This window comes from Microchirus variegatus (genome assembly GCF_963457635.1).
Source record: "Microchirus variegatus genome assembly, chromosome: 3".
NCBI classification, from domain to species: Eukaryota; Metazoa; Chordata; class Actinopteri; order Pleuronectiformes; family Soleidae; genus Microchirus; species Microchirus variegatus.
This window is the reverse complement of record NC_139804.1, coordinates 26,991,561-27,232,420: the sequence shown is the minus strand read 5'-3', so window position 1 is coordinate 27,232,420 and position 240,860 is coordinate 26,991,561. Positions and strand designations below refer to the sequence as shown.

The following is a 240,860-nucleotide window of genomic DNA, read 5'->3' as shown; positions in this document are numbered from 1 at the left end:
ATGCGTGTGCACAGACACACAGACATTTTTGCTACTCACTATCTAATTAACATCAGGCGACCGGTCTTTACCAAAACTGGAAAAACTGTTTGTGTTACAGTGCAGTGCGCCAGTGTTGTAGGCCATTGCGTCACCTTCATGAGAACCTTTATAAACCAATGTGGTTCACTGGGGCCTCGGGACATTTCCATTCTTTCCATGAATTTACAGGAAGAAAAACTGAGACTCATTTGTGAGGGATTTTTCATTTTCGACTGATTTTTAAATTTTTTGAATTGACAGCCAGAAATGAATGAAATTGAACTCCAGCCAAAGTACAGATTGGTAACAACACTTTAAACAAATTGATGTACCTTGACGTTCCCCTTCCCCTTAAAACAAAAAGCTAATTCAGAGCACTTTTATTTTCCATGTCTACAACCTTGGGCTTCATGACAGGCACTTTAGAAATCAGAGTTATTATTATTATCATTATTATTATTTATGTCTAAGAACAAAAACAAGACAACAACAAAAATATTTTTAATATAATGTGGAGCTGTAACTTAATTTGGCTCCCAAATCACTTATCCTCTCAGATAGCCCACAGTGCTCTGTGAGTGAGAGGGGGATTGGCTACAGTAGAGCGGCGAAAGCCAATATTTGCTTTTTTTACCGATATATTTAACGATATCTTTTGCATTACTTATCCAAACAATGTCAAACTTGGCACTGCACTTACTCGTGCCCATAGCAAGACACCGGTCAAATTTGAAATCAATCGGACCAATCAATCAATCAGTTGAGATGTCTTGGGTCAGAGAGAACATGATTAAGTTCATGGTTCAAAGTATTGTTTTTATTAGTCCATGAACTCTGAGCTGATTGTATCATCGCACCCTCACAGATGAACAAGGCCACTGGTTGAACATTTTATCTGAATTAGAGCGAGTTGGTGATATTTGATGACTGGATGAAGCACAGCTTCCATACATGCTCATCTGTGTCACTGCTTCCCTTTGACCTCAGTCGTGATTTGTTTGCTCACGAGGATACAGATGTGTATACTTTGCTGAACCGATGTTGAGTTTTATGAGAGTGGTGAGCAGAGAGCATGGACACACGTTTCACATTCATCACTGGAAATAAAATCAGGATTTTCATCACCACTGCAGGAGAATTGGTTCCCATTTGATTATAGACAAAACATCTGAATCTGACATAAATCTGCGATGGGTTCCATAATAAAAATGCCACCCGACCGCAAATCGGCCGCTCTCTGGCTACCATGGCAACCTGGCAGAGATTCAAGATGAGCATCTGCTGCTTACAACCATGCATAGTGCACACACACACGCACACACACACACACCAGCAGTCCACCAACCAAACCTGACAGCAATAATTAGCTGGACAGACACCACGACCAGGAAAGGAAACACACAGGCAGATGAGCTACATTCTGTTTATGACATAACATTTAAATAAAATATTGTACCCCCGTAAATCACACTACAATATCACTAATCTTATTTCTGCTGTAAATAGTGAAATATTACTAAAATGAACCACATTGTTTCTGCTGTAGCTTGAAAATTCCGTGGTGTTTCTGCAAATACAGGCATTGCTCAATATCTAAAAAATAAATAGTATAATATGCTAACGGTATTAGCAGTGGTAATTGTTTTTATTAGCATAATTTAAAGAAACACAAACATGCTTTGATATTTAGCAGTCTGATTGATTGATTTTTGTGTTGTGAGTTCACTCATCAGGTGCATTTGTAGTTGGGTTAAGTTTAGTTACCCAGGCAAGTCATTTTATGTTAGGTGTGAGAAACATTGTTGTTGGATAAACATGATCAACATTCTCTTTGTTGTTTTGGATATTAAAACAAAAATAAAAAATCAGACGACAACAAAGTGAAAAGCAATGATTCAGTGGACAAAATGTAAACCAGATCACCATTTCACTTTGCAATAGTTTTAACATTAATCATTATGTAAAGTTACAGCCCAAAAGTTTTCCTTTCCAGCTTTAAAGCAGCTGTATGCAAGTAATGGATTGTGTAAAGACAAAAAAATGAGGCAAACGTTAAACCGAAATGCAAATTTCATTGATACAGTCTGAAAATTCTGTTTATGTTGTGGAAAAATGGTTTAGGTGTAGATCATTCAGATTGTGCTGAACTGTATCCTCAAACTGGTCACCTCTAACCTAACGTCTTTGGTGGGGAGGAGGAAGGAGGAGGAGTGTGGACAATGCTCCAATATTTTTTAATCGGGATTGTTTTTTTAATCTCTAGTTCTCATATCTCAAACATAGCCCGACAAATATGATCGACAAGTTCTATTATCAACAAAAGAAGCATAGAAATGCAATAATCCATACATTTGTAAAATATTTTAAGAGCAGGGAAAAAAGGACCAATGTAAGAGCAACAGTATATATCAATCACTTTTCAAACAGGTCAGAGTTCACCATGACAACAGCAAAACTCATTACACAAAATGCCTCAGCTGTCTCACACACACACGTCACAGCACTAAATAGCACTAAACCCTGTACTCTATATGTGTGTGTGTCAGAGAAAGAGATAGATACGATAGAGTGTAGCCAGCTGTGTAATTATATCAGTGATCAGACTGCTTTACTCGCTTGTCATTCAATCACACGCACACACACACACACACACACACACACAACCCACGCCTGTTTACCTTGGTAGCAAATTCTCTTTTACTCATCGGTGCCACACTTCATTATCCTGGGTTTTTGATACTATCTCACCTCATCTGTTTAATCTTCCTTTTTTGTCCCCACATCAAAAAAAATTTTAAGTTTCTTTTTTAAGTTACTCCATAAAACTCTCATCCTGTCTTCATACTGGTTTTATTATGACTTTAGGCTGGTTGTTCTGCATTATCCATCCATCCATCCACCTACTTTCAACCTTCTCTCATCTGCCATCTGCCATCATATATTACTTTGACTCATCTCTTTTCCTTGATTCAAACTCCCCATTTGAATATTTCTCTCAATTGACAAAATTAGACAACCATAATTACATCTCAAGACTGAAATTCAGTTGAGAAATGTGATCTTAAAAGATTATAGATTACCTCAACTGAGACAGCCAAGAGAAGAGAAGTCCCTTTCATAAAGAGTAACTCCTTACAGGAGAAAAGATGTAAAATAACAAAAAAGGTTTGGCCTAATGGAGAAAAATTATGTGACAATTTTTAACCGAATAACTCCATCATTGTGTATTGACCTTCAGGGCTTGTTCAAACTCACTCCTTCATGGTCTTCCATCCATCATGGTATTGGATATATAACAAATTGGATATATAACAAAGTCCAAAGAAAGCAAGACAAAAATAATCAGCATTTTCAGCATACTTACATGCTAGATAATAAACAATCATTTGGACACCAATCGTCAGTCAGTAACCAACGTAGACAAAGTGAATTTTAGGATTTTGTTCAACTACATAGAAAGATATTTGTTGCTCCCTCTCTGTGCCAAACTGAATGGACTTGACGAGGTTTACACCTGAATTAAATCTGAATACCAGCCAGCCATGAATTAGTTTTTATTAGGTCACGAGTTGGCTAAATGTTAGACGACAAAAGAGTTAATGAGGAAAGAATTTGTCGAAGAAAAAAAGCAGGAGAATTATTATGACAAAGGCAGCTAATTAAACAGAAGAAGAGCACGAGGGAAGAAAGATGGATGAGCGCAGATAACAGACATTATTTGACTGCAGCTGGGGTTGCTGTCAGGAGTCAGATGAGCAGCATGTAGACAAACAAAGACAACTACACTAATTCTGGTGAATGTATGTATTGTCCATATTCTCCATTTTACTTATTTTAAGCACAACTTCAGCAACCAAAGAGAACAAGCACAGGTGCAAAGACTATGGGAATCTGTGGTGACGAATAAAGAAAAGGCAAAGCAGTTGTGTCAGAAATTCTGACAGAAATTCTGACACAACTTCATCTTCTTTGAAGGGGCAGAAAAAAATTGTAATGAGAGCATTTTTCTTTTTGTGGCCATCCTCACAAACCTGAGTGAAACGGCAACAGACAAAGAGAGACTTATGGTCGAAACACCAGGAGTGGAGAGGTTAAAGACATCGAAATCCACAGAGATAAGGAAGGATTGAGCGAGACAGAGGGGGAGAGGATAAAGTGACACAGATATGATCTCTCAGGGAGTAATGACTGACATGGGGAGAGGGGGGGGGGGGGGGCAACAAAATGGAGATGTCAGTGTCCTGTGAGGTTGAGAACGAAGAGGAACAAGCTGTTCCAGGTGAAGAAGTGATATGAATAGTGGAGAAAGAAACGGTCACAAAGGCTGGTGGGGAATGATGTCAGCAGGGAAAAATAAGAGGCTGTATATTTGTCCTATTCCTCCATGGTCTGGCCTCGTCACTTTTTATTGCTTCACATATAAAACCGTCATCTTTGATACTCAGCACAGCAGACACTGTGATATCACCTTCTGAGGTAATTTACCACCAATGTAGCACTGCTCTCTTTCTCCCTGCTTTTGGTCGCTCGATGCATAGCGCTCTGTTCTCCAGTCGTCTCTTTTACATTTATAATCTATAACATTTTCATGCTCTCTCAATGCTCCGGTTACAACCCAGCTTGCCAGGGGAAAAAGGGAAACAATATAAACACCAGATGGAAATAGGAATTCAAAAGGTTGTTTAATCATACTATTAAACATACTATTGAACGGACGTTTTCCACCCGACGTGGCGACATTCCTGCACACAGAGTGACTTTGACGACAGATGATGAGGGAAAGGTGGAAGAAAAGAAAGGAGGACAGTTTTGTACAGCACCATTATGGCTGAAAACACCCAGAAGTGCCAACAAAAAGCTTCAGAAGAGGATTCTATAAACCTGGACATTCATTCAGTTTCCTATTTTATAGTCCAGGGCACGTTCGAGGCGTCAACGTTAACGCATGACGTGTTTCCATGACGACTGACCGATAAAAGGCGCGTGTGATCGATTGTTATAATGAGTCTTTAAAGTCAGGCTAAACTTTAAAGACAGAGGCACACATAGACAGTACACAGGTACCCTGGTTATTTGTAGCGCTGCTCTTTTTGTTTAATAAACAGACCACTCCAGTTCGATTGTAGGCGTGCTAATGGCGCTACAGAAGCTAACGCAGCTAACGGAGCTAACTGGTAAACGGTGCCTGGACTCCAGTGTCGTGACACGAAAAACTGCATACTTTAGAGACTAATTTTAACAATCGGGAGTCACGTAAACATGACGTCACGCACATCTTTTTCCGGTCAGTCGTCATGGAAATGCGTCATGCGTTAACGTTCCCAGCACTACTATTTTATACTGTTTTGTAATTACTCAGAAGTCCACAGGGGTAAGGAGAGGTTCCAGACTGGGTTCTGGAGAGCTGGCCCGCCTGAGGCCTGTCGCAGTGACCTGGGTTTAATTCTACCCATGGTTCTTTGCTGCATGTTTTCCCCCTTTCACGCATTACTCTCCTGTCCAATTAAGTCAAAAAAGATATCTAAAAAAAAAAAAAAAACCTCAAGTAACATTTGAGACAGTATAATCTCTAAAACTGAATCACCGTGTGCAAAAACAACATCTTGTGTAACCTAATGATGGTCCAGTGTCTCAGAAGCAACATTTAGAGCTATTTCCCCTGCTTTACACGATGGCAATAATTACACTAGTCGGGCCTACGCACAAATGCACACACATACACAGACACACTGTTTGACAGCAGGGATTAGCAAGAAGAGGTGCAACTAATGCCCAGTAACGAGACATCCAGCTTATCGCCCACAGACTCGTGTGTGTGTGTGTGTGTGTGAGAGTCTGAGAAAGTGACGAGGGGAGGGGGTGAGAGAGAGAGAGAGAGAGTACCAGATGGATTTCCAGTAAATTAGCTCCATGTTATTCTGGACTCTGATCAGTTTCCCACATCTCATTGGTACCACACCCACATTCTAATTAAAATATGCTCCATTATCCACCCGTGTGTAAATACGTATTTGGTCATTGTTGTAAATATGACAAAACATATGACATCCAACATGGAAATAATGATTACAAAAAATATCACAACAGCACAACATTTAAAAAAAATTTCTGTCTAAACTGCTGTGAAAGGATGATGTAATTTGTGGTTTTGCCTGCTCTGATGTGTAGCTCACAGCTAACTCCCAGCTCGTTATTTCTGGTATGTTTTCAAACCAACGTTGGGATGTACAATCCTCTGATCTGTTTATATTCTGAGCAGAAGCAAAAAACTTCTGCATGTCCTCTTGTGTATCCTAATTAACGATGTTATCCTACTCTGTGCTCGGGGGGCTGTGGTTTTTGCTGTAGCAGCAAATTTCTATGGCCAGACTAAGCCCATGGATTTGTGCATGTGCAAGGATATCCTTTGCTTGTACTTTTAGGTGGTTAGACATATTTTATTTAGAATCTGGGGCATTGATCGCACAGTGGCATTTATTTGATTTGTTTTCTTCCAGTCTCTCATCTCGTCCTGTAGCTCCTCACTCTCTGTTCTCCAACCTCTCCACAGGCCCTTACTTTTCTTCCTTCTTTTTCCATCATAGAGTTCTAGCACTAATCGGCTCGATTCTACTACTTCTTTTTTAGTACCTGCCCTGGTGAGGTTCCAAGCGAGCTGAGCCAAGCCGATTCTAAAATGTGACATCCACAGACTGTCTGCCTGAGCGCGTCGTCGGACAAAAAAATCCAACTGAACAACGCCGAATTGTAGGAGTCGTATTTTAGGTCAGTGACTGTGTCAGATGAAGTCTGCACTCTGGTTTGTTAAGAAAAGTGCTGTATGAATAAAAGTTTATTATAATATATCTTCAAGAGTTGTACACAGCTGAACTGTAAGATATTTCACATTCCTCAGGACTGAAAAAAGCCTCCTTTTCTGTATCCCCTGAAACCATGCATCAAATAAATATAAAGCAAGGCGAGACACATATTTTTTTACATTTTTAAGACAAGATTTTCTTCCTTGAGGCTTTTAATATTTTTATACCCAGTGAGCCAAGCTGATACAGATGATAACATTCTAAATTCTTACAGATCACCTCACTTGAGCTGTGATTTATTTAAAACTTTTTTGAAAACTAGCTGCTCTCCTTGGTTGCATGTTCAAGTCAGGTCACTTTTAGTTGGTAAAACTAGTTGGTAAAAAAAAAACCTTAAAAAGAGCCTCAGAGGAGGGATCCTTCTCCCAGGAAGTCATCGATAACATTCTCTTCAAATCAGAGGAATCCCCAGCTTATTTTAACGCGATGAAGACCATTTATTTACGCCCTTAAATACAATGTTTCCTTTTTGTTCAGATTTTAATGCTTTTTCATCTTTGTGGTAATAACTGCCTTAATACTTGTCATTAAAATAAAATAAATTAAGCAGATTTGTATCTTGACAAAACTTGCTTTGCTTTTACCTTTTACAATGACACTCTTGTGCCTTTGTTGTTATTTTTTCCCTTCTATGACACGTAACGCATGAGCCTCTTGGATATGTTTACAAGTGATTTATTGTGGCAGCAGCTCAGAGTATGGTGTCTCTGTGCTACTTGTATTTGAAGAGCAGGGATTTGAAATAACCTTCATACTCTAAAAATACCAATAAAGTGCTATATGCAATATACCCAGACTTTTTCCACAATTCAGTAACATTCGTCACAGCAACAGGAGCACAGATGTGTCGCCACGCAGCACGAATGTTTAGTCACTGTTCAAAACCTCACATTCCCATCTTTAAAAAGTAACCCAGTGAGTCCAAGTAAAGGATCTTAGTGAGGACTTTGGTTATAACGGTCTTCGGTTATCAGCATGTAAACATTTTGATCTCGCTCTCGCTTCAAACTTTCTCACACATACTCTCTCACTCCATCTCTGCCTTTCCACATTTTTCCCGCTCTCTGTCTCCTGCGTTGCTATGGAAACAAGCAGTGCGGGGGATTGTGATGTGGCACACATCACACCCGTGTCTCTGTGAGCTCACCGGAAGAGAGGGGAAGCGAGGGAGATGGAGACAAAAAAATGTGATGTGTATGTATGTTTTCTGGAGTCCAGAGGGAAGTCCGTCAAATGCAAACTCAGGTGTGATTTTAAATCCAAACACTGTGATGCTGAATGGCTGATTAAAAATATTAATAATTAAAAGGACTATTGCATTCTGGAAAATGTAACTTTATTGACTATTTGACATAATCTGATTTAGTTTGAGTTGATACAAAACCTGCCAACCACCTACTAATCGCCTGTCAAATAATAACCTTTATTTAGATATCAACTTCAATCACATCATCCGACAGCGTCGTAGGTCACTCTGGTATAGCTTACAGTACCGGCGTCTTCATCAAAGAACATGAGCTGTCAGTACTTGGTGCCATTCTAAATTTAAAGCTAAGTAGGCACTGCATAGATTAGCATATTAATCATTCAGAGTCAGGCTGTAAATGAAAGCAACCATCATGTTTGCTGCCAAATAAAAAACATAAAGTCTGAATAACGAAGCTTACAGTGGACCAACTTTCTAACTCCATCCGCCTGTGGAAAACATCCAATGCAGACTGCAGAGGAAGACACAATCTAACATTACCAAACAGTGATATCATCATTCAGCCACGTTTCTGAGCAACAAAATCACCTGCAGCTCATCCACTCGCCACAAAACAACTTTCCAATCAGAATTCTTGTTCAGTCAGACATGAACCTCTCACTCACGCTCCCTCTTGCTTTCTTTTCTTTTTCTCCTGAGGCTACATCTCATTAGAAATCAAGGACAATGGCTGACTTAATGAGGAAAAATGACACGTTATCATTCCCTTCCTGTTTCTAAGAACACATGATCAATAAAGCTTGAGGACAAATTGAAAAGAAAGCTGCTCGAGAAGCAAAGCCAACAACACATCACCAACTATGAGCCTGTGTTTTTTAAAAAAAATGTGCCATTACATGCTTTGTTTGCTTTCCGTATATTTCTGAAAGCATGTGTTTGGGTTAACACCATAATGGACAATTTAGTATAGATCTCGTACATAGTTTTACTACAGGTACAAGCAACTTGCATTGCCAATACTCCATGTCTGCAGTGTTAGTTTAGAGCACTGGTTTGACTGAACACCTACAGGTCTCGTCATTCTGCCAAAAAACATTCATCAGTTTAGATTTGTTTTGTGTGTGAAGGGTCAGACACCAGTTTATGTTCTTCAATAAATATGAAAGAACCAGCCAAGGAAACCAGTTTTTCGTCATCCAATTGCACATTTCTTACTTTTACCTATTAACATGTCAGGAAATTGAACAATGGTACATATATATCAATGTACGCACTGGTGAATGTGTCACCAGAGCTTAACAGAAGTTAATAAATAAAAACTTAAGGTGTACAGTTAATGGAATAAAGAAGATGTGTTGCATCATGTCCTGTAATCCTGCTTCTCCCATTTTTCTTGTGCGGTTCACACAAGAGTAGTAGAACTATTTAAAAAATATTGCCTCCAAATTCACATCTTCAGTTACATTAGGTCTCTGTCATTTCTCACAAGAGCTTACAGCTCATATTTCTCTTAATTACCTTTGCCTGGTCTAGAGTCGGAGCTAAATTAAGGGCCAATTCATTTCCTGTCCAGGAACTCCAGGAGATAGCAGGGCAATTCTTTATAGATAGCCTTAAAAAACCGACTGTAACGAGGAGGAGAAAGACAGAGCTGAGGGCTTGTTTCCAATAATGGGAATAAAGTGAGTTACAGAAAGTCAAGTATATTAATTGAAACAGATCGAGGGGATGGAGAGTACTGAGCAGCTAACATGTGTCCCACTAGGATATTTGGGATCGTTTGTCAATAGTTTAAAAAGTCGAGTTAAATTAATTTTCAGCGCACTAGCAAACAGAGGACCTTTATGGCAACAATGACCGTAAAAAGGATTAGTATTTTTGTGTGAATCTCTGCATCTCAGAAAATGCTAAAACGATCACACATGTTCACATAATGACAGATACATGTTATATTTACACTAGACAACCTTCCATAAATAATTTCCTATACTGTGACCATCTGTCTCTCTTCAGTTTATTTGTCAGACTCCTTTTAATTCCCAGCACCTTTTCCATTGGGATGCTGTAAGAGGATGAATACATGCTTTTTTGCACTGACCTGTTGGTCAGCCAGTGTGCACTGGCGTAAATGCAGTGTCCAGCAGAATAGCTGTGCAAATGTGTGTGTGTCTGCTATACATAGGGAAAACCAGTTCATTCTCTGCCATGAGACTCCATGAGTGTTGAAATAAAATCAGTATTGCCATTCCCGTGTGTTCTTTTGTACTCAAATCTCAGTGATTTTCTCTAACAGCACAGTGATCACTAACAATCATTAATCAGCCCAACTATCACAGAGGGAACAAAGAGGGGGAAATGTTGAAAGGCATGTGCAGCAGCAGAAAGGGCTGATGATTAAATTTTTTTAATTTTATCATCATTATTATTATTATTATTTTTCAAATCAGCCATTCATATGCTGATGTTCGAAACAGTTTCTTACTTCCTTATTTGTTAAATTTGCACTTTAGAACAAATATATATACAATGAAATGTGCAAGCAACATTATTGAAATCTCACTTCCTTGTTCAAGGCATGACTTAATGGTGTTTTATAAAAAGGAGCTAAATAAACAACCATCTTGTCTCTTGTTAATGTATCTTAAAGAAAATTGAAAGTGAAATACAGCACATTAATTTGGGTTTAAAAGAATTTTAACTTTAATTCTGTTTTGTGAAATATGCTCCTAATTCACCTGTACAACTGTTGCAGGATCAATGCATAATTACAATATTAACAGTGTTTTGATGATGTGATAATGATGATTTCCAAGCATAAAAAAAAAACAAAAAAAAAAAACTAACAGCTAAATCCAACTGTGGGTACAGGGGATTTACACCACAACCACAGCTCTAACACAATGCCTTTCACATAGAATGCAGTAAATTGTGTCATTGGCTTTAACAACAGATGTCCCAGTTTTAGATTTAATCCTAGGTAGAACCAATTATATAAACACACATTAACCCTAGGACAAAAATGTTCTGATGCTGAAAAATTCAACAAAATGGAATATACACAGACAGAAGTGAACTCCCACATTAGACTAATATAGACAAATAAAGATAAAAACGTTTTACTGGACACAAGCACTCCTCTATGCAATTCAGTTTAAGACTTGGGTACATTTCTTTTTAAAGGAGTACATCTAGCTATAAATGTAAAATAAAACACAGATGTTATCTTTACTGATTTGAGGGCATGTAGAAAATGTGTCTGCACTGCACATGGTTCATAACAACTCGTGGGTATCACTGCAAAAACTCAGGCAAACATTCACGAGCAAACCTTCTCGAGTTAACCACTGACAACAGAGGATTCAAGGATTGAATGGGAAAAGTGGAGCTATGGGAGAAAGTGTCAAAAAAGACATGAGACACATGAGAACAAAAGGCGAGGAGAAGAGGCAACAGAACAAGATGGGCAGTGACAGCAAGACAGAATGAGAGCAAAGCTCTGAGTTGAATATAAAACAAAAATGTTTAATATTGTTACTGTTCACTTCAGTAGGCATTTGAATGGCTGTGTTGGAGGACTTCCCCCAAGCTATCAACAGAAAAGGAAAGTCATGGTAGAGTTTCACGAAAGTGAGATGGGGATCTTTGATGTGTGATCTTCACTCCTAACTGATTCGAGGCACTCCGTGTTACCAATTTTATTTTCCTTTTTAAATTTATGGAAAAAGCCCATGAGCCTTAATATCACACCAAAGCAGAAGAGGTTAGCCCATGAATGAGTCATTGAATTACAGCGAGTTCAGTCATGGTGAATTAAAAAGAAAAAATCAGATTGAACACATTTCAACGGTTTAGCCACATTTCAGGGTCAACAAAATGCAATGTGTTTGCATGTATATATGTGGGTTTTCTTAGTTTTTAAGAGTAAGTGTGGCATTTCTGTGACGTGGATCGTATTCATCTGGAGAAGTGCACCAGTTTCTGTCTCATATCGAACATGCGCATCTGTGAGATGCAGCTGTCGCTCTACATCACTGTAGTTTTGCATGGATACCCCAGAAGGCAATCTGTGGTGCACACATACACCAATGATTAAGGGAACCATACCCGGACTACCTACTGAGGACCTTTGAGATCAGTTGGCCTCAGGAGTGTCGGAGTTCCTTTGGAGCATTCACATATAAGACAAAGAATATGCTGGTCTGACTTCCTTTGTAGGGCTGAAACAAAGTGCGAAACAAAGTGTGAAAACACCCCGACTCTCACAGGACGTATGTTAATAGCAGGGCTGAGCGGGGCCTGAGAGCACTGCTGACTTAGTGAACCAGTCTCAGATTTGAGTGTTAACATCTTAACTTAGTGCTGTAAAATTGTTATATTATATTGGTCCGTTATCAGGCAAAAAATTTGTATCGGTTTATATCGGACAGCGGTCAGATATAAGCGCTCCAATACAAGCAGTCCATTCCGCTCCAGCACTTTTATCCAGCAACACCCGTTGTGATCATGTGGGCTCTGTGTGTTGTTTTACTCATACCTACAGTATTGTTCTATGTTTGAGTAATATCACTTGATCAAGCCTTTTCTAACATTCCACACTACAAAATAAGTAATAAGTATGTATGATTCGTGATGATATCGGTATCAGCCAATACTCAAGGCTCCAATATCAGTATCATATCACAAGTGAAAAAGTTGTATCAGGACATTCCTAATTGTCAATGGATAACTCAAGACAGACGTACACAACAGGTCTAAAGAGAACCTTCAATAAAAATCCACAGATAAACATTCCATGTTGTAAGATTCACGCCATAGATCACATCATAACAACACATTCCATGAAAGAAAGCACAAACAGTGATTAGCACACATTCACACTCATGCAATATCTCACTAATTTGCATAAGCTCATATGTAGGATAATGAGCAAGTGCAACTGCACTGTTCAATGACACAAACAAATTATTTTCATGATGGCCATCATCATCATCTCTCCCTCTCGCTACCTTTTAACCCACCGATTATTACGTTCAGTATTCCACCGTTTAATTATCCAACAGTCTTTTGTCGATGAAAATGGGTTTTAATTAATGTGATACAACCAAAACATTTCACAAAACTCCCTCCGCAGACTGGAACAGACCCTGATGCTGCCTACCAACACCTGAGTGCACGAATGTGTGCATGGGCAATTGTTCATTTGTAGTTTAAATGCAGTTAAATCCCAAAAGCAGCAGTAAAGCATGAATAATGCTGCTATAGTGAGCGATTTGCTTTTCATGTCTGACATGAAATATTCCATTAGTGAGCTATATGAATGCCACGCATGCACTCGGGTGCTTATAATAAACCTGTCTTTTGTGCTACACCACAAAATCTCTCCTCTTCATTTATCATTCCCCCTTGTTTCCTGCTTCTTGCCTTCTGAATCCTTCTTTATGCTCACCCCAACATGACTCTGTGACCTGCTCTCAATCCAATGAAGAAACCACATTCAAAGACGAGGCTGGTTTTGAAACATCATGAATCACTCGTGTGTTTTAACCACAAGAAGCCATTTAACCACACTTTTAAAATAGTTCCTTATTTGAAGCCACGGATAAGTGCCAGCAGACAGCTGTGGTGTGAAGTGGGACACTGCAGGAGTCTGACCTCTGTCAAACAATTTGTTCTTGGTATCTGTCCTCATACATCACATCCTTATACTGTGACAACACAGCCAGCTGGATTCGCAGCCAAGTAACAGAGTGAGAGACCGTAAGATTAAGTCACAAATTAGCGACAAGAAGGATGGACTGTTTCAAGAAATGAGGAGGGTGATGGGATTTTAGATTGTAGCCAAAAAAACATTCAGTCTCTGAAATGATTTTTGCGTAAATTAACTCTCAAGTGGATAATGGCATTATCAAGACTAAACTTGACCGTTTTAGACAGACAATTACACACTCATAGATCAACCCACACATCCATTCACATAAACACATACACATGCGCCACATATCACCCCAGCTGCTATGCTGGATTCATCCAAATATGGTAGGAGATATTTCCATGGCAACAGTAGGCAGAAGGGGTGCAGGCTTGGGCAGGATGATCTCCAGAGAGAGGCTTCTTTTTGTCTTTTGATTCAAACTATTCTCCTTCAGTTCATTCACCAGCACAGTGCTTCCTTCAATATAACAATAGTCACTGCTTGTTTTTCCTGTTAAGAAACATGCAGTGCAATAGGGACATACATACATATGAGCAGCATGTATGAATGAATGAATCCAACCCAAGTGAAAACTGAAAGCTTGTGTGTCCACACTCTAAAGCTGTGAGAAGACATGAACTCCAGATACAGAGAATTTGGAGGTTGCTGTTCAAACATGACAAATGCAGCGGGAGGTTGTTATAACAGCAACAGCAGGAGATTCTGCACAGCATGTAAGCGTGAGGGTGTCACCTGGCAGCAGGACACTCACCCATTCACTTGCCGTGTATTATTTGAGTTTCTCCTGCTATGCTCTCACATTAGCTCACACAGACATTATCTGGGAATTTGTCAAAAAAAACTGCCAGGAGAATTTGCAGAGAATGTCCACAGGGATTTTTGCAGACAAGCAGCCACTTTGGACTTTAAAGGACTCATATTATACCCCATTTCTACAAGTTAGCCTAGTTCCCTGGTGTCCTAATGAACATGTCTGTGAATCGTAATCCTCTGAGGCTGGAAGTTTGTGTAGAACTCTGTGCTGCACTGTGCATACATGAATAGAACACTTTGCGGACTTCTGCTCTTCTGGATACCATTGCCCTCACCTGCACTCTTGCGTGTTTTTAGGGACAAAGTGGAGCTCCGTGAGAAAACAATTCCAGATATTTATCAGTCTGACGTCAGATTGCATACGGAAGTCAACATCGCGTGTTTTATCTCCCATACTTAAACTAAGGCGGACCACAAAAACATGAGTGAGTCATCTTTTTTCACACTACTACTCATAGGGCCTCCAGAGTCCCACGTATAAGTATTAAAATTATTAAAAAATAGATTTTGCATAATATGTCTCCTGTAACGCACGTCAGAAGGCAGCTATGTGCCCACACACACACATTTACAATCTGTAAGTTTGCTGTAAATGTCAGTTCGAGGATTTAGGATTTGTGGAGTTTTTTATGACATGTCAGAGAGCACTGGTCTATATTGGCTACAAGGCCATGCCAAAAAATAAATTAGCAAAATGTGTACATTCAGACGGGATAGCTCTTACTAAGGTTGCACAATATAACGGCATAAAACTATGGGAGCTATAACACACATCAAGTGTTAGCTAAAACGCATCTACAGTATAAATTCAAGAAAGGAGACGTTTTATAAAAGGAAATAAAAGAGGTTGGTTCAAGAGAAAACCAAATTCATGTGTATGTGTGCTGAAGTGCTAGGCGTGTTGTGCGTATCATGTGGCTAGACATTCATCTCAGCCCAACTCTTTATTAATGGGTCTGTAGCCTGCTGTTACTGTGAGGAATTAAAGTGAGAAAAAGCGATCAATAAAGCCCAAGAGAGAGCGTGTATGTGTGTGTTCTTGTAAGTGTCACCTCTTTAGGACATTTTCTGGCATAAACACTGGCCTCATGCAGATCTAACCCTGGTCCTTATGAGGCTGAACCTCATTTGAATTGTGGTAAGGTTACGGTTAAGATTAGGGATAATGCTTTGCTTAGGTTGTATAAATGAACGTCAATGAGAGTCCCTGAAAGGATAAATGCTCAAACCTGTGTGTGTGAGTGAGTGAGTGACATAGTTTCCTTGTGTTCTGGTAGTTAGCCCGAGGACCTGATGTGGGTTTTTAGGATTATTTCTAGGAGCAGAACATACAAGTTGAAACCAGAAACACACAAAGAATGAAGTGATTTCTGAGGCTTTTAAAAATTACAAAAGATATAAATATCCTCTAAAGTCTCAACTGTACTGCATCATTTTTGGGTCAGTGTGTTATATAAAGTAAATGTTGATGTTATATTATATGAATATTGGTGCCATTGTCATTCATTTGAAAATGGATACACCAAACAAAACCTCATAGAAATCTTTACATAAAAAATTACAAAACTGTCAATAGTGGATGTTTGTTTCATCATATATGAGCCTGGCCAAGAAGAATTACCCATTTACATTCACATGAAACTAGGGCAGAATACATTAGGAGTGAGACATCACTACCAATGTCTACAATAAAGTTTATAAGGCTTTTATTCAAATGTGTTTGTTCATGGTGAGCAAACGGAGGACAATTTATCAGACTAACTCAAACACAAAGCCATAAAATCAATAACCCAAACAATATGAGAGGTAATAACACAGATGAAAATATATTCTTAAACCTCAGGCACACAGCCCAAAATACAGTCTGCAGATGCAGCGATCTTGCAGTATTTCATTCTGATCTATTGAAAACTCAGATTTCTGCCCTTGGTTACTAAATAATCTGCTTTATCATCATATGTGTGCACTTTAGTAGTAATGTAATTATCCTGGTGTTTAACGAGTGTCGGCCAAATTGGACTGATAAGACGATCCTTCCATGGCCCACCAATGAGTAAGGCACCCACTCATGACTATCTCCAATTTGAAACTACAGTCCATTATATTACTGACACTAACAGGGGCAGGGATTCAATTAATGAGTTAATCAAAACAGACTGGCCAATAACAGGACTACAGGATAAGTATCAATTATATCATGGCAATAAATTCTATATTCATCCTGATAAACTTGTTTTCATACTGCATAGAAGTGGAAATCCAAAATGATGTGACCGATTGATTTAAGTGCATTAATCGCAAGAAAATGTATGTAATACATTGATTTAATTTGGCATGTGTCAAAAAGCATTCTTGGATTATGCCACAGAATATATGCTGAATAGATTTTTAAGTGAAGTGGGAATATTTTTGAAGTGCAAGAAGAAAAACAAACACTGCATTGCCTGTGAAGAAATGTCACAACCAATGTTATGCCTGCAAACTGCATCTTTGTACTGTATCTATGCATTTTTTTTCTTTTTCCATTTTTCATCCAACTTGGAAATTGCATGTCACTGCTCATTTTATTGCCATCAGTCCAAGAGGAGTTTGGCTGCCAAATGTATTACCTTTGGCTCCTTTGTCTCTTTGATGTGACAGGGGTTCCCATTGTCACCCTGATCTCATTGTTTGCACATGCTAGCGTTAAACCTGCTAAAACTACAAACCAGGTCTACTGGAATGCAGGTAAGCTACAGTATCTTAGAGTTTAGTGTCAACTTGACTTTCATTCATTACCAAAACTCATATATGAAAACTTCTTGATCTGCTTGAAGACACAGTTACAGTATTTGGGTAGAGGAGGTGAAAGCACCTATGAGCTTCTCCTTGGGCTTGGGAATGATAAGAATGTAGCTGATACATCTTTTTAATTCCGTCAGAAATCCTCTACTGACGGAATCTCTCCGTTTCATGCTTGACTGCTCTCTGCTTCTACTTCTATCTATAAAAGTATAAGTATATAGCTTAAGATGTTACCTCACACTCAGCAGGACGATGACAGAGATGATGATGATGCAGATGAAGATGACGATGAGTAAGATGACAACAGAAATGATGCTGGTAGTGATTTAGTTACACTGAGCAGGACACTGGTGGAAGAAGAGAACAGAGGCATTCAAAATGATGTTTTAAAGTAATGGCATGATAAGGTTTACGATCTATTCAAAGATGTCGATGTCTTACCTGTATATTGGTATTGGTGCTAAAATCATTATTCAACCTATGCTGATTACACAGTTGGCATGGCAACCAAAAGCGACTTTCATATATATGCACACATGCAGACACACACTTGGATACAGATAAAGATCCACTCAGAGGGTTATTTTTGCAAATGAATCCGTAGGAGGGATTCATCTAAGTGAGAACAGAGCTTAATGTGAAAACCACCTCCAAAATTTAAAAAGAGACTGTTTTTGTTCACGTGTGTACTAAACAGAGATTCCAATATTCTGTTGTGGAAGTGTTTAATATCAGTATGCCTCTCGTGTTGTGCTGCTTTTTAAAACATCAAATAAACAACAATTACTGCGCAATGGCAATGACCAATGACCACTGACCTGCCAATGAGTAGGAACTCTCCAACCAGTCCCTGGCGTCTCATGGCCATGAGGATGTTGCGGACAGTCATGCCTTCACAGAAACATGCCACCACTCTGGCCTTGGGCAGGTGGGCCCTCAGTCTCTCCAGCAGCCGGTCAAAGCTGTGCTCTCCAGCATTGCTCCAGATTTTGCCTGGAGAAAAGTCAAATGCAAGTTAACTTTCATTTGGTTTTTGAATGTGTGAGTCACAGACAAAATAACTGTGGCCAAGTATCAACCAACAGTCATCCCCACAGCAAGAAATGCAAGACATCTTCGTCCTCTTAGTTCATGTACGTATGTAAATTAAAGTTATCTTCAGCATCGATGTGTATGTGTTGACAAAATTCGATTCGAATAAGCAGTAAACACGTCACATCGTCGCTTCATGGAGGGCAGGTCTGATGCTTGCTGATAGAGTTGGCCATCAGAGGTTAGCATAGCAATGATTGTCATAGCTAAAAACATAATAATAGTTGCTAATGTTGCTAAAGTGATGGTGATGTGATATCCGACATGTCCACTATTCTTAGGTCTGTTTGGACTATGTGGTTTAACATTCTACACACATGCAACAAAGGCAAAGCGAAGCAATGGACCCACAACGCAGTTCGGCAATTCCTGAAGATGCCGCATTCAAAGTGAATGAGAAGCATTGTATTGTTTTTGTTGTTTTTATGAAGCTCCCTCCCAAGTCTCTTACCAGAATGGGCAATACAAATGCCCTCTTTGGCTGCCATGTCCTTGAAAGCTTCCATGCCACTTTCACCATAGTTGCCTAGAAATCCAAAGAAAGGGTGCAATTATTAATCAATGCAACTGCAGCAGATATACTTAAATAGCAGTCTCACAAAGACAGACTCACGATTCAGATGTGTAAAGATATATAAATAGATTCTCCCCCGATAGACAATTATTTCAGGTGGGAAATGTGACGGTTCTCATACCCACTGCTGTAAGCCTTCTGCTCCTACACTAATCATTATAAAGCTCTAATTTATGTCAAAGAAACGTCTCCCCACTGTGGCACCCGTTTCTTTGCCACAGAAAGTGGGTGACCTGGAATTTATGCTAATGAAGTGTTGTACACACTGGCAAAGAGTATGATAGGATTCCCCTCGTTTATTTCACTCCATCTTCCTTTTGTCTGTCTCTTCCCCATTTTTGATGGAAGAAACCTCCCTCTTCACTCTCTTTTTTCCCCAAGACTGTTATCACAAATGTTCCTTCTTTTTTACTGTGTTTGTTGATAATAGAATAGATAATGGGTTAGGGTTAGGGTGATAATAGATAATGGAAAGTGAGTCTTATTAGACATCACTGATCATAGCTCAATGTCAGCTGATAAAGAGGGAAAATGAGGGGGAAAAAGACAAGGAAAACTGAGTGGGAGAAGGATAGAAACTTGGGAAAGGGGATGGCGACTTGTGACAGGAAAGGAGAGGAAGAGGAGGAGTGTGTGTGTGTGTGTGTGTGTGTGTGTGTGTGTGTGTGTGTGTGTGTGTGTGTAGTCAGGTCAATGACGAGTTTGGTGAAGCAAAAGTGTAAAGTCCTGTAATTAGTGTCTCAGTGAGAGAAGAAGGATACAGATGGTACAGACTGTCCTTCCTCTGTACTCCTCTCTCACTCACTCACTCTCACACACACACACACACACACACACACACACACACACACACACACACACACACACACACATCAAGCAAACATGCGCACATTCATACTGTTACCATTGTCAAAATCAATAAGCTTGTAACCTACTTCCCTTTGGTCTCAGCAGGGATTTATGTGTGAGACATTGCTCCCTCTCTCTCTGGTTAACACACATACAAAATACACTTCTTCCCTCCTGCCTGAACAAAAACCCACCCACGCACACACACATTCATCAGTTTCACAGAGCACAGTATCTATTCCAGTCTCTCACTGCTGTACCCTAAAATAATTTGATTTTACATTATGTTGGCAAACGTGAGGAAATTCAGAGGACGTAATGCAGCTGTTGTGTTAGAATGTGTAAAAGGGAACGATACAAATTAAATGGTAGATCAAAAAGTCCTTCATATTTCAGCTCTCACAGACTTACTGTACCTTCACCCAAGCCTCTACGGCCTGAATCACACCTCTTATCCACATCTTATGACTCTCTCCCTGTCGCCTCCTGGTATGACTATGTTGACTGTATGTTCACTTACACACAACTCGCAGCCATTGCCTCCAACGTGACCGTCACATTGTGTAGAAAACCACACAGCCATATGTGGTAACTCCTGTGACCTCCAGCAAAGATCTCACACGTTCACAACGCGTTGTCCTGTTTACCTCTTCCTGCTCTCTCTTTAATCACCTTTTTTTCACATCTCTAATTAGTGAAGAAATGACAAAAATACAGCTTTGTTTATACATTTGTGCAACTCATTAAAAATTTAAATGGACATCTCCCTCCACACTTGTTCCTCATATTCATCATGCCCCCTCTTGCCTCTTCTTTGATCTCTACTCCTCTTCTTTTAATTCATCTGATAAATTATGCAGTCAAATACACAACAGAAGCCCCCGCTCAACCACAATGGTCTCAGCAGCAGAATAACCGGCAATAAAAAATATAGACACGTGGCTCTGTGTTACTTCTCACCTCATTTCCTTCCATATCCTCTTGCTCTTCCTTCATTAATTCTACTCAATTACCATCCTCATCCTCTTGTCACTCTTATCAAGTCTATTACATGCAATTACACGTTCCCTGCCTTTCGCCTCTCTCCCGTTCCTCATCTGCTTCCTCTTGTCAAGCCTCATCCCCTCCTGTCACAGTTTCACCCAGGGAGAAATATGTCCTAAAAATTTAAACATCAAGTAAAAGGGCATCCTCCCCTCACACTCGTTAAAATCCTTACAATCCAGTCTTTTTCTCATGACATTTCTCCACTTATCTTGAATCCTCCTCACCCTGCCACCACTGCCCTACTGTACATTACATACGACGTGTTGCTAAATGTCAAACATCGTAAAAACCCTGGGGGCAGACTGGCTCGCTGACACTGTTGGAAAAACACAATTAAGTCAGATAAAAGAATTCCACAGCACATGGCAAAAACCTTCTAACCTTACTTGCTTTTCACAAGTACCGCAATGTTATCTCAGTCACTTTCCACCCCACATTTAATGTTTTTAACCTGCATTTCCTAAAGTGGTTGATCTTCTGCTCATAATTGACTTGAGATTTCCTCTCTGTGCTTCTCTGACTTTTTCTCTGTGCAGCTTTTGACACAGAGACCAAATGGAAATTTGGATATAGCTTTCACATCGTTAGAACATGCACTTCTATTCTAATGGACCATCAGGACTTTTCCTGTGGTAAATATGGAGCACCCCAGGGCTCTCTTCTTGGCTCTTTGTTAATATTTAACTCAATGGTCAAATTATACAGTCATAAAATAAATTTTAATTATTCCAATTCCCCCCACACTTGATTATTGTAATATTGTGTTTCAAGGCCTCCACATACCATCAATTAGTCTTCAAATTGTTTCAAATATTGTGGCTAGAATGTTTAACTTCACTCCAGAAAACCTCCTATCTCATGAACTTTCTGAAACCAGTCCAATCCCCCTGTTTGATATTCACTGGGCATACAGTTATGTGTCAAGGCCGTGTGCTTCTCTCTCCCTCTCTCTTCACTGGACCATCACTCATACTGAGACCTCTCCCTTTTCCTTGGCTGTCAGTGTCCTGCTTTCTCCTTCTGTTTATGTCGTCATTGTCTCCATTTTATACCGTGTTTGTGTCCTTCTTCCTTCTTGGTTTTGCCTCTTGTACAACGGTCTGTACGTCTGTACTTTTTTCAGGTTTTTGCAGTGGAGTGGAGGCTCATGTTGCGCTTTCTAAATCATTAACTTCATATATTACCTTACATTTACAGGCTTTATTTTGTCATATATATATATATATATATATATATATATATACAGTATATATGACAAACTATATTACAAGGGATCCATCCGAGCTTGGTCTTCCTGAAGTTGATCATTTTTCAGTCAGTAAACTATATTGTTTACTGACCTTTAGAACTTTTAGCCTTTTCTTCTCACTAAAAATTACCTCTTGGATACATTTCCATATTTTGAGCTAAATTAGCTCCAGGCTACAGACAGGATGCATATTAGCAGTTTAAGGATCATGACCATCACCACAGTTTCCCCTGGAGTTCCACCTTTGCTATGCATTTATTCCATTTTAAAAAATGATGGATCTAAATATATACCCTGTATGAAGCCACAAATGTCACTTCTTCACTTTCAACTGTCTGTAAGCAGCATTTTTCAATCCAGATTAACAAGCCTCAAACCAGACTTTTTATTAAATCTATTAATTAGTTAGTCTTTTAATATATTTATATATATATATAATGTCTACAATGTCTCCTACTTTAATTTGAATTGCCAACAGTTAAACTTGGAGATCTAATGTTAACACAAACTCAGAGATCATTCAAATCAGAGCAAAAGTACTGACTCCTTCGTAGTTGCACATACAGTATGTTGCATGTCTGCTATAATAAACAACACTGGACATACTGAGAATACATCGTCCTACACAGTATATGTTTTAATATGTTTTACCGTGCCCAAGCGAAGGCATTTTTCCATAATAAGAGCGCTTACTCCTTTGCCTAAAGGAAAACTCTACTAACTGCTCTATATAGACCAAGAGGGCATTATCCATCTAAACTAACAGAAACTATTACTGGTTTATAAGAAAATGAGTTCTGAAACCCGAGCCAGTCTAAGAAGATGTCACCCAGGCTCATTAAAGCACAGAGGAGCTCTTGTTATATTGAGACCCATCAGACACTGGCCACTGAGCTTCCTTTTTAAAATCTTCGCCCAAATGCAACACTGCAGAGGTGACGGCAAAGAATGTGAGCAAATTCTCTCATTATCCTCTTCCCCATTCATTATTACTTTCACCACACTGTCTTCTCCAATGTATCCCACCTCCATCCTCTTCTTCTTGAAAAGGCCATCACAATTAAACGGACAAAGGGCATGATGGGTATCAGAGAAAGACAGAGAGAGAGGGATGATGATCAAAAGAGGAATGAGGGGAAAGAAAGTGGGCAAGACCAGCAATGATGGAAAGGAGGGAGCTCATCAGTGGTGTTAGAAATACAGTCAATAAAGTCAAACAAGAGAAATAAATGAGAGAAAGTGAGGGAGACCGAAAGGCAGTGAGAGAAAAGAGCAAAATGTGGAGGGAAGGTCGACATCTGGATTTATTGACAAATTGATCACAATCTCTCGGTGCTCACTTAGGTGACACTTGTCAATAAGACCCATTGAGCTGAACTGAATTAAAATGAACCCAGTGACATAGAAAGAAATAGTGAGATGGAGGCAGAATCATGAAATAGACACTGAACGATAAGTCTAGTGCATAAACAGTACAAAAACTATTTGAATAATGGTGGATTAAAGGAAACTGCTGACATGGAGCAATGGACGACACTTCTATCTCTCTCCCTTTTACAACAGCTAGTGAAACACAGTAAAGTATGCCGAGGCTGTTCTCCCTGGGGTGATCTACAAAAGCCTTTACTCCATGATCTGTTAGAAGACACCACCTCTCAGTCTGTTGGAGCACAGGCATTCATGTGTTGTAGACGACTTCAAAAATATCAATATGAAGTTTGTAGTTTGCATATATCGCTATTTCTACAGATAAGAAATTACAAACATGCAATTAATTCTATACTACTGCGACCACTGTGTGATATCGCATGCATTATTCAGTTTCTGCGATCTTTTGCCTCCAGACTGCAGCAATTTAATGAGTCTCTATAAACTTAAACCCCATTTACCTCCAAATCTGCAGCTCCTGTATGTTCTTATCTTTTCCCAAATACTCCACACAAGCATGAGCACACACACGACCAGCTATAGTTTTCTTGCACCATAATCCTTGCTTTACCTATTCTCTCCTTCTCCCCCATACCTCATTTTTTTTCCTCCTTTCATTTTTTCCTTCATTTCCTCCCGACCTACTTCATTTTCCTCCCCTCCTTTCTCACTCTCTCTACTTCTCTCCACTTCCTCTCCCTTCATTCCTTTGATACCTCCCCCATCCCTTGCCTCTGCTCCTTATCGGTTTCTCTCTCTGTTCTGCTTGCTTTCCTATTTCTTCCAAATTTGTGCCGTCTGCTTTCTGCCACATCTGTGCGTCTGAGTGTGATTCTGCTTCAAAAGGCAGCGGCCAACCTTGAAAGACCCATTCCAAGGTCAGACACACCTGTCTGAGTAAATACAAAGATTAATAGTTTCCTGACAAACCCACACATTTACACACACACAACCACCAGCTCTGTCTCTATCTCCTATAACACAATCTCCCTGTCCTGCAGTGAAGATTAATAGCAGCACACCAGCAAAGCCCAGAAGCCCACACACAGACGGTAAGTTGCAGACAAAATGTCATTGTTGTTTCTGCACCTATAATGTTTCAAATACAATAGTTTTAACATCTGCAAAAACAGATGTATGGAACTTAATCAAAAACATTACATTCCGTCCTTACCGCAAACTCCACACATTCACCCTGCTCTTGTAATTAATTCCCTAAACTTATCATCATCAACTTCTCTCACATTTTGTTTTCTTCAGTTGGACAGATATCGTGACATATCTCTATATGATTGTCTTGCAATAATATTGATTATCATAGAATCACCAGTTTCTGTGATATTATCGATTACTGGTATCGTGGAACATGTATCACGTATTGAATCGCAATGTACCCTGTGATTCATTGGCATGTGTGTTGTTGGATATACGCTGCTGCTCCCCCACATGTGAAAAATAAAAATAAAAATAAAGTTATTTGAATTTCTTCTACAGATTCTGTCTTTCTTACTCCAGATGCTTATTTTAGGCATCATTCCCTCATTCATCCTCCAGCCATTATCAGCTGACCACCACTGCTACTTATGGATTCTGCCATTTCATCAACTTCTTGGCATTCGTTTCAACCCAATACAGCAAATTCATTTAATCACATCCTTCTACAAGCTGAAAACTACCATCTCAGAATATTCCCCCCTCTCCCAATCTGCTGCATTACTGTTACAGCCAATCGTGCCCTCTTTCTTCTTATTGCACTGAAATATACTTTCTCTAAAGTTTCTTTTTGTGAAGCTTCACTTTCCACTTGGATTGTTGTTGCAATTAAAATAAGTCGGCCTGGACAATATATGTGTGCAGGTAAATAAATATAATGAGCAGACCATGAACAAAGTGCACAGAGGCAGAGACAGAGACAGAGAGAGCAAGAAAGGGCAAAAGAAAATGGAAGGACAATTTGTGCCGGCGTGTCTGAGCTTAGAAGTGGAGGTTAAAAGTAAGAGAGAGTGTGTGGGTGGCTGTACCTTCAGTGTGTATAGCAGACACATAGCTCCAGTTGTATCTCTTGACAATGTCCACCATAGCTCTTGCCTGCTGGGCATCTGAAGGCACTACCCGCATAAAGTACTTATACAGGCTCTAAAACAATGGAAATAAAAAATATTAACAGGGTAATCGAAGGGAAGAATAAAATAATAATTAAAGTTATACTTCAGTGTTACTTTGTACAGACACATTGTTATCAAGCAACACTGCTGCCAACAAGAACGAGGCGAAGACAAGTGTGCTCATTTTATGGAAAATATGATTGCCAGCAGGAACAGAAGGTAAAACAGTGGCTCATTTTTAAATAAAAATATGCACCTGCTTAAACCTACAATATCTTACAAGTATATTGTCGTTTCATCTTGCTGTTAGACAGCCTTTTCCAACTGGAAACTGGAGTTTGTAAAACATTCACTACCCCGCAACAACGTTCCTATAGAAAATCTGTGTTTTTCGCTCATGTGGACACATAAGCTGCTGTGTACTGCTGCTTCATTCAATCAATTTGCAGCTTTTAATTGAATCCAGATGCAAGATTTTGAACATCAGACTAATTTTATAATAGTTTATAGTTGGAAATGGTTGTCTACCAGCAAGAAAAATCAATAAACATATTCCTTTTAAGCAAATTTTGTGAGGTGTCCAATACTTTTCAATAAAACACAACTACATGTTCAGTACTGATAATGTGTCAGTGCCTTATGCAAACATACAAATAATATTACTTCAATATAGCTGTAACATTACCTTGGTAATTTAGGAGTATGCGGGCTCACCTTATCACTGAGGTCCATACTTGTAGCAGAATAGGCAATCTGTGGTATGTTGAAGAGCTGAAGAAGGTTCTGGACCTGGATGGCCACTGAGCTTGACCCGGGTCCAATCAAACCCACAATAGGTTTCTTTCCACGCATTGGAGTGGCAGAGGGGTCCGCGCATTTCATTGTTGCTGTTGCTCCTCCACCTCCACCACCTCCACCACCTCCTCCTCCTCCTCCCCAAGAAACTCCTCCACCCCACTCCTCAGCCTCATCAGAGGAGACCAGCGAATCCCGTATGAACTCAATGCTCTGCTCCAGAGCCACGGCCGAGTGCCAACAAGAGTCTCGGATCTCGCAGCCCAGGCTTATGTTGGGGAGGATGTACGGGTCGTTGTTAATGCGGTCAAGTGTGTGCATCATAGCCTCCACCCTCTGGATGCCATACTGCTCTCGCACAGCACCACACTTCCGCTCATGTACCTGCGTAGTCAAGAGAGAAAGACAAAATCACATTGACAAATTGCACAGATAGATAATAATATTGTGTAAATTTTGACTTTGCAGATAATGACATTTACTAGATTTTCATATTTAACAGACTGGGAGACCAGTTATACCACATATGCATCAAAAACTGTATTTTCATATGGCTTCCATATTCAAAGTACAACTTAATTCTGGTTGCAATTACGCACAATGAAAAAGGTTGAAGTCACTGGGTTAGCTAATGGAGGTCATACAGACATGAAGTCACATAAATTACTCAGATTAGTAATTATTATGTGAGTGTCATTTTAAAGACGTTTTCTTAAATCCAGAAGAGCTTTGTTCAAATTCAGGCAGGATGGCACATGAAGATCAGCGGTGGTGGAAAATGAACATTTACTGTCACAGTAACGGTAAATGTAGTCGGACACAAAGAGACAAAATCACCTTGTCAGCAGGAGGCTGATGATGGACAGAGAACAAGGCACCAATGATGATGTCCCCAGGTATGTGTGCTACAACTCGCCGTTCATTGGCGTGGGCGGTGTCAGCCTGATGAGGTCCCACCCAAGTGGACAGAGCTAGCAGCAGCCAAAGCATCATCTTGGTCGGAGAAGATAACGAAGGAGAAGCAGATCTCAAGTGTGTGGAGTTGAGCCGTCACAGGTTATTACTTGTCCAAGATACACTGCTCTTCTCCATGGCAGGGGCTTATGGCACAGAGGAGGAGGTTTGGAAAACGGATGATTATTAACTTCCTTTCTTCTCACTCGTCTTTGCTTCCCTCCGATTTCAACGTGGCACCATCGTTACAACCGCCGAGAAGGGTGCAGCAGTGCAACCTGAGGGAATTCAAAAGAAAATCTGAGCTAAGTGTCATTGGCTGACAAAACCACAGGCTCCCGCAATCATGAGGCAGAGTTGGTCTCCACAGTAACAGGTGAAAAGAGACATGATCATATTAACCTGTGAGCAGAAATGACTAAGGATTTCAGCATCTCTCTTGGTGCTGGCTTTCCCAGGCACACTCAATATACAGACTTGTCTGGAGTTTAGTAGTTTGATTGACAGACCATCAACACAACATTCTGACTAAATAAGCCAGTGTATTTCTGCAACAGCACATTTCATTGACTCAGATACACAGATAAACCACTCAGCAGATCGGTGCATCAATTTTTTTGTGAAACACAATTCCTAACACAACTATCAATGAGGTCAAATGACCTGTTCGCATTCATACACTGTTCTATACTAGCATAAAATGGGTCAAACTGGGTGATCATTTTCGCCACAGTCATTTGACACAATATTTAAACACTCATTTATCAGCAAATGTCAATGTCAACCATAAGCTTTGATTGAACCATTCAACATCGTAATTGTGCGAATTAAATCAGTATTATGGTCACTCCATTGTAAACCTACTCCATTATCTTGTAATACTCAGCATGGTGAGCAGTTATTGTTTGTTCCAAATGAAGGTTAATTTGATGAGTCCAGTCCCGGCTCCAAATCAGAGCTCTTGATTAATGTTTGGTCAGTGTTTCAAAGATTGGCCAAGTCTTGAAACCTTGACCTGTTCTTTCAGGGGAATAGCTCTAAATCACTGTGACTGAGCAGAATCATACTCGCCACAGTGTCAACATAACTAAAACAGCAAAATATCACACCTCAGAGCTGCAGTGAGGAATCTGTTATCGTTCAACTTTTATACGGCACTCACTTGTAAAACTGTGACACGATGTCACATAAAACCACTGGCAGTCCATTTTTCTCTTTAACTTCTTTTTTTTATTTTGGTCCATTTAGATTAATTATGGAAACTGTCGAAAATTGAAAGTCCATCATCAGTGCCTCATTCTATGATGTTTTCAAATACATTTTTCAGGGGACAAAAACTGCTTCTGGAGATTAAAGTGTCAAGGATTTAGCGTAACCTACTCTTACACTTGAATAGCACAACCATGGCTCTCAAGTGGAGAGAATGTGTCCAAATATTTCATGTAAAAAATGATCTGCTCTGAATTTAAAAAGCTCCATTAGGCCTGGTTTATTCAAACACATGCTTGACACTTGTTGTACAAGTTAAACTTATTGACCGTTTGATTGACAGGTTTTAAACTTGACAGGTGACGTAGGCCCCAGTGTGTGCAGTGCCAACTTTAACGTTGTTTGGATAAGAAATGAAAGAGACAATGACAGAAATGTCACAGCTATATCACTAAACAAGCCACTTCCTCATGCCCATAGACAGTCATGCCAATAGAGAGAGGATATGCAATTATGGCATTGTGCCGTGTCCGTAATGCTGAGTCAGTCGAAGCCTGAAATGCGGGTACTCCACTACTTCCGTTCGTGACAACTAATTACATCTGGCTTTATATCATTAATGGTGATTACTGAACAAAATTAAATTAAAAATTTCATTTAAACACATGCAAAAAAGTGCACTTTCCCTTCAGTGCCACCACTACTGCTAGATTTAAACAATCATTAATAGCAATGTACCACCGATGATGGCCATTCCTAACTGTTCATAACAAAAACTGCAAATTAAGTTAAAAAGGACAAACATTAGTAAACATTAATTCATTACTATTTTGTCATGGCATCCTCTCGGACACAGGCACAATAGCACTGCTGTAGAGAATGAATCCAATTAATGAAGTGTAAAACAGGGGTTAGATAACAACGAAAAAGTCAATCGAGTACATTTTCAAGTAGCTATCCGTCTGCATTAGTGCCTTTGCGCAACCTCTGACCCACACACGTACTTGACTTCACCATATGGAGCAATTTAACTGACCATAAACACTAGGGATGCCGGGACAGTTTAGACAGCAGAGGATAGAATTTACTGCTTATGCAAAAGAGGATCAAGGTCGTGACAGGGATGTTGGTGGTTGTCTGAGTGGGGGAAGGGGAGGTCTATGAAAGAAAGGGGGAGAAATAAAATAAAGGTGGGGTACAGTGAAATGAAGGGTTCGTAGAACAGAGGAAGGGGATGAAACACAGCACATTAGATGAAAGGATGGGAGGAGGAAAGATGGAGGGAGCATGGAGGAACACGGAGGAAGAGAGACGGAGAAGGAGATTAAAGAAAAAAGAGAGAGTGCAATAAAAAAGGAGCATCAAGGGACAGAAAGTCTCACTGAATGTAATTAACAGGACAGTGTCAGGATGGAAACAGGACTAACTGTTGCACCAATAATGAGCAAATCAACCAGACTCACAAAGTCTCACTGATCTCCCACTCTCATCATCTATTCATGCTTTCATGTAAACGTTCAAGTATTGTTCAAGATTCCCATCACTTTCTTTCATATATACATCATTGGACATGAAAAAGAATACAACATGTTTCACTCTCCCTGAGAGAACGACCACTGTTTCATTTGCAAGTCACATACATGCTGCGTCGCTGCGTCACACTTCCCCTCTGTGTCTCGCTTCTGCTGCAAAGGCCTAACTGTAGCTGAATAGGAGAAAAATCAAATCCTTATTCCCTAAACAAACATCTTGCACACGCCATTAGGCAGTTACATCTCCAGCTCCGTCCAAATTAGGCACAAGAGCATTGTAAAATCTTGAAAGTCAACTTGTAAGCAGGCGTGAGCGCACAACATGGGCAGAGACAATACAATCTGCCCTCCTCACCGTTTTACCTCCATTCAGTTTCATTAGTGCTGACGCACTGGTTTGCGTGTCGAGGAAGCACTTAAATTACTGCACATTAAGCAGGGACAATAACAACTAGGATTTATTCAAAAACATTTCTCACACACAGACATTCTGTATGACACAGATATCTGTATTGGCGATTCAGAATGGAGTTGGGTGCAGCGCTGGAAAGCTGAGCAGGTTAAAAGCAAATCTTTATTGCCTGCATATTTTGAGTGGTTAAACGGAGGGGGGGTATTCTATTCAACAAATGTACATCAGGACACACAACCACGTGTATTCACTGCACACACTCGCAGAGATAAACAGAGTGCATTGACCCACATAACCAGGAGGATCTTCTTGAAATGTGCACAACTACATACAGCAGTGCAGGGATGAATAACATGATACCTTTGACATGTGAAGCAGGCTGTTCACATCTTTACATTAAACATGTCAGTGTCTCTCAGTAAGTGTGAGACATCCCACCTTCAGAGCAGAGCTGCAGGGGCATGAATGTTAAAGAGAAGCATCAAGCAAATGTGCAGCACATTAGACCATATTACTGTTTCTCAATGTGAGCTGGCAAATTAAGTAGGTCATCGTGCTTCTTCTGTTGTGTACACTGAAGCAGCAATATTTTTAGGAATATTTAGGTGAAGGTTTTTGCTGAGTGGCCATGCGACAACTTTTCTCCATGTGCCTCTTGTTATCAAGTGCTTAAGCCAGAGGTTCAATGTTTTTTGTGTTGTTGTTTTTTAAAACCTGAGCCCAAGAAAACTGCCGTTTCAGTATAATCCTAGAAAATGTAAGGCTTCTTTTTCAACAGCCCTTATTGGTGCCAAATAGTTTAAAGATGCACCGTATCTCACTCAGTACGTTTACATACACAGATTAATTAAGCTAAGGCCATAGTCCGACTAAGAGATACACGTGGAGGAGAAATCGATTTATTGACCGTGACTCCGCCTCCACGGTGGCATTGTATCTCTCTATACAATCTAGTGCGTATTGAATCAGTTTCCCGTTGACCTTTACGTCACAGGAAGAAAAAAAAGCGAATGGCAAGATGGACGGTGAGATGTGTCATGCTGTATGTTTCAAACCTGCTGTAAATGTTAATCGCAATACAAATTGGGTCGAGCATGGCTCAAGTGGTTGCCATGTTTTATCCGAAGAAAGACGATGTTGCCGCAGTTCATACGTCGTCTCCTTCTACTTCCAGGTCAAAGATTGGGGAGGAAATTTCCGAACTCCAGTCCGACTAAGCGTATAAGTAATCGGACTATGAATCACATTATCCAGGTATGTTAGTCCGTCAAAAACTGAGCTAGTCTTAGTCGGACTAATGTGTTTTCATGACAATAACAAAACCAAATAATTGTCTAAGTCCAACTAAAATCAGACTGTAAATGCACTGACTATCAGATCTACTACTGGTGCTCAAAGTAAAGAACATTGTTTCATTCTTCTTCCTCCCTGGATGTGACATGATCTCCGACTACAGATAACAGGGCTTTGTTTTTTTCCCCAACCAACTAGGTCAGCAAATAACAATTATCTTTCATTACCGATGGACCTGTCCAATAACTTCTTGATTAATTGATTTCTTGTTTGGTTCATAAAATGTCAGAAGTGATGAAAAGTGTTGATCAGAAAAACAATGACATGCTCTAATTGTTTTATGATACACCAAAGATTTACTGTATACTGTGATGGAAGAGTAGAGCAACGAGAAAACCACAGAGACACCAGGGATGGAAAACCTAACCCATCTGTGTCAATGCAAAAAACATGCACAAATGCAACTGTAGTACATAGAGTACGTAGAGCAGCTGTGATTGGATGCAACTCTGAAAAGAAAACAGTCAGTGCATATGGGGAGTGAACTGACTCATCAATACATTTGTGTATATTTATCCAGAATTTGAATATCCATTGGCAATTTGTGGGGGACAGCTCAAATTTAAACCTCAATTGACCTCATACCTGTTTTTAATAGTGTGTCATTTACAAGTAACAGCCCAATTGTGCATTACCCTATATGGCCACAAGGCGTCCTGTTAACATAACTTGCGAATTACAGCAGCATGCAACTGCTAACACTGGTTTACTTTTCTTCCATTTTGTTGTCATGCAAGACTTTTTTAATCTTCTATTCCTCTTTTTTTAGTTTAGGTGAGGTCTCACTTTTATTAATAAATAATCATTTGCATCGACCAACCAGTTTCACATTGAAAGATCATAATGGACTCACAACCACAGATGCCCAACCCTGTGGATCAATCAAACCAATAAATCAAATATTTGTCAATTAACCACTGCACCACTAGTGTGAGCAAATAAATAGGAAATGACCTTAACAAACAACAAAGGGCATGAGGATGTCAAATGCCATTAGAACCTTTGTGAAATCTACATCACATAGCCAACAAGTGAACAACAAGAGACCTCCCTGTGGTGACATCACTTTTTAAAATAATTTTAAAAAGCATGTCATTGTTGTAAGAGCACGACATCAGACAAGGTGCAACAGTGGCGTCAACACAGAACTGCTCCAAACAAGCTCTGACCTGAAATCACTTCATCCTGCAATGTTTCAGTGAGGACTCACAGTCTCTGACAGTCTCCAGACGACGAACCTCTGCGACCTCGTTCCTACTCCACTGTTGACAGTGTGTCCCTTTAAAAAGGACTTAACTGCCTGGTGTGATATTATGTGTATAATTAATCACTGACATACACGGACAGTGTTTTCTCAAACTGCATCTCTCCGGGGAAAAAAAATTTAAATAAAAAAAAAAAAAACGGAGACAACAAGCACTGGGGCTGGCGCAGCGCTGCATTCATCAGCCGCATTGAGACATCAGGCTCCGTCAGTCATTTGCGGTGAAACACGCACAATTACCGGAGAGATGTGCAAAACATGACAGAGACACGGTGTAAAATGGACATGGCTACAACGTGCATCGATGAAACCCCGGGTTTCTGATCCTCGACTGTGTTTTTTGGTGTGACTGTCCCTCACTGACGGACCCGCATCTGTGCAGCCCAGCTGCTCTCTTTAAACCGGGTTACAATGTGACGGGGAATAACCTTCTGTTATAAGTCAAGGAGAAACAGACCGCGCATGCAACTGCAACTAAGTCCGTGCAGGAATATTACACACACACACAGAGAGAGAGGGTAACTGTCTGCAGAAACACTGAATGGATCGCGGTGAAACAAAAAAAAACATTCTTCTGCACAATTGAATCAATAAGTCTTACCTCACATAGATCGTTGGCGGCTCAGTCCCCGCTGAATGACAGGAAAAACACGGCTGCAAGTTAGTGTTACAGGCGGTTCATGCTGCCTTTAAGTGTAGTCCAATGTCAAACACAGCAGAGCTGCTTGTGCCTCTCTCACTGCTGAGCATCTCCTCAGCTCCCTCCGTTTTCCAGTCACGCACCTGAACCTCCCTCCAAACACCTCTCTCTCACACACGCACGCGCACGCACGAACGCACGCACACACACACACACACACAGGTTTGCACAGCTATTCTTACGTTACTCCTATCAGGACACACTGTATAGATGTCCATTTATTTGGACAGCCTAAAAATATGTTATCTCTGCTCTTAACCATAACCTGTTAATGTCTAACCTTAACTACCTTACCTTGGCTCTAAACTTAACCAGCTCCTCAAACGTGAGAGTCTACCTCATTAGGACCAGGTTTTGGTCTCCATGAGGACGACTGGTCCTGACAAGGTCAGTGTTTTTAATCTTCCTAAATGTATCCACCATCCCCCCCCCCCTCTTCATTTTCTCTTGTTATGCTCTGGGGAGAAATGTGCCTCAGCATTCTTATCTATCTCTCCTCCTCCTGTCCACGCTCCTACCAAACACCAAGACACTATTTCCCAATTATTAATTAACGTTAGCCCACCTTACAGTCCTTAAAATTGACACGTTTAACGTAAACTCAATCATACCTTTACAAAGTAAAGATTACACTGCAACAACAACGACAACAAACCTGAGGATAGCTGGTGGTCAGGACCCCGTGTCACACCTGTTCATAAATTGGGCGTGGCTTTCAGCCAATCACAGCTAAGGAGTGGTGTCTCCTTCAATGCCTGATCATAATTAATCTAATGCAAAAGGAGTAATAAATAAAAAACAATACTAGGAGATTGTTTATGTCTGTGACTGTGCTCTGCTGTCTAACTTTCTTTGTATTTATGTCCTCCTCTCTCACACACACACACACTATATATGTATATATATATATATATATATACACACACACACACACACATATATATATATATATATATATACTGTCAGGATTAAAATGCTGCTGTTTCAAAAATGCATTGGCAGCCTGCAGGTCACATGAGGCCCACTACTTAATATCACGTTATAATGAAAACAAAATCTGAAATAACATCTATATAATTATTATTGATAATAATAATAATAATAATAATAATAATAATAATAATAATAATAATAATAATAATAATAATAACAATAACAATAACAATAGGATTGTGTAATGTTTTAATTACAGTTTCCCTGTTTTTTTTATAATAAGAGATTTGTTTTGCATCATGAATGTGTTTTTATTATGACGTATATATTGTAGCATAGCAAGCACTTTTACTTTGAAATTCTGTGAAATATCAATATAAGTATCTTTATGGAATATTGAGTGTTTTTTTGTTTTTTTAATCTTTTTATAGTTTTATTGTATAACTTGTTTATTTGTGTTGTTTTTATACTTTCAACAGTATCGTTTTCTTGCGTTTTTTTATATTTTATTTGTTTTATTTATCTCTGATGTACAGCACTTTGTTTCAGCTGTTGTTGTTTTTAAAGTGCTTTATAAATAAAGTTGGACTGGATAACATCAGTGTATTTTCACTCTAGTGTGTGTAGTCTGAGGACGTTTTCCTCCTCTGCTCCTTGATTACACTGACACCAGAGGTGACACCGTGGGCCTGCAATAACAACGCAGTGGAGACGATCGATAACAAGTTTCATAGCAGCCTCGGAAGTAAAGAGCCATTAACTTGTGCTGCTTCGTCTGACGTCCACCTCCAAGACCCAAAGAGATCAAATCATTAAATAATAATCAATAAGAATCGCAATGCTCGCAACAATAGAGTATTTTGAATTTTGCACTAAAATAGCCTCATTTAACCTTAAATTTTATCCCAATGTATTATACAAACATAAATGAATGTGTTCTTTTATCAGTACAGATGCTGTATGATTACAATTCCTCCAACTAAAAAACAACAGAACAATATTTCCTTGCAAAATTAGAGTTAATATAGAGTAATATTCAATATTCAGTCAAAAGAATTAGGCTATGAGAGATTGAAGTCAACATATGTGCTATAAGGTCACTACTTTGCAATATCCACAGAAAATAATCTGGGCTTATGCCTATTGAAATCCTGAAGATACTAAAAAGTGTAAGTGACTGTATTCCATGCTCCTACTGTTCCATGTCTGTTTTGCAACAGATATGACATACAATGCAATAACTCAGATGTAGTACAGTTTCAAACGGAGAGGAATCACTGTTGTAGTGACTCCGGTTGTCTGAAGGGCTGTTAAGTGAGAAAAATATGAGAACATTGCATACATTATCCCCTCATGGATGGATGGCAGAGAGAGAATGAGAGAGAGAGAGGTGAGTGTCATACCTTTGCCTGCAGGACAGGTAGAGGTTCCAGGAGAAAACACAACCTCCCACACGTGTCCATCACAGCATCATGCTCGTGGTCGTTAATCTACTTTCTCACTATGGCAATAAATGAACCCCTCTCTCTCTCTCTCTCTCTCTCTCTCTCTCTCTCTCTCTCTCTCTCTCTCTCTCTCTCTCTCTCTCTCTCTCTCTCTCTCTCTCTCTCTCTCTCTCTCTCTCTCTCTCTCTCTCTCTCTCCCACACATGCTCCAATGACAAGGCTCAGTTCATGTCGCAGGTCGTCCTCTTTCTCTCTCTCTCTCTCGCTCTCTCAATATCATGCCTACCTCCAAGATACCATCTGGAGACAGATAGCGATAGAAAGTAGTCTATAGTCCCAGAGGAAGAGGGAGGGAGGGATTGGGAGGAGAGGAGGGGAGGGGAGGGGTGTGGGGAATCGAAGGGGTTTTAGCTATGACAAGGCTTGGATTAATTTGCCAGCCAAATGCATTTGGGATTAGTAGACCATTAAAAGAGCACACACACACACACACACACACACACACACACACACACACACACACACACACACACACAGGTTTGTACAGCTACTCTTCTTAGGACACTGCACTGACTTCCATTCCTTCAGCCTAGAGAAACTGCATAACCAGTTAATGCTTAACACATCCATTTTAGCCTTAAAATTAACAACTCAGACTAGGTTTTGGTACAGGTCCTGACAAGGTCAGTGTTTATGCCAGAAAAGGCAACACACACACACACACACACACACACACACACACACACAGGCTTTAGCTAATGCAGTGATAGCCTCACTAACCCCTGACCTCCATCTCGCTCAACCTCTCTGTTTCACTTTCTGAGCTTGTTTTGACAAAAACAAATGTGCTAACAGGCAAACAGATGAGTGTGAATGCATATGTACACAATAAACGGACTCTGGTTCTGACAAATGTTTTTCGACACGTGACCTCTTGTTTGTGTTAAGAGTTACAAGACAATCAGCAACAATGTGAGTTTATCGTGTCTGTTCTGCACATGATGGAAAACTGGTCAGCATGAACACTTGAATTGAGCATCAAACAAACTGTGGGCAAAGATAGGTTGTACAACTGAAAAACATTAATTCATTAATTATTCATTCTTATATCACTTATCCTGTTGAACAGGGGTCTCAAACTGGTGGCCCGGGGGCCAAATGCAGCCCCCAAATCGATTACATACGGCCCCCCACTTAATATCATGTTATAATGAAAACATGGCCCACGACCTCTTTTAAACACAGTGTGTAGCTGAGGCACAGCTGCCAGCGAGGTGATAGAAAATAATATATGTTTTCTAGCAATGTTTTTTATAACAGTAATAATAAGACATTTGGTCATAATTATCCCATTATTGAATGTGTCATATACAACATTCAAAATACACTTTTTAGGGCCCGAGCCACGAATGGCAGTGGCCGAAACGGCTCCTGGTGCAAATTTTTGTTGCAGTTGTCCACACTATTATTTATGTAATTTAAAATTAATGTTTGTTTTTGATATTAATACAATCATTTTGCAAGTATACGTGTGAACAGTTGTTTTTTTCCAACTTTTTGTTCTGTTGGCCGGCCCCCTCTTGACCACAATAGATGCATTGGCCCCCAGGTCATTTGAGTTTGAGACCCCTGCTGTTGAAGGTGCAGCTGACACAGAGCAAAAGACGTGGTACAAACCTGGACAGATTATTAGTCCATTCCCAGGCCTAACTAAAAAAAAAAACAAGTAGAAAATATAAAGTGCTATTATTATGTCTGTCTTTTGCACAGCAGAAAGTCAAAGGTCTGTCTCTCTTTTATTTGTGTGTGTTTATTCTGATGTCCTTAAGAGGTGGTAGAAGTTCAGCACTGTCGCATGAATCCAATCACTGTGTGACTATGGAGAGTCCAGCCTCTGAATTTAGATGAAGCATAATCATTCATCTGCCCAAGCTTAAATCAGCAGGTGGCCCACAGTTGGCAACACTGTTGTCCTAAACATGTCCTTGTTCAGCCGCGCAGACAATCAAAAGCGCACAAACAAACTCACCGTGCCCTTGATATAGAGCGGTTCAGGACAAAATAACGCCAGAACGAGCTGGCCGTTTCCATGGCAACCTGTCTCTGTTGTATGAAACAAGAATCAGCTAATGGACCGGCTCATTCTTACCCATGGATTCAGCTCACCCATTAAGAGAGGGCATGGAATAGATTTATGATTGAAAGTTTAGCTCAATAATTCAATTAATATTGATGTGAATGAGGTGAGTCCATTAAGCGTGATAGAGCAGAGTGTGTCCAGTCTTGGAGAATTGGATTGAAAGGTATAGATAGATGATAAACCTCCAGATATCCAGCTGTGTGTGTGAGTAATGTGACCCAGAGTGGGCCACAGTGGAGTGCATCACATAACCGGTCCTCTGTTTAAAAGAATATTAGATTAAAGTGACACGACAGTGACTGCAAGCATACCTGCCCTTTCTCTCTCTGTGTGTGTGTGAGTGTGAAACTCTGTGCAAGTGAAGTGTGCATCATACAAACACCGATAGGCTAACATTTTTAGCACACTCCTCCGCAAATCACAAGCACAACAGTCAGTGTCACACTCGTTAAATCAATTATTCAAATGGCATTTCAGAATAACAGTAGAGCCCCCGTGGTTGCCATAGACACCGCTGATTTACAGGGTTATCACTTGGCTGCAATATTCACTCTTTAAGTAGGACAAATACAGAAAAAAATATATCAAAAACAGAGAATCAAGGATGTCAGTTAGGAGACGTTTCCTCTCGTGCTTTGTTGACACCCAAAAAATGTATGTTGGTATCAGTTTAAATTCCCTATAACCCAATAAGTCTCATTCATTCATTCATTCACTTTATACCACTTCATCCTCCACACGAGGTTCGCAATCCCAGTTGACAAACAGAGAGAATATGCAAACTCCAGGATCCAAACCAGTGACCTTCTCGCTGTGAGGTAACAACGGTGGCCACTGCACCACCAAGTGGCATATAATAAGTCCTATTTGTACCTTATAATAAGATGACTGTGTGGGAAAAGTTACATTAATGTCTACATTAATGGACAGTGTGTATGTAGTAGCATAATAGTGTCTTTGTCTCTTTATTTTGCAACTAAATGCTACTTATAACATATCAATAAAATACTTAACTGAACTGTTCATCAAATTGAGGGAACCTTTTATTATCACAGTGATTTTCAAATCCAGCCTTTAACAGGTTGGTGGTGTTGAGATTGGTTAGCGGAGGTTACATTATTTTGTTGTTAAATTGGTATTGATGATGTACAGTATACTGGTGATGTGTGGTGAGTAGAATACTTGAATTATAGCCGACTTTATAAATACTTTTCAATATAATAATAATGTGGTTGTACCTCTGTACCTCTCACTGTACCTCAGGGCACCTCATAGTGTTTTCTCACAGGGAAGGGCACGAGAGGGCACTGAATGAGTTTTAAATCAAAAAGGCACCTTGAGTTTATCCCGTAGGGGCAACACTTTCTATCACTGACATGGACATTTTCTATACAGCACTGAATATCATTTCATTTCCTTGAAGCACACCCTTTGGTAAACTGTCATGTAGGGACAGTAAGGAACTTCATAATGGCTACCTTTTTGATTGGAAGATACGCCCACAGGAAACAAAGGTGCAAGGGCATCACTGCATCACGTTAAGCCTTTAGAAACAATAAACTGTTTTGATTTATATTTTACATTATAGGCGATTAATTAAACGCAGACCGTAGGGCACTTCCCCATGTTTTTAACCACTCAATTTAGCATACAGCATTTTTATCCAATCATCACTAGTTTACATATAAAAGCAAAACTTCAAAAAAGGGGTCAAAAGGCTAGTAATACGTCATCTTTAGAGAAGGTCAAGGACACTTACTGATCAGCAGACAAGATTAACTGGCAACAGACACAGGAAACAGGCAGACTACATCCACAGGTGGAGGGATAACAATAAACAGGTGAATCACGTCAGGGCGGGGCAGGAGGGACACTTTACAGGAAGCAGACTCTGAAACGAGAGGCAATGGTAATTATGTCAAAATAAAACAGGAAAGAGAAGACTTCTCGTACACACAAACACACACACAAGTTTACACGGTTGTTAGTTCACTGCATGAACTGTTTTTTTTTTTACATTTACATCTAACCAGGGCCGGCCCAAGGCATAAGCGAACTAAGCCGCTGCTTAGGGCCCTGTGACCACTAGAGGGCCCCCAAGAGCAATTAACAAAAAAAAAAAAGTGGATTGCTGTAGTTTATTTGGAATTTTTCTCCCCATTTTTATCAAAGCTTTTTCACAGTTTTTACATAGTTGTCAGATGATTGTGCACATTTCTAGATTTTCAGACCTTAATATGTTAATATTTTATTTATAAACCGTTTGGTTTTATGTATTGATTCTCTGTGTCGCCAGTAGGGGGGGTTGCTGATTTTGCCAAATATTAATTGAATGATTTTTCTGTAAGTTTGCAAAAGTGGTGTCTGCTTCCATGCAACATAACGTTCTCAAATTTAGTTTTGCAAGTGTATATTAGTAGTTGTGACAGAGTGGAATAAGTAGAATACCTATAGTAACTATAGTATTATTGGTAGTAACAGAGGGCCCCAAAATCTAATTTTGCTTAGGGCCCCATGGAGGCTTGGGCCGGCCCTGCCACTAACCCACTAAATGAAATGAGAAATTTGGTTCTGCCTCATTAGGACTTATGAGTGTTTTTACCACAAGGGGTCTCCAGAGGAGGCAGCAATAACACACACACACACCCACCCCCCCCCCCCCCCCACACACACACACACACACACACACACACACACACACACAGCCTGTGTTTTGGTGTAGCCCTGCGGACAGGTTTATCCTGTGACAACCATCATTCCTGTGTGCCCCACTGCTTGCGTTCCTGCTGCGGGATAAGCTGCATCCCGTGCCTGGCTGCAGCAGCATGTGACCGGCTTGTGATCCCGGTGTTGTGCGCAGACACCGAACCAGAGGAGCCGACGCACAGCCTCCACCCCAACACCACCTCACTCTCTCTCTCTCTCTCTCTCTCTCTCTCTCTCTCTCTCTCTCTCTCTCTCTCCCTCTTTTCGTCGTCGTTCCCACATTTTGTACATTCCTATAATGTGTGCGTGATAGTCACGCTGTAGTACAGATGATTACAGACCTGTCAAAGACTTAGAGCTAAAGAGTTTGGGAGAAACGTTTCCCTCGTGTAAAACCAGAAGAAAATACACTGAAAGCTTTGCATAGTAAAGGTTGTTATCTAAACCACAAGTGGAGATCACTAACACAATTCTTAGGTTTAGGTTCTCCATTTTATGATGATACTTTTAGGCGAGATCCCGTTTTAAATGCATATAACGTGTATTATTGTAGTAGTATTAGTATTGGTATCCTCATAGTGATTCATATTCTGTCTGTAAATCTGTAATGTTTTTATATCTCTATTAATAGTGTTGATACTTATTTGTAGTCATAGTCACTATAATTTTTAATTTTTAATTAAAATATAATAATAATATAATAATAATAATACAATCTTTAACGCTGCAGTTCGGCTTGTTACTCCCTTATTTCAATTTTTTTTAAAAGACAACTTTTAGCTAATTTACCAACCATAACAGACATGATGGTCGCTAAATAATATTACTTTAAAAAAATAAAATGACTTTTCTCATTAAAATACACTGAAGAAACTGACCAGTGCTGCAAAAATGGAAAAATAATGATTTAAAGGTGAAATATGCAGCAGCACAATGGCAAATTTAGGTTTATAAAATGTGTTAAACTCATTTCACATCTCCTTATTTTTCTTGCTTGGCAGCACATACTCACTTCATCGTGCATACATTCCTGGAAGGGGGTGATACACACACACACACACACACACACACAAACACAAAAGCTTGTGTGCCCAAACTCCATCACATGCTCGGGATAATATTCTTGATTCCTCCTTTTTCCTTTTTATCCCGAGACCAGCTGACCTTTGCTCAACTACACCTCCAGGCAGTTATGTTTTACGTGCATGTGTGTGTGTGTGTGTGTGTGTGTGTGTGTGTGTGGGATCACAGTGAAATCACACTTTTTCAGAGGACAGCCCCTAAAACAGTTCAATGATTAAGGAAAAAAGAGGAGACCACTGGCTGTGAGGAGGAGAGTGAGAGAGAGGGCAGAAGGAGTTCTTAGTAGAGGGCTGAATGGTAGTGTAGAGGGGGTTTCACCAAAAAAAAATATGCTTATTTATGAGAAGATTCAGGTGTGAAAAGTTATTTCTAACATAAATTCGGTTGAGTGTGCAGTCCTGTGTTTAAGGAGTAACTTTTCTGTTAGAGCACCAGGTTCTCTTGAGTTAATTTCTTCAGCAGGAGTTCACATCCTCACTGTATTTAAGACTGGAGTTGCTCTGACGTTTCACCATGAGGAGCCTGTGTTTATCTCTGCTCCTGCTGCAGCTCGTTGGGACTTCTTTTTGTCAATTCCCCCGTCCGTGTGCAAACTCAGAGGGACTCCGGACTAAAGAGTGCTGCCCTGTGTGGGATGGTGACGGCTCAGCCTGTGGTGCCTTGTCCGGCCGTGGTTTCTGCACTGAGGTGTTGGTCTCTGATGACGCCGACGGGCCCCAGTATCCACACAGAGGGATTGATGACAGAGAACGTTGGCCTTTAGCTTTCTTTAACCGCACGTGTCGTTGTGCTGGAAACTACGGCGGTTTTAACTGTGGAGAATGCAGATTTGGTTACTGGGGCTCAAACTGTGCCGAGTACAGGGAATCAGTGCGCAGGAACATCATGACCCTGTCGACCGCTGAACAACAGAAGGTCATCTCTTTTCTGAACCTGGCCAAAAACACGATTAGTCGTGACTATGTCATCTCCACGGCAACAAGAGCAGAGATGGGTGAGAATGGGGAGAACCCCATGTTCTCTGATATCAACACCTATGACCTGTTTGTCTGGATGCACTACTATGTGTCCCGTGATGCCTTCTTGGGAGGTCCAGGCAACGTATGGAGAGACATTGACTTTGCCCATGAGTCTTCAGCTTTTCTGCCATGGCACAGAGTCTTCCTGCTGCACTGGGAGAATGAGATAAGGAAGCTGACGGGAGATTTTAACTTCACCCTCCCATACTGGGACTGGAGAGATGCCCAGTCCTGTCAGGTGTGCACCGATGCTCTCATGGGGGGACGCAGCCCCTTTAATCCCAACCTCATCAGCCCTGGTTCTGTATTTTCCTCGTGGAAGGTAAGAAAACATACACACTGTAAATCTAAACATTGGCTTTAATAAAAGATATTAAGTGTACTTAACTCAATTTTTATTAACATGTTGCTAACACTCATTTTGAATAAGTTACTTGTACTTTGGGGTTGAAAAACCTTCCAAACTCAGTATGCTCAAGTTGTATTCATTTAGAAAAACCAAGTCCTGGGAACCACATTGTGCCACTGCTCCCCCCTCCCCCTTACCCCAAACGTTTAAAATTTTGCGCATGCGCACTGACACGGGTCTTCAACCACCTGCCTCTTGGCGCGCTGCAGACATGATGTTGGACTTCGACACCGCAGCAATCGCCATCATCACAATTCTGGGAGTCACCATTCTGCTGCTGTTGGGAACATTGATTTGGTGAGTCCATGCTTGAGTAAAAGGGGAACTATGAAAGTCTGTTCGCTTTTCTGCTGTTTCGCTAACCACGCTTTTCTGCTGTTTCGCCAAGTGTCCTCCAATGCATTTTTTTCGATTAAATCGGCGAGAAAACAATCGATAGAGATATGGATAACATTATCTATCATGTACGATGTTACGCCGTGTGTCTCTGTGTAGTCTTATCCGCTATAAACAATAGATTAGGGGGGTTATTTGCTTAGAGGTTAGCTTGGAGATGCGAGAACGTACTCGCAACCCACGACGTCAGTGGAGGTGCGTTTGTTGTTATCGCTGACATACTTAAGGTGAAACACGTTGTACACGCTGTAGTGCATATATAACAGGCTGTTGTGACGCTGTGACGCTGCCACACATTGAAAAACAGAGAAGAAGATGGGAAACTTCCCCGCTGTATTTAAACTTTCGACATTATAAGTCGAGTATGTTGATTGGGAGTCGTGTCAGTGCAAATATGACGATCGATGATGATTTTTTATGTTCGGTTACAAGTTAGAGCGGGCGCTGCCTTGTTTGAAACGTGAATGCATGCCGTTCTTTTTTTTTCTTTTTTCTACAAAAGTTACTGAACACTATAATGACTCGACTGCTCCTAATGATGAAGCTCCAGTAAACTATTACTATATTGTATTTGACTGTATGTTACAATCCATGTGTAAATAATTATTGAGTTAAACAAGTTTTTTTTTTGCTTACATGATAGTTTTGCCTTACTACCTGACATGAGTTTGCATTGTGATATACCAGAGACTTTTTTTGACATTATGTACATGGTATTTATTTCAGTATAGTAGTCATAGTAATTGTATTTTAATGTTAAGCACTTGAAATGTGAACTTGTTTTCACACATAGTGTGTGTGTGTGTGTGTGTGTGTGTGTGTGTGTGTGTGTGTGTGTGTGTCTGAAATTAAATCCATTATTACCTAGTTAACACCAAGACTGACAAACAGTAATGTTTTAAGGATAACAGGATCACTGTTAAAATCATAAGCTGCATATATGTCAGCCTTAGAACTGTCTTGTGACTAATGTGTTTGTCATAGTTTTAGCATTCACTTGTATTTGACCAACGATGTTGTAAAGGCTGGTCATTATTTGAAGATGGCTGCAATACTGTGTATGCTTAAATATTGAGTAGTAACAGTTGAGTTGTTTTATTCTTTTTAACTGTATCTAACACAGGCTCAAACTAATGAGGAGTCCACACATTGTACAATCTCAGCAGTAAAAGGTATTTTCTCATGATTCTTCTTGTGCAGTAATTAATATCTAATTGCATTTTTGTAAATTTTATGATCATAAAAAGGAAAGCAAATTAAATAAATCTAATGGAATCCATAGTACCTATTTTGTGTCCCAAATAATACAATGATTGCACTTATGGATAAATAATCATCTCACCAAACACTCTCTCTTGCTCTCTCTCTTTCTCTCTCACTCAGTCCTGACGTTGAATCTGCAGTTTCCCTCCTTTTCTGAAGAGGGGAGTATTTCAGGATCTGCTTTGAACCAGCTTGATCCAAGGTGAGGATTCTCTCTCTCTCTCTTTTTTTTCTTCCTTTCTGTGTTTATTTCTCAGGCTACAATTACATGTTCTAATAATTTTCAAATTTTCTTTCATTTCAGATTTATCAAACCCCAGCCTGACCTTCAGTTCCCCTGCAGTGGACACGTCTGGAGTATTGCTTCTCCTACTGGCTCAGCATAAAACCTTCAAATGCAGTGGACTTGTAAGTGTAAAAAAGAAGTGTGATATGTTGGATACCAGGAATCCAGGATGTTAAGAGTCACACTAAAACTGCATACTGTTAATGTTTTTATGACAGCGGTTTGATGCTTTTATTTGAACCATTTTAAGAGCTGCATAGGTACAGCTTTATTGTTAAACGTGATGTATTGGCTAATGTGGCCAGAAAATACCGGTAATCCAGCATACATTCTGTGTTTTCACACTAAATCTGCATACTGTTGATGTTATGACAAAGAGAGGTTTGACGCTTTTATTAAACTGCATTTTGTGATGCAGGTGTTAAATGTTATGAAAAGAAATGTGATGTTTCACAACATAAAAAAATGTGAGCACTAAATCTGCATACTGTTCTGTGCCCATTTGAAATAAATTCAATGCAGATGAAATTCTTTTTCACAGTATTTTTTTTCTTTTAAAATTAGGTGATGATAAAGTTATTTTAAGTACTGTAGACTCAGAATTGACAAGTTTATTTCAGTACAGTAAAGTTACAATAAATTAGTTATTTTAGTAAAATACAATCATAACAAACAAGTTAATTCAATAGCTGTGAACTCAAAATACCCATGTTTAGTTTAGTATAGTAAACTCATTATAAATAAGTTCTTGGAAGTACTGCACACTTATATTTGATAAGTTACATGTACTTACTTAATCAAGTTTACTTAACTCAGTTAGTTTAAGGCAATAAGTTTGCACATTTTTTTTGAGTAAAGCCAACTTATTATATCTTACAGTGCAGTAAAAGGATAAGAAAACATGTCTAGACCCGGAAAATTCATTTCCTCCCTTAAAACAAAGCCTGGTTCTGTTTCCATGTCACGGTATAGGTTACTTGTCCTTAATCTGGTTTGCTCGGTGAATCAAAAGAAATTATTTGTAGACACTTTTAAAGAAGAATTTACCCTGAAGAAAATTCCATTTTCAAAAAGGCCTTGAGTATCTAAAACAGCTCATTATTTGAACATTAAACTTTAACATGGTATTTTCTTCAAGATATTTGTCTAATTTTATCTGTGGTTGAAAGTTCTTACATTTCAAGTCCATATTTTGCTGTAACACATCACACAAACAGCAGGATATTATGGTCTGCAGCAACATTTAAACAAATGTTTAATCGTCTTATATGTGAAGCATTTCAATAAACCAATCAGCAGTCAGCAATAGTCCATGTGTGTGTGTATGTGTAGGTAATCTGCACTCAGCCAGAGGAGTACAACAATCGAGAAGCATTGTGTAACGCTACCGGGGAGGGTCCACTGCTGCGTAACCCTGGCAACCACGATCAAAACCGCATCCCCAGACTCCCCACAACAGCTGATGTGGAATTCACAGTGGGCCTTACCGAGTACGAGACTGAGCCCATGGACCGATTCACCAACATGAGCTTCAGAAACGTCCTAGAGGGTATGGAGACTGAGATTTGGAAGAAATGTTTGTGTTGGCACATTCTTTGCATGCATAATAAGAGACATATATACGACTGTACGTCTGTAACAGATGTAAGATTGTGTTGAGTAGGGGTGGGGGGGGGAATCGATTCACATAGGATTCGCGATTCTAATCATCAACGATTCCGAATCGATTCATAAACTTCAAAAATCAATTAAAAATGTTTTTATTTGTTTTTAAAGGTGCATTATGTAATAAATCTAAAGCAACTGGCCATAAAATCCTCCTAATATGTCACAGAGAATCAGAAATAATGTTCATATAACAAACTGAACTCACCAACAACAACAGTACAGCCAAAAGATTTGCATTAAAAAAAATATTTTGCAGACTGCAAATCATGTTTATGTTTTGAAATCATGTTTTGGCATGTGGCGCCACCTACCGCCGTCTACTAATCATCGCAGTCAGTAGAGTCTCAGCTGCCGAGCAAACACGGGTTGCCAATTACGTCAGAAAATGAAACCTAAAAGACCTCAGTGTTTTGAATTTGACTGTAGTAACCTTTTTTGGCCACATTCTTACATATGGCCCCTTTAAGTTTCTATGTTGAGTACAGTTAATTTTTTTAACTTCTAGGAGAAAAAGTCAGCTAGTCTAAGCTGTTGTTTTTTTTGTACAATAAGTAAGTTTTTATTTGTTTTGAATGAATAAATGTTAACTTTTGTCTTCAGTTTGCCTTTGTGTGATCACATTATCACATTATCTTATACAAACTGCATTGTTTTGATGGCATAATTTGCCTTAACACACTATGCATTGTATCAATTTTTGAATCGAGAATCGTTTGAATCGAATCGTGACCCTAAGAATCGGAATCCCTAGTGTTGAGTTTTTATGAAATTTGAACAGTCAAATATTCCTTTTCTTCTCTCACTTACGTCTGTTTTTCCTGGTTCCCCTGTAGGTTTTGCCAGTCCAGAGACAGGTATGGCAGTGTCAGGCCAAAGCACCATGCACAACGCCTTGCACGTCTTCATGAACGGCTCCATGTCCTCGGTGCAGGGTTCAGCCAACGACCCCATCTTCCTGCTGCACCATGCTTTCATCGATAGGTGAGATGAAAACACGCAAACCTGCTGGGAAACAGAACACAAAGTGATAATAAAATGTTGATTCATTCCTTTCATTTCAATAAATAAGCATAAAGCTAAATGAATGATGGGGGAGATAAGGAGACAGAACAGTATTAATAGAGAAAAGAACAGTGAGCTAGGAAAAGATGAGAATAACTAATACAGTAGATGTAATTTCCAGCAGTTGTAATATATTTTATTTTCTCCTTTTGCATATTTCTCATTGATACTGCCCACTTAAATTAAATTATATGTTATTTGGAAGCCTCAGGGAAAGCCTGGGCAGAAAATGAAAAGAGGAGACGGCTCCCTTCTCCCAGCTCGCGAGAAAACTAACCACACAACACAAACCAGTTAAAGCTTTATTAAAAACACAGCAAGGCATCTGCTGCCAGTTTAGCTGTGAGTGGTTTGAGGATAGTCCGTCATGGCTGCCAGGATCCGGCCTCAGGACCAGTCAGCTGCCTGAACACACATTATTTAATCAACCATACACATCTGCCACCTGCCAATCACTTAATCTTTATTTCTTCTCCAGTATCTTTGAGCGATGGCTCAGGACCCACCAGCCTGTCAGGACCAGCTACCCACGTGCTAATGCCCCCATTGGCCACAATGATGGCTACTACATGGTGCCCTTTATGCCCCTCTATAGAAACGGGGACTATTTCCTGTCCAACAAGGCTCTAGGATACGAGTATGCATACCTGCTAGACCCTGGTAAGCACAAAACAACACATCTGTCAGTTTCTCCAACATGATACAACCCTTGTTTAACATTATACTGCGTGACCACAGGCCAGAGGTTCATGCAGGAGGTTGTGACGCCCTACCTTGAGCAGGCGCAGCAGATCTGGCAGTGGCTGCTGGGAGCCGGGATCCTCGGGGCTGTGGTGGCTTCAGTCATCGCTGCGTTAATTGTTGTCGTCAGGAGGAAGTGGAAGAGGAGCCAGAGGAGGAAGAGGGCATCGAGCTACGGGGAGAGACAGCCGCTGCTGCAGAGCAGCTCAGAGGAAGGCTCGGCCTCGTACCAGACGACACTGTAACACGCACACTCAGAAATGACTGTACATACAGCTGGAAGTGAATGAGCAATGTATTAAGGACATTTATGGATTTAAAAAAAAATCAGATGTCCCTGATATTTTACACATTCACATTCAAGAAATTATTTTTACAATGCAACACCTTTGTGTTCAGCAGCTCTATCTGAATTAAGAGAGAAATAATATGCTATCCTGTCCTTGACCCCACTCATTTTAATTTATTGCTCATTTGTAACACATTATTCTATTCACAGGATATATATGAATGACATGTAAGAAATAAGAAAGAAGACATATAAAGAATATAATTAGATTCAACAGAACTGAAACCACTCAAAGCATTGTGGCAAAAAAGCATTGTGAAATATTTAGATAAAGGAACTACTGATCATTAAGCATAACACAATTGTGAATTAATATACACACCTCTTCCACCCATCCTTCTTCTACTGCTTTATCCTCCACGTGAGGGTCGCTGGTGCCAATCCCAGCTGACATAGGACAAAAGGGCAGAGGACACCTGGACAGGTCACCAGTCCCTCACAGGGCCACACATAGAGACAAACAACCATCCACTCTCACACCTACAGTCAATTTATAGAGTCCAATTTGTCTAATCCTCACATCTGCATGTTTTTGGACTGTGGGAGGAAAAGGGAGAACCCGGAGAAAACCAACAGGCAAACTTCATGCAGAAAGACTTCTCTGTCTTTGTAAATGTGTTAAAAGACAGAAGAAATCACACACACTCTCTCATATGTAGGACTCGGTGCTGAAGCGGCACAGGAAATGTATCACGATAACAAAGGTGAATCATGAGAGTCTGTACATGCTGCATTAAAATCAGACTTGATCACATTTTTTCTCTATGATTTCATTGTTTTTTTCCCTCTCTGTTGATTATAGAGGTTATGTTGACGTTGGTGTTGTTTTGTGCCGTCAAACACTCCTTTTAAAATGTAATGAATAGAAAAAGATGACACTCACTGAAAATAGAATAGAATATGCTACATTACATTTGGATAGAATGTATTTGTTTTATTCAGTCACAAAAGAAACATAGAGGTATAAATTCTTTAAAATGTCCTTAATGTCCAGTGTGTATGATTTAGCTGCATCCAAAAACAAACATGGTGGGAAAGGTACTGTCAAAGTCCAGTATAAAGGACTTTTTTCTAAGGTAATGAAAACAGAACAATTTATGATATGCCTTATATTTAATATTGCATTAAACTTCTGTTGATAGATCGCCCTAAATTCCAAGATACTAAAAATGTTCCCAAATTGATCTGAAATCATCCTCTCTTTCTTTTTCTAATCAATAATTTACCTTTCTGGAGATGAGTCAAACTATCACAAGTACAACAAGAGCTTTCCACTGAACATAAAATAACTTTAAGATATATAAATACATTTTAAAAAAAACAACAACCATCAAAAAAAGTATTGACTTGAGGTGTTGTTGCACAGATTAACCTTTGCATAAAACCATGTTAATTAAATACTTCAAGTGTCATTTTGCGTCCATTATGGTTCTATACACTCGAGCTGAAGTCCCATGTTTTTCCTCAGAGCTTTTCTGTAACCACTTTAATGATCACAGTTTAATTATCGACTCCACATTGTTTGCATGCCAAAAATGAAAAACTCATGGGATCAGTAATTATTTTGTATAATAATAAAAACAAAATTTAAAAAGGACAAGGCACTCAGGTTGTCTCTCATGTCGGTCCTGTTGTTTTGTTGTTGTTTTTTTAATTCGGACCAAACAGCTTGTGGAAGAAAAGGTAACGTCATTTCTTGGCTGTTTATAACATGAACTCTTTGGTCAGAGGAGCTGCTTTGGCACTGGGGGAGGATGGTTACGAAACCAGCCAACTGGCAAACACCAAAACTGGCTCTCAGTATAGTTTCTTTAGAGCAAGAGTTTTGTAAACATTTGGATGAGAGCCTGTCACCTTCAGCTCTGCAACACTGAGAAGATCGACTCCCTCTCGTGTAATACTTTTATCTCATTATACAGGTAGTTGTGGGATTGCTTCTTTTTTTTCCTCCTTTCTTTTCTTCACATGAGACTCCCATCATGTGAAATCAATCTACTCCTCAGTGGGGTTCATCGAGTGAAAAAAAAAGATGAAATCCAACAGAACATCAGGAGCTGGTCTCTTCAATTCTCCGCATGATGAAGAAGAAGCTTGTGGAGCTCTGAGTCAGAAGACAAGTTCACTTGCAGAGAAGAACTCTGTGGCCTTTTGTTTTTGCCGTCAGCAAACATAAGAAATAGAGATATGATACTTGTAAGACACGTACAAATATTGAATTAACCAAAGATTGCCAAAAGTTCTTCAGAAATGAACTTTCCCACAAAAGTATAAAAATCTATCGATCCCAAAGTTGCGATTTGTGACATTTCTTATCTCTTTTTCATCAAGGAAGTGCAGAACCAGTTGTGGAGTTCAGTCAGCTGAAGGATTCCTTGTTGAATTCAAAGGTGGTTCCAGGATATCTTGTGGAGTTGCACAGTCTGTGGAGAGTCCTGGAAATGCCCTTAGGTCCACAACAGAAAACCCCGATGCGTTTACTGGAACCACAGGAGGGGAAAAAAGTAGTATAGTCAGATATTCAATATATGTAAAATCAATAATATGCTACTTTCTCAAGCTACTCACTGCTTATTGGTTTTGCCAATCTCCTCAAACAGCAATTTCCACCTGGGCCGTCCAACCAGCAACCTTGAGGTGAGTGGTTGGTACTTCTCCTCAGACATACTCTGAAAAAAGAGAGAATGTATAACAAACATTCATACTATTACTTCTGCATTAATAGATGACAAAATTCAGCATGTTACTACTGCAATTTCACGTAGTTTCCAGTTTAAAATGAGCTCTTTATGTGGGTCTGTGGGTCAGGAGTGAGGCGACAGCCGCTGGTTTAATCTGCCCGTAGAGATGGAGCTTTTACCATAATCATTAACATGAACAATGTGGACACAGTTGAGCTTGGTGTGTAGCTGTTACAGAGTTGTTACACATGACAAGCATGTGGTTTTACTATAAGATTCCATGAATAACAGCTGACAAAAACAGCATTCCTCCCCGTCGGGGAATTGAACCCCGGTCTCCCGCGTGACAGGCGGGGATACTCACCACTATACTAACGAGGAGATGTGTATGTGTGGAAACACCAACTGTACAAATAGTTCACCATGACAAGTGAACAATAGTAGTGATCAGTCACAGAAAACCCCTGATTTCACTAGAATGGGTACTGCAAAAGCCATTTCAAAGCTTCTTGCATGTTTTATTCATAGGGATATACGTTTTTATATGATAAAAACAGATGTTGTCACTGGTTTTCCTTGTTTTGTTTTGTTTTTTGTCAGAGGGAAAGCGTTTCCTTATAAGCAGTTAGATAATCTCAGTCAATAACTATGTCTAGTCCATGTTTCACCTTTCATTGATATGAGATATCAATATATCTTGTAATAGTCCCTCAATAATATGTCATTGAGACCTCACCCTCTCGCTCTCTGTCGGTCGTATACTGCCCTCTAGTGGGCAATGCTCTTAAGGACTGGAAAACAAGAGCTCAATGGTGAAGGAACGACTGTGAACTGACAATGAAATACAAAATAAATATAGAATTTTGGAGAGGTCACACCTACCTGCAGCCTATTTTCCTGACTGACATACAGTTTCAGATTGAAGTAGTCTGGTCTGTTCTCCTGCCAAAGCTTCATCACAAACACAAACATGTTAAGTTCAGTGTTAATTGTTGTTTTCTGAAATCCTACAGGCCAAATATAGCAAAGCACAACAAACCTGATAGTTAATTGACCTTCACTGATAGTGGTAAAATGTATAAAGTATAAAAATGTTACATATACATTAGGATATTGCAAATACAGTCCATACATGTGGTTATACTTTCAAGCACTGAAAAATACTCTAGTATATGTGATAACATTTTAATTCCTGTTCTGTTAATCAATTAAAACACAATGGCTAAGGTTTTGCAGACTTTATTCTGACCTTGCGATGAAGGGCACACAGCAGCTCAGCAAACCAGTAGAAGGAGCGTAGCTCTCTGCAGACCCAAACAAAGTACAACCTCTGCAACCGGAAACCCGCCCAACCATCGCTGCTAGAACAAAGAGTAACAGTGGGACACGGGAACAAAAGGATGGAACATCACATACTTGCTGCAAGTATTCATGATTTTCTTTCAGCAAACGACATTATTCATTACTCACAGCAGAGCGTGCAGCACACAGGCGAATGGTGTGACGCCAATTCCGCCAGCAACACAGAGACTGACGTCGTAGTTAAACACTTCCTCTGATGGACTTCCAAATGGACCGTCCACGTAAAGCCTGGGCACACAATACAAATCAACCAAGGAACTGGATAATTAATTACACACAAAAGAACACATAAACAGATACATATGGTGTCTTTCAGATCCCACAGTCCAAGGCGAAACCCACTTGCAATCATTTACACATCCCGACATCCACCATATGGTCAAGTGAGACCAAGTTAAGCCTTATTGTCACATAATAACCCAATTCTTAGTGTTCCTGAGCCCAGAGTAGCATTTCCTTCAGCTTTTATTTATTATTTATCTTATAAAACTTTAAGATAAAACATCTAAAATACAGACACTTTGAGTAGTGAACTTCAAAGGGACAAAACATCTCTCTCACACTTTAAAATCCATAGATATCAATAGCTATATTCCAATTCTACTCAAAATAACCGATAAACTTGTAAATGGTTTATGACACTATCTCAATATTTTATTTAAACTATTCTAGCTTCTGCGGTGAAGACATCTTTAATGTTTATTATTACAAATGTATTTCATTCATACTGTAATTCATTTAAGTGAGGTAACGAGTGATTATTTTCTCCATTAACTGATTAGTTGTCTGGTGTTCTGCTTCTGGTTTCCCGAGCCTCAAATGTCTTTAGTTGTTCACAATCTGAAAGGATTCAGTTTAAGGAAAAAAATGATGTCGGTAATCAATGAATAAATATCTGATGCATATAAGTCATGTATCAAACCTGAATAATATTATACTGCTTACAACATCTATCTATGGATACTTGAAGTGCTACCTAATTTTGAAAGACATAGATATAAATTAAGAGAAACTACCCTCTAATTGTATTTAGGCACAGTTGTTCACCTCAGCCTATTTCATAGAGCGGGGGATGGGGATTTTCATGGTGTGTTGAGCTCTGGTTTACTTTCACAGAACAAACACTCCTCTTCTCTCTCTCTCTCTCTCTCTATCCATCTATCTGTCTATCTGTCTATCTGTCTCTCAAACACACAACAGGAAGAGCACAGGGGTCAGAGGCTAAGGAGGTCAAAACCTCTGACCCCTGTGTGACTCTGGCCTTTCATGAGAAATCATGTCAGCCACGTCACACGCACACACACACCCACACACACAGAGAGAGAGAGAGAGAGAGAGAGAGAGAGAGAGAGAGAGAGAATGTACTTGGGGTATCTTCTCTGTTGCACCATGGGAAGGATCTCCAAGTCTATCCTTGGCTGAGGAAGTAGCAGCTGTGTGAAACGCTCTGAGAGGAGAGGATTTGTAATTATTCAGGTTTATTGTAACCTAAAAGAACAGCGTGTCAGAAACAAGTGTTATGCATATTATCTATAACAACAACAACCATACATTGTTATGATACGGCACAAATTCATTTCAGATTATCTACAGTACTGTGCAACAGTCTTAGGCCACCATTACATTTGTTGTTTCAGCATCATAATCATACTGTATAATTATTCCTCTATCACTTTTTTGGAACACGTGCACAAAATACAAGAAGCATGCATGCAGTTTTAAAATAACACATTCTGGAAAAAAAAATTTCAGAATGACATCACTGTCTTTTCCTCGTCTGTGATATATATATATATATATATATATATACATATATATATATATATATATATGTATATATGTGTGTGGTGCAGAATGTGCATGTGACGTGTTTGTGCTTGTGACTTAATCACTGATGTACAGAAAATGAAATCCAAAAACCTGAAACTTGTGTCAGTGTCTTCTCCTGGAAAGCATGCTAGCCTCGAGGTAAAGATATAGACAGTGACACGCACGCGCACACATACAGCAACACACACAAAATGTTTGCTTTTCTTCCCCAAGGAGGAGATGGAATGAAGAGGAGGACAAAATAAAACGACTTCCTTCCTGTCAACTCTGACAGGGACCAGTGAGATTGTGTGTCGATTTTTTTTATCTGTGCGTTTCCCCACATGTAAGCCTTCATGCGTATGTGTGTGGATGCGTGCGTGTGTGTGTGTGCGTGTGTGAACCCACCAGTCCAGTCTCCAACGACTCGAAGGTGGATGCCAAAAGTTTTCTTCTTCTCTGTGGGACACTGTGCGGAATTAGAATGAGCAGACGATGAGTCACAGCAAAACAGAAACACATATGCAACTAAAACAAAGAGAAACAAACATGCACACAAGCACATAGGTGCAACTCTTTTCATTACATTTTATAGACACACACACACACACACACACACACACACACACACACACACACACACACACACACACACACACACACACACACACACACACACACACACACACACACACACACACACACACACACACACACACACACACACACACACACACACACACACACACACACACACACACACACACACACACAGAGACTTCCTGTTGGCAGACGGCATTACTAGCCTCGGGGGTCTGTCTGCTCTCTGTCAGTGTGATTCTTTGCCCTCCTCCTCAAAGCTCCATAACACACCGCAAGCATGCAAAAACCGTGTGCCTGAGTGTGTGTACATGTCTCTATTGGGCTGTGAGGACCAAACCTATCTTTGTGAAATAGGTTATAGGTATTTAGAGCTTGAACTTAAGTGTTTTTTGAGGGTTAAGACTTAGTTTTAGGATTAGGTTTTGACTGAGGTTAGGGTTAGTTTTAGGTTCATTGTTAGGGTTTAGGCATTTAGGCCACGTCCAGACGGAAAGGGCACTAAGTGTAAACAATCTTTTTCCTTTGTCTGTCCTTCGTTTTCAAAAAGTTCCCCGTAAACACGGCATCGATTCAAAACGCTGTGGTAAATATGTCAGGACTAGAAGTCACAGCCTCTTAGTTGTGATGGTTAAGATTAAGGTGAGGGAATGGAGAATGCATTATATACACGAGTGTCCTCTCAGCAGAAAGTTGTGTCTTTGTCTTTCGCCTGTGTGTCATACAGTCTGTGTTACATCTGAAAACATCAATAAACAATGTGAAACTGAATATTCCCAGCTGTCAATCAATTGTCAGCTGATAGAAGAGGGAGTCTGATGTTGAGACAGTGTTCTTTTGCCAGGTGGAAGAACAGTTAAGATGTGTGTGTGTGTGTGTGTGTGTGTGTGTGTGTGTGTGTGTGTGTGTGTGTGTGTGTGTGTGTGTGTGTGTGTGTGTGTGTGTGTGTGTGTGTGTGTGTGTGCTTTTGCACTGTGTCATACGTGAGGAATGTTTTTGCAATAACTTGTAGAGCTACAGAAACTCTTACCGTTGTTAGAGTGAAGGGATGGTTCTCAAATGAAGAGACACCTGGACAGTTTAGAAGGATATACTGAGGAAAAAAGGGAAGAGATGAAAGGTGGAGTGACACGCAGACAAAAAGAAAAAAGAGTGGAGACAAAAGAGTGCAAAATAAAATACAACTCAGATGCATCAAAAGAACTCCTCGGGGATAAATATGTCTCGTCCTCTCACCTGTCCAGGATGAGCTTTGAAGTTCTTCTTCAGCATGCGCAACTCAATGACATCACAGGGATGCCTGATGACTGTCACTATGGTAACGGGGTCACTGCTCCTCATGTAGCGGTAGAACCGCTCGGCGCAGTAGAGACAGAGAGGACCGGACACCCACAGCCATGTCTGCAACACACATGGAGTAATAAAATTCTACATTTTCACATCTGTTACATGATTTCAGGGGTCAGTTGAGCTTTACTGCAAGCCAAATTACGTGAACATCCCCCATGTTTTACGTTTTTGCTTTATTCTAAATCCATCTAGCCCCTCTCTGTCACTGTGTGCGGTGTGTTTCTGTTCCTCTGCTGGCAGTAACCTGCGGCCGACTAATTGCTCACAGCCCCAGTAAAGCCTGGGAAACACGATCAGGTGTAAGGGAGGGAGAGATTTTATGGAACCAGCTTGTTGCTTAACAACCACGTGCAAACACATAATCACACATACAAGAAGAAACACATGCAAACACGGGGCCTTGATGTCGAGAGAGGATGTCTGCTCCTCCCTTACAGCAATAACATTCAACCCCCCACATCCACCCCCAACACTCCTCAAATACTCCAGCAGCACACGTGTTCAACACTTACACACCCAACTTTAATGCCAGGATACACCTACTAACACACCCACACACCTGGGGGTAGTGTGGATGGAAGTGAGCCTCCTCTCTGCATCGCCTCCCTTCATCGAAGCGCTGATGCAGCTCCTCCTCCTGCTGCTCTGCGCTGCTCTGATTGGCTCTGAGGCAGCCGGGGGGGTGGGCCTCGATGTTGGTCTGATACTTCAAAGCACCACTGATGGAAAAATAAAATCCAGATTCAAGTCTGCTTTTTGTTTTGTTTTTGTACAGTTATTTTATTTTATAGTTGATCATCTTTCTTTCTAGATGCTGCCATTCTTACTAGACTAACACTATAACACTATAGATATAAAAAATCTCTTCTCTTCTTTTCATTATTTCTTCTTTGCTGCCATTATTCTTCACATGTTCGTAATAAACTAAAGTAACAGAATCAAAATGTTTAGACCGATTTTTTTTTTTAATCCATCTTTACACAGATAACAGCAAAAGAATACTGTTTTTGAGGTGTTTTATAATGGACGATGAAGATTTATAAGGTTTATTTCATTGAATAATTGTGTATTTATGAAGTAAATGGTGAAATAAATGGTCTGTATTTATATAAAGCTTTTCTAGTCTTGATGATCACTTAAAGGTGCTTTCCACTACAGTTTTGCACAGGGACACATTGGCATGTAAACTAGCAGACCCGGCACATAAAACCCTGTTTATCTCATTTGATCTACAGAGAGAGACATTTGGAAAAAAAAAATAATAATTTAACAAACAGTTTCTGAAGAAGTGACAGTAAGGATTGTTGAGATGTGTTCAAAAGTTAATTTACTCAAAATCCCAAGAGATGTTGTCTGTAAAGGAATGTGCTTTGCTTTTGTACATACTGTACGTTTTTGTTTGTCTTAAACTACTTTAGAAATGCATTGTAGGTTTACTCCTGTGGTTTACTGTTAGTTATGACCTGACCAGACTAAATACATCACATCTCATCGACAACGCAGCAACAGGACAGAAGTGTGTGAGCAAGTGAACAATAGTTCGATTCCTAGACAGACTGAAAAAAAACATGATTTTGCTTTAAGTTGCTGAAAGAAGGTTAGAGATGTCTCCAGCTGTCAGTGGGAGTCTCCTATATTTACTGACATACACAGGTGAAGACACAATTTTTTATCTCATTGTCTGATTCTAGTGGTTAAATGAGGAACAAAATGTACAGACAGTGCAAAACTCAGCAACTCTTACAAAAGATAAACCAGACATGCAGACGCAGACACAGGTAGATTTAAATGCTGAATCAGGGAATAAAGCCCTGACACATACCCGACGATGTGAACCATGAGGATGAGGTAGAAAACAATGAAGAGGTTGTGTGTGTACCAGAAGATCTCATAGTTGGACACGCTGAAAAAAAAATGATAACACATATGATTAAATATTTAAGACCAATGAGATGTTTTTTTAAAACAGATAGATAGATAGATAGATAGATAGATAGATAGATAGATAGATAGATAGATAGATAGATAGATAGATAGATAGATAGATAGATAGATAGATAGATAGATAGATAGATAGATAGATAGATAGATAGATAGATAGATAGATAGATTGATAGATGACAAACTAGATTCTGATTTGCCAGCATCCTGCAACAGTGCGAGTGAAATTACCATAATAACCACATTTGACTTCCAAAAAAACACTTAAAAAACAACCTAAGATACATGATATACCATGTTCATGGTGTTCAAGAACTAGACCCACTATTAGGTCATCAGTTCAGCCTATTGAACCTCAGATTCCTTCCTTCATGTGTGTAGTCACTCAAAAATGCTGATGACACATCATCTCTTCTCTGCTCTGCTGCAGTCAACGTCCCCACCACTCCAGCCACTTAGCCCAACTCTTATCTAGGACCTTAAGTGGTCTGGAAAACCCTATTACCCTCTGTTCAATTACACACACAGACACACACACAGTCACACACACAGTGGTTGACCCACCATGACCTGTGTAATGACAGAGCAAAGAGTGAAACACTTACTAGAGATTTGCTTTGTAACACACTGAGGTTGGCATGCGTTTCTAGGGTTTCTGTCTACCAGCCTTCCATTGTCCATCTCACACACACACGGAAACAAGAGAATTACACATAAGCTAAATACATATATATATATAAAGTAGACATTCACCTTTCTGAACAGGTCTGTGACACAACATGGACTTGGCTAATGTGCCTTTAAGTCGACGTACCGTACACAGTAGGAGGAGGACATGAACATCAGGAAAAGGATGAGAACCAACAGGACGCCAGTGACTCCGGGGACTGCGGAGAATCGGCCAATCGGAGAGCAGATACAAAGTCAACAAGTCAGGTTACTCATCCAAGGACACATACATATACTCATCTTCAATAGGAGATTTATTCTTCACTGAATAAACGGATGTAAAAGGGAGGAAGACAGTTAAAGAGAGAGATGTCCACATGCAATACTGTATCAGAATGAGAAGTTCTTCTTACTTGTGGTCAAAATGATCAGCTTAGGATCCTGGGAAGAAAAGAAAGAGTTGGTTTCTATTCTGTCTATTTATGTGAAGTCTAGTTTTACGGTTTGTTTTAGGCAACACGATAGCAGCCAACTGTGGAACATGGGGAGTAAATGGTCAACCTCAGCAGGTGAATTCAATTCTCAGGTTCTCCCTTCTAGATAAAAGGCTACATATCAGTTGATGGTGTTTGATTATCCTCATTGAGCGAGGACATATTTGGAAGACGTTTGCCTCACTCGAGCTAAGGTCGGAGTTCGATTGGCCGGTGTATAAATATACAAGCGTGAGTGTGTGTATCGCACCTCTCCTCTGTAGCGAGCCAAATTGAGAGCAGGAAAGTCGTCCGAGTAGCTCGCGCTGAAGTTCATGATGTTCACCAAGTGGGCAGACACGTGCACGACTGGGGGCGAAAAAAAGACAAAAGTCAAATGCCTTAAACACAGACACACACTTAACCATTACGGTCAAAATGAAGTGTGAGTAGAAACTTGTACAGGCATTTTCTTTGTCTATTCAGCAGAAAACACCCTCCTGACTCACTCACACACACACTTCCCTGACATCACAGGCTAACCACGCAGCCGTTCAACAGCTGATGGAATTAGGGGGGTGTAATCATGAGACACAAGGGTCCTTTTTTCCCCACTCACATCCTTTCTCACTCCCACTGCTTCCCACCCTTCTCTCCCCCTCCCTCCCTCTCTCTCTCTTTGTCTCCCCACACACTCACTGTCTTCATTGTCATTTGTTGTCTCAGAACTTCGGCACTCCACTATTAGAACATGACAAAGAGAAGCGTGTGTTGAGAGGTGAATGGTAACGATGAGAGGGATTACAACTGTATGTTCAACTGCTCTATGGGTGGCAGAGTCACTCAGTCCATCCAGACACACATATCTTACAGGGTCCTAAAGTTAATTTCAATACCTTTTTAAGACTTTTTCCAAGACCTTATCGCCACTTAAAGCTGTAATCAGCAACACATATTTAACTTACAAAACAGTTTTAGTTTGCAATTGAATCTATAGAGCACAACCCTACAAAGGAACTCATAAGCTGGAAAGAATAAATTAAACCAAACGCAAGGTTTATTAAAATAAACAACAAGTAACACTTTGACTCAAGTATTCTTGATTTTGGAGTTTATTTCATTTCGGATATTAGGAGGAGCGCGTTCGCAAGATACGTAACGTCTCATGTACGCATGCAGGTCCAAGCCTTGCAGAGCGAGCATGCCTGCAAATTGCTGTTAAGGCCTTAATTTTCCCAAAATTGATTTATAAACTTTAAAAGCGGACCTAGACCGGAAGTTCCAATTAACGCTTTTTTTAGTGTGTATCTGCGTCATTACCTTGTTTAAGAAGCCCTGAAGTTTCAAAACAAACAGTTCAGCCACTGCTGAGAACGCTGTGTTTTATCGTAATCTCGGGCTCAGCGAGATCTCTGAAAAAACCCGGTCCGGTTACGTAAACACCAGTTCTCCTGAACAGCAGATCCTCCTGCTCCGGGCACTAGTCCGGGTACATCCGGTTGCGTACATTGAACCGCAGAAGAACAATAACGCCCGTTGTGGAGGTGTTTCACGAGCGACAGTGTCTTCTGACTCTGGGTCTGACTCCAGGTCAAAGTCATAAAAGGGACTGCGGCGGGGAGTCGTGACAAAGCTATTTTTAAACATTGTTAAAACAATGTTTTGATAATGAGTAGCAGTGCATCAACCGTTCTAGAGGGGGAGCTGCGCTTCTGAGAGCGGGTGTGCTGATTATGTCACTTCCAGGTATTGGCCAATCACAAGACAGTTGGGAAGGCTCTACGCTGGCTGGCCAATCACAACACACTCTGTCTTCTGGGTGTGAGATTTATGTCAATGAAATACCGCGGCTGAGGAAAGCTTCAGAAAAGAGATATTTCTATCGGCTCGTTTACAGCAACTAGGAGGAGGATCTTGAATCCTAACATGCTTCTTTTAAATTTCAGACATGCACAAACGTCTGGGGAGTTGCTGCTGTTGAGATTCCCCTTCCCAGCTTCCTTGTATAATCTCTGATTAACATCCGGGTGAGCTCATGTGACAGACAACTCAGCAGCAGGAGAAACTAAACGAGTGAATGGCAAGTGTCCTGCTGCTTCCTGCATGACTGAATCCTCCTGCTGCTGCCGTGCCTCACCCAGACAGAGTACGAGAACGAAATAAAAAAGGGTCTTGGTCTTACAATGTCACCGGTGTGTCACTTCTGAGCCTTTGAGAAACAATGTAAAATTAATTCTAGAATTCTGTGTCAGTGTTGTAGATATTTGAGCAGACAGAATCTAACAACATTCACTGTCCAGCTGCATTGTGGGACTAAAAGGATTAAAGTGTTTTTAGGACTGATTCTTATTAAGCCAGGACATCAATGCCTCTGCCTCACCAACTGTAGTCACTCTATTTTAATAATACAGTCTGTCTCTAATTAATGTCATTTTTATATTATTGAAATAAATGATGTGAGTGCTCTCAGCTATAGTAGAGATGTATTAACTTTATGAGGTCTTTATAGCGCACATAAAAATGATATTATAGCCAGAAATCTAATAATTTTTCATAGGCTACCCAACATCCAACATGACTAACCAATTTATTTAAAAGGCATCATTAAATGTCTATCTATCTACATCCCAAATCCCACAAATCAACATGATTTGAAGACACAGTGAGACACTGCCTTATTGAATAAAGGGAGGAAGCTTGTAAACCGGACACACTGTAGACACACAGCTGCAAGGAGCTCCCATGATGTCATGAGAGGAGAGTGTGTGTGTGTTAAGACTAACACACACACACACGTACACACAAAGACAGACAGCTTGACAGCAGCAAAAACAGATATGACCAGCTGGAAGGTCATCACAGCTGGTACCCCCAGAAATGCTGAGCCAGCTTGCAGCCACTTTATCTCCACTTTTACACACAGTTTACGTATAAACAGACCAGGTTCAGGTCTCCATGAGGACTGCTGCTCCTGATAAAGAACCAACAAATACAAGAACACTCACACACACACACACACACACACACACACAGTCTCACACTGATGGTAAGTACCAGAAAAGATGCAGATGGTGACTCCACAGGTCACATGAAAGGTCTTGCTCTTGTCCAGTAGTCTGCGTGTCTTTCTGCTCGATACCTGTGTGTGTTGCAGCATAGACAGTTTCTTTTTTTTAGTCATTCATTGGAACCGTAACACATAAAACTTTATTTCCGCTTCATGCATTCCCTCCGTACTTTCACGAAAAATACACCAAACTGTCAACCGTTCTTAGATCAAAGTTTATACAAGCTGGGAGTTTTTAATAAATTCCTTAATTTTAGACAAAAAGGAAGCAAATACAAAACAATCACATATCTTTCAATTAAGACAATTATATTATATATAAATATTAATGATGAATTATTGCCCAGCCCCATTGAGAAGTTTATTATTAATTAATTACTAAAATATATCCCAATTTTATCCCTTTTGGCCGTATTGGCTCAGTAACTCCTCCTCAGTCAGTTTCATTTCTCACCGTGTGTCTTCCTCGGACAAAGGTGACCAGGGAGCGACACATGGGCAGCAGCACCAGGCTGCAGTTCAGGTTCAGCACAGACGCAGACGCCCTGCTGATGCACAAGCCGAGCTGAGAGAGACACACGGGATTGTTAGGCAGGTTTCAATGACAGGTACAGGTCAGACAAACACTTTAGAGCAGTTCTAAATCAGATTCAAAGTATTCAGTGAGCACTGAGGCTCTGAGCGATTACTTCTCTTCCTTTTAAAAAACTAAGGTAGGAGCTATTTGTTTGGTATTTGGATAATGGATTTTGGATTGTCAGTATTTAGTGCTTTCTTCAGCTATATTTTTGTCCATGAAATTGTTTTGCATATTAGCATAAGTTTCTGTTATTTAGTATAATTGGTTTGAGCATATTTATATTTAGGTGAGATGACAGCGTGATAGAGGATGACCTTTATTCTTTTCTTTGTTAACTTTTAAACAAACACAAAATGACAACCTGCGTTGACCTGAGTAACATTCACACTCATAGTGCAGTAGCGGTTTTAAGATTAAATTTGATTAACTGCCACCAGTTAAACAGTTTGAACATAATCCAGGACATTTACTGGAAAGAAAAAAAGAGATGAATTATACGCACTGCTACACCGGACGTCGCAACTGGACAAGCAGCAGTTTTACATGATCTACCTTCAGTCCATGATGAAGGACAAGACCACGCTTTACAGCACAACTAGCTGATAAAGATGCGAGTGAGAGACAGACATCCACATGCAAACATCACACTCAAAGAGTTTGATACCATAAGCCTTAGAAAAAAAATCCCATATACATTAACTCTCCACAGAAAAGCACCTGACAGAAAAACCACATGCAGGAGATCTGATATCCTGCTTTCTGTACATCCCCAACACCCACACATGCACACACAAACACACACACGGGCTTAGGACACTGCATTGACTTAGTCTAAACAAAGTAGTGTCCCTAATCTTAACCATAACAAAGTAATGCTTCACCACAAATTGAACATGAGCCTCAGAAAGAAATCTGCCATATTAGGACCAGGTTTTGGTCACCATGAGGACCAGTAGTCCTGATGAAAAGGTCCTAAAGAATGTACATGTACAGTACACTCTCACACACACACACACACAAACAGAACCATACAGGCGGACACGAAAAGATGTTTTGGAAGTTCAATCTAAATACCCTTAAGCAGCATTAAAGCTTGCACGCGCAAGTACACACACACACACACACACACACAGAGAGATAGACACACACACATGAACGTAGCCCTCTGGCAAGGCATTCAGTTAAAGCCAAAGACGTGCCCGCACTTGCCCTTCTCTCTCCTTGTGTCTCTCTGTATACAGGCAGTGCGTAAATAGCTCACACATGGCGCCTGCTGCTACATCATATTTTGTCACTTTCTTATTTCAATCCACCAGTTTGTCCATGACTGGAGTCACTTGTTTTTTCCTGTAAATTTGTCCTCGTAATTGTTTTGAATGTTTCTCTGAAGCTTGAAGTCTGTTTGTGTTTAATAAGAAAAAAAAAAGGAGGGACTTCATCCTAATTCCTTTCGAAAAACTTATTTTTACTTTTTTTGTTTTTAAAGAAATGTTTCATGTTTGAATAAATACATAATATAAACCAAACTAAAGTATTGTATTTTTGCCCATACTCAAAATCTAAAGTCAATGATTAAAGAAAAAAAAAAAAAAAAAAAAAAAGTAGAAGATAGAAGATTTAAAAGTCACCACAATCACAGCAACACAATAACAAAGCTCGCCAGATTCAGGCCCAATGTTAAGTATCACAAGCATCTTGGGTTACGAGGAAGAATGTTAACGACTAACATACAAATAGGGACAAAACATTCCTGCTAATAATTTACTTCAAACACGTTTCGACTAACAGAACAGATAGAGAAAGCAGTCTGAGCAGAGAGGGAATGGATGGTCAGAGACATTTGTATGTTTCATCCAAAGACATTTTCATTGACGCACACACCCTGGACTCTCATTGACTTCCATTTCTTTGGACAGCCTAAACAAAGCATTATTGCTAACCTTAACCATAACCAGTCGATGCCTAACCCTAACCTTAAACTTAACTCAACCACAATTCAAATCTCAGAACTAAACTCAAAACAGTTCCTCAGAAATTAGGTTCTGCCTCATTAGGACCAGGTTTCGGTCTCCATGATAAGTTCAGTGTTTGTGCCAGAAAAAAGTCCTAAAGAGGTAACAAACACAAGTATACACACGCACGCGCTCACACAAGACCTTGTAACAGCAATTACACTAACAGGGTTCATTCCTGATCCGTGCGTGTTTGCCCAGTTTATGGTCATAACTCAGACTCATTAGACCTATATTATGACAGATGACAGTGCAGCACAAATTTTGTTTCCATTATATCAATGGAAATATTTTAAGTTAGGACAGTTTTTGTTGTTGTTATTCAGTTGCACATTTTTCACTTACAAGCTCATTGTTGTCACTGTGCAGCCACTAAAAAAGCCTCAGTGTCCCATGATGTAGGAACAATGATACGTGATTTATGTGAATCGGGGGAAACTAAATATTCTTTTGCTCCTTTCTGTGCCTCCGCTAAAATACTATAATTTGAGCTTTTGATCACTTTGTGGACCACATACTACACTTATAAAGTATATCAATCATTTATATTTGTCAATATATTTTGTTAAGTAGTTTTTTTGGGCTGAATTTCAACATATTTATTGATTAAAACTTTAGGAGATTGCTGCACTGGGTCACAAACTTGGGTGTTCATCAAGGACAATGGCAACAGACTATTTAAAAGTCAGATGTGTCAATGTTTTGCACCTTTTAAGAATAAATTTAAGTTTAAAAAAAAGAAAGGTTTTATATTTTTCCTTTTATATTTAATATTTTTCCTATTTTGACTGACACTTATACATTACAGAATCCCCCTTAAGATTGAAAGGGTAGTCATTACTGTATAGTGGCTTTTGTTTTTGTCTGTAGTTATAATCTATATTAATCTATGTGCACACAATAGAAATCTACAAGCCTGGATCTGCTGATGAGTCAGTTAGGGTTTCACCTTTGTGAGAGCATTATCTTCTGGTTCATTTGCTGTCAACACAGGAAAGTTTCAATGTCATGGCTGAGGTTAACTTTTGCTAATGTGGTAACAGCCTTCCTTTAGAGCAGGGGTCACCAACCTTTTTGAGACAGAGAGCTACCTTAAGGGTAAAAAATAATATGGAGGGCTACCATATAATATTTTTTTGTTTGTTTACCATTTAAACGATTAATATTATGCATTCAACTGCATACACATTCATTCCAGTGCTTACTCCTAACGATTATCAGTTTGTATAAACAATATCAAAGATATTTTACTGAGCGATCATACGGATACATGCAAGTGAGGTGAAGTGAAGTGAGCCCGCGGGCACCGTATTGGCTGCCTGCGGGCTACCAGGTGCCCGCGGGCACCACGTTGGTGACCCCTGCTTTAGAGTAAAACAAAGACAATCTCTTACAATATCTCTATTCTCTGTTGCCTATCCCTTTAAGAAAACAGTGATCAGTCTTGACTGGTGGTTCGGGGACGTATAAAGTGCAAGAGATCTGCTCACCCCAAGCATCTCGAAGAGGTAGTGATACTGTTGTCCAGAGAAGTACAGCATAAAGGTCCTCAGGAACAGCCAAGTGTTTGCTCCCATCCACAGCATCTAACACAAACACACACATACAGCAAATTGTGTCCAGCACACAGTCTCTCATTTAAAAAATAGTGTTCCATCTCTCTTCTCCAATAATTGATGCTTTTCAAATCTATCTAAATAGTCGTTTATGAGTCCCACAGTGGGTGGAATTTACATTGTCACAGCAGCAAAGACAGTAAAGATAAAGGTAATGTATCAGAAACATGCATATCTACTTGTGTGAAAAGTACAATATTGAAAAATATTAAAGGCGCCATATGTAAGAATGTGGCTGCAAAATATTTTTTTTAATGCAAATATTTTGTCTGTACTGTTGTTGTTGGTGAGTTCAGTTTGTTATATGAACATTATTCCTGAGTCTGTGACATATTAGGAGGATTTTATGGCCAGTTGATTTAGATTTATTACATAATGCACCTTTAACAATATAATAGTATAAAAAGGTCAAATGGAATGTACATTTTAGACATTGAGTTAACAGAATATATACATTATGGGCTTGATGCTTACAGTATACACTGGATTGAACATGAGATATTGTATGTAAATTGCACTTAACAAGTGGTGACTCATTAGCATTCGAAGCTATTTGACAATTCTTTTCAAAGTAAAGGACACATGCAAACAAATGCAACTAGGGAAAAACAACTCTGTAAATGTACTTTAAATACATTTAATTGAGAAGCTCATTAGTGTATCTTCATCACCAGTTGGTCAGTTTCTTTCCTCTGAAAAAACACCTTGCAGCAGCTCATGAAAAGGTAAAACAGACAACTCCGTTAACAGGAAACAGTTAGAGAGGAGCTGAACAACTATAAAAACTTTTCCTCACCAGGATGAAATGTTTCCCTCCCTCGTTGGCGACCCAGCTCCGCAGCGACACGACCATGACGACGGTGATGGTGCCCTCTCGGGTTTGGTCAGCGCCCCAAACTCCTCACCACAACCTCGGTGTGGCTGAGAGGAAAACACCGGTTCCTCCTCCGGTTAGCAGCAGCTCCGTGTCTCTCCGCGTCTCTACTCGTGTGTGAGCAGCAGCAGCAGCAGCAGCAGCAGCGTCCACACACCGGCCGGTGTCAGCAGCTGCCTCCTCAGATAAACTCCCACCGCCTGCTCTCTGAGCAACTTTGGACTTTTTCATCCCCCAAATTAAACCAGTCAGAGCGGCGACGAGCTCAACACAACTACTGCTGCTGTCCCGGTGTCTGTGGCTCTGTCTGTGGCTCTGTCTGTCGCCTCATTTCATCTGAGGAGCCACCACCGACAAAACTGCACTAAGTAAACACAACAAAACTCACATAAAGGAACATATTCGCCGCTCCACCGCTTCCCACTTGTCTATTTGTGCCGCTAGAGGGAGCTATTCACTTACTTCACCTTTATGGGACGAGGAGAGACTCGAGTGACTTGGCGAACGTTACTCTTCCTGTTTTATTTTGAAATGCACATGTTGTCTCATTTCAGTTGTCTGACTCCTCACTCACTTCCTGTCCTCCTGTGTTTCCAGTTCCTTTGATGACCTGCAGAGTTGTTGTTTTTTTACCTGTCATGCGTTTTTTGGGGGTTCCAATTTGTTCTTTGTCTGGTTTTGGTACAGTTTAATGACTGAAACCCATTGATTTATCAACATTTTAACAATAGTGACTTAGATAAGTTTAAAAGTTATTTTCAGGTTGAACATCCGGAGCATCTGGAAACAAAGGATAGACAAACAAATGCATTTGCTCCAAGAGCACATACCAACACAAACACCGTTTTTGTCAGTATGTAAGTATAATAACTATTATTATATAGCATAATATAAAAAGTATAATATTTATTTCTCATCAACAACAACCTACAACAGTAACTGAAGGAAGACCTGGATTGGCACCATTATTTCATAGAAATCCACACATTTGTCTTCCTTATGATTTGATTCAATTTCATGACAAATTGCAGATTGTCAAAGAAAAAACACACCCAGCAAAGCTCAAACTGACATGGAAATCAGTTCATTCATGAAGTAATCTGCAATAAGAAACAGACAAACAGCACCACAAATAGTTAGCTATATGGAATAGCTGTATTGATGTTTCAATGTCAGATTATTATGTCATTAATGTTGGGGTAAGTTTGTTTTAATTCAGTTAAATTTGATTCGATTTGATTTGTTTCGTGCCGAATCACAACATACATTAACTCAAGGCACTGTAGAGAGAACAGAAACCCAACAGTTCACACAATAAGCAAAGATGAGGCGTCAGCGGAGAGGAAAAAACAAACTCCCTTTTAACAGGAATACGTCTCTGACAGAACAAGATTAAAAAAATATGCAGGCATCTGCCTCGACCGGTTGGGGTGAAAGGAAAAATGGGGGAGAGAGGAGAGGTGGGGGAGAGTAAGGGGAAAAGAGAGGCATGGTAGAGACATATAATATATGTCTCTACCATGCCTCTCTTTTCCCTTTGTAATAATATTACAACTGTAATATTATTACAGTTGTATCAAGTTATAGGTTTAGACATGACAGTTATGACTCATCAGTTATGACATGTTTATATCATTACAATGTTATTTACACAGGCAACAGCAGGGATTGTTGACTCAAAAAAATTAAACTGATAAGAGTGAGCCTGAGAGAGTGCAGCCTAGGTCTATAGCAGCCTAACTAAGAGATGGTTCAGTTTTCCCTGAACCTTTAAGTCTAAAGGCCTGTACATACTCTGCAAAAACAGAGACATGCTTTCTTGTTCTTGACGTGGCAAGCACAAGAACAACAAAATTCTGGCTAGGACATTTACTTTGCGAGAAACTCAAATGCAGAACTCCTGGGAGGTTGTCCACATCTACTTCAGATTTCTGGCCAATCATGCAATAGTTGTTGGACTCCACACAAGAAAGAAGTTCTGCCCGGATGATGTGTCAAGAACAAGCTGCAAGCAAATAATGGCTTCATTCTTTTCTTGGAGCCTTTGGAGAGAAAACAAATGTCTCTGTTGTTATAGAGTATGCACAGACCTTTACTTTAATTTCCTCAACAGGTTCCACAGGAGAGGAGTCTGGTAACTGAAGGCTCTGCCTCCCATTCTGCTCCTACAGACCACATGTAAGCCTGCATTTTGGGACCAAAGTGACCTGTTGATAAGTCAGATAAGGAAAAGGTAGTTCTTTAAAGTACGATGGGGCCTAAAATGAATTATAAAGTGTACAGAGAGCCAGTGCAGAGAAGCCAACAGTCTATTCAGTGTGACCCAATGCAAACAAAAAGCATGAGGAGAGAGGTTTTATAACATCTGTGGGTGAATACTCATGAGGCTGAATGAAAGCAAATCCCTGCAGTGGAGACACATCCATCAATGTGGAAGCTGTTTTCACAGCTTCTTCTTTTATTGACATAATGCAGTCATGATGAAAGACTTTTTTTTTTTCAGTCTTGGATGAACAGCATGTATTTCTCCACACTTGTCACCAGAGAGCAGAGAACAGCTGCAGGGTCTTTTTTTTTGTTTCTGACCCAGAGTTATTTATAATAGCCTCATGTGCTTATACAGCATTAACTGGAGGAGTAACTAAATACACACTTCTAATTAAATCAAAATCAACCTCCCTGCAGCAGCTTAAGTGTGTTGTTGTTGTTGCTGTTGAGTGTGAGGACCGGGGCAGAGCTGTGTTCTGTGTGTGTGTCCTCCCCACATTCCTGAGAGCAGAGTCTCCTCTCTCTGTTTCACGCTTCGTCCGACCGCATGAAAGAGCCAAGAGCATCCAGCATCCACCACACACGGTCGTTCCCAAAAGCAGGAGGGGTCAGGCAGCCTCTTTGCCTCTTCAGTGTGGGAAGAATGTGTCTACGCCAGTTCACCGGTCGCAGCAGACAACACACAAAAGTTTTAATGAACTGACGTAAAACACACTGTGTCAGTTTTGATGGCAGTTAAGGGCCCAACAATTGTTTTCTCTGTGGGAGCGAGTATGGAGAAGAAGAAATAAAAGCCAAGCTAAAGTAAATAATGAGGCATAATTTTGGACTTATTCAGATTTAACCCTTAGAACACAGAGCATTTAGGCTGCTTTTTCCACATTACTATATTAAAACATATAGAGACGATAAGAATGTGCAATACAGGGTGTCTTATATACTTTTTTCATTGCAAACTATAGGCAATCTGATGCTCTATCTTGTTTATTTTTTATTCATTTATTCAGCCATTTACAGAGTGTTTGTGAGCACTAAGGGTTCACTATGTCAAGCATAGGGCTGGGCAATATGGCCAAAAATGTAATAACAAGAAAACATTTATCAATTTAAACAAAATTGGATAGTTAAAGACCAAGTTTTTCTCCTATTGTTGTTAATTGTGGGTTTAAAGTTACTTTATAACAGCCAAGGTGCACGAGACAGTCATTACTGCACTGACCAACCACTGCATTTATGACCAGCTCTCTCTCTCTCTCCCTCTATCTCTCACTCACTCATTCACTCCCTCTGCCTTGCTCTATCTCACTCTTCCCCCGACTGTGCACTACTTAAGCAAATGACTCTCTTTGACGATCTCTGCCGGTCAGGCATGAAATAGTGAGTTGAAAGTCTGTGGGACAACCTGTCTGTTTCAACAATGAGAAACGAGAGCAGGCTAATCCAGTGGATCTGGAGGATTATCCTAGTGACTGCTTTGTTCTTCATGGGCTTCTTCATAGGTAAGACCTGAGAACAACCCACATTATCTGTGTATATTTTTTGGCATTAAATTGAATTGTCATAGTGAAATTAGTGGGAAGGAACTAAATAGACACACATAGTTCTATTTCTTGGAATGAATCCAAACTGTCAAATCTAACAAACATAGTTTCAGCTGAGCTTTAGTTTGTCGCCTCTCTGTAACATTTCACACCTCTGTGCTCACAGCAGGTTAACACTTGCCGTCCAAAACTCCTTTTTTTAAAATGTGATCTCTACATAAACACACTCAGCATGTTCCAGCTGCTTTATCGTGTCATAGTCACATGTTGACAACCATTGGCTCGCAGTAAACTCTTTTTTTACACTGCAGTTGTACTGACTTGTGTGGTGTGGTTCTGCAGGATGGTTCGCAAAGCCAACACATCCAAGTACTACAAACAACAGCGCTTCCACCAAGTACCTGACAGAGTTTTTGGAAGAAATCCAGCCAGACAAGATCAAGGAGCATCTCAGGTAATGGGGGGGAGGACAAAAAATATATATATATATTACTACATAAGATTTAAGCACATGCAAAATAAGACTACTGGAATAAATGTTCCATAAAGGAAAAATTCAAAGAGACAGTTTTGGTATTAACTTAACCTTAGCCCTAAAAACCTACTGACTCTACACAGCAAGATGTTACACCCACAGAGAAAAGAGAAAACACTAATTTTATTTCACTGGAAGTAAACTTTTAAAAGAATTATAAAGGATGTCGAGCAATACAGTGAGTGCAATAAATATTGTTTATTAACCAGTATTGTACAAATACTTTGTTAGTGTACTTAAGTACAATATTCACACATCTGTACTTCACTTTGTTATTTATATTTCTTGCAACTTTTGCGTTAACTCCACTACATTTCCTCTAACTATGTTAGTTACTCATTACTACCAAATAAAATCAGAAGAAGAAGAGTTGGTCATGGTCTGTATTTATATAGCACTTTTCCAGTCTTGATGAGCTGCTTTACACTATAGTTTTCCCATTCAGCCATTCACCCACTTCAACATGGGGTTAAGTGTCTTGCTCAAGGACACATATAGACTAGCAGAGCCAGGAATTGAACCACAACCTTCCAGTTGAAAGACAACTACTAAATACTTTTACTTTTACTCCTAAAAAAAAAAGTACATAAGTAATGTTATGAAAAGTGACTTCAACTTCTACCAAAGTTATTTTCTAGTAAGATACTTGTACTTTTACTCATGTATTACTTTTCAGTACTTTATACACCTGATGCTATCATGCTAAGCTAAAATGCATAGCTCACAATGCTATTGTGTTACACATTCATTTTCCCAAACATTTTGCTGAATTAATAAATATATATTAACTTAAATTGATAGAACTGTTTAGTTTTGAGGCATCAACACATTATATCATTGGTTCTCAAAGTGCGGCCCACGAGCCAATGGCGGCCCGCAGAAACATTTCTGGCGGCCCGCAATGAATTACAGTTGATAGTTTAAATCCAGGAGGTACTAAGCTTGTAAAATGTTTATTGGACATTACTGGATACAGACCAATGTGTAAACTGTAGAACTGCAATCTGGTCATTAAAATTATTACAAATGGGATTTCTTTCTGTCTTTCTTTTTTTTTCCTGTCAGTCCTCAGTCCAATGTTGGGTTCCTAAATTGGCCCTCAGGTATAAAGTTTGAGATCCCCTGCTTTATATCAACAATGATGAGAGCACTGTTGTTTCTGTGAACCAGCAACGACGATTTTGGACAATTAACAAAAGGCTCTCCAAATAAAATCTATACCTGCCTCAGTCTATATAAACATGTGCGCTGCTTTTGAATCGGTAAATTCAAATTAAAATCTTGCCTTTGAACTCAAAATTGTGATTTTCTCTACGGTGCAGGAGAATAACGATGTCAATACATCCTGCAATCACACTTCAAACGACCTGAACTACGCCCTTTAACCTTTACCTTAACTCGTTCTTTCACCCTTGACAGAAAATTTACTCGACTCCCTCACCTGGCAGGTACAGAGCAGAACCTGAAATATGCAGAGCAGATCAAGCGTGAGTGGAAGGATTTCGGCTTGGACTCAGTGGAGATGGTGCCGTACGACGTCCTGCTGTCCTATCCGAACAAATCACAGCCCAATTACATCTCCATTGTTGATCAAATTGGCAGTGAGGTATTGGCTTTAAGAACAATACAATACAATATCAAAGAGATGGTGGGGTTTTTTTCATGCATGTTAACAATAGAACAATTGCATTTCAGCCCCGACTGTTCACATGGTTCACATTCAGATTACAGAGACACATTAACACCTTTCAGCCAGGACCAGAAAACCGCAAGACAGCTCAGGTCCAAAGTCCTTTTATAGCCATAATGTCCTGTAAATACAGATAATGATGCAGCACTGAGGCAAACAAGGGAAAACATATCAGAGTTTAGTACATGGTCATATAACAGCACGCTGTCGGGGTGCAAAAAAGTAAACACAATCAGTTTATTCAATTATTTAGCCAGGTTCCACACCAAGAATATACTGGAAATCCAGTATCTGGAATCTATACTGCCATCTTTCCAGGATCAAGTGAATTCAAAGAACTTATTTTGGTGTATCAAACCAATACCATGAAACTTTCAGAGCATTTGTACTTCCTCTCCGTCATTTAAAGGTGCCATAAGTAAGAATGTGGCCAAAAATGGTTACTATATTCAAATTCAAAATACAGAGGTCTTTTAGGTTTAGTTTTCTGACCTAACTGGCAACCCGTGGTTGCTCGGCAGCTGAGACTCTACTGACTGCAATGATTGGTAGACGGAGGTAGGTGGCGCCACATGCCAAAACATGATTTCAAAACATAAACATGATTTGCAGTCTGCAAAATATTTTTTTTAATGCAAATATTTTGTCTGTACTGTTGTTGTTGGTGAGTTCAGTTTGTTATATGAACATTATTCCTGAGTCTCTGTGACATAATAGCAGGATTTTATGGCCAGTTGCTTTAGATTTATTACATAATGCACCTTAAGCAAGGGAGGGTAAACATTCAGATCCTCTACTGAAGTAAAAGTATTAACAAAGTCCTACTTTAAACTGCTTTATTTATTTATTATTCATTAACGAATGGATTGGTTAGTATAATTACAGAAAATAATGAGAACTTCAGAAATAAGCAAAACCTTGTATAAGTAAAGGAGGAACCATGGGGTGCTGGGCATTTTTTGCACTAAAACTGATTCATCAACTAAGTTTCAGGTGACTGTGATTTGCCAAACAGATTATAGTTTTAAAAAAGTGCAATGCAAGTAGAGTGGAAGTAAAAGTTTTAAAGCAATTGTAAATGTAATAGATGAGTAATTATGCGATGATGTGTGGCTATTTTGTCAAATGATCTTTCCTCATTCACAGATATTCAGCACTTCATTGGCAGAGCCTGTTCCAGAGGGTTATGAAGATGTTGCTGACATTGTGCCTCCATATAGTGCCTTCTCTGCCAAAGGACAGCCTGAGGTACACACACACAACCCTAACCCTTTCAGGGGTGTCAGAATGTAAAGTCTGGCCAAAATGTCCTCACTTCCTACATTTTTTTTTGGTCCTCAAAAAAATACCCATACAAGCAAACACACAAACACTGGTTTCCATGACTTCCGAGGACATTACATTGACTTACATTAATTTCCTGGAGACCTTAACCATAATTACTACTTGTGTAATTCTAATTCTAATCCTGACCCCAAATTTAACCTAACCCTGACTTCAGCCTAAATTTAAAAGGTAATAATCTACATTGTGTGACTGTGTAAACAGATTTAGGTCCTCACAACATAAGGAATACCAGGTACACACACACAGCGTGTGCAGTTATAGGACACTGCATTCATTTAGATAACTTAAACAGAACATTATCGCTAACCTTAACCATATCCAATGAATGCCCAATCCTTAACCTTAATCTAAAGACAATTTAAATCTTAGCCCTTAACTTAAGCCAGTTCCTCAGAAATGAGGTTGTGCCTCATAAGGACCAGGTTGTGGTCTCCATGACGACTACTCGTCCTGACAAGGTCACTGTTCATGCCAAAAAATGTCCTCAAAAGGTAATAAATACAAGCACACACAGAGATAGAGACATCCTTATTATGTCAGTGATGTTTAAATCGTTTAAATATCCTCACCCATGTCTCCCATTTCTTTCTCTCTTTTCAGGGTGATTTGGTTTACGTGAACTATGGCCGCACAGAAGACTTCTTCCAGCTGGAGCGGGAGATGGGCATCAATGTCACTGAGAAAATTGTCATCATCAGATATGGGAGAATATTCAGAGGCAATAAGGTATACAGCAGTAGTTACTCAATTAATCAATGAATTCATGCAGGATTTGCATCTTTTTAAAAAATGAACACCAATGTCTCCAAAGTCACGCTGAAATGGCACTCTGCTCACTCTGTCTGTATTTTTCTGTCCACCAGGTGAAGAATGCCATGTTAGCTGGAGCAAAGGGGATCATTATGTTCTCAGACCCAGCAGATTACTGGGCTGCTGGAGTCCAGGTACTGTATTGTACTCTGCAATTATTTCCACCTGAATATTTATGAAGTACATAATGAAGTTTTTGATTCCTCTCCTTACTGTAGCAGACGCTGATTAATATAGTCAGTATAAAACCTTTATCTTAACCCTTAGTGCACCTTTGGTAAATTGCAGATGGAATAATACACAACTCCTTATATGGTCATCCTGGGGGGAGGGGTGCGTTTATAGGCTCATGTCAAGTAAACTTATGATAAATTTTAAAATCTCCTGTTAGTAGAAGTAATTGTGCAGAATTCACAAAATAGATTGTTTTTCTTTCATTTTTGTTCATAAAAACGAGCCATGCAAACTGAACCGTTTCGAAATTTCATCGGATTTTAAACATTTTGAGTGCTTTTTGCCCAGGTGTGTTAGCATAGTTGGTGAAAATGGAAAAGTTGTGCTGAAATTAAGATATAAGACCTACTATGTTGTAAATTCATAAAGCCTGTGTATATATATAAATGTATGATCCTATGAATTTAAAAAAGAAAAAAAGGAGAAAGAAAACATTGGTGCTTGTGTATACAGCCCTACCCTGATGGCTGGAACCTGCCGGGTGGAGGAGCACAACGAGGGAATGTTCTAAACCTGAACGGAGCAGGAGACCCACTCACACCCGGGTACCCCGCTAAAGGTGCGTGTCTGTCTGTGTTCGTGTGCATGAATTAGAGCACGGGTGTGATTTCATCTAACTTGTTCAACTGTCAACCTCTGTCACAGAATACACATACAGACTCAGCCTCGAGGAGGGAGCAGGACTTCCCAAGATTCCTGTGCATCCGATTGGCTTCCATGACGCAGTTCACCTGCTAAAGTACAGAAAACGCTTCCTGTGTTTGATAATAACGAATGATGTGGGTTTTGGTGTGAGAAGTAGTGGGACGTGGGTAACTTTTACATAGAAACAAATTCCATTCAAAAGAAGAGTTCACAAAATGCAGATTGTGCCTATACCAGGAACATGGGAGGACAGATTCCACCCAACAACTGGAAAGGAGGTCTGAACGTGTCCTACAGGATTGGTCCAGGATTTACTGACGAATTCAAGAATCAGTAAGTGACAATTTCTACCTGCGATGAGTTAACGTGACCATATTCAGCCACCTGAGCCTGGGATAATGTGATTCTCATCTCCAGTTGACAAACTCTGCAGATTCACGTACAGTAAATGCTTAAAAATAATATATTTTCAAGACATAGAGAAGATGAAAGGGGAGGTGTTGAGTGTATATGGTATTGTACAGTACTGTGTACTTTCATTTTGAAAGAAAACCCTAGCGACACGCTTTAAATTGAAATTACGCTGAAAAAGACTGGATAATCACATGCTTCAGCCTACTTCTTTATGAACAAAAGTTTTGTTTGTTGCATTGTTAATTTATATGCTTTTGTTGTTATGTTTGAAAATACATTCATTCATTCATTCATTCATTCATTCACTGCTGCACTGTCTACATTCCTAGATTTTGCTCTCCCCTTCAGCGGTCCCTCTTCTCTTGTTTAGTTTTAATGACCCACTGGCCTGTGGCCAACCGAGGAACAAACTATGCACTCATGCGCAACAGCATTCCCTTCCCCTTGTCTGTCCACTCCCGACACCGACGGTCCAATTTGCCTTTGCACACATGGGGAGTACATGCAAACTCCATGCAATGTTCCTTTGTGCTGCAAAGGCAAGAGTGCTAACCTCTACACCAACCGTGTTCCCTGCACCACTCCTCTCTATTTCGTCATTGCATAAAATAAAAACATGTAAACATGCTCCTGAGGCTGTGGTGCCTTACAAAAAATTCCCAGTTAACATCTTTGTTCTGCTCCTCCTCTATCTCTTGATGACGACGTGAATCTTCCTTTACTCCGCATGCGTCACTCATTCCTAATACTCTGTGTGTCCCAGAAAGGTGCGCATGAACATCCACACTAACAACCAGGTAACCAGGATCTACAACGTCATTGGCACGATCAGAGGAGCTCTGGAGCCAGGTATGACCACTAACCCTTCATTCTGTGCTTAGCAAAAGTATAACACCCTGTTGCGGCTTCCAAACACAAACCTTTTAGCCGCTGAGAGTTTATGAGGTTTGGGTCCTCAGGTACGTAGATTTGTGACGCGCTATAGTAGATTATGATAAAGATACGCTGAGATCCAAATATGCTTAGGTGCATTTATTGTAACAAAACAGCACAGAGCTATCACAGCGCAGCAAGGATGGATAAACGTGAAAATGAGACTGGCGGATTAAACAGGAAAAAGGGTGATAAATGAATGAATGAGTAGCGGTAGCGGTCAACAAAAATTACGGCTACTCCCAACCCTGACTCTCTCTCTCTCTATCATCTGCGTCACCGGTGAGTGCCCACCTTTACGCACACACACTTCCGCACGCACACACGCCCACTCCCAGGTGAACCACCCCCTCTGCAACACACACACACTCTAACACACCGTGCTGCTCATCTTCAGCCTGTATGTCTCTTACACACCAGCCCCTAATTATTAGGTCCCACATAATAATTCACATTTCAAAACACAATAGGAGACATAATAAATCATCATATCAATTTCAACGATAATGCAAAAATGTCTAATAAATAGCTCAAGTCCATGAAAAGTCATTACAACGAATATTCCTTCTTCTGGTCGTCATGACCGATTAGTGCAAAGTCCATCTGACGTCCGAAAACACAAAGTCCATATAGAGGTCAGCAACGTCCTCATGCTGCCTCCTCCTTCTCCAGCAACAAACACACCTTGGATATGGGTCTGTCCAAGCAACTGGTTCTTGTCTTAATCCGAATTTGACGCACAAATCCCTTGCGATCTGGAAAAGTTTGCAAGACACGTCCCATAATCCAAGAATTACGAGGTGCAGTACTGTCCATTAGCAAAACTAGATCTCCTGCGACAAGGTTTCTCTGGACTCCAGTCCATCTCTGTCGTTCCTGTAACAGAGGCAGGTACTCCTTTGTCCAGCGCTTCCAGAACAGATCAGATATGTACTGGACTTGTCTCCATCTTCTCTGTGCATACAGGTCTGCTGCTTGGAACTCTCCAGGTGGTAATGAAGGCTGGTTTTTAAGCAGTAACAGATGGTTCGGCGTCAGTGCTTCCAGGTCGTTAGGATCTGTGGAGGCCTTGGTGATGGGCCTGCTGTTAATAATGGCTTCCACTTCGCAAAGAACTGTGTGGAGTCCCTCCTCATCCAAGCGTTGTACTTTGAGAGTGGAGTTCAGGACTTTCCTCACCGATCTAATAAGCCTTTCCCACACTCCTCCATGATGTGATCCAGCAGGGGGGTTGAACGTCCACTTAATGCCCTTTTGAAGTAACACATCATGCACCTGTGCCTGGTTCCACTGCGCAATCGTTGTTTTTAGCTCACGTTCTGCACCCACAAAATTTGTCCCATTATCAGAGCGCAGCTCGCGGACCTGTCCTCTTCTGGCTATAAAACGCCTTAGTGCATTTATGAAGGAGTCAGTGTCCAGAGAAGGTGCCACCTCGATGTGAATAGCTCTCAATACAAGACAGGTAAATAGGACACCATACCTCTTCACTGTACTCCTCCTGCTCCTCACTTCGATGGGTCCAAAATAATCAACCCCTACACATGTGAATGGAGGTTCATCAGGCTTGAGTCGGTCTGTGGGCAAGTCTGCCATCTGCTGGCAAACTGGAGTGGCATTAAGTCTTCTGCAGATGGTGCACTTGGACAGAACTCTCCTAATGGCAGTACTTGCTCCTGTCATCCAGTATTTCTCCCTGAGCTTGGACAACATGTGGTTGCGGCCGCTGTGTCCTACCTCTTGATGTATATTTCTCAGCAGCAGGGTAGAAATATGAAGGTCTTTTGCCAGAATGATAGGATGCTTAGACTCCAAAGGCAGTGCTGCTTTGCTAAGCCGTCCTCCCACACGCAAGACTCCATCCTCCAGCCTTGGACACAATTTGTGCAGGTGACTATTTTTCTTGACATTTTGTCCCTTTTCCAGACACGAGAGCTCCTCAAAAAACTTTCTCTTCTGGCAAAACTGAATTATGGCCAGCTCAGCCTTGTCAATGTCCTCCACTGTAGGAGCTCCCAGAACAGCTGCACCTTTAAATGTGCACCTTTCCTGCTCCATCATTCTCTGTTGCTGCATGCTCTCTTCACTCTGATTGGCTATTAGCCTTTTTCTCTTCCTGATACAGGACGACAACCATTCCTTGTATTTCAGCCACCACGCCACAGCTTTCTTTAATCGGATCCACGAGGAATAATGATGGATCAGGTGAGTAGTGGGATCCTCTTCAGCTTGTACAGCATTGACAACAGCAGTTTTCTTCACCTCTGGATCGTCCTGGGGGAGATGACTCACAGGCTCAGGGTTCACAGGCCATTCTGTTTCAGGTTGGCAAAGAAACGGAGGTCCTGTTAACCAGAGTCTGTCCTTCAGAAATGCCTCCACTTTGAGCCCTCTGGATGCTGCGTCTGCTGGATTTGAAGCTGTATCCACGTACCTCCACTGAGCGGGGTGAGATGATTTCAGGATCTCCGAAACACGATTGGCAACAAACACCTTAAATCTGGAGCTTTCGTTGTTAATGTATTTCAGCACAGAAGCACTATCAGTCCAAAACACAGATTCCTGAAGACTCATGTGTAGTTCTTTCTTCCACAGGACATCCATGCGACTGGCCATTGTTGCAGCAATCAGTTCCATTCTTGGAATTGTAACTGTCTTCAGTGGAGCAACACGAGCCTTTCCCATAATGAAAGCACTGTGCATTTGGAGGTGCTCATTCTGTAACAGCAGGTAAGTGACTGTACCATAGCCTTCCTCAGAAGCATCGCAGAAATGGTGTAGTTGTGCAGTAATAACATCTCCAAACTCCAGAGGTTTTAGACATCTGGGCAACTCAAAGTTGTCCAGTAGGTGGAGCCCTTGCACCCACTTAAGCCACTCTTTGGAGACAGTCTCTGGTATGGGATCATCCCAACCAACTCCTCTTCTGCACAAATCCCTCAAGATCCTTTTTGCTGTCAGAACAAGGGGACTTAACATGCCCAGAGGGTCATAAATGGAGCTTACAGTAGAAAGGATGCCTCTGCGGTTGAGTGGTCTGTCCTTCCATACAATTTTGAATTTAAAGGTGTCTGACTTGATACACCACTCTACACCCAGCACTCTTTCAATGGGCACAAACTCCCGGTCCAGGTCCAACTGCTCCATGCCTTTAGCTCTGCGGGGCTCTGGGATGGTCTTGAGCACTTCAGATCTGTTACTGTGCCACTTGGTCAAACAGAATCCCCCTTTAGCGCACAGAGACATGAGCTCATGACAGAGGATCAGTGCCTCCTCCTCTGTTGCAACTGCCACCAAACAATCGTCCACATAAAAGCAGTGCTGCAGCTTGTCCACTGTCTCCTCCTTATGCTCATGTCCAAAATCCTCTGCACATTTCCTGAGGGAAAAGTTGGCGCAGCTAGGGGAGGATGTAGCTCCGAAAAGATGTACCTTCATCCTGTATTCACATGGTGCTTGGTTCAAGTCTCCTTGTGACCACCAGAGGAATCGCAGCAGATCAGCATCATCTGGGGGCACTTGCACCTGGTGAAACATAGCTTCTATGTCAGCCATGATGACCACAGGTTCCCTCCTGAACCTGGTCACAACTCCAATCAGTGAGCTGGTTAGATCGGGCCCTTGCAACAGCTCTTCATTCAGAGATTGTCCTTTGTAACTGGCACCACAATCAAAAACAACTCTGAGCTTTCCCTTTGTCGGGTGGTAGACACCATGGTGCGGTATGTACCAGACCCTGCCATCACTTCTTTCCAGCTCTGCATCAGGAACCTTTTCAGCATAACCTTTATCAAGTAGATCGTTAATAAAGGTGTTATACTCCCTGTAAAACACTGGATCCCTCTGGAGCCTCCTCTTCAGATGGTTTTGACGCTGTTCCACCACTTTCCTGTTATTTGGCATGCTGACGTTTGGATTTTTCAAAGGCAGGGCGACCTGGTAGTGACCATTGACATGTTTGGCTGACTTTGTGACCATGTCCATGAACCTCAGGTCTTCCCTGGACAGACCCACTTGTTCCTCCACAGCAGATTCTGGAAAGTCCATCTTAAATTGCTGTTGCCACAGTTCATCCAAATTTACAATGGACACACGGTTCACAGTTACTGGCTGCTCACAGTAATTGGCCTCTCCACCGTTTCCTGTCAGTGGTCCATTTACCGTCCAGCCCAGCGCCGTCCTTATAGCGTAGGGTCCATTGTGCTCACTGCGGATAACTTCCAGCGGTTCCATGGCTCGTGGAACATTCGTTCCAATCAGCAACTCAATTCCAGCCTCAATCTGTGGTAAGGAGATGTGTTTTAAATATGGCCACCTTGTCAGATCCTTATTTGTGGGTATGTTTGCTTTGTGGACTGGCATTGACAACTGAGTATACGCTTTTGGCAACTCAATGAAGCTGTCATCTTCAAGTGCTGCCACCTCCAGCTCTGGCACAATGTAGCTACTGACCACCTTCTCCTGCCCCATGGTCCTGAGAAGAATGTTGGCTCTCTTCCCAGACAAATTGAGCTTCTGCTTCAGACTCTCAGTACAGAACACCGCAGTACTTCCCTGGTCCAAAAAGGCGTATGTGAGAATGATTTTATTGCCCTTCTTCGCCTTCACTTGGATCGGCACGATAGGAAGCTTGCAATCCATCTCACCAGCCCCTGTAAGCCCACTGGAAACCAAGGTGTCGTCCACTGTAACCTGGATGCTTCTCTCAGCTGGTTCTGCCGTTGCCACACTATCCTTATGGAGCACAGTTGGATGTCTTAGGCCACACTTCGAGCAGGAAATCTTCCTTTGGCAATTTTTGCTTATGTGTCCTATACACAGGCAGCGAAAACAAGCACCATTTTCCTTCAGGAAGTCAATTTTCTCTTTGTGTGCCATTTTTCCAACCGCGCACACACATCCAATGTGTGTCCTCCGGTGCAGCAGGGACAGATCTTCTTGGCTGGTGGTTTTATGTATGTAGCTTTCACAGGTTGAGCTGTTCTCTCCACACGATTCACTGTGGTAGCGAAGCTGGTTCCTCTGATGCTGGAGCGAGGGGGAGGTTTGTGTTTCATTTGTTTAGTTGTTATAACAGTGTCCTGAATGTTTCCAAACACAGGGTCTGTCAAGATTTTTACCTGTTTTTCAACAAAGTTGGCAATATCCACAAACCTTGCTCTCCTATTGTACCTTTCCTGCAGGTCACATGCGTCGCACCTCCAGCGGTCTCGGAGTTTGTACGGCAGTTTTTTAATGATTTCCACCATGTTTGTGGGTGTGTCCAGATCACTTAAATACTGCACATCCTCCAAAGCGTTGCAGCATCCACGCAGAAAGAGGCCGTACTCCTGGAGGGCTTTCACATCTTCTGTTTTAATAGTGGGCCATGACAAAGCTCTCTCCATGTATGCTGCTGCCACCTTTTGCTCATTGCCATAGTGCTCTTTCAATAGAGCCTTCGCTTTCACATATCCTCTGCTCGACTCAATGTGCTGACAGCTCCTCACTAGTCCCTTTGCATGCCCTTTGGTGTATTGTTCAAGGAAGTAGAGTCTGTCACAGTTGTTACTGGTGTTTCGCTCAACTCCATTTTCAAATGCTTTAATAAACGAATGGTATTTGAGTGGGTTACCATCGAAAATGGGAATTTCCCTTTTTGGGAGTGCTGAGAGGCATTGTTGTTGCATCAAGAGTGTTGAAATTTCATTTTGTTTTCTCATTATGTCCAGCACACTGTCATTTTGTGATGCATCAGTTTGTGTAACATTGGTCACAGGATCTTCAGGAGTGGTTAGATAACGTTGGAGCAGGTAAGAAGGACCTGGGAGATGTTTTATGTCAGGTAAGTGAGTGACTTTAGGCTTCACAACTGTCTGTGTGGTTTCAATTGGGTTGGATTTTAGTTTAACTGGCAGTGATGGGACAAATTCCATAACATTGATGTTAAGTTGTTGTTTTGAGCATGTCTTTTCATAGTATGAGTTCATCCCATCTGAAACCTTTGACTTTGATTTACTGCCAACACTGCTTTGTGATTTTATAACACTTAGTTTTGCCATTTCCTCAGCGATTTCATTCTCCAGTAAAAGCTGTTCTCTTCTTTTGCGTAGCTTTAACTCCTCTTCATCCAATGCATGTTTTTCCTTTAATGCCTTTTGTTTTGTTGCCAAAATTGCAAGATTTGTTTCAGTTTTTAAGCGAGCAGATGAGCGTGAAGCCAAGGATGAGGAATGATGTGAGCGTGATTTCTTGGTTGCATTTGAAATGCTGTCACAGGGCTGTAGTTCATCCTGAGGATCTTGTCCAGTGGAAACAGGTACTGGAGGGTCAGCAACAGACAAATCCTTACTTTTTTCGACAGGAATTTGTTCCGCATAATTTATTTCCTTTGTTGGTTGCTCAGAAGTATTTGTCTGTAGTGGTAATTCATTTGAGTTTTCATGCGGATTTTCCTTTATCCATTTTTCCACTTGTTCCTTGAATGCATCACTGTAATCCATAATGCTAGAAAACCACTCTTTTTGTTTTTTATGTTCATCATCAGGAAGAAGTTGCAATACTTCGTTGTGCAGGTCAGTGGCCTTTTTACACAGTGCATTCAAGTTATTCAGTTGTGAGGGGATTTCAGTTACATTTTCTTTTGATTTCATGTGCGCTTTTGTTTGCGGAATAAGCTCTTTGATTTTATTAACGGCACTTTTGCGCTCATGCTGCAACCGTTCGATTTTATTTTCCATTGCTTTGGCCGTCAGTTTGATTTCCCTCTTTTCACGTTCCATGTTTGAACATTCAGCATCAGCGTTTATTTGACTCATTTTCGTTAGATTGTATTTTTGTATGAAGCAACACAATCACATTTCATTCAAGAGCGTATTCAAATCCATCCATAGACATTGCATTTAAATTCATTGACAGAGCGGATTCGATCCAAGCATTTCAACAAGCAGTAGGTCTTTAGACAACATCAGCCGCCACATGCCACAAAGTCCCGACATCACAATCCATTAAAGCACGGAGAATATGCGCCACCATCAATGCGCCAATGCAACCAGCGTATCCATTTAATACATTGTCCTCATTTGACTCAATGCATTCCAATCGAAGCGGATTCCTTAATCCACAAACATTAACAGGTTCAGGCCTACCTGTTCCCAGGTAAATGTTTGGCGTGGTGTGGCACTTAGCTGTGGCTCCTTTGTTCTCGGGCTAGTCGGTGCGGGACGACTTGGTTCTTTGATGCGGCTTGGTGATTTTCATTAAACGCCGTTTTTTGTTGACAAATGTTGCGGCTTCCAAACACAAACCTTTTAGCCGCTGAGAGTTTATGAGGTTTGGGTCCTCAGGTACGTAGATTTGTGACGCGCTATAGTAGATTATGATAAAGATACGCTGAGATCCAAATATGCTTAGGTGCATTTATTGTAACAAAACAGCACAGAGCTATCACAGCGCAGCAAGGATGGATAAACGTGAAAATGAGACTGGCGGATTAAACAGGAAAAAGGGTGATAAATGAATGAATGAGTAGCGGTAGCGGTCAACAAAAATTACGGCTACTCCCAACCCTGACTCTCTCTCTCTCTATCATCTGCGTCACCGGTGAGTGCCCACCTTTACGCACACACACTTCCGCACGCACACACGCCCACTCCCAGGTGAACCACCCCCTCTGCAACACACACACACTCTAACACACCGTGCTGCTCATCTTCAGCCTGTATGTCTCTTACACACCCGCTTAAACACATGAAAGTAACTCTAATTAACCTGGCACACTTTAATTACCACTAACAAGAGTTACAAGGTTAAAGGGGCGACTGTCCACAACTGCAGTTTTGTAGCACTTTAGTTTTTTCTGTTGGTTCTTGCTTATATGTATAATATAGATTATAGTAGAGCAAATATTTCCACATTTTTTGCATTAAATTGCATGTTAATTTGTGTAAATTAGAATTAAACACAATTTAAGAATATATTTAAATGTAGAACATTAAATTTGAAGTGAGGCCCATCACCACCTCTAATACATATACAGTATATACCAGCATGATTATAACAGAAGGGGTGTTCTTGTAAAGTTTTCCAGACTATTTGGTCGCACTTCCAAAGGATCTTATCGAACTATGAAATTTAATCTTATGAAATTAAAGAATTTTGTCTTCATGTGTGCGTGTGTTCATGGGTGTGTGTGTGTGTGTGTGTGTGTGTGTGTGTGTGTGTGTGTGTGTGTGTGTGTGTGTGTGTGTGTGTGTGTGTGTGTGTGTGTGTGTGTGTGTGTGTGTGTGTGTGTGCAGACAGGTACGTGATTCTAGGAGGGCACCGGGATGCTTGGGTCTTTGGAGGAATCGATCCTATGTCTGGGGCTGCAGTTGTCCACGAGAATGTCAGGAGTGCTGGCAAGCTTCTAAGTAAAGGTAACATCTGTGCATAAAGTGACTTATGTGAATAATCACACAGTCAAACTGTTCGTACATAGTGTGTGTATGCGTGTGCGTGCGTGCGTGCATGTAGGCTGGAGGCCAAGAAGGACTATAATATTTGCGAGCTGGGATGCAGAGGAATTTGGACTGCTGGGATCTACAGAATGGGCAGAGGTAGCACATACTTCAACACACACACGGCCGCACACACACACACACGGCCGCACACACACACACTAACCACATGCATGTTCCTCCAAAGGACAATGCCAAGGTGCTGCAGGAGAGAGCTGTGGCCTACATAAATGCAGACTCTGCGATAGAGGGTCAGTGTTTTCTTTGCTGCAGTACAATCTTCCGTGTATAAAAAGGCTGAAATGGTTTCGAAATGATTTGTGCATCCTCCGTTTACAGGCATGTACACACTGAGAGTGGACTGCACTCCGTCTCTGCACACTTTGGTGTATGACCTCACCAAGCAAGTGAGCAAATTCATACACATGCCAAACAACGTCAACGCAGGGATACAGAGTAAGAAAATAAAAAGCAGTCTTAAGTTTGTTTTTCTATGATTGCCTGTAGATAGCCAGTCCAGAGGAAGGAGAGGAAGGTGTTTCTCTGTATGAGAGTTGGCACAAGAGAGACAACTGGACAAATGACCGTGATGCACCCAGGTATGAGGCATCATCACCAGCAAAACAATGAAATGCATAAAACAAAGGTTTATACGCCATGAGAGCAGCAGGTAGTTAGGAATAAGAAGAGGAAGATGCTGAAATAAGAGATAAAGACGAAATAAATCATATCTAAACTATGTGTTTAGTTTAGGTCAAAAAATCTATACAGTGATCAGACACACCATTTTCATTATTCTGATGTTTGTAGAATCAGTAAACTCGGCTCGGGCAGTGATTTTGAGGCCTATTTCATACGTCTGGGAATCGCCGCGGGCAGAGCCAGATACACCAAGAACAAGGTATGTCACACACACACACTGTGCATGTGACTATGAGTTCTACTTCAGCTAGTTGTGTGTTTGTGTACATATTTGTAGATGTTTGTATATCTACGCAACTAGAATCTTCTTTTCAAGAATTTCAAAAATTCCTTAAAATTATTCCTTAAGAGGTTTATAAATATATTCAATGGATCCTTGTTCAGGGCGAAGCCGACTATTATGATGGTGAATTTCAAGTCATTCTGAGATACTTTTTGTTTTTGAGACTGAAGTCAGCTCACTGTCAAAGTGCATCAGGGCAAATGTATCTTTTCAAGAATTTCAAAAATTCATTAAAATTATTCCATAAGAGGTTTGCAAATATTGTCAATGGATCCTTGTTCAGGGCGATGCCGACTATTATGATGGTAAATTTCAAGTCATTCCAAGATACTTTTTGTTTTTCTGAAGAAAGTCAGCTCACTGTCAAAGTGCATCAGGGCCAATGGATCTTTTCAAGAATTTCAAAAATTCATTAAAATTATTCCTTAAGAGGTTTGCAAATATTTTCAACGGATCCTTGTTCAGGGCGATGCCGACTATTATGATGGTGAATTTCAAGTCATTCCGAGATACTTTTTGTTTTTTTGAAGAAAGTCAGCTCACTGTCAAAGTGCATCAGGGCAAATGGATCTTTTCAAGAATTTCAAAAAATCATAAAGATTATTCCTTAAGAGGTTTGCAAATATTTTCAACAGATCCTTGTTCAGGGCGATGCCGACTATTATGATGGTGAATTTCAAGTCATTCCGAGATACTTTTTGTTTTTTTGAAGAAAGTCAGCTCACTGTCAAAGTGCATCAGGGCAAATGTATCTTTTCAAGAATTTCAAAAATTCATTAAAATTATTCCTTAAGAGGTTTGCAAATATTTTCAATGGATCCTTGTTCAGGGCGATGCCGACTATTATGATGGTGAATTTCAAGTCATTCCAAGATACTTTTTGTTTTTCTGAAGAAAGTCAGCTCACTGTCAAAGTGCATCAGGGCCAATGGATGATTTCAAGAATTTCAAAAATTCATTAAAATTATTCCATAAGAGGTTTGCATATATTTTCAACGGATCCTTGTTCAGGGCGATGCCGACTATTATGATGGTGAATTTCAAGTCATTCCGAGATACTTTTTGTTTTTTTGAAGAAAGTCAGCTCACTGTCAAAGTGCATCAGGGCAAATGTATCTTTTCAAGAATTTCAAAAATTCATTAAAATTATTCCTTAAGAGGTTTGCAAATATTTTCAACGGATCCTTGTTCAGGGCGATGCCGACTATTATGATGGTGAATTTCAAGTCATTCCGAGATACTTTTTGTTTTTTTGAAGAAAGTCAGCTCACTGTCAAAGGGCATCAGGGCCAATGGATGATTTCAAGAATTTCAAAAATTCATTAAAATTATTCCATAAGAGGTTTGCATATATTTTCAACGGATCCTTGTTCAGGGCGATGCCGACTATTATGATGGTGAATTTCAAGTCATTCCGAGATACTTTTTGTTTTTTTGAAGAAAGTCAGCTCACTGTCAAAGTGCATCAGGGCAAATGTATCTTTTCAAGAATTTCAAAAATTCATTCAAATTATTCCTTAAGAGGTTTGCAAATATTTTCAACGGATCCTTGTTCAGGGCGATGCCGACTATTATGATGGTGAATTTCAAGTCATTCCGAGATACTTTTTGTTTTTTTGAAGAAAGTCAGCTCACTGTCAAAGTGCATCAGGTCAAATGGATCTTTTCAAGAATTTCAAAAAATCATAAAGATTATTCCTTAAGAGGTTTGCAAATATTTTCAACAGATCCTTGTTCAGGGCGATGCCGACTATTATGATGGTAAATTTCAAGTCATTCCGAGATACTTTTTGTTTTTTTGAAGAAAGTCAGCTCACTGTCAAAGTGCATCAGGGCAAATGGATGATTTCAAGAATTTAAAAAATTCATTAAAATTATTCCTTAAGAGGTTTGCAAATATTTTCAATGAATCCTTGTTCAGGGCGATGCCGACTATTATGATGGTAAATTTCAAGTCATTCCAAGATACTTTTTGTTTTTTTGAAGAAAGTCAGCTCACTGTCAAAGTGCATCAGGTCAAATGGATCTTTTCAAGAATTTCAAAAAATCATAAAAATTATTCCTTAAGAGGTTTGCAAATATTTTCAACGGATCCTTGTTCAGGGCGATGCCGACTATTATGATGGTGAAATTCAAGTCATTCCGAGATACTTTTTGTTTTTTTGAAGAAAGTCAGCTCACTGTCAAAGTGCATCAGGTCAAATGGATCTTTTCAAGAATTTCAAAAAATCATAAAAATTATTCCTTAAGAGGTTTGCAAATATGTTCAACGGATCCTTGTTCAGGGCGATGCCGACTATTATGATGGTAAATTTCAAGTCATTCCAAGATACTTTTTGTTTTTTTGAAGAAAGTCAGCTCACTGTCAAAGTGCATCAGGTCAAATGGATCTTTTCAAGAATTTCAAAAAATCATAAAAAAATTATTCCTTAACAGGTTTGCAAATATTTTCAACGGATCCTTGTTCAGGGTGATGCCGACTATTATGATGGTGAATTTCAAGTCATTCCGAGATACTTTTTGTTTTTTTGAAGAAAGTCAGCTCACTGTCAAAGTGCATCAGGTCAAATGGATCTTTTCAAGAATTTCAAAAAATCATAAAAATTATTCCTTAAGAGGTTTGCAAATATTTTCAACGGATCCTTGTTCAGGGCGATGCCGACTATTATGATGGTGAATTTCAAGTCATTCCGAGATACTTTTTGTTTTTTTGAAGAAAGTCAGCTCACTGTCAAAGTGCATCAGGTCAAATGGATCTTTTCAAGAATTTCAAAAAATCATAAAAATTATTCCTTAAGAGGTTTGCAAATATTTTCAACGGATCCTTGTTCAGGGCGATGGCGACTATTATGATGGTAAATTTCAAGTCATTCCGAGATACTTTTTGTTTTTTTGAAGAAAGTCAGCTCACTGTCAAAGTGCATCAGGTCAAATGGATCTTTTCAAGAATTTCAAAAAATCATAAAAATTATTCCTTAACAGGTTTGCAAATATTTTCAACGGATCCTTGTTCAGGGTGATGCCGACTATTATGATGGTGAATTTCAAGTCATTCCGAGATACTTTTTGTTTTTTTGAAGAAAGTCAGCTCACTGTCAAAGTGCATCAGGTCAAATGGATCTTTTCAAGAATTTCAAAAAATCATAAAAATTAGGTTTGCAAATATTTTCAACGGATCCTTGTTCAGGGCGATGCCGACTATTATGATGGTGAATTTCAAGTCATTCTGAGATACTTTTTGTTTTTGAGACTGAAGTCAGCTCACTGTCAAAGTGCATCAGGGCAAATGGATCTTTTCAAGAATTTCAAAAATTCATTAAAATTATTCCATAAGAGGTTTGCAAATATTTTCAATGGATCCTTGTTCAGGGCGATTCCGACTATTATGATGGTAAATTTCAAGTCATTCCGAGATACTTTTTGTTTTTTTGAAGAAAGTCAGCTCACTGTCAAAGTGCATCAGAGCAAATGGATGATTTCAAGAATTTAAAAAATTCATTAAAATTATTCCTTAACAGGTTTGCAAATATTTTCAATGGATCCTTGTTCAGGGCGATGCCGACTATTATGATGGTGAATTTCAAGTCATTCCGAGATACTTTTTGTTTTTTTGAAGAAAGTCAGCTCACTGTCAAAGTGCATCAGGGCAAATGGATGATTTCAAGAATTTAAAAAATTCATTAAAATTATTCCTTAACAGGTTTGCAAATATTTTCAATGGATCCTTGTTCAGGGCGATGCCGACTATTATGATGGTGAATTTCAAGTCATTCCGAGATACTTTTTGTTTTTGAGACTGTTTTTTTTTTTTTAATGATCTGCACTGTCAGAGATATAAATATTATATTTAACAACAGTAAAGTGCACAAACGGCATGCAGTGTTTGTGTACCTACATTGGAGAGTGTGTTTTCTGTCCATAATTTGTTATCTAGTGTTTTAACTTAAAGTGGCAGTGCAAAACTTTTGAGTGATTTAACATTATTCATCTGAAAACAGGCTCTGTGAAGCAAAACTATCAGACCTGACTGAGGGAGCATTTTCAGATGCTTATTTATCATTTCTGGCAGGTTGTATGTATGTAAACACAGCTAAACTGAAGCTGCATGGAGCAGATAGGCTTGTAATAATAATCAGTGTGTTAACTCATCTGACAGTATTTGAATGTACGGATATGCATTTAAGCTTTAACTGTGGAATTAACTTAAGTCTGTGCAATGTCGTCTCTCTGTGTTTGCATGTTCACCTCAAGAAAACGGAGCGGTACAGCAGTTATCCGGTCTATCACACTGTATACGAAACCTTTGAGATTGTGGAGAAATTTTACGACCCCTCCTTCAGGCGGCTTCAGGCAGTGGCTCGGGTGAGAGGAGGGCTCATCTTCCTGTTGGCAGATTCCCAGCTGCTTCCTCTCAGCGCCAACGAGTACGCAGGCTCGCTGAGGAAGTACGCGCAGAGCATTGCTCAGCTGGCGCAGAGGCACCCGGAGGAGATGGAGAAGTTTCAGGTGTCTTTTGGTGAGTTGACTATGGCCACTGTGTTGTCGGTCCATATGGTAATTGACGTTCTCGTCCTGAACATCTGCATTTCTGTTGTCTCCCATTCTGCCTCCAGATTTTCTGTTTTCAGCAGTGGAGAACTTCACCATGGCAGCCAGGGGTTTCCACGAGCGCCTGGAGACTCTTAACACAGCAGAGTAAGTGCGTTAGTCATTTCCATTTTCCAAAAACCCTGAATATATTTAATTACATAAGTGTGTCACCTTTATTTTGGTCTGTTTGTGTGTGTGTATCAGTCCTCTGGAAGTTCGTGTCATGAATGATCAGCTCATGTATCTGGAGAGAGCCTTCATAGATCCTCTGGGTTTACCTGGTAGACCCTTCTACAGGTTAGTCTTACCCGCTCTCTTTCAAATATACAGTTGATGTACAAGGCAGGAGTCTCACCAGTCACATGTGTAAATGACTACCACACAACAACCACAACAAATATCACCAGAATCTGATGCATCTGAGCAGCATGTTCACCAGATTTGGAGGTTTGAAGCTGAAAGCAGATTCTCCGAACTGGAGAACAAAACTTAAAAGACCTTGGTATTTTGAATTTGAATGTAGTAACCATTTTTGGCCACATTCTTACATATGGCACCATTAAAACCTGTTTTAACTTTTTATTCAGCTACAGTCGCCGTCTTGTCTATTTAACGTTAATGATCTCTCTCAGCTAGTTTCAACTAGTGTAGTGTAGCTGAGCTCTGTTAGTGTTAAAACTTGAAGAGCATCACTACTGTAGTGAAACATCTTTATTCTACCAGTCTGTGCTTTTAATCAAGAAAGTCTGTTTTCAATTTCACCTCTAAAAGATATCCCATTATAAAGTAAATCCTGTTTTCAGTATGTCAATCTGTGTTTTGTTTCCACAGGTTCTTCTCACACTGTGTGTTTAGAAATTGCTGGGGTATCAGTGACACAACCAGTGTGTTCTTTAACATAACTCTCCGTCCTCTCTGTTTCAGACATGTGATCTTTGCTCCCAGCAGCCATAATAAATATGCCGGGGAGTCTTTCCCTGGGATCTATGATGCATTGTTTGACATTGAGAACTCACCTGACCCTGAAATGTCCTGGATGGAAGTCAAGCGCCAAATCAGCATTGCAGCTTTCACCGTTCACGCGGCTGCCATGACTCTAACGCCTCCTGCGTGACGAAAGCATGAACAGCCATATGACGGAATTGTCAAATTACTGTTTAGTAGAATGGCAAAATGTTGCAGTACCTGCAAACAAAGCAGTGATGGACAACCTCCGACATGTTTCAGGAACATCCACAGCTCAGGAATACAGGGAATTTCTAAGCACCGTAACCACACTACAACTTACAAACTGTAATGTGGCAACAGTAAATAAGTACTGTTGTTTTGCTGTTGTTTTGTAATAACGGTCTCTGGCTACAAGGGAGCCAAATAAAATCAACCCAATCTTTTATACAAGATCGAAAAACTACACATATCTTGTCTGTATAAGAGAAAAACATTTGAGAAATTATTGGTTTGGTTTTATTTATATCATGTTTTTTTATATATATATAAATAATAAATAACTTTTCTGATATTCTTTAACAGCAAGTGGTGATTGTTCAAAGGCATAAAAAAAGTCATTTAAAGTGAAATAATGGAAAAATGTGCTATGTGAATGGGTAAAAGTGTAGGGTAAACAGTGTTGATTGCTTATCAAGACTAGAAACAGGCTTTCACTTATAATCAACTAATCACCTGCATAGGAGTAAAATGCAGTGTTTCTATGTCATGAAAAGACAGATGTGAGTCATGTCAGATGTAGTTCTTTGGTGTTGCTAAGTAATAGTCATGTGCACATGTGCAAAACGTAAAAACATCATCAGTTCACCTGGTGCAACTGTAGATTTTCAGACACAGACTTTAATGTCATGTCACAGCAAACAATCCTGATCTATGAAACCTTCACCAAGACTAAAATGACACAGACTTCTGTCAAGCCATAACATTTTGATCCTACACCAAGTTCACTTTCTACCCCTTTACCCTTCACGAGGGTTGCAGGTCCCTGGAGATAACAGCAGATGATACAGGGTGAAAGGCAGGGGACATCCTGGACAGGTCGCCAGTCCATCACAGGGTCAACACACAGAGACAAACATCCATTCACTATCACATCCAATTCATCTCTGCATTAACCTCCCACGAATATATATCATATATATTTCCTTAACTCAGTCATCTTCCTGATTCATCTCTCTGAGGCACTCCTGTAAGTTTCCCACCCTGTCTGCTGGAGCAGTCTGTATTTTCTTTTCGAGCAGCTGCTGCACCTTTTCCCATCCACCCACCATTGGAGGGTTGTGAGGGAACAGAAAGCCGCCCAGTAATCTGTCGTGGCAGGCCGGGGAAAGCAAGCCGCACAGGAAGCGCAGGAACATGTCATAGTCACCAACAGGTGAACTGAGGGTTCGGTCCAGAGCAGACTGGACCAGGGCTGCTGCTGATTTGTTCTGATGAGACTTGAAGATGTGCAAATATCCTGAGTCCAGAACGTTCTTACCATCAGTGTGGAAAAATTTGAAGACGTACAGGGCAGCCATGAACTCCTTGAAGAAAGAGGTTTGAGTACTTTTTTATATTCTTCAAACAACATAACATTTGCAAATTGTGCGAATAGCATTTAAAGGTCCAGTGTGTAACATGTAGGGAGGATTTAATGGCAGAAATTGAACACACGACCAATAAGTATGTTTGTACACTACCGTTCAAAAGGTTGGGGTCACTTAGAAATGTGCTTATTTTTTAAGGAAAAGCACATTTTTTCAATGAATATAACATTAAATGAATCAGAAATACACTGTATACATTGTTAATGTGGTAAACGACTATTCTAGCTGTTTTTAATGGAATATGTACATAGGTGTATAGAGGCCTTTTTCCAGCAACCATCTCTCCAGTGTTCTAATGGTACATTGTGTTATTTTCTATTCATTTTGCAACTCTTTTGATGAATAAAAGTGTGACTTTTAATGGAAAGCACAAAAAATACAGGTGACCCCACGCTTTTCAACGGTAGAGTATAAGGGTATCATCACTTCAAAACATAGATAATTTGGTTTTCGTAGCCTTAGAAAATGCCTTTTCATTTGCAAGAGCTTAACGGAAGCTGCCATCTGGTGGTGATGTGTTTCTACAGCAGCCCGAACTGACAAACCAGCCACGGTGTGCATACCATGCTTTGAAGCAGAAGCTTACTCCACATATGACAGAGAATGACGTTCTTGTTTCAGGCCACCATAGTTCCCTGATGTGTTTGGGAAAGGAAGGCATGCGTGGTATAGTCACAATCTGCATTCTCACATTAGATGTCACTAATTCTTACACACTGGACCTTCAACTTAAACTGTAATTACAGTAACCTAGAGTATAATTGAATATTAGATGACTGATGCAGGGATTTTTTTTTACCTGAAAGGTGAAGTGTATAAAGCAGAACGTCCTCCTCCTGTCTGAAGCTGCAGCAGGAATCTCTGTGCACAGGCCAGAGAACACCGCCACCTCCGTCAAATTCAGACCGCACTCCTTCACATCCTCTTCGTAGAACACACTGGTCTTCCTCTCCATCATTTTAAAGGCCATGTGACCTATCTTTACCAGTACTTGTTTGTCATCTTCGGACCATTTCTGAGTGGGAATACAGCATCGAGATGACGAGAGCGCAAGAAACTGATTAGAAACTTTTAGATTTCAACGACCTAAAATGAATGTTTTATTTCAGTGTTGCTAAATAGTCAATTAGGTGGACATTACCAGGTCGTTTTCTTGCTTTCCATAGTAGAACTTCAGCCTGCGATTGGTTTGGACAACCAGAATGTGGATGTAGAATGGCGTCAGCCTGGGGGGATGCTCCCCATAGCCGTGATATGAACGGTAGCAGCGCTCAAACACTGTGGCGATCATCCAGCAGACAAAGGGCTGGCTGGCGAGCATGCGGAGAGTCGGCAGGCGCTTATAATGTGCCACAATATTCGTAGCGTGCTCTGCATTGCTGAAGCGTCTGCTAAGAAAGTCATCTTTCATCTCATCACTGGATAGAGGGGGGGAGAAGAAGATGAAACTGGGCTGAAAAACTGGTTAGAACGAATTAATGATGGCAGGATTATCTGTATTATATTATATTAACTTAAAAAGGATGGTACAAAATCACAAGATATCTACACACAAGCACACACCTGAAGCCCTGGATTTCAGTGGCAATGTCGATTAGGTTAGGTGGGATTTGTGACACAGCGGCTCGTCTACCCAGGATCCAGATGCGGGCGCCCCGAAGCACAGTTCCTCGAAGGATATTTACAATCAGGACGTCAGGATGTGCTTGCGTGTGATTGTCATTTATTACTGGAGAATTCTGGAAAGAAAATGGACAACTATAAGCTACCAGTCATCATATATTCCACTACAAAGCAGTGAGTTGGTTATAAAACATAGCTAGATTTCTCTCTTGAGTGTTTTGAATCTTCAGGTAGTGACTACTGGTTTCACCTACAGTAAACAGCAAAACAACAAGACACAAATGTGCCCGAATGTGTACATTCTTTACTTTAATTTTAACCAAAAACTTGAATTTTGATTAAGAGGGGATAAATGTAACAATACCAAATATTAGAATTGTGATCTGTACTTAAAATCATACTGATGTAGTCTCAGGTGTTTGTGTGCACTGATAGATACCTCCCAGTCCAGATGAGCTTGGTAACAGTCAAAGGAGTCCATAATGATGAGAAATTTACAGTCCTCCTCCTCTAGGTGTGTCATTTCTTTGCACTCAGGATGAAAATATTCTATCACTTCTATGATGGACTTCTTTGGAGAGGGAAGGTTTTGGTTTCGCAAATTCCAGAAAGAGCAGAAGGAAAGCTTGATGACAAACTGTAGATCCTACACAGAAAATGGAAACAAATGAAAAACAGTAACATAACAGTAACAGAAGCTCAACTATGGCTTTGGCAGTGTGCTTCATACGTGTTTTTAATTACAAATTATTGACAGATGGATGTTCAAGTGTATTAATTCAATAATTGATCACACTTAGCATAAATCAGTTTGGGCAGAGAGGAGACAGAAGTCAACAAAACTATGAGCACACATTTGACATAATACAAGACTTGCAAAGCTACTCTGACCACTGTGTGACAGGGTTCATCCAACTTTTTTTGTCTGCTATTCCAATTACATTTTCACACAAAATCTCACCCTGTTAGCTCGCAGTTTTGCCCAGTCCAGGCAGAATTTCGCCACAGAAACAGACATTCCAATTCCAGGAATCCCAGTGGTCAGCACCGTCCTCACTGGTGAACCATCATCCTTCTGCAGTCGGAACAAATTGTTCACACTAACAACGGTATCAGGACTGGGGATTTGGAGAGGCTGCAGAGGGCGCGAGTGGAACTCATGAGACTGGTCGACTCCTCCGTAACAACAGGTGGAAATCTGGGGCTCGACGTAGACGACATCTAGAGGTTTGCACTTTCCAGCTCGAGGTACTCCCTCATAGATGATTTGGTGCTTCCTGATCAAATACTCCGACAGGTGAACACGTGTCCACGCTGTTTAAAGATATAAAGGGATGTAAGAAAACATTCATTTTAACACTCACTGGCCACTTTATTGGAGACACTTGTTCAACTGCCTGTTAACACAAATATCCTATCAGCCAATAACATGGTGGCAACGCAACACGTTTAGGCATGTAGACACGGTCAAGACTACCTGCTGAAATTCAAATTGAGCATCAGAATGGAGAAGTAATTTGGTTGTTGGTGTGAAACGGGCTGGTCTGAGGATTTCTGAAACTTGGTAAAGATATGTGATGCGTGTGACGAGTGAATGTGGTCATTGAAACTAAAGAAGGGCTATATAAATAAATACCATTTCCTATAAAATCTAAAAAGTAGATGGTTTGCATATAATCAACAATACATAACACAGGGCTTTGTATTTGGATCCTCCTTTTCTAAATCTTCAAAATCTACAAAAAGCAGTATCGTGTTGCTTAACAAAAAACATAAACCACCCTAATCCCACTTTGTAATATCATTCTTGTTAAAATGGACGTCAGTCCCAGTATAAACAGAACCATCCCATACTCTTTTTTACCAATTTACCATGACAGTGTTATTGTGCAGAGAAACAAAAAATATCTAGAGGTTCTCTAGATACTATTTATAATTATTTCCAATAAGTGTGCAGGGAAACACACTTATTGTATTTTTGTATTATATTTTTGTTCTTGTGATCATTGTAATAATTATTAAAATTCAAACAATTAACCAGACTGCATCGATTATGTTTTAGAATCAAATAAATGTATTACCTCAAAACAGACATGCCTTCTACAAATATATAAACCAAGCAGTGTATAGGTGCTTAAAATGTTTTGTTGAAATATGTACAGAAAATATCAGCCATGTCAGTAAATATTCACTCACCTCTCTTGCACTCATTCTGCAGATCATCTGCTAAAGATTTCTTCTTGATACTTTCGAGAGTATTTATTGTGACCATCAGGGAACGATCCTGGCCTGCGTAAACATAGTAAACACGTGGGGGAAGGATTATTCACACCAAGAGGATAAGGCATTTGTTTCTTAGACATAATAGTTAAATGTTTATGAAAACTATAACAGTCAACTCAAAAGGTCCAAAAAGGTTCACTTCAAATTCATCATCCCAAACAAACATAATGTACTTCTCTAAATTCTAAACTCTGCTTGATCTTACCAAGGATCTCCAGCATCATGTCCACCAAATCGAGTAAGTCTCCATCCAACATTTGTTCCCGGTTGAAGCTTTTTTCAAAAGATGAAACACAAATCTTGAAGAAGTAAAGCTCTTCTTCGGTGAGATTTGCAAGAGCTCTCTGGATACTCTACAGACAACAAAAGAATTATTATTCAGTCAACTTGTTTCAAACAATAACAATTACATTACAGTTCATGTCATTTCGCAGACACTTTTATCCAAAGCGACTAACAATTGAGAACAACCAGCCAGACATTAGTTGGAGAATGAGGAAAAACAACAAACAAACAACAACAAAAACATTTACTGAATTGCACTTTGTTGTGCACCAACCCTGAATATATGGGGCAGGTCTTGCTCTGGGTGTAGTCTGCCTAGCCGACAGTTCTCCTCAGACTGTGTAGTGTCATCTGGTTCAACAGGCTCTGGTGGTACTGGGGATGTGGAGATCATATTTTCTTCCATATCTTCCTCATCATCACTCTCTGGATAGCATTCCCTGAGTGAAAAAAACAGAAACGGGAACAATAAGTTCAGAAATTGCACTGCAAAAACTGTCCCATAATCATATTGTGTTTGTTTGTTTGTCTGTCTGTCCGTCCTCCACCTGGTGTGAATGACAGCAGCTCCTGGGGGTAGTTGGTGAGTGTTCACAGTGTAGAGCGTCTCTGGAGACTGTGATGGGCGAATCAGCTGCAACCTACAATATATTAACAAGATTACACACTGTCAGAGTAGTTGAACCTCCGATTTAAAAGACATTTGCTGTTAAAGTTTGTATAGTTTCTCCCATTTTTCAGGGTTTTTGTGGAGTTTTTCCTCACTCACATGTTATAGGGTCTAAAGTAAGGGGGTGTCACTTGCTGTACAGGCTGTATAGCCCTTCGTTATAAATATAATTGACTTTAATCGATCATAAGCGGTGCAAAAAAGGCCAAAATACACAGATGCGTCTTGCTGAATATGAAAGAAAGACATGGTACCTTGTCTCCTCAATTGCAACAAAGCCAGGTAATATCATGGCAACCTCTTTATCTTCTCCACCCTCTTCCTCGCTCTCTTCACTCTCACTCCTCATGTCACCATAACTGGAGGGCGGCCTGTTGAGGGGAAGGAAAACAAATGTTGGAAGAACACAGATTTAAAAATGTGTTGACAGCATCATTGAGTTGTTTTTATCACCAGCAATAGTATAATATAATAGTATAATATTTGATATTTTTAATCTTGGAAGATTATGTGTACCGTTCTTTTCTATCTATGCATTAAAAAAACAGATGAACAGTGATGAAGTTTAAGGTTTGTAATGTCTTGGTTTGTTGTTGAGAACTGGATCAGAGGTTCTCAACTGGCTTTTATGGCACACTTTCAACCAGATAATCAGTAAAAGGTTTAAATATTCAGAACATTAAAATAATCATGATATGTATAGGCCTAAACTTTTTTTCTATAAGATTTAAAAAAAAGCACAGGAGGAAGTGTGTCAGGCAGCTATGCTTTAGCAGGCGAGAATCTGCCTGCCATTTTTTACTCAATGAAAATTGGTTTCGTGTTACTCTTATAGTGGTTATCCCAAACGTCAATACAATAGGTTATATAAGGCCTTAAGATAGAACAATATAGACTATTTTATTCAAAGAATATCTAGATGTAATATATTACGCAGTTACTGCGCAATTTTAACTGACTGTAGAAGAAGCCAACTAGTGAAATAAAGCCCTCTGAACAAACACCTACCTTTCCATTTTAATATCTGGGTCCATGTCTCCGCTCATGACCGACTTAGTCAGGAGTAAAATGACATTAGAAAATTGGGTGTAACGTTTCAACTAAAACTCTACTCCACCGCGCTGACATGTCGCTCTTAGTGCTAATATTCATATTCGCGACGACAAAGTACCTTGATGAAAACATAAATAACATAAATAAATCCCATACAAATATATATAATACAAGAAAGCAACACTTATACAGCCTCTGTCCGTGTTCAAATTCTCAAACATCAGATCGAACTATACTTTCGGTTTCAAACCGGATGTGAAGTTGACAACTCGCTTTTCTTCCGGTAGAACTCCTTTCAAAAGAAAAGCCCAACGAGATAACGTCTGAAACGTACGCGTTATCCCCATGCATCTGAATGCAATTTCAAATTTCAACACTATCTTGGAGTGTCGGCTACGTACGTACAATACAAACAAAGCATTGCACAGTATTAACGAACAATTTTAAGTTTTATTATTAAGCAGGGAAAGGCACCCAGAAAAAACAGTTTGTCACTTTCAGTCATACCATCTACTTCACTCCATTTCACTGCAACAGCATGTTGCAAGAAACGTCTAATCGTTGTTCTCAATTAAAAATAAAACAAAATAAAGCTTTTTGACCTGAACATTTTTCATGGCTTCATTGCTTTCAGAGACTAACTTTAACTGTTGGACAGTTATGTGGTCTACTTCCCTGCTTTCTCCTTTCAAATCAAAAAACAAAAACGGTATGATACAGCAGTTTGTAAAGTTAAAACACACTGGACTTGGGTGCCTTGACTTTTCCATTAAGTAGATCAACAGCTCTTAAAAATATTCGAGAACTCCAAACCCTTAACAAGAAATCTGTCAGTAAACCACAACTTCATAACATCATAAAAACGGAGCTCACAAATCTGAAAAGTTGCTCTAACTGACATCCATAAAATATAAGATTCTCCACCATTGGAATAAATTAATTATACAGGAATACATTTGTTCTGTCAAACTGAACCCTTTATTTAAAAAAAAGGCACCTCAATCGCTTATCAACATATTTGAACAAACAGAAGCTGCACCAACATCAAACACAACTATGAGAAGTGACTCATCAGGCAGGCTTTTTCATAAATGTCTTGTACAAGATTTATTTAGAAAACATGTAAATATATTACAGAGGAAATAAAGGTCAATTAAGACAAGATAAAAAAAAAACTGACAAAAAAGAAAAATGTGATAAAGTAGATCTGCAGAGGATCAAAAATCCATTTTGGTAACCTGTCCTCACACCTTCATTCTCCTCATTATCTGTGAGAATAAAAAGAGATTAAACAAAAAAGATTAAACCACATGTCACACCGACACATTTCAATACAATGTGACATTTAACAGAATCTGAAGTTAGTGTACAACATGAGGGAAATGCATGGACAGTGAACACCCATGGTGAGAAACCAAAACAAAAGTAGAAAGAACCCACACCGTGAGCCAATATGCCAAACTGTGAGAACCAACAACCAGTTTTTAAAACAGCTGCCGTCATTAGCACCAACATAAACTAAAACTTTTATTGACCTTTTGAAACTTCCTCGAAGGTTTTCTTCATTTACAGATTCAGGGTTCTGAAAACAATGTTCACATTGTGCAGTTACAACTTTGTGATCATTTTAAAGGCTGGTAATGATAATGCGGTAGAGTGAAATATAAAAACACTGCCAACATGCCATCTCTGACAGTGTGAGCAGAAGTTTATCATTAAATATGTTAAAGAGAAATGTGTAGCTACAAACTTGACAAGCTCTTTGACAAGTCCAAAAAACGTGCCCTATATTTCAACTGTACACAATGGCAGTAACATGAGGTACTAGTCTGCTCACAGCAGGGGGCGCTAAAATACCACTCTGGCTGGACTTGTGTTAGCCCCTTTCATTTTTCCAATTCAAATTTTGAGCACTTCATGTTTTAGCTCCTACTTGTACTTCTGATTTTCTGCCGTTATTTGAACAATATTATTGAACTTTTTATTATTTAATTCCTAATATCAAAAATAACAGTAAAAAAAATAATTAAAGACCAACATAAACAGTGCAGCGCTTTGAAAACATTCAGATAATCATACTCCACTCTCCAACTACGGAGTCAGAATGTGATCTAAAATGAATTATTATTAATCACAGTGCGTTTACCTTGCGAGCACTCGCCGTCAGTCCAGGGGACTTTCCAATCTTGCTGGTGGTTTGTGGAGACTTCCTGCGTCCTTTACTTGTCACCTGAGGCGACTTAAAGCTCCTGGCTCTGCCCGCTGGCCCTACACCAGCCTGAGGATCTGCAGGCACGCTGCTCATGGTGGAGTTGCGCAGTTTGTTCAGCCCTTTCTTCAGGTAGCTGTTCTTTTTAGGGGTGTTGTCAATGGTGAACACCATAGACTGTCTCCGATCAGCCTGGCAAAATAATTTTTTAAAAAACGGTCAGAACATGGTGAATACAACTGTTGTGTGGAATGCGTGTGTGTGTGTGTGTGAGAGAGTTTGTAAACTCACTGGACTGAGTACAGGGTGAAGCTGAGAGCTGCTACGTCCACTGCTCACGTTCTTGTTTTTGGGCGTGAGGGGACGGGGGAAACAGCTGGCCTTCACCTTTTTCTGCCAGATTGAGAGACATGACAAAATAATTTCAGGATTTATTATATCTTAAAGAGTTATTTACTTATCCTAGGGTGTTTGAGAATTGACAGATATATAACTAGGCAAGATAATTACCAGTTTACAGCATCTTAATCTGCTTTCATTTTGTTCCATGTTTTTTGTTTGACTGAAATAAATCTAATTACTATGGTAACCAGTATGCCTGTGACAATTCTTTAAAAAAATAAATTAAAAAAAAGTTTAAAACACAGAAAACAGTATGCGACACAAAAGGAAAACTAACCTCAGGTGAAAATTGAGGTAGAGACAATGTAGATGAAGAGCGTTTTTTTCCATTTGGGCTCCTCATCTGAGAAGAGCTGGCCGCGTTTGACGGCAGCTGTCCAGGCATCAGGGACAGACGGTGAGAACGAGTGTTGGCAGCAACACCCGTCTGCCCCATCATGAGCGATTGGCGATGGTTGACGAGAGAGTCCTGAAGCTGACCAGGCATCATGGAAGCACGACGGATTGTGTCAGTTGGGTCACCCATGCGGACTTCTTCATCAGTGAAAATGAATACACTGCCATGGCCAGTCTTAAAGAACAAAGAAAGGGATTATAAAAAAACAATTTATTCAGTCCGAGTAGTAGTCTAGATAATATGCTTTTAGTGAGTATCATCAGATCTACAATAGCGATTAATGAGTTAATTAATGTTTATATTTTTGGTCATATCTGCAGTATATTTCCACATTCATCACAATTTTTTACTTCTAATGCGGTAGGGTTGAAGGCAGGGGTGGGCGATGTGACGACATTAGATCATGCTGATGATCTGCCAAGAGAGAGATCGTAGTACGATCAGAGGAGTTGGTCCATAAAAGGAACTTCACATTCATTATATGGAACTGTTTTTTTAGGGAAACAATTGGGTTGCACTGTTCAGTAAGTTAAAAAACAGTGTCAATGAATGCGATCTTACTGTAAAATAATGGTGATGCCACATCTCCCACCCCTAGGTGAATGTATACTCAACAAAAATATAAATGCACAAACTTGAAATGGTGAACAATTCTTGATGCATTTGTTTATGGAATGATTCGTTTTGCTCAAACCCAGTAGTACAGTGTCACTTGGCCACTCCTATCGACTACAATCTCAGATTGTGTGGTGAATATGCGTGACCAGTACACAGACACTCCTTATGGTCTGGTCAATAAAAGGGCACACCAAAATGTGGACTTTTGTCACTTGTCAATATGCCACAGATGTCACAAATCATGAGGGAGCGTGCCATTGGCATGCTGAGTGCTGGGTTGAGCGTTAGAGCTGTGGCAACACAACTGAATGTGCCTCATTCCACTGTCAGCCCCCCTGTGGACTCGTTTCAGAGAATCTGGAATGACAGCGAACCTTGTACATGGCCGCTCAGGACCGGTACACTCGGCTCCAGCACCTCCGTGATCGGTTCCGCCCAGCGACCAGAACTGCCTGTGAGACTGTTGGTCTGCACAACAGGCGGATTTCAGCACAGACAGTCAGGAACTGCCTGCGGAACTTGGATCATTGACTCTCATTGTGTTCTTCCTGCCATTACTCCAGGACTTTTGTTTTGAAATTGATCTTACTGCTTGCAAATTAAAGCCACTTTATTGATAAAGTTGTGCTGTTATTTTTGGATAGTGACTCTGTTTTGTCACATAACTACTAAATAAGTTTTTCTTTGTGCGTTTATAGTTTCGTTGAGTATACATACATGATTGCATAGCATCCCTCTTTGCTCACCTCTGACTCCACAGGGTAGCTGCTCTTCAGGTGAGGAAGACAGGCCTTGTTCCTGGCCTGCAGCTCAGCTATCCTCATCCAGTCGTCAGGTGCACCTTCTGGCTCATTTTCTTCCCCCACGCAAAATGTACTAGTGGCTGAGGACAAAAATACAATTCAAAGAAATTGTAATAGTTGTAATAATGTACCAATGATTAATAAGAATTGTTAAAAGAAGAACATCTGTAAGGCAGAGTGATGAAGAGCATAGCTTTTCATCTTGGAATGATGCTCCAGTGCCAACTCAGCTGAACTACTATTGACTACTGTATGAGCAAATCTAACAGTCAAGTACAACCTCTGGTGCCTCAGACTGTGTTCTACTTACTCTGTGAATGAATTGTGCTCCTTCTGTACCCGGGGAGACCCATGAGTTGGTCGCTGGCAGCACTGGTCATTTTGGCAGGTGTGCTGAACAGCTCCATGGACACAGGTTGTGCAGAGTGAGCAGTGGAGAGATTTGGTTGAGAGCGAGCTGAGGCCATACTGTAGAAAGACTCATCACCTTCATTACCGCCTGGGGTTTTCTATAGATCAGAGACAGAATAATCACTTATGGTTCCAATATTACTGCAGTGAGTGAATGAACGATCTTGTTTTGAAAGGACAACTGGAAACATTTGGGCTAAGAGCTAAAATACTTAATTGTGCGATTGCTCGATAAAAAAAAAAAACAATTGTAACTTACATCTAAAATGTCACAATTAACAGAATTTCAAGGGAATCATCTATCAAAGTCTTAAAAACAGTGTGATGGTGTGAACATGCAAAACATGCAGTGCACATCTGTGTTTCCTCCACCTTGGTCAGGGTGATGTTAATAACCTGAGTCGTCCTGCGCCGCTTAACAGATGAACTTGGATTTCTCCGAGCTGAATCCAGCTCCATCTTATTCTCTGTACTGGTCCTGCACAACAAAACAATCATGTTAATGCAACAGCATGGGGAAAAAGAAAATCAATCCCATTACAACTCTATTAAGACCACTGTGTGCACCGACTTAATTGGGGGAATAATCAAAGAGGTGTGTGACTAACCTGTTAACCTGTCTGGTGTTTATAGGTGTGAAGTAGAGCGTTTCCAGGGACTCTGCCTGTAGACCACGTCGTTTGGCAGCCAAGCGCTCTGAACTTCGAACAAGTGGTGTGCTCGACTCGTCAGGTGCTGAAAGTTTCCTACAAAGAGTTTTGAGCCAGATTACAATCAGAATAAAGTCCCACTTTGCCTCTGAGTTAAGGTTTTGTAGCTTCTCTGGCAAGTTGTATTTCTATGTTTAGAGCAGTGCAATATGCCAACTTTCAAAGATGGAAAGTAGAACAATGGGAACAACACCATCTAAATCCATCTAAAATCAAGACTGCATATTCTAACATAACTATATTGGAGGCGGCATTTTGATGTGTGTGCACTGTCACAATTTTTCCACACCTGACCTTTTTCCTCCTGACTTTTCCATGAGGAATTTTACCTTGTGACATCCAGAGAGTCTTCCAGAGCACTTTGGTCCAGGCTGTCAGAGCTGATGGTCCTCTTTACCATGGTTTGATTGCTCAAGTTTTTGTTGGGAATATCCAAATAAACCTCTGTTGTACTTCCTTCTTTACCATGGATCTTACTTTTTACCTGTAGATTACGGTTAGCCAAGACCAACTAAAAATGGACAAGAGTTGAGAGAGAGATCAGGGTAAAATGATAAAAGCATACAGTAGGTGAAAATAATTTGATTCTCATCTTTTTGAAATGTCTATTTACTTCCCATGCTTCAAAATACAACACTAACCTGTGCCTTCAAATTGGCCACCGTGTTCAAAAGCGTTTTCTCACTGGTGTGAGCTTTCTCCAGTTCCCTTTGAAGCAGCTTTTTCTCTGCAATAAATGTCTTTATTTCACACTCTTTGACCTCCAAGGAATGTTTGAGTTCAGCCACTTCTTGTTGGCTTTCCTGGAGAAGCTGCTTCTTGCCATTGTAATGACTGACTGCTTTCTCCATCTGTAACATTGTGATAAAAAAAAAAAAGGGGGAAGTCATCTTGATATTTGTCTCTCAGACCAAGCAGATAAACCAAACAACACAACAATATAAAATGCACATTTTACTGGCCAATAAAAAGCAGGACGAAAGTAAAATAACTGATTGACGTGGACCGTTTGTGACAACAAATCAGACTACACCTGATTTGCATACCATCACGAACCTGTTCTGCTATTTTATTGTAGCTTTAATTATTTTATGATCAGCACTTTGGGTACTTGAGTGTTGTAAAGAGCTATATAAATAAATAAATAAATAAATAAATAAATAAATGAATAAATAAATAAATAGCAACTGAACACCTACCTGTGCCTTGTAGTGTTCTACGGCTTCAGTTTTAGCTGAGAGCTGTTCCTGCAGATCTCTCTTCTGACCCTCAGTTTCTCCAGATTTTTCAATTTCTTTCAAGAGTTTCTCTTTATCTATTATTTTCATTACTTCCAGCTCATGCTGCAGTGCAGATTCCAGTTTATGAGAGGCTACATTCTCCCTCTCAATGGCTTGCTTGGCTTGCGCAAGTCTCTCCTTCTCACAGACCACGGCTTGAAATTGTTTCTCCAGAGCTTTGTTATCATTTTCTGCCTGATGAATTCTGGCCAAGAGGAGCTCTTTCTCCTGCACAAGAGCCTCTTTCTCTCTCTGAGCGACATTGTGCAACTCCTGTACATCCTCTTGTAGTCGGACATCTGCAGCATGCGTTTTTTTGTGGTGCTCCAATTCTGTAGTTACTGAGGTGAGCTGTTGCTGTAGGGTGTCCATTTTCACAGAAGACTCCTGTTGGCTTTTAAGTAACATCTGCTCCTTAGCAGCAAGCTCAAGAGAAATATTTTTCACATGCTCTCTCAAATCCTGTAGCTCATCTTGGAGAACTTTAGTCTGTTTGGAATTCTCCTCTTTCATTGCAGCCATAATGTTCTCTTTGCCTTCAGCTTCTTCGCTTGCTTTAAGCACCAAGTCAGCTTTGGCAGTAAGCTCTTCTCTGAGAGCGTTGAGATTTTGGTCTTTATCAGCAACAACAGCGTTAACAGTGGACACCTCTGCCAGAAGGACCTCTAGCTTCTCTTCGGTCTTGAGGAGGAGACTCTGTTTCTCATCATGACACTGTTTTAGTGTTTGAATATCCTTTTCTTGTTGAGTCAACAGGTCTTCCTTGGATTGCATGTGCTCCTCAGCCTTGTTAAGTGAGGAACAAAGAGTCTCTACCTGATTCTTCAAACTCTCCATCTCTTGATTTAGCAGATTTGACTGCTGCAAGCTGTCAGTCTTCAGCAACAACATCTGCTCTTCTTTACCTTGAAGTTCCTCCCTCATCGCAAACAGTTGTTGCTGCAGAAGCTCATTCTCATGAAAATGATCCTCCTCCTGCGCGTCATAAAGAACCATCTGGCTTTGAACATTCTCTTCCGCCTTTGTGAGAGATTCAGTCAAACTATCCATTTGGTTTTTCAGACCGGCAACCTTTTGCTGTAGCATGTCAGACTGTGCAGCTCCCTCTTCTTTTAGTGTGACCAGTTCTTCCTCTTTAGCCTGGATCTGTTCTCTGAGGACTTTTATCTCCTCCTCTGAGATTGTCATCATGTTCTGAAGATTATCGTTTCCTTGAGAAATTTCCATTTCCTTCTGAGCCAGCAGGTTTTCACCAACTTGAACCTGTTCAGTTGAAGTCTTAAGGGATTCAATCAAACTTTCCACTTGATCTCTCAGAGTTTGGATTTCATTTTGTAGTTCTTCAGACTTCTTACAACTCTTGGCCTTTACCGTGTCAAGCTCAGCTTCTTTATCTTGGATCTCCTCTTTCATCATCTGCACCTGATTTTCAGAAGCAGACAGTTGTTGCTGCAGAAGCTCATTCTGATGAAAATGATCCTGCTTTTGCTCATCATGAAGAACCCTCTGGGTTTGAACATTCTCTTCCGCCTTTGTGAGAGATTCAGTCAAACTATCCATTTGGTTTTTCAGACCGGCAACCTTTTGCTGTAGCATGTCAGACTGTGCAGCTCCCTCTTCTTTTAGTGTGACCAGTTCTTCCTCTTTAGCCTGGATCTGTTCTCTGAGGACTTTTATCTCCTCTTCTGAGATTGTCATCATGTTCTGAAGATTATCGTTTCCTTGAGAAATTTCCATTTCCTTCTGAGCCAGCAGGTTTTCACCAACTTGAACCTGTTCAGTTGAAGTCTTCAGGGATTCACTCAAACTTTCCACTTGATCTCTCAGAGTTTGGATTTCATTTTGTAGTTCTTCAGACTTCTTACAACTCTCAGCCTTTACCGTGTCAAGCTGAGCTTCTTTAGCTTGGATCTCCGCTTCCATCAACTGCACCTGATTATCAGAAGCAGACAGTTGTTGCTGCAGAAGCTCATTCTCATGAAAATGATCCTCCTCCTGCTCGTCATGAAGAACCATCTGGCTTTGAACATTCTCTTCCGCCTTTGTGAGAGATTCAGTCAAACTATCCATTTGGTTTTTCAGACCGGCAACCTTTTGCTTTAGCATGTCAGACTGTGCAGCTCCCTCTTCTTTTAGTGTGACCAGTTCTTCCTCTTTAGCCTGGATCTGTTCCCTGAGGACTTTTATCTCCTCTTCTGAGATTGTCATCATGTTCTGAAGATTATCGTTTCCTTGAGAAATTTCCATTTCCTTCTGGGACAACAGGTTTTCTCCAACTTGAACCTGTTCAGTCGAAGTCTTTAGTGATTCACTTAAACTTTCCACTTGAACTCTCAGAGTTTGGATTTCATTTTGCAGTTCTTCTGACTTCTTGCAGTTCTCAGCCTTTACTGTGTCAAGCTCAGCTTCTTTAGTTTGGATCTCCTCTTTCATCATCTGCACCTGATTTTCAGAAGCAGACAGTTGTTGCTGTAGAAGTTCCTCCTCATGCCATCTCTCCTGCTCCTTTTTGTCAAGTAGATCTAAATGGACCAGGACCTCTTCCTCAGCCTTTGTAAGAGATGCAGTCACACTATCAAGTTCTTTTTTTAGACCTGTGATCTCTTGCTGTAGCATGTCAGAATATGTAGTGCCATCATTTTTAAGTGTGGCCAGTTGCTCCTCTTTGGCCTCAATCTGTTGTCTAAGACATGTCATCTCCTCTTTGGAGGTTGTCATCATGTTTTTAAATTTATCCTTTTCCATTAAAATTTCCAATTCCTTCTGAGCCAACAGGTTTTCTTTGTCTTGAACCTGCTTGATTGAAGTCTTTAGTGAGTCACTTAGACATCCCACTTCATCTCTCAGAGTTTGGATTTCATTCTGTAGCACTTGTGAAGCATTGCAGCCCTCTGCCTTTAAGGTGTCTAGCTCACCCTTTTTAGCTTGGATCTCCTCCCTCATCCTCTGTACCTGATCTTCAGAAGCAGACAGTTGTTGTTGCAGACACTCTTTCTCACGACGGCTCTCTTGTTCCTGTTTGTTAAGCAGAACCAACTGATTCTGCACCTTCACATCAGCCTGTGTGAGAGAGTCAGTCAAATTATTAAGTTGGTTTTTCAGACCTGTGATCTCTTGCTGTAGCATGTTAGACTGTGCAGCACCCTCTTCTTTTAAAGAGGCCAGCTGCGCCTCTTTCGCCTGGATGCGTTTGCCAAGACCGCTCATCTCCTCTTCAGAGGTTGTCAGCATCTTTTGAAGTTCATTTTTCCCATGAGAAATCTCCAATTCCCTCTGAGCCAGAAGGTTTTCTTTATTTTGAACCTTGTCTGTTGCAGTATTTAGTGATTCATTCAAACCTTCCATTTGATCCTGTAGAGTTTGGATCTCCTTGAGAAACATTTGAGACTCCTTGCAGCTCTCAGCCTTTAAGGTGTCAACCTCACCTTCTTTCATTTGGATCTGCTGCCTCAGCTGGTTTACCTCCTCTTCAAATGCAGCACTGTGCTTTTTTAGTGCCACAATCTGCAAAGTGCTTTGTTGCTGTTGCTGTTCGATAAAATTTTCTTTCATTTGAACCTGCTCTTTGGCAATCTCAATAGAAATGCCCAGGCTTTCAATTTGTTTGTTCAGACCTTCAATTTCCTGTTGTAGCAACTCAGTGTGTGTTGAAGTTTCAGCCTTCAACTGGACCAACTGTTCCTCCTTTCCATGAATGTCTGCATTTAGCCTCTTCACCTCATCTTGAAAAGCTGCAATCTGTGTCTGTAGAGCGTCTGTGTGCTGGGAGTTCTGCAATTGCTGTTTGGCAAACAGAATCTCCTTGGACTGCAAATTTCCCTCAGTAGATGCAAGTGAGAAACAAAGACCCTCCACCTTTTTGTTCAAGTCTCCGACCTCTTGATGAAGTAGTTCTGATTGCTCTGAACTTTGACTTTTTAACAGGTTAATCTGCTCCTCCCTGGCATGGATATCATCCGTCATGCTCCTCACCCGGTCTTCAGATGCCGTCAGTTGTTGCTGCAGTAGCTTGTTCTGATGAAAACTCTCTTCCTCCTGATTGTTAAGCAGAACCAGCTGGGTTTTAACTTGTTCATCAGACTTTCTGAGAGACTCATTCAGACTTTCTACTTGGCCTCTTAGATTTTTTATCTCTTGCTCCAGCAATTCAGAGTGTTGAGAACTTTCATTCTTCAACGTAACAAGTTGCTCTGCTTTCACCTGCATGGCTGCATTTAGTTTCTGAACTTCTCCTTCACAGGTGACTACCTGTTGTTGGAGTAACTCCCTTTGTTGGGTATTCTCTTGTTGGGATTTAGCCAGTAGGTCCTGCTTAATTTGGAGTTCCTGCTCAGCAAATTTGAGAGATGAATTAAGGTCCATCACTTGGGTTTTTAAAGACTGAATTTCCTTATGAAGCATTTCTTGCTCATTAGACTTTTCCAGGTATAATTTGGCGAGCATTTCCTCTTTGGCTTCAATTTCACCTTTAATTTTGATGGTTTCATCAGTAAGAACATTGACTTCTTCTTTCAAGCCTGTAATCTGTTGGTCTTTATTAGCCAAGAGAGAAGAGACAGCAGATAACTTCGTCTCAAGATCGCTAACCTTTTCCTCAGTGTGGTGGAGAAGGTCTTCCTTTGCTTTCTTGGCTTCTTTTAGTTTTTCAACTTCTTGTTCATATGCAGCAACATGCTGTTGTAGCCTGGACATTTGCTCCATTTTCTGTTGCTCGGCTTGTTCAAGTTGAAGTTTTAGATCCTGGATCTGTTGTTGAAGTACTGCTCGCTGCTCAGTGATCTCCTTTTGCAACTTGTCCACAATTTCATCCTTAGCTTCAATCATTTCCTTTGTTTGGGATTTCTGTTGCATTAGGAGCCCTTTCTGTTCAATTATTTCTTGTTGACATTCCACCAGTTGGTGTGTTTTGGCCTCAATCTCTACCTCAGCCGTTTTCAGGGAACAAGATGTCATCACTAGCTGATTCTTTAAGCTGTCCAACATTTCTCTCTGCAAATTAAGAAAAGACAATTTGTAATCATCCAATCCAAAATAGAAAATTAAAGATTAAATCTATTTGACTATCAAACTTGCACTTGTTTTAATTAAATTTGATAGTTAAGTATGGGATGACAATGATAGCTTCTGTGCACAAGTATAGAATTTACCTCCATTACAGGCCCCATATTTTCCCCAACTTCTTCTTTAGTGGCTTTGCTGATTTCATCCTCAAGACAGGAAATTTTTCCCTGGAGGATCTGGATTTGTTCAGTCAGAAGCTCCTGAGAAACAAGAATAACAGCACATTTAAACATTTGAGATGATTAAACATTCTTTATGTTTTATATAGCAATTAAACCCTTGACAAATTGCAATTACATCATAATATTGTTGTGTATAATATGTCCATACACCACTAATGTTGGAAAACGTACCTTTTGAGCTGTAGCTTGGTTGAGCTCAGATTGTAGGTGGCTTACTTCAGTTTGCCACTTCTCTTGCACAGACATGTGGGTTTCTCTCAGCCTACCAACTTCTGTCTTGAACACAGCCAGCTGTGAACTAATTGTTCTCACCTGAGATATATGAAAAGTATTTAAAGTGCGTTTTGCAAAATCATTTCATCTCATCAAAATACATCTGGGTTCCCACAAATTGTTAAGCATCGCATTCAGGGACTTCCAAGGCTCAATTCACAAAGATTTAAAAGCCCAAAAGAACAGACTGAAAATATCAAGGTTAATTAATGTAATTTTACAGTAACCAATAAGATGTACTTGTTGTCAGTTGTCATAAATAATTGGCAGACAGTAGACACGTTTGTAACCAACGTTGGATAAAAAGAAAATATAAGTGCATACATTTCGTATTACGTTTTTGCACAAAGTATTGGAGACTACCCTTTTTCCTATGACATCAATAGGAACTGTGCCATATCATGCACATGCCAGCTTTTGACTAAGTTGCTAATTTTGACGCTGGAAGGTGTAAGAACTAAACGGTCAGATACCAACTGTTAATTCTGTGAAAAATTATAATTGTTTGCTAGTGTTCCTACCTGGGAAGACAGGACACCATTTTCTTCTGTCAGATCATCCACTTTACGCTCCATGAGAGAAGAGGTGCTCTTGAAATCTTTATTTTGCTTCAGAATCTCATTAAAATGCATTTGTGACCTAGGACAACAAAATGAAAATCAGTTTTTTCAGGCAGATTTCTAATATTTTAGACATCTTTGAGAACACCACGTTTTTTTATTTTAATTCTACATACAAAACATTTGAAACATGAATAAATAAGATATGCTACAAGACGGAGCTGCAAAAAACTGGAGCTTTGCTTTACATCCCACGCAACAGAGGTGGCAAAAAAGGTTCAGAAGAAAGGTTAATTCTTATCAAGTTGAACATGCATAGCAGAATCAGGTTTATTGCCATGTATGACAGAATTGATACAGGGAATTTGCTGTGGTGAAATTGGTGCCAAAATACAATAAAAAAGAAAAATATAAATTACACACTATTAACTAAATTAAACAATAAACTATAAAACTATTTAAAATACAATATTAAATTAAATAGTGGACAGTACATTTGACAGTTGCTGTTAAGATAGGATTGTTGCAATTAATTCATAGCCATGGCTCAAAACAGGGGTTAAACCAAAAACGTCTAAGCTTTGCCTGGCTACTCACGTGCTGTTCTTGTTCTCAAGATCATCGATTTGCTCCCTGGCAACCTGCTCGCATTTCCCTCGTTCTTCTTTAATTTTTTCCAGACGATACTGCAATTGGTTAATATGAGACTCTGAAAAAAAAAAGAATTAAAAAAGAAAAAACAACGTAAATATAAATAGATAATAATAATAATAATAATAATAATAATAAGATGCAAAATATATCTAAAACCTTTGGTAAACATTAAATGGAAGGAGACAAACGCTATGAAAGTGCAAAATGTTTTTCCTGATACCAAAGGGAAAAAATAAAGTACCTTTCTGTGCAATAAGAGAAAGCTTGCAGGCCAGCTCCCGTTCCAACCCATCTCTGTAGTCTCTCTCTTTGATCATCTGACGTTGCATTTTCCTCATCTGAAACTTTGGTGTGTTCATAATATCCTGCAGAGGAGACTTGCTGTGGGAATAAATGCAAAACAATCCAAATTAAAGATTTATAATGAATAGGCTAACATGACAGTGACTAGAGAGAGGCAACCAATAATAAAAGAAGTATGTTGCCACAAAGCAGTCCAACTACTGTAGGTTTTCATCAAAAATAAGTTTCAGAGAAATGCAACCGATACACAGATACACACTGTGGTTGTATTCCTCTGTGCCAAAGGAAAATTAAAGTGAACCACCTTGTCTCAATGTAAAGTGATGCACGACTCTATGCAATCTATGCGTTAAATTCAAAATCAAACAGTACCTCACTGATGAAGATGCCACAGTTTGCATATCCACAAATGTAATTTTCTGTGTGCGGCGGAAGACAGGGGACTCGTCATCTGAGAGTGAGGAGTTCGTTGACATATTGGAGGTGGAGGTGCTTGCTGATCGGTCAAATATTTCACGGGAGACAGGCAAATCTTAAATTCAAGGAGAGAAAGATGAGCGTGAGTGACACCATCTCACTTTAAAAAGGCATAGTGAAAAATGAAATACTTAATTGGCTACTTACGTCTCTTTGACAAATAGGCATCAAGTCTATTGCTCAGATAGACCGAGCCCTCGCTCTCCATCACAAAGGAGCCAGTTAAGTTTGCTATCTCCCGCTATCAGATGAGTAAAGGATTATGAATTGGCAAAATAATTAACAGCAAAGTACAATGATGCACAGTAGAGTGATGAAGAAAATGCCTTGTAACCAAGAGTGGTTTACATACATGGGGGGGGGGGGGACAATCCTCTACTTACCTCCACATCACATTCCAATAAGTTTAGGGTACAGCGGTCATTCATCATGTCATAATATATGAGCAACAGAAGCACCTAGTACATCAAACAATATTTTGTATTAGTTTATTTTATTTTTTTAATTTAAATATATATATACACACATCCTGTATATATCTTATTTGCCTGGTCTGTACCTTTGCAACTTCGACTGTTAGGTTGGTGCCATCTCTTATGTTGCCCCAAGATATTGAAGTGCCTTTAGCTTCACTCAATCTGCAGTCTCCTGATAAAAAGAAGACAACAGGAGTAACTTCAGTGCTTTCTCCACACCCAGATGTCACCACACCCAAAATCACTGCTGATGGTTGGGTGTGACAACAACAGTTTTCCTCAGACCAAAAAAACTGGGGATTTTACATAAACTTATTTCAGTAAACAAGGCAAGGATTTATAAACATTGCTTATTTGAAGAAATCGACTGATCACTGAGAAAACAAAAAGCCAGATAAAACAAATACAATGTTAAATATTAACAAAACAATAAGCATGACACGTGAGTCGACAAAACAGGACAACATTTTTAAATGAAAAACCATAAAAAGCAGCCATCTAAATATGCTACACATAACACCATGCAGAAATTCAAAATGATCGTATGACGCAAATCTTTCAAGATTCAAAACCTCAATTTGTATACACATATTTATGTTTGATTTAGTTCAAAAAAACAAAAAGGCTGTTTAGATGGACCTGGGTGTTAAATGATGTACAGAGACTCACTTTTCACAAAGTCTTCAATGAGATTGAAGCGATCCTCAGTGGAATGATAGAAACAGGGATTGCTTTCCTTTTTCCTGGGATAACACAAACAGAAGAGTATAAAGGGAGTACTCCAGGGAATGACCAGCTTTACACATTCAAGAACCAGTTCATCAAGGACAAAGCATGTTTAAAATGACACGCTGACCAACACCCAACACAATTCAAGTATTTTAAAACACTGGTTGAACTTACAGCATGTAAATAACTTTCTGGAAGACGATCCCATCATGTAAATCATGTACAGTCACTTCTCGCTCGGAAACTTTAATGCTGTTGACCTGTCGATAGTGTAAAAACACAAATCTTTACACTTGTAACTCCCTACCACAAATACTGGAGCTGACATAGTTTAATACGTTGCTATGTTCGACTTACCCAGCCGAGAAGAGCCTTCACACCCAAGTTAATCGTCATCTTGGCTGACCCTTTATCTCAAAGGGGATTTCAACCTGGAGGAGAAGGCAAGCAAAGTCTAAACAAACTAGCATCGCTAAGCTAACATCTCAACATATTCATTAGCGACGCGTTCGCGTAGGTTTTAATATGACGCTGACTCACCTTAAAAGACCAAAACTTTTCGTGTGTGTGGTTGTTCTGTCGAGAGCTGCTATCGCTCCATGTGACCACACGACGCAACAGACACGAAATAAACAGTCGTTCTGTCGACAACGCTACTGCCAACGACCGCCGCACAGCATTCAAACGACTGTCAGGATTGAACCAGCCAATCCGAGCTAACTTATCGACGCGTCACAAAACAGGTGAATGTGATTGGACAAGAAGGCTAGGACGCAACCAGGAAGTGCGTTTGTTAAAAACGCCGTGCTGTGTGGATCGCAAAAGAGGGGCGGGGACATACAAGTTCAGTCACATAGTCCTAGCTTATTTTTGGCTTTACAATTGTTTTATCATACGTTTGCACCAGTTGACTAGTATTAGTAATCATATTTTAGCGGCCCAAACTCGAGTGAGTCCCGTTTTAGGAAGAGTACTGACTGCTGACTCCGCCAACCCGGATGACTTTCGGCATACGCCGATTAAAAATCAATTGGATTTCTAACAATCCATAAATAAAGTTTATTTTGATTATTACGTTTATGACGTCGATTGTTTTGACTCAGCAAACGTTAACGCTGATGTTGCAATTGAAGGCCATTCAAAAGTGTAATTAAGTTAAACCACGAACCCGATGACGTAGGTATACCTGTCCGTTTCCTTGGAAACGGATTGTTTTCTCCTGCTGGACAGACAGGTAGCTTCAGTAATCGACGGCAGGTGTTGTGTCGGTGTTATTGTTGCCTTATAGTGTGGGTAAGTGCATAATATCAGTGATGTGAATGAATTAACTCGATTGGTTTCTTTAGGTTTAGTCGCATGATCTTTACCTGACTAGCTTATGCAGACTGCTGTAGTATTGTTTTTTAAATGAAAGTTGTCATTTGTTGGCTAAAGTTGAATTTCTCATGACGTCACTGTCCTCCCACAGGCGAGTGACAATTCTAAAGGTTTGAAAATGTATGGCGCTCCAGTGGATTTATCTTTTAAACACATCAGCAGTTTGACAGGTGGTACAATATGCAATATGTCTATTACATTCCTTATTCTACTTTACTGTAGTGACTGTATATTTCAGTGGACTACATAACAGTGAACTAATCATATATTATAAAGTCCAAATAATTGTTGAATAATAAATGTATATTATATTGTAGTTTTTGATCAAATAATCATATTGCAAATCGCTAACATTATTTACTTTATAATTTTTGCCTTTAATTTATAATTTTCTGAATAAACAGCCATTGAGCTATTGAACTCCAGCCTGATTATTCACTCTGGTCTCAGATGCCTGGTCAGTCGAACCCACAATAGGCCTGCGACCTTCAAAGAGAAATTCAGAGATGAAATACAATAGTCACTCCCTGCGTCTCAATAACAACAACATTGTTGACCTTGATGACCTCCAGATGACCATCGACCACTTCCTGGCTGAGCCTTCACAGCTCGCCTGGCTCGACCTTTCATTCAACAAAATCACACACATCGACCGAGTGAGTTCTTGTGTAGTAATACAAAAAACGCTGAATATTTAAAAAGATGAAATGTTTACACATAAGCACTATGGACAAATACAGTTTGTGTGTTTTTGTTCCAGGTCCTGTGTGAGCTGCATGAGCTTCGCGTGTTGTATCTTCATGGCAACAGCATTTTTATTCTGTCAGAGGTGGACAAACTGGGAGTGTTGCCATATCTACACACCATCACTCTACATGGAAATGCCATAGAGGCCAAGAAATCTTACAGGTTTAATTTGTCTGAATGTGAAATACTGTTTCGCATTAATTGTTTTGATGCTTTATAGCAAGATAACAAGTTCATTGAATAATATTAATAATAAAGGGCAGAGTGAAGCTCTAATGTCGTGGCGGAAGAGTGAACTTACATTGTGAGTGTGTGGCTATGTGAATGCTTGGCAAGCAAGTAGGTACATAACAGTGTAACAGGTATTAAAGAGCAGCTCAAGCTCAAATTACATCCTACCCAAGTCTTTATATCAGCATGGCTCTCAATCACCCACACGCAGCTGCTGGGTCAAACCCAATGAACCAATTTCTCATCGATCAATGAAACTTTGTGATTCGCAACAATATAGTATACTATATTTGTTGCTCCATAGTTTGTAGACAATGTCAACATCCTGTAGACATAAAATATGCATAACCTATGCTGTGCACGTGTGAATGTGTATGTGTTTCTGTGTTAAAGGAACCGTGTGATTTCTGCTCTGCCTCGGTTAAAGACAGTGGACTTCAGTGCTGTGACACAGCAAGAGAGAGTCATGGCAAACATCTGGCATCACAACGACAACCACAGGAGAAACAGCCTCGACACTCTACAGTGATCACTGACTCATCTGCATCTTGTGGTGCGTTGAAATAATGGTCTCATCCAAATGACCCGTGCCCTTCATCGACCACTGAAAAAACGGAATATATAGCATGTATTTCTATTTGGCGTTTATCTGCTGAAATTCACCTTTTATTATTAGATAGTCCAAAAAGTAAGCATTTGATCTATCCAGAAGAGTCAGCGACTATGTACATACATTATACATATATGACTCATGTTTACATTACAAATAGTGCAGTAAAAACAAATTCAACATGACAGTTATTATCTGATTTGTACATAATCTATTTGTCATAATCTGTTTACTGCTTATGTGTGCCCTTATTCGCGTTTGTTTACATGGCAGCATCTCAGCCAAAGTTTTGTTTTTGGATTTCAAATGTAGTTGTTTTAATTTAGAGACATGATTATTTACAACAGTGCTGACTTGGAATGGGGACTTTTGTTTTTTTATCATGTAAATGCATTTTTCCTGGTGAAATGCTTTCCATGTAAACCTAGTCACCGATAAATAAACAATAGGTGATCCTAAATATTTCTCTGTTTTTGGATCAATTAAGGAAGTACATTAAAAATATTAACTGACACTCTACAGACACATGAGCCTCATCATGACATAATAAAAACCACCAGTTATTGTCTGTGACTGTGAATAACTGTACTGTATGGATGTTCATACAGACAAAATATTACAGGTCTTCATGTTGAAAGTCTTTATTGAATTAATTAACCCCCCCAAACTTAAAACAAAAACCAAAATCTTGTTGGTACTATCCTAAGATATTACAAACATTTCAGGTAGTATTACACATTTCAGTGACAAACCTGAAAAAAAACAAAAAAAATGTGATGAACCCCTTGCGAAACAAAAAAAATCTCTAATTAACTGCATGGTTGAAATAGTCACAGCCTTGCAGATCATCCCTTTAAAGGCTTCAGAGCGGCTCACCATGCTCTCTGCCCACACGTATAGTCATGAGCAAAACACGTTTTAAAACACAAATAAATAATCACGGAAAGGTTTTGGATCATTTTATCTGCTGTGATACATAGATTGTTAAAGCTCCCCCGCGCTGCTACAATGGTTAGTTTATTAATAGGAACAATTCAATCGGCAGCAAAAAAAAAAGCTTGGCAGGCTTTAAAAGTGTTCTTGTGTTACATAAAAATGTTTTAATGACCACAAGACCTCAGCCAATCCTGACCATTAACTGTCTACAAAAAAGAGGAACTTTGTACACGCTCAACTTCCGTTATTAAATTCAATGAAAGAATTCTGTACAAAGAAGGCAAGAAAACACACCATCTCTCCCTGCAGCCCCCTTACTCTCACACACACACACACACACACACACACACTTTATCTCTGTATGCTTCTGCCGCTGTTACATGTGTAGGTCTTTGACCGACTTTGCCAAATCATTTTTTTTAAATTAGAAAACAGCAGAGGACTAATTGTTTGTAAAAACTTGAACAGAAGAAGTCTTAATCCTTTCCTGATCCCCCGTGTCATTAATGGGCCCTGTCGGCACCCACCCTGCTTGTGTTTACATCCTCACCCACCACAGAACACCAGCCGTGGGCAGGCCCCTCAACAACAGATGACACACTGTATTACAATTTACCAAACCAAACTGCTTAGTTTTTCTTATAAACATTACTGTGAGGTAAAAGTGAAAGGTCAACAGAATTACTCAGGACAGGTTTGTTTACGGTTCCATGTTGATGCAGAATGACACCAGATTTCTGTTTGATAAGCAGATACATCAGGACTACACCATTATGACCTGCTAATTTAAAATGACATCTTGACCTTAACAGAAAGTGCTTTGGCTCAGATGTATGTATGTATATTTCTTGCTGTGCACTCCGTCATTAACACGCCACAGAGATAAATCATTTCTCTTGTTCTATTTCAGACTGTATACGAGTATAGACAGCAGGAGCCAATGCTTTGTGCCAAACTTCCAGCAGCTCTGTCCAGGTTGAATACACAGTACATTCTTCCATGCCTCTGGATACCAGTCAGGGGTGTACAGCTAGCTTTGCTTGCCTTAGTACAGGCAAGAGAAACGAGCAAAATAAAGACACCCAGACAGTTCTTTAAAAACATTAAAGAAGAAAGATGAACTATGATTTGTCCGCAGCTGGTTCTGACAAAGCCTCAGCTCCACACATAACATACTGAAGAGGCCTTGTTGTAAATACGAGATCACACCCCAGTGGCCTATCTACAGTGGACATTCTTCCATTACACACAATGTCATTGAGCCATAATTAAATACAATAATGGATAGCCATAGTGTGCAATCCTAACATCGTGTCTGTCTTTGTTAGAGGCGTAGCTAAAAAAGAAAAGCAGAAGGACAGAGATGTTTTAATAAAAATGGTGAGGGTGCAGGAGTGACACAGAGCGAGCGGGATGGAAGGAGTAATATGCAGGCCAGAATCGCAGAATCAAGGAATGGCAAACTGCACCACCAGTTCTTCTTTCGCATCCACTTTGATTTGAGAGATTGCACTGTAAGCATAAGCTGCTATCTTGGCCACCTGTGGGGAAAAATGAAGACAAACTCCATTTGAATATTAGAAAAACAAATACAGTAAGTAACAACAGAAAGGCATTAGATGTCACTAAGATCTATTTTTGGCCACACATTTGGCCACACCCACACACAGGGAAATACCACACAACATTACTCCATGTGTTGGATACCCTTTCCGTCTCTGAAGATAAATGCAGCCAACGAGGAAGTAACACGCATCAAAAAGCAACACAACAGGCTCTGAAAAGATATGCCAAAAACATCCTCCATATATGCAAATAGTATGATTACCTGCTGAACATCCGAGTATGGCACCAGGTCACTCGCAAGCACTTGGTGGGGCTGGCTAGTGAGGGAGGGTAGAATGAGAGCTTTCTTCTGAGGCAGACTGTTGCTCAACACCGCCAGCTTTGTACTGAAAACAAAAAAATTAAAAAGCAGAAGTTTACTGGGGCTGTTGCATTGCCACAAAGTGGCGTGCAGTTTCGAGATTAAACACAGTTCGCCCATAACACATCACTGCATCTCTTCCAACTCGTAGATTACTCTGGACTAATATTCTTGTATAAACACAGCTGCTGTGTTATCAGACTGCCACTAAGTGTCACTACATTGGATGTTTAGTGTGACACTAGAGGAAATGGTTTATGGTACAGAATTACACAATTTCACACTTCCCATCTGCAACAGATTTACATACCAACCTGTACACGTGTATACCGAAACATCTCATTAGTTTAAATTGCATGTCACAATTAAATAAAATAAAAAATATAAAAAAAATAAAAAATAGATTGCATGTCACACATTGTCTTAAATTTACTGAGATGCTACTGAAATTACACTCAATTCTAAAAGCATCATGGGCGGCTCACAGTAAAAACGTTTACATTTTAAGCCATGATTTAACAAGCGCACAACTGAAAGGACACTTTCATATTCATGTCATAGCGATACCAAAGGTCCCACACACAGAAAGCAAAACAAAAAAAGTGCAGAAGTGCAACATCCTCCCACAACAACTACTACCCCGTCCTCGATTTTTCATCCCTCACCACTTACCCGATGTACCCCCATGAGATGTAGCACATAAATCCACATGTAGCACATCTCTAACTGATTTTTATCTCTTACAGTTCTGCTGACACCAGTGAACAACATGAGGTCAGGACAGGAAGGAGGACTCCGTCATCTTCAAGTCTCTGACCACAACAGCATTCACTACAGGCTGTGACAAACCCAGTGATCAAGATGGACCCTGGAAATTAAAGACTTTTTCACTTTTTATTCTTGTCATTATGTATTGTATGTTTTGGGTAACATCTACTGCACATCTGTCCGTCCAGGGAGTGGATCCCTCACCTGTGGTTCTCCCTAAGGTTTCTACCCTTTTCCCTGTTATAAGGGTTTTTTTCCCTGGTAGTTTTTCCTTACCCTGGTCGAAGGTCTAAGGACAGAGGTTGTTACCAACCCTGTGAAGTCCCATGAGACAAACTATGTTTTGTAAACTGTGGGCTATATAAATAAAGATTGATTTATTGATTGATACAACTTCGCCCACACCTACCTGTATTGCCGAGCTTTGTCCATGTATTCATGCTGCTCCATCATGACAGAGTCAGCTGCTGAGACATCTATGATGTTTCTGATAAGAAAAGAATAATAGCAAGTTTATTTAAGGAATAAATTATTTACTGCTTTACAGTCACAGAACATATGAATCTGATTGTCTGCGGTTGCACAAGTGCCTTACTGTGCTGTCTTGTGGAGGATGGACGTGAGGAGGGCTTGTTCATCTGTCCTTGCTGAGGGGACGTTGGTAGTGATCCAGTCGGTCCCATTTGGGGGTTTACTGACAGGGTTGGGGTGTGGTATGGTGTGGGGGATCAGCGGCTTACAATGAGAATCAGCCAACAGGTTAGTGAGAATACAAATATACAATAAACGAGGACTGTTACTGCTCATAACAGTTTGCTGCAGTTACTGTGAAACTATCAAATATATTGAAAAGGAACGCCATTATAATAATAATTAAATAATTGAATAATTGCGTCCTACGACATTTCAATTCCTGGTTGAGCTCATTCCTTCCTCTCAAAAATAAACATCTAACGACCCATTAAGACCTGGTATTAACATCTCCTGAAATATTTTATGAGTTTAACAGTCCAGATATGTCTGCTGTCATTGTGACTGAGTTTTGGTGTGTCTGTGACAATTGTCACGAGGAGCTGAGTAAATCAAAGCACTGCTGACACAGCTGAAACATGAAATACAATTTAAACAATTAGAAAGAAAATACGTGGCTGTAAATAAATCTATGTCTGCTGCGAGAGACGGCAGGTCAGAGGGCATACGCTGCGGAAGCCATCTTTAATGTATCTTGAGGAAAATTTTTTGTCACATCTGACAAAGTATTGTGATCATCCACTTGTTACTGAATCTCTCGGGATGGAGGTAAATACCAAGTCTGAACAGGGTCCAAGTGTCCTAAAGCAAGTTATTCATTCTCTAAGCTGTATGTATACTGACCTACACCTGAAAACAGCTACAACTATTCCTTCTTCATTAGGTCACACTGATTTAATTAAGATATATGTTCTAGCTGAGGCTATCTGGTCTTCATCTTTAAACGGAATTGTTGTTGTTTTCAGACCAACAGACATAAAATGTAAGACAGAAGACAAAGTGGCATGAGGAAAACTTTTTAGCAACCGACTTATTTCCGTAAACTAAAAATAGCTTGGGATCTTGAGAGAAAATACAACATGGTGCCAGGAACAGAAACATTTGTCACCATGCCTCCTAATGTCACAACTAAGTATCTTTTAAATTAATTGTAACTCAATCCTTTCTTAGTTGTTTTAAACTATCCGTTTCCAAGGTTTAGCCTCATTACCATGTTTTGCTGACCTGTACATAAAGTGCAACATGTACGACTTTCTCGTCAACATACAGATGTATAACTGTATACAATATGTAAACTATGATCATTTATCATCTAAGGATCAACTGGGCACATCAGCTTTGGACCAGGCCTTACTCGAAGGCTAAGGCTAGTTAGCTAGAGCTGGTCAATATAGGCTAATATAACTTAAAACTACGAAACAACAACACCGTGTGAATGTCGATAACGTTTTTCTAAAACACTCTTTCATGTATGAAACATACTCAATTAATAAAGTATATTACACAGGTTGCTTTTTGTTTTGTTTTTAAAAACCTGTCTGGTATTTATCTAGACACTTTTAGCCACCAGCAGCTAACAGCTACCTCTGTGGGCTCGCCCTCGTTGCTGCAACAGCAACCCATGGCAGCGTCCGATGGTCGAAGCTACACAACCGCAGCTTCCCTGGTCTCTGTCACAAACGAGCCGTGTTTCCTCCTCCACGAAAAACATAAAACTTTCCTTCTCTACGCGGACTTATTTCAGCTTCATCCGAGAGGAAGGAGCCGCTGTCAACAGCAGACGAGCTATCACATGACAGTAGAGCCAGTGCAACAAGCCAGCGACTACTTCCGGCGTTCGAGAGGCGGCCAAGTACGTCAACTGCGTAGCCTACGTCACGTGATGGACTGCAGTAAATGAGCAATCTTTAACTCCAGAAATGTCCAAATAACTTAATCTCAACACTATTTAGATATTTAAATATATCTAAAGATATCTAGATTTATGTTATTTTTCTACACACACCACTGTATCTTTCTGCCTTTGGTCAGATCTGTAAAAATTTTATACATATATTTTAAATTGTGGATTGATCCTCAGCTCCAAAGAAAGACATGTACACTTGCCTGTATAAATGTATATATATATAACTCTGTGGATGTTAAATGAATTGTGTGGGTGAAGCAAAAGTCAAAAAAATACAATAATTTCCAAATTGTTTCTGACCCATTGTGAATGGTAATGTTTATATTTGGTTGAAAAGAGTAAAAAGTACAAACTGAGCTTTTTCAAAAGTATTTGAGTGTGCGCTGCATGTACTCTTGAAGGACCAGTGAGTAGGTTTAGTAATGTTTAGTAATAAGTGTATAGGTAAGTAGAATATCCACCAGTGTAGCCAACTAGCCATCGATTTATATCCTTCTTTTTCTGACAAAGGGAACATTTCAAGTACTAGATCACATGCAATCTGTGTCTGAGTTTGTACTGCTGTAGATTTATTTGACTGATCAAAATAAATGTCACAGCCACAGGAGAAAGAAGCAGGACGGGGCTTGTAGGTGCAGATGTCTGCTTTGGCAAAGATGAAAGGGTCTCTGACACCCTCTGGCTGAGTGTGATAACAGGGTACAGCACACATCTTTCCCAACAATCCACGCATGAGCTACAGTAAGACTTTATTTCCAGTATTCTGACAGTAAATGTTTATTTAACAGTATTCTCATTCCATTGGCTAAGGAAATCATACACTCTAAACCTTCATTTTCCTGTCAAACACAATTATACAATGCAACAGTTTAGTTCAGTCATTCCCAGAGAGCATATGCATATAGTCAAACTAATATTCAGTGTTGCAGAAAGTCTGAAACGTTATATTATGCACAACCTTACTCTTCTATTGTTTAAATTGGTCACATAGATTGCAATTATTAATAGTATAGTATAGAGTCAAATCAAATCATTATATAGAGTATAATGATTGGATTTAGTATGAATGCAAGTGTATGTTAGTATGAATGTTATTTGAATCTTAGCACACTTATTAAACATTAGTGTTTTGTAATTATATAAAAGAAAATATTGAAAAAATTATACATCCATCCATCTTCTACCACTTTATCATCCACATGAGGGTCACAGCTGACATAGGGCTCTGATATTTCACCTTGTTTTCTCCATGCAATATTCCAGACTTCATTGCCTGTTCATGTATTAACTAGTTGTTGTTCATTTTTGCATTAAGTGCCTTCCAGCAACGCAGACAGAACACATCTTGTTTCTTTATGTTTTGTATTGTAGTGTCTTGTCTGTCAGCACAAAAGGTTGTTAAATTCTCCTGTGTATTAGCCTGGGGGGGGGGGGGGGGGGGGGCACTTCATATTTTGTTCACTAAAACAAAACAAACTCCAGAAAACTGGGTGTAATTAAAATATATTCCTTTATTTTGTCATGTCATTATGACAAAAACTTTCCTCCTGTACATTTGGATAAAATCACTGGTAATTGAATGAATCCTGTATCCAAAACAAAAATCCTAGAACAACTTTATCTTTAAAAAAAAAATGTAAAAAGTGGATTTAAAAAAAGTGAAATTTGGATATTTACTTTGTGCATACTTTACAATTAAAGATGTGATATCCAAAATGACAAACCCCATACACCTGAATAGAAAATGTGATGTCATTTGTCCTAAGGAGGGTAAGTTTTGATGGTTCTAATTTTAGACATGGGAATAATGTCATTGTGGGTATCTTAATTTTTATTTAGAAATGAATTGTAATACAAATATGAAGTAACACAGACTGGCTTTAGTTAAAACGTTTGCCATGCTGCTGACACATGAGTGTGAACGTATAGACGCCAGTCTGATGCGGTGGGAGGATAATGATGACTGGGAGGCGCCTCGCCTCTCATTTACCCCCGTTTCCTCCACACACCTCTTTGTTTACACTCCTTCAGGCCGGTCAAGTCCAGACAGAGCAGCGGTGCAGCAGCAGACTTCACCTCACTTCACTTCTGGGTGTGTGTGCGAGTGTGTGTGTTTAATCGTTCTTGCAAAAGCAACAATGCGTGTATCTTCGCTGCTCGGCTTCGTTGCAGTGCTCGGAGCTTCCTGTGCCTCTGACTCCGTGGTTCCTGCGCAGCTCGGCCCGCCGTCGCTCGGGTTCAGCTCTTCGGTCCGCTCGGTGTGTAAACCAATCCCCAGCACGCTGTCTCTGTGCCACGGGATCGGCTACAAGCTCATGCGGATCCCGAACCTGCTGGGCCACGACTCTCTGCGGGAGGCTCAGCAGCAGTCGGCGGCCTGGCTGCCGCTCATCTCCAAACTCTGCCACCGGGACACGAAAAAGTTCCTGTGCTCGCTGTTCGCCCCGGTGTGTCTGCCGGAGCTCAGCGGGCCGCTCAGCCCCTGCAGGAGCCTGTGCGAGGCTGTGCGGGACGGGTGCGTGCCTGTGATGAGCGCGTTTGGGTTCCCGTGGCCCGAGATGTTTAACTGCAGCCGGTTCCCGCGCGGGACCGAGCTCTGTATCCCGGCAACCGGAGAACAGGAGGGGCTAACGGCGGAGGAGGTGAAGCACGAGGAGGCACTGAAAGGTCAGTACAGTAGCTCTGGACCCGTCTCTTTTTACTTTGCTGACGTTGTGCTATGATAAACAAATGTATTGATTATTAATAGATAGATAGATAGATAGATAGATAGATAGATAGATAGATAGATAGATAGATAGATAGATAGATAGATAGATAGATAGATAGATAGATAGATAGATAGATAGATAGATAGATAGAACTCTTCATTCATGGTGTACACACACACACACACACACTGTATATGATCTGTACAAGAAAACACAAAATAGAATAATAAGATTTGGGTGAAGGGTCTTTTGCTTTTGCATAAAACTGAAGTTGATGGAATGATCAAAGTTTATCCAGTACTTACTTAAGTGCTTTCACAGGAAACTACCAAACAGATATGTATACAAGGCCACTTTTACACAAAAAGTTGAACTGAGCTCATTTGCTTGGTGCCTAAGTGTTTTGTCAACTTCAGATGTTAATCTGTTGTTAATCTCTTAAATGTTTCATTTAAATAACTAATTAATCTCCAGATTTACACAGCACCAATACATGATTATGCCTGCATGCACTGTACAACTATTAGTACAGGACAACCAATGCTATTCTATCATTATTTGATCATTATTTGATAGCAACTTGATGGATGGCTTTTGCATGTATCGCTCCTGGACTTTCTGCACAAAGGCTACAGTTCGGTGTTTTTTCTGTAATCTCTCTGTCTCTGTCGCTTCTCCATTCCTCAGGGAGCATTATTTGTGATGCCTGCAGTCTGTCTGCTGAAGGACAGACTGACATCCAGGAAAGCTTCTGCCACAGTCCTTACGGTGAGATTACACACACGTAGATTACGAAATAAAACCCAGAGTACACACTCATCGCAGAGCCAGAGTTTGTTTTACAGTGCGCGTGTGTGAAATGACACCGCAGATCTTTGTCTCCTGTCGTCTTTGTCACAGCATTTAAGATGCGTCTGGGCAGTGTGTCGACAGTGGGAGGGGACCGTCAGCTGGTGCCTACGGCCCGCAGCCGCATCCTGAGGTGGGCCGGGGGAGGTGCTGAGAGGGCCGAAGGGATCGGAGGTGCGATGGCACACAGTGCTTTGTGGTTGCAAGAAGGAGGCATCTGTACTTGTCCTGGTTTAGATTCTGCAGTTGCAAACAAAGACGGGGAGCTCGAGGAGGAGGAGGTGGACAGAGGACAAGCTAAAGGAGGGAAGGAGAGGATTGGGTTTCAGGGCGGATGGTACCTGGCTCTGGCTCAGGCTGAAGAGGGAAGGCTGGTGCTGACTCGGCTGGTGAGGTGGACCCGAGAGGACAAAGAACTGAAGAAGTTCATCAGAGCTCTCCTTAGACAGCCTTGTCCAGAGCTGTAGACATGCAGTTACTTCCTCATTGACAGTGTGGGGTCTTGTGTGACATCAACATCATGTACCCTAGTATTTACCAAAGAGGACATCAGGAGATAATACTGAATAAATCACTTTATTAGAGACAATTTAGAGTTTAAAGGTGAGTTATGTGTAACTGCACATCTATAAATCTATGTATGTGCCGCTTTCTTTATGAATGAATGTCGATTACATCTGACTATGATGCTAAATGTCAGATCAAAGCACCAGATCAAATCTTGAGAGCTACTATATACTGTATATGTTGTGTTATTTGCCATGTCAGTATTCCCTCAGAGAATAAGAAAGCATCATTTTTGTTTACCTTTGTAAACTTCACTGTAGTTCTTAATATCTCACAATCGCTTTTCAACAAAGGTTACATCTACACAGAGCATGCAATTTTAATGCGATTTTTTTATTGTATTTTGTGTACATTTGTGTATATGGAAGAAACTAAATGTTTTTTGGTATCAGACAGATTCCATCATATTTTCTATTTTTGCATATTTGGGATGAACCAAGGTAGTTTCTGTCAAGATAAAAAATCTCCTATTCTGTACTACCTGTGTTGTAATGGCGTTTGAATACTTTTATACACATGTTCTTTTTTCTTTTACTCTTTTACTTGATTAATATCTTGAGATACTTAAATCTAAAAACACCTCTAAAGAGAAGCACTGGGAAAAAACAAAACAGGAACATAAACCAGAACCATATGTTTTACTTATGTGGCTTGATTTTATTTAATAAGCTTTGATGGACAGTAACACTTATACTGTATTGGGTTATATTAGACAATATTCCATAAATTAACTCTTTATTTGCATTTGTAGCTTTCTTTCTATCATGACTCAGTGAAACTAGACGCCGTACAGCCACACACAGACACTCACCTGTTAACTTGATATATCAAATGTCTGTGTCAAATGGCTGCCTTTCTCTCTTGTTTCACTCTCTGCTCTTTTTTATTTTCCATGTTGCTCTTTTACCATGGATTGGAAGCTGTGTGTCTTAACTTAAAATGACAAAAAAATAATTTAAAAAATCAATAATAAGTGAACACTGACACCAGTTCCAACAGCTTTTGATTGAAAATAATTACAGGACATATAGTGACATGCACGTGACACATAAATTATTTATACACCCAGTCCTCTTACCTTCTCGCAGGCACACACACACACCTTTGTCTTTCTGCCTTCGTCTCAACTGAAGTGTCACCTTCATCTTCGTTGTCCTCGGTACAGCTTCTCCTCTGCTCCCATCTAACATTCTACAAAGCAGGTGAGTTAGTCTATTTGTCAGGGAGCAGCAAGAGAAACTTATCATTTGATGTAGCATATGTTCTATGTAGCAGAAAACCTGTGGAGTAGAAACCACTAAAGAAATGGTGACGTATCAAATGTCTGGTGAACGAGATGGTCGCTTTCCACTGCCTCATCTGGCATATTTGAATATTCAGATAGCGCGTGTGATAACGTTTCAATTTAAGTTTTGTACTAACGTCTAAGACAATATATTACATACATTGATGTATATTTATTATTTCTTTGCTTGTTAATTATCTGAAATAACCTATTCCTAGATATTTTATCCCATCAAATATTTAGGTGTCGAGTCATATGACTTTGTTATTTATCTCCTTTTGAATATGAAGTCATCACGATTGCATATTTACAGAAATAGAATATACTGTAATAGAATACGCTCTATTGTCATTGTAGGAAATAGTACCACAGATGTGATTTTTGCTTTGATGGAGAAGTATAGAGAAGATCAGAAGGAGAGTATCACTGGTATTATCAGGAGTCAGGAGTGGCAGAGATGTGTGTGAGGGTGGTGCAGGACATGTGTGAGGACAGTGTGTGGTTGGAGTGACAGATGGGTTCAAGGCGAAGGTGGGATCACATCAGGGATCAGCTCTGAGCCCCTTCTTGTTTTCAATGGTGATGGACAAGCTGACAGATGAAGTCATGAAGGAGTCTCCATGGACTACGTTGTTTGAAGATGACATTGTAATCTGTAGGTGAGAAGAGAGGATGGAAGAGAGCCTGGAGAGGTGGAGGTCTGCAATGGAGACATAATTCCTGTGTGTGAGTGACAGTGAGACAAGAGGTTTGAGTTTAAACAGCTGGGGTCAACCATCCAAGACAATGGACAAGGGTGGTGAAGAAGAGAGTGCAGGCAGGGTGGAGTGGGTGGAGGTGATGTGTGACAGAAGGATAGCAGCAAAAGTGAAAGGGAAGGTCTTCTAGATGGCAGTGAGACCTGCTATGATGTATGGCTTAGAGACAATGCCACTGTCTAAAAGACAGGAGGTGGAGGTGGCAGAGCTGAAGACTCTTTGGGAGTGACCAGGATTAGACAGTATTAGAAATGAGGGACAGCTCAAGTTGAACTGTTTGGAAAATAAAGTGAAAGAGGCAAGCATTCAGGGCTTATAGCTATAGGGAAGAAATCGTTTTTGTTCTTGCAGATCTGTGTCACCAACCTGATGGTGACAGTTCTGTGTGTGTATGTGTTTCTCTCTGTATGAGCAAGGATGCCGTCTCCTGCTATTGCCTTGGCCTTTCTCCCCCTCCTGCTGACACTGATCATCAGATACCGTTACTACTTTGTGCTGTTCTATCGGGCCATCCTGATCAGGACATGGAGGGACTGCGTCACTGGTCTAAGTCGAGAGGAACGCGTCTTCCAGTATGTTCTCACTCACGCCACGCCTGGAGACCCTGACAGCATCTTGGAAGCCTTTGATGTTTGGTGCAGCAAGGTGGAGTTCATCAGTAACATTGGGCCTAAAAAGGGTAATGAGACAATTAACAGAATACAAAGTTGTTTGTTTATCAAAAACATGACTTGAGAATCTCTATCCCTCAACACATTTTGATGCACAGTATGTGTGTTTTTCGTGTCTGGCCCCATTGTTTGTAGGGAAGATCCTGGACCGGCTGCTGATAGAGCAGAGTCCCTTGACAGTGCTGGAACTGGGTGCCCACTGTGGCTATAGCACAGTGCGAATAGCCCGTAATCTGCCCCTTGGTGCCAGGCTCTACAGTGTTGAGATGGACCAGAGGAACGCTGTCATAGCAGAGAAAATCATCCGCCTGGCGGGGTTTGATGATGACACGGTGAGGCAGCAGAAATATTTAAAGAATTTAAAAACTTTATCAACAATTTGGAGCCCTTTCATTTCATAAATTGGATACAGAAATGAAATGACCATATCACTGAGATAATCACACATACTATGTTCTTAAGGTGGAGCTCATTGTGAATCCTTCTGATGAGGTGATCCCTAAGCTGCGGTCTGACTACGGTTTGGATAGACTGGATTTTGTCTTCATGGACCACTGGAAGAAATCCTACTGCCCTGATCTGCAGGTAGCCATAATAAATCATTTGAAAGGTTGTATATAGGGAAATGACTGGAAGAGTCTGGGTTGAGCTTGTGTGTGAACCACCTGCAGATGCACAAACCCAGAGTTGCAAAAAAACAACTCACATTTGACAATAAAGCGATGTATATTCCTGCATTTGACTGACTCTAAAGTGAGTCCAGCTCAACTTTCTTCTTTACTTTATACATATATAAACTACACTTAGCCAACCATAACAGTGAGTTATAGTTGTGTTCCTTTGCATACCTGGTCAACTTGCTCATGGTTGTGCCTCTGTGTGTGCTGCAGATGCTGGAGGGCTCTGGTCTGCTGGGGAAAGGTTCTATGATAGTGGCGGACAACGTGCTGTTTCCTGGCGCTCCAAAGTTCCTCAGACACATTCGTAAAAGCGGCTTATATGAGTGGAAAATCCACCGGGCTACACTGGAGTACAGCAAAGGCATCAGGGATGGGATGGCCGAGCTGGTGTACCAGGGAATCAAATAAGATCATCCAGACAGAAATACCACACATTGTTAGTCAGATACACATTTTGTAGAGGAAAGGAATGATGTGATGATTGTAAACCCTGTGTTTTTTTGTTAATAAATGGGATGATACGGATAAATGTAAATCCTTAAAAACGATCCTCTCATGAAAAACTGGAGCATCTTTTTTCCAGACTGGTTAAATAATGAATAAAAAAAAAACTCACCTCGCTTGCAGCGCCCTCTCCTGGGTTAAAAAAACAAGAACGCAGGGATCTTTGTCACTTATGACTACTCCTAACGTGATCTTCTGTCAGCTATCAAATAATAAAAGCAAATCCTCAGTGGAAAAAATAAATGTTAATTTCTCTAAATCCATAAAACATACTGCATGGACTGGTTTAAATGGGGAAATGTATTACCTGTTAAAATCTCACCTGACAGTAAATGTTCACCTATGAACTCTCGAGCAGCAGCGCAGAAATCTTACACTTTACAACACAAAATCTCTCTCATAAGACTCCACATAAGTATACCACGTTACACTTTGTTACGTGGTTACACACTAAACTGTAGAAAACAAAGTCACATCGTAATTTCATCAAAATAAGTTACTTTAATAAAAAACAGTCAAGGCCTCTTATCATTTTCTGTACAATCAACACCATGTAAACAATACATTTTGAGAAAAACATGAGACAACTTGGATGGCCGCTGTGTGTGTGTGTATTAGTATTTCAGTTCAAATTGTTAATGAATGTTTTTAACAAAAACACTATGATTTCAACTTGTTAGAAAGTCCATAAGCTGTGAGACAGAAATGGACTTTGTGGTGAAGGTTTGTCAGTGTCCTTTATTAGTAAAAAATTATTTAGCTGACTGCACTGCAGTGTGTGCTCAATCAGCTGTTTGGAAGGTTGGAAAGTGACACATGACTGAAGATGTGCGGTCAAAGTTGAAATGTCAGGTCAATGAAATGATGTCAGTGAGCGGTTGTGTGCCTGACTGGTAATAAAACAACATTTTTATGTGTGTTTTCTAACATTTCCTGTAAAACACAAAAATGTGTAACTGCTGTGACTCACCTGAAAGGCGACATGTATTTACCAGCACCACAGTTGGCCTCAAAAAAACAAAACATGACATGTACACCGTGACTTTAACATATTGTACAGCCATGTCCTAATTTTACAGGATCTTATAAAAGTGAAGCTCACACCAATGTCCAGTGACATCCATAGCATTTCAGTGACTGCTGCTTGCCAGGAGACACTTCTACTGGATTTACTCAACATCTATCTGAAGAATATTATGGCCCAAGGAGCAGCAGTCATATTCAGGTATCCAGCACCAGAGAGCTTGATGGAAACTAAAATTGTCTTTTGTCTTAAATCATCCATTGATCTTGGTCTTGCTCTGCTCCCTCCATGTCCACCTGACAGACACAAACAGATCCAGATTAGGGACTGTTAGTGTTATTTCTCTGTTGAGAGAAATTAAAAGAAAACAATACTCAAAGTCATTTAAGTGAATTACGTGCTCTTCATGTTAAAAATGATTACACAAATCATATATTAAAGCACCTCGTTGATCTCGCCATCATCAGGAGACTCATTGTAGTCATTCATCTCATCCATGTCCTGCATGTCTTCTTCATCTTCAGAATCTTCCTCACTGTCCTCCTCATCCTCGTCATCTTCCTCGTCCTCCTCTTCGTATCCTGCCTGAGCCCAGCAAAAAGAGTAATACTTGAAAAACACAAACAAAACCCTGGCTGCTTATTTGAAAGGCATCTAAATGGCCAAATACAATATCATGCAGGAGTGAGTCAGTCTTATGACATGAGGTGCAACAACTTGCAGCTTTTACTTTACTACTTATTAATATTGTAAACAGAGTTATTTAATACAGCAGTGAGTAAACTGTTAGAGCTGTACTTCGAGATCTGGAGGCCATTAATGCAATACATGTTACGGTCTATGAACACGCAGTACCTCAAAAATAGGTTTTCCAATTGGCATCAAGTTGTTGTCCTTTTCTGCAATGCTCTGCAACTGACAGAAGAAAAAGAGCGACATGAGAGCCTGGTTGATTCTGGCATATGATATTTGTGACCAGATTCTGGACAAAGCTTTGTCCACAATCTGGTCACAAATATCACAACTTTGAGAACACGTCTTTATTTTTGTGTTATATTTTCACGTTGGTTGTAATATCACCACATGACGTTTTTACCTGTTAGATACCAATCAGCTGCCCAAAAAACTTAATCAGTCAGTCCAGTATCAGTATCAGTCTTTGTTAGCACAATGTGTGTGAATGTTTCAGCAAGGATGTTGTTGTTGTTGTTTATTTACCCAGGTTTGGTGCTGCTGTTCCTGCTGGTGCAGCTCGGTCTCATCCACGCAGGGTCGGTCCAAGTTGAACCACAGGGTCTCAGTTATCCGGGGGAAGAGCGAGGGGAACAGCGTGGACATATCTGTCACACAGGGACGACAACAGCCATAGTTTTATTCAGAAAGTGTGTTTGTAGTGAACGGGCTAGGGGGTATATGTATATAGCGGCTTTAGCCGAGCAACAAAGCGATAACCATCGGAACAGTAATGTGTCCATTAGTCTCGTATTCGTCTTTTTGTATTTCACACGATAAGTAAAGGTAGCGCCTAGGAATTAAAGTCTTCATATGTCAAACAATGTCACATCTATTAATAGTATTGTGTAAAAAGTGACACATAATTACTTGCTATTTAAAATGTAAGTGAGTTTTAGCATAAATACCTGCCGATTTCACGATGCAGGTTTCCCAAAATTCAAAACAAATTTAACCGGAAGTCGCTGGTGTTCTCTTAAAAGAGTCCTCTCTTCCAGTCACTTTGCAAGAGTTCCGCTTAAGCGGGAGTTAAGCCACCGGAAAATTTGAAATACGCAATATTTTATTGATGTCAAATAATTCCAGATGCATTTTGTTTCATAAATTTGACAACATATTAACAAAACAACCTTTTTTTATATAAACTAAAGAAAGCACAGTGAGCAAACCTCTGTCAAGGCCACTCAGTTTCCCTCGGGGTCAATATTCACTGCACTTCTCCTATCTCACAAGGTTAACTGTTATTTACAAAGGAAAAAAACCCAACATAAAACAAAATTCCTGAATCCGGAACTGTGTTCCCATCCAAAGAAAGTGTGAATGAAGGCCTTTTCCACATGTCATCATAGAATAAGTACTATTCATTTGGAGTGTCTCACACTTGGCCTTGTGATAGGAGGTCAGCATGCACATCATTATTCATATTTTAGTTTTACAACCATGTGTTGTGTCAAAATGACTTCTGCTTAAAAGACCAATATAAACAATACGCCCGTTTCCACATTTAATTCCCCAACATTTAAAAAGTAGTAGTCTATTGTGTCACAGTGTATGGAAAGTGCCCTATTTAAAGCCCATTACAAGAGGTGGACTAACTATTATGGACATATTATAGAACTGCACAACCCTTATTTTAATACTCACTGAAATGAATTATTGATAAGTCACTCAGAATTCAGAATTACCTTTCACATATGCATAGAGTATCACAATTATTCATAAACTGTACTGGAAGGAATGCTTGCACATTCCCAAAATGTAACAACTCACATGAATAATGTTGAGTAATTTCAGTTTTAGTGAAGTCAGGAGACTGCAACTCAACTTAATTGCCATAATACAACTCTTTCAGGTCACACTGCCATATGCTTTGTGTGCATGTTTGTGTGTGTGTGTGTGTGTGTGTGTGTGTGTCTGTGTAGGAGGAGGAAAACCTTGAGATAAGACAAACCCTCCTCGCAATGAGATATAATTCACAACCGTGATTATAACACAGACACACACTAACTTTCTCACTTAATCACACACACACACTTGCAAGTCAGACTTTGGACTTTGGAAACTTGCAACCTTATTTTCAGTTAGGTGCTCGTCACACACACACACACGCACAAATATAAGAACAGATGCGTTCCTTCTAAATCTTGTTTAGTCTTGTCTAGTGTGTAAAAGGTGACTGGAGACGTTAACTTGTGGGAAAATCTTTGCAGTCATCAGGAAGAAATTATTGAACAATCTAACAAGGTAAAGTGAATCAGTAAATTATTTCTTCATTTCCTGATCTTGTAAATTTTTAGTAGGGAAAATTGAATAAAGTACTGTTTACAATTTTGAACATTTTCCCCTGTATGATTAAATTATTGGTATGTATAATGATATATTGTGATTTTTATTTTCCCTATAACAATGATAGAGACAGAAAGATTCTTTACTCTCCGACTCATTGTTCTAGCTGCTTTTATAGGCTGCATTAAATGCTCTTAAATCTCCATCCATTGCCACAAAGATTTAGCATCTTTAGCTGAAAACATTCACATACAAATATAGTCTGAATACATTTGCGACATTTCAATTTTCCATTGGATTTACAGAGTTATGTAACAGTGTGTATTATTACATCAGACATTGTGCCTCATTGTCTGTAATAATGACTGAGTGTTGAGAATGACTGAGTTGTTGCAACTCAAATTTCAGTTTCAGTTTTTTTTCTTTGAAAGGAAAATGACACATTTGTGGCAGGTGTGAGTTCTCTGAATGTCATATCCAGAAGTTTTGCACCACATTTAGGAACTGTTTAACAGGCCAGTATCTGTATTATATTTACAGTGTATGTCTGGGTCCTTGTTAACAACTGATGCCTGTTACCTAGCACTAAACACTAAAGTTATGAAAATTAAAATTCAGGAGTCTGGCCAAACACAACATATACACAAGAATATAGAAAAAGAACACCACACGACATGAAAATGGCAAAAATGAGCAATCATCTTTGAAAAAACCTTTCTTAAAAAAGAAAAGAAAAATCAGAGTAGAACACTCATGGGTTTCTTGGTCCACATTTGAATTTATCACCATGTGGCATTGTCTGTCATCCCTATACTTGTTTATTCAGAAATTCAGAGTGATGTATGTTGATGCCTCTTTTCCACAGAGCCATGTGGGTCAAACTTTCCTTGCTGCTTGTCGTCTCCAGTGGCGCACTGTCTCTAGATAAACTCAACATGTGTATGGATGCCAAACACCACAAAGTAGAGCCTGGCCCTGAGGGAAAACTTTATGGACAGGTGATTTTGTCAGAGCAAATCAAATGTTATTTTGCTACAGTAATATACGTAAGAGGGGGTTTTCCCCCTTCCTTGCAGGTTTCCGACCATGTTTCTGCATCTCATTTCATCTCAACAGCATCAAGTGACCCCTCTTTGCTCTTCCTCTCCAGTGTACTCCCTGGCGTGACAATGCATGCTGCACAGCCAACACCAGCGCAGAGGCCCACGAAGATAACTCTTACCTGTACAATTTCAACTGGGATCATTGTGGTCCTATGAGCGACAAGTGCAAGAATCACTTCGTCCAGGACACTTGCTTCTATGAGTGCTCACCTCACTTGGGACCCTGGATACAACAAGTGTGTAGTATACATTTGTACTCTCTTGTATGTGCGCACTTGCAACACTAGATGGCAGTGTGAGAACACGACAGGACTTGGGGTGTAATTTGTGTCATTTGTACACATCTTTATCCCTCATCTACATGTCATAGTATTGCAACTGTCCTCTAAAATGACAAAGTATTCATTTGTGGATCAGGTGGTTCAAAGCTGGCGCAAGGAGCGGATCGTAGATGTGCCTCTGTGTATGGAGGACTGCCACAGCTGGTGGGAAGACTGCAAAGAAGACGTCACCTGCAAGAGTGACTGGCACAAGGGATGGGACTGGAGCTCAGGTGAACACAAAACACCACTCATATGCACACAAAACAGAGATTTGCTCACACTTTTCTTTAATTTAGTTAGTTTAATTCACACACCTTTGCACATACATTAAAATCGGGGGTCAACTGATGAGGGTTTTTATATGGCCAATGCCAGATTTTAGAAACCAGTGCAGCCGAATGCCGATAAGTAATGCAAATTTGTTTTGGCTTTAATCTGCAGTTTGTGTCTGCTTTTCATCTTCTGGATGAAAAAAAGTTTTAATGTCTTAGCAGTATTTAAAAGTTTCGAAGAACAAAAATGTGTAAACTAAGGCTACTATAAACAACATATATACATGATGATATGTCACACTCCATATGAAACGGTTAGTTATGCACATAGACATAAATGCATCATTATATGTTGAAAAGACAGTTCAATTTACAAATTACAAATGTATTTCCTTATTCCATACAGGTATAAATAAATGCCCTGATCAAAGCAAGTGCAGAAAGTGGACCGAAATTTACCCCACACCCAAGTCCATGTGTGAACAAATTTGGTCCAACTCCTACCAGTACACCAGCCTCTCCAAAACCTCAGGCCGCTGCATGCAGCTCTGGTTCACTGGGCCAAACCCCAACAGGAAAGTAGCCGAGTACTATAACAACGCACAGCAACACCAGAGTTTTGCCGTTACAGTGCTACTTTTCCTGGCTTTTGCATCTGTGTCTGTGGCAACGTCCTAATATGCTATTCTTCACATGATATCATATGTGTCCTTAGCGGTCTCAATAAAACTTATTTAAAATACTCTCTCTGTCTCTGTTGATTTGTTTTTTTTTCTGTCCTTGTCTGGCAAGATTTAATCTGCATACGGTTTATTATCTTTGAGATTTATAGCTCTCTTTAATTTCTCCCTATCTTGTTCTTATCCTTACGCTGTGTCCAGTCATCCTGGTGTGATCATTTGTGTGTGTAATGGGTTCAAATTTCAAACTGAAGAAAAAACAAAGCAGCTCTCCTTCATCTGATTAAAAACAGAAAGAGAAAAAGAAAGAAAAAAACAAGATATATTCCATGCACACAGGTATAAACATAGTCACAATCGAGACATCTTAAACTTGTGTACAGACAAAGCATGAGAGGACATGCCATACATTGTATTACTGTAGATCTCTGGGATGACATTTCTCTTCAGTGCAGACTATGGATCATCTTAACAATATACGCCTTCAAAACTGACCCAGGATCTGCCGTTCTCTCTGTTTCTCAGCACAGGGCCTGAGCATTGGGCTCTCCTGCTTGGTAATTATGGGTTTCCTATGTGTGTGTGTGTGTGTGTGCGTGTCAATGCCACGTGTGAATGTGTTCTCACAGGTTTTTCAGTTGGGCTGACGATAGAGGATGTTGGCTGCACAAAGATAAAGAGTATAATACATATAATACATTTTCTTCTGCACTGTTCAATTTCATAATCAAGGCCTGAGAGGATTATTCTTTTCAAGTCATAACTGACGCAGCCAACAGTATCTTCATGTTTCCCTTCTAAGAAGTAGCTCACAATCATACCCTTCATGAAGACACCCGTGTATCATTCAAGATTGCACGTTTAGCTCTGAACCCCAGCACATAATTTCCATTTCTTTTTTCATCTTCACACATTCAACTCATATGCAGAGAGGTGCATCACAATCACATTCATTTGTCATAATGCAGTTGACTGTACATTTCAAACCAGTCTGAGCCTGAGAACCTATAACTTTTATTGCACCTCACTATCAGACACAAATTAAATACATTTTTCGGTGTGCAACGGCCTTTATTGCCTTGTTGTTAGTAAGTTGTTGTTTTTATTCAAAAAAGTTTTTTATGGTGAGACGGCTTGGAAAAAAAAATCATATTTTGCTTCTTGTAAACACCCCCCCACACACACACACACACACACACTCCAGGTGTAGGGGCAGCACTGGCAAACCACAGGAAACAACCAGCCCACTTTGTAGGTCCCTGTGCTTTATTCTGACTTAAGCCACTCTTTACTGTGTTTTCTTTTCCACTAGTCGGCCACAAAAAAGGTCTGAAACATAAATTGTGGCGTAATTACCCACACATACATACACATACATGGCAAAAGAGAGAAAAGAGGTTAAGTTAAAGTGAGGGAGAGTTGGGCAGGGTGGTGTGTGTTGTCAATGACCTCAGAAAAGCAGAGTATTAATAGCCACAGGGACAGCAGCCATCCCAGAGCTATTTCTGTTTCTGGCTATGGCACCACACTCTGTGTGTGTGTGTGTGTGTGTGTGTGTGTGTGTGTGTGTGTGTGTGTGTGTGTGTGTGTGTGTGTGTGTGTGTGTGTGTGTGTGTGTGTGTGTGTGTGTGTGTGTGTGTGTGTGTGTGTGTGTGTGTGTGTGCCTGTGTGTACATAGGCACAAATTTTGATTTAAACCTATCTTTGTGAGGACATGTTAAGGAGCGAGGACAGGTTCTCACAACATTAAAAGACCTTTGATGGTTAAGATTTAGTTTTAGAATTAGGATTAGGTGATGTTTTAGGGTTGGGCGTTGGTTGTGATGGTTTAAGTTAGGGTCAGGGGCTCGGTTATGTGTTATGTCTATGACTTTGTGTCTGTTTTTGTTACCTCTTTTGGACCTCAGTAGCGCTCATGGAGACCTAAACCTGGTCCAAATGAGGCAGAACCTTATTTCTGAGGAGGTGGATAAGTTTACGTGCTAAGATTTGAATTGTGGTTAGGTTAAGGTTAGTGATAACGCTTCGTTTAGGCTGTCCAAATGTTACAGAAGTCAATACAGTGTCCTAAAAAGAATATCTCCACAAACCTGTGTGTGTGTGTGTGGTCTGGGAAAGAAATTACTTACATAACTGGGTTGTTGCTGCTTGTGTTGAGGGATTACTGCAGTGGTGCCTCCTTTGTGGCTGCCATTGGAGCCATAATACTACAAGAGGGGAGGGGAAATAAAACAAACAGTTAATGGGTTATTTTATATCAATGTTTCAGGACCTGAAATATATTTTAGTACTTTAGCCTTTTATCCATATTGGTGAAAATTGTATTTTAATTTGCTACAAACTCCCAGGTAACTCTTAATGGTGTAAACCTACCTAAAGCTTTCAAGTCACTTAAACCCATGTATGTCAAATGCCCATACAAGCAGTGCCAATAAGAGTGAGTACTGGGAAAAATACAAAAAAACTCAATTACAGTGATGGAAAAAGTTGTATTGTGACACATTATTCAATAGCAATAGTAAAAAGCAATGAAAAAGTAATAAACCAACGTGGCAAATATTTTTGTTGTGATATTGTGAAATTTAGGCTACTGCGCAACGAACGAATGAAAGCGTTTCACTATTCTTTCTCTTTATTTTATCCCTCCTTTCTTTCTCTTTCCATCTCCATCCCTCCTTCCAAGAAAGTTGTTTCAAGCTAGCCAGACACAGACACAGAAGGAAATCAACGTGGATTGACTCTTTTACTGGAATTAAGGGCTCTAATGTAATCTTCTCACCAGGCTCTTTTATTTTGAAAAATGTAACAGGAAGTACTATGTGTTGACACTATGTGAGGCTTGACGCGGCTCGTCGTCACTGTTGCTCGCCGCTGTCCTGTGTGGATTTACATACCCTGATTTCCGTGGGACACAGGAGGAGGATATTACGGCTTTCAGGAACTGAGGAAACAGACGCAAACAGCGCAACTTTACGAGTTATTAACTTCCAGTCCAACTGTCGTGACAACGTGCTAGTTTACCGCCATAAGAGTAGCGCGTGTGCGACTTTCTCCGGATAGTTTTTCTTGTCTGGAGCAGGGCTGGAAGTTTTCTCGGAGAAGTCGGGAAACGACTCGATTTCAACCCCGGTGTAAAGGGCTGTGGCCATGGCCGGGGGTGGTGGTGGAGGTGCTGGCGGTGTCTCTCCGTTGGGGCCCGCGCCGCCGATGTGGTATCACCGGGACCTGAGTCGAGCTGCGGCCGAGGAGCTGCTCGCCCGGGCCGGTAGAGACGGTAGCTTCCTCGTGCGGGACAGCGAGAGCGTCAACGGAGCCTACGCTTTGTGCGTACTGTAAGTAACTTTATCAACGCAGAAAAGAAACGCTTGTTTGAAATGGAGTGCTGTGCACGGCCCCATATTATTTTTCCAAGTACAGTTATTTTCCTGCCGGTAGTTTAGTTTAAACTGTATTTTTGGTTCATAGTTAGCACTCGTGCCTTCAGGCTCTTGGCTTTTGTGTTAAAGTCACTGCCAGGCCTGTTATTATTCTGTTTTCTCCAGGCTGTACACACACTTTACTGCAGCAGCAGAAGCAGCAGCAGACTGCAATGTATGTGATTCAATTTCGAGACAATCACAAAATATGATATTATGGCGCTAAAAAGTTTTAGAAGTTGACTGTGGTGAATTGACTTGGGATAAAATAGTACATTTTTCTCCAGTGATTGGATAATGCTGTCTACCTCGCCAAAATACAGTCCTAGTGGTTTATTTTGAAGGGGCCACAAGGGGAAGCAGCATCTTTTCAGTCATCCCATGATCTGATGTATAACAATGGCTTTGTTTTGTTTTTGCACTTTAAAAGTGTCATTAACAATGTATCCTTAGCAATATGTTTATCTAACATAACATTTACTAACATTATAAGTCTTTGTTTTTTTTGGTAATGTGAGTTTTTGCAAAAACTCTTTGGGACTTTTTGGCAACATAAGTAATCCTTTTGGTAACACCAGCAACATGCTTTTATTATTCAGATTCATAGCGTCCTATACCTGATGTAATCAAATTGTACCAGTTGAAGCCTGCTTAAGCCAATGTTTAACAAACAGGCAACCCCATTTGTTTACTTTCCCCTGGGTGACAGTGAGTGGGTGAGAGACCGTCTGTCTGCCCAGCAGTGAAACTCCTGTATTGCATAGAATCTGCAGGGCTGTCTTCAGTCTGCTGCGCCTCTTTTACAGGGCACAGTGCTACAATGATGAAGCAGTCGGTGTGGCTGCAGAGTTGGATATATTCTCTTTACAGACACAGTGCGTCTTAAAATGACAATATTGTGAATGTAAGGACCCTGTAGTTAAGAGGGTGTTGCGGGGCCTGACATCCTCTTTGCTAATTGAAGTTATGGAAACACCCTCCATTTCACAACAGAGACTCTCCCACCATTTATCTTCATGACAGTTCAGAGAGACAATTCAACTTCAGTACTGAGATGGTACCAGCAGAACTGACAGTTAGGCAATCAAACGTGAACACTTTAAAACTACTACTGACCAAAACTACTCATCATGTCACTCTCAGCAACGATAGGCGATACTGATAGTGAAAGTGCAGTAAATGAAGCTGACACAATAGTTGTTGGTCAAACAAAACAAGCTCTTTGATTATCCAGTGCTACAAATATACAGTGTATTTCTGTACAGTTAGTGATGTTCGTATGTTGTGAAGACACTCTCTTTCTTGTCGTGTGCAAATGCAACAGATACTGTAGTTCTGCCATGTATTTGTCTACTTGTTAAAGAGATTTTTTTAAACACAATTGGCAAAGGTGGCTGCACTGCTCATTCATTTGTCTAGGCTAAGGGGAAGCAACATTCCTCACATCCATGCATCATCCATTTCCAGATTTATTCCTGCCTCCACCTCTCCCTTCCTCTCTCCTTTCACCTTTCAACTCATTGACTTTGCTTCATGTTAGGAAGTTTCCTTCATTAAAGTTAAACTTAGTATATACTAATAATAGTAGGATTTACTCAAAATATGGAGCGTTTATTGCTGGTATTTAGAAACCTGTATGTACTTGCGATTTACACACACAAAATAGTTAGGAATTTAACATTAATATTTACATTTTATCATGAATTTACTGTGTCATCATCCATATTCAAAATAACTGCTTTTATTATGCTTTTACAGTCACATAAATTGCCCATATGTATTTAGTTTTTAGTCAATGATCATTAGAATGTCAATTACTTACTTAATTACCCTATAACAAGGTGGCACATACTGTAGATGAAAGGATGAAAAAGTGTTGTCTGTGTACTGTGCATTTTTGTGTCTGTAGAACTGAACAAGTATTTCAACTATGACCATATTAATGATACAATTGAAACTTCACATACAGCCTCAGGATTAAAGATCATCTCACTTAAATGAAGTCAAATCTTAACTGTAGTCTACAGATAACACTGTTTCTACTTCAAAGAAAGTAATGCGTTCTTTCATAATACAGAGCAAAACACACTGTAATCGTCTCTCAGTCCCAACAATAATGAAAGATGTCACAAGTGATCCACTATTGACGAATACACACAATGAAATAAAAACAACAACACAGTCAATGCATTTACATGTGTGTTTAAAAGTCTGATTTTAGTCAGACTAAGACAATAATTTGGTTTTCTTAAAGTCATGTAAACACGTTAGTTTGACCAAATGGAGCTAGTCTTAGTCGGACAACCATACTTGGATAATGCGATACATAGTCCGATTACTCCTGCATGTATACGCTTAGTTGGACTGGAGTTGGACTTGGCGATCTGCGCATGCATTAAAAATGTCCCCCCCAATCTTTAAAGACATTTAAGCTGCAGCACTGTTGCCGCAATTCATACAGCAGCGTTGTACAGCAGGCACAAAACATAATGGGGGTCAACAGGAAAGTGATTAAATATTCACTGACTTATAGAGAGATACAGCGCCACCTATGGACGCGGAGTCAGACGTACACGGCCAATAAATCGATTTTCTCCGCATGTATAGAAGTTGTCCTTGTCTTAGTCCGACTACGACCATAGCTTGATTCAACTGTGCATGTAAACGTACTGACTGACTAATAATTAGTTAAGATTTTCTTTCACACTCCTGACCTTTAATTGGGGGGTTTTCCCAGGAGGTTACAGACAGTTAGTGGGTGATTTCTATGGATTTAAATTTGAAGTGGTTTGGAAACAATATGGCTTATGTATTGGAAATACATAACTCAAAAAAATCTAACATTAGTCTCATTATTTTTAAGATATTTTAATAGAAAATGTTACATATTAGATCTTTAAATGATCACAAATCACAGTAGAAAAAAACACCCTGTCAACAATAAGGTGGATCATTACTGTCGGATCAGTTTTGCAGAAGCAATTGACTGTCTGTTCCATACTGTATATAACACGGGACCAAAATTTTCCAACCTTTTTCTGAATCTTTACAGGAAAAATAATATGTTTAGACAGCACATTCATTTGTCAGATGTGTCAACATTTACTCATGTAAAGACAAAAATGTTCATGGAGTAACCTCTGAATCACCAGACACTGCTGATGTGAACTTTTGCTCTTCTCCTTTATCGCCAGAGTTCTTCTTCTTAACCCCACTTAACCTGAAATGTTATAAAAAATGATTGGAATTATGTATATGTAATTTTAGGTTATTTTTTATAAACCTAAAATTATGAAGGTTTATGCATCGTAAACAGATGTGCTCAGTTTAGGGCTGAATGATAGATAGGGTAAAAATGGCAATGCTTGTGTTAACATATTTTTTTAAGTGAAAAATGTACTTACTTAGAGAATTTAATATAAGGTGGAGTACCACTGTGAAAAAACTTACTCTAGTGCAAGATGAGAATTTAAAGATATGAGTCGTTTCAAACAATTCACAAATTGCAATTTAACTTTGCGATTTGGTATTTGTGTTGTTTGAAATTGTGATTTTGATTTGAAAAGTTGAATTGTTCCGTCCTAACCCAATGCTATGGCGGAGGTTTATCACACAGCTGTGCATATGATGATTTAACATGAGCACTAGCTCATCTTTACTCCTCTAAGGATCTTACCCTCAAAACCAACACATTCTAATTTTAACCTGAAAATGGCTACTGGACATTTTTCTTTCTTGGGCTTGCCTTGTGACTGGCAAACATAGACATGTTTACTTCCTTTTTGTGGAGAGGCCAGTGTTTTTAAAAAGTGTTTCCACTCTGCTGCTGTTTGAGAATAGACTGGTGAGACGATGCTGTAAGCAGTGGGACTGAGTCCCAGACCACTTTGTAATGCTTTGCCTTTCACTTCCTCTAACTTCAGTCCGTGGTCATCGGTTTTGGTGTTTGTGCTGACTTTAAAGGTAATTCCTTTGTAGGAAGTGACCTACATTTGACAATGAGCAAAGCAACTTAGTATGTCAAGTTGTTTTTATATGTCAATAAAGTTTTGGACATACACACAGTTAATGTGTGATTGAAATAATTCTGTAGCTTTTAATTGAATTGATGTTTGCTCAGAGTGACAGTGTAGAAGACATTACATCTCAACAACACAGTCCAAAGCTATTGTTCCTAAAAAAAATTCTGACGAAACAAAAACAATTCATTAATTAAACAAAACAGATGGCATTGCAAAATACATACAAACATTTTGTGGTTTTACATTTTTATAAAATTGTATATTAGTTTTATATTTTAGCATTTTGCAGGCAAGAAAATGCCACGTTCTAATAAGATTGTGTACACATTGCTGTGATGCATCCACACGCACATTAAGTTGTTGTCAACTTATTTCTTTCAGCACGTCTTAACATGTCAGGGATCAGGCATGGCCCTCTGTGCGTCTGTGTGCATTGGAAACTCTACAAATTGTAATGAAGACATTCCTCACAAGGAAAATGTGTGAATGGGTAGTTTGCGGTTGGTTTTTTTTAAAGTCAGGTTTGAGTTATTTATGAATGAGTGTGGAGAAGATTGTTTATGTTTATGTGCAGCAGCTTTTTACACTTTTACACAAGAGTATTAAAGTCAAAAATCTGTCAGGAAATGACACTAGCTTTTCTTCAACCACATTATCGTTTGTAATTAGGCTCAATAAAGGATATTTACATGATATGTAACATGGGAGCTGTCAGAGTTATAGTTCTCTTTGCATAGATGATTGTTGACAACACACACTCACACACATACAGGTTTGTGCAGCTATCCTTATAAGGACCCTGCATTGACTTCCATTTATTTGGACAGTGTAACCAAAGCATTATCTATAACCTTCACTGTGACCAGTTAATGTCCAACCCTAACCTTAACCTAACCACTATTCAAATCTTAGCTCAAAGGTGAGCTAAATCCTCTGTTTTTGTCTGATTAGGGCCAGGTTTTGGTCCCCAGGAGGACTAGTGGTCCTGACCAGTCTCTCTCTGTCTTTCTCTCCCTCTCTCTCTCTGTAGGTGTCTGTTCAGCTCCTTTCCCTGTTATAACGTTGCTGATACTAGAACAATAGTATTTACTTCCCGTAGCCTCAGAGAATCTCATGAATTGCCAACAGGAAGACACACACACACACACACATGCACACAGAGCTCTAAAGTGTAAGTTCATATTGTTCGTGTGGCCAGCTGAAAGAAAATGCTGCAGTTAGTAGTTTAAAACTCCCATTTTGTTTCACTTTGATGTGGTGAGTGCAGTCAGATAAAAGCATCGACGCCAGATCAAGCAAGCGCACAAATGGGACATCTAACAACACAACCACCACAGCAGGGAATCACTAATAAAGCGGAAGTATTCCAAAGGATAAATGCACTGTGAACAGCTTTTATATTCTGGTTACATTATAATTCATTTCCAGATGTACTAGAAACAACTTTATATCACTGGGATTTGCGTTTTGTGTTTTTTTGTTGTTGAAATAATTCATTTCGTCCAGTTCATGTTTTAGTTCCTGTAGGATACTGACATGGACAAGTCTGGAATAACTGCTTAGCGGCAAAAGGCAGGATGAATGGCTGACATGGATTTATCCTTCCACCCTTTTTATATTGTCTGATGCCTTAACACACATACGCACGTCCTGTAAATAAGCAGAAGAAAAAAACAGTGTTTTGCATAGGCTGCCATCCTAAACAGATGCACAACCATGGTGCGCACACACACACACAGTCTTACACCAGACATCCCCCACAACATTTGCCTGGCAAATTGGATATTTTGTGTCTGGTCCACTGAGCAGACAAAAATCATTGAACTCCAGCATGTAGCTGCGAGCACACAGTGGTGACTCTGCTGTCGTAAAACCCAAAGTCAGAGCATTGATCTGTGATTGGCTAATAACAACAAAAAAAGGGTCAGACAGTTCACATCTTTCAAGTTTGATAGACATTTATCGACCTGAAAGAAACGCATCATATTTTCTGGTTCCTGAAGGGTGAGATAATGTGTGTGCTTTGAATGTAACTTTACAACGTGCTGTATAAACTCTAGGTTCCGCTTTGATCCTCTCTACTGTTTCATGCTACTGTAAGAATAAAGCCTGGCCATTACTGTGACAGACAGCAACAGGTTGAAGTGTCTAAACCCCCTTGCTCTCATACAGTATATACATCAACATGCACCCTAACCCTCATAGATCAAGTACAAAAGTCTGTGTGTGTGTGTGCACTGAAATTTCTGAAATTAATTTTTTTTTTTCTTCTCTCACTTCTCTTTCCATCTCTCCATCCGTCTTCCCCCTTCTGTCCTGTTCTTTCTCTGCAGGTTTCAGAAGCACGTCCACACATACAGAATCCTCCCGGATGATGATGGATTTCTGGCTGTACAGGTACAGAGATTAAACTCACACAGTCTCATTTATACACACAGACCACTAAGGTTAAGTGTGTGCTGCAAAAACTGTATTTCCTTCAGTAGCAGCTGGCAGGCAGAGATGCTTTTGTTGGCTCTGAACCCCCCCCCATACTCTCTCACACACACAGACACACACACACACCAACAGCAGCTTCTTTGTGCCTTGTGCCCAACAGCTGTGAAGTCCTCACCACTTCCAGCAAGTCCACACACACACACGTCACGCACACACACACACACACCGCACGACTCAAAAACACGGTGCTGCAGACTGTCTGTGTGGCCACGTTACAAAGTCCTGTGACTCTAGAGACATTTTAAAAATTTGGCTTTGCTTCCTGGTGCTGAATTTGTTTGCAGGCCATGTTTACCAAAACAGTTCCTGGTTTGAATTATATTTAGACTATGGGGTCATATTTGCTTACATAACACTAAATGTAGAACAATAGGGGCCACCAGAGATTTCAGTGAAGCGACTACTTCTGGCCAAGCAGTTTGGATGTAACTGTTGTGTTCCTACCATGTAGACTATGACTCTCTACTCTCCCTTCTTTCTTTCAGACGTCTCAGGGCGTGCAGCCTAAGCGGTTTAAAACGTTACCAGAGTTAGTGTCGTTGTACCTGCAGCCGAGTCAGGGTCTGGTCACCACTCTTCTTTACACAGTGGACCGAGAGGAAACAGCTGTCACTGATGACAGAGACTACTCAGGTAGCTGTAGAGTCTACTCTACTCTCAGTGACCTCCCCTGCTGTGTCACACACTCACTCTCCTTTTGTACTATTGGTAGATGGGGAGGATGAGAAGCCACCGCTCCCACCTCGCTCTGCCTCAACTTCCACTCCCCCTGGACCAGAAACGCCAACAGACAGGTACAAAAATCCTTTTCAGGGCCAAATAATTCTTGCAACTAGAGGTTACGGAATTGGCCAGTGGTGCGCTCCTCCAAAACAACCCACTCTGTGTGGCTTTTTGTCCCATTTGTGTTTGAACCTCCAGCAGGAGCAAGACAAATCATTGAATACTGATTCAATGATTTTTTGACAAACCATGACACGGATGACTGAGAATCTACACAGACAGCTGTAGTGATGTAGGCTGGCAGAAGTGAAAACGGCAGTTGCCGTCCCAGTGTTACAGTGGTTTACAAGCACATCGTCCAATCTACGTAATACCCCTGCATCACTCATGGTTCCCACTAAGATGAGAAAATGTTCACAGTGATCTAAATATTGATGAACAAAATGTTTCAGCTGTAAATCTTTACTGATAATAAACTGTGAAAGCCAACTTTGCTTTACAGTTACACAGAAAATGTGACTGTGATTGGGTGTTCCCTTTGGAGTTCATAGAACTATTATTCACAAACACGCTAAAAATTTAGTATTTCCCAACAGTTGGATAGAACTATAGAATGACGTCAAAAGTGCCGAAATGTAAGCAGGAACAAATTATTTTTTGCCAGATTCATGCAATAATATTTGAGTGTGACACACACACACACACCCTCTGTCTACATATACTGTAGAGGAAAAGCCACATCCTGTTGAAATTGCTCACAGATGATACAAGGCTTATTAAAGTGTGAGGCCTGTCCTTTGTGTCTCCCCAAATGTGTGTGCTGTTAATAGATTAATAAATAATAATAGGTTTCTTTTTTTTTTACTGTGTGCGGTTTAAAAAAAACAAACAAAAAAACCCCGAAATAAATACATCTGATAACACTTAGACAAGTTCTCGACACCAATGTGACTTGAAGAGATTCTCAAACCAATGAGTGAAGTAACAGAAAATCCAGTCGGTCAGTTACTTCTATCACAGTTGTAGGTGAAATCAAAGCAGCAACATCCTTCATGATGGTAATTTTAATTACCATTAAATTTAATATTAATTTGCTAAAAATAGTGGAAAACTATCTTCAGATCAGAGTCAGTGAGTTGGCGTTACCTTTTCAGTTACACCTGAGATTTTGAACAGTCTGCTGGTTTAAATGTCAAAAATAAGGCTTGGCACGGGCGCGATTGTGGGTCATACAAATGCAGAAATTATAACAATACAATAACAATAAGTATATACTGTAGTTTTAAAACTTAGACATCTGGCCCTCTGCCATGTCACATGGTTACTGAGCATATGTATCAATTCCAAGGCAGGGCTGACATACAGTCAGCTAATTAAAAAAATCCTGACTGCACAGATGAAGTGTTTACAGACGGCCATTGATTGTACCATACTATGTAAGTATTGGTTGTGTAGTGGCCCATTGATCATTAATGTTAACATGGACATTGTTGTTTTAGTGCTCCAGCAGCTAACGGCCTGAGCACCATCTCTCATGAGTACCTGAAGGGCAGCTACGCTCTGGACCTTGAGGCGGTCAAACAGGGAGCCTCCTCCCTGCCTCACCTGAACAAGACACTAGTGGCCTCCTGCAAACGCCTTAATGGGTAAGTTTGACACATTAGTGCATATGAGGACACACGATCCACAGGTGCATGTCCTGAACGTTCTATTTGTTCTTTCTATGTACAGAATGGTATATGTTGCACATGTCAACACAGAGGAAAGAATAACCACTATATAGTTGAATTACATCCAGCACCTGTTATGTGTTAAGCCCTATCATATCACACGCCTGTGTGGCCTGATGCTATATACTATATATATACTATACTTGGTGTGTTGTACCTTGATGTTCTCCTCCAGGGAACAGAAGTTCTAGCATTAAGGCCTTTGCATATTACCAGTGATGAAAAAAAAAAAAAAGGAGGATAAAGCATTTGTGATTGGTTAGATGTGTACCAGTCAGTAGCTAGGGTTTTATATATATATATATATATATATATACTGTATATATATATAAATATACATATATATATAAACTTGTGATCAAGTAAATGTTGCTCTGCAAAATCTTGTTGCTGAAGTGAACGCTCTAATTAAATGTACAGGTTATAAAATGATGCTTCATGTGCTTTTATTGCATGAAAAAGCACACAAAAGCATTTATTAATTTCTCTTTTTTTTCTCGTCACCAGGGAGGTAGATAAGGTTCTGTCTGGTCTGGAGATTCTGTCTAAAGTTTTTGATCAACAGAGTGCCTTTATGGTTTCCAAGATGATCCAGCAGGTACAGCATGTACCGTTTTTTTTTTGTTTTTTTTTAATGCTGATAACAGTACAGTTCCTTGGTATAAACAGGACAACATTACATTCTTTGTCATATTCTGTGTCATACAGTAAAATTTTAGTTGTCATTTTTACAGTCGTAGAACAAGACTGTGCTACATTCCTGCTTCACTCTCACCGTAAATCTTACTCAGACTGACACATGCAAATAAAAGCATTTGTTCTGCTTATCACAGTCTCTAATGCTCACTTTGAATGTTCAGTTTGTCACAGCAGAATATGAATTCAGTTTCACAGATTATAGTGGGAAATTAAAACGTAGTGTCCCGAAGTAACAACTGCATATGTTTGTTTGTGTCTTGCAAAAATAATAAAGCCCCTTGTGTAATAGATAAGACAGAGAATTTAGTTTAGCAGATCTTTGGTTTTTCTCTAGTCATCTAGGGTCAGCTTTGGTAGACTTTGTGAAGCTACATACTTGTATATATATGATGCTGTTGAATTATCTTATTATATCTCAAGGGAGGACTAGCACAGTATTGCTTCTGTTTTTCCAGTGTATTTTCATTTACTTCTGCAGTGCCCATAGTATTTTCAGACACTAGTTTTAAATTTCCTGATGAATACAAAGAACAGACTCGGAACCTCTGATGCTCCACCAAATCACTTTTATAATAAGTAACTGAAATAAAAAGAAGCCATGGAAACAATCTGTACTGTAAATCACTGTTTGCTTTGCAATTGTTTCTATATCTCCACATTTTTCTGCATGAAATGTATCATCTTTTTGCTCCTTTAAGACTGTCTTACAACATTTTTTTTAACCTCCATCAGTCAGTGAATCAGGGTGGAGACCAGGAGTTGGAGAACCTTGTGACCAAACTGGCAATTCTCAAAGACCTGCTGTCTTCCATAGAGAAGAAGGTACACTCATTCAGTCATGTGTAGGCCTCCACTCTCACACATGACATCGCTTTCTTTTATAGGCGGTCAGTTTAGATAACCCCCCCCCCCCCCTTCATATGACCATGACTCCAGGCTTGTGTGTGTGTGGGTGGAGGGGGGGGTTAGATGGTTGGAAGAGACACAGATGGATTGAATGATCTTCTTGCCATGTGTCTGTGTGCTGATGCAACCTGTGTGAGTGTTTTAATGGTGTGTAACACTCAGGATGTCATGGCGGGGAGAGGATGTGTCGTGGTGTAGTGCATCACAGTTATGTTTATAAGGAGGGGCTTCAGCTGGCCGCGCTGGAAATGCAATCAAGCAATGTTTCTTTGATTCATGTGGTATCACTGGGTTCACCTCCTTTGCCCCCCTGTAAGATCTCACACAGGAAATGGAAACCCAATACAGTCATTTTAGCTAAAATGTACCTCAGTGTCTTTTATTTTTCAATGTCCAATGTTTCTTTCCTGCTTACACTGTTTTTTGTCATACCTCCCCTCAGGCTCTGAAAGCTCTTCAAGACATGAGTCTGTCTTCGCCATGCTCCCTTCCTCCTCTCTCAATGCGTCACAGCAAAGCGATCCCCGTGCAGGCCTTTGAGGTATGCATGTCATCACAAATGTATGTAACGCTCACATCAGTGGTCTCTGAGCCAAATGATCCTTTGAGACATTTATTAATTTTTTATTTTTCATACATGACAACAAAATCTAAGGAGAAGATCAATTTGTCAGGTGTTATTTCAGTTTAATTAAAGAAATGGTGAGATAAGTTTTGTTGTTGTTTTTAAAGAGTGAATGAACTGAAATTAAAGTGCAGTAGGAGGAGTGGCCGTGAAGTCAAGTAACATGATGTGAGAAGAAAGGAATTCTTGTAATGCTCTTCCTGTAGCAGTGACAGTGACATATTTAATGGTATTAATCACTTTTCATAACTCATTCCTACTTATTAAGTGTGCACAAGTAAGTGAGCATAACTTAGAATAGAATAGAATGCCGTTTATTGTCATTATACAGTGTACAACGAGATTTGTTTAGTTTTCAGAAGTTTATAGTTTGTGACTCAAACGCATAGAATGAGGTTATGAAAGAGAAAGGTAGGTACAATATAAGATGAATGGATAGTCACTGGTGATTTATGCAGAGGGATAAACGTCAGTGGGTGCACATTCACACACTGGGAGGCAGGTGACACAGAGGAAGAAGAGATGAATGATCAGAAACACAGGTTGGCTGTCAAGTCTGCAGTCTCAGCAGTTTCCTGTTTCATAGGAACAGAGAGCAAATGACTTCTCCCCCCTTCTCGAGAAACGATGTTCTGTGTCTTTTTGTTGGAAGTGCAAATGCGATAGATTCAGAGGTGTAATAACAAAACCTAAGTTACAAACAGCCTTTAAATCTGCAACCAAATAAACATCGAGACACTGTGTGAATATCAAAATTCCAGCTCTCATGTAACTTTCGTTTCTGTTGTTAATGAGAAATGGGTCCACCAACTTCACTCTGAAGACATCTAGTGGTGTCACGATTTAATGACTGACAAAATGACCTCTATCGTCACAAACTGTGTGAGGCGTCACATGTGTTTGCCGTGCGTGTAATCCTTTGTGTCTGCTCCGTTACTTCCAGGTAAAGCTGGACGTTTACCTGGCAGAACTGACAAAGATAGGAAAGAGTCAGAAATATACTCTGTCTGTGGACGTGGAGGGAGGACGACTGGTCGTGATGAAGAAGGTGAAGGACAGCCAAGAGGACTGGACCACCTTCACTCATGACAAAAGTGAGAACCGTCCACAGAAACAGTGTTTTCTGAACTGTGAGATGAATACAAGTTAGAAGATAACAACTCCCACATTCATAAAATTACATTTTTAATGTGAAATAGTTGCTAGTAAAAAGAGTAACATTGAAATCAAACAACAGAACTTGTGTGCATGACCTGTGTCCTTGTGTGCATGAATAATTTTTTTAACATCATAATGGCATAATGAAAGTTTAACTAGTATCAACTGGAAGGACCTGTTTTGACAAAAACTTCCAGCCATTTGTACGGTTGGTTGGAATAATGTGTGTGTGTGTGTGTGTGTGTGTGTGTGTCTGTGTGTGTGTTTTCCCTATTTATTTAGCAGAGGTGAAGTGGCTCACCTCTGCTACACAACAAGAAACCTTGAGCAATGTGTCAGATTTCACTGTATCTTCGCATGACAATGATCGTAAAGTCTCTAGACTCAAGAAACGGAGATTAAATGTATTTACTATGGATGTAAGTCTTATGTAATACAGTATTGGATGGCGTCTGTGTAACCGTTGAGGAAAACTATGACTTCTATTTTGTTCGGTTTATTTCTTGACTTTTCACATGTCTTTATCTTGAACTACCCCCTCTCTAATTCACCGTCTTCTGATTGTCTCTTCCAGTACGTCAGCTGATCAAGTCTCAGCGGGTGCAGAATAAACTGGGCATTGTTTTTGAGAAGGAGAAGGACAAGAGCCAGAGGAAAGACTTCATCTTTGCCAGTGCCAAGGTCTGCTCTCAGACAAACACACACACACACACATACTCACACATGCAGGTTTGCGCAGCTATTCTTCCTCGGATGCTGCATTATCCACAAGTAACTTTAACTTAATCACAATTCAAATATCAGGCAAAAATGTAACCAGTCAGAAAATGTCAGAAAGAGATAACAGATATACGATTACACAAATATTATGCTTGAGTGATTTTTTTCTCTACCGTTGTCTTTACATACATACAAAAAAACACCAGAACAAGTGCAAAGGTGTAGATTTAAATAGTAAAGAACACCATTTTGCAAAAATGCCATCCATATGCATATTTACAGTCATTCTAAAGATGAGTATAAAAATATCCAAATGAAATACACAGAGACTCTTTCAGTTAAAGGGATTCACACACATTTGCATACTAAGATGCATTCAAATGTTATGAATCGATTAAAATAGAATAGAATAGAATATGAATCTGTGTTGTGTCCACTTGTGTGGGAACTTGACTGAGGCTGCCAAGCAGATCACGGGGTTCTGTGTCACAGGATGCAGGGCATTTATTAAGTTGAACATAAATGCTTTCTCTGCATGGAACTCAAATATCATGCCTTTTTAAAGCCAAAAAATAAACATTGTGTGTCTCTGTGTGTGTTTTAGAAGCGGGAGGCATTTTGCCAGCTGCTACAGCTAATGAAGAACAAACATTCCAACCAGGATGAGCCAGACATGATTTCCATCTTCATAGGCTCCTGGAATATGGGTAAGACATACACGCCAACATTGGTTTACAGCAGGTACTATAGACATGTTTTTATGCCAGAAATTAACGACTAAAATCACTTTTTTTTTTGCAGGCTCAGTGCCTCACCCTAAGTCTGTGTCCTCGTGGGTGCTGTGCCGCGGCCTCGGAAAGACTCTGGACGAGATGACGGTCGCCATCCCTCATGACCTTTATGTGTTTGGAACTCAAGAGAACTCGGTGTGTGATCGGGAGTGGGTGGAGTCACTACGCGCCATGTTGAAAGAGCAGACAGAGCTGGATTATAAACCGGTGAGGAAAGCAGACAAAACAAAACAAAGATTTTGTAAAAACATTTAATCTTATTTGTGCTTTCTCACCCTTTTTCTATTGGTATGAAGAAACATTAGTTTGTCAAGGCTACATAGGATGGCTTGGCTGTCGAGCGTGGAAATCCCTTCCATTGGTTCTTCATTGTGGATGTTTTTGTTTCTAGATTGCAGTGCAGACTCTGTGGAACATTAAGATTGCTGTGTTGGTGAAACCTGAACATGAAAATCGAATTAGCCACGTGGTAATGTCCAGCGTCAAAACAGGCATCGCCAACACACTGGGTAACTATTCTGCTCATCCTTTTTCATTTAAAACAAAAGACAGAGACAAATATTAATGTTTCTTACTGCTTCTTTTAAATATGAATAGTAAATATTTGTTTAAGGAAATAAGCATTGCATTTTCTTCATAGCATGTCGGGGTTTTAAGTCATTTGTTTAATTTAACAGGGGAAAAAATACTATGTGCACACACTAATGCTTGCCACTTTTCTGTTCTTGATTATATTATATTTTCATGTTTGACTTGTTTCATAGGTAACAAAGGAGCTGTCGGCGTGTCCTTCATGTTCAATGGAACATCATTCGGTTTTGTGAATTGTCACTTGACGTCAGGGAACGAGAAGATTGCCAGGTACTTTCCACTATTTGTGTATTGCTCATTTTGTGAACTATTATTTGCTTTTGTGGTTCATGAATTTGTAATTTCACAGTGTATCAGAAAACATATCACACTCACACATGTGTGCTCTGTGACTCCTGCAGGAGAAACCAGAACTACCTTGATATCCTGCGGCTCCTGTCTCTTGGAGACAAACAGCTAAGCTCCTTTGACATCTCACTGCGCTTCACACACCTGTTCTGGCTGGGAGACCTCAACTATAGGCTGGATATGGACATACAGGTGGAGGAGGAGATCTCTGTCACACACACATAAATAGACATTCACAGATTAAACAAAGTAATATGAGTTTATGAGTTGATTTGTTATATGCTACCTTACATGTGCTCGCAGGAGATCTTAAACTACATCAACAGGAAGGAGTTTGAGCCTTTGCTGAAAGTGGACCAGCTCAACCTGGAGAGGGAGAAGAACAAAGTCTTCCTACGCTTCGGTTAGTACGCCATGATACGGTTACTAGTTACTTCCTGTCATTGTGAGTAAGAACTTAATGTATGTGTAGGAAGAAAAACAACAACAAAAAAAAAGACCATGGTGACCCCATCTGACAAAGCAATGTGTGTCAACTTGTTTGCAGCGGAGGAGGAGATCTCATTCCCGCCCACCTACCGCTATGAACGTGGCTCGAGGGACACGTATGTTTGGCAGAAGCAGAAAGCCACAGGGGTACGTTAATGTAAACACCATCATGGATGGTCTTTGTCCAAATTATTGTTGCAAATACTCAACAACTCCTATTTTTATAAGTCATATCAACGTCCTTTGCTTGTGTTCCCAGATGAGGACAAATGTTCCCTCCTGGTGTGACAGGACCCTGTGGAAATCATACCCAGAGACACATATTGTCTGTAACTCCTATGGTGGGACTCTTTTTTTTTTTTTAATTATTATTTTTTTTAATTTAACAATTGTATAAACATCCATATATGGTGTTTAGTGCTGTTAATGTGACCATCTTTTGAGGACATGCTCTTTTTGTTCTTCAGGCTGTACAGACGACATTGTGACCAGTGATCACTCGCCTATCTTCGCTACGTTTGAAGTGGGAGTGACCTCCCAGTTTGTTTCTAAGAAAGGTACAAAGTGGAATTCTTCACAATGTACAAGGACATCACAGCTGTGCTTCTTCGGAGAGGGGGAGCAGAGCTGGGCCTTCACAGCAACCCCCAATCTTTAATTTATATGTCGCAACATACAACCACAATATTTATTTTTCTAATTGTTAAAATTCCATTTAAAAATAGTTAAGCGGTAGAGCTTCCCAGATTCACTCAGCTCGGCTTCCCCGCTCTCTCCCTGACAGGTTTATGCAGCTTTTCTTCTTAGGACACTGCATTGACCTCCATTCATCTGGACAGCCTAAACAAAGCGTTATCACTAACCTTAACCATAACTAGTGAATGGCTAACCCTAACTTTAACCACAATTCAAATATTAGACCAAAAACTTAACTCCTGGACCTGACAAACTCCTGGTCAGTGTTTCCGCTAGGAAAGATCCTAAAGAAATAACAAATACAAGAACATTTCTGCTTCACTCCTCTGCAAAATTTCAAATGTATAAGTAAAATATATTCTGCACCACCTACTCACATATTTCTCGTCATCTTTCCATTCTTCTCCTCCTCCACGCCCACCTCCTTCCTGTCCACCTGTTTCGGTCTAGGTCTGCCAAAGTCGTCAGAGCAGGCCTACATCGAGTTCGAGAGCATAGAGGCCATAGTGAAGACGGCGAGTAGAACCAAGTTCTTCATCGAGTTCTACTCGACGTGTCTGGAAGGTGAGATGAACATGTCTGCACTGGGGGTTACTCGCTTATTGTTCATAAAATATAAAAAACACACATCTTGAGCCCTTGAACCTAGAACTGATTTGTTCTCTACGGGAGAGTCTGAAATAGAGGAGTTACTGCAGTCTCTAAGTTGAGAAGGATATAATAAAAATGATATCTGTTTCTTCTTCTTACGTCCTCCACCCTCCCTCTCCATCTCAGGCAGTCAGTATACCTTTAAACCAGAATTTGAACCTGTACTGCATCCCCACCTTCCTGTCCAGCATGTGTACTCTTTGAACGAAATGCAATCGAAACATCTCCCTCCTCTTCTTCCTTCTCTTCTGTGCACCTTCTTACCCTTTGTCTCTGTTCCCCCCACTCTGCACCCTTTCTCTTTGTCTCTCTCCCTCATGTAGAGTTTAAGAAGAGCTACGAGAACGACAGTCAGAGCAGTGATAACGTCAACTTTTTGCGCGTGGGCTGGTCCAACAAGCAGCTGACGACACTCAAGCCTCTTCTGTCAGAGATCGAGTACCTTCAGGACCAACATCTGCTGCTAACCGTGAAATCAGTGGATGGATACGAATCATATGGTACAAAGAGAATGTTTGTTATGTGGCTGTGTATTTATTTCAACTCTTTGTTGACAACTACTGTGTGTGTATGTGTGTTTTCCCCTGTTAGGAGAGTGTGTGTTGGCTCTGAAGTCGATGATTGGCAGCACAGCTCAGCAGTTCCACACTTACTTGTCCCATCGTGGCGAGGAAACAGGAAATATCAGGGGGTCCATGAGGGTCAGAGTCCCCTCAGAAAGGATGGGAACCAGGGAGAGACTCTACGGTAACGCACTGCATTTTTTTGACACGTGCTTAGGAGAATTGAAGAGTAACTAAAGCTGCTTTCAGGCGCACTTAACTGTGGAGATCGTCTGAAGGGCCTGTGTTTGAAATGCAAATGCCTGCAGAAAACGCTCTGGAGATTTGCTTGCCAGCTTCCGGGAATAGCTCTTGTAAATAATATTAGCAGGAACAACAAGAAAATCCACAGGTAGTGAATGTGCAGGTGTCACTCCCTTGGCTGCACTGGAGATTGTCTGGCTGTGAATGCTTCTCACACAGACAGTGTTCAGTTGTCATATGAAGTTAATCCAGCGAAGATCGTACCTCCAAGAACCAAGGAGCAGTTGAGATGAATGAAAATGTTTCCTAATTTTCTCCATCATTGTTGTTGCATTTCAGAGTGGATAAGTGTGGACAAGGATGACTTGGACAAGGGTGGACCTAAAGGGAAATCCAATGTGGTATCCAGAGTGGGACATGAATATGTCAAGTCAGTACACTGCTCTTCTTTTTAGTTTTTTCTTCCAAGTCATTTTATTGATATTTATACATAGAAAGATTGTGTACAAAGTACATCAATTGAGAATATAGAGCCCCGTCCCTGCAAAAATATGTACACTGTACCATTCAAGAGTCTAGTATTGATCGAACATGTATGTAACCACTTTACACTGTATATTACATGCATCACTTACGTATCAAAATTACATATATATATATATAATATAATCTTGCTTAAACAAAACAGTATGATACATAAGTAAATTTAAGTATTTTTAACTTTATTAAAAACACAGGAGAATATTCTGTATACACATTTATTGGATGTTTTGTATTGTTTGTGTATGAACTCCTTGCACTTTGTGTTTTTAAACATTATTTCTATATTTATTTATTGTTTACTTTTGTATTTTTACCCATGTATCGAGTATTTTCGCCTTCATTTTTCCGTTGTGTCCAACCTGCAGGCCATCTGTGGTTCGCAAACAGTTGGGAGAGCTGGGTAAGGTCAGTGAGGAGGGAGAGAGGATCGGCAAGGAGGAAACTGCTGCAAGGTACAGGCACGTTTACGTACTTCAGAGTTCACACAGATACTTGTTTAATGTGGAAAGATCAACAGCTGAGTTGTGCTGTTTTCTGTGTTGCAAAGACCTAAGCAAGAAGCGCCTGACGGCGATTCGTCCATCAGCAAGAACAGCTACAATAATCCGGCCTACTACATCCTGGAGGGCGTTCCCAACCAGTCTGCAGCTGCGCTCTCACCTGAGCTTCTCCCATCTCCCACATCCACAAACCCCCAGGCAGCTAAAGCCCCCGTTCCTTCAGCAGGAACTCGAACCAAACCCACCTGTGTCGCCTTGGGACCATCTCACCCTCGCTCTCGACTCATGTCGGGACATCCGGTCCGTGCCATTAGCGAGGAAGGTTCTTCAGAGGACGATGGAGGCACTTGTGTGGTGGGAGCACAGGGTGGAGGCGTTGGAGGAACAGTGGGGAGCACACTCAATCGACCTCCACCTGATTTCCCCCCTCCTCCTCTTCCTAAAGGAGCCCTGGAGATGGTCACAGAGACCCCCTTCCCCAAACCGCGCCCTCTTTACCCAGACTTGGCCGAGGTCAGGATCCCGGCAGCCAGTCCTGGTGCCCCCCTGGGACTTGGAGAGGGTTTTAGAAGAGGTGGTGGTGGTGGTGGTGGTGGAGGAGGAGGGGGAGGTGGTGGAGGGGTGGGAGGAATTGGAGCAGGGGTGCTGGATGATCAGTCATGCTCTGTGCTCCAGATGGCAAAGACATTGAGTGAGAGTGAGTTTCCTGGGCAGCCTCCACGCGCTCCCTCAGCACCACCTCCTCTCAGGGTGCAACCCATGGGTTTTGCTTTGGGTCTGGACGCCTGCCGCACCTTCCCACCCAGAAATCCCATCACGGAGATCATCGCAGAGGACATGCCTGAGGAGGTGGGTGACTCATCCTGTTTGCTTCCCAAAGTGTGGGCCATGGCCCTCTTGTGGGCCTTTAGGGTACTGCAGAGGTCATTAAAAATGAATCGTAAATCATTTGAATTATGGGCAATTTAATGACGTACCATAAACATATTGCATATTAATTACATTTGACTGATGAACCGAGGAGTTGGATATTTGTGTTTCCCTCTTGGGGTGAATAAACATAAAGACTAAAATGTGGTTGTATTACCAATCTGACTTTTGTTGCTATATCTAGTTTGGAAGCTGTAATCTAAATGTTCCTACAGACGTTTTTGCCATTTCTGTATTTTTCGTTGATCCTGTTACATGTGACGTTTCCTCTGTCCAGGGACTTTGGGCCAGCAGTAGTTCGTCTTTGTCCGTAGGCGAATCATCAGTGGGAGAGTGGCTGCAAAGATTGGGACTGGAGCAGTATGAGCAGGGGCTTCTACACAATGGCTGGGATGACCTGGAATTCCTCAGGTACAGTGCAAAGATTAGAGCAGGGGTGTCAAACTCATTTTCACTGAGGGCCACATCAGCATAATGGTTTCCCTCAAAGGGCCAGATGTAACCGTCATACAGAATAAATGTAACTAAATGTAACCAAATATAATGTAAAATAAAGGTAACTACTCCGTAACATATTGCTAAATAACTTTTTGTATTTATTACTTATTCAATTTCACTCGTTGCATGATACATTTACAATGATACACTGCGATCTGATGGCGGTGCAGTCACTTTGTGGGTAACACAATTGCCATGCATTGTGGGAAATGTAGTTTATGTCAATGCACGCCTTAAAGCACCATAGACCTATTTTGACGCAGATTTTTGAGACCAATTAATCACGTGGCGGGCCACATCTGGCCCCCGGGCCTTGAGTTTGACACATGTGGATTAGATTGTTAAAAATAAGAGGTTTCACAGTCTCCAACTTAAGGATTGAAAAATAAACATCTGCTGTTATTAATGTAAATTAAACCTTCACTTTTCTGGGGGGTTTTTTTACATCTTGTTTTGTTTTTCCAGTGACATCACAGAGGAGGACTTGGAGGAGGCGGGAGTGCTCGACCCCGCCCACAAACGAGTCCTGCTGGAGAGTCTTCGACAGCAGCAACAGACATAAAAACTTTATCAAGCTGTTTCTGTGACTGGTCCAAACCGGCCTGGTGCTGCACCAGGTCCCTGAAAAAGGCCAAATCTCAGCTGAACTGAACTGAACTGAACTGAGCTGGAATGTGCCAATTTAAGCCAGACTGTGCCTTCTGAGAGAAATTGCACTCCGTTTCTACTTTAAAAAAAACAAAAAAACACTTGTTTAAAGCACCGTCCTTTTTTTTCACTCGTACTGTATGCATGTTGTTGTCGACGTCGCGGAGGTGGCCTTATTTAATGAGAATCATTTCAGTCCTTAATGCATCATTGCCCAACCCTGAGCTGTACAACTAGTGAGAAGAAGTTGGATTTCAGGTCAGACAGAACTGAAGATGCCATATTCACATGTTGCATCCTCATTTCTGACCTATACTATCTTTTTTTGGTCCAGAGAAATCTTAAATTGAGGAGTCAAGTTCTGGGAATTGAGAAGTTTCCCACTTTTTAGTTAAAAGCAGAATGAAACCAGGGGCGTTTTACAAGAAAGAAACAAGAGCTTTTTTTTTCCAACTTGCTGCCCTTAAATCAAACTCTTTTATCAATACTGTGTTTTTCCTCAGAGTCTCAGGTTTTTGTTTTGTTTGTTTGCTCTCACGTTTGGGAAACTATGTGGGAATTGTTGGAGAGCACTCAGGAGTAAATATCAACCCACAGCTCTGTGTGATGGAGGTGAACGGGAAGCTGTGACGGGAGAGTAGAGGAGAGATGTCCCTTTGTACTATTGTGGTGAAATTTGGACCGCTTTTACTCAAACAGTGGCTTTTATTATCTCTGTTTAGCTGTGTGTTTTTAAGGTCTAATTTTTTGTTTAAAGATAAAGGGAATATATATATATATATATATATATATATATATATGTCACTGCTGGAGCTTCAAGCACTCATTTCACCACACTCAACATGGACAGTTTTTAGAAGGAGAAATAAATGTATTTGCTTGGTCAGATCAGACAACAGTCGTAGTTAAGGCAATAACATTACTTCCTTTACTGGAGGTAATAGAAGCTTCAACAAAATGAGAAAAAAACAACTTTCCTGCTCACACTGAGTGAGGACATTAAATCTCAATGTACTTCCCATCTTTTCCTCCTATAATTTCAAACTAAATTGTACAGTGTTCTGGGATTTAGGTCGACATTGACGTAGCCAAGTAGATGAACTCTTGTTAGATTTCCTCAGCCATCATGTCTGTGAGAATCCTTTCCTTTTCCTGTTGTATGGTGTAGACATTTTTCTGACCTAGTCACATGATGTGTTTTGGAAGCAGGGAAGAAGAAGTCAATACCCATAATACATTAGAAACAGAAAAACTGATTTCTGTTCTCTGATTGGCCAGCAGGTGGTGCTACTACACCTTATCAGCAGATGCTGACTGGAGACAGTAGGAAAAGACACAACCAAGTAGCTCTTCTCAGTTTGTTTTCTTGTCTTTTACATGTGATACAGTGCCTTCATTTGTTAATTAATTTAAGTCTTCTGTTCTCCTCCGCCTTTCTGTCAAGCTGTAAATCCAGTTAATTGTTGTTTTCAAATACCTATAACAAGGTGAATCACACCAGATATTTTTGACTTCATTAAACCATTTATTGTTGTCCCAAAATACATTGTTTTTGGAGGGGATAAAGAGCGGTTTCATTCACTATGTTCGCTCTTTTACTGGTGTCCTATATTGTGCCTCATCTTTTAACAGCCAGACTCCCCTGTTTGTTGTCCTTTTTAAACCTTGTTGGTCTTTTATTTGTGTTCTCAGTGTCCTGTGTGTGTGCGTGTGTGTGTGTGTGTGAGAGAGAGACAGAGAGTGTATGTTTGTATTTGTCTTCATGAGTGGAAAAAAAAACATGTTGCTGTTTCTATTTTCCTTGTCAGACTCCTGTTTATCTTGTTCCTTCATATAGTCTCCTGTTTTTTGGTGTGTTAACTTAATGCAATTTGTTCACCCATGTTGTTTTTTTGTTTTGCTTTGTTCAATTAAAATCTAATATCTTTCCTTATTTTATAAAAATGCAAATCTTCTTGTTTTTGTCGTCTACAGGGAAAGATGTAAACCGATGTGAGCTGCAGATCTGCCTCAGAGAGGGAAAGAGTGTGTGTGTATAGGGTAAAATGTGTTATTTATATGTTAATTGAAGCACATTTTCAGAAGCCCTGTTTCCTCAAAAGTCTACGAAAACTGCTCTGTGAGTTTGCAACGACACACACACACACCCAACACTCGCACACAAGAAACCACATGGTCAAAGGGGGTAGTGATTCAGTAATGTAGATTTATTAGAATATTCAGAGTAGTGCTATAACTTCTCATTCACTAGAGTCGATTTATAGTTTCCATGGACGTGTCGGACCTGTGAGACCGATGCTCTTCGATGAAATCAACCTGTAAAGCAACGTGTGAGATGAGAAACAAAAAAGGCTACCTAATATTTATATTACTAATTACAGAATGTACACTTACAGAATTTTTATGGCGCACTTCAAAAGAAATAGGCGTGTGTTCTCACAGATATAATAAAAATATTAATAAATACATGTTGTTTTTTTTTACCCTTTTTTAGTAGAGTTCCAGAGTAAATCATCCCACCCCCACCCAAAAAACAGATGTTTTTGAAAGAAAGAAAGTAGGGACAGCTGAGAGAATAACATGAATGAACATACAGTAGAAAACTCACTGTATGTGTGTTAAATTGACCACTTGATCAAGTTTGTGTCATGTTGCATGTTGTTGTTTGTTTGTCAGAGCTGCAGGAGAGGAGTTAAGTGACTGACTTGTTGGGAGTTCACGGCACATAAACTGCAACATGAAGCTGAGACTCGTTGGTTCCCATCAATCCAGCGGGAAACAGACGGGAAACCAAGCTGCAGTATCAATGATGCCAACTCTGCGATCATGTTTTCTTCTTCACCCGACAGTGCTGGAAACTGCAGGACATGTGAGTCAAACTGAGTTCCCACTGTTCGACATAGTGAAAGGCATGATGGGATTGTAAACCCTGGAGGAGAGGGGTCACGTTGGAGTCAGGACTTGATACAGTTGAGATGGAGGAGGGGATGATGTATTGTTCTGGGTTGGTTTCCTGTCTGGACCCAGCTTCTCTAATTGGATTTTTTTGGTTGGCCTCTTATTGGCTCGGCAAACAGATTTAGTGGGGGGGGGGTGTTCCTGTGTGTCAGGGGGGCTTATGGGAAGTTTGTGCTTGTGGATGTTTGGATTTCTGCTCTGCATTTGTACCTGACTGCCATGCTCATCAGCTATGGCTGTCCCAAGTGCTCCGAGCCGAGGCTGTGTGTGTGTGTGTGTGTGTGTGTGTGTTGTGGAAATGCAGTGAGTGTGTGGGAATGTGAAGGCAAGCGTGCAGTAGAAATACCATAGAGGAAGGAGAGTGTGTTGTGTTTGTATGCGTCTGGAGTCAAAAACATTCAGATGAAGTTGGAGTGGAAACACAAAATGTCCTGTGAAGGTTTTTCAGTAACAGTTTTAAGTACATGAAGAGTTTAACATCATTAAATAGAGTCTGAGGAAGAGAGACTTCTGGTCCAGGTAGAGTTTTGGCCGATATAATGGGCACAGTTGCATAATGCTGTGGGCAGAGAGATGGTGGCCAGACTTTTGACTTCATTACCTGTGTTTTGAGTTGATGTGCCAGGATGGTTTTCAGAGAGGAGTTAATGACCTGGCTGGACTAACAGCACAGAGTACCAGTGAAGTCACTGCTATAACTGGGAGCTAAAGTTCTGACTCTCGCGAAAGCCAGAAGCTCTTCTCGCTGCTCCAGTCCACCACATTATGTCTGTTTGACTTGTTCCTCTTTTCCTCTGTGCTTTAGAACAGGTTCGTCTTGATGGCGGGGTTGGGTTTTCTGTGGAAGGAGGACAGGACTCCAGCAAAAGGCCCGGTCATACTGTCCGCTGGCTGCCAGGCCTTCAGAATCTCCTGAGTCTGGGCAGCAGGCTGGGCCACTGCAGGGTTGGATGGGCCCAGGCTGGACCAGTTGGGCGCCTTCAGCCCCTGCAGGACTGGAGAGCTGGAGGTGTTGACGTAGCCACTGTTTACAGGAGCCGGGCTTGGGCTCAGGCTGGCGGGGCTGCCCAGGTTCCCGTTGGCTGAGCCCGGCAGGGAGGCCGTGCTGTCAGGTGTGGGGCTGCAGGTGGACTCTTTGGACTCATCATCGTCTGATGAAGATCTTGTCTCTCCGCCTTTCTTCCCTCCAGAGCTGGTGCTGCTGCTGCCCGTGGCGCCATTAGAGTTGTTGGCTTTGGCGTTGGCTGCACGCTCCTGTTTACGGAACTTGGCACGTCTGTTCTGAAACCACACCTGCTCACACACAGACACACACAGGTATGTTAGTATTTGATGAATTACACCAAGCTTTAGGATCATTTTTATGTCACATTGTGGTTTGCAGATGTTGTTTCTCTGACTGTTGTTTCTGAGCCTTAATGCAAAAAAAATTCAAATAAAATAAAAACAAAAGGCCTGTTCCTCTCACCTGCACCCGGGCCTCAGTCAGGTCTATCTTCAGCGCCAGCTCCTCGCGCGTGTAGATGTCTGGATAGTGCGTCTCCGCGAACACTCGCTCCAGCTCCTTCAGCTGAGAGCTGGTGAAGGTGGTTCTGATGCGCCGCTGCTTCCGCTTCTCGTTCAGGCCGGAGGGATCCGAGAAAAACTTGTAAGGAACTGCGAGGAGACACGTATAGTTCCGGTTAAGAGATTTAAACGTATAAGGAAATAACGTAAAAGAAAAGCGCGACAATGTGTTAAAAACCACACAAAGGTTTTGCGTAAAATCTGCAGGTTCTTGCGCGTTCTCACAGACAGTGAATAGAAGAATTATCAGAATTATTTTTTTGGAAGGTGGACAAATAGATGGATACAATTATAATTAAATAATAAATTATAATTTAATAATAGCTATAATAATATTGATAATAAAAACGTCCTAATGAGAGCTGAAGGCCTGCAGGCCACATCAACAACGAAACCTTAACACGAAAACACACGTTTGGAATCATTTACACTGGTTCATTTGTTTTCTTTTCTTAAATAATAGTTAAAATAAAGGTTCCCTTATTTAAGCACAATTCGTCAATTTTTTTAAATGAATATACTTAAAATATTCGTTTAATCTGACGAATGTAGAAAATATTTTATACTAAAATAAACTCTGTATTTCGTGTGTACTAAATTAATTTGAAAATGATTGCATTTATGTCTCAATATCCACAAATCAATATTTCAGTTTATGCGTGAGTCTGTGAAAAATCGCACCAATCGGAATTTAATCTGAGCATAATAAAATATCAAACTTTCTGTTATTAAACGGGATTAAAATTGAACAACAATCACGGTATTTTATGATTTTGTGTTTGTGTGTGTGTGTGTGTGTGTGTGCGCAGTGATAAATTCTTCAAGACTGGGTTGTTTTTTCCTGTAGCTGTCAAACTTAATTTTTTTAGTGTATAATTTGAATCTATTATATCATATTATATTGACCTATAGTTATATAGTTATAGCCTATAGCAGTGGATACATCATTATTACAGGTGATGCCGTATAACACCAATAATAATCATATCACTTTAACAATAATATATAACTTTAATTTCATACATTTCTTTTCTTTTTCAATAATTATGATTTAATTTTTGTTTTTAACTCACGTATAATTGAAATGAAATGCATGTCAAACACGATGAAGCATTTATCTTCAAAGAAAACAGATTTTATGAAGGTGTCACAGCCTCTGATCTGTGTTACTGAAATCATTCCCCCCTGTTTTTTCAGATACGACTTCTTATCTCCGGGATTATTTCCCCCCTTTCCCCCGTGTTACCTGAGGTGTAGGGTGTGGGCTGGTGCTCCCGCAGCGCTCCCAGTGTGCAGCTGGCCGTGCTTAGCGGAGTGCAGCCCGGGTTGGAGAAAGGTCCGCTGCGGATCGGGTTGTACTGGAAGGAGCTGGCCTGGCTGCAGGAGCTGAAGTCCGCGTACGCCGACGCTTCCATGGCCGCCATGCAGGAGTCATAGGAGTTCAGGTAGGAGTAATCCATCTTATACATGGAGGAGAGCCGGTGCCAACACCGGTGTGTACACACAGCGAGGTGGATGAGGATGGAGAGAGAAGATGCTCACAGTTGCTCCTCTGTGTTTGTCCCAGCCACTGCGTAAAGACGCAAAGTCTCCCCAAAACTCTTCTTTTTTTGGTTTGTTTTTTTCACCGCAAATAATCCAGGCGTGTTTTTGTTTCCTTCTACACTTTACCTTCACTTCCCCTCAGTTTTATATCTCCCTTTCTGTCTCGTCTATCCCGTCTTCTTCTCTTCTGCTCCCTGGACTGTAGTTCTCTGTGCGCTCGCGCTCCGTTTGACAGCGCGCTGCGGCTCGCGCGGTGTTTATAATAAACTTGGCAGAGCGCGAGACAATAGCGAGGCGGTGGTCTGTAGTTTCCATGACAATGCCACCAGTGAGTGAGCGTGGACACGGACAGCCCCCCCCACTCCAACCCCACCCCCACGCCCCCCTTTTGCACCGCCCACGCGCACCAGAGCCTCGCGAGCTCGCAGGTGCCATGAGTTAAATAATAAGTAAGTATTTTTTTTTAAAAGAAAGAAAGGAAATATTTCTAAAAGCATTGATGATTGTGTTGAGTTCAATGTCCTCACTCAGCACAGATATCAAATGTCACCACATCTCATTTACATAAATCCATATATGAGTTAGTTATTTTGATTTCATTTCGCTCATTCAAGACCAAGTTAACCCTTTAAGGTTCTACTCAACCATTTGGTCGACCACACTTTAACTCACTATATCTAATTGAAAAATGCATTAAGCTGAATTCATTAACACTTAATGTGACTTGTTCTGAATGTTGTACTTTATGAATTATGCAAACCAGGTTCATTATGAACAGACGTCTCAACCGTTTGGTAGAGGCCTGTATCTGAAATACTTTAGGATCTAATTTCACGTTATTGTTATCATAAGTAAATAAAATAATAAAATAATAAAAAATTATTTTGTTTTTGTTCCTAGTTGCGTACCTTAAAGGGTTAAGGGACAAACGGGACCAAACGCAGACTTATTTACTTTATAATCATCTGATACTTTTGTGTTTTGAACTTTCCAATAAATCTGCGTTTAATTAATATCTTACTTAATGAGTCAGAGTGGTTGTGTCCGGTATTGGATGCATCTTATAAAACTCACACTTCCTGTGTGTTGTTGTCATTGTTATTCCACTGGGTCACCATGTTGTCACCATAAGAGACAGCGGTTTATACATGGAGCCATAACTGCGTAATGTATCTATAAATAAGCGCATGTTATGAGCAGGTGCAGTTTTTAGCCCCAAAAACACTGCTGCGTAAAAGCGCGCGGAGAACAGCAGCAGCAGCAGCAGCAGCAGCAGCCACACACAAGTCTTTACGTGGCGAGAAACGTCCAGATGTGACGGTGATTGCTGAGATTAAAAGCTTTGATTTGATTCCGATCACTTTTTTACGGAGATGTCAGCGCAGAAAGCGTCGGGTTGATGTATAGGACTGGAGAGGGAACCAGAGAGAGGGAGAGAGAGAGACTCAACCGTAAACGCATTGACGTTCCATAAATTGGTTTAAGTTTATTGTTCGGTGTCATACAATGTGATAAGTCATATCCCACACGGTCCACACACACACACACACACACACACACACTTCTGTTGCTTTTCAGTCTCTTGTTGATAAAAGTAACAGGCTTTTTATTAGTGGATACATTTCACCAGAATAATATAATCCACGAAGAAAATTACGTTGTAGCCACCGTGACGCACGACAGAAATTAATTGGGTTTGGAGTCGTGTGCGCGAATATGAAACGCATAAGTGCGCGCTCTTATCTCTGCCTGACCAGAGGCGGCGCGTGATGATGCTCCTTAATAACATTACACACACACACACACACACACACACACACACGTACATGAACACGCACACGTGAGCGTGCACATGTGAATTTGCCTTGCTCCACTCACTTTAAGTACAAATTAGTATCCCTCTGTGTGTGTGCCAATCCCAGTCTTCCTTCTAAACATGGGATTATAATCCACACGTGCAACAGTCACACTGCATATTAGTGCTCGTCTTCGTTGTGATGTTATATGAATTTCTGTTTTTGAAACTGATTTTTATTCATGCAAATCATAGAAATATAACACAACTTGAAAATGGGTTTACAATAAACCATCACTATAGAATTTAAGTGGCATTGTTGTTGCAGATATTATTGATGCTTATTACTACAGGCCTAGTGATGATGCCAAATATTCATATAAAAGTGATAGAAATAAGTGTTAAAATGTAGTGAAACAGCTACTTTAACTGGTCTAAAGTTCAAATTTTAATAAAATAGTATATCAAAGTGTCACAGTTATATTGTGTCATGTAGAAATGGCTCACTAAATTTCATGCAAACAGAATGTCCTTCAAACTCAACAAACATAACATTAAACAAAAGGTTCTTCGTATAAATGTGATTAAAATAACATCATAATAAAATAAAATAGTGTGTGATCTTGACCGGGCCCGTTTCTTTAAGTTAAATGAAATGTGGTTTTCAGCTCGGGGCTGTTTGTTTATGTGCAGAGTTCAGAGGTGAGTTTGCCCTGAAACTTTTAAGTGTTTCACAGTTTAACTCCAGAAAAAGAGCAGCCTGCAGGAGCGACCCTATATTTCCCCCGCTTTCAGGCCATTTAAACTCTTAATCCCTTCAAAGACGAGAGCAGAGCGGAGAGTTTTTCTCTTCCAGGCCGCTAATCCACCCACAGAGCTGCGGCGCAGAGGGAGGAGACCTCTCCTCTGCGCCGCAGCTCTGCATGCGGAGGCTTTAACTTTGCACTTTTACATTCATGGGCCGGTTTTTACGGAAACAGTAACGAGGAGCTTTGGCATTCATGACGCCTGAGTCAACAGAGGAGGGACACAATGGTCCCCCAGAGGCTCCTGAGGGCCCCAGAGAGAGAGGACCCCGACTATAGGGATTATAGGCCAGCGGAGGAGCCGGGTTATCAGTACTCAGAGTTATGATTGAGTTAACATTAAAGTGGCGGTTTTATGTCTTAAAGCAGTAAACTGATTATTAAATCAGGATCATATGGCGACAGGCGACAAATAGGCAGAAACATATATTAAGTTAAATTGTGATAATAAAAATCCCACAAGAGTCCCACAGCGAGGACACGTGCAATATAACAGCTAAGAAATAAATAAAAATAAAATAAAAAGTACGGGCATTTATTAATTACAAGTCATAAAATAGAATCATACAAACTGTTTGAAACAAATAAACAACATATTTTCATGTAAAATGATGCACACATTTCAGTTTCATGGATTACGAGACGTGTTTTGTCTTAATTTTTCCTGTTAACGTCACTCAGCATCAGCATCGCACGCTTTCTTTTTTCCTTTCCTTTAAAAAAAAAATCATTTCTAATGCTCCTCCACCTTTGGCGCACACAGGTTTGCGCGTCAAAGCAAGCAGCAGCAGTGCAGCTGGAGAACTTGTGTGCGTAATATGGCGCTGCATGCGGGGAATGAGCGAGCTCCTCTGTGATGGATGGATGGATGGATGGATGGATGGATGGAGGTGTGTGTGTGTGTGTGTGTGTGTGTGTGTGTGTGTGTGTGTGTGTGTGTGTGTGTGTGTGTGTGTGTGTGTGTGTGTGTGTGTGTGTGTGTGTGTGTGTGTGTGTGTGTGTGTGTGTGTGTGTGTGTGTGTGTGTGTGTGGAGACATGTGAATAAGGGATGAGTAAAGGATGGGACACTGGCGACACTGGTTTGAAGAAAAGCCTCGCGGGAGGCCCAGTCCGGTATCTGTCCGGTGACACACGGTGGTGGTCCGAGGCTGTCAATCAGACACAGTCAGAGAGACAGAGACAGACAGAGAGAGAGAGACTGCAGCTCCATCCATCATGAAACCTCAAAGAACATGTCCCGCATGTGTCGAGAGGCACAGACTCAGGCGGATACGGTTCCTTATTGGTTTGGACAGAAACCGTCTTCTTTGTATAAAGTCGCAGTTAAATGAACACATACATGTGGTGACACATTGTTACTGTGAGCAACAGTTCATGTTGTAGTCGGACAGACACAAACAAACAGTAATTAACATTTATAATGAATTAAACTAATCAAACTGTCTCATTGCTCTAAATTAGTTAATAAAGTTGCAAGTAATCAAATTAAATGTAGAACGTGCTCCTTTTTTAAATGCACAGCGTTTTAATTATGAACAGGCATTGGTCAAATTGAGTAAATATCGAAGATATGAATTCATTTTCTGAGTATTATTAACATAAAAAGCACTTACATGTAGATAAAAGGACAGAAAACATCTGGTTTATGAACGACGCTGATTTAGACGCTATACCTTTGCGTATTTTGCCTGTGCGTAAAATGCGCAGTGGCTGATTGACACGGCGCTCAGTATCTGTTGCTGTAGATATTATATGGAGCATTTGAACAGTTTGAAATGTCACTTTGGATATTTATAAAGAAATAATATCTCGTATTTAACCGCATTATTTTGACGCACACTTCTTTTTTCGTTTGCTGTGACTCTGTCTCTCTCTCTCTCTCTCTCTCTCTCTCTCTCTCTCTCTCTCTCTCTCTCTCTCTCTCTCTCTCTCTCTCTCTCTCTCACACACACACACACACACATAGATGCACAGTCACTGGAATGTGTCGTGTCATCGTCCCTTTAAAGACACTCCTCCCTCGGAGATGGATTTGATGGCGCATTATTATAAAATCAAAAGTCACGGATCCAACCGTTAACATTGGCCCACGTTTGCGAAACAACGGAGGATCGTGCGGTGCGCATTTAATTTGCCCGATGATGAATGAGGAACCGTGCAGAGGGGAAGGAGGGCAGGAGTCGGGCTGTGGGCCCGGGGGGTCCAGTCCGCGCGCCTGTCCCCGCATTTCAATCCCCAATTACCGGAATGCACCGTGACGCTCCGGCTGGAGACGACGGCGCGCGTTTAACCGGGTTAGAGAGCACGTGAAGCAGCCATGTTGTATGTAATTGAGTCAAGTACAGGCCGAGTGTTGATTCACCTGATCAGAATCACAGTGCAGGGTCCTGACAGTGGAAAACACAGCGGACATGTGTTACTTTTTTAAATAAGTAAACATGATTTCATGATAAGAGAAGCTGAGAAGTTCAATGAGTTTGAGGAGTAACCTTTTGCTCTCCTGTGTTTAATAACATCATTATATTGCTGTCTGTATTTTTTTTAATTAATCAAAGTGGCTCAAATGTGTTTGTTTAGATGCTATATTTCCCTATTTATTTTTCAAAATGAGATTGAATTGTCAATCTATAAAAACAAATGTATATTTCTCAACACTGAGCTGGAAGAATTAGGCTTTTTTCAACTGACTTCATCATACACCTAAATTATTAAATTGGCATAAAAACAAAGTTGTTTGAACTCTAGCTTTTCTAATATATCACGTTTTTTGTGTTCGATACTATACCGATATCACAAACTTGAGTATCTACCTGAGTAGTATCTACCTGATTAGTCCACTTTAGACCATTTATGAACACATTTGTGCTGAGTCATTTCGAATACATCATTCTCCAACTGTGAAGCAAATACTGTTCTCCCCAAAAAAAGAAGAAACAAACAGCCCAACATGCCTCAGCTAAAATGCTTTTGCTGATTATTATTTAGTGAACCATGATATGTCAGATGTTTGGATTGTATCGGTTTTTACATTTTCATTTGTCCCATAATCAATCCAGTGATTTTGAACATATATTGATACTGACCGATACCGATTCCCATCCCTTTTTCTAACCTCAATTAAAAGTCATCTCTTCAGTATGTATGTTGTTGTTGTTGTTGATTAATGTTCCTTTGTTTTATGACCACATCACGTTGGACTTAGAGATGGAAATCCAACTGCTGCATTAAAAACGAGAGCAAACTCCATTTCACTAAATATAAACAGGGTTATGTAGATAAACTCGTGTTAATCTACTGTTTAAACCTGCTCAAACAACAGCGCACCTACATTGTTTTTATGCCAGTTTAATAATTTAGGTGTATATGATGAAGTCAGTTGAAAAAAAAAAATCCACACATTAACCTCTTTTTTTGTTATTATATTCTTTTTTTTTTCACCTCAAAACTTACAAACATGAGATAAATGAATGTTGATCGCTTCACAAAACAAGTAAGATTAACTTAACAACAACAACAACTGTCCACAGATTGTCGTGACGAGTGCACAGTTTGGAGGATAAATAGTTTTACATAACTTAGAAATCCTATTTTACAGCGATGCACAGGGCCATGAGAATGTTGAAATGTGCTCTTATGTGTCCCCAGAATATTCTCTCCTCATCCTGGAGAGAGAACGTCGTTAGAGCCATAAATCATTTTTCATCATCATTGGATTTAAATAATGTAACCAAAACTAATGAGCTGAGGCAAAAATGACAGTCAGCAGCAGCAGCAGCAGCACACAAGAACATCATCATCATCATCATCATCATCAGGATGAAGTTTGGTCAAAAATCGCCTTCAAAACGAGATCATTAATTTTAACCCATCAAACGACACTCACACTGATTCAAGTCCACTCGAACATCAGTTGAGTGCGCACTCAGCAGCGGCAGCAGGCACGTGACGTGACGCGCAGCAGCTGCGCCGTATTCACATGCTGCGTACATCTCTCCACTGCGGCACCAGACCTGTATTATCCTAATGGATAACGGCATGTTACTTAAAAAAGAAGCTTTTTAGGATAAAAAACCAGGTCCCCGGAGACCACAGCGCGCGCGCACACACACACACACACATACACGCACACCACAGCTGGAGCAGCGAGGAAAGGCCGCGCGCAGGAGAGCTTCTCCAAACACGCTAATTAGATCTGGAGCTCTGGCCCCGCGCTCTGAAAGCAGCCCAGCGGCGGGGCGCGCGGAGCTGTGGAAAGTTAATTGAATTAAATTCCCTCTAAACTAATTAGGCTGCAATCTGCCACGCGAGCTGTCCCTGAGCAAGGTTCGAATTAGGCGGAATGGATTTGTTCCCTTTCTTTAAAAGAAAAAAAAAAGACCCGCACAGACTGGTGTGTTTTTTGGTGGTGGCCTCCTTTATTTGTCTTCTATGCTAATGATTCCACCAAAGGAAGGGGGGGGCATCGATGCAGCACCAGCACCGCAGAGTCCAGAGTCAGATTTTGGGGAGAGGAGAGAGTGTTGGTGACTGTGATGAGGGTCCTCCTGCTCTGCAGCAGCTGAGCGTCTTCAAACTGCAGCTGAGTGGACTGAGGTAATGGAGGTGAAATCGATCGCTGCCCAGGAGGGAGCAGAGGGAGAGCACAAAGAGAGGGAGATAGAGAAGTGAGTCAGTGTGTGTGTGTGTGTGTGTGTGTGTGTGTGTGTGTTAGAGTATAGTGCAGAGGGACACGGATGAAAATCCTCTGTTAAGAGCAGGGACAGATATGATAATGGGAGAACCTCGAGTAGTCGTTCATCATTCAGCACCTCCACCTGGCTGCTCCTCCTGCTCCTCCTGCTGCAGCTGCACCAGTTACTGCACCAACACCAAACACACACAACCGTCTACACCCAGCGTTCACACCATCACAGTCACAATAACTGTCAGTGTGTGTATCCATGTCATTGTAGAAGCAGATTTCCTGTGTATGCAGCTGATAGAAGAGCTGAAGGGACAGAGTCTACAGATTCTACACTATAGGGCTGGGTCAAACTATCCATCAGTATAAGTAGCAGTACTACTACGAGCACTGCTAGCGTTGGTAGCTGATGCTATCAACGTTTGCGTGACTTTTTTTGCTGCCCCGCCATGACATGTCGCGTTCTAGTCGATAGTCCACAGCTGATTTGTTTAAACACTTGTTTGTGACCGGAGACAAAAGGCAGACAGAAAAGAAGAAATGTTGGTTGTGGAAGGGAGAGGTCTTGTTGTTGTTGTTGACCTGGTGCTAAATGTTTGGTACCAGTACCGAATTCCAGATACCGCTACCGTATCGGTTCATTTATGAACTGTACCCAACCCTATTTGGCTGACTTTAGCTTTGGCATTTTTACCTTTAAAGGTGCCATATGTAAGAATGTGGCCAAAAATGGTTACTACATTCAAATTCAAAATACCGATATACCTTTTAGGTTGCTGTCAATCCATGGTTGTTTGGCAGCTGAGACTCTACTGACTGCAATGATTGGTAGACGGCGGTAGGTGGCGCCACATGCCAAAACATGATTTCAAAACATAAACATGATTTGCAGTCTGCAAAACATTATTCCTGAGTCTCTGTGACATATTATGAGGATTTTATGGCCAGTTGCTTTAGATTTATTACATAATGCACCTTTAATCCAAAGCGATTTACAAAAGAGGAATAAGCTACGTAGAAGAAGTCTTGGAACAGTGGACTGACGGAGGGTGAGAGTGCAGAAAGAGAGGCGGAGATGACCAAAGCCTGGACTAGGAGCTGGGTGTTCTGCTGGGTTAGATACAGCCTTATCTTTCTTATACCTAAATGGATCAGCTTGTCAGTAAGCGCTGCATTTATTTGAATCAGGTGTGTTAAAAGAGGACATGCAGAACAGTGGCTCCCCAGGACCAGGAGTTAGAAACCCTGGAATAGTGCAAAGCGACATAACTGGGGTGACAGAGGCATGCAATCAACAAATGAATGCGCTCTAAAGTAAACGGTCGCTGCCACTTTCACTCGCGCTGCTACAAATGAACAAGGGGAAACTGGGGTGGAAGTTACCTGAAGATTACAGTGGGATAATGGTGGAGAAAGCTACGGTAAAAGATGCTCCATCCACGTTGAATATGTAGATTTTATCCATCTATGTTTTGAATAAATAGAGAAATTCTGCACTTTGAACTTTTCACGGTAACGTTTTGTCTTCTTCTGTCAGACAGATATCGCGACGTATCGATATGATTGTATGTCTTGCGATACACTGATTATCACAGAATCGTGGTATTTCTGGCATCGTGGACCATATTGTATTGTGATTCCCACACATACTCCATATTATTGCTTTAAAGTGCCGTATTTGATGTTTTAACTGTACCTGATGTAGCATCCTTTATGTTTCCTTTCTATTTTTGTCTTCCCCCGATGTTTCATATTTATCAGATAATCTTATTTCACTTCAGTGGGGGACACTCGCAGACTAAAATGAAGTATTATACACATCAACATATTTTTGCTCTGCAACTTCAACTCTCCTCCATTTGTAATCATCTGCAGGAGGTGCATTTGCAAAAAAGAAAAAAGAAAGACATGGGGGCAGAGAGAGGACAGATGGACAGACAGACAAGAGGAGGAAGAAGGAAGGGCTGAGAGAGAGAAAGGTGGAGAAGAGGGAGGAAGGGAGGGAGGGAGGATGGCTGGAGTGAGTGAGTTAGTGAGCGAGCAAAATGTAGAGAGATAGAGGGAGAGGGAGGTTAGGAGGATGGAGGGCCAGGTTTCTGTTTCTCCATAATCTAATCAGAGAAATGGCAGCAGTCAGAAATAGCCTGACGGACAGACTAAGAGCCTCTTCTCTTTTTCATTCTCCTCCTTTTCTTGTGCTCCCTTCTTGGGGAGGGTAAATGGATACACACACACACACACACACACACACACACACACACACACACACTCACAATGCCAGCTTTACTTCCTAAAACCATAAATTGTAGATGTGTTTGAGGGTTATAGGCGATGGGAAAAGCCTCAAGGTATCACAGCAAAACCTGATCCACTGTCCAGATGCAATCTTCTGTGCTTTAAAAAAGGTTCTTCTTCTTCTGCCTCTTCTTCTTTTATTCTTCTTTCTCCGTGGGCCTCAAAGAGTTCTAGTATCTGTGATCAGATGACACTTGCAGCGTGTGACAATTAGTTATCAGTGCAAAATACAGTTAATACAACCACAGAGTGAAAGCGACTCTATTTTATTTATCTCTGATGTACAGCACTTTGTTTAAGGGTGCTTTATAAATAAAGTTGGATTGAATTGGATGAAAACATCTGTAAGTGAAACACAAGATGTGAAGACAGAAGAGTCTTTAGCATCTGATACCATTGAGATGTGGAAAAGAAATATGAAAGGAATAAAAAAAACAACAACACTTATTTACTTTCAGATACTTTTTAGATTGAGATTCAAAAAACTGGAACTATTATTCCAAGAAGGGCAATTCATGTTTATCTTCCCGCACACAATGCAAACATGAAGACTTATAGCAGATCAGGCTTTGGGTGTAAGACAACATAGGGGACATAGGAAATGAATAAATAAAGTTACTAAAATAAGTAAAATTAACCCTAAAGATGACCAAATTTAGTGAGAATTAGTAGAACTAGTAAAATTAACTCTGATCCAAGTTCAGTTGTGTGATAGCTGAGGCTATGAAAGATTTCTAATCGTTCTTCTCTGGGACAAAATTTACAGTATAATCCCATCATGTGAAATAAAACTCTTTATTTACATTATATATGAAATCAACTTTTTTTTCCTTCACTCAACTAATTGATTGATTAGATAATTGTTTGAATAGTAAACATTGAATACTGCAGTTACAGTATAAAGACACTAGCTGGGGAGACACTTCCTCCTCACAGGACAGTGAATAAGACAGTGTTGGGGAGGGGTCCAGTGTGTCTTTACCCCGTATGCTAATCCATCCCTATAGGGAAGACATTCCTGCATGGTGTGTGTGTGTGTGTGTGTTGCTTTTCTACATTTCAGTGACATTTACCGTGCTGCTGCATTTTCTCCCAGCGTTTGACACATCCCCCCCACACAGAGAGAGGGATTCCAATCAAATTCCTCTGTCATGTTGTTTCACAAGGTGGACAAGCGTTATTGTTGTAGAATTCCCACCCAGGCACTGGTTTCACACACACACTAACACACAGAGAGAGAGAGACACACACACACACAGACAGACGTGTCCATCCATCCATCAAAAGGTGTCAGCGCAACAAAAACAACACAAACGGAGGAATTCCCTTTCTGTCGTAATGACTTTATTTACACAGAGGGCACAACAACAATGAGAGATGCTGCTCGATTACATGCGGCGCCTCGTCGACGGCGCTCTTCAAACATTTATGATACAGCGCAGAGATTATTATTTCTTTACGACTCTAAATTTCTCTTAACGTCACACAGGCGCAGCAGAGCTCGCCGGCCATGACAGACGACGCGTCTTCGCGTGAACATGCATCAACAGAAACTATTCACCAGACAGTTATATTTAGCCATAATTCAGTGACTGCTACACATTCTGCTCCGGAATTCACCACTAACACATTCTTTACTAAAAATTAAGTGAGTTCTTTTTTTTTAAATTTATCAATGTAGCCCTGCTTTCTCTATGTGTCAAATGTGAAGTGAAGACATTGTGAAACTATCTTTGCTCACTTTGTACAGGAATAGTTTTAAGTCAGTGACTTACATACAGCAGCTTTAATAAATAACACATTTAGTCATATTTGACACAGTGGATGTTCACTTTACACGAGGTAAAAGCTAAGTGTTGCTTCTGCTGCTTCTCATGAACGTGATGATGGCTTCCCTCCACTCACTGATGATGATGGTGATGTTAATAATGAAGTGGAGGCTGCACAGACTCACTGACGCCTGACCTGCAACACATTCGCTGTGCGGACATTTTAGATCAGGAGTCCGCGCGGTTTCTTCTCCACGTGTGTGTACTGAAACAGAGGCAGTGATGTTGCGTTTAGCAGTTTTTTTTATTGGTAACATTCATCATGAATTATGCTTCCATCCTGACACTGCATAATGATGATGATGATGCGTGCGTGTGTACGTGTGGGCAGACATATTCTGCGTAGATTCTGTTTGCTTTTTAGTGTTCAGGACTGAGTGGTGGACGGATGTCCAGCGTCCTCGATGACCTGTCCTCTCCAACCACCTCGAGCCGCAGACTGGGCGAGCTCTGCTCCTCCCGGCCGTCCGGCTGGACAGACAGACGCAGGGTGCAGCCTTTTGGCAGCAGCTCTTGCTCGTAAGCTGCGGCCAGCTGGTTGACAACCCGCCGCTCCACCTGAGGGATGAGTGACGAGGTTAGAACAAAAGCAGAGTTTGGCTTCACGAGTGCTTAGAGGTCAAGTGCGTAATCTTTTGTTATTACTTCATATAGTATTTCGTTTTTGGCGACTCTGTGCGTTTGTTTGATTGTTTGTTCTTCCGCACTTGCAAGTGCCACTATGAACAACAGAGGACGCCAGAGGCCTGTTGCGTGAACGGGGTAAAGTCTGCCATCTCTGATTGCCTTGTTTTTGATGCAAACACCCGCAGACGATTTTTAAAGCATGAGCTAGTTAGTTACTTCTAACCTGTGTGTTGTTGCTTTGTTGACATCTGTACACTGAATTGTGTAACAATAATAATAATAATTTAATATTCTTATAAGCCAATAACCCATAATATAATTTCAAACTGTTACAGTACGTCGTACATACCTCATGTTTGATGGAGCGCGCTCCGTAATGCATGTTGTACCCGCCCGCCAACAGGTCCAGCACGGGGCGATCCCACTCCAGAGTTATGCCGTGGCGCTGTTTGGCCTAATGAATAAGAAACAAAAAAAGGTTAGAGGGCAAGAGCACAGACAGGAAGAGCTTCGTACAGTCAGAATCAGGAAAGAAAGGACAGAGAAAAGACAGAGACAAGTGCAGCAGCAGGGAGGAGATAATGTCAAGTAACATGTCTGCCAGCGCTAATCAACAGGCCCTAATGCGCTTTAATCAAACACCAGTCGATAGGAGTGATCAGCACTGCTCATTTAACTGCTGATATTAACACGTCGCTCAATAAATAAGATGCCAGATTTGACACTGGAGATATAGATGCTTATATTATGATAATGTACTGATGTAAGACAACAATGAGAGCAATAAACATTTAATTTATTTAATATAAGTGAGTGACAAACAAATGGCTCCAGAGGATTCTGTAATAATGAGATTTGGGCTTTTAGCGCTGCTGCCACACACAGACAGAGACGAGTTATTACACTAAAAAAAATAAAAATAAAGACCACAGAGATGAATACACACGCGCACAAATCATGCACAGCTGCACTTAAAAAAACGGATAAAAGGAAGAAGAGAAGTGACTATCAGTTGCCTGCAGGCCCCATGTTTGCTGTCAGGACACCAGCTGTAATATTAATAATTAAATATTGATGAAGGCTCCACATGTTAAACAAAATAATCACATTAGAGTGAGTTGCAGTGGCATATCATATTGATCTGCATGTGTTCATGCACAGCTCAGCGGCTGCCGGACAAAGACAGACGGCCGTATCTCACTTGGAGGACACGGATGTTATGAATGCCTTCTCTCAGATACAGAGGTTTACTCCTTAAAAACAAGGTGTTGAATTAGTAATGTGGGAAAGACTCGACGTCCATGTTACAACTTTCAGAGAACTGGGGTTGATTCCTTAACGCAAAGTTATCCTCTAACATTTGTTTGTTTGATTTAAGACCTAATTTTTAAACATGTACTGACCTTTTTAGTCACTCAAATTAGTAAGGTGGTTACCAACACATTTTTCTGTCTTTACTAGGACTCAACCTTAAGTTTGCTGCTGTCTTCCTTTAATAACATAACGGTTTTGCTATTTTTAATCACTCAAATTAGTAAGGTGGCTACCAACACATTTTCCTGTCTTTACTAGGACTTAAACCTTAAGTTTGCTGCCATATTAGCTGTGTTGCTATGCTAAACAGCCATGCTATTTTGAATCACTCAAATTAGTAAGGTGGCTACCAACACATTTTCCTGTCTTTACTTGGACTTAAACCATGGGTGTCAAACTCTGGCCCGCGGGCCAAATTTGGCCCGCCATGTAATTTCATTTGGCCCTTGAGGCAATATCAAATTAACATTAGAGCTGGCCCGCCGGTATTATTATACACTTATCTATGTGAGCAACTTTTCTCCTCAATGAAGATGACAAAAACGTCTCACAGGATACGTCTGACTGATGAACACCTTCGTTCGATAATGAAGGTTGCCTCAGCTCAAAGCCTGAACCCCGACATTAATGAACTAGCATCCAAGAAAAGATGCCAGGTATCTGGCTTGGGCACATCAGATTAGATCAGTGTGTCGCAAACTGATCAGTAAAAAGGCCTGAATGGTTGATTTATTCATTGTTATTTTATTTTCAAATTTATTAGCTTGTGGAAAAAGTTAATGTTGATATTTACCTCAGAAGGCTGCAAATAGAAAAGAGGCATTCAATTTTTTATAAAATTTTTATTTAATATGCCATTGATGTTTTTTCGTTTGTTTTTTGAAAGTTGATTTTGCACTTTTAAGTTATATAAGCGTTGCTTGTTCCATATTCAGTGTTAAAGCAAATCAGTGTAGCAAACTGAGCAATAATTAACGTTTTATTCATGCACTTTCTCTTGCTACTTCAAGGCTTGAATGTTTGATTCATTCATTATTGTTATTTTATTTTCAAATGTAATATTAGCCTGTGGAAAAAGTTTATTTTGATATTTACCTCAGAAGGCTGCAAATAGAAAAGAGGCATTCAATTTTTATCCATCCATTATCTACCGCTTATCCTGTATTTAGGGTGCATTTAATTTTTATTAAAATTTTATTTGATATGCCATTGATATTTTTTTATTATTATTATTATTATTTGAAACTCGATTTTGCATGTCACTATAAAGTTATATAAGCCTTGCTTGTTCAATATTCAATGCAAAACTTGTTTGGGTCCCTATTAAAGGGTTAATTTGTTCAACCTTGGCCCGCGGCTTTGTTCAGTTTTAAATTTTGGCCCACTCTGTATTTGAGTTTGACACCCCTGACTTAAACCTTAAGTTTGCTTTTGTCTTCCTTTAATAACATAGCTGTTTTGCTATTTTTAGTTACTCAAATTAGTAAGGTGGCTACCAACACATTTTCCTGTCTTAATTAGGACTTAAACCATAAGCTTGCTGCTGTCTTCCTTTAATAACATAGCTGTTTTGCTATGCTAAACAGCCATGCTATTTTTAGTCACTCAAATGAGTAAGGTGGCTACCAACACATTTTCCTGTCCTTACAAGGACTTAAACCTGAGTTTGCTGCTGTCTTCCTTTAATAACATAGCTGTTTATCATAGCAAAACAGCCATGCTATTTTTAATCACTCAAATTAGTAAGGTGGCTACCAACACATTTTCCTGTCTTTACTAGGACTTAATCCTGAGTTTGCTGCCGTTTTGCTATGCTAAACAGCTATGCTACTAGCTGAGTAGCATAGCTGTGAAGGAGAGTCTTCCCTCTATCAGTTGTGATGTAAAGCGCATCACACTGTGTCCCCACAGAGAGAGGGAGTTGTGTGGAGCAGATAGGTTTAGTCAGCATTGTGTGAACTCATTAAACAATGGTTGCTTTAACATAGTAAACAGATAATGCGTCTCTTTTTTTTGTGGCAAGATAGATAAATGTCAAGTGCACTCTGTGATGTGATTGTCCGGTGCACACGGGGGTCACATACCTTCTTGGCCCAGAAGTTGAGCTCCTTGCTGACCAGCTGTAGTAGCTCTAAGTGACAGAAAGGCAGGAAGTATACAATTTCATTGATCCGACCAAGAAACTCGTCCCTCCGGAAATGAGCCTGAGCAGGAACAAAACCATGATGATGATGATGATTATTGCAGCCTCTTAAGCAAAATCCAGTCATAAAGAAAACGCTGTAGTTCAACAAAACATCTTTGTGTAACTGTTTTACCTTTAGGATCGGTCGAATCATAGTTTCTTTGAACTGCCGGGAGATTTTGATGTCGTCACCTTTCTGTACATCCTCTGGAGGAGAAACATTATTAATTGTCTAAATTATGCTTTAATTTATCTGACTTTTGCCTATCTCATTGCTAATTATTACTAACACAAATCCACATGCTTTCCATTTTCCTTCCTTTTCTTCCAGCATACAGTGTCAGTATGCACAGTGTACACATGCAGCAGCGCATTACATCAAACCAAAACAATATTAAAAATTCTACTATACAGTATGTATGCTACTGCATCCAAAATCCAGTTCCTTGGATTTACAAAATTTCAAAGTTGGAACCATATTCTTGGGCATTTTCTGTGCCAAATTAATTTTGATATTCATTTATTCTGTCTATATATATATGCATATTTTGGCAGCTGAAAGGAAAAAGAAGATGACATTAATGCCCACTAATTTTCAAACATGGTTTATGGTAGACTTCACTGATCCTCTTACTTTACTCTAAGAAATGAGGAAAAGTGATACCTAGATATTCCATAATGTCTTCTGAAATTCGCCCAATAAGATCACTTTACAGAAACCATAGTGAGAAATTATCATAACAGTAGGATAGTAATTTCTGGTTTTGTTAAAAAAAAGTAGTACCACCAAATCAAAAATTATTTATCTATAATTGTTCAGGTCAGTATAACTAGCCTACGCTGTCGGGGGCCGACAGCAAGGGGTATATCCGCGAACTTGTCCAATCCTCAACTTTCCAATATACCCAAAGTATACGCACTCGCACCTGCCACTAACTGTTTTAATTATTAATAAATTCAACAAAATAACTGTTTTATGATATAATGCTGACTACACTTTAAACATGTTCAAAGTATCCATATAAACTCGAAATTGAACACAGAATACCTGAACTCATACATTTCTCTCTAGTTTTTAATAAAACTAGTTAACCTATTTTACCTTGTTAAATATTATGAATATTAAAATGCTAACCACACCTGCCATATCTTCAAAGTGTCCAAATGTCATGAAAAAGCATACACTATGTTTATTCAATTTCATGAAAAAGCATACAATATGTTCAAACTTTCCATTCAATGCATTAATAAAGAAATGGAGGCTTAACTATTTTTTATATGATAATTAATAAGTTTATATTATAATGTAATAAATATTATGAATAAGTGCTAAATAAAACCATGATATCTTCAATGTGTCCAAATGAGCTCAATAATAAAGAAAAAATGCCTTAACTATTTTTTCCTGTGTTCACTAATAAGTTAACCAGTTAACTTATTATGTAACTATTACCAATCATAGCCAAAGTAATAATGATTGTACTTGTAGATAGTTGTTACATGAATCATTGTACAAAATTTGAAGGCAATATCTCCATCAGTCTGGAAGATAAAGCCGAAAATATGTTTTTAGCATAATAAATAAATACATTTGCTAATTAATAATAAAGCTACAAAGATAGGGATAATTCTCAGGTGGTATGTGATGCCCATGCAAAATTTGAAGCCAATACCTGCAATACTTTGGAAGATACAGGCGAAAATATGGTTTTTATATCATTAATTAATTAATTGACTAATTCATAATAATGGTAGACAGCTCAAAATCAATAGGGGGGTACAGGGGGTATGTAACCCATAAAAAAAATAAGAAAATTTAATCTCAAACGCCTTTCCAGTTATCGCGTTAACGGCTAAAATCTGCAGACACGGGCAACGACGCAAGACCGATTCCATAATATCCGCGCGTTTCTCGCAGATATAATGATGCGTTTTTCAGTCTCACCAAGTTTGTCAGCTATCTTTCTGCGGCTGACCTCTTCAGCCTCCTTACGGAGCTGCAGTGCATGCTGGGCAATTTCGTCGCTTGCAACATTAGATGTCATGATGAAGATGGCGTCCTTACATTCGATGGTCTTCCCCTTGCCGTCTGTGAGACGGCCCTGAGAGAGAGAGAGAGACGGGAACAGCAGGAATCACACAGATTGATTGATGAAAAACACATTTTCTTAATCTGCTTTCGGGCGTTTGTTTGTATACACACCTCATCAAAGAGCTGCAGCATGATAGTGAGCACATCAGGATGGGCCTTGTCTACTTCGTCAAACAGGACCACAGCGGTGGGGAAAGCCTTCAGCTGCTTGGTCAGCTGACCTCCTTCCTCATGTCCCACATACCCTGGTGGAGAACCGATGAACTTTGCCACCTGTGAGCCGGAGAAACAAGTAAATAAATAGAATTAATCGAGTCGCACAAAGATCTGCTCTCATCACAAATGGACAGCTGATGAATGCAAACATTGTGCACCACGGATCGGCAAGTAAATGTTTTTCTAAATAATTGAATATTTGGACCAAAACATCGTCGTCAGAACGTCTTCAGTCAGAAACAAAAACCCACATTTTGCTGCCCTTAAACTAACAATAACGTGGACATCGTCTTTTGTCCACCAGCTTGTTATGAAGACAAATGTGTGCGAGCAGCATCTATTTTCATATTTTTTTTCAGAATAAAAGCTCTGAACTCGAGATGAAATGATAATTTTTTTTGTGAAGATAATAAGCAAATCATTTAAATCATCTGCCGGGGCCCAGACACTGATGCTGGTGGGCCACTTTTGGCCCACGGCCACCAATTGCTGACCATTGTTGTACAAACGGTGTTTTGGCTTCAGGACAGAACAGATAACAAAGTCACTTACCTCGTGTTTTTCCTGGAACTCGGACATGTCCAAACGGATGAAACCCTGCAATCACACACACAGGATAAATGTGTGAACTGTATATCGCTGTGTGTATTTTTTTTTTTCCAGCTGCACTCTTTTTGCAGTTACCACGGCAACCAACACAAATTGATTTGTCTGTCATTTCTTCAAGGCGAGATGACCCACTAAATTAAATGTCTTCTATGTGTTTTATATCATTGACAAGATTCTTTTTCCCATCTATTGATTTTGTGGAAAACACCTTTGTATACACTGTGTGTGTGTGTGTGAGTTGCTGTGTCACATACCTTTTTAAGGTCCTTGTGCATGTAACGGGCCACTTGTTTGGCCAGCTCTGTCTTCCCTGGGACAGCCGCCATCCAACCAGACAGACAAAACAGAGAAAATATAGAATTATTCAGTATTCTATCTTTTTTTTTTTTTACTTATTTGAGACAAGCAAAGAAACAAAAACAGAAAACCCCTGCCTTTTTCAGTACATCAGCATGTCGTGATTTCAGCAAGTCTTTCATTTTAGACAGAAAGACGATCTCTCTCTTTCTCTAGGAGCTGGATTAAATCCCAGTGCCTCCCTTTACACAGCTTTCAATCATCTCCAGCAGCACACATTACATTTGTTGGTAAAATATTCTGCATATAAATGCTCATATATGATATTGATGTCCTGAGTTTGGTATGCATATGGGTATGATGAGTGTGTGTGTGTGTGTGTCTTGTTGCTGTGTTTAATATTGATGTCTGATGGCCATTGTTTGTCGCTGAAGGCAACAGAGAATATGAACACAGTCGCTCCTTCATCTATCTCTCTGTCCTGTCATTTCCCCATCGCTCTCATTTTGAGCCATCCATCTCCCATAATACCACACTGTCTCCCCCCCTTGTGAAAACACTTCTCACTGCTACTTGTGAACATTTAAGCGTTCCACTAGACTGCAGATGTCCCACTCATTGTCCTTTAAATACAAAAAAAACTGCTGCTGCTTTAATCTTTAAAGTCCTTTGCCTTTGCTATTTTATTAAAATACCTACAGTAGCATTCTCTAGATTTCCGTGTTATATCTAAAGGTGTGTGCACAAAGCCCTGAGACTGATGCTAATGTAGTTTTGATGTGCCAAAAAGATTAAGAATTACCCTCATTTGTGGAGCCCAACTCAAAGTCGGTTGCAGCTATAGCTGCAATCTGAGATTCAGCTTTGAAAATAACGACTATACAACTATATTCTCGTAATATTGCAATTATCTTAATAATAATAGTAATAGTAATATTAGTAATAGTAATATTAATATTACAACCTTATTCTCGTACTGGACCTTCACATTATACATAAATGGTTCACCGAGCGCAGTCTGTACAATGTGGGCTGTTTATATTTGTAATACAGCTGTAGCGTTGTGTGTCTGAAATGGCTGGTTACCTTGATGTGCTTAGCAATTCAGCTTGGTCATTTAAAACATGTGAAAACAACTACATCAGACTCAAGGCTGTGATTGCAGTCATCAAAGAACTGTAGATGTCTAGTATTAGTTCTAGTACAAATATTAGTATTGTCTCTATTGTATCCACACGGGTCTGCTTGAAGACTACCACACTTCTTGGAGGCTTTCAACAACATCTGGAGGTTTCATTTTCAACCTTTATTAGTATTTATTGACATTTTAAACGGCTGATCAATTCCTCGAGATGAATCGATTGTGAAAATAATCGTTAGTTGCAGCCACGTCGTGTTGTAGTACATGGTTGGTGGTGCCAGACAGTTCTGCTTGTTTCTAGACCACAAGAACTTTGGCTGATTGACAAAAAATGTGTCCCCAGAAGGAAACTGATTGAAAACCAATATGGACAAGACTGAATTTTAAACATTAACAGTAACTGTTCAAAAGATTTACTGGCAACATGGTGAACCACACATTTAAGTGAATGAATAAAATTGGCTTACAACGACAGCTTATAAATGGTAGTCAACTTTTACAGTTGTAAACTATGAGAAAGGAGAAACCTATTTTTCATAAGTTTAATGTATTAAAGCCGACTTAGACCGGAAGTTCCAATTAACGCTGTTTTTTAGTGTGTATCTGCGTCTTTACCTTGTTTAAGAAGCCCTGAAGTTTCGAAAACAAACAGTTCAGCCATTGCTGAGAACGCTGTGTTTTATTGTAATCTTGGGCTCAGCGAGATCTCGGAAAAAACCCAGTCTGGTTACGTAAACAACGGTTCTCCTGAACAGCAGATCCTCCTGCTCCAGGCACTAGTCGGGGCACATTCTGTTGCATACATTTAACCGCAGAAGAATAACATCCGTTGTGGAGGTGTTTCACGAGCGTCAGTGTCTTCTGACTCTGTGTCTGACTCCGGGTCAAAGTCATAAAAGGGGCTGCGGCGGGGAGTCGTGACAAAGCTATTTTTAAACATTGTTAAAACAATGTTTTGATAATGAGTAGCAGTGCATCCTCCGTTCCAGAGGGGGGAGCTGCGCCTCTGAGAGCGGGTGTGCTGACTATGTCACTTCCGGGTATTGGCCAATCACAAGACAGTTGGGAAGGCTCTACGCTGGCTGGCCAATCACAACACACTCTGTCTTCTGGGGGTGAGATTTATGTCTGAAATATCGCGGCTGAAGAACAGCGTCAGAAAAGACAGATTTCTATCGGCTCGTTTACAGCAACTAGGGTTTTTTTTTACCATAAAAGCAAGTTAATATATGTAAGTAGACCTCCATAACTAACATTATGTGCACAAGACCACTCTATGTGAGCTTTAAAAAATGGTGAAATTATTTTTAAACCACACCACAGCAGTGTCACCACTGAGATAAATTCATTTGCTGAGAGCCTTGTCGCCTTGTGTATTCTCAGGCGTTTAAATTGATTTGTTTGGCAGCAGGAGAACAACAGTACACTCCATAAACATTCATTCATTGTGCTTCAGAAACTTGACTCGCTCAAGTGTCGTGTTTATTTTGGCAGCTACTTTTGGCAGCCGCGTCATTTATGACAACAAAGAGTCGGTGTTGGTCGTGCAAAGAGTGCGATTTACCGATTCCTGATGAACCCAGGAAGAGGAATACGAGAGGATGCTCTTCATCGTACCAACCGTTTTCCTTCCTCCTGATGGCTACAGAGAGAGTGAAAAAGAGAGGGAGGAAAGGAAAGGGCCATTATTTCATCAGTTATTTGCATTTGTTGACTTTGCTTTTTGCACGGCGTAATCTGTAGCTTCACCCAAGTGAACCAAGTTGACCCGAGGGCAGCGGGTATCCCAGAAACTATGATAAAAGAGAGAAGGCAGGGCTGAAAGAAGGGTCAGTGGCATTTGGTCGAAAAAAAAAGGAGAAAGAAGAGAGAAAACAGAGCAACAGAGCAAGATGAGAGACCTCCAGAAAGCTACCCACCATCATCCTCCCCCCCCTCAGTCAGTGGGGCCATTAGCCAGCAGTAATTGTGTTAGCCTCCCTGGCGCAGCCTTGGCAAAATCAGTTTAGCATGGATTGCAGCCTCACACACACACACACACACACACACACACACACACACACACACACACACACACACACATACACAGAGAGACACACACACGCTTGCTTAAAGAGGAGTGCCTACCCAACCCTGCCATCACCCCAGCAACCGCACTCACACACATTCACAAAGACAAGATGATGAGGTGGATTAGAGACGAGTAAAGAGTATATTTGGCTGTGGTTTGAGCTGCTCAACGAAGAAGCAGACACTAGCACAAACTTACCCAGACCTGAACCTGTTGAGAGACCGGTGCCAGGAACAGAGAGAGACACACCGGTGAACAGAGCCAACAGTTAATGGCAGCTCTGATTCACTGGTCAGCTCTGCTCTGACTCTAATTTGCCGGCTAGGACTTCACTGTGTCCTTTCAATGTGAGTTTCCATCAGTCACTTTCCTCCCACAGTTGAAATACTTTTTTTTATATTATTTTTGATTAACAAGAAACTATAATAATTTGGTCATAGCTGAAACCGTTCGTCTGCCCACGAATTAGTCCGAGTGCATCCTGCCTTACAAAGCTGCACACATCGAAAAAAGCAAGTACAGATAATGGAAAGATGCATCCAGATTGTGTCACTTCAGGTTCAGTTGCCACTAAAATGCCACACAGTTCCCTTTATGAGCCGAGCACCAGCTCCAAAAACCTCTCAGAGCAGCTGATGTTGGCAGAAAAGCTGCTGCAGAGCTGGGACAACAGTTATTATTATGAGTTTCTTCAAACCCGACATGATGCAATAATACACATCGCTGTTATTGTAATTTAGTAACGGTGTTGTCATCAGTTTTAAACAAACCTGAAAGGAAAAAATAAATGGTCCTTACTGCTTTTCCTCCTTCGAGAGGTGGATGAGAGTCACTACATTTTTATTTATTTTTACTTTAAAAACACATTCTTTTAAACTTTTTGCCCTTTACTGATTGAGAATATTTAACACACATGATGCTGTTTAAACATTAAAAAAAAGAATTATAGTAAATACCATTTTCCCGGCTATAACATGAGCAGCCTAATGACCAAAAACGTTTCCAAATAGTTACCATTAAGGCTGCAACGATGATTATTCGGTTTCAATTAATCGGTTTGAGGGTTTTTTCCAATAATTAAAACCTAACTGATTTTTCAGTGACTTAAATGTGAATATTTTCTGGTTTCTTTACTCCAAATAACAACGAAATGATTTCAACTGAATCATTCAAGACAACCGAAGAAGACATTTGAGAATTTTTTGACATTTTATGGACTGAATTAATGAATCAAATAAGAAAATAATTGTTAGTTGCAGCCCTAGTTATCATATAGATTATATTTTAAAATGTCACTGTAATACATACACCACAGGTCAAAACAAAGTGGCAGTTCATCCAAACAGACCCTCCTCTCTCCCTTTTCTACATTTGTCTCCAATTTAAATCACAACCTCACATAAAAACAGCTGAAAAACATGTCCTAAGGGATTTTAAATGTGTTCTCTTTTAATCTGAAAACGTAAGAAAAACCTCGCAAAAGTCACAATCCGTAAACAACACTGTCAGTTTGGTAGACTGCTAAAATGTGTCCTTCATTTATTGCCTGAAATCTGTCCAGTATTCTTCTCTAACATCATACACGGAGCATCGCATGTAGAGAGAGTGAACTTAAACGGTGCACCAAGTGCTGTCAGGAATAGGGCACAAAAATGTGACAAAGATGAGGAACGAAACAGGGTTCGTTTTTGTGTTCAACAATAATACTCTCATGTCAAAGCAGCTCCTGTCAGGATGACCAAAGTCTTTTTTTGCTCACTTGCTCTACACCGCTGAGCTCAGACAGGAGTTTCAAACTACTAAACAACTGATCAACATAACAGACGCTTGGTAGGAGGAGAGAGGGAGACGCTGCATAAGGGCCTAGGAGAGACGGTGAGGTGACACGGTAGAGAGGGAGGAGGAACAACGATAAGGAGAGGAGAGAGGAGCAAGGATGTAAGGAGATAAAGAGACCAAAGAGAGAGGAGTGATGGAGATAAGGAGACAGAGAACGAGGCAGAGAAACAAACAAGTGTGTCAGAGATGAATAGTGACCAGAGGGGCTCAAAGCTCCGTCTGCTTTATCAATGGCTGTGTGAATGACAGCGTAACCTTCTGTGTGTTTTAGCTGATTGAGACTGACTTTGACAGAAGGGCACATTGACATTTCTCAGAGGAGCATGACAACAACAAGGAAAGGAAGGAGACACGAAACAAATGAAAGCTTGGTCTCTCTCTCTTTCTCTCTCTCTCCCATGCATGCATGCACACACACACAAACACTGACATATACACACACACATACACACAAACGCAGCAGTGTGCATTGGGCAGGTCTGGTTGGCTCTAACCTGATTACAGAGGGATGATTCTCTTCAATAACTCTTAGCCCTGAGAGCTAAACCTGGATCAATCTAACCACTTTCCTCTGTAAATGTGTGTGTGTGTGTGTGCGTATACTTGGATTTGTTACCTCTTTAAGGACCTTTTCTGGACCCGTAAGTCCTCACAGAGACCAAAACTTGGTCCTAATGATGAGACAGAACCTCATTTCTGAGGAACCAGTTAAGTTAAGCGGTGAGATTTGAATTGTGGTTAGGTTAAAGTCAGGGTCAGATAATGCTGAATGGAAGTCGATGTATGTTGTGTTTCTGAACATCGTATATAAGGAGTTTTGGTGTGTGGGTTATGTCGCAGTTTAGGAATTTCAGGAACAAATGATATTCTAATATCCTCTCGAATTCAATTCTGCAGAATTTCACTCCAGCAAAATGATCTCAAAATGAAAAACAACCTTTCTTTTTCATTTCAGAGTGTAAATATGATGCTGTTTATGACTATGTGTTTGTTCTTGTCCCTCTCTTTATCTCCACATCCTTTTCTCATTTGCTGCCTCCTTATCTAGAAAATATATCCCTTCCGCCGTTTCCTGGTACATCTCATCTCCTCATCGCCGCTTCCTCTGCTGCATCTGCCAGAGTTTAGCTGATTCCTGCTCATCTCACCTTTGATAGGAACTGACAAAATGAGTAACATCACACTGTGTGCACGCTGTGTTTTTTGTGCACATTTTCACAGAAGATCCCGTCCTCTATCAGGGTAGAGGAGCATGTGTAAGTGTGTGTGTGTGAGTGAGAGAGATATATTCACTGTAATACTTCTCGAGGATCAATAAGCTGTTCCTTTATCACCGCGCTGATGTCTTTCAGGACAATTTGCCATGATAACAACAATCAGTCATCACCCTGCCAAAGACTACAAGTCCCATGATTCTCTCTCCACCTTCTTAGACTCTACTTCTTCCCCTCCAGGCAAGTGCCAGTCGGAGCGGCTGCTTTTGGTTTATCGATAACTCTGTACTTTTTCTGCGTGTGTGCGTTCTGAGTTCTTTCTCCAAGATGAAAATCCAAAGTGCCCTCTTGTTTATTAACTGCGATATTTGTTCTCGCCATCTCATTACAGATACTATCTGCTCCTAGTTGTGGGAGTGAGTTGATTATTTTCACAAATCTAAACCGAAAATGCCTAACATCATAAAAACAACACATACTTTACTGCTGAAAGCCTCTCTGAACACACACACACACACACACACACACACACACACACACACACACACACACACACACACACACACACACACACACACACACACACACACACACACACACACACACACACACACACACACACACACACACACACACACACACACTCATCTGCGGATCAATACATGGCCTCCATGGATGCCTGGTGTAATATCAACTCTTTACTGTCGGCCATGTTATTGTGCTCTAACTCATCCTCCCTCCTCTTCTCTGTGCATTACACTCGCTCTCTTTGTCTTTCAGTCAACGCTCTCAGCTCCTCAACTCCTTCTCTGCCCTCTTCCCCACCTTCTTTTCACTCTTCCGCCTCTCCATCACTTTGCCCTTCTGCCGTACAGTCGGCACAGCATGGAGGAACAATGATGGAAAGATGCAGAAGGTCTACGAAGGCCACTAACTGAGAGTTAGGAAAGGACAGAAGGAGTGGGTGTGATGGAGATCGAGGGAATAAAGAGATACGGAAAGTAAAACAGAGGAGCGAAAAGGGAAGAAGAGATGGGGGGGAGAGAGCAGAGTGAGGGAGACTGAAGAGGAGGAGCATGTGTGTGTGTTGGGGGGGATCTGTAGTATGTCTCCTCTCACTGTAATCGTGTTAACTGGCGGCTCCCAGCCTGGCCTCTTCAGCTGTCTCTCACACACACACACCCATATGCACACAGCACCTGTGTATGCCTGACAGACAGCTCATTTATCACAATTAACCAATTACAGCCTCTGCTGGTCTGTCTGAACCCGCCTACTGCTGGAGGGAGGAAGGAAAGCTGAGGAGAGGAAGCAGAGGGCAGCAGAAAACTGAAACATGATGAGAAACGGAGAGAGAGAGAGAGAGAGAGAGAGAGAGAGAGAGGGGAAATAAAGACAAAGGAAAAGTGAGGCAGTGTGGTGACGGAGAGGAGGTTTTAAAGTGTGAATTTGTGTTAACTTATGATAAGTTTGAAATGTTTCATGTGTGTGTGTGTGTGTGTGTCTACCTGAGGCCACGGTATTGATGGCCCCCTCTTGTCCGATGATGTGCTCCTTCAGCCTCCTCTCCAGGGGGAAACGCCTCCTTTCCTCTGCTTCCCGTTGAGCTTGCATCTCCTGGAACTGGAAGGTGGTTTAAAAAAAAAAAAAAAAGAAAAAAAGAGAGAGAGGAGAGATATATTTCAGAGGCTTGGTATGATTAAAATGAGGGACTGTATGAAAATCTCGAAAATGAGAGAATCTGCAGGTGTGTCTCTACATATTCCTTCCCCTCTTTATTGTCATCCTTTATTCTTATTTTTTTCAAACTTCACACTTTGTGTACGCTGTGCCACTGAGGATGAAATTGGGGCTCTGTCTAGTTTTAGTACAATAGTACAATAGTAGTCTTGCTTAACACATCTGATGTATGTTGTTATCATAAGTAATTACTATATATTACATATTAAGCTTTACTATAGCACAGTTTTCTCTGTGCTATAGTATTTTTCTCTCCTTTTTTTCCCCCTGTTCTGTTAGATAATACAGGATCTGTTGATGTTGATCTGTTGTGTGTGTGTGTGTGTGTGTGTGTGTGAGTGAGAGGCACAATTGTAATTTAGGGTTTTATGCAGACATGTACTTGACTCTTTTTCCCTGTGAAATGCTGCTGTACAAATTCACTGAGTGTTTTCCGTGTGCAGAGCAGGCTTGTAAAAGCAAAATCAATACTCAGAGACTAATTGATGCTAAAAATGATTAGCAATGAAAATATGGGGGCAAAGACACCAGCAGCACAGGAAATAAACAGAACATCCATCCATCCATTCTTACAAAAAAAAATATGCCTCTTATTTTTTGGTATTTCCCCGTGACAACTCAAGATGCAGATGTATTTATCTGGACTCATTGCAAAATAATGGATGTCAACAATTTATTTTTCTTTTTTTAAAACATTTTGCTCAGAGAATATCTTTACCACTTCCTTCACTCCCTATCACAGTGAAATTCTCTTTCCATTTTCCAGAAGCCATCTACTTCCTGCCTTCCTCCCTTTTTAACACCCATTTCCTCTCCTCTGCTGATCGGATCTTCTTCTATCCATCTTTCTTACCCATATATTTTCTCTCTCCTTTCCATTTTCTCTTTCACCTCTGCCCTCCTCGCTCTACCTCCCTCGTTTCTGTCTCGCAGCCACACTCCGTGCCTCATTCATCCTCCCTTTTTGTCTCCTCAGACTCCAGGTTTTTCAGCCTGCGGTGGAGGCAGGCCGCTAATTCTCTCTCTCCATCTTACTTAGCTCCAGCCCGATGTCAAGCTGCAAGATATCTACAGATAATTCAAGTTTTATTTAGGAAAATGACAGAAACTACTTTGACTTCTTTAAACCTATGAGATTCCAAGAGCTGAGCAGAGAAATCTAACAACTGCCTTCGCTCAAATTGGCCAAATTTCAGTACATGTGTCGAAGCATTATTAGGGCAGTAGTAGGAGTGTATTAGAGGAGAGTGTTAGTGTTGGAAGAGAAGGTTTTTATTAATTTAAGAGGTCACTAAAGTAACAATATTTTTTATTTTACAAGATGCGAGCAAACGGTTATGTAATTATTATTTTTTCATGCTGACGAAGGCATTTGACGTCGATGGCACAGTTCATTTGTGTCCTAGTCATCTACAGATTATCATGTCTGTATTTCATATTATACAGCAGATTCTGTTAAGAAAAAAAAAAATCCCAGATGGACACAGTTGCGTATCAAATGTTATGTATATTGTACTAATCCAAAACCCAGCTTTGTCCTGCAGCAGGTTTTTAACCCCAGTTAACCTCGACTAGCTTTCACATCCCCAATCCTCAATAGCACCTGTCACTCAGTCACTGAATGACACAGACCTCCTGACGTGTGTGTCTCTCCGTGTGCGCGAGTGTGTCCTCGTGTCAATGACACAGATGTCCGCTGACTGAATTGTGCCGAGTCGTTTAGATCAGGCCCAAAAATAAATCAATAAATAAACTAAAGCATAAAACACATGAGTGTGCAAGGAAAAATAATGCAGGTTTTGAACACCTCGACAATCTGCACAGCTCTTAGCAACACATAACACAGTTAGATAGAGAAACACTGTGTGTGTGTGTGTGTGTGTGTGTGTCTTACTTTGCCCTCCCACTCCAGCAGCGCTGTGCCCACTTCTCCTTCCTTAGCATAGGCCCGTGCTGTGTGTCCCAAATCATTGGTCTGTAGGGGGTTAGCACCTGTGTGAACACAAACACATAAAATAATAAAAATAATAAAACTATTTGAACAGATTTTGCTTTTAAAATTCAGAATTGCAAGAACATGCACACAATCTCAGCAGGAGGGTCAACACATCAATCAAAAGTTTAGGGGTGAGAGGTCACGTGGGTTCAGAAGGCTAACTGCAGTGCAGCAATAGAGCCATGCAATGACCCTGTAGGGGGTTTCATATCTGCAACGCGTGCCAACAGCACACACTCTGACCCCTACACCCGCACACCAACACCCTGCACTATCATTCAATCTATACACACTGCAGGTTGTTGCAGGTTGGGGGCCACGGTGGCACAAAAGCCTATATACTTCCACACAGCAGGAAGGGTCAAAAGGAAGGATCATTTTGTTAAATTTTAAGGCGCTAGTGTATAAACGTCCTGGCACACTTCTTGACTTGTCATGGAGGATGGTTAACAGTGCCTTCTGCCCTGACCTGTGCACCGACAGCAGCACACTCGTGCCTTCACATGAACAAGCAAATGTTTCTGCATCACTTGTGTATAAAAAAAATCCTTACATTAATAGTGAAACACATTTTAAGTCAATTTATTTACTTTTAGTTTGTCTCTAATTTACAATAGTCACAATGTACCATTTTAATAGAATCTAAAAAACATAATATATTCCTCAAGGTAAGGAGTGGAAAATAATACTATAATGCCAGTATTGGTTCAGCACTAGAACTACATTTTTAAACCATTTGCAGCCTGACCTTGTATTTGAAATACAGAAAACAATACTAGTATTTTGTGTTCTGCTCCAAAAGATAAACTGTATAACAATATTTGACGATGAATTCTGAGGCCTCAATTCAATTAAAGACATTACTCAGACAGAGATAAGGACATGTAGGAAAAACTTATAGAAGTGGCATGAAATGTGTCACTTTAATGGTTAGTTAGTAGGAAAATCCACTGAGATCTCTCTCTCTTAATAGGAGGTAAACAATATATATTCTATATACTTTATTTAACTGGGAAAAGCCTCATTGAGATTGAAAATCTATTTTTTAAGAGTGATCTGGCCAACACAAATAAATGACCCACACAACTAATGAGTAAAAAGCCCAGCATCCAAAACAATATGGAACACAGCATCACGGACAAATCCAATTGTAAAATTCTGGGATTAATAGAAAATTGTCTTGTGTTGTTACGACACAGGTGCAGTTTCTAAAATGACATTACCAACAATTTAGAGGCAGTCACATCAACCGAGGGAGTTACCCTCTCGATCCTTCAAAATCAACTTAAACTCCCCCACAGAGATCACGTCTTAACAATTTCAGATCACTGTGTAAGTTATTCCATGTCGAAGGAGCAGCATTATTTAAAAGCATTTTTTTTCTCCAAGCCATTCTCAGGACCATCATCTGTAGTGTACTATGAAAGCAAAGGCCATTGATTTTGGTTTCTCCACATATAGGTAGACAGATGAGAGGAACCAGGCCAAGAATGGATTTATATTTAAAAAAAGAAAGAAAAAAATCAACCAATCTGAGAGCCTGCATACATACACAGATGGCAATTTACCAATGGCATGCAAAGTACAATATTGTGTAGGATTTCTCCAGACTGTAATAAAAATAACATGAATTTGGATTTTTCTGAGTGCTTGCTTGAGTTGCATGGGTCTGAACAACACCAAATACCAGGTATTCCAAAATGTTGGTTACTGAGGAGGTTGACCAGGAGATCGTCTGCATAGAAATGGCAGGCAGCATTCACAGAGATTGTGAACATATACAGAAAACAACAGCGGTCCCAGAATGGAACCCTGGGGCGTGCCCTTTGACACAGGGAGGAAGGCAGAGGAAGAGCCAGCAAACTGAACCAACACATTGTGTTCTAGCCGAGTTTGAAAACCAAACTACAGCATGCTCAGATACGTTACTTATGTCTGTGATATATCTACAGACGGATAAATGGTGCGTTACAAACCAAAATACTCATCTGAAGTTTTTCCTCAGCTTTCCTCAGAGGAAACTACCTGCAGCAATCAATACAGGTGCCGTTTTTTCATCTCGCTTTGAGCACCGACCACAGAGACTAATAATCACTGTGATGATTATCGATAAACCCCTAAATTTTGTGACCTGCTCACGAAACTATCGATCCTGACAACAATAGTCCACCAACCCCCTCCCTCCGTCCGCCAAAAACATGAGGCAGGAAAGCAATAAAGTACCTACACACACACGCGCGCGACATAATAAATAGCATCATTTAGGGCTTTAATATCAGGCCAACCCTCTGGGCCATAGCACTTTATAACAGGATCAACACTAACAACAGTCACACATACAGACAGAACAAAAGCACACACACGCACACATGCAGAGGATCCCTTCATTAACAGTGCTTTAGTTATGCCTATTAGGAGTCCCCTCCTCTTTCCTATTTCCTCCTCCCTCTCTTTCACTGCAGCTGGTGGGAGAGAGACCCTGCTGGTCTTTGTGTGTGTGTCCTTGTCTCTGTATTGTGTGGGTCTGTTAGCATGTGTGTCTCCTCTTGCCTCCTACCACCTACAGAGCCGTCCATTACCGAGTGCCTCTGGCCACGGGCCTGATGTGGAGCTCGGGGAGAAACTCGAGAGCCTCTGCAGGTAGAGAGAGGGACTGAGGGCAGAGGAGAAGCCTGAGGGTGGGCCTAGAGACTGTGATGGATGGAGACGCGAGTTAAAGGCCAAAAGAGCAAACCCACGGCTAGTGGAGAAACATGGACGCACACAAACACAGGGGAAATAACAAGGTACAGGACACACACAATGTGCACATACGTGAGGGAAAGATGATGCACACACCCAAATCCACAAAGATGTCTTGAAGCTGTGGCAGTTTATAAGATTTTTGTAAAAAAAAGAGTGATGACCAAGAGGCTGCAGAGAAAACAAAAAACAATACTCGCTTTGTGGTCAAGAAACACTAAAAACTTTTACAAATGACTATGATCTCTCACGCGCACACACACAATCAGGGATGTGTTTGTAATTGAGAGTGTGTGACACTGTGACTGATATTGGTCGCGATGGTGGCGCCAACCCAGCAAGTGTCCAGTCGGACGAGCGGCAACCAATCCCGTCTTTAATCAGATTGTTTGAAAACAAATGTCTCTGCTTTGTGAATTTTCTTACCTTTTTAATTCAAAAATGCATCTGCAGAACATTGGATTGAGTTAGACGGGGGGTGATTTGTTTAAGCGTAAGAGTGCTTACAGGCGCAGGGGTGAGACAGGGGAGAGACGGGCAGACACTAAAGAAATGGATGCACCATCCATCATAAACATAAACAAGACATTATTACTAATGTGTGTGTGTGTGTGTGTAGTGGTTGGGGTGTTTGATCCAAAAGTGTTTTTAAATTAAAAGTCCATCAGCCTAAAAAGCAACTAAAAACGTCACCCGTGGTAAAGTTCAAGCAGGATGTACAAACTGAAGTATATGGAAACAATAAAAGCAAACATGAATATATGAATATTTTAATTCCTGAAATGGAAGCTTGAGTGCACACGCACACACACACAGACAGACGCACACAACACACACACACAGACACACAGACACACATCTGTGAGTGAGGAGTTACCCCAAGGGCATGTTCTGTGCAGAGGTCACAGTTCAACTAGGCCTAGGTTGTTTAAGAGCTAGTCGCCTGTAAACTGGGGGGGATATTCTGCCCTCAGGCTCTGTGTGTGTGTGTGTGTGTGTGTGTGTGTGTGTGTGTGTGTAACTCCATTGGTAGAGCTGAGTCAACGACAGGTGCAAATGCAGTGGGGGTGTGAATGGAGAGGGGGAATGAACAAGTGATCAATTTCAAATGAGCTTTGTAATACTGTTTATATTACTCGAGGGTGGAAGCGTTAAGACGATGATACATGGAAAGCTTTTTAAAGCTGATGGAGACAATACTGCCTTCAGCAAGTAAGTAAGGAGCCGCCGTGTTCCGGGTAAATCTAGCTCCTCTCCTCTGTAGCAGGAATTAACATGTAAGAATTTGTTTATCCTTCCTTTGAAATAAAAATAAATGACACCAGAATGAAAAATTAATGAAAAAAACAATGAAAAAGACAACACAATCTAAATTCAGGTCAAATGTGAAAGTGCAATTGTTAATCCCAGAACATGGCTTCATGAGGAAAGAGACAAGGCTTGAATTGTATTTCTACATGTGACAGTTAAAATGTATAAGTGAAGATTTGAATTTCCTCTATTAGAGATTGATTGGGCGTATTTGAGTCAAACCCGGGAGCGTTAATGCCCCTGATGCAGTTCTTTTTGGGTGGCAGTAAACACAGTCTCAGACCAAACCAAACTAAGGAACCGGACTCTGCAGTGGTTCCTCACTGGTGTGAATCCCACCCACACCTTTACCATATTGTTATCCTAGAGCGCCACAAAGCCACTATATCGCCGCTGATTCTCAGCCGTGGACAGGAGGGTGAGGGCAACACCTTGTGCCCAACACCTGCCACATTAAACTGTAAAAACTGTGAGGGGAGTTGTCTTTTTACCAACCTACATGTCTGACCAATAACTTAACAATGCTTCTGTGAACATGATTATTTAAATTATACAGTGTATCAATTTCCATTAAATCAATGGCGCTTTTCATTTCCTATGGACAATATAATTGATAAAAATATGTGTAATTGAGATCTGTCAGACTGGTTAAGCAGCAACGGACAGAGTTTAGGTGACCGCTGCATTTCTTTTTTTGGTTTTCCCTCATGACTTTGTTCATTTCAGCAGGAACTCCTCTGTCATCAATCCTCTTTGTCCCTTTCTCTTTATTACAGGTGGTCAGGATGGAGAGCCTCAAGAGAACTCAATAAAATGAGGAACACAAAAGTGTTGAAAGTGAAGGACACTTACTGGCTGATCCTACTTTCATACTGTACTTCAAGTGCAGACTTTCACTATTTAAGTTTTAAAACCATTAGGCTTTATTCAGAATACCAGGCTCAAAGGACTCATATTTGAATCTGTCGATTCAGATTTTCTAATCAGATCTACAGTACTGTGCACAAGTCTCAGGGCACCACCAGCTTTGCTGTTTTTATGTCTGTCAAATTCTGTGAGCATTGGCATTCGGATTGGAATGATGTGACTTTTATGGTCAGCTGTGTATGTAATGCTCAAGCTTGTCTTAAATAAAACTGGCATAATAACAGACATTTTTCACAGCATGTATTTGGTCGACATGAAATAGCAGGACAAACACTGGTTTTAATAGTAACATTACTTATGGTTAATTCCTATTGTCCTCCTCTACCTGCACAGGCAGCTCGGAAAAGTCAAATAAGTGTAGCCCTGTGTAAAATCATCTAGGATACAGTGCATTCAATTAATGTAAAACTAAATGGTTAAAATATGTGCTAAAATTGTTTATATAATATGCATGGTTTAATAAATTAGACTATTTACAGTTAACATATATATATGTGTGTGTGTGTGTGTGTGTGTAGGTCTTTAAGTTCATTACGTTTTTTCAGCGTTCTGTGAGAAAAGGAGCTATAAATAAGCAGTATACGGTGTAACCTAACTTGTTACCTGTTTTTCTGCCATTCATTTCATTTCTGTGTTGTCATTGGTTGTCATCGAACTCACAAGCCAATCAGGGTAAATTCAGTGTTCAAGGGGCGGGACTACCGCTGCAGGGTAGTGTGTGGTGTAGCAGGTATGCGACAGAGACGCAGACGCTTTCAACCAGAGAGCGAACAGAAGCATCCTGGTGTGGTTTATTCGTGGTGTTTGACTATTTGTTGGTCTAAGAGGTGAATATGATATATATGTTGGTATGTTTGTGCTATATCTACCAGTTATAGTGTTAACAGACTGGATGTGGTTAGCGTCATGCTAGCTAGCGGTAGCATATGGAGCTAATGCTAATTAAACAAAAAATAACGTGCGTTATTGTGGCTCAATTTGGATAATATTCTGTAACTAGACGAACGTTGGAGAAGGAGAGAGGTCGAGACGGGTTTCCAACGGACGGCCCTGCCGTTGTTGCCTGTGTGTGAGTGAACTGTGACTGTGGCCCTCATCATCATTGCCATTGCCATTACCCTCATGAGACTACCATCATTGTCCACTTAAACCTACTAATCATACCCTGGGATTCGTGAGTACTAACAAACATGCTTGTGTTTTTTGTTTCATGTATGACTCAGTTCTGAGTGAAGCAACCATTACAGTTTTAGACCCCTCTGTACCCCAGCATCAATAAACAGGCCTACAACGAATATCAATATCATCATAGTGTGCGTGTTATGACTGCCTGAGTAAATTTTGAATTGTTTGGAGTGTCAGAAAATGGTGTGCGAGTACTGATGATGTTGCACTGTAAGGTATCTAAACAAAAGTTTTATTTATTCACTTAATTGTTCATTATTTTTTCCTTGACACTGACTTTTATTTTGAAATCTCTATTTAATTTTGATATAACCTTGTGCAATTTATTATACTAGGAAAATTATTATTTAGTGTTAATTAGGCAGTCACATTCAAATGACAGTTGGATAACCATCAATTCTGAACGTACTTAGCCTATGACTGGTCAAGTTAATTTCTTTAAAACTCAATGGTTTGGTAGAAACCTTCATAGGTTCATGGACTATAGTGTAGGGCTAGGGGCAGGTGGGTTGAGACGTACCAGCCTCCAGCAGAATGCGGACAGTGTCTGGGTCGTCAGCCAGTGTGGCGTAGTGAAGCGCCGTGCAACCACGGAAACCAGCCCTGCTGCTGAGCCTGCTGCTGAACTCGTCCTCTCTGGACACGAGGACTGCACGGAGAAAGAGAAAGAAATGCATAAGAGACAAGTATATATTCCATGAAGCTAAAGAAAACATTATGATAAATGAAGAAGTACATTTAACAGGAAATACATAAGTCCTTAGTTTACTCCGTTCTCACTCAGTGACAAGGCTCCAGAAAGACAACAATGACACTGCAGACTGCAATAATGTTCTTCCTGTTTCCAGCTTTCGAGAAGATGTTCATTTTCACAGATTTAAGCTCAATTGTCCAGGGTGATGAGAATAATGCGAGTATTGTTTAAGGGTCTGTTTTGCTGTGCTCCTTACTAATAACAAAGGCAGTCTTTCATTCTCTCCTTACTTGTCTTTTTCATAAAAGCACTCATCTTGTGCCACTCCTCCATCATCCCTTTTATTTTTTCCTGCCTCCTTCCTCTCCTCCTCAGCATCCATCAATTCCTTTCATCACTTGCACCGTCTTCCTCCCGCCTCCCTCTATCCCAATAACTTTGTCTCATCCATTTCCTGACTTCCCCTCTTCTCCCTCTCCCATCATCCAACCCATTTCCCTCAATCACTCTCTCCCTCTCTCCCTCTAACACCTCTCCAAACATCCAAATCTTCCGTTTTCTCCTCCATCTTTAACTTCTCACTGCTTATCGTCGCTCCCTTTCTTCTCCCCATCCTCTTTTGTCTTTCACTGCTTCTTTCATTTCTTTCTTCCTTGCCTAATAAGTCTTTCCCTCCCAAGCTCAATCTATCCCATTCTTTTTCTGTCGCTCTGATGGTCTCTCTCTGCAGTGTGTGTGTGTGTGCATGCACAAGAGAGACAGGGTGGGATAATCATAGCTAACCCAATAAAGCGTCGCACAGGCCCCCCTAGCCCATCCATCAGCATGCGTCTGGGAAACGCTTCCCCACACTACGCCAGCCCCACGCGGACCCAAACCTGACAGCCATATAAATGTCTGCAATATACATATCCCATATAAATATGTCTACAGAAACCCAACACAGACTGGGGGGGGTGTTGTCACTGTGGGTGTGTTTGTGTGACTGTGTGTGCATCGCAAGAGAGAAAAAAACCAAAAAAAACCCACCCACTTGTCACACACGTAAAAACAAATAATAAAGAAAAGATGAAACGTGTACATATATGCAAATTTCTATGCAAATTATAATGTCTCATAAAATCGTGTCCAACATTTAGGATTCATATGTGTAATATACTGAAGAAACACATTATTCTTTTTTCTTTTTTTTACCTTCCAGGGAGTGGATGCCTTTTTCCCGTGAAGTGTCGTAAACATTGTTGAAATGATCCCCAGTGTTTGGGTCAGCACCGGCTTTGAGAAGAACCTTCACCACACTGTAAAGAATAAGAATTAAGAATTAAATACATTCAAACCTACACACAGAAAAGTATTATATTTCAATGAAAACAATTCAGTACGTGCAACCACTGATGCCGGATAATTTTTCCCGTTTATAAATAATTACGTCTTAAATGAGACATTTTAATTACTGTTGCTACAGTAAAAATAAATGAATATGAGCCAATAATTGGATTTGCTTATCTGGTGATTTCGTTAGTAAATGAGCAAAAGAAAGTATATTACACAATGGGTAAAGATCCAAATCTGTGGTTTAACCTATATGTGATGCATTTGACATACTAAGATATTCATGCCAGGTTTTTCAACTGTAATGGCACTTTTTGTGCCCTCACCCAGAGAATGTAATAAAGAGGAAAGAGAGAGAAAGGCAGGTATTTTCATCAGGACCCAAGAAAATGCAGAGTCCAATGAAGCTGATGCTCTCAAAAAGCACTCGGCAACCCCTAATAAGCATATTTTGAACTGTCTTGTCAAGACAAAATGAAAGTACACAGACACCACATTTCCCTCACAGCAGCCTGATTGGGATTTGGAAGTTATTTAAGAAAGACCGGTTTGATCTACTTCTTTGGCCCAAGTACCAAAAATTTGACGTAAATTTAGACTAAGGTAAGAAGACAAACGCGTAGGCGTAGATGCAAACAACCACTTCCTCAAATGACCACAACTCGTTCCTCCACCACACACTCATTTGCATCGTCACATGTACATGTGTGTGTACACTGGATGAGCAAGGGTCAGGCCTGTTTCCGGTGCAGTTGGGGGGTCCGTGTGTGTTTGTGTGTGTAGTCCTTCATTGGAGCGTGTACCGCCTTATTGAACAAACACGAGAACCTCGGCAACACCACTCACTGTGACCCAGCGGACATTCCAGGTACCGTATCTCCGTCTACAGAGCACACACTTTACATTTACCACCATGGACATGAGCGATGGCTTTGACATTGAGACACAGACGTGCACACAAAAGCTAGCTAGCGCGTCTGTGCAGACTGGGAGAGAGTGAGAACAAGGGTAATGGCCGAAACATGAACCCTGTCAGTACGCTGCTGGCCGTCATTAAACCTGTGACTATGTAATGCAGCCAATGATGGATAATTTTCAGCTATATGGTAATATCAGAGGCCTTAAAAGTACAACATTCAGCAAAGAGATTAGTAATAAGAGGGTGAGACTCCCTTTTTGAGCAACCGCATGGTCATTACACATGCTGTTGCAATTCTTTAGGTGAATCTGTGTTCTTTAAAATAAGACATGACAAAGGATTTGACCTCAGTGATAGAGCAGTGTAGCTTCAGTCGGACGGCTACCAGCATTTGACAAAGAGAAACTAAAGCCTGTGATAAATTGAATTAGAGACAGAAAACGGTTTTCCACTGATATTCATCTGGATTTTTCTTTCTAAAATCTGTACCAGACCAAAGAAACAAAACTGTACTTTCCCAGATCCCAAGTGACATATTCAAATGTCTTATTTTATCTGATAAATAATCTAAGCCCAGTGTCTTTCTACTGTTAAAAAGACAGAATCTGCAAATTACTGTCGGTAGATCCTCAAAATTATTGGTGACTAAATTAGTGGAATAATCATTTTAGTTTTACAAAGAATTTCTAATCCATGTCAGGAACAACAGAGCTTTAAATGCCAGCTGAGTGTTGAAACAACCGACTCCGAGGTAAGTAAAACTAAAGAAACCTAAGTTTCCCTTTAGCTCCATTAAAATGGCAAAAAGCAGAGCAGACTTGGTCAGAACATGCGTGTTCCTGTGGGACAGCGAGGCTGAGAACAGTCTGACCACGTCTTTGTGTCTGACCTTGCTGAGGGGCTATGAAAGGACGATCAGGAGGTCTCCCTTTGTTACTGTATCACTGTGGTGGGGGGGCAGCAGTGGGCCGTGACCCACAGAGGGCTCTCCTCTCACCCTTGCAAGCACTTCTACAAACACATAGATGCATGCTCCGAAACACATACAGATACGCACACTATGGTTGGTCACACGAGGCTGGGCAGAGTTGTCTGAAGAAATTAGATGGTCTGAAAAGGGTTAATGGCATCAGAAAGGTAAACACGAAGGGATAAAGAGAGAAAAACTCCAGAGGAAGAGGAGGAGGAGGAGTGGATGAAAGGAGAGAAGTGCAGCTAAAACATGAAAGAGATAAAATTTAATTATTAAGGCTAGTGCTAAAACTAATGAGCTTTTGAAAACACTTTTTAGTTTTACTAATCAACTGATGATCAAGTGGCTAACTTTATTTGGGACATTTACAAGGAGAGTTGCAGCACTAATTTAAAGTCAAACTGAAGGCATGCAGAGGTTAATTAGGTTAAACTCCCATTTAAGAGACTGAGACAAAAGTAAAAAATACAAACTTTGTGATAAAATGTTGTAGTCATCCAAACGAAATCATCTGCAAAGTAAATGCATGTTTTCTTTATCTCCAAAAGGACACTGAAAAGCCACTACAAAGATAGTTTCCTTGCTTCTTCAGTCTGCTTTTGTAGCTTAAGTTTGTTTCAGTGATGACCGCTCCTTGTTTAACACATTTGATGCCAAGGCTGGTAGCTCGGTCTGAGGTTTTGCCAGCACTCGACTGGTGTTAGTTTCCCATCCTGCCCTGGAGGGAAGGCAGGAAACAGACACTTCCGTCTCTCCACTGCTATAAAAGACACCTGAGCTGAACTGACCATCCATGTCTCTGACCACCTGGCCCAGACGCTGGACCTAAATTGACCTCACTGCACACCTGGGGTCAGGCAGATGCCACCAAGAGAATGACATTAGCAAAGGACATATACAGTGAGAACACATGCATGTGACTTCAATCGAGACGATCACACCTAAATGATTCAATAATATAGTTACTATTTTATAATTACTATAGTAAAACAATTTAATGACATTCGCATTCAGATTAGATTTAAATATGGGACTGCAATTTATTTCTTGGGATAATTTGTCATTATATCATGACATTACATATACTTGAGACTGACCTGACATCTGTAAAATCATTTTGACCTCACCAGTTTAAAACATTGTTCTCATACAAGTGGCATGGAGTAACCAGGGCCTTTTTGCACTTTATATTCTGCCAGCCCTGCACCTTCAGAAGGTAGATTTGATGTTTGTATATTTTTATATCATCTACTGTATATGCAGGCTCTCATTAAAGGTAAATGGTAATTGCATGCATGTATTCCTTCGTCCTAAGAGAAGTGTCCACGTCCAACGTTTAACTCTTTATTTTGCTGAAATTTTACGACTTAAAACTTCATCATTCAGTGGTGTGCATGTGTTGACAATCATTACACATTAAACCCTGTGAGGTTTCTTAGTAGGTGCTTTTAAAGCTGCAGTTTGCTGCCACCTGAGGGAATGTGATTTAGTGTACTTAGAAGAATGCACATAAGAAGCGACGACGTATAAAAGTGACTACATTATGATAATATTTCACAGGGAGAGCTTTCCCCTGCTATTATGTCCAGTTAATCTGAGCCCCAACCCCATAATCCCACTCCATATCACTCTCTCCACACCTAAAACTATTCTCTCCCTCTCTTTCCCCAATGAGCCACTTGTCCTTTCTTTCCGTCATCCCTTGTTTCTGGACTCCTCCCTCACCATCAAGTCACTTGGCCGACAGGTTGGAACGGTCAACAGGCGTTTCACTCGGCTGAGCGCTCATTGTGCACGTGAATGCAGCGAGGGAGGGACGGACGGAGAGAAAGAGAGATGGAGATGGGTATTGTGTGTTAAAGAGTGCAAACAGTGAGCAAAGCCCCGCAACCTCCTGATTTAGCCCCACATCAAAACTAAGCTAATACACGCCCCCTGATGTCTCACCCTTAACCCATCCCTGATCCTCTCACACAGCCGCACCTCGACCCCTAAACACAGCAGAGGAAGGACAGCCACTGCACGAAATCTTACGTCTCTTGAAACCCAGTTGTCACTTCTGGACCAGTAACATATAAATATACAGTGAGGGAGGGTAGAAATAATTCAACAATAAGAACTATACTGACACTGTGGCTACAGGCTAGACCCTGGTCATGAGTAATGTTCCCTGTGTTTTCACTTAACTGCTGCAAATAAAGTTGTGCGTGTGGCTGAGTAATAGATAGTTGGCCTGTATGAACTCCACGTTTTGTGTGTATGTGAATCTTTATGTACTTGCATATGCAATCTTCACTTGTGTTTGTGGATGTTTTAGGAGTGGAAATAATGGGTGTGTGTGTGCGCGTGTACACGTGCATGTGAACTGATGTTGTGTCTTCCCTGCAGCAGTTACGGCTCATTGGGGGCTGCTGCAAGACAGGATTAAACACAGTGGAGTGTCACTGCCTAGCTGAGTTATAGCGCTCATAACACACACACACACACACACACACACACACACACACACATTCATACAGATATAAACGCACAATTAAATTGGTATATAATATGTTTCTAACCAGCCTAACATGTAAATATTGACTGTGTGAAATTATTAAAGCATGTCCACGTTAGTAGTTTTGTTCGAGTTAGTCAGCATGGTTCACAATAATTCAAATTTTTAATTAAACATCTCCAAACCAGAAGACAAATTGTTATCAAGAGTCAAAAGAGAGTCAAAGGTGGCATCGACAAATCACTTCTTTCATCCATACATAATCCAAATTAACAATCATTTAAAAACAACTCCTCATTTTTTAAACTTTTTTTTTAGCTAAATGGATAAAACTAATAACCAAATATCAATCATTTACTTTTTTTTAATTATCACTTTATATCAATATCAAAGTATTAGAAGACACTGACACAAGGCTGTAACCCTGACATTAAAGCTATTTTCATATTTAAATTTAATGTTATACTTCTCACGGGCTCATGAGGCCCATGAACAAAAAAAGTGACCAACAGCCCTGATGGAGGAGGAAAAAAAAGGGCTGGTAAATTGGATTTGGCCCAGCTTTAACCTCGGCCCCTCTCTGTGTTGTGTGTTCTGAGGGCCAGGAGGCTAATTTAATTTGTTGGGACACAGAGATGGAGGAACGGGTAAAGACCGTCTGTCAGTCTGAAAGTCACACTTTGCACTTCTGAAGACCTACTGTAACAACTGGAGCAGGGGACACGGATGACATATGCTCAAAAGCCAACTCGCGTAGACAGCTGTGTGACACCAAAACACTGCATTACTGTTCACATAATGCTCAGCACGGCCTGCGTCTCAAAGCTGCGGAACATTAGGACTTGTTAAGTAGGTTTAGTTCCATAAAAAAAACCACACACACACACACACAGACCTGTGCTGTCGGTTCATGGCGGCCACCATGAGAGCGGACCATCCGAGACTGTGGCGGTGATTTGGGTCCACCCCTTCCTTTAGCAGCCTGGTGAGAAAATGAGACACAAAAGGATTTACTATTTAATAATTTCACATTTGAATGGGAAATGTCTGGAATGGTGTACATTTAGAGATACAGTATAATGATGTTATAATAAATATTATTTCAATGTAATATTCTTCATTCACAATGTGGCAAATATTACATTTATATCAATTGAATGTTTAAAGGCAAGACACACTTTGAGACACAACCCATCACTGGTTTGGTTGCTTTTCCTCAGATCTGTGAAATATTATTATTTCTTTGTCATGATGATGTTTTTGGCCATATCACCCAGCCCAATTTGTTCATATTAAAAATAAAAAAAATAACACATTAAAATGGAATTATAGGAGGCCTTCTGCTTGAGATTGTATCAAAGACACAACGTCATGAAACATACGCTCAACGCACACACAACGTCTTTGTCTTTATCTAACGCCACACACTTGTTCCTTGACGGGTTAAGTGTGTGTGGTGTAAAGCCAGGTGTGTGTAGTTTTCTCCCTGAGGGTATGACATCAGGTACTGGAGGAACACCGTCTCATACGTGTGTGTGAGTGTGATGGAGAGTAAGTGATCCGTCTGTCGTCTCCTGTGCTGAGCAGGCAGACAGTGAGTGTGTGTGTTTACAGTCAACACTGTGGCCTCTGTCTGCTCTGCACTCATCTCTGGTGCACTGTGGCTCTGTTTTCATTGCCTGCATTATCAGTTTTGATAGGAGAGTCAGAGGCTCATGATCACCACAGCTACATACACATTCTGTGTCAATGCAGTCACATTACGCAACTCCTTGTGCTTTAACTTTACCAGAGGCTTGAGTAGAAGAACACTGTGGAAAGTCAGAGCTTGTATAACCAGGTTAAAATAATGATTGTGATCGTTTCACTGGCTTTTCTTCCCCAGAAATAATAACACTTCAAGGACAAACACTGACTATTTAGCCCATGTTTTAAAATATTAAATACTATGCATGCATTCCAGCAGCAAACCTTAAAAAGTTAAATGAGTGAAAACAAAACCTGTGCTCTGTTGGCTGCCTTTCAGAGGCAGACACACCCTGACACTTTTCTACAAACTCAACCGAAGCACTTAACACATCTGTGACCTGCTGACGATCTGTCTGTGTCTCTCTGCACTCTCACCTACACCATCTGCCACATGGGCGCAGGTAACCCAAGCCTGCACGTGGGAGTCGCACAGCATGTATGCACACACTCAAGTACATGGATTTGGATCCCAAGACCCCCAACAACACTAGACTAGATCACACACAACAATCATTCATTTAATACAATTAAAACGGATATTTACAATAATCAGGATTGTTCATCCTGGTGAGGAGCAGCAATACTAACAGTAAAAACTAACCACATGCCAACATTATTAGTGACGTGTCCCTGCCACTGTAACCAAACTAATACTTATTTGTGACACAGTAGACACATTAATATTTTGCTGTCACAAAGAGGCCCAGTCAGTGCATTTATCCAGCGGATACAGAGTGTGTGCACTTGTGTCAATCACCATCAACTGCCTTCAAGTTTTGTAACACAATCAGCAAGACAGATGGGACCCAACAAGCATGTTAAATGATGCTCTCACGCACGCACGCACGCACGCACACACAAACAAATAGAGATAGAAACACAATTAAATTGGTGTTTCAAACCAGCCATACATGCAAATATGAATTGTGTGGGTTATGGTTGACTTCCATTTATTTAAACCATACCTTTAACCATAGCCAGTCCTCAAAAAACACGACAGTCAGATGGTCCTTTCCTTCCACCTGCTGGTTACTACTGGAACTACAACTACAAATGATAAAATTGCTTTCTTGGCTTTCTTGTTGTAAAATTATGATTTTGAAAGGTCAGAGTGGTAGGTGTAAATTAACTTTAGCTTCAGCCTACACTTACCACTTGACAATTCTAATGTTCTGTTGTCTTCTGTTGTTCTGTTTGTTAACGGAAAAAACACTGGAAAGGTATGTTTACATTTTACTGCAGTTACTCGCCTGCAAGTAAGTTTATATCATGTGGTTCAAGTGGTCAGTCAGAGATGTTTCTTCATGCTGTACATAAATACTATAAAGGATAAGATGTTAGGAGTGTTGTGGTGTATAAGCCGACAGTGTTTGTTTGTGCTTCCACACTTGCACTTGCCAATATGACCAACAGAGGCCGCCAGATGCTTGTTGCGTGAATGGGGTGAAGTCTGCCATCTATGATTGCATTGTTCTCTATGTTGTGAATCGAGAAATCCTGCACTTTTAACATGTTGATTATTATAGAGTCGTTGTATCGTGATATTATTGGTATCGTGGACCATGTATCACGTATCTTATCGTGAGGTACCCTGTGATCCACACCCCTAGTTAATCAGCATTGTTTACAAATATTTACAAGTTACAGCTTTAAATGTCTGACATTTATCAGGATAACTATGGATATTGAATTATTTCAAAAAAATGTTTGGGCCATATTATCCAGAGAACACAGGATTGTGTGCAATACCTGGTCACATCTTGAACATTGTTGGTCCTTGCTGCTTCCAGAAGAGCATCACCTTGATTACAGATAAAGACGAGAGATTCAGAAAAAGCTGCAGGTAAGAAAACATTATAAAAAACCTAAATAGATAATTATTTGCTTCTTTTTTTAAAAAGACAAATCAAATTCACAGTATAATAATTATTTTTTGTATTGTATTGTCTATACATAACGATTATTAACAGGAAAATAAATATAATATATACTTTAATACACATTAAAGTGTGCTGATGAAAGTCTACCTTTGCTATCAGATTCTTTCTTCAGACATAGGGCCACGGCTGCAGCAGACAGTACACCGGCAGAGGCCACTCCTGCCCGGCTGCCTCCTTCACCTGTTCCTTGGCCCTCGTCTCCGCCGCCCTGTCCGCTCTCCTCCCAGTAACGGTTATTGTTGCGCCCCCTGCTGGCCAGAGCTGCCCAGGAGTTGCGGCGATTCTCCAAGCTGGACAGCCATCTAGGGGCGAGGTGGTGGTACTGCACCGACGGGTTGACACTGGCTCCGACGGTGTCCTCGACTAAAATGCCCCTCCTGGAGACCCGGGAGGTGGACACTATGGGGTTGCGGTTCGCCTCCGTTGTCGCAGGTGTCTCGCGGATGCCGTGACACGCGGCTCCGCCAGCGCTGGTCTGCAGTACACGGCTGCACGGCGACAGGCTGCGCGACCTTCGCGCAAGTAGCCGTGTGGGAACAGATGACAACATGGCGATACACTCACCAAATATATGAGCGGGGATGAATCCCCTAGTCTGATAGTAAGTCCAGAGGAGAAACGATATCCCACAGGTACGATATCCCGCGTCAACTCAGAAGAGACAGCCGTTACGCTTCAGTTTACAATGACGAAAACAAACCTCATCGTAACATGCAGTGAGGATGTCGCTAGAGCTCGCGTTGCATGCTGGGAAATGCTGTTTTACTGGAAGCTTCTCTGGCAGTCACATGTGGCAAGACTACTGTAATCTGTAACACTGTAAAATCCAGTATTTAACTTTAAAATAAACTGTTTGATACTACAAAATGTATTTCAAACGTTGCAAAATATCTCTATGAAGTATCATCACTATGACATGACACTGTTTACACTTCGTGTTCACTTAAACCTTTGATTAAAAGGACTTGAACCTTTTATTATAGTTATTATTATTGTATTTCTGAAGACGTGGGCTGTCTCACTATGTCCAGTATTAGATTAAACATGCTTGACCAAAAATGATTAAACACAAAACCACAATTTCAGCACATTGTGCAGCGAGTGAGAATACAAATATTCCAGGCATTCATTGAAATCGCTGTAAACCTGGTAATTTCCAACAAAACATGGGCAACAGGTAAAAGGATTATTACACAATTTTGAATTTCATTTTAATTCAACTGTTCGCAGCTGATGAAGAAAAGTGAAAAATGTCATTACACATTGATAATACATTATTATTACATATGTTATGCGCATCTTCGTCATGTGTGGAATGACCAAAGAAAACCGGTACAGAACTTCTACAGATTAAATGTTCAAAACGATATTCATAATCACAATGAAAGCGATCAATAGTCATTTTTCTTGCCACATTCTCACGCCCGAAAGGTGGAATTGAACCACTCTGCCGCTAAGCAGCTACAGGTTTGAAGCCTGCACCCCGGACCACCGAGGCTCATCCGGGCACTTTAAAACGTTCCGATCGAGGCAATATATAGCAGCTCCTCGCCTGTTTTGTCTTAGTCATGGTTTCGTGTGACCCAAGTGTTTAAGTGTCGAGAAGAGACGGCGCATACGAAGAGCAATCACATCCCGGTGGATCCAGAGCGACATTTAACTCGAAAAAGGACAAAAATCTCACATACTTTCGAGACTGTGCTGTAATATGAAAAGCAGGCGCCTTCCGGTTGGCTGTGCAGGAGGAAAACGGGGAGGAGCCAAACTACGTCATCCAGTAGGACATCAACTACAACGTTTTGTAAATTAGGAAGCTAGTTGTGCCTCACGTTTTAACCAGAAAAAGACACCAAACTTCGAACCAAAAACGCAATAATCTCAAATAACAATGTACAATTTAAGAAATAACCCACTCTGGTTTGGTCAGTATAAACACTGAATTCATTAAATTAACGGAGCATAAATTGCTCCCTTTTTTAATTGAGTTCGGTGGATTTAGGAAGTGCGTCACGGTGGCTCCTTTGAAGCGTTTTGAATTAAAACGAAGAAAAACATTGTCCCACACTACAACAAAATGGCTCGAGTACCCTGAGAGCAGCTAACACAAATTTCATTGTGTAATTCAAGCATTCATAACTGTTCACGTCAAAAGTAAAATTAATTTCACACTCCTGGTGCTATCCTGAAAATACTGCCTCCGGCATTGCAGTCACCCCTCTGCCACATTGTTCTGACTTAAATTAACCTCACGGAGGCCCTGAATCATCATAATATGTCAAAAAGAACATTCTAAAACAGCTGTGAAGTCTAGCATCCTCTCAGTGAAACACATGAAAGGCAACTGTCTACTTTCTGGAGCTTTCATTGACAAAACATTGATGAAAAGCTGTTGTTGTCTTGTTTAAACTGGCCCCCAGATGGCGACAAAACTAATCAGACTTTGACCTTACACTTGTATAATACTGAAATCAACCACTTTTTTTTTTTTTACATCCCCATATATGACAGAAAAGGATACAATAAGAAAACTGCGGTGTATACATAGCTTTATATAAACATCCATACAGGAATGTTTTATGTTCTTCTGCATCACTTGGAAGTTCTTCAAGTCAAATATAGCTTTCATAAATAATTCCTGTTATTTAATTTCAGTGCCTTAAATAGGCCTGAATCAATTTCAGCTGCCTTCTCTCATGTATGCATTTTTAATGTCTAGACCAGCATTTCTAAATCCAGTGGCATGGAGCCATGGCAATCATTTTTTCTTCCTCTTTTTCTTTGGATGAAATAAGTGACCTTATTTTTTCTGAAATATTTACCATAGATTCTTTTTATTCGTTGTCTCCTCACCTCTGCTAATCATCCATCATGTGAAAAGCTGTGTTGTCAAGGGTGCAACAAAGCGGGAAAGTTGGCGTAAATCTTCGAGAGGAACTGTTAATTCCTGTTTAACAATAACAGTTAGTGTTTTTTTTTATTTGCTGCCTTTCTGTGTAGTGTAAACACACTCATCTATTAATGTGGGTGTTTTCATGCTTGACCTGCTTTTTTGTAACTTCAACGGGGAACATGTAAGATAAAAAAGATTATTATTATTGAGGAAAACTCAATAGACCTGAAATCATAAACAGCTCCAATATCAGAAAGAACAAAACAATTGCATACCCTCAAAGTGGAGGGGAAGTAATCCAGATAAATAAAGCATCTGGTTCTCTTCCGATAATAACATACTACTGATGTTATGTTTCAGCAGGCAATTATGCAGATACCATAATTACATTTATTTAAAAAAACAAAAACAATTGTATATCAGTTACAGAGAAGAATGTCTATTTTAATTGGATCACTGGTGAGTCTGGAATCTTGAGAAAGCTGTGATGGATTTTCTTGTCATCATCTGCACCTCTATGGCAGTCACAGTGTAATAATGGAAACACTGTGTTGTTGAAAATTGAATTTTATTGAGACTGAAATACAATTCAGGCCCACTGGGCCTCACAATATGTGCACTCGTCGAGGACAACATGCTCTGACATCATACATCCACTGGCAGGCACCTTTAAACAGTCATCTCATCTAAATGCTCCAGGAGTGGTTTAATATTGTACACTATAAATCCACTCTCACCAGAAAATACAGCTCAATTCACACACACGCAAGCCTGTTGATATGTTTAGGCCTATATATATAGCTGATTGTAAAGCATTTTCACTGCAGTCACTGTTACAGTCAACAGTTATGGCTCGAGGCAGTCAGCTGTACAGAACACAGACCTCAGTGGATGAGCAAACATAGATGAGTCTGATTACCCTAACAAGTACAGTCTCTGTATGCTGATCTCGTGAGCCAGTATGTATAACAGCCTGGGGAGACCTGTGAGGCCTGTGTGGAGCTGATGTGCAGCCCCAGGCAATGTTGTAAATGTTACCTGTGTTTGTCAAAGAAAAAAAAAGTCTGTTGTGCTGCGTTTACACGTGGTGTAATTCCCTGCCAAGCATTTTCACTTGTCGCACCTCCGCCCGTTCCTGGGCACCAGCTGCAGGGTCGTGAGCTGAGAGCAATCCTTCTTTGATGATTTGCCCCTTTAATTGCAGTTCATCTTAGGATGGTAGGGCAACAGTTAGCGGTGTCCCTGACCCTCCCTTTTGACGCCCAGGTTCTACTATGTCCCCCAGCTCTTGTCTCTTTCACATAGCCAAAATCCCCCTTCTCAGCTTCTTCTGACAGAACTTTGATGGCTTTTCAGTCTTTGGCTTCTGTGTAGCTGATGACTCTCTGGAAGCACTTGGTTGAATGCCCTACAAAACCAAGACAACTTCCACTGGGCAAGTTGTTGCTCTCCAGCTTCCCTGCTGAGAGGACAACCTTGGGAAACTTCAGCTGTGAGTTGAGGTCAGCCATCATTGACCAGTCACTTCCTGGGACCTGGACTGTTGCTTTGCTCTGTTGTTGGGCCTTTCTGTGATGCTCAGCTGTTATAAATCGTAATAGCAGCTTCTACTGGCATTGGGGTTTTCTGAGATGTTCTTCTATTGCCAACTTCCTTAGTACCAGGTCGTGCTGCCACCTGAAACAAACCATGTAGCAAGACGATCTTACAGCCGCAGAGCAGGTGCCATTCCACACAGGCCACAGCTGTCTTCCGAGCAAACCATCAAGCCAGGTTAGCGGGACTTAGAAGAGGAATTGTATGTGGCTCTGATTCAAAAGCTCAACCTTGGCTGGGGTATCCTCCACAGGTCACTACATCCCATTTACAGGAACCTGTCTTCCTCCATCCTCATCACTTCAGTCACCACCAAAATATCTTAGGCAGTGCCTAGCCCATGTCTTCCCTGCTGGGTTCTTCCAACAAGTTCTTTGGTGTTTTAAGCTGGAGATGGCATGGTCTACACACACAGTTTTTTAACTTCTATGTTCATCCTGTCCTGATCCTGTCGGACACAAAAGAGATATTCTTTACTGGTTGTTGTAGTGCATTATATGCAAATAAAGCAGCGTCTGAGAGGCATCTCGGAAGGTCAGGCAACTTCCTTATGTAATTGGTGGTGGTGGGCCGGCATCCAGTTTTGTAACTGTCTGTGATGTTATCTCACTCAGCTTTAATTCCACATTTAATTCCATTTACATTCCATGGTGGTAGAGTGTAACCTGGTAACACCAGTATTTCCTTTTCAGGCCCTCTTTCAGTCGTTTCGCTGTATATTCTCTGGCCAGGCTTCTGCGAGCATTGGGATTCTCTCTCCATGACACTCGAAAATAGATCGAGTCCACTCAGTTGCCCTTGCGAATTGAGAGGCCGCGTGACTTGGCAGAGCTTTTTCAAAAAGGGAAAAGCTCTTTTATAGAAAAGGCAGTACTGATGAAAAAGTATTATTATAGTGGCCATTGTGTGTGTGTGCTCATAACAAGTGCCGACCATGTAGGTTTGAGTAGCTCCACAGGGTGGTAAGTCTGCATGAACTTCAGAGAATATGTGACTCCTGGAAAAAAAAAAAGGAAAAGTGCACTTTTATGAACCTGAAGGTGTTCAAATTGAGTGGAAGAGATCATGGGATATACCAGAGTACAAATACCTTGTTACTGTACTCGAGTACAAAATTCACGTATGTGTACTTTACTCTCTTATTTATATTTCTAGCAACTTATACTTTTACTCCACCACCCTTTTCTATCTTTGTTACTCGTTATTTACACCACAATCTTGCCATTCACACACTGCAACATGGGGTTAAGTGTCTTGCTCAAGGACACATATAGACTCGCAGAGCCAGGAATTGAACCCACAACATTCCAGTTAAAAGACACCTACAGCAAATGTCATATACTTTAACTTGAGAGATAACCTGAGTCAGAGATTATAACAGACTGGCTATAGTAAGTAGTGACACTTACAAATAAATGACATCATTATTGTTCATCAGTGAGCACTTCATGGGAAGTCATGGCAGACAGAGAGGGAAAGACTCTCAGTTATTTTACACGTCAGCCAAAGGGAGCCAGGCGCGCACCCGCTGCTCCCTGAACCAACGACTTTACCGAAGCTCCGTGAAGTTGGCCCCCCACCCCCAATAAAACCATTTCAAAATACTTGTAATCGATTGTGCTTCGTTTGTGCAGGTTTGTGCAGCAAAAATTTTCGTTTGTGCTGCTTTAGTTTTTGAGTTATTAACATGTTTATATCCAGCCCCCCATATCGTCCAAATGAGCTGAAAATGGTCTCGTTTGTTTCGGCTTCGTTTGTGCTGGTTTGTGCTGCAAAAATTTTCGTTTGTGCTGCTTTAGTTTTTGAGATATTAAACATTATTTCAATGTCAAAGTGTTGACTTCCAGGATTTAGGGGCGGTGTGTGGCGGTGGCTGTGGCCGGGACAGGGGCCCCCTGGGCCGGGTAGACCTCCGGGGAAGTCCCGGTGTGGAGCCTGGAGGTCCAAAAAAATTAAAACCCCGGAAAACGGTTAATATTAACCCCAGTACTGTAAAGTAAAGCAGCACAAACGAAGCACGAACAAATGAGACCATTTTCAGCTGATTTGGACGATATGGCTGCGTGACAATATAGATTTATTAATATTTCATAAACTAAAGCAGCACAAACAAAACTTTTTGCAGCACAAACCAGCACAAACGAAGCCCAAACAAATGAGCCCATTTTCAGCTGATTTGGAGGATATGGGGGGCTGCGTGACAATATAGATTTATTAATATCTCAAAAACTAAAGCAGCACAAACGAAACTTTTTGCAGCACTAAGCAGCACAAACGAAGCCCAAACAAATGAGACCATTTTCAGCTCATTTGGACAAATCTGGCTGGTTCTGCTTCATCCTCCTCTTCCTCACCTACCGAGTGCTGAAGAGGCTCGCTCTGTGCGGCGCGGGCACGCGCGCGCGCGCCCCATTTTGAAATAATGTTTAATATCTCAAAAACTAAAGTAGCACAAACGAAAATTTTTGCAGCACAAAGCAGCACAAACGAAGCCGAAACAAACGAGACCATTTTCAGCTCATTTGGACGATATGGGGGGCTGGATATAAACATGTTAATAACTCAAAAACTAAAGCAGCACAAACGAAAATTTTTGCTGCACAAACCTGCACAAACGAAGCACAATCGATTACAAGTATTGTGAAATGGTTTTATTGGGGGTGGGGGGCCAACTTCACGGAGCTCTTCACCGAGAGGTTTGTCTGCATGGCTGGTAGCGCGGGTTGCGTTCACGTTCTGTGGGGAAGAGTAGTATCCGTACAGGAGTTTCCTGACTGCTGTGTAAACCAGAGAAAACAACCATTGACAGCACTATCAAATAGTATATATATGTATATATATGATCGGTGATTCACCGACCATTTTTAGTCAATGTTCAGCACAATATTTACTTTGCATTGCCACATGAAATATCATTAATTAAAATATTATCTGCCACATTCTTAGGCAAGGGTGAGAACATAAAGATAGTAATTGTTTCTAACCTGATATTGAACTGGTTAATTGTTTACCAATGTTTGCATTGCAATAGTCTCTTAATGCTGCACACACTTTTACCAGCAATTTAATTGCAAATGAGTTGATTCATATTGCAATTTAACATTTTCAGCGATTAATGAAAGCATTTAAAGTGACACTGGAGACTAAAGTTACGGTGGTGTTTTCATGAACTGTAGTTTTACTCCGCTATTACAGAACATAAAACACAAACTATTTTCATTTTGTTGGATTTGTTAAGTACTTTTTAAAATTATATTTGTGAGAAGATGGAGTTGTGTCAGTTGTTTTGTTTGTTATGTCTTACAGTTGCATATAGTAGCAAACAAGTGCCACAAAGGTAAAAGAAAAACAAGTCTCATCCTAAACTTTTCTTGTATTTGTTGGTTTGTATTGTGTGGTCTCTTGGTATTTTTAATTCCACTGTTTTCAGGAGTAAGCAGTAAATATGAAACAAAAACAAAACATGTCTCAGTTCCATTGAGCAGAGTCCATGCTCCTGACTTAAAGGTGCATTATGTAATAAATCTAAATCAACTGGCCATAAAATCCTCCTAATATGTCACAGAGACTCAGGAATAATGTTCATATAACAAACTGAACTCACCAACAACAACAGTACAGACAAAATATTTGCATTAAAAAAAATATTTTGCAGACTGCAAATCATGTTTATGTTTTGAAATCATGTTTTGGCATGTGGCGCCGCCTACCGCCGTCTACCAATCATTGCCGTAGAGTCTCAGCTGCCGAGCAACCATGGGTTGCCAGTTACGTCAGAAAACGAAACCTAAAAGACCTCAGTGTTTTGAATTTGAATGTAGTAACCGTTTATGGCCACAATCTTACATATGGCACCTTTAAATGAACTGAACAGAGCCGTAGTTAAACAGTTATCAGTACCACCTGTAGCTTCTCCTGCTGAAACATGTCAACATGTCCATGATGGAAAAAGGCATATTCTATTCTAGTGTGTTTTCACATGGTCATATTCATTTCATACACCTAAACTTTTGTGAACTTCTGTTTGTATTGTGTCATATACGTCATATAGGTAATGTCACAACACAAGACATGAAGAATACTCCCTGTTATTCTGTAAACATTGAAAACTTGTTTTGTGCCATACAGAGAACTGTATATATAAAACATATTTTATTTTCTAGCAACCATCTTGTTATTCTCACAGTGGTTTCCAGTTTTACGGCGAGCACCTGAAGGCAACACGAGGAGGCGTTCCCACCTCTGCGTCTGCTGCATGCTCAGCCTCTCTCCTCCTTCTCCTCCTCCTCCTCTTCCTCCTCCACCTCCACCTGCCACAGCAGAGACGCAGCGATGGAGAGACGCTTCCATTCTTCATAAGCCCACGAAAGAGAGAAAAAGGAGAAGACAACTGACGGAGAGCGAGAGAGAGAGAGAAAGAAAGAAGAGCGAACAACAGCGAGGAGATAGCGCGCGAGAGAGGCGGAAACATAAGGTCTGTCAGTGGAGCAGCTGTTGGTGTAAACTGCTCTAACTTATTCCACCGCCGTTATAAACTGCCTTAAAGGCACATTTCACCCATTCGTTTTTCTTCATTTTGGACATTTCGTTGTCTCCTTTTCGTGCGCTCTCACCTGTGCGGGTCTGCGCTCGCTCACACTTAGGTGTTTGCGTGTTTAAATTGTGTGTTGCGGTGGGTCTGTTTGTTGGAGGAGGAGGAGGAGGCGCGCGCGCACGCTCGCACCTACTCACGCGCACACAGATCATCACAAGACGCGGTGCGGCTTCTTCCAAGGAGGAAATTGAATTAGACGCGTTTCTTCCCACAGACGAAGAAGAAGAAGAGAAGGTGGAGGGCGGCTCTCTCAGGCTGCACTCTGCTTCCACGGATCACCGTACGTCTCCTCGGGGCCCAGCAGGAGTCTCTTCCCCTCTGTCCTCCTCCCACTTTCTAGCCCCCCCCCCCACCACCACCCCGATAACAGTAAAGCCATGTCTGGACACACGGTGACCATCCCGGACGACCGGGCGTTCGCCAGCTTCAAGGCCGAGTGTCTCTACGAGGAAGGCTGGAGCATGAGCTGCAACAAGGGGGGCATCACGGTGTGGACCCAGGGTCTGGAAGAAGGGAAGTCCGTCCACAAAATCAAGGTGAGGCTGCTTTAAAGCACACAGATATTAAATTATAACCCCCAGCATTTCAAGTCAAGTAAATATGGTGCAAGTTTAAATCAAATTATGGCTACTTTATTGTTTGTTTGTTGAGCAAAAGTGCAAAAAAATTTGGCAAACATCAACATGACATAGAATACACACAATGAATACCCACAGCAGTATTAGGTTAGATGGCATGTTTGTAGGTCATTTTGCATGCTGGACCACACTGGTCCTGTGGCTGAGACACAGCCATGCAGTAGATTAAGAGAGAGTTTGCAGTGTGCTGTCACTTTAGCAGATGACTGTCTTTTTGTGTTCTCTCTCACACACACACACACACCTGGAAGTGTCTTTTGTCCAATTATTGCAACACAATAAATAAGAAATGGCAAATTAGTTTCATATTGCAAAACCTGTAAACCAGGATACCTGTTGAAATCCACCTGTTGCTGAGTAATGTAGACTGGGTGATTGGTCACATGCTTAACTGCCCTGTCATTTCTACCTGAGGTATAACAGAACCATTAATTAAACAGAATGTGTGACAGTTGTTTATCGAATCCTGTGTCAGTCAGTCCGATCACATGACCTCAGTAGATGATCTGAAAGGAAAGATAATGTTTTTGTTCCCATAACGCATCACATTTATTGCTGTTTTTGTCATGTTTTTCATTTCTGATCTTCTACCGATTTGTCATCCACACGAGGATGGGTTTTTGATAATGCTTTCCTACGCATCAAGTTATTGAAATGTGTAAGAACAACACTCACTCAGTTTGATTTTCCATTCCCACTTCCATGTTCTCTCTAAATTCCCAAATGATTGATCCCAAACTGCTGACATGGTTTTTAACACCACATTTTTGCTTCACAAAGGCTTCTCCAAACCACAAAGAGCAGATTCCACAGCCTCACTCAGTGGAAACATACAGTACAGCTGACAGTTTAGTGTCTGTTAGATTCACACTATTATGATTATGTCTTATTTGAATTCATCTGTATAAGAAAACATTGCAGTAAAAGCCCCAGGAGGCACGTTTAATTCTCCAGGGACACATCATCATCTTCTGCCACTGAGACTATTCTCAAATCTCTTATCATGAGTAGCTCATATGTTAACATCTGTGGAATTGGATTTGCACACAGTTTATTATTAATTTAGCACACATAAGTACAGCCTGAGATACAACAATAGACAATATAATCAATGGAGGCTGAGGAGAAGAGCCTGTTCATTTTGATATATAATGTTAGGGTAACCTAATGTCCCTCGTAATATAGAAAACTGATCAATGGGTTTAAATATTGTATTGGGCGGCTGCATGTATGATTTTCTGCTTTTCTTAGCTTAACAACATAAGACATTATTTTGTGCTCTATGTATATCTATATATATAGATATAGATATACACGTTCTTCCTGTTTATAGTTTAGATAAGATAAAAATCTTGATGAGTAAAGAAGGTGGTTTTTCATTCAAATAGCAGACACCACATGGCAGTTGGCCACAATATTTGTCTTGGGAGGGGACATGAAGGGCGTCCTCAGGACCTTGATGCCACTTTAAACCCTGAAAAAACTGCTGTGTGTGTGTGTGTATACCATTCTGTACATTATATTTGACCACAGTCATTAATATTGCTTTGTTCGTGTGCTGGGACAGGAGCCCAGAGGACAAAACAAACTCAGACGCTCTGTTCACAGAGAGCACTTGTGTCAAGGCATGTCCTCATCTCACGGAATAGGAATAAATAACTGTAGAACTTGTTTTAGAGTCAATATACTTATTGTATAAAGTAGCTTCAGTTTCCCTTTTTGTAATTATAAAGCCTTCTTAGTAAAATAAAAAGATGATCAGTTATTGTTTAAAGATAAGTAATGCAGTACGCCACATTCATACTGTAAGCATGAAAGAACTGGGACCTATATTCTACTGAATTTGTAAAGAAGGGCTGAAACAATTACTCCATAACTAAATTTTATCCTCAACTATTTTAATGGTTTGAGTGTTTAAAAAAAAAAAAAGGAATTAAAACATGTTGGATTCTTCAGCTTCACAAATGTGAATATTTTCTGGTTTCTTTGCTCCATACAACAAATAGATCATTATAACTGAATAACCTTGGTTTGTGGACAAAACGAGACATTGGAGAACATCCCTATGTCCACGTTTGAAAAACACTCATCAACATTTTTCAACATTTTATGGACCAAACAGTTACTGCTCGATTACGCAGGAAAATAATGGAAAGATAAATCGATTATGAAAATAATCATTAGGTGTAGTTCTATTGTTAAGTAAAAAGATGTGGTTATATCACATCATACTGACGACCAACTTTACCGTCTCTGGTGGTGTTGGCAGTTTCACTTGGACAGTTCTTCCTACCTTTACACTACTTATAATCTGATTAGTGTTGACCTGAACATGGGATTACTGTCGGTTAGTCTGGCTAATATTAACTAATATATACAGAGATAGAAACTGAGCACATTCTTCTCTGGATAAATGTGCGTGTGTTTGCTTTCCTGCTGGCGTATCCGGATCTGACGACTGTGAGTGAGCCACCGGGTGTTTACTTTGTTTAACAAAGTGATGTGTGTGTGCATGCATGGGTGTGTGTGCATGAGGCCAAAAACGCAGAGGGCTTTTTACATCCCCCCCTCTGTCTGTTATTTTACCTGGAAGGCAGGTGTGTGTCTGTCTGTGAGTGAGTGTTGTGACCAGGTTAATCTGATTTTTTTTTGTGAATCAGCCTCATTTGCCTGTGTGGGTCCTCAGGCTATATCCTGTGTGTGCTCAAGGTGAGGTGTGGGATAGATGGTGTGTGGGTGTCTGTGTGTGTGTGTGTGCTCAGAAGTTAAGGTTCTGCTTATTCATGCTTTTTCATACAGGACAGGTGTGTTACCCCATGACAGCTCTGCAAACAGTAGAAGTAGAAAGTATATCTACACACTGGTTTCTGTGATTTCAGAGGACATTACATTGACTTACTTTCCTGGAGACTTGCTCTGACCTTAACCAGAATTACCACTGGCCTAATCCTAACCCCCGACCCTAACCTTAACCTAACCCTGACCTCAGCCTAACTTTTAAAACATGTCTTCACCTTAAAATGTAGTTATTTACTGTACATTATGGGGACTTGATTAGGGATAGACTGAATGTCGTCCGGGCCGATTATTAGCACTGATATTGATTTTGGTTTGTATTATTAAACATTTTGATGCCAATATTTTCACTTTTATTGCGAATGAATATTGGCTCCAAATATCGGTTATCGGCCTCCTTGACTACTAATAATCGTTATCCGTATCGGCCCTGAAAAAACCTTGTCGGTCTATCTCTAGACTTGACTTTTTAAGTCCCCATAATGTGACCGTGTTAACAGATTTAGGTCCATACAACACAAAGAATACCAGGTACACACACGCGCACGTTTGAAGTGTGGGTGGGACAGCACTTTTATCACTATGTAAATAGTACAGTTCCAGTTCTTTCTTTTGCATGGTACATCTCTGCTTTTCTTTCAGTCAGTGTACACAATGTAAGCATGTGTTTCTATTGATAATGCATGTTGTCAGTGGTTAGCACTCTTGCCTTTGCAACAAGAAGACCTGGGTTCGCGACCCAATCCTTTCTGCATGGAGTTAGCATGTTCTCCCTGTGTGTGCGTTGGGGTTTCTTCAGTTTCCTCCCACAGTCTAAAGACATGCAGATTTGGGGAATAGCCAAATTGGACCATAGGTTGTGAGTGTGAGAGTGGATGGTTTTCAAGTTTTCTGATCGTTTTAGCTTCGTAATTGCGAATATTTTCTGGTTTCTTTGCTCCATATAGTAATCATTTTTTGTTTGTGGACAAAGCAAGGCATTTGAGCTCACCACCAAATATTTTTCCACATTTTCCGATCCAAATGATGACTTGATTAATCCAGAAAATACCCGACAGATGAATCAATTATGAATATAATCGTTAGCTGCAGCTCTCGATGATTGTTTGACATAGCGATGTCATAGCTGATGTCAAATGATTAACGACAGTGTTGAGAATGAACACCAGCCCCGATCCCTGCCTCTGTTTCTGGTTTACAATCTCTTTCCTAAATCATGAATGTCAGAAACAAGAAACTAAAACAGTGTCCATGCAAATCAGGTGACAAGACAACAGAATGGTAATCATCATTATCATTAGCAGTCTATCTAATTATCATCAGACTCATTATCATCGCAATCATTGCCGCCGCTATATTCACCAATCATGGCTTTGAGATCACACTGTTATCACAGCTGTAATCGCTCATCATCAGCCGCTTCATCGTCATGGAATTTTTGTTTATCAGAACTTTTTGTTTTCTTTGTTCAGTTTGTCAAACTGTCAGAGGCTCAAAGCTTCTCCTGCATCTCTGACACACACACTCACACACACGCACTGACTCCAGGGTTCACCTTCTCCTCTGCTGACAAAGAGGGAAGCCTGGCTCTGAGTCACCCCCCCCTCTGTTTTTGTCTGTAATTGTCTTCCACTATCATGTGTCAGCACTTAGGAGAGCAAATGATGAGAGCTGACAGGCTGCAGGGAGGCAGGGAAAAGAGAGTCCGGGGGAGAAAAACAAAAAGAGTAGGTGAGACACGGAAGAATAAAAAGAGAATGGAAAGTGGGTGGAGTAGAGGTTGAATGAGTCGTGGTCTCAGGTCAGAGGGTTCTCTGAGTAGACAGTGGGCACAGTCGGTGAAGCCACGCTTGATGTAACAAAGCTGCACACGCCGATTGTTTCTGCGGTGACAGACAGTGTCTGTCCTTTTTTTCTCCCTCCAGCTCTGCTTTTACTTTTCTGAACTCTCTTTCACCCGCCTCTTCCCTCGCTCATGGTTTAGCTTTAGTGAATTAGCATATAAACGAATTACGCACACATGTACTCGGCTGGCTGTACGTCCTCATTCTGTACCGACGCTTGTTTGCTCCCTACAGTTCTCTTCTTTCGCCTTTTGTATTTGTTCTCCTTCCTCCTCCTCCTCCTGCTGTTGCTGCTGCTTCTCCTGTTACAGTTTGCCCATGGATACAACACATCCTTTGTTTTCCGTTGTCTTCTCTGAACTGTCAGTCTGTCTGCAGGAGGGATGGACATTTCAAGCAAAAAAATGCTGTTTGAAATATTCAAATATCACTCCCAGCAAACACACACACTTACACACTCACTCACATACTCTTACAATTATATTTACAATATTTACAAAGATAAGAAGTTAAGATGTCGCCAACAAATTTGACACATTTTATTTCCTCAGGCTTCTAACAGGTGCTTTACCTGTAGCGTTAGCTGTGTTTCTATTTAATACTACAGTATATCATGACTGAGGTCATACTCGATGTGTTGTAGCAAGTTAAAGGATCTTTTTGTGACTTTTACAAAGCTCTGTCCTGTTCACATGTTTGCCTTTGTCTCTTCACACTCTTTGCTCAGTGATGTAATCACATGCGTGCTGTATATTTATGGTAGCATGTGGCTTTATTTGGCCTACGTGGCCTGTCGCTGGCTTGTCCTCCAGTATTATTTGCACTCCTCTCGAGTGCTGCTGCAGTGACATGGCAGTCTCCTCTATTTCGAAATTTGAATATGAATAACTGGAGTTTAACAGACACTTGCAGATGTTTATTAGATAATACTGTGCGTGTCAGTGTCGCTCTTCCTCTTAAACAGAGCCAGATTGATTGGTTGGACTGGCTAACACTGGTTCCCTGAGCCACTTTCTGACATTTACATGTTCAGAGTCTATTATTTTGTCCTTCAATCTGTATTATCCTCCCCCTCCCTTTTTGATTCAGCACTTCTGCCACTGACAGTTTTGTGTTCAGATATCTAATCAATGATCTTGCATTTCCGGTGACACATCACAGTTCTTGTGAAGCCCCGTGAGACTCTGTGTCTTGACCTTGGCTTTAGATAAAGTTGTGGCATGGCATGGTGCACACATTGTTTGTACAAACTTTGCACTTTTATATTCACATGCTGTGGAAAAAAGGACTTAATGAACAAGTGGCATCAAAGTAGGACAACTGAGAGTTAAACATTTACCCCAGTTAACTTTTCTTAATTTGTGTCTTAGTCTCCCTCTTTTCCGCTTTATTTTGTGTCACTTATTCTGCAGCTTAACTAAAGTCTCCAAAGAAATGAAGGTATTCGTCTCCATGATGCTTTTAATCGAATATTATTTGTCAGAAGTTTTGGTAAAAGTTGAACCTGGTGGATTAGCTACACATATGTGATATATGTATGTATATATGCTGCTAAACAGTAGAATAATCAGTATCAGAAAACTTTACTGTCTGTTGAAACAGGAATTGCGATTGCGATATGATACCCGATATCAGAGGAAATGGTTATTTCTACGTCATTATTCTCATTTTCATTTCAAAAACATGTTTTATATGATAACTGTGTGATGTTTGTGCAAATCTGTGACAAACAAAGAGGTTTTCCTCAGTATGCAGTCTGTAGAATAAGGCGTGCAGAGATCAAGATGATCATTAATCTAAAATGATATTTTGACACACATTTTGGCTTTAAAAAATATCCCATCTCTTTTGAAATTGCAGTGTACGGTATTGCGGTTTCGATTAAATTTTGATCGATTGTTCAGCCCTACTTGGCCCGACGTGCATTACAACTAAAATCATGCAGCACAGACTCCGTGGGACACATTGTGCAAATATATATATATATAGTAAAAAGTAATTTGTAGATAAATTGGGATAAAAGGCATGAATATATGCATGTGATACTGTACATCAAAGTGGAGGTATGAATGTATTATTGTAGTGCTGACAGTTGAGTTTCTGTTTATCACACTGTTTTACCAGTCATTTTACTTTTAGGATGCATGATCCAGGGCTGCTAACTATCATTGCAGCTTCGCGTTCTGCATTTAGCCCAGAGCATCATGTTGTTGTTACTGTCACATGAGAATTATTTTAAATTGCGAGTGTGTGTTCTGTGCTGTGTATCTGAGGAAGTAATCTGTTGTTACTCTAGTGAAGGAGACCCAGAGACCTTGTTTTCAAACAGCTGTGCAGAAAGATTGTGATCATTTTCTAATAATTTACTAAGCCCATGAGGATCACTACAAAGATGATGTGACAAACTAAGCTTTAAACCTTCTGGAATGATTTTGTTTAAAATCACCAGGGACCCATTAATTTCTTCATCACTGTGCTTCTTTATCCTTCCACACCTTTTATCTCAGCCTTTCTCTCTTTGAAATCCGTCTCTTTCTCCTTGTTGTTATTACTAAGACTCCGGTTATTATTAATTCCCCCTGACAATCGTAACCGTAGTAACACATTTACGATGGGGCTGCCGTCTACTGTGAACCTGACGTCTGTTTCCCTGTGGATTCATTAATTAGCTGTGACACACTTATACAAGGCTAAACAACAGATTATACATATGTACAGTACTTTACACTTGCTTACTTGGCTGCTTTACACTAAGTGTATGACTTTCACATTGTCTTTTAAAGGAAAAAAAGGCTTCATTTATAATGATATACCATTTAACTTTTTTTCTGAAATGGGAGTGGATCTGTGTGATCATGTGTAGCTTTTAAAGAATGACCTCTTCATTCTCACAACCATTTAACAAAGCTGCGTGTCAGTCTGTCCATCTCTGTCCTGTTCTGAATTTGTTGTTTTCCATTTAAGAGCTCAGGTCTAGTAATGACTCATTTGTGGTCTGTTTTCTCTGTCTCTCACCTCACGTCTAATCATTTACATGTCAGTAATCATATCGCTCATGTTTTTCAAACTGAATGTGTGCAGGATCCCTCAACACTTACTTTCTGATCCACCCTCTTAACCTTTATGTTTACACATGAGATCAGGATTTGAACATTGTGCTCCTGAGTTTGTTTTTCTTTGTATCGCACCAACCTACGTCAGCATATATCGCAGTGAACTCCATCGCTCTCCTCCACAATGGTGCGGCACTTTACCGGGAACCTATGGGATGCAGCTTCATTAAAATTGAATGGATTTTCCTGCAATGCTTGCATTTGGACATATTGCAAAGATGCATTTAATAGAACAGTGCAGACGACAATTCAGCTGTTTTTTGATATTCTCTCTCTGACTGAAACACTCTCTGTTCCTCTCTTCCAGTGTCGGATGGTGAGCAAGGACGTGTCGGCTGAGACTATGTACGATGTTCTCCACGACAACGAGTACAGAAGGAAATGGGACACAAAGGTTATCGAGACTTTCGATATAGGGAAACTCACAGTCAACGCAGATGTTGGTTATTACTCATGTATGTTACACATGCACTCCTCATTCGTCACTAATGCAATGTGTTTTGGAGCTGTGAAGTGATGCACAAAACTGCAGTGTTGTGTTCACCAGATTTATCTTGTTGTTGTTTTTTTTGATTGAACAGGGAAGTGTCCAAAGCCTCTTCGGAACCGTGATGTCGTCACACTTCGCTCCTGGCTGCCAATAGGGAAAGATTATATTATCATGAACTACTCTATTAAACATGCAGTGAGTAGCCCACACACACACACACACACACACACACACACACACACACACACACACACACACACACACACACACACACACACACACACACACACACACTCACACTCTCACAGAGTTCACACGGCCTCTTTTGGAGCTCTTCTTGTTCACCACTCTAACGCTGCACATTGCTGTTCAATGGTGCAAACAAATAACTTTGCACAGTTGCTGAGTAGAGAACTTTTATTCTGTCTGGCTTCATGGTATTGTGCTGCATGCACTGCACTGCGGAGAGACAGCGATACAAAGCAGTAGTGTGGGTTTGTCACTTGAAAGTCTCCGAATGTGAGAGCGACTACTTCTAGGATGGCAAAACAGTTTGTCCTCTTTCCAACAAGAGAGCACCCACGTACCTCTGTCCTGCTGCCACTGCTTCAGTTTCAGCAAAGTTTAAGCCAAAGGCAGAATAAATAACAGTCTATTTCGAGAAAAGTGTGACCATGTAAGTGACAATCAGTTTGGAATCAGGCTTGCGATCTCTTCCTTCATTTTTGGTTTCCATTCTGTGTTTCTTGTCCAACTAGAAGAACGAGGACAGCCATTAGCAATTTGAAGCTTATACTCCTCACCACTCTCTCTAGGGCTAAAACAACTGATTATTTCTTCTATTGACCAGTCTGTATATTAATTAATTGTCTTTTTTTGGTCAATACAGTGCCATACAATGGTGAAAACCCATTTCAATGTGTCTTAAACAGCTTGTATTTCATGACATCCCCTTACTGTTCCTCAGTCCAAGTTTCCCTCATCAGTATCATGTTTATAAAAGGATAAGACCTCTCATGTGACTGTTAGCTGTTTGACTTCCGTCTTGCCTTCCGCATTCCCGCACAAGTGAGTTATTATGGACATAATGGAAAGTTTGTGATTAGCTCTAGTCGCTCTCAATAATCAGATGTGGTGTATTTGACTTTACTTCTCTTTGTGGAGGAGTACAGTAACAGTTACAGTGGATACTTAGTAGAGTTTATACAACCTGCAGGAGTCAGTCCACTTACTGTATAGTGTACCGTGCTGTTGTCCAGGACTAATAACAATTCAGTTTTTAATCATACATTTGGAAAGGTTTGAAAGGATAATCAGTGTTTGTGATCCAGCTGCCATTTTCCCCCTGATATGTTTGCTGAGCCACTGCAACACTTTCCACTGAGTAGCCTGCGATAGCTTTCATTAGCGGCGACTGGGTAGGTAGAGAGAGACCCAGGGGATTCACAGAATTTCACTTACTGTTGCTTTAAAGAGTTGTGTGTGTGTGTATATGTTTTAAATATATACAGATATGGAAGTAAAAATTGTCAGAAAAGTTGTATTTTGTACAAATTTGTTCTTAGGATCAATGTAGTTTGTTACTTTTTCAAAGGGCCCCAGTATTTAATGTATACCTAAGAGAAGTGTGTATATTATTGTCGTGCTACTTTATCAGGTGATCATTTGACTACTTTTGTTATGACAGTACGGCTTCAGGATGTCATGTGATGACTGACTTGTCTCTCTCAGAATGAATAGAATAGAATCGCTTGTTTTATCATCAGGTATATTATATACTAATATTGTATATTATATTATATACATATTTGGCTCTATGACCCCCATTACGTGTCTACTACCTGTAACTACTAACAATCTCACCAAACTTTGCATTAACATCAGGCACCACTGTGTTTTTGTGTGGCTTAATAGACCTGTTATATATTCTCTATAAAGATAGCAGGTTTATGTCATCATAACCCAAATTGGTTTGGTTTCCCCAATAGTTGTGTGCTACAAGTCAATACAGACACTCCTCATTAGTAAACAAATACTTCAAATACTAATACTTCAAAGTACTTTTACTCCTCTAATATCTACTGAGTTTAGAGGATCAAAAGTTTCAAGATGCATTCAAGGAACCTCGGTTTCATCACTTCTGCAGGCACACGCATGCAATCCACTAGCGTAATGCTTGCTGTTGCTGTCGCCTTGAAACGGTTTCATTTAATTATGAACTGTCACAAACAAATCATTGACTACTCATGCCCATGCCAAATTTCAGTGCAAGTGCTGCTGCTTATACTTTTATAAATTATTGTTTACAAATGTTTACAAAGAGCATAAAGCAGGTGCTAAATAATGCTGTTGTTATGTAGCATTTGTATCTGCAGGCCTGTTAATTAAAGGACACTTGAAGGACACTTTGACAGAAAACTAGGCAGTTACACGCCATGCCTCAGGATGATGTTTTTTTGTTTTTTTTGTACGTGTGTGATACAGAAATACCCGCCGAAAAAGGACATGGTGCGAGCTGTGTCCATTCAGACCGGCTACATGATACAGACCCAAGGACCCAACCATTGTACCCTCACCTACATGGCCCACATAGATCCACGAGGTAGGAAAATCAGATGCAGTCGAACACAACGTGAAATCAGCAGTAATCAGCACACAAGGACAAACGCATACAGAAAGATTGTAAAACACACACACACACACACACACACACACACACACACACACACACACACACACACACACACACACACACACACACACACACACACACACACACACACACACACACACACACACACACACACACATTCCTGCAGCTATCTCTGCTTTGACTTCCAAATGGTTTGCACACCCCAAAGCCATATCCTTAATCTTGACACAGACTAGTTCAAACCTTATCCTGACCATTTAAATCTTAGCCCTAAACTTCCTCAGAAGGTCTCCATTAGGACAACTGGTCCTGACAAGGTCAGTGTTTATGTGACACACACATACACAGGTGCTCAATGCATGCTCAAACTTCTAATGAATGATTAATTCTCCTGCCTTTTTGTCAAAATGAGTTTCCATAGTAACCATATGAAGGACTCTCTCCCGCTGTCCTACTTCCTCTTTTCTCTCCCTTCTTTCTTTTTTGGTGTCATTTTCTATCCGAGGTGAATGACTTTCTTATATCACTCTTGTGTAATGTGTGTGTGTGTGTTTAGGATCTTTTCTGGTGTGAACAATGACCTTGTCAGGAGCAGTCGTCCTCATGGAGACCAAATTGAGGCAGAAGATAATGTCTGAGGAACTGTGTTACGTTTAGGGCTAGGATTTGAATTGTGGTGAAGGTTAGGGTTAGGCATTAACTGGTTATTGTTAAGGTTACTGCTGTGTTTAGGCTGTCCTAATGAATGGAAGTCAATGTAGTGTCAAATAAGCTGTACATACCTGTGTGTGTGTGTGTCACTCACACTCTCTCTTTTTGTCTGCTGCGGTTGCTCACTCTTTCTCTTTTGTGCAGGTTCATTACCAAAGTGGGTTGTCAACAAGTCTTCTCACTTCTTTGCTCCCAGTGTAAGTCATTTGCACATTGACACAATATTCTTAGAGTGTGTTTATCCTCTATTTAATATACACATATCATATGTGTGTAAAATGTTCACTCATACAATAGTTCACTGTGTCTGTTTGAGGATGCGTGTCGGTTTGTTGAAGAGAGAGAGGGAGAGAGAGAGGAATCTCTTAATGATGGATGGATGATGGAAAATAGAAGCTCATAAAAAATGGAACTGAGAATGTCCATGCTGATGACTTTTACTATGACAAATCTAGAGCGTTCTATTCACATGTCAAGTCAATATATAAATATAGCAGTGCTGTTGATTTATTTAATCTTTCCCTGAGCTTAATTCAGAACAAGACCTCAGAAAGACCTGTAAGATTATTAATAATCCCAGTCACGTTCTCTATGAAACGGCCAGGTCTCTTGATGAATGCACTCCCACTTTTACTTAATCCTTGAGATGACATCTTCTAATTATTGCTGTTGTTCGCTGAACTACTTGCCCTTAAATTGGCCCGCGGGGGACCAATAAGTTATTTTTTTGAAGTAAATTTCAGGCCAAGTAAATTTCAGGCCATTTCTGTCATTGTGTTCTCTTTAATGAAAATGGACTGGTCCAAATGTGTCTAATAAATGAAACACAAATATCTCTTTCAAGGCAATGAAGAGGATCAACAAAGCCTGTATGAAGTATTCTGAGTGGAAGCAGAGACACAACCCCAACTTCAAACCCTGGCTCTACCCAGAGCAGACTACACTTCCCAGCATCCCACTCTCTGAGCTCAGCATCCAGCGGGCGGAGAGCCTGGAGAATATCGATGAGAGCTCTCTGGCTGAGGCCCAGGAGAGAGAAGATAGCGACTAATGCACACACGCACACACACACACACACACACACACACACACACACACACACACACACACACACACACACACACACACACACACACACACACACACACACACACACACACACACACACACTGGCATGAATACATGTCTATGTATGTGTGTACATGCACGTAGACGTTGGTTCCATACTGTACATACATTTGCATATGCAGACATGTATATATGTATGTATTTTCACCAATCAACTCATACTTCACCAACTTTTACCAACCCATAGACATCCACTCACAAGGGGGGGGGGCTGCAAGACAACTTGTATTTACATATTAGCACACTAGTATTATACATGACAGTCAAGATTTTTAATGTGGACCTATGCAGACCATCATAGCAAAATATATTTTCCCTTATGATTCATCGATGAAAGGCCCTGTTGTCGCTCACAATATGAAGAGTGGCTTTCAAGAATTATACATTCCTCGTGGCGAAACAGTGGTGCAACCCTGATATGGTAATATAAGAACATATCTGTAAGTAGACATATGGACACACTCCCTTTTATTCATGCTTGCACACACGCACACACGCAGAGTTTACGCAAGTAATGTCCATGTTGTCTCTCGTCACATTATGTCTCTCCATCCCATTTTGTCACTGCATAGTTTATATGCAGGGGTACAGAAGGCAGCTGGAACACCAAAACTTTACCTGGAACCACCCCCCCGCCACACACACACACACACACACACACACTTGACACACACACTCACATGTACTGTCTGCTCCTCTATTTGAGAGATGTATGAATGTATGTAGAGTTTAAAAATTAAATACAAATTCCTACAAAGGTTTTCAAATTTCACTGTTAGTCTGACTCATTTTTTTTCTCTGTACGTGTGTTTTGTTTAGCTGTTGCTGTCGGATTAACTGGTTAATCCCTCATTCAAACACTCATTCAGTGATGGTGATACTGCCATCAGGTAAACACCTATTGATGATTTGTTTTTCAGTCTCTGGAAGGTATAAACAAAAAGTGCGTGTGTGTGCAAGTGCAGTGGCCTACATCAGAATTTAGAATCCCCAATCTGTTGGCATGACAACTCTGAAGTCGACTCCGTGCCGACGAGAAACGATAGGTTGAGTGCTTGCATGTCACAGCCGAAGTGATTTACTGCAGTGTGCCCGCCCCTTTTTCCTTACATGGAATTACACTAAAGAGCACAGATAGTGTAGAGTAGAGTAAATGCATTTCCTGTGATGACGAACAGGACTTGTAACAGGAAGTTTTTGGTTTGCACTGTGCATGTGACGTTATGGCTAACATTATTTTTGCAGGTCATCCTCTGTGTTTAATCTCTTACTGACGGCATCTGCTTCTGCATATGGACCACTTAATAAATTATGGATGATGCAGAAAGGTGTGTGTGTGTGAGAGAGCTCCACGCAGGCTCCACTGTTCTTACAGCACTGCTGACCATTTCTCTCTCCGCCCTTTGATATATACATCCATCCATTCATCCATCCATCCTCAGCATTTTAATGAGGCCTTTTGCTTCACCATCATTATTATGTGCAATGTGTGTGTGTGTGTGTGTGTGTGTGGGAGCATGTGGACTATGTGTCCCAGTGGCATCCCTATATTGTCTTCCACCTTCCCCCGCAGTAGGAGGAGACGTGAGCAGCGTGACAGCCAACACCCCTCTGTATGTGTTTCCTGCATATGTGTCACACTGCCACCCCCACAGCAACCCGGCCCACCATGGCTGAGAGCCTGGTGATGACTCATCACCACCACACTCTCCTCTCCTCTCATCTGTGTTCTCCCCTGACTCTGTCTCTACCCTTTTATTATCTGCTCTTCATCCTCTCCACAATTTCACTCATTTATCTTACCCTCTCTTTCTGTCTTCGTCTTCCCATTTCCTCATCAGCTAATTCATCATCCCCTTCGCATCTAGACCTCGCTCTTTCAATCTAAACATTACCTGTTCCATTGTTTCCTCACAGTTGGGTTTATTGCCTTATTTTCTTTTTTTTAAATAGTTGTTATGCTTATCTCTGAACTTTTTTTCTTCAATTTCTACCTGCCAAATTCTTCAAATTTCCTAACCTCCCTTTATTTTCTTTCATCCCATTCTGCCTGCTTTTGCTCAAACTGACCTAATCTTCCTGTTTACATATGCCTTTAGGGCTACAGGGCCCCTGATTGAAACATGAGAGAATACAACGGTGAATCAGATGTTAAACATCGATAATCAAACATTTTCAGAGCACATTTATTAAGTAATCAAATGAATTAATCCAGTTCATTCGTGTTTAATTTGGAGTGTAACAATGAAGTGATGAGTGTGATATTGATCAGTCCCTGCAAGGGACTCTTCTTTTTCTATTGTAAATGTTTTTGTCCCTGTATTATTCTGTGTTTTGGCAACTTCCTCATCGACTAGGCTCAACGTCTTGATTGTGAATGGTGCCCTCTTGTGGTATAATTAAGGAGTTGGTGTATTTCATGCTGACTGAACTGCCACCTACAGCAGTACTAAGTGAAAATGATTACAATTCATTGTCACAGTCATGACTGGATTATTTCCATAACTAAACCAGTTTACACCGCCTGATGGTGCACTGAACATGAACACATCCATTTTATTAGCCACACTTAACAACAGGGTATGTGCACAAGCAACTTGGATTAATCTTCTTTACCCAGATAATCCATCATTCAGTTTTCAGCCACGGCCAGGTTCTTTTATAAACCTGGGAGACTACAACAAAGTAGGCCTACGGCATATAAATGTCAATACATGCATGCAGCAATAAATGCTGTAGGCGTTATATTTTTTTGACTTGAAACAGACTTGTCTTATGTTCTGCATTAGCCATTAAAAATCACCAGCAAAGCACATAAGCCTCTTTTCTGACTTGAAAAC

The 240,860-nt window shown here is 40.4% G+C and overlaps 16 protein-coding genes across 17 annotated transcripts in view; 8 read left to right on the top strand and 8 right to left on the bottom strand.

Annotated features, from left to right (window-relative positions):
• The window catches only part of grm5b (glutamate receptor, metabotropic 5b), a gene marked incomplete at both ends in the record, with an annotated part of 43,265 nt that extends 15,735 nt beyond the window's left edge, over window positions 1-27,530 (bottom strand). The window contains 5 exons of the mRNA XM_083886183.1: window positions 18,217-18,391; window positions 18,942-19,016; window positions 25,659-25,773; window positions 26,457-26,921; window positions 27,375-27,530. Of these exons, the coding sequence (XP_083742309.1) occupies window positions 18,217-18,391; window positions 18,942-19,016; window positions 25,659-25,773; window positions 26,457-26,921; window positions 27,375-27,530 (986 nt within the window). The remainder of the gene's footprint in view (window positions 1-18,216; window positions 18,392-18,941; window positions 19,017-25,658; window positions 25,774-26,456; window positions 26,922-27,374) is intronic.
• A 15,251-nt stretch (window positions 27,531-42,781) lies between these two features.
• tyr (tyrosinase) lies at window positions 42,782-49,357 on the top strand (the record flags this gene model as incomplete). The annotated part of the gene is made up of 5 exons (XM_083887129.1): window positions 42,782-43,609; window positions 46,974-47,190; window positions 48,143-48,290; window positions 48,850-49,031; window positions 49,110-49,357. The coding sequence occupies 5 exons, from the start codon at window positions 42,782-42,784 to the stop codon at window positions 49,355-49,357; spliced, it is 1,623 nt and encodes a 540-aa protein (XP_083743255.1).
• A 2,446-nt stretch (window positions 49,358-51,803) lies between these two features.
• Window positions 51,804-68,471, bottom strand: nox4 (NADPH oxidase 4; the record flags this gene model as incomplete). The annotated part of the gene is made up of 18 exons (XM_083887128.1): window positions 51,804-51,938; window positions 52,027-52,127; window positions 53,022-53,090; window positions 53,389-53,500; window positions 53,610-53,729; window positions 54,867-54,948; window positions 55,719-55,779; window positions 56,941-57,003; window positions 57,147-57,311; window positions 57,820-57,979; window positions 59,083-59,163; window positions 60,016-60,088; window positions 60,284-60,311; window positions 60,615-60,712; window positions 63,398-63,482; window positions 63,865-63,975; window positions 67,493-67,588; window positions 68,415-68,471. The coding sequence occupies 18 exons, from the start codon at window positions 68,469-68,471 to the stop codon at window positions 51,818-51,820; spliced, it is 1,683 nt and encodes a 560-aa protein (XP_083743254.1). The 3' UTR covers window positions 51,804-51,817.
• A 3,653-nt stretch (window positions 68,472-72,124) lies between these two features.
• Window positions 72,125-94,389, top strand: naalad2 (N-acetylated alpha-linked acidic dipeptidase 2). The gene is made up of 20 exons (XM_083886096.1): window positions 72,125-72,259; window positions 72,644-72,755; window positions 74,256-74,442; window positions 75,673-75,774; window positions 76,474-76,599; window positions 76,737-76,817; window positions 77,371-77,476; window positions 77,563-77,656; window positions 77,800-77,895; window positions 78,740-78,825; window positions 87,186-87,305; window positions 87,403-87,485; window positions 87,574-87,637; window positions 87,726-87,793; window positions 87,894-87,985; window positions 88,197-88,287; window positions 92,623-92,887; window positions 92,985-93,066; window positions 93,166-93,258; window positions 93,886-94,389. The coding sequence occupies exons 1-20, from the start codon at window positions 72,178-72,180 to the stop codon at window positions 94,073-94,075; spliced, it is 2,220 nt and encodes a 739-aa protein (XP_083742222.1). The 5' UTR covers window positions 72,125-72,177; the 3' UTR covers window positions 94,076-94,389.
• Window positions 94,390-94,929: 540 nt separating this feature from the next.
• On the bottom strand, window positions 94,930-101,678 carry nlrc3l (NLR family, CARD domain containing 3-like). The gene is made up of 12 exons (XM_083886685.1): window positions 101,425-101,678; window positions 100,671-100,787; window positions 100,295-100,387; window positions 100,021-100,186; window positions 99,667-99,814; window positions 99,375-99,467; window positions 98,140-98,492; window positions 97,618-97,824; window positions 97,119-97,294; window positions 96,697-96,973; window positions 96,355-96,570; window positions 94,930-95,492 (listed from the first exon to the last, which is right to left on the bottom strand). The coding sequence occupies exons 1-12, from the start codon at window positions 101,460-101,462 to the stop codon at window positions 95,118-95,120; spliced, it is 2,259 nt and encodes a 752-aa protein (XP_083742811.1). The 5' UTR covers window positions 101,463-101,678; the 3' UTR covers window positions 94,930-95,117.
• A 1,035-nt stretch (window positions 101,679-102,713) lies between these two features.
• numa1 (nuclear mitotic apparatus protein 1) lies at window positions 102,714-117,410 on the bottom strand (the record flags this gene model as incomplete). Its single annotated transcript, XM_083886929.1, has 23 exons — window positions 102,714-102,737; window positions 103,616-103,870; window positions 103,970-104,071; window positions 104,358-104,651; window positions 105,842-105,978; window positions 106,209-106,407; window positions 106,682-106,787; window positions 106,918-107,055; window positions 107,349-107,530; window positions 107,661-107,870; window positions 108,219-113,288; window positions 113,447-113,560; window positions 113,714-113,854; window positions 114,337-114,454; window positions 114,973-115,084; window positions 115,271-115,410; window positions 115,705-115,864; window positions 115,957-116,050; window positions 116,193-116,267; window positions 116,369-116,457; window positions 116,955-117,028; window positions 117,189-117,274; window positions 117,372-117,410. 23 exons carry the CDS (start codon window positions 117,408-117,410, stop codon window positions 102,714-102,716), a joined length of 7,959 nt encoding a protein of 2,652 aa, XP_083743055.1.
• Window positions 117,411-118,509: 1,099 nt separating this feature from the next.
• lrrc51 (leucine rich repeat containing 51) lies at window positions 118,510-119,898 on the top strand (the record flags this gene model as incomplete). Its single annotated transcript, XM_083886928.1, has 4 exons — window positions 118,510-118,561; window positions 118,842-119,047; window positions 119,152-119,300; window positions 119,763-119,898. The coding sequence occupies 4 exons, from the start codon at window positions 118,510-118,512 to the stop codon at window positions 119,896-119,898; spliced, it is 543 nt and encodes a 180-aa protein (XP_083743054.1).
• Window positions 119,899-120,621: 723 nt separating this feature from the next.
• On the bottom strand, window positions 120,622-125,929 carry lamtor1 (late endosomal/lysosomal adaptor, MAPK and MTOR activator 1). The gene is made up of 5 exons (XM_083887358.1): window positions 125,726-125,929; window positions 124,206-124,345; window positions 124,020-124,097; window positions 122,744-122,867; window positions 120,622-122,456 (listed from the first exon to the last, which is right to left on the bottom strand). The coding sequence occupies exons 1-5, from the start codon at window positions 125,762-125,764 to the stop codon at window positions 122,364-122,366; spliced, it is 474 nt and encodes a 157-aa protein (XP_083743484.1). The 5' UTR covers window positions 125,765-125,929; the 3' UTR covers window positions 120,622-122,363.
• A 2,113-nt stretch (window positions 125,930-128,042) lies between these two features.
• sfrp2l (secreted frizzled-related protein 2 like) lies at window positions 128,043-130,074 on the top strand (the record flags this gene model as incomplete). The annotated part of the gene is made up of 3 exons (XM_083886154.1): window positions 128,043-128,718; window positions 129,450-129,526; window positions 129,659-130,074. Exons 1-3 carry the CDS (start codon window positions 128,186-128,188, stop codon window positions 130,072-130,074), a joined length of 1,026 nt encoding a protein of 341 aa, XP_083742280.1. The 5' UTR covers window positions 128,043-128,185.
• Window positions 130,075-132,634: 2,560 nt separating this feature from the next.
• tomt (transmembrane O-methyltransferase) lies at window positions 132,635-133,976 on the top strand (the record flags this gene model as incomplete). The annotated part of the gene is made up of 4 exons (XM_083886631.1): window positions 132,635-132,896; window positions 133,024-133,220; window positions 133,351-133,473; window positions 133,779-133,976. The coding sequence occupies 4 exons, from the start codon at window positions 132,635-132,637 to the stop codon at window positions 133,974-133,976; spliced, it is 780 nt and encodes a 259-aa protein (XP_083742757.1).
• Window positions 133,977-134,651: 675 nt separating this feature from the next.
• On the bottom strand, window positions 134,652-136,434 carry anapc15 (anaphase promoting complex subunit 15; the record flags this gene model as incomplete). Its single annotated transcript, XM_083887090.1, has 4 exons — window positions 134,652-135,392; window positions 135,541-135,681; window positions 135,952-136,011; window positions 136,315-136,434. The coding sequence occupies 4 exons, from the start codon at window positions 136,432-136,434 to the stop codon at window positions 135,345-135,347; spliced, it is 369 nt and encodes a 122-aa protein (XP_083743216.1). The 3' UTR covers window positions 134,652-135,344.
• Window positions 136,435-138,983: 2,549 nt separating this feature from the next.
• Window positions 138,984-140,490, top strand: folr (folate receptor; the record flags this gene model as incomplete). Its single annotated transcript, XM_083886927.1, has 4 exons — window positions 138,984-139,112; window positions 139,265-139,453; window positions 139,635-139,770; window positions 140,219-140,490. The coding sequence occupies 4 exons, from the start codon at window positions 138,984-138,986 to the stop codon at window positions 140,488-140,490; spliced, it is 726 nt and encodes a 241-aa protein (XP_083743053.1).
• Window positions 140,491-143,639: 3,149 nt separating this feature from the next.
• Window positions 143,640-166,094, top strand: inppl1a (inositol polyphosphate phosphatase-like 1a; the record flags this gene model as incomplete). The annotated part of the gene is made up of 27 exons (XM_083887237.1): window positions 143,640-143,824; window positions 150,264-150,327; window positions 150,915-151,062; window positions 151,142-151,223; window positions 152,652-152,798; window positions 153,390-153,480; window positions 154,314-154,403; window positions 154,930-155,028; window positions 156,056-156,206; window positions 156,845-156,951; window positions 157,595-157,697; window positions 157,792-157,988; window positions 158,173-158,290; window positions 158,546-158,642; window positions 158,774-158,912; window positions 159,024-159,123; window positions 159,268-159,356; window positions 159,469-159,550; window positions 159,677-159,766; window positions 160,356-160,469; window positions 160,880-161,056; window positions 161,148-161,303; window positions 161,702-161,792; window positions 162,271-162,357; window positions 162,453-163,254; window positions 163,613-163,746; window positions 164,299-166,094. 27 exons carry the CDS (start codon window positions 143,640-143,642, stop codon window positions 164,393-164,395), a joined length of 3,837 nt encoding a protein of 1,278 aa, XP_083743363.1. The 3' UTR covers window positions 164,396-166,094.
• A 2,146-nt stretch (window positions 166,095-168,240) lies between these two features.
• On the bottom strand, window positions 168,241-170,474 carry phox2a (paired like homeobox 2A; the record flags this gene model as incomplete). Of its 2 annotated transcripts, none has more annotated exons than XM_083886047.1 (3): window positions 168,241-168,756; window positions 168,908-169,095; window positions 170,252-170,474. In XM_083886047.1, 3 exons carry the CDS (start codon window positions 170,472-170,474, stop codon window positions 168,241-168,243), a joined length of 927 nt encoding a protein of 308 aa, XP_083742173.1. The 2 variants fall into 2 exon arrangements, with proteins under 2 accessions (XP_083742173.1, XP_083742174.1); XM_083886048.1 differs by having other exon boundaries at window positions 168,241-168,732.
• Window positions 170,475-181,572: 11,098 nt separating this feature from the next.
• clpb (ClpB family mitochondrial disaggregase) lies at window positions 181,573-216,241 on the bottom strand. Its single transcript, XM_083887351.1, has 16 exons — window positions 215,655-216,241; window positions 215,377-215,428; window positions 212,774-212,860; window positions 207,352-207,455; window positions 205,984-206,112; window positions 199,197-199,294; window positions 197,071-197,185; window positions 192,003-192,080; window positions 189,255-189,310; window positions 188,944-188,988; window positions 188,287-188,448; window positions 188,029-188,185; window positions 186,217-186,290; window positions 185,983-186,102; window positions 182,934-183,038; window positions 181,573-182,515 (listed from the first exon to the last, which is right to left on the bottom strand). The coding sequence occupies exons 1-16, from the start codon at window positions 216,115-216,117 to the stop codon at window positions 182,318-182,320; spliced, it is 2,043 nt and encodes a 680-aa protein (XP_083743477.1). The 5' UTR covers window positions 216,118-216,241; the 3' UTR covers window positions 181,573-182,317.
• An 8,783-nt stretch (window positions 216,242-225,024) lies between these two features.
• Window positions 225,025-237,943, top strand: stard10 (StAR related lipid transfer domain containing 10; the record flags this gene model as incomplete). Its single annotated transcript, XM_083886709.1, has 6 exons — window positions 225,025-225,183; window positions 233,346-233,493; window positions 233,620-233,723; window positions 236,013-236,130; window positions 237,037-237,089; window positions 237,737-237,943. 6 exons carry the CDS (start codon window positions 225,025-225,027, stop codon window positions 237,941-237,943), a joined length of 789 nt encoding a protein of 262 aa, XP_083742835.1.
• Between the last annotated feature and the right edge of the window lie 2,917 nt (window positions 237,944-240,860).

Coding starts and splice junctions, on each gene's coding strand:
- naalad2 (XM_083886096.1), top strand. CDS start 72,178: ATGAGAAACGAGAGCAGGCTAATCCAGTGGATCTGGAGGATTATCCTA. Junction 87,306..87,402: donor TGGCAAGCTTCTAAGTAAAG/GTAACATCTGTG, acceptor GCGTGCATGTAG/GCTGGAGGCCAAGAAGGACT. Junction 87,986..88,196: donor AATGACCGTGATGCACCCAG/GTATGAGGCATC, acceptor TGATGTTTGTAG/AATCAGTAAACTCGGCTCGG.
- nlrc3l (XM_083886685.1), bottom strand. CDS start 101,462: ATGAGCGGAGACATGGACCCAGATATTAAAATGGAAAG. Junction 100,788..101,424: donor CCAGATATTAAAATGGAAAG/GTAGGTGTTTGT, acceptor TCCCCTCAACAG/GCCGCCCTCCAGTTATGGTG. Junction 96,571..96,696: donor GAAAGCAAGAAAACGACCTG/GTAATGTCCACC, acceptor ATTCCCACTCAG/AAATGGTCCGAAGATGACAA.
- lamtor1 (XM_083887358.1), bottom strand. CDS start 125,764: ATGGGTTGCTGTTGCAGCAACGAGGGCGAGCCCACAGAG. Junction 124,098..124,205: donor ATCCTCCACAAGACAGCACA/GTAAGGCACTTG, acceptor TTTTCTTATCAG/AAACATCATAGATGTCTCAG. Junction 122,868..124,019: donor GACAAAGCTCGGCAATACAG/GTAGGTGTGGGC, acceptor TTTTGTTTTCAG/TACAAAGCTGGCGGTGTTGA.
- clpb (XM_083887351.1), bottom strand. CDS start 216,117: ATGTTGTCATCTGTTCCCACACGGCTACTTGCGCGAAGGTCGCGCAGC. Junction 206,113..207,351: donor AGGCATCCACTCCCTGGAAG/GTAAAAAAAAGA, acceptor TTCTCCGTGCAG/TCCTCGTGTCCAGAGAGGAC. Junction 188,449..188,943: donor AGTTCCAGGAAAAACACGAG/GTAAGTGACTTT, acceptor TCCGGCTCACAG/GTGGCAAAGTTCATCGGTTC.